Source organism: Struthio camelus, chromosome 3 (genome assembly GCF_040807025.1).
Source record: "Struthio camelus isolate bStrCam1 chromosome 3, bStrCam1.hap1, whole genome shotgun sequence".
In the NCBI taxonomy this organism is placed as follows: domain Eukaryota; kingdom Metazoa; phylum Chordata; class Aves; order Struthioniformes; family Struthionidae; genus Struthio; species Struthio camelus.
The window spans coordinates 51884870-52173227 of record NC_090944.1 but is presented as its reverse complement, the minus strand read 5'-3'; the positions used below and the strand labels follow the sequence as shown (position 1 = coordinate 52173227).

The 288358-nt window shown below is 36.8% G+C and overlaps 1 protein-coding gene across 6 annotated transcripts; it reads left to right on the top strand.

The window, feature by feature from the left end:
• Window positions 1-111234: 111234 nt before the first annotated feature.
• On the top strand, window positions 111235-274445 carry EPHA7 (EPH receptor A7). Of its 6 annotated transcripts, none has more exons than XM_068937817.1 (17): window positions 111235-111589; window positions 115960-116024; window positions 120670-121339; window positions 166695-166850; window positions 167730-168065; window positions 231478-231602; window positions 234984-235152; window positions 241281-241389; window positions 242061-242116; window positions 246077-246190; window positions 250451-250636; window positions 251203-251264; window positions 252244-252453; window positions 253504-253653; window positions 258362-258555; window positions 259657-259812; window positions 274158-274445. In XM_068937817.1, exons 1-17 carry the CDS (start codon window positions 111493-111495, stop codon window positions 274351-274353), a joined length of 3051 nt encoding a protein of 1016 aa, XP_068793918.1. In that variant the 5' UTR covers window positions 111235-111492; the 3' UTR covers window positions 274354-274445. The 6 variants fall into 6 exon arrangements, with proteins under 6 accessions (XP_068793918.1, XP_068793917.1, XP_068793920.1 ...); XM_068937816.1 differs by having other exon boundaries at window positions 246065-246190; XM_068937819.1 differs by lacking the exon at window positions 274158-274445 and adding an exon at window positions 260975-263075.
• Window positions 274446-288358: the final 13913 nt, after the last annotated feature.

Here is a 288358-nt window from a genome sequence, read left to right as displayed (position 1 = left end):
AGTTTGGCATTTGGAGCTATGATGCCATTCTTTTATCTTACAGCAAAAAAATATTATTAAAAAAGCCTCTTAGTTCTCTGAAAAGTTGCAAGGAAAAAGAAAAGAAACTTAAAAAAAACAAAGCAGAAGAAACTCTTGAAATTGAAAATATTAGAAAATTTTCTTATTATTTTTTGGCCTTGTTTCCTTTTCATTTCTAAGGATGTTTCTGTTAACAGCTTTTATATGGTATTTAACATTGTGGATTTAACTGTTGTTTTGGGAGAAGGAAACTGAGATGGACTATTGTTGATGTTGCAGTTATTAATTAAGCCTGATAAAACCATACAAATAAAAGAGCAGTAATGTTAGAAAATGAAGCTTCTGTTGCTTAAGTTGATTGGAGCTGTAATCTTATTGCCAGAGAAAAGTAGGTCCAAGTAATGGCCTAATTAGCTTTCCAAAACCTGGCCTTGGCCTGTTAAAGACATTGCTTTTTGTTCCTTCTTTGTGGCTAAAATAACAGCAAAACATGTGACTTCATCTACTAAGGTAAATTCTTTTGAAGGAAAGGTGGAAAGAAGACAGACAAGACAAAGATATCATTGCTTTTTGTTTGTTTGCTTGTTTAAGCTAAACAAAGCGTGTCTTTCTGCACGCAACTTTATAGCAGAATTTGTCAGCATCCTTTTACTTCAGACAAACGAATACATGGATTTGTGAAAACTTTTATACAGCAGTGCTTGCAAGTAGCAAAATTATATGCTTTTGTTTTTTTAACTAGCCTGCCTGTCTCTAGTCACAGTTTAGGATGGATACCTAGTGAACATATCATAAAAAATCTCTGGGTAGCCACTAGCAATGACTAGGATGCAAAACAGTCATCTTTTGACAGTTGAGATTATTAACTGTACAATATTTCTTATTTTCCTACAGCATCATGAATCATCTCTGGTTATGACTACATAGCTCCCCACAGAGCTGTGTGAAAAACTGTACATGCAAGACAATAACAGCTAAATTTACTTCAGTGCTGGTGCCACAAAAAATGAGAAATATGTATTTTTGCACAGTGCCGTGTCAGGACTCAGCTGAGCAAAACTCACAGATTAGTGCATGATAGTTAGGAGGAGGAGGAGAGCTGTCACTTTCAAATTTAGTTTCTGTGTGCTGAATCAGTCTTCAGTCTTTTGTCCCCTTCAATTTTTCTGATTGTCTTTTGTTACTGTTTATTGATATTGATGCAGAAGTATGTCCCATCTTTTAGAGCTGATAGTCTGATAAACAGAACTGATGGTAACACCAAGATGAACTAATAATGTTTAACTCACTGAAATAAAGAGTTAAAGAAATGTAAGATTGGAAGGGACCTGAAGAAGTCATGTAGTGCTCTCCCTGCATGGAAGCAGTATCAAATGTCTTCAGCACATCCTTAACAGATGTTCCTTTACCTCAGCAAAAAATCTCCAGTGACGAATGCTCCATAATTTCCATAACCTGTATGCCAACATAAGTGCTGAGATTTTAAGAGGAAAATCTATCAACAAATACCCTATAAACTTCAAACAAGATCTCTGGAAAACACCTCTATGCTTTTAAATGTTGCATGGACCCATTTGTTTTAAGTATACACCTAAACAACCTGAGAAGTTATTATGCAATAAGGCATCTCATTTTACTTGAAAAATCTGATCCCTCTGCATTGCCAGAGAACTTTCAGGTGTTAGAAATTAAAGTTGACTCTCACTTTCCTTACACATAAGTTGTCAGTGTGTTTCAATATGCAAAAATTCTACTGTCTGTTGTGCTTTTTCTGAAGACAAAGCGATTAAAGAAGTACACAAGTCAATTAACATATAATATTTATTCCTGATGACTGCCAAGAAGGTTAGCATGAACAAAATTTTATCTGCCAATCAAGAAGTACCTAAAACAGTAAACATTGTGACATTTTGATTAAAATTCCGCTACTAACCAACTCCTTCTCCCGTCCCTGATTTAACAGCTGTTACAGGAAAGATAATTTCTATTATGCTTTCTGTACAGGGGGAAGGTGTACACTAACTCATTTTTTTATTTCACCTGGTAGATTAGCTACTAAATCTCACTCTTTAAAATTACGAAATTTTGCTCTTATTCTCTTAGTAAAATTAATCCTTTTAAGGAACCATTTAATCATATACTTGCAGGCACTTGAGATGAAGTACTTGACTAACTTAGGAATGATTTCTTCGACCTATCGTGCTTATGTAAGTAAACATTCAATAATCTTGTTTCTGAATCTTGTTTTTAGGAAACATTCAAAATGTGCATTTCATTTTAAAGCAAAATAAAACATATAAAATAGTTGGGTTTATTAGGAAAGAAAAAGGGAAGACAAACTCATTATCCGTTATCTCACCATTTGAAATTACTTGAAACCAAAAAAAAGAAGAAAATTGAAAAGTATTTCCCTCCTCAAAACTGTATGAGTCATCTTCCTATCATGAGTAAAGTGATACCATAGGTAGATATCCTAAATCCTGAGATGTCCTCACTGATGGAAAAAATTTTCTGTCTAGAAGGAAGGAACCTCCAAAGTGTAAGTGGTATGTATATTTTGGATCTTAATTTTGTATTTAGGCATTTAGACATTTAAACATTTAAACATTTAAAATGTGGCTATGAATATTACTAAGCTCTTTGGCTAACTAGGGCAGTGTGGTGTAAGTCAAGTCGGTACCTTCCCCAGACCTCCAAAACTGGAAGGCTGCTTGCAAACTGCCCAATACGAACAGTCACTAGAGTATTTTACCTCCCCAACTGTGCCTGGGAATTGTCTGGGAGAATGTTAACTGGCATGTGCAAGGGATTAGTAACAGTTTATTAAAACAGGCAATCTTGTCCTGGTGCCTGGGAAAATTCCTGGGCACTATTTGATTTATTAGCATAGATGTGGGCTTTAATTTCACCTAAGTCCAACATTACATGCCAAAGTGTTATCACAGTATTCTGGAAGCAGAAGCAGCATAAATCACTCCAGTTTTTGGTCATCAGCATATGCTGATAAATGTGTCGGTTTACAAGTGCATTCAAAACTATATTTTATGTATGTTCAACTCACACAGACTTTAGACCCTTAGAGTGTGGGACCTTTTGAAAAAAAATTGTGAGCAGGGATTTATGAGCACATGTTTGGATCTGAGATTTTGAATTTTTACTGTGCACTGAACTGTTGTGTGATCTTGTATTAGTATCTCTGCCAATATTTTTGCATACAATAAAAGGGAATAATAATGCTCATTTGCCCACCTGCCAAAGATATTGTGAAAATTAATTATTTAATTTCTATTCTGCATTTCCAGCTGAAACCACACTCCTTTTTGATGCCAATATACAAGTCTGATTTCCTTTTAATAAGAAAAGATAAATATAAAAACTAAGTGAATGAACACTTCAGCAATAACCATGATAATTGGAGAGTCAGGCCCTGTTATATTCAGCTCCACTGAAGTCAATTGAATTATATCAAAGCTGAAATTTAGTACATTGTATTTAACAATCAATGAAGACTCTTCCTATTAAAAGGCTTCCCTGTTGCTTGTTCCTCGGGGCTATCTTTCAGGCTGTTTTTTTTTTTATACATATTCAAACAAAGATCAATAACTTCTGAAAGTTGAAACAAAGATTTTTATCTCCTATTGAAGGGAAAAGGAACTTCTTTGTCTATTAAATTGATAATTTGTGGCAGGCAGAGACATCTCTGATGTTAACCAGACTGCCTTTCACAGATCCTCTCTGCTTAGCCAAAAGTGTCTTGCTCCACAAAAAAATATTAGAGAAGATTCTATGTAATCTAGGTGATACTATAGTCACACCGGTTATTGATTCCTGCATTTTTGGTCAATATCACTAGAGAAAGTTTAATTTTATTTTTTTTTATTTTATTATTATTATTTTATTACAATGTTAAGACAATGGAATATAGTACACAGTTTGAAGATTTCATTTCTTAATACAATTTTGGGTTGTTTGTTCTGAGCAGATGAGCAGCCTAAGACATGACAAGTAAGAACAAACAACAACCAGAATAGAAATGCTTTCACAATTTTGAAGAAAAAAACAAGAAATCAAGAGGTTTTCCTATACACACTGTGAAATTATATGTTTCAAATATCTTACAAAATCTTGAAAATTTTTGCCTTTTATGTTAAAAAAGAGTCAAGCAATTTACTACCTAAAAAGGCCAGATCCAAAATCTGATACAAGTAACTCCATGTCAGATGCCAGAGCTCTTGAACCACTAGGAGCCTGAAGCCAGATTTAGAAAGGAATTGGGACCTTTTCAATCAAGTAACTGATCCTCTAGGCTACAGATTCAGGCTTCTTCCTGCTCCGTTTTTGCTCTGCGTATTTTGTATGTTATGTGTATAAGGTCTGTGGGACATTTTTGTTAGGAGGTCCAATTCATACCTTGGCAGGTAAGACCTTCTGGACGCATTATAATATATAGAATATATAGAATATATAGAATATATAGAATATACAGAACATATGTTTGAATATCTTCTGGCTAAGAAAGGACACTACATTAGTTAAGCTGAGGCTTTCCTAAGTGTGCCCAGAATGCCCACGAGCAAATGTTCCTAAGTACCTAGAGAACTTTCAGATAGACACCTACCCTGTTCTCCCAACCTTTGAGCAAAGATGAGCTCCATTTTGGGATTTAGGTACCTATAGCCTGCTTCACAATAGGCTTCAAAAGCACTCTTATTTACATTAGCATTAAACATTAGTATTTATATTACTTTGGTGAACGGCAGTTTAAATGAAGTTTATCATTTCCTATTTAGAGTTTTGGCATAGTTTCAGATTATTCCACCTGGGCCATTCCTTTGCTATTTTATTTATTGCTTCACCCATTTCCCTCCCTCCCACCCAGTTGTTCTGTTTTACCCAAAACTTCTACATTAATCAATGCATCATGTAACTCCAGCAGGCACCAGGAGGAGACAGGTTAAAACGGCAGGAAGCCATTCACGTTCTTCAAGAGGAATTAAGAATTAATGTGTGATTGAATGATAACTATGCCAATATAGCAGTGTAAAGGTATCATGCTGTCCCAACACATTGCTCGACCAATCAAATATGTAAATGAAAAGTGTAGGAATGTAACATACATTTGGATTACGAAATTTAAACTATTTGGAACTAAGCCATAACTTACTGTTTTGCATGAGTTCACTATTAAAGCATCATTACATCATCACACAAAGCTGTCCAGCACAAGTCAAACAAGGTCACATAATGCCAAAGAGTTGCTCTTTCTAACTGTTGTGTTATGTACACTGCATTGTGTACTACATACAGGTTAGAATGAATTCCACCTCAGGAAGGCTGGGGGTGTGAGCTGCCCATCCGGTCCAGGAATCTAAGCAGAGAAACCAGTCCCCACATGCTTGGGGTGAGAGCTCTTCTAGCTTCCTAAGAGGTACTAGAGAGAGCTAGGAACCAGATGGAGGGGTGCCAAACGTCCCTCATGGCTTCCCAGTCCTGAGTTGCTCTGTAATCCTGTTACTGTTTAGAAGACTGTGGTGTTCAGTGTAGAACAAAGCAGCCTTCTGTGGGTTTTTGCACTGCCTTGGACTTCTTGCGCAGCATGCAGGACATACTCAAGTCTCCCTGTGTATGCAAACACATGATTTGTTTTGCAAGAAATGTCCAAGCAGCTTTTCTGCAGAAGCCTCTGCCATACATGTATCTGAAGGGGCACAGCACTGTAGGACTCCACTTCCTTTTACCTAGACAAAATTTCTAAGGGATTTCACTTCTAGCTTCCATTCCTAATTACCACTAACTAGCAAAATGATCATTTTAAGCAATTTCTATCAAACCTGAGTTTGCTTCATGTTACTCCTGTCTGAGAAAGTCAATAGGAAGGTTAAAAACTGCAGCCCTGCATCAAGCAGTACAAAGCTGAAATTTGCACTTAAAATTTAAGTTTAGTCTCCAGCACATGTAGTTTTAATACTGCTTTGTATGTTACTTAATCATGGAAGGAAGGAAAATATTGTGTGACTAATATGAAAGAAAGAATGCAATGTTTATCTTGCCTTGGATTTTATATTAAAAAAAAACCAATTTAATCTTGTGTGGCCATTGTTAATCCCAATGTTAATCTTTTGCCCTTAATTTTATAGAAAATGTGGTTCTAAAGTTACAAATGGGGAAAATGTCAGAACTGTCTACAAAATGAAATAGTACTAGCAGTTTTATGTACACTATATCAATATACTCTACAATCCCTTTCATTTCCTTGAAGTTCTTCCAACCAACACCAAAGAGCCCCAACAGCAAAACAGATCTTTTGCTTATGAAAATTGACATGATTACAGCCCATGGCAGTTCAGCAGTTTTTTTGTTGTTGCATTCATTGAAGCCTCCAGAATTGAAATACGAGGAGCAAGAATGAAATGCATGTCTCGTGTATAATTTGTACACTTTGACCACTGAAGCACACAAAACCTTATCAACACCTGTTTACCTGCTAACATGCAGGCAAATATTCATCGCCTACATCTCCTAACACACATGCGTATGCATACATACACGTATTGTGTACAGTATTGTTCAAACAAATACTCTAGCAATTGAACAGGCTTTAAAATCTACTGAGTTTACCTTAAAAATTATTAAGATTTTTGTCTTCTTTTTTCTTTTAAATTTTTTTTGGCAGAAGTTCTTTCTAATTTCACACTGCACAAACTTTGTCATCGTGCAAGAGAGAAAGGAATTCATTTTTATTTCATATTTTATTTTCAAATCTGGTCAGAGAAAGAGGGGACAGTGGCAGCATTTTTCTTCTATACACTGCCTAATAGATTAATTTTTCACACAGGAATGTAGGGGACCGTGTCTCTTTTGTCCAGGGTGCTTCAAACACATATATTCCTGATTTCTTTATCTACTAATCTTGGAAAAGTAAAGGAGGCGAGAATGTCCTGCAGAAATATCCCGGCGGTACAGGACACCACCTAAACACCATGGAGCCAGGAAGAGCTCATCTCTATTATTTCTCCCCTGTAGCCTATGATTGGGGAGCCTAGGTGGTGGGGGAAGGGGTAGAGTGGGTGAAGGAGATTACTAGGGTCTGCTCCAGATGGCAAGTTTTGTGTTTAACATCATTGAACTGCATTCCTAAATGGATTTCAGAAAGCATTCTGGAACCTGGGGCTCATTGCCTGTCACCGAGGGCAGCTGGCATGACATTGCTTTGCCCCAGGTCTACATCTCTGCCCCTTCTATGCAGACAGCAGAGGGGTCTTTAAAGTGAAAAAAATAAAAATAAAAAAGAAGGGAACACTTATGAAATAAGAAGCACACTTGCTATTAGTGTTTAGATTTCGTTTAAGTTGCCTGCATTTGTTTGCTTTTCCTTTTTTTCCCCATTTATCCTTTCTTTCTCTCACAATCTGTTTTCCTCCATGTTTAGTCTATCACAATATCTTATTTGCTTTTGGATTGGCCTGTCAATTTACTTTGCTCATTTTAGGTGTTCCACAACGATATTCATGAAGCCAATTTCAACAATTCATAAGCCATTTCCTATCTTATACCTTGTCCTAAGCACTCATTAGTGCCTGTGTGCTAGCTTTCAGCATTTGTGGGTTGATACTGTGAACCAGACTAGGCCACTGATGCAGTTAAAAAGGTACCCGGCAAAAGAAATACAATCTTTTTCCAGTAGGATCGGTTCATCATCCTAGTTCATAGCATACCCACACCCGTGCCCAAGGCATGGACAATAGGCCAGGGGCAGAGAAGTGGCTTTTGAATACTGCTTAACCTTGCACTGGTGAACAAAAATATGCATATCGAATGGTGTCCTTTATATAGAAGGGCCATTGTGAAGTTAAGTTAGCTGATACTTGAAAGAGTATATGGATAGCATAGAAATATAATATCCCAGACCCTTAAGTGCAAGATATTGTGACATTTACTGCTATATTTGTTAACACTTTGTGTCAAATTCCCAGCAGAATTTCCTAATAACTCCCTCAGGTCTAACACTGCAATTTTAACCTTTTCCTATCCAAAAATGGCATGAAAGACAGGCATTTTTGTGTATGTTAAAGGATATATTCTCAATTATACAAGCCATACTGAACATAATAGCTTGACTAAAACTGTCAATATTCAATAAGGTAATAATACTATATTATAAATTATATAATTTCATAAGTATGTATAATTAAATAATCTAGTACTAAATACTAAAGTGTGATACTAAACATATCATTTCTTATGAGAACATGGTGTTCTAACTGTAGAAACATATCCATACTCCATGCTAAAAATGAAAATTGCAGAGATAGACAGTTAAGAATGTAATTTCTAGAGGGCATGTCTTTCAACTGTAAACTTAACTTTTAACTTAGTCTTCAAAAAGTTCTTAAGCAGGTTGAAATAGCATAATTCCATGGTTTTCTGTATTCTTTCCTCTACCTGAATTAGAATTGTATTTGCAACATACAACTTAAGCAAGTACATGTTCTAAGAATAATAGAAGTACTTCATCATAACTGTTGCTTTATTATTAACCATATTGGCTATTTTAGAATGACATTAATAAAAATGGTAAAGCTCAGATCATCAAATTCTTCTGATCAATTAAAATTAAGGAAACTGAATCAGTCTACTGGGCTTTTATTTCTGTTTCAATCAAACAAAAATAATCCTTGAAAATACAAACTGAAAACGGTTAGAAGTTAAAGATCCAAATCCTGACCTGTGAAGCCCAGAAGTTCATAGCTTTTGATACCTTAGCTAGAATAAAGGAGCAAAGTTGATTTTCAAGGGTAAGATTCAAGGCATCTAAATTTAACCACTTAGAAGCAAGTTATCTAGTTTAAGCTTCTTAGCTTGCAATATCTTGGCAAGCAGAAAGATGGTTTATTCAAAAAGTCCAAAAGGTCCTGGACATCACATTTAGGACAGATGAATCACACTCTAAAGGGCCTGTCTGTTCTTTCACTATAGTGTGTTAATGCAGGGAAGTTGAAGATTTTGGTTTTGTGGAAAATTGGGCTACTTTCCAGGACAGGAGGACATCACACAAAAGATGTGTCAATCTGAGTTACAATCAGTCTGAGTTACAACTCAATCTGAGTTACAAGGACTAATATTCTTAGTTGGAGGTTAGCTGCAATAATCAAAGAGACAGAAATAGAGAGGGGGTTACAAAATTAAACCCAACTGGAATTTGCATCGTGCTTAAAGAGAAAGATGTAAGCAATAGAAATCCTAATTAATGAGAAGAAAATTGCTGTAACTGGCATTACTGAAAATTGGTGGAACATTTCTTATGGCTAGAACATTGAAATAATTGTCCATGACATTATTAAGAAAGATAGAATGGTAAAATTTGGAAAAGGACCACAAAACTCAGGAGAAACATTGGTCAAAGGTTGTTGCAAGTAGAGTACCAAACCAGAGAATAGGAAGGGTTGTATCTGGAATAGCAGTCTAGGATATGCGCAATAAAATGGGGTGTCATGGGTAATTATTATTTAACAGACATTCTGAAAGTCTGACACAGTTAGTAATATATCATTAGAGTAGCTAAAAATTATAAATGATGATTTTCTGAAATGAAAAGGTATTGTATACTTTGTACTCAATATGTAGCAAGTGTAATTTGGATTTCATTATGACTGATAAAGTTAAATTAAATCATTGTATTAGAAATGAGTATTTTGTTAAAAGATCATACCATATGCATGCAAACAGATGAAAGAATATACGTGATGCTTCTGATAGAATAATTTCCCTGTGCTGAAAAAAGTTATTGGACAGACATTGTTACAGATAGAAAAACAAACACATAAATGTGTTGAAAAGCTTGACTAAAAAGGACATTCTTACAAAAGTCTAGCTAGAAAGTTAAAAGTCTGCAGTTCCGTAATTAATGGCTCTTCGGAACAAGCTTCTTTAAATTCAGTGCAGCAGAGTTGATATCCAAGAGTCTTAAAGAAACAAGTTATTGAGATGAATGACAAATAACATTTTAATAATGTTTGTATATTAGAGAAATCAAGGCCAATATTATACAAAATAAGCAAAATGACCCAGGATAAAATGCCTTTCTGGAAGGCACATTATAACTTAAAACCACAAGTTATATCATAGTCAGAGTGAACTTACAGAATTTAATTCATTTGCATCAGGACGAACTTTGGCGACCTGAGACATATAAATTAGAAAATTTAGTGATCCATTTTTGAGTTAATCTCTATTTATCTGTAGGTGTTTTTTCTCACTTACTGCAAAAAGAATTTTACAAAAGACTTTAGGGAACTACTGGCAACGGAAGAATGGTCTGATGTGTAGTAGAACTGAATGTTGCCTGCGAGAAGTTGATTCTGTCCCTGATTTTGCCACAGTGACCCATTTCCATGTAAGTCACTTAAATGATATTTTTAACTGTTGCTTATTGATGCTGTTTTCCTCATTTTCTAGATGACCTGTTTAATATTGTGAGATCTAATTTTCAGAACTGCTAAATGCTAGTAATTCATAAGCCATTTGAAGTTTTTTTGAATACATACATTTTGCATAAAGCTAAATGCTTTAAAAAACTGAGTCTGAATTGTCTCTATTTTTCAAACTTAGCATATTCTTTTTACAAAGTCTTCTTAATTCCCTAATCTTCCTAATCTCCTAAAGCATCCTTTAATCTTTAAAATAGGGTAAATATCTTTAAAGTGACAATGCTAGGTAAAATGTTTTTTATTGTTTATAATAGATTCAAGTACTTATGATGAATGGCATAGAAAAGGCCAATGTATATGTTAGTAACATATGCAATGTATATGTTAGTAACATGTTTCCACAGCAGTCTTTGAATAATTTGCAGGAAGTAAACACTAGGCACTGAAAAGAAAACAGAACTTTGAGAAGCTTCTCAATAAGTAACTGTTGTCCATTCTGCCCACTGAATCAAAAGGGGTCACTGGAAAGAATGTTTTGTAATGAAATCATTCAAGACAGTGTCATTGTAAGTATGCACCAAGAGTATGGACTTACTTTTGTCCAGCAAACACTTATTAATGTTTCCCAAGTGTAATATCTGATATGTAAGGTGTGACCAGAGAGCTCTGGAAAGCAAGAGAGAACTGAGGAAGGAGCATAGGTGTTGAACAGTTCTCAGTTTAAACAGAGTTGTCAAAGGAGATCAAGAATTTGACTGCAAGGTACCTCTGTCTTCTGGGGTATTGTTCAGAAAAAGAGCTCAGCTCCCGTTCCTACTTAGCAATGAGGGCAGTTCATGATGCATCTGAGTATCAGTTCTTTTATTGTTAGCCCCTAGTTCTCCTAGTCACACTGAAGCAGTGACACTGGTATTATAGAAGCCCTAAAACCATGAGGACTCCTCTAATGTCACAGAATATTGGAATATGCAGAAAGCCCATCAGGATGAAAGCTGGAGTCAGCTGGAGGCATGTAGCTGTCGGTGGCCATGAATGGAACAACTGTGGAACACCTCTATTCCCCCATTCTAGGCCATTACTCATGATTATTAGCCCTTCAAGCTGTCACAGATCCTCACATTAGACTTTGTTATTCCTTTTTTATGAAGTCTAGGCTTTAAAATCTCCCTTTCCCGGGTGGAAAAAAAAGTATATTTGGGACGATTCTTAGTAGCAATCTGCTGTCTTCAAGCAGAAGTTGAGAATAATGAAAGATGCACTACCATAGAATTCTTCACATGGTCAGTGATCCAAGAAATGCCAATGATTTTCTGTTGCTTTGACATGTAGCAAATTATCCCTTCATGAATTCCTTGTGAACTTACATTGAAACATTTTTTGTAAAAAACAAGCCTCTCTAAATCATTTGCAGATCTGTACTTTCCTCCCTTGATAAACAATAAGAAACCTTTATATACTGGACTAGAGTCTTAAGGATACACTTTACTACATACTTGGGCAAACTTCTGCCCCAAATATGAGTCATGCTTTTCAGGTCTTGCTGATTGCAACAGTAGCATGAAATAAGACCTTTTGAGAAGTGTATGTATGATTTATTCGTTGCTTCATCATCACACTAAGAAAAACTAAAAATGTATCTTCTAGGCCAGCCATAGTTTCTGTCATTCATATTTTTTCAGTATAATTCAGTTTGGCTTAAATTCTAAACAAGAAATCTAACTATCGCAAGATATTCTGGAAACAATTTATTTTTGTATATATCACTCACTTGAAAATTTCCTGAAAACCTCCTTATCAAATTGATGAAAAATATTTTCATTAAGACAATCATTCCAACTTTCCCTTCCATTAGAATTTAAAGAACATCTTAATCCCTGTTTATCTCCCAGAATCTTCATTTTATTTGATTTGAGCAACTCTCTGTATGAAGAAAGCAATCTTATTTGGAGATCCCTACTGTGTACCCTGAATTGTGTGTGCCATTACAGAACGACAGAATTACAGAATGGTTGAGGTTGGAATGGACCGCTGGAGATGATTGCCTAGTACAAACTGCTACTCAAAGCAAAGTCAACTGGAGCAAGTGGTCCAAGACTGTGTCCACTTGGGCTTTGCATATCTCCAAGGATGGGGACTCCACAGCCTCCATAGGCAACCTGATCCAGTGTCTGACCACCCTCACAGGAAAAAGCTTTTTCTTTTTTTCAGGTGGAACTTCCTGTGTTTCAACTTGCGTCCGTTGCCTCTTGTCCTGTCACTGGGCACCACTGAGAAGAGTCTGGCTTCATCTTATTCATTTCCCCGCATCAGCTACTTATACATATTGATCAGAACCCCCAGAGCCTTCTTTTCTCTAGGCTAAACAACCCCTCTCTCTCAGTATCTCACATATTAGATGCTTCTTATACTGCAGAGCCCAGAACCGGACACCGCACTCTAGATATCTAGTCTCATCCGTGCTGAGAGGAAATCTACTGGCAACAATCTTCATAATGGAGCCCAGGAAGTTCTTGATCATCTTTACCAATAAGGGTGTCTATACTGATGCGTGGTGTTATCCCTCCCCAGGGGCAGTACTTTGCACTTTCTTTCATTGAACTTCATGAGGTTCCTCTCTGCTCCTTTCTCCAGTATGTCAGGTTCCCTCTGAATGGCAACATACCCATCTGGTCTATCAATCAATCCTCCCAGTTTTGTATCACCTGCAAACTTCCTGAAGGTTCCCGGTGTCCCATAATCCAAGTCATTAATGTGAATGGACTCCAGCTGGATTTAGTGCTGTCCATTGCAACCCTCTGAGCCCAGCAGTGCAGCCATTTTTCAATCTGCCTCACTGTCCATTTGTATACCCTGTATTTCATCAGTTTGTCTATGAGCTTGTTATGAGAGCCAATGTAAAAAGTCCTAGTTGAAAGTCAAGATAAACAACTTCCATTACTCTCCTTTCATCTGCCAAGCTAGTTATCTCATCATAGAAGACTCTGGTCAAGCAGGATTTCCCCTTCATAAATACATGCTCACTACTCCTAATATCCTTCTTCTCCAATATTTAAAAATGGATTCCAGGATTTGTGGCTCCATCAGCTTCCCAGGAATCAAAGTGAACCTAACCAGCCTGTAATTCCACAGACTGTTCTTTTTGATCTTCTTGAAAATAGGGATGACATCATTGACTTTCTTCCAGCCCTCAGGCACCTCTCCCAGTCATCATAACTTTTCAAAGATGATTGAGAACGGCCTTGCAAGGATATCAGCCAGTTCCCTCTGCACTAATAGGTGCCTCTCATCAGAGCCCATGGACTTATATATGTCCAATTTGTTTAAGTGTTCCCTAACCTGATCCTCCTACACCAAAGATAAGTATTCATTACTCCAGACTGTTCCACAGGTCTCAGGAGTCTGAGATTCCTGAAGGCAAGTCTTATCAGTAAAGAAGGAGGCAAAGACAGCACTGAGTACTTTGGCTTTTTATGTATTCTTTGTCACCAGGTTCTCTTCTTCATTCAGTGGTGGGCCCGCATTTTCCGTATCTTTTCTTTGGCATATATATGCGTAGAAGACTTTCTTGTTGCCCTTCATGTCCCTCACCAGATTCAACTCTATACAGACTTTGGCTTTCCTAGCCCCATCCCTCCGTGCTCAGCCACTGTCTCTATATTACTTCTGGGTCACCTGCCTCTTCTCCACTTCTTTTTTTTTTGCTTCATTTCTATGTTTGAATCTTCTCAGGAACTTCTTGTTCATTTGTGCAGGCTTTTTGCCACCTTTGCTGTGTTGCCCTTCTAGTAGATACTGGGGTGGTTAAAGTTCCCCATGAAGCCTGTGAGCGTTCATTGTCAACAGTCCATTGTACAATATATAAGTGTAAATAAGCAACAGCCTGCATTAATTCAGAAACATCTATGAATATTACAGGAAAGGTAAAATAATATTAGGCTGGATAGTTCAGTGCTACAGACTACTTGCTGATTGCAGGCTATTCCCAATAGACAATGTAAAAAAATCTGAAGATATGGTTGAAAGAATAAAAAACAAACAAACAAACAAACAAACAACTTCCAGATATATAGTCTTAAAACTCTATATCCCAGCAGTCTAAGCCAAGGAGAGAACACACCATTCAACCTCTTGCAAGCTTTGAAATTTCCCTGATCTTTTTTATTTATATATTTATTTTTAGATATAATATTTCATGAGGTAGCTTTTATTTTATCTTGCTGAAACAGTTTTAAATGTTAGGAACATCAAGTAGTTTTTCTATGCCTGTTTTTCAAATGTAGTATCTGACAAAAGCAAAAGGCAAAGCTTTGTTCAAGTCTTTCTTACAGTGCAGTCTTTCCAAGACTCATGCATATGATCAACTTTACTCATTAAATATTCCCATTGGCTTCAGTATGGCTACATTCACAAGGATGCACCCATACTTAGTAAGGATTGCACAGTGTGTATATCTGAAATCATGAATTCTTTAAGGAGATCAAATTCTGAAGAAAAAAATAAATAAAACAAGCCTTCTAAAGGATGTCTCAAAAAAGTGACATCTACATTTGCACACCCTTATGCTTGCTCAGCTTAGGGGTGGTATCTTGATGTGTAATCTATATAGACGTGTAAAGGGCCGAAAAAAGCCTACCTGGATGGCTACCTGTGCCATTAAGCAGAGCAATCTCTTTTGATTTTCACATATGCTGAGGTCAGTATATCTATACTGCACAAGGGGCAAAAAGTTTCAATGATTTTTAACCTCTGGTCTTGTTACAGAAGAGTTGAGAACAATGCAACACAATTTTTGTTGTCATATAAACTTATGCTCATCAGGCATCTTAGAATGATGTTGCTTTAGACAAGCAGGGATATAGTGCAGGTTGCACCATTTTGAATATTTGGCTCTGAGTTTTTACTTCATGACATCTACAGGAACATAACTGAAAATAAACAGATGGTGTTGCTGTAGGATCTCCAGCACCTTTACTAACTACTGAAAAATAGGGCATAATTAAAATACAACAAAATAAATATATCTTTATAAGCAGATAATTAAACGTAACTATAGGAACCACTATTTACAGAGAAGAGATAAATGAAGAACATAATTCTCATTTGATGTCATTGAGTTTGAAAATATTTTTTTCCAGATGCTTTGAAACAGAGTTTTATTGCTTAACATTGCACAGTCTTAGATAAGCTGTTGTAAAAACTGTCACAAATTCATTTTTTTGCTAAAACTCAGTGGATAGAAAGAAATTAACTAGAAATGCTTCCAACCTTAAATAGCTTCCCATAGAAGAGCTACAAACAATCACAAACTTACATGGCTTATATTATATCAAGGATCACTGAAACATGTGAATGAATACAGAGAACATGATATGGAAAGTTTTAGGAAAAATAAGCTCTGAAAAACTGAAAAACTAAGCAGAACTGAAGTCCACTTGCCTTGGCAAGCTGCTGACAATTGAGAGCATTTGACTACACACGTTTGCAAAGATTCTAGGTGAAAAAAAATTTCCAGAATAATATATTTCACTATAAAATATTTAACGGAATTATATAGAGTAAAACTGGTCAGAAAATCAGCTGCTTCCTCTGACCTACAAAAAAAAAGGTTTTACAATTTTTGAAAAACAATTGAAATCAGAAGAGCTGAAAGTACAAAGTAATTTTTGGAATAATTTATATGTTATGATCTGTCTTCAATACAATTACTTTGAGGTAATTTCGATAAGTATGATCTGAGGCTTAAACATGAGATATGTTAACAAAAGAAGAAAGATATGAAGAGAGAAAACTGAGCTTTACAAAAACACTTTAAAGTATATTTCTTCTCCATACAAGAATTATATTCGATGTTTATAACCATGTCCATGCAATACTAGGAAAAAAAAAAAGGGAGTAAAAGAAGTAAAAAACAACCCACTTTCTTTAATAATTCTCTTATATATTCCTTAAAAAAAAGCATGCAATAATCTTCCCTTTTTTGAAGAAAAGGGTGGGAAAGAGAGTGAAAAAAATAAAGAATTGAAATTAAATATGAAACTTTTTTTTAAAATGATATCTTTCCAAGCATTCGCATATGGACAAAGTAAAAAAGAACAAACACACACAGACACACAGACATACACACACACACACACACACACATATGCTTTCACCAAAAACACTTTTAGGAGTATCAGTTGACATATCTCTTATACTAATCTACTCTGTCACAGATGTGTGTGTGTGTGTGTGTGTGTGTGTGTGTGTGTGTGTGTATGTGTGTGTATACAGATATATACATATATGCACACATACATATATATATATATTGGTATTCTCACATAAACACATATAACTGAGAGGCTAAATATGTTCATATATGTATTAGGCATATACACTGCATTTATACTAACAGTCATTCTATATTTTTAGCAATTGCATTAAAATGCAAGAACACAGTATAAAACTGTGAGTTTTCCACAGAAAAGGTGTAAAAGGGGTGATATATCATGTGTGACATTCTGAAAAATGTCCACATACAAGACAAATGTATTTTCTGTCTGTATAATTAAGCCACTATGCGTATTTGTAAGCTTATATGCATATATTGCATATATTAATGTGTATATTTATGTTATAGATGAATATATGCATGCTTCTGTACTACAATAAATATCATCAAATATAAGTATAAACATGACTTACATATACGTTTTCTATGATAAATATATAATCTATTTGTCTGTAAATATATGTTTATTCAGAGCCACTAGATCCATAGGTGTGCCTTTTCTGATTTGTCAAAAAAAGAGAGAAGGAGGAAAGAAGGGAGGGAGGGAGAAGGAAATTATTACTATTAGCAAGAAAATTACTACCCAAAAGCGAAAAGATATTATTCTCTCCATTGTTGAGATCAAAAGTTCTGAAAGAGTATATACCTCTCCTTGGAAAACAGTTGAGGGAAGCATTTTGATACCTTTATTTTCCAGAATGCTTCAGAGTTCGAGATACCTGCAGTTTAGTCACCTGAGAAAGCCTGGCTCGTTTAGATTTACAACCATCCTTACTTCTTCTATCTAGTTTTTTTTTTTTTTTAGTAGGTTCTTTTCACCCTCTTCACCAGAAGGGTCCATTGAATGTAGCCCTAAAGTGATCCCCACCATGCTTTCATTAGAACAATTCTCCCTCACCCAGACAATAGGCTCTTAGGCAGTGCTGGTCCATTTATATAGAAAAAAGTGACCAGGGAAGCAGCAAACATTTCATATCCTGTACTTTGTAGCAGAGAATTCCAATTTCAGTAACTGGTAACAACTCATAATGGTAAATTATTTTATCTATAGTACGCACATATACACACACAATATACAGCCAGATGTTGTAACAGTATTATCTGATAGCACTTTCCAGTTTGACACAAATGAAGCTTATTTTATGGTTTAGATCACACAGTCTCATTCTACAAAGGGTTGCTTTGGAATTATGTTTACTAATTTTATTAATTATGTCCCAAACCAGGCAGAGATGAAAAAAAGAACTTGATGAGACTAATAATATTTTTTTTCAATGTAGAAAAAAAGTTCAATTTTTCTATTCTCTGAAACATCATTTTTTCTTTATTTAATCAACAGAATTGGTTTCAAATTGCCAAAGCCATCTTTTTCAATTTTTTTTTTTACTTATTACTCATTTTCCTGCCCTAATTTTCCTTTCTTTCAAATGTAATGTTCTATCCAATTAAGCTATCTTTAGGCATAAAAGCTTAGCAAATTATATTTGTCAGGTGGGTTCTCCCAAGCTTTCAACGCTCTACTTCCAGTAAATGAGTGCAAATAACAAACACATTGACAGAAACAAAGAATTATCAGAATCAATAGAGGCTTGACTGGCAGGAATTAGACATAAGAATGCAAATGTCTGGCTTGGAAAATAATCATTAGTGATCTGTAACAAAATAAGAGCTACAGCTATGACTATGGGGAAGGGAGATAAGTACGTGAGAGAAAATTCCCTTCATCCCATACCCAAATCACTTAGGCAATCTAAAGCATTGCCATTTCTAACCTCTCCTTGAAATTATATTGAGGGTGTCCAGCATCTACAATGAGTGTGCTCAGCATCTCATAAGATCAGACACTATACTTCAGTCTGTTTGACGGAAGATATATCCAGTGACCAAAATATTTCCATTTCTCCCTGCCTTACTTGTGGTCCCGTCAAGGTGGTCCCTTGATGCCAACAGGACTGTGTCTTTGTGAGAACAAGTCTTTGACAGCAATACTGGATTGAAATTTCTGCCTCCTCCCATCTTTTCCATGCTTTATACTTCTTTTTGCCGCAGCATGCCATCACCTTCATTTGTGCCAGCATAACTGTTTGTGTAGTGATATTATGAACTGGATCAGGGCATCGTTCTGGTTTTAAAAAATGCTATAAAAAAATGAATACATTGTTTAACCTGGATTCTTTCCCTAATCCATTTCCCAGCACAGATGAACAAATGATGATGGTATCATAACACAGGAGCTGGAGCAGTCTGTGGGGAATGAGAACACCTTTGGGCTGCCAAAGCCTCCATCTCATGAAACCAGAGCTTCAGGTAGCAATGTTTGCGAGGACTGGTAAATGATTTGCATCAGCTGAAACAAGAAATGATATTGTATGTCTGGAACACCCTAATATTTTCTACCTAGAAATGTTGGAAATTATGTGTATGTTTGTCCAGTATTTAAAGGTGTTCCAAACCCCCCATTTGCTTGTTTTGCATGTACTTCTGCAGTTCACACACAAGAAATCCAATATGTATAGGAAATCCCTGAAGAGGCTGCTAAGGATAGATAATCTGAAGCACTGCGATGTGAAGATCACACTATCCCTCTCAGCTGCTGTGTGAATGCCATAAGAAAGCCTGCTTCTCCCAGTATGCCAGTCCATCGCTAGCACAATGTCTCGCCAACATCCAGAAGAAGGTCCAGCAGCAAAGCAAGTGGAAAACTTCAGTTATTGGTTCTAAGCAGTGAAAACACTCTCTGTGGCAGTGTCCTCCTTTGCCCTGGTCTTTACTGCCCCATACTGTGCATATAAAATATTTTGGTCACTGCTTACAGTCTGAGGTGAGGTACATCATTAAAGGAATAAAATGGTCCTCCTGCAAGGAGCTGTGCAGGCATATCTGAATATTAGAAGGTAGATATATAACTAGTTGTATAGCAGTGTTACAAGGCTTAGAGAAATGCTAAGTTCAGCCTTTATGTTATCCTCTCGAGCTGTAGTTATGAGTGAAACAGACTGCTAGTTACTATGCTTGAAAACAGCTGTGAATAATGAAAATGACATGTGAAAATTAAGAAGGATGAAAAAAAGAAATTTGACCATTCAAATGTCAATTTCTATTTTATGTAATATCCTTAATGAGATAATTGAGACATATATCAATATAATACATACGATACTGCATATGCTGACAAGAAATAGCATACTTCACACTATGAAGATTTGTAATATGGAAGATGTGCACTGTATATCTGGCATTTGTGTGTTTTTTCAGTGCTGCTTTATAGAGTGTAGTCAAAAACATTCTGGTTCACTTAACCTTGAAACAATAGGTAGAAAATGCACTTTTGAGAATAAACAGGAATGTTTATCTAGGTACCTTCAGCTAACTGAATGCTATTAATAAGTTCTTTACGTTCAGGTTTCTTCTCTGAAACCCTGATTACACAAAGAACTTAATAAATTTCATAACTAGTCTAAGGAGTTTTCCAGCTACGTTCTCACCTGCAAGGTGCTTGCACATCCTTTCCATTTGCACTCACCACTGCTATGTTTACTCCTGGCATTTGTGACATTTTGCTTTTTTTCAGTCCCCCTGAGAGATTCTATTTAATACACTGAAAGCATCGTGGCTACCTTGAGTTTGTCTTGCTAACTAGGGCACTGCATATTTCTTACTCATTTCCTCATATCTCTGTAGGCTCAAGGCTTACAGCAATGTCTATGGGCCTTTGTTCACAGCAGAGCCCCAATCACAGAGAATTCACAGAGGACTGACTGACACTCTGCAATTTATGCTTTCTTCAGGCATCCCCTCTTATTGCATTTGCAGGACCAACACATATTGACGCTTTATCATCCCCCACTTACATTATTTGTAGACCAGAACATATCTTTTCTTAAGGACTAGGGGGCACTTTATCTCCAGCCCCCCGGAACGAGATACTGGTATTTTTTCATTCTAAATATACCTTACCTGTAAAACGAAAGGCAATTAAGACATAGCTGATGAACATTAATACATACTTTGATTTAATCTTAGCAGATATCTTATAATCACTGCTTTTAAGAGGTGATTCTTAGTACTGCTGTTACACTTTTAAACTAATAGTAGGGATGGTAGTGTGGATGCTGCAGGTTTCTTTCCTGACATTATCCATATTCATGTATAAGTCTTACCTTCTCTTGCAGTTAATCAGGAGGAGTACTATTGCTGCGTATATGTACTGCATATGCCTGCATTTGGCCAGTGCTCAGATCTGAGGGGAAGATATCAGTATGCTAGCAATATCCCCCCCCTTTTTTTCCCTAAAGGTGGGAAAAATCCATATATCCACTTGGGTACAGTGTGTGTGTGGAGGCAGGGTAACAACACTTCAGTTAGAACGCTTACTAGCGGTCAGTCAAAGAGGCACCTCAGCACATGGAAAGGCAGGCAATCCTGTCTTACTGCTTCCACTGAGCTTTGAAATCAGTCAGTGCTGCCAGAAGTTGCTGTTGAGGGAAGAAATTGTTTTCCTCCCTGAGAAATTCAGTGGAGCAGCTTCCCCTCTCTACCCCCCACACCTCCCACACCCCCAACCTCAGGGTTAGCAGAACCTGGCAGCAACTGCTTCTTGCAATAAAGGATATTTCACCAAATCTAGAACTCAGCAAGACTTGTTAGCCTCCACCCCTCACCAAGGCTGGAGATCTGCTGAGCGGAAGCCACAGCTCCATGCCAGGCATATGTGGGGTATGGAACCGAGGGAAAGAGTGAGCACAGCTGGGAGCAGCTTGAAGTTCTTCCTCAGTAGCAAAACCTGAGCACAGAACGCATGACCACAGGCACCACCAAAATCAGGAATCACGTGAAGGGGAGAGTAAGTTGCTCCTCAAGGCAAAGGAGAATGTTCCTAAGAATCGCTGTGATAGAGAGTAAAGGCCAATTCAGAAAAGAGAGAGAATGACTATCTGGACCACATTAGCTTCTGCCCTTCTGTCTCAGTTTTCCTTTAAAAGAAGCAAAGTTCATTGATACGGTAAAGGAAAATCAAGAGGGAAATATAAATAAACAAACAAACAAACATATATATATATATATGTATATATATATATGTATATATATATATATATATAAAGCAAAGTAGATTAAATAAAATTATACTGATTTAGCATGTCATTATGGAACATGCTGTTAAGTAGCCCCCAAAGCATTACTAGTCTCTGAGGTTTTATTTTCTCTCTGTCTGGTTTTAAAAGATTTAATGATCCCAGAACAACATTTTTTTTTAAATGATCTTTCTCTCCCAGCTAAACATCTTCTAGAAAATATGTTAGCAAGGCAAAATTTTGTGAGCTCTTTTCCCTAAAATTCAGTAGTACAAGCTGAAATACATAATATAATAATTGCTTAAAGGATTACAACCCCTAGAATAGCTACAAAATTACTTAGAAGAGATTACTAATTACCGTGTAATACTTATTTATTTTACTATTACCTTGTAATCCTTGTACCCCCAATGAACACAGCTGTCCCACTCTTCAGGCACTTGTCTCTTGTCACAAATCTAGAACAATCCCCCTCCCCAGAACCTACCACAATAGGCTTTTGTCCTTACTTTGGATCCTTAAACATCATTGCAATACTGCAAGAAACTTGTCTATGACTCCTTGGCCTACGTAATTTCAAATGGCTTCCATCTAAAACATAAGACATATCTGGAATTATTTAGATGCCAATATGTCTGGACTGGCCAGGGAATATTCTGTAATGATAACTTTATTTAAATGAATTGCTCTTGTAAATACAGTTCGAGGTTTATGAGTGGCTGTGATTAGCTATATACTTAAGTGTCTCTCCAAGAAAGCTACCTGGTCCTTTTTCTTTCTTTCTCTCTCTAAATATCTGCAAGATAATCATGAAGCTTAATGGGTGCCATGATCTCAGCAAGTACCTATGAGAAACCTATTTGGAATGAGAAACATTTCCCTGCTGTCCTCGTATACATGAGGTCTGCACAGGCTAGTCTATCTTCTGTAGCTGACGGAAGGAACCGCTTCATCCAGTTGTTTGCTCTCATAAGTCAAATGAAATGTTCATCTTCACTCTCACCATGTTAGTCCTTCTCCCCTTCCCCATTCCAAAGCCTACTCTGCTTTCCCTAGAGCTGTCAAGTGTCCCTTCTCTTTGTTCTTTCCCCTTAACCTGAAAACTCCAAGCAAGCAACAACAGCAAATGCAAAAACCTGAAGCACACTTCAAGGAATAGGAGCAGCATTTGAACTATTGCTAACCCTTTATTCTTGAGTTTGCCAGATAAATCCTTATGGCTCTGGAGGAAATCAGAAAAAAAAAGTTTTCTGTGTTGCCAGATAGTTAGCTGTCGAGTTATAGCACAAGGATCACACTATCCTGTCTCAACCAACTGAAAGAGACTCAACAAATTTCATCTGCAAGTGTACATTATGCCTGTTCCATGCAGGCATGTGCTTACCGCGTATTTAAACACGAATAACTCACCGCACTTTGAAGAACACAAAAGGCACATTGAAAGAAAATCGAGGGAGAAAAATCAGTGTTATAAAAAAGCTGTAATGGTATTAGAGAGGATAAGATTATTGGAGTTACACTGAGATAGCTGCCAGTAGGCAGAAGAGACATGGGACAACCATAAAATACCTTGTATGAAAGAATGAACACAAAAAGGGGCAAGGTGAGGTGAGCAGTTCTGAATTTAGAAGTTCTTCTGATCCCGGATCTGTGTGTAGGTGTGTCTGACTCCATCCTCTTTCTCCACAGGGTTCATTTCATATGCATTGATTCCTCTTCTCCGTATATACATTGGGTCTGATCCAAAATTGAAAGAAACAAAACTAAGTGTTGTATTTAATGCTATAGAATAAAACTGATTTTGATATGAATAGGATAGGAAAATGTGTGTGTAACAGAGCTGACTTAGCTTCCACAAAGAGATCTAACAAGGTAAAACCTGAGAATGCAATAGGCATGAACAAGCCCTCTGCAACCTCCAGTACCACACTGGAACCAGTACCACCTATACAGAGGTATAGGTTGTGACAGAGAGCTATTTCTTCCTTTTACTGTTTTAGGTGCTTTATGCTCTCTGTTCTTCTCCTGCTTCTTCAGCCTAACACCCTCACTCATTTCTTTTATTAGAAATTTGAAAGCAGTGCTCATAAACATGTCTATTATTTGAGTAATAAACCTAATAATAAATATGAGTGGCTGAACAGATTATTTTTTAGTTATGCTGGTGACTTTTTGACTTTTCTCAGAGAAAAAGAAGACAGCTGATATCTTTAATGTTCTATTTTAATTCCACACTTCTAAGGGCATTTATATATATCTTAAGAGCCAATAAATTGCTCTTACAACAGAACTATCTTACAAAGAGAAAGAATTAAGATGCATTGAAGAAGATATATTTATACTTAGCGAAACAAGTAACATCATCAATGTTTTACGAATAGCTTTCAAAATATTAAGATGGTATATTTAGAGAATTTACATGTACCAACTTCTTTACACAAAAGTTCTTTAAATATACTTTCTTCATTATACTTTCTTAAATGCACTTCTTACTTCTCGGACTGAACTAAGACAGAAAATAGAAATAATGAGAAGATGTTCATATGCACATAAGAAATCTAGACTAGAAGGATAAAAATGCTATCATGGCGTAGGAGTCAAACATATTTTGGTGTGCTAGGTTTCATTAGATAGTATATAATGACTGGTGCCTCTAAGAAAGTTTTCATCGTTTAGTGAATAATTGTAAATACCTTTTACAAGATAGTTGACTTAGCTCTAAATAGCATTCCTATTGGAAAAAAAATTCTGTATATAAAATCAATAAAATGATTGAGGACTGTAAAATTGTCTACTGTGAGAAACTCAAAGATTCCAATCTCTTTTTCCCACAAATAAATAAATAAATGAAATGATGAGATAGTCTGATCAAAATGAATAAGTAGCTGAGATAGATCAAATCTAGATACTTTAATGAAAAAAATCTTTATAAAAACTTATATTATTGAACTCATGATAGAATATTAGATAACTAGATGAAATTACATGTAGAAAGTCAAGGAAGAGGTTAATCTAAGTGATCTAACACACTACAAAATTATAACTATTCAAGTTCATTTTCACATCATCTCAAAGGTTGTAAATAAAACTTCCATTTCTGGGGTTTAAGAACGTAGTTGATCTTCACTCATGGAATTCCAAGCAGAAATCAGTTAAGACACTATATCAGTTCTATTTACTTTTTGCAGAAGTGTTTTAAAATTAAGGGAAATTATGCTTTTTCTCTTTAATATTTTTCCATGGTGTAAAACTACCCCAGAATTTGATTAAGACTGTGAGCATTTGTTTGTCCATCTATTTCAAAAGTGCCTCTTCATAGAATAATTAACTTACCAATTAAAAATAAAACAAAACAATGAGCAAATCAGGTGATACATTAAGTCATTACTGGCTAGTTAAAAATAACAAAATCTGTTTATTGCATATCATGTAACCAATAAGAAGACCAGAAACTCTTACATAATAACGAGGAAAAATATTTTTAAAAAAAGCTCTCAAGTGAGAATTAAGTTATTACAAATCATAAAATGGTCACATGGGAAATCAGCTTATAATACTCTCTGAAATAGTATATGTGTCTTCATTTTACATTGCCATATCCAGACATTTCAGAACTTTAGGCATTTCACCTAAAATTGGAACTAAAACAAACACCAAGATAGGCTAAATGTTGGAACTGAGGTGTTAAATGGTCATGTTGGCTCAGCCTTTAGAAGGTAATTCTGAACCTCTTGATGTATACCTATTGTGAAGTAGTTTTGCTTGACAGTGATAGCAGTGGGTGCTGTACACTGTCCTTTAGAGAGGAGTGCTCCTATACTCTCACCCATGGGCAGCAAGTAGTAGAAGCGGTGAGTCAACGTCACTGAGTGTACAAATGGCATAAGAGAAAATACGCTGTATACTACTTTAGACCTTAACCAGTAAAACAGCCTCTTCTTCTCAATAGTCTTAAAGTTTTGTGGTTGCCTTTCTTTTAGGCTTTTCTTTTATGGCTAGCTGAGCCCCTCAAAATTCCTTTAAAATATGACTCATGTGAGTAATGGAAAAGTAACAAGACTTTAAGTATTTGAATTTAATGAAGATAGATTTAGCACTAAGTGTTACTTTGATATTAGTAATTTTTCAAACTAAAACATTTCTCATTCCTGTACTATCTGTATAATCATATTTGACTGGAAAATGAGGGGGAGAACAAAACAAAAAAAGAATCTCCTCTCTGAGAAGACTATTGGGACCTTTTCGAAACGGAAGAATAGACTAAAAAGAGGCCCTATTGTCCACTCAGTTGATAAATTAAGACAAGATAGGTTTCTCAGTAAACACATAGTTTCAAATTGAAAACCAAATTTCAAAAGATGGACATATCATCTCTCCATTCTGTCTCAAACCTTATTCCTGAGAGTAAGTCCACTTGAGTCCTAAAAGAGCATTTGCATCTGGAGACTAAATTGGGAAAATGAGACATCCTTGCTACAAAAGCGATATCCTCTGCCTAGTGTATCCATAGCCTGCAACAGCAAGAGAATGGTAGAGCAGCTGGAGTCACTTACGCTTACTGCTCCTTGAACTAGAAAATGCTCACAATCTCTTGCTGCCATAAACTTTTAGAAGTCTGCATGTTAATTATGGCAAGAAAGAAAAAGAGAGAGAGGGATTTTTATATATATATATATATATATATATAAAAGATAGAGTGACAAAAAGTAATAAAACCCAATGAATTTTTTTTAATTCCTGGCACAGAAGCTTGGTGTTAAAAGGAATAGCCAAGACCAGTACATAACAGGCCCTCACAAAGTTTTCTGGCAGATGGTATAAAATGAGTTGCACATCTTTTCATTACTATGCAGAATCCCAGCTCCATTTGCAGTGGCTTCGCTCCAGGGAGTGTAGAAACTTGCTTCTCTTTGCACTGCTATTCTCTCATTGTAGCAGCCCTTGGATGGAGCAGGGCAGGCAGCAACCCCTGCAGTTCTTCCCCGCATAATCCCCTCGTGACTTCTCCACAGAGTAGTGCAGCTTTGCTAAGGTATAATTTGGCCTTGGGGTAGATAAAACTGAAAAATTCTGTAGTTAGGTTTCAACTCAGATATGGATATTAAAGTCTATCCAGACTCCTGTAATATCCAGATCTTCTGCATCTACATTTCTGAAAAGAAAATGCCCCGAGAACAAACTATATCCGATTTCCAGTGTTTTGGAGGGACGTTAGTCACAAATAATTGATGAATTGGGAGAGGAGTGGTCCAGTCCCTGCATCTAGCATCAGAAGAAAAAATCATTGCTTCTGGGAGTGCAAAAGCTAGGATAGTAAACATTCTGCACACCACTTAAAAAAAAGGGGGGTGGGGGAGGTGGGAGGGGGCGTATTTCCTTACTTAGTAGGAAATTGCTTCTTTCCACTACCCAAAGGCAGTGGCTGACTGTCAGGAGTGTTACTCACTCTTTCTGTGTTTTATCCCTAGAAAACTCAGCTTTTGTTACTGCCAACGTAGAGTCAGCACCACTTGGGGAATGGGAGGATTCCCCTTTTGAGAAGGGGCAGCTGGATCTCCATCACTTCCAGCCTCTAGGAAGTAGAATGAAAGTAAATCTTGTTCTCCCTACCTTCCCTAGGTGGGAAGTCCTTCCCCCTAGGACTCCTTTCCAGCTCCCATCCGTACTCTTCAGTTCCCCAACCGTGAACGGGCTCTGAGCAGGCCCCTTTCTCCGCACCCCTCCCTCCCTAGCTTTGGAAAATTCTGTTTTGTCTATATTTGCTGAGAAACTTCAGCCAGGCCTTGTTTTATTCCAAATTCAATTGAAGGAAATTTTTCCATGGACATCATAAATTTAAATGGCCTTTCATTCAAATTCTATGTTTTCAATTCTGATAATAGTTTCTGTCAGACTGTCCATGGTATAGATTCACAGAAAGTGTTCTCATTCAGTTTGAACTAGTTCCATCTAGTAAAAGAAGTGCTACACAGTGCAACTGTAAAACTAAGCTGCACTCCTCAGTCAATAACAACAATAACAACAACCACAACCACAACAACAACAACAATAGTAATAATAAAGTAGAAAAACAGTCTGCATTGGAATCACACCGGCTCTTAGTGCAAACTTTGGACGTAGCACCATTATTGCTAAAAATAATACTGTTTTGTTTTATGTTGCTTTTATGCTTGAGTTCTGACCTTGACATTAAAGGTAACTTGTTGGGATTCTGAGGAAGTTTTTCTTTTTAATAAACCAGCGACATTGAAGTTTTCAAGTTATAACTTCTACGACTAGCTTTTATTTTTTACAAAGGTTATTTTTATGTAGCAAATGCTATTATTTCATGTGATTGGTTTTGGGGTTTTAGAATGTTTTAAACTGTAGTTCTCTGGAACTTTACTCACTGATGGAAAACTAGTACAAAATGCCACAGTCTTTAACAACACTCTTTCATTCAGGTCTCCATCTCTGTCAACATTAAAATATTTAGCAAATTCTGCATGCTTCCTGCAGCTTGAGGAAAATTCAGCGGTTTGAATGTGGAAGTTAAAATTTGGTGAGAGAGGGGGAGAATAGTTTAGCAAAATGTAGCATGAATAACATGCAACAAGTAACAGCGATAAATTACATGCAACATTAGAAATTAGAACAATTTTGTAACATCAATGGCCGTGTTATCAGTAAATTGCTCCTTTGTGGATTTATGTACTGACCAGGAAAAAGATATGACAAAAATGATCTTTTTATGTCCCTTTAAAATGATAAAAATAAGATAATCTCCAGGTGATCTTTTTTTCATAAATCACTTTTAAGCTTAGTGGCTATCCAGTGTTGTGTTCTAATATTTGACAATAAAGAAGTGCTTATAATGCTCCTATGGGGTTTGTTCTAAAGTCTTTTCCTACTGTTAAGCAGTAAATCAGTGACTGACAGGATTCCTAGCCTGCCACCTCCTACCAGGGTGACATTAAATTTACACCATATACTGTAATCTCCTTCCAGCTACCCCAATAAGGACAAGAGAAAAGTCACTTTTAGCTATCCCCACTCCAGAGTCCTGGATCTTCACAAAACTATACCAGAGCAGCGTTAGAAGGCACCTCGTCTCAAACTGCTTTGACAGTCTATTAAAACTGCGGTGCTTTAATGAGTGGGAAAAGAGTTTAAAGTTATAAGTATATAAATTACTGACAGTATAATCTTCATTTCTGTAAGTATGCAGAGGAATAGATCTGTGTACCTATACCTGTGACTGAAGAAGTCTACAGACATATAGATCTATTCATCTTTCAAGATACACAGACATGAGTGGTATATTGTCTCAAGGCTGACATGGCTCACAGCACCTGCCTGGAGGGAGGATCATGCCCAGTGGGGCTGACTGTACTCTGAGCATGGCTCTCTTCCGCCTTCAGCCCAGCTGGCCTCTGATGCTACTGAGGCATAAATAAAAGGTTAAGGTATGGACCCTCTTCCTATGCTGCTGTGCTTTTAATCAGCCTCTGGAAACCATTGCTAGCCATACTGCTCTCTGCAGTGTCTTGTCCACGGCTGGGAGGGGAAGGGAGCAAGAGAAAGCTTCAGCATCTACGGTAATGTCCCTGTCATGCTGTGGGAGGAGGGCAGGAGGACACACCAGCAGGTCTTCCCAGGTTCTATGCAAGATCTATTGCATAGAATCACAGAATCACTGAGGTGGGAAGGGACCCCGGAGATCCTCTAGTCTCAGATGTCAGACGCTCTAGACCCTTCATCATCTTTGTGGTCCTTTGCTGGACTCACTCCAGTATGTTCCTGTCTCTCTTGTGTTGCAGAGCCCAGACCTGGACCCAGCACTCCAGGTGTGGTCTCACCAGTGCTGCGTGAACGGGAAGGATGGCCTCCCCAGTGCTGAGTGAAGGGGAAGGATCGCCCCCCTTGACCAGTTGGCAATGCCTTTCCTAACAGAGCCCAGGAGGTTCCTGGCTCTCTTTGCCATGAGGGTACACTCCTGGCTAACGCTCATCTTGCTGTCTATCAGGACCCCAGCAATTTTTCTGCAAAGCTGCTCTCCAGCCAGTCACCCCTCCCAGCCTGTACTGGTACGTGCGGTAATTCCTCCCCAGGGGCAGGACTTTGAGCTTCCCTTTGTTGAACTTCGTGAGGATCTTGCTGGAAGTTATTTTATGGGTCTGGGGAAAGCTACGGGTCTGGGCTAAATACCCCTCACAATTTTTGTAGAAAAGCAGGAAGAACACTGTGAAGAGGGAAGCAGTCTCTCTTCCATGCCTTTCTGTGTTATGTTGCAGAACCTTGAATTAATGAGACTAGAGCAATGAGAGCAGCTCTACCAATTATTAGTTTTTGTCAGTCCAGAGCAAACAATTCTTTAACTTATTTTAAGAGCAGAGTTATAGACAGCAGTACTTTTTACTACCCTTTACTAATATAGATTTTTACACCCAGGTAGGCTTCCACTGACTTACTAAAACCTCACTCTGATAAATGTATTGTCTGCCAAAGATCAAAGTTCAAAAGTCTAGATGCTAATTAATAAACCATATAATAATTTTACCGTCTTATAAAAAAGAAGAGAAGAAAAATGGGGGAATATCTACTGTTTTAGCAGCTATGCAAATCCAGAAGCAAAGTTAGGAAGATACATGACTTCAGTCACACAACTAAATGCTATAAGAAAGAAAATTTTTTCTCTATTAGCTGTACCCAGTTTATAGTCAGCTTTTCCAAATGCCAGCCAACATAGACATAAAGGTTTGGCCTTAAATCTGATCATCTTAATTCATTTCAACAGAATCCAACAGCAGTAAAGTTAAAGCGAAAACTGGGCTTTGACTCCTGTCTTTCCGTGCCATGCTCTGCTGATTAATTTACTAGGACTATTTTATAAGCAGGAAGAGCCTCGCACTTCTCAGTCCTGTCCAGGCTAGAGATTTCCTGGGATGAAGATGAAAGAACTTCATATCTGTGGTGTTTTCAAGCAATTCTGTCCAAAGCCTGTCTAATCCTTTTATTTGCCACCAGAAAAAGAAAAGGGGAAAAAATGATTCCACATCCAAACCGGTTTAAAAAATGATGCTGAATAGCTATACTGTTTAGTTACACTGGGTATAAATCCAACTTGAATTCTAAACTTTTCCAGGTCATTAGATTTATTTTTTTCTTCTGGAAATATTACCAATTCTGATATACCTTCAATTAATTTTAACTTTTAATCTATAATTTTATACTTGAACATTAAAACTGTGAATTTGCAATGTGTACATGTAGGCACACATGCGTGAAGTTATTGCATGCAAGCTCCCTTTGTACTTCAGCCAGCTTCTAAACAAGATTTTTTCTTGACGTCAGTCAAGCTGGATAGAGACCTTAACCCGACTGCATACATGATATATAAAGTGCTTGTATATTTGTTATATATAATTATACATATTTTATATATTTATACATATGAAGAGAGAGAGAAAAAGAGAGGAAAAAAGGAGAGAAGCAGAGAAATGGGTGAACAAGAGTATGGAGAAAAAGTCTTCATTGGTCCTGTTTCCCAACTTTCTAAGCCTTTACAGAGTAACTTTGGTATAGATGAGCAATTTGTTGAACTATTTATTTTCTCACCAGGAAGCAGTGGGGTTCTGGTGGATTTTTAAATTCTATTCTTCTTCAGCAGCAGTAGCATCCGTGACACAAAATCTCTGGAGAAATTGCCTTTTGGAATTCTCTCCTTATACTTCTGTCTCCCTGTTTTTGAGATCTGATACTATACTGCTTTTTATCTTCAGCTACAGTTCCCTCATGATTTTCTTCCATTTTTCCTTTATCTACCAGCTTTCCTTCCTCCTTTGTCCTTCCGCAGTCTCCTTTCCCCCATAAGCGTAGAAACCACTTTTTTTTCACTAGGTGTTATACTCAAGAGCTTCAAAGGGAGCTAAGCACAGCTATCAATTATGCTCATTTGCCCATTTGAAAACAGAGGGCAGAGTCAAAACACGAGCAGAGATCTCTCTGGAGATGGAACTGTGAACCTGGATCATGAGACTAATGAGAATGTATGAATGTGGCCACGAATAAAAAGTCATATCAGTGAGGAAAAAAACAGGGTTTTACAAGTTTAGAAAGTAGAACACAGCGTAATCTCACTAGCATTTCGGGTGATTCTCTGCTCTTTCTTCTTGCTAAAATGAAAAATAAATGTGTACTTGTTTTTTTTTTTTTTTTTTCTATAAAAGTGCAATAAGATCAAACCAAGACAAAATGTTTCCTGACTTTTTTTTCCATGTAACTTTATTATTTGTTGAGTTTGGAAATTTTTGGGAGATGTATCCTTTTTCCTATTGTCTCAAAGAATGAAAACTCGCGGGGGTCATAACCTTAAATATATATTTTTTTCTCTTGTGGAGAGACCACCACAATCCTAATAGTCATTTAACATATTTTAAAGAAATTCTAGAGGGGATTTTCCTCCAGAGTTCAAATCTTAGGCAACAGCTTGCTGTGATTCTTATGAAAATCTGTATCTGTCACTCTGCAAAAACTGCCAAAAATAGCACTTCAAAAACTTAACCTCTGAGAAAATATACAAATAGAGATCCTGAATGTAATATGTCATAATTTTTAATGAAACAAGTTTCTAAGCACTTACATTTATGGAAATAAATACATTTTCAAAAAGTGCAGTGGCTCTCTAGGCTAATGTGTGACATTCTTTCTGCTGCAATCACTGCAAATTCGTGTTTCCACCACAGAAGGTGGATCTGAATTTAATGAAATAAAGTAACAGCTTTATGCATCCTAAGTTACATAAACCTGACAGGAAAGTTTATTTGTTTATGTATATGTCTCCAGATTATATAAATAAATAAAATACTGGGTTATATAAAAGTAAAAACTGGGTTAAGATAAATATCTTTCTAACTACTGACGATAAAGGTAATCACATAACATATTTTTTTTATTCAATAGTATCTAGATAGAATGGAATTTTTCATGATACAGCTTAAAGAACAAAATAGATTAGATCCTTTAAGATATCAAGTGCTCCAGAAATATCAACAACTTTTATATTTTCCTTAGTTAATCTGATATTATATGTCAGTATCAATATACCTATTGTTTTTTTAAATTCAGCTTTAACTTTACTTAATTAACTCAATACACAGCCTATGTAAATATGAAATAAACCCTAAGAAATATTGCTGTCTATCTTTATAAAAATTAAAAGAACACATAAAGAAAGCAAATATATGAGAGTCAAAGTATACCAAGTGGGAACAATAGAGCTGAGTGGGGAAAACAATTCTTTTTCTTGGGTCCTTTTGTCTCCTTGTGACCTAAAATATGACACATAATCCAGTCTTGTCACTCCTGAGTTATCTTGCAGGAATGCTCCTGAATTACTGTAAAAAGCTTCCCATTCCCAGTAGAGGCAGGTGCAAAATTTGGTCTAAAACACAGGCTTGTCCTTCTTAACCTGCAAGAATCGAATAGCATTCAAGGCTATAAGCATCATATAAATTATATTCTTCGTTTATTTTCAAAATACCAAAGAAAGGGTAGATTTTGCTCATTTGAGGTTAAGACATCATTAAAACATAAAGTGCTTTATTTATAAAAATTTCTGAAATCCTTAGCATTATTTAGAAAACCTGGTCATAGTCTAAGATTTCTTTGTGCTAAGTGCTGTGCAAATACAGATTGAAAGCAGTTATTGATAAGTATTAATTTTTATGACAGAGGGAGATAAACTGAGGAATAAAAGGAAACAGAGAATTATGGCTGAACATACAGACCAGGGATCTCAGAGTACCAGAAGCCTAGTGCTTGACACTTCTTCTAAACAACACAGGAAAAAAGGTATTCGATGAAGTTTTATTGAAAGGTAATTTCAACAGCACTGCAGATTTTTATGGGAATATTCCCTTAAATATGCAGGGTAGCCTGGGAGAAAATATAAATATGCTTGTTCAAAAATATCCTAAGTGGACAATATGGGCTTGCAGTGATTGGTAACTGTATGTGGGTGTCAGTGCCTGAACAGCAAATTAGAGAGGAGCGGCTGTACACAAGATAAGTAGCATACATTCGATTTCAGAGGAAAGCTATAGCTCGCGAAGGGATGTATGAATATGAATGACATATAGTCAAAGTTACAGCCTGGGAAATTGACCCTGTACCAGTATTTCAAAGTGGACTACGAGTGAAGAGAGCTTGTCTTTGGTAGGAAAGAAATTACAGTGCTAAAGAGGGAAGGGGAAAAGAAGACAGTACTGATTTCAAATAATTTTAGATATCCGCAGCATAAATACCTATTCATGAGCTAGTCACCCAAAGTACCCTTTGTAGTCATTCAAGAGATATAGGAACTTCTAAGAAAGATTTGTTTGAGTGATTTGCATGTCTATTTTAGAATGCCACTCTGCGAGTAACTATTTTTCTACATTGACTAAGATGGAAATCCATACGACTAACACAGATGGACAAGTCTATATTGTATACAGGTACTTGAAATCAGACAAATAACACCCAAGAGAACTATGTTATGGGTAACAGGGATGAAATGGAAGAGCTATATCTTAAAGCTATTGTACAAAAGGAAGATACAATATTTAAATGTAATCTATATCTTAGGACCTAGCTTGGTGGTCTGAGTCAAGGTTACTGAAAGACAAGCATAGGTGTTTTCCTCATGCAGGGAGGGTTAGGAAGCAAGAACATAAGCTCTTTTCTTAAAGAATTAGTTTAGCTGTGTTGTGCTTGATGGGGTGACTAGATAGTCACGAGGAAATATCGGAGAAACAGTTCAAAAATTCAATTTGAACAGAAAGAGATTGTTCATAGTGAAGCGGTAGATCTGTGAATTGTAGGTAAACTAGTATGGATAAGATTGCTTATGATTAGAAGAGGAAGAAAAAAGAACTGAGGGCAGAGACGTACGAACTTCCATAGCAAGCTAAAGAGGGATAAAGAGGAGTCAGTATAGGAATGGGCAACAGACACTTGGAAGAGGACAGATTCGCTGTAATAAAAGAGGATATTGTTTCAAAAAAAAATGGATGACCATTTTGAAGATGGATGACTGCCAACAATGGGCAAAGCAGAGAGTGCGAAAATCAGAACATTGGTTCTGATATTTGCCCTCAGAACTGGCAAAGGTAATAGGGCTTTTATGCAGTGTGGTGCACAGTGACTATTTCTGAAAAAGTTTTGATAGTACTAGGGAATTAAATTTACTTTGCACTAAAAAGAACAAGGGTAATGGAAAAGAAGATGGTAAAGCGAGTGCAAAGGTGTGTTTGGACATTTTCGTTTCTGTTTTGTTTTCTAAGATTGGAAAAAACTAAAGCATATTTGTAATGTGAGAAAAAGCCAGAGGTCAAAGAGGTCATGAGTGTTTCGATATAAGATAAGGAGATGGGATGAGATTTTGTAGAACAAGTTGTTGTGGAGCTAGAGAAGAACTGAAATGAAAAGATTCCTTATCCTTAACATGAGAGAAGCTTAAAAGAAAAGGAAGGAAAAAAAGAGAAGGAAAAAAAATCAAATCAAAGGAGAATAGATACATATTTTGTCTCTTTTCTCTAAAAAAAAAAAATTGGCAAGGTCTTTCGAGAAAATAAAAATGGGGGCAGAAGGAGGTGGTGAGAAGTGAGTCAAAGAAGATAAAAGATATGTTTTTAGATATAGAAATCAATTAATTTGGAGAACTAGATTTATTTTAGCAAAAAAAAAAAAAAGTTAGCACTGACTGAGGAGTGAAGCAAATTTTTTTAAAAAGTGAGACTCATCCAAGAATTTCATCCAGCAACTTTCCTTCTCAGCATATCAGTGGAGGAAGTGAATGCTAACAATTTTGCAGGGTCAAGAGTTTAGTAAGACGTTTCGGCAGAACCCTGGGTCATCCAAAACTTTGAGGTTCATCTGTCTGCATACTTGCCACAAGTGAGTATACCTCAAAAGGACTTTGAGCATCCAAAGGAAGGTTTTACTAGAATATAAACTAAAACAGATCACTTCTTAAAATGAAAAGTCTTCCTCTTTGCTCAGCCTTCATAGGGCTTGTTTTTGGTCCTCCCAGCAGTTTCCAGAATTACAAAACCTCTGTATTGTATGCTCTGGATTACTAGAAAAACTGTTTCAACCATTTCTGAGCTTTGGTTGTAATTTTTTTTTTTGATCACCTTAGAAGTTAGCCAATCCTATCTCTCATGCTTTCTTTTCTATTTGCTAACTTTTTCATCCTCTTCTTTGTTTCACTTACACTATAGAACCCCCCCTACCTGAGCGCAGGCCTATTCTCAGGGTGGGAAAAACTACCTTTCCTACTTGTTTGAGAATTTCACCTGACCTAAAATTTAGCAGCTAGGATAAGAAAAATTTTAGCCCTTCTTTTGTGCCCAGTCACAAGCTTTTAGTAAAAAATAACATATATATACTGCGAGTAAACAAATGAAACAGTTATTCCAGTGAAGAGTGGGAAGAATGGCAAAGAGCTGGTAGGGAAGAAAGTGATAAACGGAATAACTCTGCCAAGAGAAGAGAGCTTAGATCTGTGAACTGGGGGTGAACTAGCATGAATAAGGTTATCTGTGTTTAGAAGAGAAAGAAAAAGGACTGAGGATAGAGAGATATGATAAAAAAGGAGAATAATTCATCAGCATTCAGAGCAAACAAAATAAATTACTCCTGCTCAACAGAAAGTCACTAAAAAGTGCCGTTACAGAGCACAGGAGTGACGAATCCTGGCAGTGAATGCTAGCTGATGGTCATACGTGAGGATATCTGAAGAGGAGAGATTACAGAAGAACACCATGGTGATAGCTTTTTCTGCATATAAGTATGAAAAGAGATCTGCAAGCAGAGTAGAGGTGAGAGAGAAGAAGCTTAAAATTAAAAATATCACCAAGAAAACTGAATTCACTGAGGACAATTGTTATTATTAATGAGGACAGTGAAGGAAAGAAGTTAGGAATTGTGTGGAAAGGAAAGGAGAAGTGAGAAAATCTGATGAGTTCAGCTGTAAAGATAAGTAACAAAGAGATGGCAAGAAGAGAGGCTGGCAGGGTTCAAAGCATCAGGAGAGTGTCTAGTTTGGGGGTTTCTAGTCCATAAGGGATGTTGAGGTCTAGCTGATTGGCCCAAGATGATCACATATGGCCTACGAGGATATGCTGAGGTAGCTATGCTTCATTAGTCTGATGAAGAGGAAGCATGGGACAATCTAAAGGCAGTTACAAAGATAACAGAGCCAAACCCTTCTCAGTAACGGAAGAAGATTATAACAAGGCCATCAAATGTGGCTAGGGATATTCGGAATGGACAGGAAGAAAACTTCACCAGAAAGGTAGTGGTGCAGCACTGCTATATGTTACCCAGTGCATGGAGGATTTTCCACCTTGGAAGTTTTCAGGACTCGGCAAAATAAAGCCGCCACTGACCTGGCCTAGTGTTGGCTTAGTCTCTCTTCAAGTGGGAGGTCTGGGCTGGGTAACCTCCAGAGGTTCCTTCCAGCCAAGATTTCTATCATTCGATGTTTCTATGAATAGAAGAAATGAAGTTTGTATACTCTATATGCTGGGCAAGGAATGTAAGAGGCAGATGACAGAGGTATTATCAGGAGTCCGTGGGAGCTAGTTGTAGAAAATGAAATATGAAGATGATTGCAATCTTTCTTAGAAGGATTATTCAAGACATAACATAAGAAAGGAGAGTGAAAAGGAGAAAGATGTGAAATATGCCATACTGGCATGTAAGGTGCAAAGGTGGTGGGGCACATGGAAAGTGTGGAATGCATGCAGAGTTGTGCATGCAGAGATCTCATCGGGTATAGGTAGCATAAGAAAGAGAACAGAATTGATTTTATTACTTGGTTCCTTGCTTCTTAAACTTTCTTAAGCTTTGCCCATTGTTGTTTCTTTCCAAACTGAGATTCAGGGTCTATCTTTAGCCTTATATTTGTGTAGCTCCAATAACATGGAGAACCTGATCCTCCATTTCCTCACTGGAGCTTCCAGGCTTTAACATAATAACAATAATTAGACTTTAGCATAATAACAATAGACAGCAATTTCCTTTTCTAAATCATTAATTTCACTTTGTTTCTTAGCTTTCAATATTTAAAACAAGTGCAGGGAGTACACAACGTTAGATTTAGAAAGTCATGGAGAGGGAAAAACAAAACAGTACAAGAAAGTCACTGAGAATGAAAAGAAGAGATCATATAGGTCATATAATTACTACCAAGCATTGAGGAATAATGCACTTATTCTTACAAAGTCAGTAATTTTAGGAAACTGGCTTTTCAACATCAACTTCTATAAGGGGATGAGAATAAAGTGAAGTCCATGTGACTACTGATTTTGGCAAAGGCCACAGCATCAACTGATGCACTGAAAAGAAATCTGAGATAGTGTGCTTTGGTGTTTAGGATTTTAAGTGTGATGCACCACTGCACACGAATCAGATTCTGAGTTTCTATTTTGCACTTGTCCCACCATGTGCTGACTCTGCAAAGCATCACTCACAAATATTTATCCTCTCTTCATAGGCAGCCTGTTATCATCAGTGAAACTGTTTTAGTTGTAGTTTACATGAATAAGAGTTTGCAAAATCACGTCCAAACCAAGCCTCCCAAAAACACTTCCACTTTCTCTGCAAAATACAGTAAGATTTAGGTTATGTTAAAACCAATAGGACTACACCTACATCAGCAAACTAAACAGAGCCTGGGGCATTCTTTGACACTGAAGCCAACTGGCACATCCTTACTATTAAGCTCTCTTGCCATCAAAAACAGGCTAGCAACATTCAAACTGCCTACTGGGAATAGTCCCTGCTCTCTGCTAATTTCCAAAGCATGTCTGAGAATTACTCTGCAGCACGCTAGTTGGAACAGGCCAAGATTGTGCCGGAGTGTGTACTAGCAATTTAACAATATAGGCGATCATTTTTTCAGTGTCTTTGCCAGTGCTCTGACATCATTTAATGCACTAGCATAAATTAAAGGCTTATAGGCACTTAATACACCTGGAATTTAGATTATCTAACTTCAGACTCAGACCGCAAATGTTTTCCTTTTTTCCTCACTTTCTAAACACCCCTTTAACTCTGGTAGCATCTAAACTTGTCATATCTCCCATGTCCTTAGTGTTTGCCATTAAAGTTGCGAAGTAAGTATCTAAAATTCCACACTGTAGGCACGTAAAGTGCTGCCCCTCTCTTTGGTCTCCATCCCACTGGAATCCAGAAATGAGGGTTTTCTCTGTGAAAGTCACCTTTATGGATGCTATTAGTAAGTCAGAGCTTTCTAATAAGGTCCATTCTTTTAGAAGATAGCCAGAGGAGGTGGTTGTGCTGCTGACATTATACTTTAAGGACTTGGAGAATCATCTGAATTAAGTTCTTGCTTTAGCTGGAGGCAATTCAAGTCTACAGCTTCCACCTCCCAAAAGCTTTCCCTGGCTGTTGGGATACAACATTCTGGAAGGGAAAGGCACTTTCCGTGCTTCCCACTGAATTTATTCCACTTTGTAACAAGAAAAGGAAGATTAATAGCCCAGAGTCATACCACAAGAGGAAACCCACAGGTTAATTCGTATTGGAAGTGCTGAGATCCCTCCAGTAATTGTTTAGATGGTGTATCCAATGCAAAATGCATTTCATTACAGGGCTCAGGTACCCTAAATCTTGTAAAAAGGAAATGACTGAGGTGCTCATTTTTAAAATAAGCATCACTGCAGTTACATCACGAAAGAAACCGGAAGGCCTGGTTTGATCAGCTCTGTTCTGATCATCGCTCCTTACAGAATAGCAATTTCACAAGTGTGGCAAAGGCCAGTCTTATTTTCTTTCTCCCTCAGGAGAGCTGTGAAAAGACAGCTGAAGCAAAAGTTGCTAGACAATGCTAATTTGAAAAATCATGCAACAATCAATCAGGCTTTGTTCTGCTGGTTGTTGATGTTTTGTTGAGGGCTTTTACTATTTAAAATATGAGAATTTTGAGTGGGTTTGTAACAGGGTAGACACTATACAAATGTTGCTCTGGCAGAGACCATAGTATTTCTAATCTTCTGTGATAATTACAAGGTGTGAGAACTACATCAAACTCAGATTTTAAAATGAAATAGGGTAATGCTTTTATCCATTTCTAATTATCAATGGGATAAATTCTGCTCTTGGTTACACTGCTATCAAACCTAGAAATATATTCTAGCTGCAGATTCTGTTCATAAATAATTTAAATTCTTTTATATATGCACACTGTTCACATAATTAATACCTATGAAATATTCCTACAGAATTGAAAAAGGATCGCAAAACTTTCTTCACAGTAGCTGTTTAATACAATTCCATACCGAAGTTATATTTTCTATTAAATTCTAAAGAGAGAAATATGTATAGTCAATGTGTACATGCATATATATAGTATGAAAATTCTATGCACTATGTTAAAATAATCCAAATAAATGACTTAATTCACAATAATTCTATATAATTTTCAGAGTAATGTCACTAGAATGCCAGTACATTGATCTCTAGCACTTTTTAAACACCATTTAGATGGAAAAAAAAAGTTGTAGAGCTAGGCTTTTTCAGAGTTTATCAGTGAGCTAGGAGAGTGAATTCCTTTATTTATTTATTTTCATAGAGGCAGAGCTATTGCCTATGCACTATTTCTTTTTCTCTGAAATATATAAATAAAATGGGCACTGATAATAATGTTGAGGGAGCTTTATGCTCCTATGGATTGCACACAGCAGATGGATATCAATAATGAACTCTGAGAAGTTTTAAAAAAATACAAAATCAGGATTCTACTTGAAAAAAACACATACACAAGCATGGAGTAGGAATATGAGGAACATTAATTCTGTAAGAGAACAGGTAAGTTTACTTTTCCAAACTATTCAAATATATATTTTTTCTATATCATACAGTAATGGCAGTTACAGAGGGCTGGATTTCACAGGGAGGGTATTATTGCTGCCCACACACATGCCAGGTGTGTAAGGAGACAAAGTCAATGGAAGGAAAAGAACCAATTACCTGGAAGATAATTTTGGGGCAGGGGGAAGCTATAAAATAACCAATAACACAAAATAGGCTGGAAGTGAGAGAAAAGTTCAGTTTACTGGAAATCAGTTGGAAATCCTAGAACACTCTTTTAAGAAGTAGAAGAGTAAAACAACCAGTTGATTTTTAAGATGGAGGAACTTTATAGAAGTTCATTTATAGAAGAAATTATCTGACATGTGATCTTTTTATAACAGAGAAAGCACTTGGTTGTCGGTTTTATGCACGTAAGTAAGTTAAACATGGGCACTGATGTTAGCTGGCACGAAATGCCCTGTGTCCATACTGTGAGAGTCTCCTGCCCTCTGAAATAAGGTAGCTGCTACCATACTGCCCATCGGGAATAGTCAGTGGCCAGTCCTAACGCCCACACTATGCCCAGCGGTTGCATGGAAGAGTGACCCCTGACATGAGCCAAAAGTGTGCTGAAGGCCGGCGGAGTTATTTAGCACTGTAGGCAATACAAGTGCAGTTGTGAGGAATGCTCCCTTGTGCTAATAAATGGCTGCTTCAGTGACAAGAGACAGGTATAGCCAATGATTCAAGCAGTCCCCTCCATTCTTTTTTTCCCTGGAAAATCTGACCCCGCTTTGTTGGAGAACTGGGTCTGACCCTGCAGTGGGTTTTGAAAGAGTGGAAACCCACTCCCACAGATAGCTGAATAGTAGCTGTCTGTGGGAGGTCTCTGAGAAGAGAATCCCACAAGGTTGCAAAGATCTCCCCAAGAGGTCTCCCTCATTCAGAAATGGAGGCTATCGTTTTCAGTTATATAGAAGGCACTATGAGATATTATTTCTTAAATAATAACCTTAGCAAGTCCTTTGGCCCTGAAGCAATTTATGGAGTTCTAACTGATGAAGATGGGAAGACGGAATATAAAATTTATGCCTGATACCATTCCTTTGAGTCCATTATGCTGAATCCAGAGGAGAGCACCAAAAAAAAAAAAAAAAGCCCCCAGTAGACATTTTGTGAGATAAAAAGGGAATTTTTATAAAACCTTCAGACCTCTGAAATATATGTCTGACACCATATCTTGTCATACCAGCCTACTCAAGTGCCACCAAAATCTTTCTTTGTCTATTACTCCCAGTCCTACCTCTATGTATTTTTGGTTTTGTTTTGTTTTTCTGGAGAGCTAGTAGTAAATACATTCTGCCACACATAGTCCAGGCAAAATCTGTTCACCAGGTTGCATGGATAGCTCCCACTTTACTGCATCTCATCTGCTCTTATATTTCTCTTGGTCTTTGTAGAGGACAGTACTCAATCTTCTCCTATCCTCCTTGATATTCTCGCTTTGAATAGCTTGTCTATGGGTCCTGTGTAGAAATGGAGCTGTGAATTTACTGCCAAAGACACTGCTACCAACTATGGCTAATTCTGTCCCCCAAATGAATTAAAAACGCCTTTCCTAAGATTCCACTTCTGTGAGTATTCCATTTGAATACCCACGGGAATATGACAGTTGAAATTCCTAAGCCACACGTATCATAAGAGTGTCTAAAGCAATGTATTTTTACTTAACACAAAAAATAATGCAAATGCAAAATACTAAATTTCATTAAAAAGTGTATCACAGTACTGACAGTTACAGCAGTGATGATTTTGTAATACAAATTGTTCCCTCACAAGAATTTATGAACTTTATGTAGATAGATTCTCCAAATTGTCATATACAGATGTCTCTTATTCCAAGTCCTTACTGATTCTATTATATATTTCTTCATTTAGATAAATCCCTTCCCTGAAGACTATAAAAGGTGAATGAGAACATTTAAACAAAAAAAGTCACAAGAATTCCTTTTGTAGGTAATTCTTGCTCAGTTTCTGTTCTAAGGCTCTTCTCTTTGTTTTTGCAGATTAAAATACATGGCTGACAATGAAACAATTTAACTGGAAAATAAATGTAATATAAGAAAAAATTCAGCTTTTAAAAATAGTAAATCGAATGTTGTATCAAGTGAGTTTTGTCCAATGATTTCAATATGAGTAAATTATTCTGCAGTTCCACAAATATGGTGATGTGCTAGCAGCAAGCCACAAAAGTATCCCAGAATCCGCTATTCCATTTCCCATAAATTCTTCGAAGGAAGGATCCAGGGAACTGATAAAATCATGAAAAGCATACATTTAGAACCAAGAAGTGGCCTGGATACAACTGACTGTATGCTCCATTATCAATATCTTCAGGAACATAGGGAGAAAGCTGAGGATATTCAGCCCTGACCCCAGTAGCTACCAGTATTTTCATATGGTGTTATAAAGCCTGAGACACAGCTGGATAACAACTATCTCAACTTTTCTTTACATTCCTTGTAAGCTTTTCACACTGAACTGACCAAAATGAATAGGGTTTGCTGAGTGACAGATTAATTGGGTATCAAACGAACAATCTGAACAGTTGCTTGTATCTAAAAGGATGGCTTTTGCCTCTTCTAGTAGTCCAAAATAAAGAAGAAAAGACACCTCAAACTCAGCAAACTCTAAAGCAATTCTTAATCAGACAGGTTGGTTAAGAATGGCAGCATATCAATCATTTTATTCCCCTATACCATTACTTTGCCTAAGCATTTTCCTCTGCCTTCACTGCGGATCAAATTTGGAAGGTTTTGGGGGAAAACCCACCGAAAAAGCACAAAAAAGAAGCTTATCAAGGCTTCCAAATAGGCACTTCCCTGTTACGTATGTGTGAGTGTGCATGTGTGCGTGAGTGTGTGTGTGCATGAGAAAAAGAGAAGTCTAAAAGAGTCAGTGAGAGGCGCTCGTGGCTGATGGGCAGATAGGAAAGCAAGAGGACACGCTCTCATCAGAGTCCAGTGGCCCAGAGGAAAGAGAGCTCCTCTGCCAACACTTGACTTGGTGTGTGGTTAGACACAGTGCAATGATCACAGAACTGGGTGCAGTCAGCATTTAATACCCTGCAGCTGTGGAAACAGTAAAACGATCCTTTCAGCTCTTGTGGGCTTGAGTAACGTAACTGTTGCACCTCTAGTCATCAGTGGAGGCTCAGAAATAACAAGGGCAAGGGCAGTTTAAGGGAATTTCCTGTCATCCACCAGAAGATGTTCTTTCTACCTTTCTTTTTCTTTGCCTTTCTTTCTTTTTTTCTTCTGTTCTTCCTCTCTTTCTTTCTTTCTTTCTCTTTCTTTCCTTTTCTTTCTTTCCTTTTTCTTCTCCTTTCTTCTTTCCTTCCTTTCTTCCATTCTTCCTTCTTCAAAGGTTAACCAGCACAGCACTGTCTCTCTCCACTTATCATTATCAGTATAAACCTGTCGAGTGACTGAACACTAACTAGCCATGCACCATATACAGTGCTGATCAACTTAAAAAAAAGGGTCTCATAAATAGAACTTTCAGCTGCGTGTACATGTATGTGTATGTGTGTGCATGTATGTGTGTGTGCATGTGTGTCTTTGTGCACATGCAAAGTATCTGATGGGGCCATATTTTATAGCGTAAAATACAGCAATATGTAAATTGCTGTATTTTGTCGTGTTTATAAATCTGCATTACCAGTCATTTAACATTATTCTATATTATCATCTGAATTACTTTCATATCCATTACCGATTTCATTCCTTAGTTTCAATGTTTAAATCTTGTATTATATAAGCTTAAAAGTTTTTCTCCAAATAAAGACCAAAAAAGTTCTGCTCCAGAAATATTAAATAGTATGTTATCTTTGTTGAAATGCTTCCCGGTTACTGAATTCCTTTTCTAAAGCACTTAACTCTTTAGAATTTTTTCCCAACAATTAAAAAACTGTCAAAAAATATATGACCCACTTGTGTTATTAATGTGCTTTTAGAATAACTGATTCATCACTTTACTTCTTTAGCTTTATGCTGGCACATTTCTTGTGAAATTAGAAAAAGTACAAGTAGTCAACTAAGGCAAATGTTAAACAAATAGAATTAAGACATAGTGAACCAAGTCCAACCAATTTTCAGGACTAGTTCTTATTTTCCATTTGGTTATATAATATAAGACCAACTCACTGTTGTCATGTACTAAATCAGTTATTTGCACCAGTGCAAAGAACCTGTAAAGTGGCTGTATAATGCTGACATTTTCATGTGATAGGCTCTTATGTCCACTTTGCATTGTCTTCATGTAAGTCCAAGACCCTCGGCATTCCGCCACTTCCCAGCTTTCTGCTTTCTGTTACTTATTACCTGGCCTTTTCACCCAAACTGTCATTACAGAAAACCTAATCTCCATTTCAAAGACTTCATGAGCACATTTCAGTCAGCAGAGAGATTTTTGTTCAATTTAAGGCAATTGATGCAAGGTTTTGAGATACAGGATACAGAGAGAAGGAAAACATTGCCATATTTTAAAAAAATTCTATTGCTTTTATTTCAACATATTTGCTCTGGAACAGATTGTCCAAGAAGCTTTGAAGGAGCTTTATCCAAACTATCTGAAGTAGGCCTAATGCAAAGGACAAGACATGAAATACTTTTGTGATGCTGTTCATTAATGAATTTGCAACAGTCAGATGCTCTGCAGGGATCCAACAGATTTTTTCAGATATTTTAACAAGTTTAAACATTCACGATACATAACTATTATACTTGTAAGGATGTTTGTTAAGTTGATTTTTAGATAAATATTTCAGATGAATTTTCTGGGGTAGGATCTTATAAATAGACATTGATTCCTTGCCTACTGACCACCACCAAATAAATATCTCAAATCATTCAGGCCTTTTTTTCCCCCTTTTTTTACTGTTTCATCAGGTCCACCTCTATTTGAGTGAGGAGTCAATCTTTTCCTTGAACCAAATTGTCTTCTTGCCCTTGCTTTTTGAATGTATGCTCAATTTACATGGACTTTGAGTACAGGCTATCCTTTAGCGCAGGCCTGAGCTTATTATTGCTTGTAGTACAGATGGGACTATTATCTACATTAAAAATCTCATTTCCCTCTGGCAATGTTATATGACCAAAGTTAAGCAAAGAAAGTCAGTCACAGAATCATGTTACAAGATCTCCAACCTCACATGGACTGATGCAGCACATAAACCCCACAATTTAAGTTGCTCACAGACTGAACAAGGTCTTACCACTATGAGCTAAGTGTCTTACAGTGTAGGCAAAGCAAGGAAGGAAAAGGATGTTTATCATTCATATTAAGTTTCCAGGAACCGGTGTGCTTGTAAAAGGTGTAGACATAGATTTCATCCTCAATACTTGTTTCTGTAATGCCTAATCTAACTTCACTGCAGAGACAAAAATAAAATAGATCAAAAATAATTTGAAAAAATAACTTTTCCAAGTTGTTTTTCTTGGAGTCAAAACAGATCTTTTCTTTATTTCCTTTTTTTTTTGTCCAAAGTTACTGCAAAAGTTATCTCAAACCTGTTATCTAATAAACACACCAGTAAAGCAATTTGAAGTGTGTGTACGCATGTGTGTGAGTGTGTGTGTGTTCAAAACAGCATTTTACAAAATAGCATTACACATTTTGATTTGGGAAGGGAATTTAGCAGAATAGTTGACACTTACTGAATTTTTGGTATGTTTTTAATATATACTATGTCTATCATATGCTCCTAATATGTGTATTATAGAATGATTTTATACTCTTTGACATAATAGGCAGTCAAATCCAGGTTCTAAGCCTAATAAACACTTCTGCCCTTCCTCCATTCAAACGTCAGCCTTCTTTTCTAATTCTATTTTCAGTTTGGTGGCTGAAAATAATGATTGATGGGTTACCTCAGTGACTGGAAAACGCAGTGGTATTAGAAGTGGATATTTATTCGTTTCAGGTTCTATATAAATAATTCTCCAAATTAATCAATAAAAGGTCTTAAAAATATGCAAATTTTTTTCATACTGCAAACAAACTTAATTATTTTTGTTGCTAATATTACTGTTAGGAAAACAAAATGCTCTTATATCTACAAGTTTGAGTTCTAGGGTGAAATGTGAGCCTCACTGAATTTGGTGGGATTTTAACCACTGGAACCGGTGCTTTCCCCTCACCTCACCCCCACCTTCTTCGAATCCATTTTTTCAGGAACCTGCACAGGCAAATCAAATGCTTAGTTTGGATTTTCAGAATTATCATGCAATTAAATTATTATAGATTACTGCCACTTTTTTATGAATGTTATATGTGATCCCACTAATGGGATCGTATTTGTATGGGTACATTGCCTTAAGCATTGGGAGAGTTAGTGAAGGAAACTTAGGAACATACTACATTGAATTTGAAGAATTTATTTAAAATTGTGACATATACCTGGGCTGCACTTCTTAGGCTAATCCTTGGATTATTCATTGCAGTTCTTGTTCCTTACTCTTAAATTAAGATTTCTTTCAAAAAGCTGTAGAGTACCTGTTTAGTGACTTTACAGATTTGTAGTATAAGACAGAAGTCAGGTGCGTTTTAACAGTGCCTATGTTGTACTAACAGAATAGACTAACAAGGGAAATGACAACTTCTCCATCCTCTGATGTCTTTGAATTAAAATTGGATGTCTTTTGATAGCCAAGCATAAGCTACTGGATTCAATTGGAGCAGATAGATAATATTAATGGCCTTTTAATACACAGGTGAATAGAAGGTGATTGATCTGTGTGCCCTGAGGAACAATAAATACATCCAAGCAGTCCATAAAAAAGTAGCTAAAAGAAATAATTTCATTGCCAAACAGCTTAAATTTGTTATGCAAAAAATAAGTCTGGAAACTAAGGAAGAAAGCTATGGATACTTTTCAAATCATATCAGCAAAGAAAACAGAGATGGAGTTATACATTGAAAGTGGTGTATGTTCAGGGACAGTGTATTTTAGTGCTCCTTCAAATCAACAGAAAGAATAATACTGAAAGTAATGGGCTTTTCATTGGACCCACAATGAGTATATATAATAAGGATAGAGAGAGATCTAAAAATAGAACAAAATTTATATTTCCCTTTGACTAGAACTTTTTGTTCCAGAGGAAGTGACTGTGACCTGTGTAGCTTTTATAAAAGACTTTTAAAGTCCCTTAAGTGATGAGTGTTTTGTTTAATTATACTTTACTTAAATAATAATTTTCTAACTTTTCACAGTATATCCAAAACTGATCTGCTGTGACTTGAAATAGTACTTTGGAATGTGTTACTCTCTGACTTATTGCCAATTTTCAATGCCTATAAAAATGGAAGTGCTTGAAAGAGTTGTAAATTAAACCATTGCATATATCATAAGTTGTATCATTGCCTGAATTTATAAGTGAGTACTTTCTGGGTATTACAGTCTGTCAATATTTTAAAAGACTGAAATCCTTGAACCAGGTCACAGTGTGTCTGATACTGTGATAGTCTTCTAAATATACTTTGTACGCAACTTTTAGACTTGTTCACCTCTATTTAATTGAAAGAAGTGAGCTTGAAGCCTTGCCATTCAACCCTTGAAAATGGTCAGCTATATTTGATAACTAAAACACTGCCTATTAAACTATAATGAACTGGCAGCCAGGTAGGAAAAGATCTGAGATACATTCACAAGACTTTTTGTCTTTTAAATGCATCCAAGATAGAATTTTGAAAATTCTCTCAACTTAAGTATTAAATATTTTAATGAGATTCCAACATCCAAACTAAGAGGGACATATCCAGAATATACTGCATTGCTATCACTGCTAGAGAATGAGCTAATTCTGCAAGTACAGATCGCTCGCTTTTCCAGCTCTCCGCAGAAGTCAGAGAATCTGCATACAGAATGTAGGAGCGGTGCCCTATACATTTACTGTATTTTCTGAAAGCTCCCAATTTGCATTTCGGAGTCTGCGGAGCAATTTCTAAACTCCTAATATCAAATGCTTTGCATTCTACTGACTTTAGTGACTTGGCCTAACAGATATATGCATTAATATACAGTATTGCTTAGTGTTTATTTGGGTGATATGTTGGGAAACAAATTTGTTCTTTCATAAGAAAAACTCGAAATAAAAAAATTACTATTTTCTTCATAGAGTATTCATATCTGTGTAGATCTTTTGTATTAGGGAAAAATAATTATGATGTGAGATAATGTGTTCATCCTAACAATCTAATGAAGTCTTGTTACTTTGAAAACTATGGGACAATCTATCCCCTAAGGTAGTGAGTTAGGAACTAAGAAAGTTTTGGTGTTGGCACAGTTGATTCACTATCTTTTCCTGAATCCTGTGTTCCTAATCAGCATTTTATCCAAAAAAACCCCTCTTACTGGCTTTCATCAAGGGCTTCTTAATTATAAGTGTATCTTTGCTCTTTTCTGTCTTCAAGCTCTTTTCCATTTTCCTTCACGTTTAATGCATATGTGCACATAAACGCAAATACACCTGCAAGCTAAATTTTAGGTCAAATGTACTTAAAATTGTGTTTGAGCTTAAATATATTTGTTTTCAAGAAAAGTTAAAGCTATATTTAGTTCTTATTGTGCTTTTTATTAGAAAAAATAATAATTACTAGAGACAGTTCTTGGTGAAAGGAAAGAGTTAGAGCTGCGCTCTGATCAGATCAAATTCTGTTTCCACTTGACCTAAAGTATCAAATTTATTTTAGAGAGAGAAATTGTTTTAACATTTCAGTGCAAAAAAGATGATTTTACTGTGATTGTGCCTGCTAAAGCTCCCCCTTCTGGAGTCACGCATGTGCACATGCGAGAATTTCAGTGTTAGCCAAAAACCACTCTAGTCCTCATGGCTGCAGAGAACAGCCCAAGAACATGACCCAAGTTAACCCCACAGGCTCCAAAAGCAGTAAGTAAAAAGAAAGACCATTTCCATTTTTTTTTTAAATATCTTAATTTAAAAGTCTTTTTCATATGTTCAGCTACCGACCTGACTCGTAATTTTTACATATTTATTAGGTTTGGGCAATATTAAAATGTAATTATCTGTAGCAGGATGTATAAATTCAGGCTATACACTCTGCAACGCAGGGACCGCAATCCCAACAGATACCAGCAAAAAGCTGGCATAGAAATCACAGACATTTATTTAATTGTCCGAATGTTTTTATTTTGTTTTTACATTTGTTAGCAATAAAGCAAAATCTACCCCCTAACCACTAATCTTTCTGTTCTTTGTTTCTCTTTTTTCTCTACTCTTCTTTTGTCATTTTCTCTGCTCTTTTCTATACCTCAAATTCTGCACAATTCTTAGTTTCCAAGCCAAAATATTTAAAGCCTATCTTTTGCCCTCACTGTACGATCTGCAAATAAATAGTTAATATCAACAGCAGTATGCCTTTGCTGAGTTTTAAAGCTGATATTCCAATCAGCCAGTCAGAAACAGGAGAGTTCACTTCTCTGATTAATTGTTTTGGGATGTATGCACACTCAGGCAAATATTACTGCACCCATTGCTATTTATCACTGTAGTTATAGAACATACGTCTAGCTTTTGCTTTTACATGAAACCTCACGTCGTACAGATTTTGCTTAAGCCATTCAGGCCACTTAAACATGTTAGTTATCTAGTTTGTGAAACACACCTTTTGCTACACTGGTTCCTTCAGTCCTTCCTTGAGGTAGAGAAGGAAGGGTTAAGCATCTTCAAGCTTTGCCACATATGATTCATTACTGTCCCACAACCATTGACAGGAGATTCCTCCTCCTGGCCCCTCCCTCATGTACTGGCAGTGGTCAACAGGCAACACTCAAAAGGCTAAGGTGCCTTAGGAGAAAAAAAAAATCGGCTGTGAGCTTGGATAGTTCATAGCCTGCAGCTATGAGGTAGGCTGATGTCCTTGGTCAGAGGAAGGAGAGGTTAGAGACTGCTGAGACAAGCGAGATGCCTGCAAGTATGTTGGGACCATTATCGTCACAGGGGATTGGAAAAAACTGAAGAGCCATCAGGACTTCTTCAAGGAGCGGTAGGGTCAGGTGAGCTGCTAAAAGGCTGAGAAAAAAACGTATCCTTAAAAATGAGGTAGTTGAAGTTTCTTAGCACTATTATTACTTAAACACCATGTGTTGTGATTAAATTTACAAATTGTAAGCATTTATCCTACCACTGAGGATGGTAACATAAAAGGTAGACAATATGGGTGTGTTAAAAGCAAAAAATTGTCAAAGCAGCCTGCTTTTCCTCCATGACAGAAGAAGCATATATTCTGATTTTACACTCTCCATGATATGTTCTCATTAGCAAACTAGAGGCACATGTGCTGTATGAAACTAAATTGAGTACCAAATCTTGTGGTTTACCATACGCAAAGAACAGTTAGCATTTCACTTTCAAATGGAAGAATATATTGAGGGAGGTTGTGCAAAGCTTTGTCCTGGGCCAAATCCTGATCAATAATTTCCTTAATAATTGGATAATTATTTTATACTTTCATGTGACATAAACCTGAGAGTACTTCAGAGGGCAAGATTAGAATTGAAAATGTTCCTAACAAACTGAGAAACAATCAGGAGGAGCAATTAGCATGGAACTGTGGGGACATATGCAATAGAGAGCCAATAAAGTAGCAGTAATCAGCTGGCCAAATCCAGGAGAAAAGAGGGAAAAAAAAAAAAGGAGGGAAAAGAAAAGAAAAGAAAAGAAAAGTAGGAGGTAACTACTACTGTTAACTTGGGTAACAGTCAATCAGAAAAAATCTAGAGGTTATGGAGGATCATAGCCTGAATATGTGCCAAGAATACCAGGCTGCTGGGGAAAAAAAAGTAGATATCATATGTGAATATGATGTGAAAATAAAAGTATTAAACAGCCCTTCCTTCCTTCCTATTCAGTACTGGAAAGACTCCAACTGGAATGCTTAGTGCGGTATCGGGTGTTCTTTTTAAACAAAATGTGGGCCAGAGAAGACCAACAAAACCAATCATAAAAAATCATGACTTAGAAAAGATATTTTGAATGAGTTGGCCTACTTTAAGCCAAGAGGAAAGCTTGGGAAGTGGAGGAAGAGGGGAGGAGGGAAGCGTATATGTGTGCATTTATAGTAATACACATTTATGTATAAGCATATATGTGTATGCCTATGTGTACCCATAGGCTACTATGAGAGAGAACAGGAATAATCAGTTTTATGCTTCCAGAAAGGATAGTCAAAAGATAAACCAAAAGGATTAAAAGTAATGCAGCAGGACAAATTCAAGTTATAGATGAGGAAAAATAATTTAATATCATTAATAATAAAATATTTAGAATAGAGTGTGTGGTTAGATTATGGAATCTCTATTAGTAACCATCTTTAAAAACAGGAAGGAGTAACTTCAGTTAGAATTAACAAGAGCTTTATCATTTAAGGCTTAAAGAAGGAAATAAAATAGAGGCTCTTGAGGCTTCCATTCAAATCTATTTTGTAAAACAAACAAAAAAAATTGCTTAGGACTGGAGATAGAGGTCTACTCTATTTTTCTATAGCTGCCATATGTATGTTTTTTTCTAGCAAACTTTTGTATTTAGCAATCCTAATGGCTTATTCTTAGGATTAAACATTTGTAGGGATCAAAACTGAGCAGTTAGCTATTTACTTAGAGTAGAAAAATTAACAAAGTGCAGAAAAAACTGAAGAATTTTGGGGGAAGGAAAAAAAGGAAATTTATACAATGCAAAAGTAATGAATTGCTACGCTTTGACACAGAAAATATTTACCCATACAAACAATTATTTTTAGTAAATTAACAATTTATTAATAAATTTTGTGCACTGCATAAGAGGGAGTGAAAGCAAACTAGGAGGATATTATAATTCTGCAACTATGATTATGTAGGTTTAAAAATAAGATATCAAAAGTTACAAAGTTGCATAATTCAATGCAATTCAATGTCAGTCTGCTGTTCCAGTATTCCAAATAAAATTGCTGTGACTTTTTTTTCCTCAAAAACCTGAATTCTTCCCCTACTTATTCCATGGTCCACCTGAATAACTTCTCTATTAACTTTCACTCATCTGTTCCTTTTGAGTTTGAAAATATAGCTCTTCTCCATTTTTTTTCTACCTTTGATTGCAGACTTAACATTTTTGAGATCTCTGCTCCTCTCTCAAATTCATTGATGTTACAATTGATATAGAATAGTCAATTGACAGTTAGACTTTTCATAAAAAGTTGCTGTAGAGAGACACAAATGGAAACACAGCTGAGCATGTTCCCAAAGCTTCCTTTCATTGGGAAAGCTGGTTAAAAAACATACCTTAATTCTCAAACTTTCAGTTTAAAGTAGTTCTTGTGTCCCACCTACGTTATTCTGGTGACATAAATACTTAGTAAGAAATCCAGTCAGTCATAAGATTAGAGTGTAATTACTTATATTTATTTAAAGGGTGGATATAGAATACATCAGCTCTTGTGTATATTAAATTTAGTGAACCTTTTCAGGAAAGGGTGTTTGTACATACCTCATTGTTTTTCATGCAGTTCTTTGCACTGATTAGGAAGATATTAGACTTCTCTCTGTAGTCTGGTATCTTGGTCATTTGATGAGGCTTAGCATGGGTTTGCATTTTTTTCCATGGATGGATTCACATGAGTTAGTAGAAGTTAGGCATTTTTTTTCGTATATGTTCTCCAAAAAGCAGTAAAGGGAAGGCTGCTATATGCATGCATCTAACTTTGTTTCTCCATTTGGGGAAATTTTACCTCACCTAAATGCTATATCTGTGACTCCTTTGAATTCTCAGTAGCTGAACAGGTCCTAAGGAGATGATTTCACTCCAAAAGCAGAGTGTTTTGCCATTTATTTGTGAGAGGTTCTTCTTACAAATACCACTAGCAGATGAAGTGATAAAATTGTTAACATGTAAATCACAGTGGAAGCATTTTTACATATCTCTTCATAATTACAAAATGTTTCACTTGTTTTTCTTTAGTCATGGAAATACTCAAATAAAATCTCCAAAAGTATAGGATCCTCCAAAAGTAGGATAAGGGAAATCAGAAGATGATCTCCTCCTTCACTGTTATTTATCAAATATACCTCTTTTCCATTTCAAACCAAAACCTACAGTTGTCATCTCTCTCCCATTAAAATAAATATAAATTAGGGAGGAATCCCTGTAACACAATTTTAAGGTTAAAGTAAGTAGGGAATAGAAATTTTCCTTTGGTGCTATGAAGTTAAAATTTTCCTAATCCATTAAGTTTTGAGTTAAAATGAATCCTACCTCTCCTGTGATTAAAATCAGCAGTTCTCAATGTGTGACAGTACTACTGACCAATCTTAGGGAGCCGCTTTGATACCATTTGTCCCTGTTTTACATGCAAGGAAATAGAGACTAAGATAAGTGAATTTCTTTGTGCAAAGTCACCTGAGAGGCTAAACTGGAATATCAAAATCAGAACTTTTAGTTATGACTATATTAGTTAATAAAATGTCCAAGGTTCATAATCAAAGAGCAAGCGGCATGAAACAGAGCACATCTTTATATCTAAGCTGTCCTATCAGCTAGTTTATACAGCCTCTTGGGAAAGATCCAGGGACCATGCTATTCCCCAGGCAGTGCTCAAGCACTGCCAGGAGAGCTTGTTGGCTCATAAAGGAAACTAAGCCAGGAATCATGGCGTGCTATTAAACAGAGTGGATGATCACAGGAGAGCACTAAAGTCTGTGCCTGGGTTTGTTAATTTATTAGTATGGTCATAGCCCTTGAGTCCCAGTGCAAGACTTTATGTATTGGGTTACCTTACCTCAAAAGTAATCCTATAAAGTACTATAAATACACAGTTCAGAGTAGAGTTCTTGAAGCACAGCCCCTTTAACCTCTGGTCTGTACCTAGAATTTGCAGGTATAAAAAGTATTATCTGGAGTTAGATGTTTCCCCAGCTTTAGAGAGATTGTCTGAACCTGGCTTTTGTATTGGAAATGCATTACGTAGTAGGTGGAAATTGTATTTTCACTGTAAGTTTTTTCATTGAAAATTTCTTATGTGACACACATTCTGCTCTCACAAATAAAAAAAAGTAACATTTTTTTTTTTTCTTTAGAGGGAATCTGTTGCTGATATTGCTCCTGGTAAAAGAAACTAACAGATAAAAATACAACTCAGAGCACATGTCTGTAAGTTTGTCTCTGAATATGTAGTAGATCTGGTGCACACTAATAGCTATCAAGCCTAATTTTTATTTCAGTTTAGTGTTAGTTCAAATGCAGAAGAAAATGTACATAAAAGAAACCTCAAAGATCAAATAGTGAAGCATATCTTCTAGTATCTCTTCCAGCTCTTCAACTATTTCCAAATAAATAAATGAGTAGCTTTCTCATTGAAAGAAGAATGTGATACTTACTGAACAGAGTGACTATTTTTCCTTAGACTGCCCACCAATATTTATGTAATGCTGATCTTCTTCTTCTTGTTTTCTTTGATGAACCCAGTCCGCATGGTCACAGGGGCATTGCCCTTTAATCTTGAGTTTGGTTGATGAACTTGTAAAGCCAGTGTGATCCTCTCCACAGTGTTTGTCCTGTTAATCTTCTATTTGTGATTTTTCTATGTTTTCAGTTTCAAATGTCTTAGTTTGATGCTGAGTTTGTATTTTATCTCAGATACATTTTTTGCATGGCATTTGGCAAATCTAACAAAACTTGAGAGATGCAGAGAATGCACAAAGCATGGGAGGGGATGGAAGGGCAGAAATGTTGAGCTGAGTTAGCAGCTGGAGGTAAAATGAGTGTGCTATCAATCACAGCTCTCGGTGACACAGGACCACAAAAGAAATACTTTCTTTGACAGTATAGAATTTTGTTCAGCAGAAGCAGAATTCAATAAAAAAAGTTGGAGGGAGAAGAAACACCATTGAAAATTATGATTTTGCAGGGGCCAATAAGAGAGAGCTACATGAGAGATGATAGCCTGAATAAGAATTTTTTGTCTGTATTACATATAGCATAAAGCTAAATTTAGAAATTCACTTCCTGAATAAAATATATTACGTTGGCAAAATGACATTTTGTTAGTATATTTATATTTTTACGTAGGCTGAGATCTTACATTTCTCGTAGGTGTGCAATTTTTTTCCACATTTTTCAGGTAAGGTAGCTTAGCTTGCAAAACTTATGATTATGGCACATGACTAAGAGAGAGGAGTTCAAATGGTCCTTTGGTTGTAGGTGACTTCAGAGTGATAGTGTTGGGGTTAATAAGGAAAAGAAACTGCCTAAGCAGAAGAATACATGTATAGAGTTAAAATCAAATCCATGGAATTAAATCCATTCAGCCTTGAACTACCGATGAGAGATAAGAAGACTGTAGTTCAGATATCTGAACTACATATTATTATGAAAACAAGAGGTCTTTTCTCAATAGCATAACTACCGGAGATCACCCCCTCTCCAAAAGAGGAGATAAGGAACTAAGACGGCAATAGGTGGCATGCTTGTAGAACGTAGTGCAAAAGAAGAAAGAAATCCACAGAAACAATTAATAAATGTTCAGAGACAGTGAACAGCCAAAAGCCAAATGAGTCAAAATATCAAAAAGAATCCGATTTAAGGAAAGACAGAGCAAGAATGTTGAAAACCGGCACTGAGGAAGAGGACAAAGAAGAAGGACCACGAGTTGAAAGGCAGTGTTAGAGGCATTTGAGGCAACAGTTTCAGTCTGTAAATAAGACTGGAGATAGTCTGGAAGCAGTCTAGATCAACTTGGTTAAAAGAAATTTGAGACAACCGTTATACTCAATATGCTAAGAGAACTTAGAACTGAAAGGCAGGGCATTCCTAAGGTGCAGGAATAAGTCTACAAGTAGAAAGCTTAGGGAAAAAATATTTTAATTTTAAAGGCCAAGAAATGGTAAAAAGGTCCAAATGATCAGGAAGTGCTGGAGGTAGACTGAACTCAGCAAGAATAGAACTGAAGAGGTCTCAGGAAAAATCAAATATATTTTTTTGCATTGCTGTTAATGTGGAAGATTGTGAATTGACTTACATAAATTATTACTCTGTAATGTGAATGATTCATGAAGTTAAAAAAAAAATCCGTATTTAGTATATACGGAGAAAACAAGATCTGGCATAATATAATATAGTATCCATGATGGGTACCGTACTGTTTTCAGGGCAACTCAGACACAGTAATATGCCTGTCATGTGACTGTATGAGGACCTCCTCTGAGACCAGACTGAGTAGCTAATATAGTAAGCACCTATTGGGTGCTTATTATTAAATGTAATTTTTTTTTCCTGTATACATAGGTAAAATTATTTCTAATTGATTGTTTTTTTTTTCTGGAAACAGTATGGTAATTCTACTGAAAAAAAAAAAAAGCACACTGTGTTTAAGGGAAAGAAAACCCTTTTACTGTGAATTGGTCTACATTTATTTGCATTTCTGTATGTTATTTCAATAGCTTTAATGGAATTAGTCAAAAGCTCTTTCTGCTGCATTGCTTGGAGGAAAATGTAGGAACACAGAGAGAAGCACTGAGACCCTGAGAACAGTAGGAGTAAGAACAGAGCTTACATAGCAGGTTACAAGGCCCCAAGAGTGTCTTCTCATGAACACAGCATGGCTGATATTAAGCAAGTTAAGAGATTGTCAGCTTGAAGGACTGAGCCTGGGGACAATCACTTAAGTGAAAAGCCAGAGAAGCCATTAGCAAAAAAGCTCTTGAGTTTGTGCTGCCAGGGGTAAAGGAAGGATGGGAACTAATCCTTGCACAGACACCCTATGATCAGAACTTCATTTCCCATGTATCTATTGTGCTGTGCAGGCACTGCTGCAAAGCTCCATTTTTTCCTGCTCAACTCTATTCTTCTCTTGACCTCCACCCCGCTACAAAATGCTTCCTTCAAAACAGTTAAAAATCACACTACCTGAGGAGTATTTAGAGGAGAAAAAATATATTTGTTAGAATATTTTTTTTTTCCTGCAGAAGACTAAAATGTGTGCTATTTTGTGCTCCACAAATGTTCTTGTGAAAGACGTTAAGTGAGAATCTAAAGCAAGAAGGGGTTAATAGGTCTACCTAGCTGAGATCATTATTCAGAAATACATCTTGTATTCATTTAACAAGTGTAAATAGGTAAAACTCTGTTCATCTGCATGCACCATTACAGGAGGAGGAAAAAAATTTACTGTTCTATGCAGTGCTACGGGTCAGCTTCCAACTTCAAACATACACCTCCACATTTCTTGAAAATTTCCAACACAATGACAAAGCCATATGTTTAAAAATTCACAGAATTACTCAACTGGAATTAGAATATGATAGTTATTACCTCAAGTACATCAAACAAACTATGCTCATTGGGGCTAAATGCCATATGAAAATAAATCTGAACTATAAGACTATATGAGAAGATTATTTCCATATATTTGATTGAGGTGGATTGCATATGACAAAACTCACACTGAAGATATGCTTATATCATAAATTTACCCTGTATCCCTATCCTCTGATTACAAAATACATATTTTTCACAAGCGATTCCTAGATGAAGCAAGAGTGAAAACTCAGTATGATCATTCATGTGAGTAATGGCTCACTTATATAAGGATGAAGTTTGCAAGTTGGCTTCTCTTCTCTCTATTAATTTTTGGGCTACTAGCAAGAGCTATATGTGCAAAGCATCACCAGTTTCAAATACACTTAACATCAGCTTAAAATGCTTTTGCAATTAGTATAATTTCCTTCGACAAGTAGTCTGAAGGCTGTATTATATTCCGAGTATGTGCAAAGTGGGATATTCTCAGGATAAAATGAATAGGAAGGTAAGAATTGCTAAGGTCAGAATCAAGGAGCGTATGACTCAAAAACCTGTCTCGAGTAATGCAAGTAATCGAGGTTCTAGGACAGAGTATAAGAATTAGCCAGGTTAAGTGGCCTTTTTCTGGTGTACCATTTTAGCTTTCATCTAGCCCAAATTCTCATCTTTTTTATTTGCTTGTTTGATTACAAAACTAGATATCTTTTAAAAAAAAAATTGTAATGGTGCATGTTTTCTGTACACAGAATTAACAAACTAGAGCAGTTCTACTCTTCCTCCCACAATAAAGGTGGAAATATTGGTCTTTGCTTGTGCTTGTTTTGAAATTCTGTTATATTTTCAAGTCATTTTAACACAAATGTACAAACCAACAATGAAATGAAAGTGTTTGCTTGTTATTCACTGTGCTCTGCTTCCTGTCATTAACAAGGAAAATGAATGCAGCCCAGCTAGGGCTATCAACTTAGAGAAAATCTCAAATTGGGATAGATCAGGGAAATAGGAAGAAATGCTATTTATGACATAATTAAAAAGCTTTAGCAAGCAAATTAAAAAATTAGATGATTTCCAATAATTTGTAACTGTTTCTGGTTATTGAAATATTCTAACTACTGTAGTACCGTATGAGAATGAACAGAAGAGTATTTATCTCAAATGTCTGGAAACATTATTGGGACTATTATATAAAAGATATCAATTATTTCCATTAAAAAAAATTATTAGTCCGGAGAGCCTGGTCTCTTCAGATACGCTCTGACAGGACATCTTCACCAACCTTTATAGCCTCTGAATTCAAGTGAGGCATAGTCAGTGATAAGTACACATCTGCTGTGTCCATGGAGGAAGCACCCAGTCTGTTCAAAGAAACAGGTGCCTTAGAAATTTCGGATCAAACAGGGAGGCACCATGACTTCAAGCAGCTAATTGAGTGGGTTGGACAAAAAATCCTTTTGCTCCAGAAAAGGAGGAAGAGACTGTGGATCACTATTTTGGAATTTAATTTTTAGCAACTTAAGCTGTATTCAATTTGCCCAATAACATGTAAAAACAAATTCTATTTCGGACATCTGGTTACATCTCCTTTTTTTTTTCCACCCTAGTTTAGTTTTCTGTGTTCTGCCACATTCTTGGACATGCCATGCTGTTAAAAAAGAGAAATAGATCTACCAACTAATACAGACATTTTAAAGCTGAGTGTAAAAGCACCAGAGTGTTTAGATTATAACAGCATTTCATTTGAACTCCAACACTCAGGTGTCGTACCAGAAGATAAGGACAGGTCTACTGGGTCAGGAAAAAGGTTATATAGTTCAGTATTAGAAACAGGAGATGCTGAACCATCCTTTTCTTGTATTAAGCTGCCATGTTGCAAGGCACACTAATTGATTTTTCACAAGAAAAAGGTAAATTCTGATGGGCAAGGGTTACTGAAAAACTACCACAGTGCTCAGAAAATGTTCTTGATTATAATAAGTTTATTAGGGGTCTTATGCACATTTCACAATTGGCATGTATCAGGGAAAGAATTGTCAAGTTTAAATGTAGAGCTACATCAATATTTTCATCACTTACTAATCGATCTTTATTCAATTATAGCTCATGTCTTAGTGAAGTCACTGGCAAACTTCTTAATTATTTCATGTTCTGGCATTCTTACAAGCAGAAGATCCTTATTCCAAGAAAACTGTACTATTTCTTTCAGTAGTCAATATTTTCAGAAGGTTGAGATATTGCACCAATTTCTAGTCAACTGTTAGTCATCACAGTACGGTAAAGGACAACAAACACTACTTAAATTTAATTAATTTAATTTTTGAAACATCATCCAAACAAAACCTAGTCTTGATTTCCTCTACTGTAGATTTCACTTTTGTACCCCATTACATTTGAGACTGACAAATGAGCTAGCAGAAAACAAGTACTTTGAGTGAGAGGCTAATTTACTAAAAGCAAAAAGACACAGTATTTACACTGTCATTATTGCAGAAATAATGGTCATAATGAATATTTATAATGCATTTTTTGAGAAACATAAAAATAAATGCTAAGTACAGAGAATCAGCTTTTATATAACTTCAAACTGACATTATAGAAATGGATACAAAATTATTAATTAAATAACAGGATATATTTGGAAAGTAAGCAATATCATATATGCAAGGTAAAGGTAAGGCATATGAATAGGATAGTATGGAGAAAATCCACTTAATTCAAATAAGTAATTAAGGCTACATAAGGCAGATGCTAAGCTGAAGTAAATCTACCTTAAACCAAGAAACTTTACCTCATTCCCAGTCCAAGGGTATTTAATCCTGAGGCAAGGTAATCTCTTCCTAGAACAGCTCTTTATTTGCACACTGCTGCCCTGAGGCACTTATCTCAAGACTTTTGTCTTGAGATTCCCTATTTTGGGATACTTCACTGGTGAGTGCCTATTGCCAGAGTCAATTTACAGAAATAACAACATAAGAAATATTAACTAAAGCAAGAGACAGGACTGCAGTCAATAGAGTGCAAAACTGGATGCCAACAAGCCATAAGGTGTAATCTCAGTTCTCCCATGGATATGACCTTTTGAAAGTCTTAGAAGTTCAGTGCTTAAATTCCTTTGTTACATGGAGCTAACGCTTCAAATAATTTCACGAAGAATAATTGATGTATTTGGTGGTAGCTATCTGCAAGATTCCTAGTTTCTTCACTTTATTATTCCATATTTCAGTATAACATTACCATCCTGATCATTCCAAAGGCTTGAAGGAGAGGACAGGAAACGCACCAAGCTCTTCATGATTTTTAATACTGAAGCACCTTATTTTCACATTTTGTCGCAGTGTACCAAGTAGCTTGAAGGCTGACTGAGCCCTAGTTTTATGCTACTACGCACACAACTGAAAGCCATTTTTGAATTGTGGAATGGAGTGATGAAGGACAATTAAATCACTGTTTTTTATGGTACCGCACTGATCACCTCACAACATGATAGTTGGCTGTAGAAATGTACATTGTGTGCTCTGTCGGTGTAGAAAAACATATTGTTTTCAGTCAGATAGCCTTCTATGTGAAGGTTATTATTTTTCAGTGGCAGTGAATGATGTGCTAGTGCCCGAAATTATAAAGCAATTTTTATATTTTCAATTACATATCATTTGACAATTAACAATTTGTTAATCATCTAGTTTCCAGTTTTATGTGACTTCTAAGGCAAATAAGTTACCCTTTACCTATGTAAAACGACTTATTATCAGCTGAATGACTAGGGAGTCAGTTGCCACATTTTATATAAGGCTTACCAGCATTGATTTCTGGCAGTTAATTCATTCACCTCAGCTAAATTGAGTGACTTCTTTCGCTACATAGCTTGGCTTATTTGCAGACAAGGTCCCAAAGTTGTTCAGATTTCAAGCATACCTCTAATATAGTTCATTTTCTTGTTGTTTTTTTCTCTGCTTCAGAATTTTGTTTTAAACTCTCTCACTTCATTTGGATAGTTATATTCACACTATCTTCTTTGAATTATTTTTCTACTGTTACCTGTTCATGTCTATTTAAAAAAAAAAAATCATATCCTAGTGTATCAAAGCTCTGAAAAATCATCCATTGAGTCAACTCTCAAAATAGCAGGCAACAGTAGCAGAATTTTAGAGACAACTGCACTGCAGGCAAGCTCCCATCTCTCATTTGACTTTCACATCTTTGGCAAAAGTTTCATGCGCTTCAAGCTAGATGTAGGTATCATTTTTTCCTAGCCATATGGCCACTGTGATACCTTGTCCACATTTTCTGTTCCCTACCCAACAGCTCTTGCCTCTCAAAAAGCCTAGAGATTAAATTAACAATAGCACAATCAGAAGACCTCCGTGCTGGCAATATCTAAAAGCAAGATAGTTTAAAGCCCCTTATGGAGAGTCTTCATCTTCCAGTGCAGCAGACCACCTCACGCAGCCATTCTTTAGACTAATGAGCATTACACACACACCTCCCCAACAGCCATCTCTCCTAGCCACTGCTGACTGACTACCTTGTACTTACTCCTGATCTAGAACAAGATGAACGTATGCGTAGGTGGGGAAACTGGTGACTCTTACCTCTAAGAATGATTCATATAGGAGCTAGCTTTATAGCCTAGACCTTATGATCCTGTATTACAACCAGAAGACTAATCTGCAAATTTTCACCTTCACAAAAGTGTTTATGCATTTCATAGCCGCCTATGTGACAGATGCTGCAATTTCCCTGCTTCCATCTGTTTCAACTGTGTACGCAACAGTGCTTAGATTGACGCCTACTAGTGCTAAAAGGTGTCAGGTTTCTCATCAGAGTCTTCCTTACCACAGTGGTATGCAAAAGTCAAATGGGATGAAGTCATCTGAAAACTTTTTATTCTGATTCACAGAGCAATTATTCCAGACATGTAACCACCTTTCCTGAAGGCAAACTTCAAAATTCATTCCATTCCTGCAGAACTGGCGGGTGGGTGGTTCTGTACTTTTTTTTCTCTTTAGTCCTACTATAGCAACAGGAACTGCAGGCAATACTATGTCATGTCAAAACAGTTGAGTTATTCATCGCAGATTAGATTATCTGATGAGTTTGACCATTTTTTACAAAATAAATTATTCAAAAATGAGTTAGATCAACAGACCCAATTTCAGGTACAAGTATTCTATAAATTTTATTCTTTTCCTTTTTCTAAGAAATTCAGTCTAATGTTGCTGCTATAGTCTCTAATGACTCCATACTTGAAATATAAGAGTAAATCCATGACTAACACATCAAACATCACAATTTAAAGTACATGGGTATTTACCCAAGTGAGGCAAAGGACTCGTAAACACTTTAAAATGTGCCTAAATCTTTGACTGTATAAGTGTTAGGGAGGCCTTTTGCATGCAAGACAAATATTTCTTTATTAATCATTAGTATCAACATAGGACTAGAACCAGCAAACAGCTGAGGCAACAAATGCCAATTGTCCCCTCTTCATCAACTGAAGTAAACTAACTCCAAATAGTCAGGATACTGAATGCAGTTGTGACCAAGAGATAAGCCATAATTCAGTCTAATTATTATAAAAGGAAGATAAACATATCAAAAAAAAAAAGAAGTTTTTCCAAAGGAGGAAGAGGTATGAAGCAAGGAAAATGAGTCTGGAAATGGGAGTAATTTGCATTCTGAATTATCAACCCAGGTTAAAATTATGTTATATAGTTTGTTCAAGGAGTCAGTCAAGGACACTAGTAATCAAACAAGGAATTTACTGCTGTACTCGCCCTAAGAATCAAATGCTTGTGTTTATGACACAATCTGTTTAAAGAGAAAAGAGAAAATCTAGATCTTAGTTGAAAAGAAGTCATCTTAAATGTTGCGTGTTGAGGAAGAGCTAATAAAAAGGGACGTAAAAAGGATCTTTGAATTGTTTTCAATATACAATGAAGATAAGAAATCAAGTAGTTTTGGCCTAACATTTTAGCTACATTAATTTGTCTCAGTTAACTTGGAAACATCTTATGAATTCAAATATTTAATACTTCTATTTTAGTTTGGTTCAGATCAGATGCTCTGTGGCAATGGAAACATATAAATGGAATATTTTTTACACTACTTCCCTCTACAGAAAACAAACATTTTGGTATTTAAAAATGCTAAGGTCTAAAAAAAAGTCTAAATAGTCTAAACTGTACTTCTTAGTTCTAAAAAAAGATTAGTTCATTGCAAATAATTCCTATATTCTGTGGTTTTTGTCAGATAAAAATATTGTGCATTTTCATTTTTACAGTTTTTAAGTTTTACTTCATTTTTACTGAAGAAGAATAATGTAAATAAGAATAATAAACTTCAATTGGTCATTTGCTGACATTTTATTTCAGTTTAAAAAGCATTTTTTTTCTTATTGGACTTCTTGATTGAACATTGTTTTAAAAAAGAAAATAAGGTCTTTATTATCGGGGAGAAATAATGCACATTTCATATGTGTGATAGTTTCATATCTTGCATGACAATATGATAAAGGTTATTTCATCATGTACAAAAGAATATTCTCCTTTATTAAACTTTAAGTTTGAGTATTATGAAGTTTTCACACTCACAAATCAAAGGAACATTAAAGTTTAAATTTGCCAGTCCCTGAAAATTGTATTAAGTATTGGGTTCTCACTGACTTTAAATGGAAAGATGGGACTGAAATATCACATAATATTTTTTTACTTTATTTAATGGCATTTCTGATAGATATTATATCACTAATATCAAGTTATAAAATCCTATCTGTCTTGTCTTTGGCTGCTTTCTTGGGATATTGCAGAGGTAAGAGATTTTGCATTTCCTCCAAACAAGTTATAATTTATGGAGTAAAATAAAGACTTAAAGATCTGGTGAAAAGACAAGAGGCAACGGGCACAAATAGAAATACAGGAAATTCCATCTGAACATAGGAAAATCCTTTTTTACTGTGATACACTCCAGCTCTCCTAGATACTCTATTTCAGAAAGTAGCTGCCCTTACAGATTAACAGATTTCGGTCAGCTATAACCTAAGTCCTCTTGCTGCTATCCAAGTCAATTCATCCACTTGTAATCCCTGTGGACACAGAGAACAGGCTATTGTTTCCCTAATCAGAGCAACTTAATTACATATTTGTCTGCTGTCTTTTCTCGTCTTGTATCAAGACTTAATGATTCACTCCTTTCAGTCTTACTTCCTATGTCTTTTTTTTTTTCCCCTAAACATCTGATCATTCTTGCTACTGTTCTCTGGATTCTTCCCAACTGAGCCCATCTGTGGGCAATGGAAGGATTGTTTTATTTCTTGCATATAACTCCTATTTATATGTTACAGAAAAATGTGAATTTTTCACAGCCGTGTGACATTGTTGACTGAAAACCAATTTTAGAACTAAAATAACCCCTAGGTGACATTCTGCAGAACTATCTAGACAATGATTCCACATCTTGTAGATTATTCTTAGTAACTGTAGCACTTTGCCCTTATCCTCACTAAACTGTTTTCTAATTTTCAAGCATTTCTCCACCTTGTTATGATCATTTTGAGTTCTATTCCTTCCCTCCAAAGCACTTGTACCTTTTCCAGCTTATTATCATGAAATAAATGTAATCTCAATTACTGTTAAAAAAGAAATACTATCAAACCGAAAATAGACATCTGCACAACTCAGCTTTATAATGTCCTTGACAGTGGATAATATGTAACTTTTTTTTTTCCTGATGCTCTGTCTATCCACTTTACAATAGTTCTGTCAATACTGTGTTTACCTACTTTGATTATGATGTCAACTGAAACAGTATTAAAAGTCTTAGTACAACCAAGAAAAACAACATATTCTACTTCTCTCTTCCACAAGGAATAGTTAGAAATTGTATTGATTTAACATGATTGTTCTTAACAAATCTATTTTGGCTGTTACTTACAGACTTATTATCTTTTAAATGCTTACAAATAGATTTTATTTTTTTTTATTCCAAGACCTGAAGTCCAGTACATACATTCCATCTTACTACCTGAAGCTAGGCACCACATCCTTTTCCAACGCTTTGATGTTTAAGTTGCCCTTCTTCATTTCCCAAAGAGGACTACTAACTCATATAAGATTATTTCAACCAATTCCCTAAAAGTAAAATTGATCTGAATGCTTCAGCTTACCTAGGAAGTCTTTGACCTATATATTTTTCTATTATAACCTGAATTTCTACCATTATATAATTGATGCCAATTGTGTTAATCATATGCTATAGTTAAACTCTGTAAAAGAGAGAAAAAGTACCAAGGACAATAGAACTTTTGTGTTCTCAAAGGTCTTTTCTTATTAGCTTTGCCATTGGCTGAATAATTGATCAATTTTTTCTTAGTCTTCCCCTTACTGCTAATGACTCAAAGCTTTTTTGTCTTCTTTAACACTCTTGCAAGTCATAACTTGCAATTTCCAGACACATTTCCATTTTTCATTTGAGTACTTCCTCCTTCTAGATCAAAACTTCATATTTCACAGTTCTGCATTGAAATAAATGAAGGCATGCATATTTACATCAGAACATGGGATTCATCTCATCTAATGTTAGCTAGTAAGAAAGTAAAGCTACTCTATGATAGATCCATATGTTTTTCCTACAATCAATAATGGCAAATAGACTGATATAAGGAGATAATCTTATGACTCATCGCATCCTAAATTTGACATCTGAGATAGGGAGGATAAATTGTCCTTTGGAGATGCTCATCTTTGTTACTGGTCAAAATCTGGGCTAATCACACCCAAAATATGGTTCTAAACTTCAGCAACTGTGAGGGATCCAGCTAGATCCAGTGTTTTAGTTCTGTGCTAGCCGTGTAACTTTCATGGAATTATCTTGAACTGCCTTACACTTACTAGATAACTTAGTTAGCAATATCTATGTGAGACAACGAAATAAAGACTGAAGAGCCCATCTGTTCTTTACCACAAAACAGTGTTACTCAGCCCTTTAGGACAAGAAGTATTTTGTACATAACTCAAAACTTAGGTAGAATATGCAAATATGAGAGATGATCAGAAAATGGCCTGAAATAAAATGGGGAAGGCCGGAAATAGAATGTGATTAAGATTCAAACCTTAGCTACCTTATTCTGAAAAATATAACTTGTAATTTCTAATGCAAAACTACTTCTGGGATTTTGTTTTTCTGTTACTTCTTCAGTTAGACAGCTTTAGCACTTTACAGCACTTACTGTCTTTTTCAAAAGGCATTTCTGTTCTAATGCCTGTATTTTCATAGTTATTCATTCCATGTCACTAACAAAGTAGTCAGCAGACAACTATTTTGGTCGAGATGGCTTTTAGGTTCATGCTAATATAGGAAGATGTACATACTGCTCCATCAATATAAATTTTTGCCATACCTGGACCACCTCTATGGAAACCTCACACTTCAGACACTATATTTTGCTTTTCAGAAACAGAAGAAACAGACAAGCAAAATATTATATGTTTGTTCACCCTGATTCTGAATGTTCATCAGTAATGCTCCACTTGCCACACAATTCCCTAAACAGGTAAACTAGGAAGCAGTACACACTTCAGACTCTGTGCTGCCCAACAGTAGGAAAGCATATTTGCTGCTGGTAATTATCATGAGACTCCTGATATGAGGGCCTAATTGTTGTTCTTGTATCTTATTTAAGCTAAGTTTTTATTAAAATATGCTGATTTTATCTGTTCTACTGATTAATGATGTTTTTGAAGGGTTCATGTTTGGGAATTGGGTTTTTACAATATAAATACTTTTATGTCATATATATTCTATAACCAATAAGAGAACACATTTAAAATGTTTCACAGAAGAGGCCTCTGGATATTCTATTCAAGATACACTCAAATTCCTTCTTCCCTGATGACCTGAGTCCCAGGACACATGAAGGAAAGTTAGGGTAAGCATCTGATATTGTTGAGAGCACAGTACTGGCTGAGGATGTCTTAACAAAAAAAAAAAAGAGAGAGAGAGAGAGAGAGAGAGAGAGAGAGAAAGGCTTGAGACATTGTGAATGGAGACTCAGTTCAGTCCAAATCCAGAGCAAATTCACTGAAATTGGTATTATCTTCAAGAAGATGCTGACACTAAGGAAAAAGAAAATTGTCTTGAATGCAATCACATGGACTCGCTCGCTCCTCAGTTAGAACAGAGGAGTGACTTTATGCTGTCACTCTTGGGCACTGTTTTGTGGGGTGGGTGTCTTCCATGGTGTACAGCCCTGACCTTTCCATTATCTGTATAAGGGGGACTTCTTGAAGCTTACTATAGCTTCCCCCTTGCCCATGTACCATTTTTGCCATATCACCCAGGCAGGTGGCACATGCCACCCAGACACATGCAACTGCCACTGGAATTCGCTGTGTATATTCATTGCTGTATAAATACAAACCATTGGTGAATACCCTGAGCTACTGCAGCTAAATACACTAGATTTAATGAGTCAAAACTTTCCATTTCCACCTCTATAAAATGAGCTGATAAAATTTTTATATTTCTGATATATTCTTTGAGGCTCAGTTGGTGTTTTCAAAGTGCTTTGAGATACTAAGATTTAAACAAAGATTCACAGATATTATGCTAAAGCATTATTATCTCATTGAATTTTATTGAATGTTATGTATACTAATATTGTCTTACAGTTCATGTACAAAATATAAAAAATAAATCAAATAAACTTTTAAATATATAAACTGTAGTGGGAGTTCAGAACGTCAGATGATGGCAGAATTTAGACCGTGCAGCCTGAAGCTGAGGAACATATGTACAGATTTTTAGAAGGAGGCTTTATATTTCAGAAAAATTACTTAGATATCAAACCCAAACAAATGGAAAATGCAGTTAACTAATCTACATGCTGCAATGGTGGATCTTAAATGGTATGTGTCTGTCCACCCACTATTGCGCAGGCACTCAAGATACTAGTCAAGAAACTATTTTTGCCAGCATGAGCTTGGTCTTCTAGCCACCCACATTTGTCTTTAGCTTCTCACCTGTCAGCAATGTAATTCACACCTTTGCTTATGCCCCTGACCTGAAGCCAAGAATAATATGAAACTAACAACTTTTTTTTTTTTTATTTCATTATTTCTCCTTAAGATTTATTGTCCAATTTTTTCAGGAATGTTTACATGAAATTATTTCTGCAGTAGTAATCTTAAGAAAACCAAGATTACTGAGAAAAAGAAAGAGAGATTATCTTTAAAGTATTCCTTAGGAAGTAAACTGCCAAAAGTATTTTCTTTGGCATTATAGACTGCAGGAAAGCCAATAATTTTTATACATAATTTTTTGGCAAGTTACCTACTTTTGTACTGATTCTGCTCAGGGACCCCTCAAGAATAGAAGTAGCTGCTCCACCCTAAAGAGTGGTCCATTCACTCTTTATTGCACAGTTAACTATTAGGAGTCTTTGGTCTCTTGTCCAAATTTATTTGCTGATCCATTTTCCAAGTCTCTAGAAAAGCCTGTATGTTCTGCCATCCTTCTGCTGCCTGTTCATCTATCTTTCAAGTGGATTGAATCCATTAGCACAGAGGTAGGAAATTTTCTTAACATTTACATAGAAGGATCATTGTTTAGGACAGTTTTTTAGAAAGAATGCCATTTGACTACTGCCTCCTAATTACTCTCTTGAAGTTTATCCTGACCTTCCTCTCTCTGACACTGGCATTCACAGACTGTAATATCTTAAAGAACCCTTGTGATTATCCAGTCTAGTCAGGGGTCTTCCATGAATCAATTAATTTTTGGACTAGGACAGCAGCTCGTAACTGCAGTTTGAGAACCAGTAGTGGTCAACAAGGCAAAATTAGGCTGTTTAAAGATGATTCTCAGGCCATATATAGTGTTATCAATTAAATAAATGTATATATAATAAGAACATACTGTGACAGGACAATAAATCTGGAAACCTGACACTTGGTCAGAAAAGCTCAGTAACTTCTGAACTGCGGTTTAAAAGAAGCCTTGAATCACTCTGCGCACTTACAGAGTGATGCAGAATCCACCACAAAACTGAAAATTTTACTCTACTTGTTAGGTATCGGTTAGTTACTCCATTGGTCCCTCCATCTCCATTAAGAATGTTTTGTCTTGTTTCTAGTGTAAATGCATGTAGTTTAAACTTCCAGCCACAGGCAAAAAGCCCTTGGCCCATAATTTTCTAATTATGTTAAATGTAGCAACCAGCTATGAGAACGTTCCTAGATCTCAAAGGAGTTAATTCAGGTGTATATTGCATCTTCATTTTTGCTGAGTACATGGGTACTTTGTGTAGAACTCTTAAATTTATTTTATTCATTTCTCTTACTCTTTCTCTTATAAAGCATTTTAGCAGACTCTATGTTCTTTCCAGTTCCATAAACATACAGAGTTGTGACTGCTGCAAGCTGCTATGGAAAGGCCTGTTACAGGAGAGGTTACTGTCTGGGTTCATAGCCCGCACTGTTCACAGTGGGTTGGAGGCTCTATTGCTCAGTTAAATGCATCCACAGAGAGCATTACATACCTTTGTTCTTCTATCCAGCGTGTGCTAAGCCTAAAGTGAATTCAAGGCACGATGACCACTTTTCACATTGTACAAGATGTCCCGTTACCACTCCTAGCCTCGGCTTGAGTGACTTTTATGAGAAACAACTCTTAACTGCATTACTTATGGAGGAAACAACTCAGTTGCTATCCTGCAATTGACAAACACATCATAGCTTTACGAGTGGACAGCAATGTGTCATAACATTAATGTATTTTTGATAATACCTGTGCAGTCATTGAGAAGCTACATTTATTCATAGCAGCACAAGCACTTTGTCAATCATTGCACACAGTCATCCACAAATCTTGATGGTTCCATGTCAACAATGCTCATTCAGAAAGGACACCTAAAGATTTGCTGTCACCACAAAAACACTTTTGCATGAATTACAAGCTGTATGCTTACTTACCAGTCATTCACTGTTGTCAGGTGTTTTGAGAAGTCTGTCCTTAAGTTTGACACGTGAAACATGAATACAGAAGGGAATAACCCTAGAGAGAGTGTACAAATAACGCGAACGTCACATTCCCTATTTACTAGGGTTCATGATGTGGATCCATGCATGATTATGATCAAGATGATGTAGTACAGGTGAAACGTAATGTGTCAGAATCAGCACCTCTGAAGTCTCATATTTTGGGCTTTTAAAGGTAAGAAACTAGTTCAAGATCTCACTAGAAAGATGAGAATTTTTGCCTTTTACAGCCATTCAGCAATCCACTTCTGGCACTGCAAAATGAAAAGGGACTGAAGTGACATGTTACATTTTACATTTTCAAAAACCATACCTCACCCAGCACATAATCTCATTTATGTCTAAGGATAGCACAAGCAAGTTTCAGTTAAAACCACATCCAAATATGCCCAAATAGTATTTTAAATAGGCTCCCATTTATACTGTAAGTGAGCATATTTAGTTGCTCATTTTGCTTCCCTCCAAGCCCATTAATTATCTCTCAGCTTTCAAATCCATCAGCTTCCCTCACAGCTTCCCACAACACCTTGCAGTCCCTCTATAGTGAATTTCAGCATGAATGCCTCCTCTGGATTTTCCTCACCTTTAGTCTGCAGCTCCCAGCCTGCCTCACTCAGCCTAGGATTTAGTTCACTGAATTTTGACTAAAGTAAGCATCTACACTAACTTGGTCAACAAGGCTCCTTATAAGGTCAATGGATGATGTAATCTTTCTAATTAAGATAGTGATATTAATGTCAGTTTGAATCACTTACTGGCAATGTCTGTCCCGCTGTGTTGACATGAGAGAGAGAGATTGGATGAGGAGGTTAAAGTTACATGTATATCAGTAAAAAAAAAAAAGGACACAGACTGTTTTCTGAACTGAGTCCAAATGGTATGGCACAGTCTGAGTCCTCCATTCCATTACAATCCATCTCTTGTTTGCCAAAACAGGGTTGTTGCACCTAAACTGCTATTGGAATGGTATCTCGCTTGAGATGTGCCCCAAACAGTGCTTGGATATTGCCTGGGAAAGCAATAGCTGGCCTGAGGCAAAACTGGCAGGAAGTGCACTGACAACTTAATAGTATGATTGCACGCCAGCAGTAAGGCCCACAGTCTGGTTATCTTTAATTTACCCATATATATGTAACCTAAGTACATGTAAATAGCTCACTTTCAGAGAGCTAAAAGTGGATTGAATGAACACCCCTTTTAGTGTTTTCTGTATTCTATCTTGGTTGTCTTAGTGTAGTAAACAAGTGAGTTATAGTAAAGGAAATGGTTTTGTATGTTAAAAAAAGAATACTAGGAAAATCACTAAATAACACTTTTACTGTGCTAAAGACTTTTTTTACACAGCATTTAGCCAAAAGCTAAATCCAGGTTTTGTCTATACCAGGAGAGCTACTGTAATCATGCCAGATGCCAAGATTGGCACTGGAGATTAAGTATGTGCAGACAGGTCATATTTTCTGTGGCCTACCTCTGCTTGCTTCCCAAATGACATAAAGCAAACAAAATCTCTATTCTGTAGATACGGTTACATCAGAGATGTGGAGTTTACCAGCACACCCATCTTTTAACTTTTAATACTTTTTTATCCTTCGTCAAGACAGAAAACCTGTGCCAGAATCTCTCTGACCTGGTTTTAGTGACTGGCCAGAAGTAAAATTAAGTTCTATATCCAGCAGAAAATTAAAGAAATTCCTCTTATAGATTATAAAACAAAAGTAGGCTATTTGTACTGTATAGGGCCTCGGAGAGTAAAATCGAATTCTAAGATAGATTTGTATGTGAAGGGTAATTGAGGTACACCAAAGTTTATCATTATTTACATGTTACAACAAAATAAATATTTTTATTATATAATTTTAATTTATCTCATATAAAGCTACTGTGTGAATCTTTTTTCTTTCCTCTTGACACAGTTATAGATCCCTTTTCTGAATAACTATTATGAAAATAATATTGTCTGATTAACAGCTGTGTAGCTTCCCAATAAACTAAGAGCTCATTCTGTAATCACAGAAATAGTCTTACTGAGTGCAGTGGGGCTATTTGCATGAATAAAGACTTGCAGGCTCAGTCCTTAAATTTGTATTCATAATATCTTAAAGTATAATAAAATTAAATTACAAATGAGTCACTGATTAAGTATCCTTTCAAGTGCTATAAAATTTTGCACAGAGCTAGAGCTCCCTACTGTTGCTGAGATAAATAAGTGCTCAGAAAGATAACCCTGGAGGGTTGCACACATTTGGTGGGAATGTAGATTTTAGGATCTAATTTATCTCAGTTTTTGATGGAAAATGGCTTTTCAGGTTTATATATCATCAAAAAAAGGTGTCCGAGGCTCTGAATCTCATGCTGGCTCCTGCTCAAACACTGCAAAGACAGCTTTGGAAATGGGTCTGAAGGATTTAAGGGCATGAATTCTCCACTAGAGCAAAGTGAGGGACGCTTGGTTGAGCTACTGCTGACATAGAAACAAGAGGCTCTTGTCAGCACACCTTAGTTGCAATTAGTTACAAAGAAATCTAGCAAGGCTGGAAAACTCCAAGGAAATTTGGATGCTGATGTGAAAATGTCCTGACAGACAAACACAAGATAGGCAGGCAAAGGTGTTCTTCATTTCTTCTTTCTGTCATACCAGCCTTCTCCATTCTTAGAAATCCCCTCAAATATATATTTATTGCTTATAAAATTGTCCGCCATCCTTTCCCTATGTGAGATGCTGGGTATCTCTAATTTTTTTGTCCCACTCCAAAATAACTTTCTTTCCCTTCTTCCATGTTGGAAGGTGTGGAGAGATGGTTTCCCCATCAAGCCCTCACAGCTTACCACCCAGCTTTTCTCCCTGGTCCACAGCTGAAGCAAGCTTTGGGGAGGAAGCGTGCTTGAAGATTACAAGGAATGAAATGTATTTCATTCATCCTACACTCTGCCTTCTCCTGCTGGCTGAGCATCTGTACTACATCTCTTAGAGAGTTCTCAGCTGACAAAACAGAGGTCAGTTGTTGAAGCGGTGTTTTTTTCCATTTTTAGCCAAAGCTAGTGGAGTTCTGCTTTTTGTAACCTTAAACTGTGGATCTGATTGGATGCTGCATTCAAAATATATCATGTCGCACATAAGCAAATAGAAAAATGACAGTTGTATAGAGTCAGAAGGTAAGAAGGTAAAAAGACTATCTAATAAAATGACTTTTTTTAGTGAATTATTAAAAAAAATTTAAACAGTTAAGTAGTCCTACACTGATGTTTCTCATATTAGTTGGAAAAAATACTATTTTAAAGGCCTAATGATGACAAAAATATCTGCACAATACAGAAAGCATACCCAATCTATGCAGAGTAAATATGCATAAATCTTTTCTTCTCATTCTATTTAGAATATTACGGCTTGAAAAATATAACTAAAACTAACCTGACATCTATAGTTGAGATTTCTGATCTGGGAGGAAGAGAACTAGGTACACCAAGACTTATGAAGCTCTTTAGTAAGAATCTGATCCAAGGCCAGTCGTAGTCATTTCAGGGCCCATCAGCAATTCGTGTGGTATTTAGATCAGGCTACAATAGCAGAAATTTTGCTTCGTCCATTTCAGGATGTTGTAGGAAAGCATTCCTTGGATAGTAGTAATGCTGGTAGTCAAAAAAAAAAAAGAAATATAAATGTCATATCTGTCACAGTCAAAAAGGACTGTGCAAATGAGTAATCACTACTTGCCTGAGAAGTCTCACTGCCTTCAAAAATGACTTCCATAATTGTTGAGCCCTGAGGTGTGAAGGTGCTGATCCCTTAGGCTAGTTAGTGCCTTGTTGATTTTTAACCAGAAAAGGTAGACGGGGAAGATTCAGAAATCTCTGAATTTCTCTGACTGATGAGTGCTTTGCATGCCAAAATTCAAGCAAGGTTAAAGTTAGAGTCAGGGCTGCTCAACAGCTCACCTTAAATTTTATCTTTTATCTCACCTCATTCCCTCTTGGGAGTTGACATATGAGCATAAATAGATTAAACTTGACTGGCTGAAGCAGTTATTTCCTCCTATTGTTCACCTTGCCTCTCGCAGAGGTGGGTACAGCTGGGAAGTCTGGATCAGCTCTAACACTTTCGCTTGACCAGAGCAGTTTACCGGTAACATGGTAAGCCAAACAGTTGGCTGTAAAAGGATGCCATTCAGGAGCAACTTCATGTGGAGCCACTGGTCCTAGGTGGAGGACGACAAGCGCAGCGGAAAGGGTAAGGCAAACTACTTCAAGCCATTTCAGCCACCTAAGTTTAATTGTCCTATATTCATAAGTCAAAAACCCCCTATCACTCTGAATATCCTTTCGACTCATTGCTCTAATTATTTAGTTTATACACTGGATCACTTGCTATGTCCTGCTCTGAAACCCCTTCCACATGGAAATTTTCTGGTGTTTCCTCTTTCAAGCTTAGCAGAGACCGCAAAATTTACTCTATGTTATTTAGCACCTCAAGCTAGACAGCAACTTGGCTGTAGAAAGAAATAGTCAATGTTTTACTCACCATTAAACACAGGCACCTCTTAAACTGTTCACAGGGCATTTTTATTAAACAAAAGGTATATTATTGGCATAGAGCCATTTTATACAAATATTTCTCAGTCAAGATCTAATAATGTAAAACATCCTGAATAACATTACAAGAATTGTGTAACAAGATTTTTATGTCAAATTACATAAGACTGAGAAATTTAAGGTTGATTAGTTGGAAATTATTTTACTGTATGAAGTGAATTTGTTTAAGTCTATAAAAAATATATAAGCAGAAGCAGAAGCAGAAGTTTCAGTGTCTATTCCAGATATATCATTTCAGTCTGGTTTATTGGAATAGTAAGGCTTATGCTACCATGCTGTCTTTCCTCCTAATAACTTTTGAAGTTACTCACCAATTCCAACCACCTTTTATAAATAATTTAAATTTTCGTAGTTCATATGATAATTGGATAGAGGGAAGAGCCCCAAATTATTGTTTCTCCTGAGGAGAAAGCATGTATGATATCCCTTGACCTCCTCTGAGAGGAATCAGACATCTGCCATTCAGCATCTGTATACTGGCCATTACCAAAATGAAACACAAAGAACATATAGGAATACACAGAAAAAAATTCTCAGGAATGAAGGCTTCACTTCACTGTCTATTGAACAACTTATTCTTTCAAAGCTTAGATTTTTCTTTAGTCTCCCATCAGCATCTCTTGCATTTTTGGTAAAGAGAAGGAGTATGTATTTACCCTTGTAAAGAACAACCGTCAAAGAAGTTGTACAACCTTAGGTAATCTGGGTTGTTTTTTTTTTTGTTTTCACACCTTACTAGGAGTTCTGAGAAGATCTTAATATATGAAATAGTGCATGAAATAGTACTAAAGATGCAAACCAAAATGAGGTTCAGGATGTAATTCATGAATACATCCAAAAAAGATTTTAAGTTGGTTGAATTTATCATGATTTGTTCAATCAAAATGCCAATATGGAATATTTTTCTCAAAGAGACTGAGAATGGACCAGCCTTTTTACTGTTTTGAGGCATATCTAATTTGGGAATACTCCCATGAATCACTCTTTGGAGTGATAATAGCAATCTCCTCCTCTTTAATGGCACAGATACCTAATTGCTTTCTAGATTCACCAGAAAATATTGGATATTTATTGGGTTTTATGTACTTCCAGCAGCGGCTGATGTCCTCCAGCTCTAGTCCTAGTAAAAGGCCTCAACAGAAATGGCAGTGAAACTGGCTGAAAAGTAGGAAGTGAATTATGGTCCACCAACTGACTTAATTTTCTTCAGGACTATACTCTAAGGTATAAGGAAACTGCGGTGGAGAATGGAACTAAGACCGTACCTACACGTAGACAGTTAGAGAAGTTAAAAGAAATAATTAACAGCATAGTGAGATATGAGCTAGTCACACAGACCTTCAGTGCAGACCTTTAAACTACTTCTACAGTATTAAATTCAGTTATGCCTGCGAGTGTTTCCAGATGCTGAAACACAATTGTCTATAGGAGTAAACTGTTAAATGTTCTTTGGCACAATTTTGGCTCATACCAACCAGCACAGCCTCAAACCATTCCAAAGACAGTTCATGAGCTTGTACAGGCTAGCTTATTTCCAATAAACAGTTTATGTGCAACCACCCTGTTTTGGAGCTAGGAGAGTTTACTAGCATAGATGTGGGCAGCGTTGTGCCAGCTGGCCTCAGCACCCAAGAATGTTCTCATGCACATATAATTTACTAGAGACACAGCACTGGTGTGCGCTAAGAATAACGCTATGTGTAGTAGCTACACCATCTCGAGTAGTAAATAGTCTGTTCCAGACAGAGAAATCATTGTGCATGTCCATATTGGGAATTAATGTAGAGTAGATATTATTCCCATACTTGTTTTTTGTTCTGTGACTTTTCTGCGTATGTAGGTCCTAAAAGTGTGTTATCAGCGTACACAACTTAAAGTATATTAAACTTCCATGCAGTTTCTCTTATTTCAAGAGAAAAGTGGTAATCAAGAATTTCTCACAGCAGCTTTTTAAAGAAAACGTGAATATTTCATTTAAAAAGATCTCCTCACTGGCAGTCAGTAAACATGAAAAAATAAGGCTCATCCAGTAAATTAGTCAGTACAAATTATTCTTCTGCTCTGCTTATTAATGACTCAGCATCAACTTGGCAGAAGATATTAATCTGGGTCTCTCAGGGATCTATTCTAGCTTTGATATCATTCAATATTTTCATTAATGACTTGGAGGCTAAAATTGGGAATATTTATTTGTAGATAAATACCGTGCTGAAAGTAGTCAAAATATCTTGGTGGTACAAGGAAAATGTAAATGGCAGAGTCTTTTTCTACCTCATCTGTATAGAGCATGGCAGAAGGGTGATAGCCATGACCAGGAACTCTTGGTTTGACTGTCTTACCAATAATAAAAAATATCCATAATGATTATAAATAGGATTTAATACCAGAAAAAGCATATAGACTCCAGTAAGATTATATAAGTTTTTCTAATAAGAAGAAACAACCAGATGCACACATATAAAATATAACAATCAGTAACTTCATAGTTAGAGGGAAGGATCTAGGCATTTTACCAGATGATGAATTAAATGAGTCAACAACATGACATATTTCAAATACCGTAAATGCTATCTGGGTTGTATTATTAGGAGTGTCATGTTAAACAAGCTAGGCAATTATGCTGCATTGCTTAGCAGTACATCAGTGTAGTTTGGAGTACTATATTCAGTTCCAGTTGCTCCTCAAAAAAGTGCAGGAAAAAAAGGAGAAAGATTGGAGCAGTTTTACTGAGCAACAATTTAATCAAATTTGGAAGAAAGTCTCAAGTGGATGAGTTTGGAAAACATTAACAAATGGAGGTTTAATAAATGTTAAGTTACATAAATTGATTCTGTAAATAGTACATGGCTCAGGTATCTTTATATATTAACCAGAACTAAACATAATACTATAGGATTAAATTAAAGGATTAAGATAGAAATTTGAGCCTGTTTTGTAACAAGCTGGCAGTGAAAACAATTTACAGTTGGCAATGAAAACAACTGCCAATGGAGTCAATGAAAACACCAATCAGTGTGAGAAAATAGGCACATTACATGGGGTTAATGGGGAAAAAAAAGCAAAAACAAACAAACAAAAAGCTTTATTATAGGGTTTTAGAATCCTGGGACAAAGAGCCAGATATGAGCCTTTGGGGAAGAAGCCACAGCTATTCCCAGTAGAAGGACTAGAAACAATATTACCTATGAATATCATCGATATTGGAAGTATCCCTGGATGAAGTACATTAACTGGAATTGGGGAAGATATTTGAAGCCAAAACCTACAGAGAAAAGCTCTGCAGCACCAGCCAGTAAGGTGCTCAATGGTAGAGGCAGGGTAGTCTATAGGACTGAAAGTTAAAAAAAAAAAGCGTTTTAGAAAATTTAATCTAGAGGGAAAGAAGCAGACAAGTGCTTCACGCAGGATCAGAAGAAAGGGCAGATGACACACAATGATAAGAGGCAGTCAGAGAGAAGTGACTAAGTACAGAAAGTCATGGGAGAAGTCAAAAGGAGGTGAGCTTAGTGAGCCTAGGCTGTGAGGAAGGAGACAGTGTCATGGTGCATGAGGGGAGAAGTGCCTATATGAAGGAAAAAGAGATTTATGCATAAGGAAGATGAGAATAATGTTATTTGGCAAAGGTACTTCAGGTCATGATACAGGGAAGGATTCAATTAATATATCTATATATTATCTTTCTATACAACTGTGTGACGTATCGCAATTAAAATTCTTCTTCTTAGCTTGCTTTACAGAACAAAGAGCTCCAAAACAAATGACTATGGGGTCTGCAGCAATGCAAAGTAACAGATGTAAGCTCATTTCTGTATTGCATCTATTTTGAACATTGTTACACTAAGGTTGAGATTTATCTCGTAACTCTTTAGTCATCTACCAATTAGCTGTCTATTTTAAGTCAGTCATTTGGATTCCTCTCTAGACAGCAAAGAAAAAAAAAACACCCTCATAGGACCTTTTCTTTCTTTCCTCCTTTTTGCCCTTTCTTCTTGCCTTTGTCTCTCTTATCCTTCCTTCTTTCCTTTCACATTTTCATATTTGGGTTAATTTTCTGCTACCTTTGTGAGTTGAATGGGCTCCAGAGGGATCTGATGAACACCATAGCTGGTGCAGTTGCTGAGTGAGAGAGGAAGAAAAACGGATGTGTGTGAGCCTTTCTCCTGTCAGTGGTGCTGAATTGTCAAGGGTCCATTGTTAGCTATCCAATAGAAACTGATGATACCATTATCTTAAGAAATCATAGACATATGTATAAGCTACTTATTTTTTTCTTTAAATATTTATTGGATACTTCTGAAGAATACCCATATCCCACCATGCTCTCTCCTTATTAAACAGAAGAGCTCACTCTATCCTTTTTCTAATATCATGATTTTAGTTCAGTTCAGTTCAGTTCAGTTCAGTTTTGTTTTGTTTTGTTTTGTTTTGTTTTGTTTCCCATGCTGTCCTCTGCATATAACATTCTCCCTAGAATGGAAACTTGCTATCATAGACAGTTCACTAGGTGGCACATGGGAAAGTCCTGCACATATAATTATATGTTTTAATTAGTACTAAAGGGAATTACATGTATAAATACCACATACTTTTGGAACACTATTTAATGCAAATCTAGAAGGTTGCTAAACTTCTCCTCTATTACAAATATTTCAAGGACAAAAGGAAGGGATGTTTTCCTTTAATGTTAACTATTTTTACCTCCCAGCTATAGTCCCTAATCCAATAAACTATAATAAAGCAATGATTCTATGAGGGAGTAGGGGACTAAGGTTCACTCAAGAACAAGCTATATCTTTGCATTTCTTTCAAATATTTAATGATTTCTTTATATCTATTATAAAATTAATTGAAAAGTCTGATTTATTAAGTGAGTAAACGTTTACTAGAAAAATCCTTATGCCTCCCATAATTTTATGCTTGAGTCTCGTTTATTGAAATTAGAAACATAATATACTGCTTATGCCATTTAGAGGCCATAATATGGGAGAAGGATGCAAAAGCAAGTTGACAGAAACATTGATGTATTCAGAGTGTAATGGGAATCTTCTGTACCATAGACTGAAAGAATGAGTTGATCAGCTATACAATATCGTTTGATAACTGGTTTGCTCTATACAGAAAAGCAAAATAATAATATAAAGAAATATACAATTCTAAGGACCATAATAGATGAGTGATAGGAATTTATTTAGTTTGTTAATGTTATACGATCATTTCTTTGTAAGAAAATGTTAAAATTCTTAAAGGGCCAAAAAAAATTAAAAAATAAAAAACAAAGTCAGGTCTTCAATGGAAATTGAAAGAAAAGGTAGAAATTGAAGATTAATCAAAAATACAGCTAAGCCTAATGACTAGTATATTCAGATGTTTAATGGAAATTTCAATTTGAATAAGGGAAAAATACTTATATGATTTAAGAATAAAACTTATGGACTTCCTTTTACAAGCTTCTGTTAGAAAAAAGTTCTTTCATGACTGATTGTACCTTGAAATCTCTTAACTAGCAGCTACTGAAAGCATTTGACTTTATAAAGGAACCTTTTATATGTATCAAATAAACTACAAAAGGAAATGCGTGAGTATATCACAGAGAGATCCAATCTACAAAGCTGTAGATGCATTGTTAACTTTAATCACAGTACTCACACACATAAATGTTTGCAAGATCAACACTCAATTAAATATTTAAAACTACAAGGACTGAAGCCATATGATTTTCAAACACTAATTACTTTTCCATTTACAACTGTGGAGCCCACATGCAATATTTTCTCAATTAATATGGATAGCTCATTACACTGGGATAAAAAAGAAATTTATTTGAAAATAACTTTCTCTCTCTAAAAGAAATATGAAGGAATTCAGCCTCGGAATTTCACTGAGCTTAACAGCTAAGTGACATGGTTAAATTACACCTGTCATTTTACAGATGAAAAGATTTACCAGAATGTGAACTGCAACTATAAATTCTCTCTATATGAATAGGATAGAAGGCATTCTTAGGTTCAGTTTTCTAACCCATGGTTTGTTGACAGTAATGGCCCTGATAATTAGCAGCAAGTTTTTATAATATTCACGCTGCAAGCTGTAAGGGTCACTGCTTCTAAATCAAAACTCAGGGTTATTGGCTTATTTGTGTTGTGAAATCAGAAGGCTGGCACCTCATAAATCCTCTTGTATTCTTAACCGGTATTGACAGGGCTCCATTGCAGCATTACATGACTTCTGATTTGTTTTGTATGGTAAATGTAGAACCCACTGCAGAAGTATTGCAATAGTGGAAATTCTCAGAAGGTGGCTTTATTGCACTAATAGAGCAATACAAATAGAGTTTAAATTGTCTGTTGTTCCATAAACTGCAAAGGAGGAGTCTGAAAGGATACTAAGTGTTTTTTCATACTAAAACTGGAAGAAAGCTTATTTTTATGACTACAGTCTGACAACTAGATCCTCCATTATGAAAACCACCCTTACAGCAGATTAGAACCAAGTCAGGCAGTAAGAACTTAATTTCTTTAATGTTTCTTTCTGGAGCATAAAGTTCTATATGCAGAGAATTGATTCCTCCTATACAGTCTTCTCAAAGGGGCCTAGATTCATCCACCTTAGAGAGAAAGAAAGCATCTCCAGAGAGCAATTTACCCTGACTCCATTAAATGCATTTTTCTCAATGAAACAGATTACTCCATGAAGGTGTCTATCTCCATCATGGCTATAGAGGGAGCCTAGATTTATTTTTGAAAGTAAAGGGTGAGAGGACTTGGAGCAAAAATGTAAGGCTACTAGGCTTAGACCAATGCTTAATCTAAGTGAGACTATTGCTTTCAACAGCATATACTAAAAGGACATAGAAGCTCTTTGGAGTACCTAGATTCCCTATGGCCATCGAAAAGGGCAGTCTTGCTGAACTTCTGCTACAAGCAAATATGGCAGATGCTCTCTTGGCACATGGAAGAATGGTGTCAGAAAGACGAGAAATCTCCTGGACTACAGTGAGCAGGTTTGTGTGGGCCCATGCTGCCTGTTCTCTGACCCACAACATTCCCCATCCTTTGCCCTAGAAGGTCACCTCACCTCAAATTTCTCAATCCCCTCCTAGCTCACGCAAGCCTTGCAGGAAGGTGTCCCTTTTCTGCATGGGGCTTCTTATTGTTTTTGTTTTGCTCTTCTAAGCCTTTTCATTCAGCTTGGGAACATCATACACCATTGAATAGGCTTTGTAATATCTAGCTGTTTTGTCTCCAAACTGCATTATGAAAACACCTCCTCACACACATACTTCTTTCACTTTATTTCCTGACTTTTGTGTCCCATCTAGACACTAAATCATGAGATTTCTAACCATTAGGAAACGGCAAAGTACCCTTGTGGGCCAGCCAACTCCACAGTTCACTGTGAACATCAACTGGAAAAATATCCACACCTGCACATGCTCATGGAGCAGTCCCTGGTGTCCCCTGCTTTTCCTGTAGCAAGAGGTAAATATACAGCTAGTGCAAATATACACCACACACATCAGCTACCTTCAGCCTTCAAAAGACCCATTTATTGATGTTACAGCTTCACTTTTCTCCTTATCCTTTTATTTACACCTGTGAGGCTATGGGGGCCTACCACAACTGGAACCTCCTCATCAACTTCCTGCTAGCTCTGGCCAGTCATAGCACCAGGAAAAGGAAGCTGAATGGATGGGGAGGTTGGCTGATACCCATCAACTCCTTGGGTACCTTCCAGGAGTGATGAGTGCTCTTAGAGGGACTCAGTATCTCCTGCTATTTCCCTGACCTAATTCATGCTAAGGGAAGACTGACCATAAGAATAATGTACATACAATCTTTCCTCTATTTTTTCCCATTTTCCTCTCTTCCTCCTAAATTGCCTTCTACCTGCTGCCTAGATTCTGGCAGTCATCAATTTGAGGATTTTCAGAGCCAGATCTTACGTATAGGCTAACAGGTTTAAAACTATTCATCAATGCCTTCTCCATTCATTTCTCTTAACCCCATTCTAGACTTTCAGCTCTGCAATTACATATAGCAAAAAGTAATGCAATGTAACAATATGTTGTGTGAAAAATAGTGTTACGTTTCTTTGTTTTGTACTTGCTACCTGTTAATTTCACTGGACTCTCCCTCATCGCTGCATTGTGAGAACTAATTCCCTATTTACTTTTCTTATACTGTCTATGATTTTATAGACTTCTTCTTCCACAAATGTGTAATTAAAATGTATTTACTTTATTGAATATGGGAGTGATATCTCAGATTATTCTTGCTTTCCTTTCCTGCACCTTTTTTTTTTGTTTCTCCTCAAAAGGGATAGATCTAGAAAAGAATGTGACATTCATTTTCAGGTCTCATCATTTGTTTTTTACAGTACATCATTCTTCCTGCTTTATTTTCTTCTTCTTTCTGAAAAATGATTCCCTTTTCATTCTTTCTAAAGCCTTTTCCCGAATTGTCTTAATCACTGGTAACTCCTTGATTAATATGAAGAGAGAGGGCCTTTGTATATAATCACAGTCCTATTGCTAGTGGCGGGCTAACTCTTCTATTTAAATATGGTAATAGGAAACATTATAAACAGGATAATTCTGTGCCTATGACTTATTCAAAATTGCTTTTCAAAGCATTCTTATCAAAAATCCTTTCTTCTTTCTTGTTCGAATTTTCTCTTCTTGCATGTCCTTCTTCTTTCACATCTTATCTTATTTGCTTCAATTTGCTTGTGGGCATATTTTGCCACATTTGCTCATGTTGAATGAACATGAATTCTCATGTTGAGCAGAATGTTGTTTCTCAGTCCTATTAATTGACTTCATCAGAGCACATGTGTCACCATTCACATGGTGATATGATTTGGTCCTTGCATTTTAAGTTCTTGGACTCAAAGAAAATATCTTACTCTGTTTTTGTTAAGTATTTAAGTAAGCTTTCAGCACTGCAAGAAATAATAATTAGTACTTTTTTAAAAATACATCAAATAATTATTTACATAGAAATAAAGATCAAGAGGGTCATTAATCCTTATCCTGATAGTGTAAATAGAACAACTTAAAACCGTGACTTCTTTCTCTCTCACACCAAAAAATCATGAAGCAATATACTGCATCTCCTGAAAGAGTTTAAGAATGGCTGCCTTCCTCTGGGGTGTTGATACTTCATACCACTTTCTTCCTCTGAGCTGTGCCTAAGTGGAATAATTGAACCCATAATTTGCAGTTACACTAGTGGGAATACAATTATAGAGATTCTCACTCCTAAAACATGTCTTTTTTTCATTTGATTTAGGCACTTAGGATTTTAATTCCTATTGACTTTCAAATGTGATTTAGCCTCTTGTGCCAGATTTGTAAAGGTATTTAGGTTCCTAATTCCTGTAATCAATGGAAGATAGTAGCCTTTAAAAATCCGACCCTGAGGTGCATAGTTTCTGTTGACTTTCCTAAGAGTCTAAGCCACTTTCAAACTTCTGAGTCATGCGGGTGTTTTTGAAAAGTCACTAAATAGTGTCTATCAGAACACCCCCTACAGTCACAGGGTTAGTAGTAACTGTAGTGACAGCTGGAATACTTTTAGCCTTTTATGGAGGGATCTGGCACTGCCTGCAATCGGAGAGATGTCACAGAAATAAGTGATTCATTGATTGGATGCAATTACTGTATAAGGCATGATTCCCGAGCTTATCTTGCTTGCATACAGCTTATCTTGCTTGCATACAGCTTGCATACAGCTGGGCCTGTTCAGCCTGGAGAAGAGAAGACTGAGAGGGGATCTCATCAACGTGTACAAGTATCTGAAGGGGACGTGTCAAGAGGATGAGGCCAGCCTCTTCTCCGTGGTGCCCAGCAACAGGACAAGAGGCAATGGGCACAAACTGAACCACAGGAAGTTCCATCTGAACCTGAGGAAAAACTTCTTCACTGTGAGGGTGACAGAGCATTGGAACAGGTTGCCCAGAGAGGTAGTGGAGTCTCCTTTGCTGGAGATATTCAAAACCCGTCTGGATGTGATCCTGGGCAATATGCTCTAGAGGACCCTGGTTGAGCAGGGAGTTTGGACTAGATGATCTCCAGAGGTCCCTTCCAACCTAAATGATTCTGTGTGATACCATGACCACCATTATTACCATTGCAGCTAGTGGCATTCATGTAAGCAACAGCTTTTACCTGTGTCTACACAGGAAATGGAATTTGGCTTTTAAGGCACTAGTCATATGGCCCTTTGCTCTGGTAAATTTAGTTGTCAGTAGTTTATTCTATGTTAGTTATTAATCTTCTCTCTGAATGTTTAGTAAAAGCATAAGTCTTTCTGGAGCATGGTAGAGATTCAGTTTAAAATAAAGAAATATAAATAAAGACATTTGTGAATTAAATTTATTACATTTTGCAGCTAGGGGAAGCACAAAGCATAGGCCCAGTGTGTGTGTCTCTTATGAGAAAAGTAGGAGCAGAACACTTGTTTTCCACAAACTGTGAACCATATATTAGTTTCAGTGCATGTACCTTTACTGATGTCAAATGGATTTTCTGATTCATATCTGAAGAAGTCTGTGATACTTTATATGCAAATAAGAACAGGCAGTGTCCGTTTTTTTTTGTATAAATTATGCCCTAATTGAGTGTGTATGCTTTGAAGCCATGTGTGTCTTCAGGTCCTGATACATAGGCACATATTCCATAATGGTATGATGGGAAGGGTCTATACAGAAACATGGTGTAGAAGGTCTTAGCTTAATAGGCCTAAACTGATTCTATGTTAAACATTTCATAACAAATGTGTCTCTGAAAACTGAATCAAGGGGAAAAATAAGCTGATTTTTTTTTTTGTTTCAGACACATTTCTCCTTTCTCGAACACAGAACAAACAAACAAACAACAAAATCATTTGCACACATGCAGTGGAAAACAGCTGTGATTTTTATAATGAAATTTTGCAGGCAATTAGCCTGTAATGTAGAATAATCAGTTTAAGTGATTTAAATTGGGCAAGATGTTGTGACTTTAAAACAGCTACTGCGCATTCTCAGAAACTACTTTCCATTGGGGTGTTTACTATGCATTGAATATTGTAGGTTCATAATATGCAATCTGTACTGTTATAACAACACAGCATGTCCATGTTCAAAGGGGTCATTACCCTAATGCTGCAAAGTAACAAAAGTAGTGATTGCTTTCCATATATATAAAACATAAAACGTGGAAGAGTGTTTACTGAGCTTGCTCAGGAACTGCAGTAGGAGCTGCAGATCCCCTATAGCTATTTTAAATTATTGTGCATATGCGTCCGTACTACGTGTGATAATGACTCTTGGGAACAGCACAAAAAGTATAGCTCAGTATTATACAAGATGTTGAAATTGAAGAAGCCTGAAACCCAATATATTTTAAGAGAATTTCCTTATGGCTGTTTTGATACTCCATGATAAGCAGATGAAATAATAAAGAATCATGTTAACAGATATGCTGGATTTCCAACACATGACACGGAATACAAAATACACAATTTATTTTAATGGGCTGCTTTCATAGTTAACTATTCTGATTGTAATGGGCTGCCATATCCAGGTTTTACCTGACATGTCCTCTTTTTTTCTTCCTGGAAATGATGTCCAGGTGGAGTCAGTATTTTGGACAGGCACTGAGAATTCCAGATGCATGGCAGCTCAGTTGGAGGAGTAGCACAGACACGTTGGCTACACGTGGGCAGGTCAATGTATCTGATTTACTGTGCACATGTAGACCATCTGTATAGCTCAGGTGCAGCAAGCTCAACGCTTTCTGGAAGCACATAGATGTAGGTCTTCTGGGAAATCTTGCAGAGAAAGAAGGTAAGCCTATAAATTACCCAGGCTGAGAGCATATCTCCATTTATATTAAGTTAAAGAACTTCAGAATGAGAGACTCATTCCCAAGCGTTCCTCTGAACTATTGCTATACTATGGAGTTCCTATCTGAATAAAGTTAAAATTGTCATCTCTTGCAGTATAACTTCTGTGGTTTCATCAAGATGCCTATGAAACGATGCGGAGTGCAGTGCAGGGAAGAAAAATGACCTGTGCAAAGCAATGCATGGCATATAAAGCCAATATATCACAAGGGCACAGCTTGGATAGCAGTGTATATCAGACACAGCTAAGGGCAGGCCCTTAAATGATAATTCACTCTTGAGCTGCTCCACTGTACTAAGGCATTATGGCAAATATTACATACAATATACTACTATTCAAGACCACTTCCACACTTAGTCACAACAATGTGAGGCAATTATTTATAGAATATAGCATCCTTCATCCTAGAGAAATCTAAGACATGTTATATAAGGTTAGGAACCGCTTTATTCACCACTGACTTTCTGTCCTAAATTTAGTCTGAACTTCTAACATTCCTGCCTTTAGTGTTAAGTTAACACCAGCTTAACACAACTTTTTTAACTTAGTGATTTAATAATGCATGGCGTCTTCAGTTCCAAAATTAGTAACAGATGGTGAGGTGGGATTCATCACCAGTCCTAGGGAGCACTTTACTACACTTTCTTTACTCCAAAAGGGAACAAGAACGCAGCCCAAAAATATAGGTGTTCACATTGCTTCTTATGGGGAAAGTCTGGTTTGTGCAGGATTCCCTAGACCATTCCTGTTCTTCAGTGCTTCCTAATATGTAAATCTAAGTATCATAGAGTTATGGATGAAAATTAAAGTGATGATTTCAGGAAATGTTATTCATTCCAATATTTCTAGCTACTTCTGTGCCAACAGCATACATTCTGAGTACATTCAGAGCACCCTGAGAAATGTTTTAGCATAATTGCCATGAATAAAAATATTTTATAATTAACTGGCTATGTGTTATATATAAATTAGAGGGTAATACAGGTTAGTATGTTTACTTATTTTCTTCTTTTTGTACAGCTTCTTCAAAATACCTCATGGTATCATACAAGGAAATTGTTACAGCCCAAGAGAATAAAGTAATTTTAAAGTAATTTGTGGTTGAAGAAAAAAAATATATATATATGTAATTTTGAGCCAGTACCCATGTATAATACAATTAATTTCTTCTGAGAAAAATCGGATAAAATTCAATGTGACTTTCTACCTCTCCTAGGTTCACTTTCACTTCTGTCCACTACCCTGTCTCAGAGGTAGCACCTTTCTTCTGTTCATCTTTTGAATCATAGATACTGTGTAATCCCTTAAACCTATCATTCATTCTTGTTCCTTCCTTTTATCAACGGCTTCTGAATTTTGTTTTGTTTTTCTCCTAATGACACAAACATGATTTAATCTCTTTCCTCTGTGGGGTGAGGGCTGGGATGGGGAAAATCAATCAATCTCACTTTCTACTCCTTGTGAGTTAATTGATTCTCTGTTTGTAAAATTTCTCTTAAGTTCTTCTGTAACCCAAACTTTCCATTATCCAGCTTTTCCTCTTTTATATATTGAAACAGTTCCTACTAAAGTTTCTAAATACTCTTTCTTGCCTGAGATCTATCTTCATCTGTCAGCTATGTTTGACATTTTTGAATTTTTCTTAAATCTTACCTCACTTGGCTCCTGTGAGCCTTTCCTGGATCCTCTCCTGCTTCTAACTGCACTTTTGGTGCATCCTTTAAAGGAGTAACTTCGTCCTTCTGCCAGCTTACGGTGGTGGATCTATGTTCTAGGCTGCCCTCTTTTTCTCCTTCATCCTCTTTCTATAAGTAATTTCATCTCCAAATGCAAACCGATTTTATTATATGTCTGCTATGACAACTCACAGTTCCACTTTGCCCAGACGTGCATTCTCCTGCACAAATCAAAATACTGTTTTGTCTCTTTGACACCTTCCTGAAAATACCTAGTGATCAGCTCAGACTCTATGTGTCTAAAGTAGAATCTTGTCCCCTTAGAGACTTTCTCCATTATTTCCTTTCTGCTGATAAAAGCAACAGAAATCCTATCTGTTAATTAAAGCTATCACCTAGCCATTATATTAACTGGTATCAACAACTGAAGATGAGCAATTATTTTGACTTCCTTAATAGTTGATGAAGATAAATAGATGCTTCTAAGGCAATTTAGACTTTTTATTAAATCCTTGTGTCCAGACTGAATCCAAATATTTTGAAACTTCTCTAGATCTTTTCTATCCATTTCCATATGTATTACTTTCAGCCTACTTTCTGCCATTTGGCATTTCAGTTACTGTAATGTCCTTCTGCAAGCTACTGCAAGGCCCAAAATAAGTAAACTTTTTCTTTCAATACATTCAAAATGGTTCTGTAAAGTTCATTTTGATAGCTTGGCACTTTGACCATCTCAGCCGCTCCCTTTGAATTTTTCTCTTGGCTTTCCCTTCCTTCTTGTACTGAACTCTTGACTACCTGCTTTCACATTCAAGGGCAGGCCTTCATGGCTTGTCCTAGCCATTTGCATTCGGCAAAGTCCAGTTGCTTATATTTCAGTTATTCTTCTTGTTTTCCCCCTTTTTTGACTTATACTCAGAAGGGTCTCCTTGTGAAACCTGTAAAACTAATTCACTATCTTCATTTTACTCTTTCCCTAAAACTCCCCTTTTCCATGATACCTTCAAAATACTTCCCAACTGTCTAGCTGCTAGTGCTGAGCCAACTGCCTGTAAAGCTCATGAATATGTCTTACTGTTTCCTTATTTTTCTACTGTAAAAATTTGAGCCTAAACATTTTCCTAATGGTGAGTTCAGTTGTTCAAAGTGGTTAAAAGTTCATAAAATGGTATACTGGTTTGATGGCAGCACTATGAAAGCAGATAGAGAACAAAAAAGATTTTCTCCAATTAACAAGGAATGTTAATGAAGTTTAGCACCTATGTGAAAATTATGCTTATTAAGCACAAAACTGTGAGGCCAAAAAATCAATGAGCCCAAACTAACTTGGCAAAAATAAGGCTCAACTATTGAATAAAACAATATGAGATATAGCATATTCCATCTATAACACCAGTCTTCATAGCTTTGAAAAAAGAGAAGCTCTTCCTATTGAATAGATTCAGTCCTGGGAATAAATAAATAAATAAATATATTAAATACTACTACTATTATTGTTATTGTCATCATCATCAAGACTCTTCCGTTAAGAACCGATGCTAACTAGGATGTCCACACTAAGGACGCCTGACCAACGAGCCACACAGCAACAAAGATTACGCATGACAAAATTCAAATGTTCTTCCTCTTTCATTCTTTCAGCAAAATTTTGTGTTTCCCCTCATTTTCTTCCTATTGTCCTTCTTCCTTTTCTCATCCTCTTCCTTTCTGCATTTCAATTCTGAGAGCAATCATAACTTCAACAGAAGTGAAATGGCAAGGATAACGATCAGTCATACAACATCACAGAGTAGTTAAAAAAAGTCCAGAGCAAAAGCTGTAATGCTAGAACTGCCTGTCCATAGCTGACTGACCCTATTGACATGTTGTGAAGACCATTTAGAGATCTATTATACCCACCTTTTACTGTCCCATCTCTACTCTCATTTGTGCCATTTTAAAACAGGAAAATAGGAATTATTACACTGATGATTAACCCAAAATTCAACAGCAGATATAACAATATGTTTTTCCATTGTGAGAGAATGAGGCTACATCTAACTTGCTAAATGTATTCACCCCAGGGAGCAATTCATGGTCTCTAGGCCAAGTAATGCAGAATGGCTCACATCCACACAGCTCAGAGACAGCTTCCTCTAGAGCAGACTAGTCTTGTTCGCATAGCATAACACTTAGCCTGAATTTCCTGTGGGTCCTATTTGGCCTACCTTAGAATGAACAGAGAAAAAAGACGTTATATACATTTTTGATGTTTTTCTTCTCTTTCTTTTCTGTTCAAAGAGCTTTAAATAATGTAAAGACCTTATAACGCTGGCGATTTTTATAGCATAAAGCCAACAGTACGTTAAGCCTGTCTTAAACATTAAGTGCTTGTTAGTGATTGGATTATGTTAACACGCTTGACTATCTGAGCCTATTCATCCCTTTAAAATAAAACCAATAACTTCAATGAGTACTATTTGTTCTTCCTCGGTTCTAGACTACAAGGTTTTTGAGACAGACTTTCACTTCTGATTATGCAATGCCTAGCCATGGAGGTCCTTCTCCACAATTATAACTGTAAAAAAAAAGCAGTTAATGCTAGTATTTGGACTTGTTTATTCTGCTACAGGATTCAGGAATAACTTCCAATTAGAATCAGAGACTGTGTGTTTTTTAATTAACAAACAGCCACAAACCTCACCACACAGAGCGCAGTGCCTTCCTCCCTGACAGAAAGGTCCCTCCATCTCTCCCCAACAGACATAGATACACACACAAAGATAAAACTACAAAGGAAAGAGCTGAAATAACTCTCTTGAGCTAAGCAGCCTCAGGTTAGGGAACAGGTGTTTCCAAAAATTAGGAATTTGGGAATGGAGGAAGAGGTGAGCTCATTTCCATGAGGAGAATTTGCCCCCAGGCAGCCTCGTAACTCACTATCGAAGGCTTTCTCTGGGACTAGCCATCTGTCTAAGGGTGACCTATACACTGAATAAGTTAGTCTGCCACAGAACCCGTGCCTGTAGCCTTTGAGGGCTTATATGACCCAAAATATTTTGCTGCATCTGACTCATCATTACCCTTTTTCCATAGGAAAAGTTAAACTTTAGTTTCCAGATCAATTTTGAGGCCCAATAATAGAAAAGATCATCTTTGCTTTATACATTGCCAAAGGTGAATAAATCTTTTAAGCATCTCTTGAAAAAGTGATTATGTTACTATGTTTATAATATAATCCTATATTATAGTGTTGAGGATATTGGTGGTAAGTTTGCATAATTAATTCCATAATACTGCAATCAAATTTCAGAGACAAATTAACAATTAATTTGTTCTAGAAGCAGAATTAATTCCTTTAGGGTATTTGGTAGTCTTTTCATCTTACTTTCTTCATTGTCCTAGAAGAGTATAAGTTTCCCAGTCACTCAGAGCTGTGCTTTTCTACATTTCTTTTGGAATAGTTCTATATTGTATAAATAATTAGCTATTTACTGGGCCAGGGATGGAAGATGCAAATAAGTCTAGGACCTTCCAGAAGAGGAGACACCCTAGCTGGGATTAATTTCATCATCTAACTTTGGTCCGCTTGCATAAAGACTAGATAATCGTCCAGAGATAATGATAGAAACTTCCTTTATCATCAGCAGAGAGAGATTTACTGCTCAGATTCATCCTTAGACAGGTCTTTAGCCATTCACATATAGTCAATGTTTTGCCATTGACTATAGAAAGATCACAGAGGTTGGTTTAAACAAAATACCTATTGTTTAGGTGCCTAAAAATAAATTACATAAATCTCTCTCTTAAATTCCAGTTTGTTCCTTGATAATCATTTCAGTATCATACACAAGACAGAAAAACTATAACATGGGAGGCTGGAAAAAGAGTAATGGATAGTCAATTCACACCGAGTTTATGTATACGCTCCAAATCAGAGAAAGAATACATCAAAACCTTGGCCTCGTGGGTCCCAGAGAGTGCTTCAGCAGTAGGATTATGAGAAATAAATATCACTACGTCTTCCATAGGGGAACTTTCTTGGTTTTCTGAATGGTGCTCACCTCACACCAAAACATTTTTGTTTCAAAAATGGTGATACGGACTATTTCAGTATCTCCTTTTTTGCTCCTTTTTTGCTTCAGCAAAATCTATTTGCGAAACTTAATCCAAGTTCAAATGCTTTTGAATGCCCTAGGCTTTTACTTTTTCGTTAGAAAAATGATCCACTAAAATACTTTCACCTAGCTCTGAAAATGTGTGCCAAATATAGCTGAAAAATGACTGGAAATATGTTCTCTCTTGGAGACATTCTACTCTCCAAGAGAAAATTTGGAGATAATATCTAAGACTGTATCCTTTCTCCCTTCCCCTCAGCAAAAATGATTTCCCCTTACTCCTACGCAAACTGATGGCATTTAGGTTTCTTGTATTCTTTCCTACCATTTGAACCATAGGATCTTTTAAAATATCTTGATTCCCTTGTTTCTTATTTATGAAAGAGATTGAATTCCCTACGGCTTCTTCCTAGGGCGAAAGACATCCTGGTGGTATCTCTAACAGATGGACTCAAATGTTGGACAGTGCCGATAGAAAGCACAATCTGAACGCTAGCGAGTTTAACCAGCCTCTGGAGACACAGGTCGTGATCTGAACCCTGCTCATTGACCATTGGCTCAGCAATCCCAGTTTTGGGCTACCTTCTAAACTGCAGGTCTCAGTCCTAATGTTCTCATAATCCTTCCATAATCCATCACAGCTAATTATATTAACTTTCTCAATTTCATGCCATATGCTTCACTATTTCTGTAAGGGAAGTCAAGATTTCCAAAGGAGAGGTTCTTATTGAAAGGTGAATGTACTCAATCTTTTTTTTTATTTTATCATTGTATCCCACTTAGCCTAGCTATTTAATGATACAGTCACATTACCATCAGCAGTTAATAAGAAAACTGTATTTGCCTCTGGCTTTTTTTCTTCCGCTTTTGTAAAACTCAGGTAAAGTGTATTTTCCCTTTTTCATAGCTCAGAACTCTGCCCAATGACACAGCTGAAGTTAAAACTAGTTGAAAGGGAGTGTGAGCTTTTGTTGGGATCTGGCCGGAGATCATTGCTTAGTGGAAGGCAAAAGTGTTCCTACTTTTTCCACAAACACTTTACAAGGCGAGGAACTTTAAAGAGGAATGACAGCAAAAACTATTGGAAGATTAATGAGGATCCCTGCAGCCTGGTCTTTTATGGATCACCAGCTTTTCTTTCATCAGCGGTATTTACTCAGCAAGTAAATCTACTGCTAAAAAATATAAAAGCTCTTCCACAAGCCTTCCTAAAGGTAAGAGACCCTAAACAAAAGAGTTAACAGCATTCTACCAACAAAGAAAGCCCTGGGGGCGGGCGAGGGGGGAAATCTTAGGAAAACCTTCATTTTTCCTGTAAATTAGTCATTTTGCTATTCACTGTCATGCAGCTCCTGAACTATCTTCTCACAAACGGAAAGAAAGCAACACAGGGTGGTTAATCATATTACTGCATCGATCTTTTATTAAGCAATATGCTGAACTTCTTGGATTGTTATTAAAATTAAAATCCATTTATGGCATACAGAGTTTAAATCTAGCCTTTTGGATCAAAGTGTCTCCTGGCACTGTCACATACTAATGAGGGGAGTCAAGCCTAGCAAACTTTACATTTGTCATGGAAGAAAAAGCTGTGTATGTTATACATTTTTAATGATTTGTCTCACATCTGACGTTAACTCATAAAAGATTACATTTGTAACTTATTATAACAAATACAATTTGTAATGATACAAAATAGTCCATGGAAATAGAATTCTATTGACAGAATTTTCTCATACGTTTTTGCTATAGTCTTGATGACATGGTGGTGGTTCACACTGTTAAAAATGATCATTCAAAACAGACCACTCCCTTTTCAAGCCAAAAGCTCTCTCCTGTACTCTGTTCATCAACAGTGAGGCTCCCCAGCACAAGAACAAGCTCTCCAGTCACTGAGGATAAAGATCAGCAGGTAAATTAAGTATATACCAATTAAACATATACCAAGCACCCCCTCTGAGATGGTGCTGCCCTGCACCAACAAGCTTTATCCCGGGCTATGCTTGGCCTAGGTGATAAAACAGCCAGGATCATTTCTAGCAGGCAGTATGGCCACCTGCTTTAGGAGGGAGGAGAGTTCAGCCATGGAAACACAAACCATGCTGTGCCACTTATTTTCAAAAGCAAAGCATATTTCATGGCCCATTTTATTTATGAGTATAGATGTAGCTGCAGGTTGTTTTCTGTGGAACCTAAAAGTTTACCATATACTTCATGATCTTGCCTCACTTTTTAAGTCAGCTTTAGACCTACTTACCCATTTTTTTGTAGTATTTTCCCCATAATAATGCTTAATATATTATTTGAGTTGACTAATTTTTTTTTAAACAAAACTTCCTTATAACAATTAGTAAATAAGTAGCTAACCAGATTTTATCTAAGATTCTTTCCAGACAAAATGTCTGGAAGACATTTTCCAGACAAGAAGATAAAATCCCACCATCATAAAAACACTCAGAATATCAAAATATAGTCTTTTTTCTTTTGAATTTTCCTTAAAAAAATTATTGAAAAAAATAGAAAAATGAAACTTTATTTGAAATGTTTCTCGAAAATAAAATTAATTTGCTGACCAGCCCAAACTAAATCTCACTTTACATGCACTACCATCAGCCAGGTACCCTGGGAGAGAGAATGTCCTGCAGATTACCAGATTTCCTACAAATATACTACCAGAAGATATAAAATCTGTGTCTATGTTCACATCCTATGGTCTGTTACAGAGGACAGGCTATGATAATAGTAGAAAATCACAATCACAGAATCTTTTGTATTTTCTTCAGAGGCATATCAGAGCTTCTCTCTCTCTCTCTCGTTCTCTCTCTCTCTCTCTCTCTCTCTCTCCTTTTATTTAATGTACTCAGCCTGCATCATGCAGCACTGTATCCACAGATACATACAAGTGTGCACACAGGAGAGGAGTGATAAATCAAGAACAGCCTGCTAGTTATGCATCAAAACTAGATGAAATCAGACATCCTCACAATTTGCTATCATACTCTTATCATCCAAAGCTATTCTACAGTGCTATTTTCATTCCACTTATGCTCCTAACTTGAATCCTTGCAGGAAATCCTTTAACACATATTCATTGATGCTTTTAGGTTGAAGTAGAAAGCCTGAAAATTGATACAGGCTAAGATTCAAATGAACATAACTCATGAGCTACTTATACAGCCAGGCTAGGGACAGCACAATCCAAAATGGTAAAATGCTTCTAAATCTCCAGTGCCTTCTTCTAATTTTCTCTGTATTTCCAGAAAAGAGTGACAAGTTATTCACAAATACTTTGAGTATATTTCCATCCTCAAAGATCCCAGTGCTACCCAGAATTGGGCCAACCCTAGCAACTCATACACTACTATGTAATGTAAAGCTTCAGTCAAGTTAGGCTAATCAAAAAGAGTAATTCAAATGCAGCATATGCAGTGAAAACAAGAACTAAATGACCCTTTTGATAATCTTTGCAGGTGAGTCATTAAGCGGCTGTAATACTTAGTTGGAATATTGTTCAGTAATTCCTCTTTATTTCCACTGATTGAGCTACTGGTTAACAATACTCCACAGTAACATAGATATATTTTCACTAATGAATCACTGAGTGTTTTTGTTAAAGTTTGGATGAATCAACAATTTTCAGGTTAGAATTTATGTGTGTGAGCTTCACCCAGCTTATGAAGTTACTTCCATTAGTTAATATTTCTGCTAATTGATTGGTCACCAAAGTCCCACAGTATTGATTCTACTCCATGACAGAAATATTTGAAACAGCAGAATAAGGTGAAATAATCCTCTTCTAAGGAATATTTGTGTGTGTTAAAATGTATAGAACCTTTAAAAACAGTAAGGATCTCCACAAATAGCCTTTGCTTTGTGAACTTTTTCACATAACATATCTTCCAATCTCATAAATCATGAGCATTCATGTTTGAAGACATTTACCAGTAAATATTTATGAAACAATGAACATTTACTATTTGATCACTCTGCTTCTGGTTACCCTCCGAAATATAGAATGAATCCACTGGATACTGCAGTCAAGCCTGAATTCCAACTTTAACTTTTTCAAACAGTCCGTTTTTCCAGTGAGTTTATTTCCTTATTGAAATATCACTGTTGAAATGTCTTGTGGAGAGGAGGATATTTGTTAGAGAAAATTGTGCTAAGTATTTATTGCTCTGTTCACTGGACTCACTTCTCCTCATTCCATTTACATTTGCTTTCATCCCCTTTTCATTTTAGCTTTTGTATTTTCTATTGATAATATCATATTTTAGATATGTTTCTACTGTCGTCATCATAGCCTATGTTGTATAAAGACAATTTAAATAGCTAATAAGAAAAAAAAGCATAATTACTCTTCAGCCTTAGAGAAACTAAAAAAAAAAATTAAATAACTAAGTCTGAACAAAATAGAAAGTTTTAATTTCTTTTTCTTTATAATACCTTAAACATCCATTGTTCAAATGAATTAAGTTATTTGCCTATGAAGTTATTAGTTATTTGTGAGAGGTTATCCCTCTCATAGATATTAAGTTTCCAAAGTAATGAGAGTAGGAACTTGAGATCGTACATTTTGCCATTCCCTTCTTCTATCTTATACAAAAACAATAAAAAGTTTGTAACTTTCAGTACAGTAACAATAATGTCATCAATAATAATGTCACTGAAAGCATCTCATCTTAAATTTTTAAAATGCAGAAGTTGTTCACCACAAAAGTTGTTTCTTTAGAAGGCACATTAATACTCCTTCCAATAAGCTGTCAAGTTTCTAAGCAATTAGAAAATGGACTTTATTTTAGGTATTTCAGAGTTTGGAGCTGAATCTCTATTTTATCTTCTTGTTTATGTTTTTTTCTCTCTCTTTTAGCAAATTACATTTTTAATATCCTCCTTCTACAACCAGTCTTTTCTTCTTTCTGCCTGTTTAAATCTATTTTCTTGGTAATCCAGGTTGAGTTTTAGGATCATATTTAGCAGCAAGCTTGCCAAAAAACAGGAAGCAAAGGTATATGTAGTGGAAGCATATGCCTTGTTTCTGTACACATAAATCAAATTGGGAAGATAAAAAGGTCAGTCTCCCATTCAGTCACTGAAAGGACTATCTGGTTCAGCTGCAATATTTGGTTGGTTAATTTGCAGGTTTATTTGATTTACTAGGTGGTAAACAGTGATCTTTAGCATATCTCTATTGTAAGCGTACTATGAGAAGAATGCTATTTTTTTTAGCAACAATGACTGAAAGGGCAACTTCTGTGATCTTTCTTCTCCTATGATAGTATACCCAGGAGAGCAGGGGAATACTGAAGCTCTTCTAAAACAGTGTCTTTGCTTGCAAAAAAAAAGCAAGAATTTGTTAGAGCAGATTTATAAAGTGCAGTTATCATCATATGTCTATTCACTGTTTGTTCAACGCTATCAGCTCTCCAAGTGACAAGATCTTTATCAGCTTGAAGGTCTGGCCCCCTAATACTGGATTCCCCCATTCAATACCGGCACACTTCACCTCAATTGCACAATTCAGTTCAGTCCAAACAAACCCATGGTCATCTTGTCAGTTTGTATGGCCTCAAAGTCTATGTCTGTATTAGTAAATAAAACACTTTTGAGAAATGTTCTGAAACACAATTTTTTTCTACTGTTAAATCATTAAAATAGAATCTGGCCAGGACCAGGTAGGACTTTCACAAGCAAATCCTATGCACGGAGTTTGCATGAGCAGGTACGATTCCCCAGAGGGAATCTGGATGTGGCTGCCTGTTTTGGTGGTGAAGTAAGCAGAACAGTGAGATACAGACTCTTCTGTACCAGATGACCAGTGCCAGAGCACAGTTACAGACACAGTTTACCAAGACAGACTTGGCTAAGTAAAGGTGGGTAAGAAAACTGTGGTAGAACTGGAATCTCCTTAAGTTGTTCTCCATAAGTTATAGGAATGTCTTTTGTCTCACAGTTAGTGAACTTCTTGTTTCAACTCAGTGGCAAAGAGCTATGGGACTATCTCTAACATCCCTGGGTAATGAGTATCTACTTACGAGCCTCAAAACATGGTTCCGATGCTCCTAAAAACTTATTTAGGAACTTCTCACCACCTCTGACAGAGTCTTCAAAAGCCTAGCAGGACATTTACCTTATTATAATACTGAAGAATCACAGCACTTGTGAGCTTTATGCTTGTTGGGCATTCTAGCGATACTTTTGCACCATATATAATAGCTTCAATTTTCAAAAGGGACAGTAGCCACAGATGAGAAAGTTTAATCAAATCACCAAGAATTGCTGACTTTGGTTCAGACCATCAATTCTGTAGAAATAGTAAAGACTCTACCTCAGTCCTGTGTGATCCCAGCTGCAGGGCATGTTCTAAACTAGCATAAATTTGGATGAGCTGGAAAACATCTGTCAAATCCCTGATCAGTAATGAAACTGGAAGAAATAACCCATAGGGATTGGAAGGCTGAATTTCAGTAGACCCCGTACAAACTGAAATTACACTAAAGTGTGTGATCCTTCAGGGACAGATGAAAAAAGGAGAATGTGAGTTAGATTCCTCATTATGTGAATGTCTTCTGACCAGCTCAAGTCTAACGCCCAGCTGCACATGTCCTGGAATCATAGTTCTCCTAATCTCTTAAATTATGTGATTTCTTAAAGTTATGCAAACAAAAAAGTCATCCTAAACGTCTCATTTTTGGTCCCTTTGCAGCCTTCCAGCTCAAAAAGGCAAAATGGATTTTCTTAAAGTTTTGTGAGGAAGAAATGATCGCAGACTGAACAGTGTGAATGCAAAATTTCAGCCTAGACTTAATTTTTATAGCCCATTTATAAATCTTTGAAATATAGACTTGTAATGGAAATACTGACATACCCTTAGCAATGGTGCTACTATAATAAGAAGATATATGTCACGTATGATTAATTGAGGACAGTCTTAAAACATCTTTTCTAAAAGCATCTTCTTTCCATCTGCTTTATTTCTCGTAGTGTTACACCAAAAAAAAAGCTCCTCAGTTTTGTCAAGTGTCAGAGGCATTCTGCTTATTTACCCTTAATGATAATACAAGCTTCTGACAAGTAATAATTTTCTGTCTTTCACTTCAATCAAGCTGATTTTACTGAAACCCATAAAAGCAGGGTATAGAAATGCAGTGTTTTTAATAATGTGTTTCCAATTGCTATATTGTTTTTAAATCAGTAAAATACAACTAGACTTAAAATAGATGCATGCCTTATTACTTCACTGAAACAGGATACAAAACAAAAAAAGATTGGTTAGCTGTAGACTATTTAAAAAAAATTGTTTCATTCTAAATGTTACACTTAGTACATTAATACCACTTTGTGAGTGCAGTTAGTTTACTCTAGTGTAATTGAATTTGCTTGTTAATCTGTTTCCAAAAGGTGTTTAGAGATACAGCTGTACAAGCAAATGGGATCTTACAAAAATGAATATTGATGAAGATCTAGATTTCCTTATTCCCGAAGGAACACTGAAATTTTACACTAAATCTTTCAAAAGAATTTGTATCTTGCTTGTTGCGTATATTAGTGATGTGGGCTGCTTATTAATCAATGTTTAACAATGTAATTACAGCTGGTTTTAGTCTTACCAGATAACACAGATTAATAAATGACCTGCAACTAGTCAAGTGTGTAGAAAGGGTAATGAATTCCTTCCATTAGCACATTAATTTATTAGCAATAAACAAAGAGTATGATGAATTAGAAGAATTTGTAGAGTTTCTGAATATTGCAACAAAATTTCCAGATGAAAGCATTTAATCATTCAGTTTTCATTCATTTATTTCACTTCATCTGTTATACTGTGCTGGGATTTGCCTTTCTGAGCTGCATTAAGCAGTCCATTGAAAGCTAAGTTTCCAGAGTCTATATTGGTTCACATTGATTCATCTCATATGCCTACATACCAGTTTTACCTAACAGTGAAGGTGATGTAACTTTGATGTGAACTAATTAGATTCTTTCCATGGATCAGAATAGCTTAATGTGCCAGAGCAAAGCACTTCCAAATTAGTCCTATCTCTAAACTGGTCATAACTGCATGGAATTCTGCTTGGAAACAAAATGTGGTTGCTGGTAGAAAGAAGCAGTTATAGTGGTAGCCTGATTAATGTGACCTAGCTGTCAGTTAAGTGGGGTTATCAAGCAGATCTGCATGCGAGAGAGACATAACAGTTAAAACCATAAGCAAATGTCATTTTTAAATATACTTGTTATTTTAGCCTCCTTATGAACTCCTCTGGCTTTCCATCATTTGGATGCAGACAGATACCTTTTGAAATCAAAGTTACATGTGAAAAGTAATGTCGAAAAACATTTCTAAGAGTTATCGAGGACACGGGATAATTCTCTATGAATAGCAAAATCGAACGTGGGACACAATACCCAAAGCCACCCGTATAAATTATATCAAACAGTTCCAGAACTGTTAGATGACTATTACAGCATCCACAATGATAACTTTGTACAATTCTCTGCACAGTCTGCTCTAGCACAGCTCAGCACTGCAGTGCGCCCCTTTTGTGGCTTTACCTCTAACACTCCCCTTCCTTGATCTGGCCCCTTCCTGCCTTGCTTGGGCTCCTTACTTCAGCAGGGAGGAGAGGCAGTCGTAGGGTCAAGCCATACTCTTCCTCTTCTCTCACTTCTCTCATTTCTCCAGCACAGTGTTGCAACAGAGCCAGGAGGGTGTGAGTGTGTGGAGTCATGCAGATCTGCACATCTTTAGGGTGAAAGGGAGCTAGATGGGCACAGGAGGTGCCATATCTCAGTGAGCCTGGGCAGAAGAAGGCAGTTCTAACATCTGCAGTCCCACTCCAGGTAACTGTCTCAACTGCATGGCAGACATCCTTCAGAAAAAATTGCCTCCTAGCAAATTCAGATTGGCTGGAAAGTGGGAAAATAATCAGAAAAGAAGGGGAGAGAGAGAGATCTCCGTTGCCACAAAATTCTGCTGAATTCTTGTTCCGAAAAATCAAATATTACCTAGATACTTGATGTTACAGCATTGTGTCTTATAATGGCAATTTGTAAGATTTAAATAGTGTAACTCATCATTAGGTAGAAATCTTAAGAGGTGCATAAAGACATCTTAACTGCAGAGGTCCACGTCAGATAAGGGTTTGGCCTACAGTGCTGAGTCATCGTAAGCATCTGAAGAGGAATATTAGCACAGCTCAGAATCTACCAACAAAGCACTACCAAAGTGCTTTGACCAACATCCAGACCTATTGCATATATGCATCTAAATCTCCTACTGGCTTCTGTGAGAATTTTGTACAAAGAAGAATTGCAAGAGTGACTCTCAATGTGACACGGTGACGGAAGCGTATCCAGGGGGAATCTGAGGGCATATCTAAAGGGGATTTGCAAGCAAAAAATCACTGGGACTGCATAAGCTATGGCCAAAAATATGCATAGCTTTCAGTAGGTTAGAATACACTGAAATCAATTATGTAACTGCCATGAATTCTTGCCAAAAAGCCCAAACTAGCATAATGTTATTGCAATTATGTCAACTCACAGGAGATAAAGGAACTGGCCCTCTGTACCTGGTACTGTGTGCATGAAACTAAATTATCTCTACATTCCATTTTTCTAAGACTATGGAATTTCTGGGGAAATTATATATGTAGAAATATACATATGCATATTTTACACATAAATATACTGAAAAATATGTCTGAACAGATACAGTGCAGTACTTGTTTTGAAAGAAAAGGATCTTAAATCAATCTGCTAGTGAATCTGAATTCAGATGAAACTCTTGCCAGCTGACAGCAGTTACACACAGGTACAGTAGAGGCAGTGCAGACTTAAAGCTATGTACTGATTTCAGCTGGAAAGAATGTGACAAACTTATTTTGCTGAGCCTGATTAAGCACCTAAAATCTAGCTTAATTATACTACAGCTGGTTGTATGAAAGACACATTATATGGCGGGATAAAGGCACTGAAACGGCATGAAAGCCCTAAAATCGCTGTTTCTGTCGGAGAAAGGAAATCCTTTGCATAGGCATGCTACAAAACAACCTTCAAAGCACACTCCTGTAAATCTTAGCAAGGGGCAAAGCTAGGGGCAAGGCTGGGGGAAGGAAGAGTGAGCTAGGACAGGACTGCAGAAGGCAGAGATTGAAAGTGGTGCTGCAGCCCACCGGGCAGCCTTGGGAGCATGCTGTAATTTATCCAGGCTCCCAGAGCACTTTCAAATACACTAAGGACATTTTCAGCTCTCAAACTCAGAAGGATACAAAGGTGACTTAATGCTATCTTTGCCTCCCATGCCCCTTGACTGTAAATTATAAGAAGCTCACTACTGCTTTTTTGTGTAGCAGCATTCATTGAGAACTCTGTGCCCATTTGGGGAAAAACGAACTCCCACTGTCTGTATGGGATGATCAGGAAGATATACGTCAACGCTGAAAAAGGGAAAATGTAGTGTAAGAGTTTTTCTCCTAGAATCTGGGAAGCTGATTTCTGCTGAAATGTACTTGGCAGATGTGCTGATCTGTGGAACTACTTTGTTCTCTTTTTTTTTTTCTTTCTTTTTCTTTCTTTTTTCTTTAATATTGGAAGTTCAATTAGGAAAGTTAATGTCTTACTGTGGGACTTATTATTGTAACATACTCATTTGAGAAATTTGCCTGGTAATTTGCCTGCTAATAAAATATATGAAGAAATGACGAAGCCAGATTACCTCATGGACAGAATAAATCTGATTTTTTTTTTTTAAGATTTCAGTCTGCCAGTTATATTAATTCATTAGCTTTCATTTAGTGTTATTTGAATATTTGATTATATTTTAAAATGGGATAAAGAACAAAATTAAAAAGCAAACAGAATTAAGAAATGCTGTTAATTCATTTATTACAGTTGCTTTTTATTTTAATGCTTTGGATCATACTATTAAAGAAGGCAAAAATAGAATGATACAGAATAATTTGTTGAGCCTTCCCAAAGATGACTGTTAAGACCTAAATAATTACAGAGTATGAGATAGACATCTGCCAAGACTTATAGTCTGACTATGAGATGGAAAACAAAGTGCATTAACATTTGTCGAAAATCAGTTGATTTAATCAAAAAAGCAAGCAAATTGTAGGATGCTACAAGACATGTACTGTGAGTAAGGTAGATATTTATTACCTATTGTAGAATTGGTAGACAGTGAGGTAGCAAAAGATTATTCAGGTTAGTCAAGATTAGGAATGAGGTTGTGCAGTAGATCAGAAGCCCTACCTCTAAGCGGTTGGGCAACACAGACAGATGAATTACTGTAGACAGCTGCCATGTTATTCACTAGAAAGAAGAAGAAGAAGAAGAAAAAGAACTATTCAGTTAGATTGATGGGCTTTAAATTTATTGCAACCACTTAAGAGAAAGATCTAGACATCTCTAGAAACTCTACAGCTCAGTGACGACTGCTGATTGTGCCATCATTGTGGGGGGGAAAAAAGAAAGAAAAAAATCGAAATGATCAGTTTGAAAAAATCTGATGTACAAAAAATCCAGCCCCATCGTTTAACATTGCTTATTGCTTAAGATTGAAATCACCTCCTCAGAAAAAGATATATTAAAGGACAAATTTAATTTAGTGATTTAGATTTAAAATTAATGAAATGGAATTATTTTCATCTGAAGGGGCTTTAAAGATATGTCATGTTTACCTAAGAGTGTCACTCTTATGGGGGTTGGGTAGCACCTAATTCTCACCTAGATCAATGGAGCCACTTACAAGAAGAAAGTATTACCTGAATGGGGGTTGTAGATGGGAGACAGGTAAGAGGCAACTTGGGGAGTGTATGTGAAATAATAAAATGAATATTCAGTGGTGACTATTTGGGGGTGAAATTATTCTTTTGGCAATATACATTTTCATGGGGACAGAGATATCTACTCTGGTTGTCTGAGGGACAGGAATGGTCCAGAGGCAGTGTTGCAATATTTATGGTTACTTTTCAGTCTGTGTTTACTGATTCAGGCAGGTGTTGGCTTACCCTTTACTGTCGAATATAGCAAAAACTTTTTTATTTATTACACAGTCATATAGCTTAATTTTACAGAAGATTTGCATCATCCCTGCATTTGCATTATAAGATTATTACTCTAGATAAAACAGAATTGACTGTATAAAGGAAGTTTGTTAGGTACTTCTATTAATCTTCATCCCACTACAGTAAATACTAAAAAAAAAAAAAAATCCCATCTGAAAACTGCAGTCGGCAAATTCAAGTCAAAAGTAAATGTGTTTTGAATAAAGCATTACTTACCTGTGAAACTCACTATCACAGGAACTTCCATATTTGCAGGAGATAAAGTAGGTAAGGTGTACAGAAAGGTCTTGTCATTGAACACATCTGCTAAACTTCGACTATCTTAGGCTAAGACAAGCTACCACAAATCAGCCTGTGTATTAATTGTCAGTGATCTGATTTATCTACAGAAAAGGACAGAACTGGCAGCATATGTGAATGGAAACTCAACAGAGTATGCGAATGTGTGAAAGATGGCAAAGAGGAGATGTGCAGAGGGTTGTGTTCCTGAGGGATGCAGTTCTTATATTCTTAAATTATGCTGCTGTAAGGAACAACTTCTGCCACGCACATTAGCAGTTTTCCTGTCGCTGGTTTCCTTCACATCCCAACACTTCCCAGATTTGGAGATGAAAGCACTGGAACTCCTGCCACTGAAACCTGTAGTTTATCTTGTAGAACTAAATAAGGGTTATTACATTTATTACATTTGTTCTTTTACCCTCCCCCCTCCTATCTCCCTACCTCCCAACATGGAAAGGAGATTGAGAGCTTTTTTTTTTCCTTCCATCCACATTCTTTTGCAGATGCATTAGGAGATTGAGACTGACTGTAACAGGAGGCAATATCTGGAAACAAGAAATCTACTAGGTCTGATTTTTCACCTCAGCTTGGTTGAAAGAAGTAAGAACCTAGGAGCATCATAGATGGAAGTGATTAGATGTCACTTGTAGTGAGGAAGAACAGGAAGATGTTGGCCTCTCTGGAGCACACTGCTAGATTTTATCTACTACTTACTACTAATTAACTAAAATATGAATTAGCTATTCTTATGATCAGGCTCTTCTGTATGCAATTTTTAATATGACAGACATTCTAGAAACTTGAAACTTCAAATCTTATAAAGTATTGAAGTCAATAACATGCTTATGTGCATGGGTAGTTCTTGTAGCATCTGGGCGCAAAGACATTCCTTTAATTCATGGACAAGTGGTGGAAATTGTCTCCTTTCAGAATATCTTCAGCTGCTGTCCTGGGATGATGGCATCCCTGCTAGGGCTTCCTAGCACACTGAGGTATAGTAACAGACATTGAAGAGTGATCTGTTACACAGGGACAGTATATGCTCTAAAACCTCTTGTTCCTCAGTAAAATGGTTTTCAAATTCAAATTTATCATGGAAAACCATCTTGCAGGACCCAGATGTTAGGAAATTTTTTGGACCCTGTACAACTCTTTGCTGCTGTTTCTCAGGAAGAGTAGAATGCATGTCATGTTCATACCTGTATTCAACATGAATATAATTTGTATGGTACTGCAGAATGCATTTCATTTCCATTAAATGGCAAAATGATACAGCTTCTTACTCGTGCTTCTGGACAGCTTGGACAGTGTATTGAAAAATCATAGATTAAAAAAAAAACACACGCACACACACAAAAATGCAACACTGCCTCCCACCTTGAATCTAAATGAATATGTAGTGCATTGTATAATTTTAAACTCACCAAGCGAAAATTTGATGGTGACAAAGATTTGACTATTACTACTATTCTGATGTGTGTGAAGACTTTAAAATGTGAAGCTTTATAGCACATTTTTTGATTTGTGCTAAAATAGTTAAAAATAAATTTACACAAATTTCAGCTAAAGAAAGGATTTTTTTATGTGAGCATGCTTTTCAAGCCACCTATTCCCAATTCACTACAATTTCTTTCTGAAGTAGTAATATTTACAGAATGCATTTTCTTCTTTATTATAATAACGCTATTTTGACTTGCAAATCTGAGAAAAGGTCTGAAATTGACACACTAAGGAAAATTTACCTCTGGACTAGATTTGGTATGTAAATGCCAAATCTGGAACATGAAATTTAAAATTCATAAAATGATTGTATTATACATTTTACTTAAATGTTGAGTATCATGAACACTTTGTATTTTTGAATAAAAATTCTACCAATGTATACATGCATTATACATAGAAAATCTTCTGCATAGAGAAAGGATTGCTTGAATTAAGATCACAATTAACCGAAATTAGGGTTTTAAAAATCTTTTTCTATTACTTGAGCATAATTTCTACTTTCATCATTGTAAAACACAGTTCAGATAAGTTTTCACTCAAAACTGGTTTTAAAGGTCATTCCTGTGTGGACAGGCACAAGATTCAATATTATTTTCACAAACTGTGTCTGAGGCTAACCTTCAACACCTATGTGAAGCTATTCTAAATTTGCTTTAGCCCTGTACACAATAGTTAAGAAAGCATGTTCAAATCCTGCAAAAAGGGAGCTCTGTGAAAAAAGAATTTTAAAATACTTTCAAATCACGCCCAAATCCTTATGTACGCTTGTGCTACCTTAGAATTTGCCCCATACTTCTTGCAAATTCAGATTGAATTATGTGGAGAAGATAGAGGTAGCAAATTTTAAGAAGGAAATTCCTTGAATAGTTATCTAAAGACTACCTAGACTGTTGCCACTTAGTATAGGGGAACTAGTCCCTATCAAGAAAGTCTTTCTAAATATACACTAATGTATATACAGACTGAATCTGGCCTACAGATTTTCAGCAAGTAAAAATGATTATCTTCAAAAACAAAACAAAATAGGACAAAGCAAAAAAGCAACATTAGTATCTTTGATTTCATTGTTCCAGTTAATCGTTTAATTTGATGGTGTAACATGAATTGTAACACACTGAGCTGAATGAAGTTTCCAGTCACCTTTTTTTTTCTCCCCTCAGAGATTTTGATGCCAAAATGGGTGGTTATAGTCCATTTACTTTGAGTATTTCAGTTTAGTTGTAATATTTTCTCTTTTCTGTTTTTCTTCACAGAAGATAAATAGCAACACTCAGCAGGACGAGGTGCAATACAAGCTGTATCATCCTACAAAATACAATAAAGTATTAGAAAACATTACAAAGAAGTCTAGGAAAAGGAAAAATCAAATTTGCTAAAAAGGATTTCAATTTCTGAGTCTATTTCATAAAGATTTCATGTTTGGAAGAAAAAAAAAAACCTGTAATATGTCCTCATAATCTGTCTACAATGTTTTAGTGTAGCTGTGATATTGCAAAACTATCATTTTTAGCTCAATTTACAATTATCAGGAAGACAGGACATTTAAAATGAGTTCATGAGGAAGAGAAAATTGCATTTTTTTGGAAGTCTGCTCTTATTTAATTTCCATATTCACATAGCCATTTATACATATATTCTTTTTATGGTTAATATATTTTTGTAATTTTAATATCCTTATATAAATATCCTTACAAAAATATACATACACAAACTAGATTGTACAATAGGGTATTCTTTTCGTGTAAATGCAAGTGACAATGAAAATACATGGTTTCTTTAACACTGTTTTCAGGGCATTGATACATCTCATTACTACTTATGCCCTTTCTCCTATCATTTTGTTCATTTAAGTAAGTTTTTGTGTTTTTATGGACATAGTCATTCCAGATCTCCGTTACTCAATCCCTTTTAAAAGCTGCTGATTAAAAATCGTCTTTGTGGCTTAGTGGTGTTTGTATTAAAATGTTACCACTTTGTGCTAGGAAATTGTAAAGGACTGACTAGGTAAGGTCTTTCTACATCTGCCTAAATCACTGTTACAACTTATGCCACAGAGAAACTAGCTTTACCCATGAAAACTTGCAAGAAAGTTACACAATACCTGTATGTAAGTATTTAAAACAAAATAGCTTTTTAAAAACAAGACAAGTAAACTGACTGTTCTGTGCAGTTTCCCTTTCTGAGTATATATGTGTTAGCGAGAGAATGAGAGACAAGAGAGGACTGGAGAATCAAGAGGGAATGCTTTGCCTGCAATCATTATGGTACCCAGAGTACCTAAAGAATATTCTGAATTTAATGGAAAAAGCATCATACTCTAACTAGTGAATACTGGTTATTTAGCAAGTGGTACAAACACAGCAAACTTTTTAATGTTACCTCTATGCCATTCTCAGAAGTAATGATCAGACCACAGGGAAGTGCTGAAAGCCCAGAATAAAGCGGTCGCTTATCAATGCTGAGTACTTTATATCTTAAAAAATCTAATTTTGCTTTATGTACCTAATTATCAGATACAACCCTCCTAATTTAAACTTCCATTTATGACATATCATTTTCCGTATCTGTTTCTCCATCTATATAAGGATCGTTTCAGATTCTCACATAGTCTTGCCACTGAATCGCAGTTACATCCCATGTGTTTCTCCATCTCTGTCTGCTTCCCAGAGGCAAGCAGTTACTCAGTTTACACCGCACTTCGATCCTGCAAAGGGACCCAGCGATGTACTTTCAACAGAGCTACACAAAATGCATTTTCTGCAGCCCGGCCTCAAATCTGGGGAACACGCGCGCTCTTTGAGTTAAAAATAATGGCGAGGCACGAGTTTCTGAGGAGAGGGGAGTCTGGGAGGCTCGTCCGCGTCCCCCGGCCTCCCGCGGCGCGGAGGGGAGCGGAGGCTCCGCGCTCGCCGAGGACGCAGCTCTCCCCGCCGGCAGCGGCCGCGGCCGCGCCGCGCCCGCCGGGGACAACGCGCCCGTCGCCGCCGCCAGCCGCCCTCCTCCCTTCCCCAGCTTCATTTGGGGAACAGTAAGTTTTTGTGTCGCTTTGTTGTTTCACTCGTTAAAGCAGCAATTTTTTTTTTTTTTTTTAAGGGAAAACGGAGGGGTGGGGGCGAGGCCGGGGGCACAATGAGTCCTCGGGAAAAGCGCTCTCCCGGTCCGCAGGGGTGAGCGCTGACAAAGACATTTGGCAAGTTTCTCTCTCCCTCGCTTCTTTCTTAATTGTCTCATTGTTAGCGGATTACCCTCGGTTCAGGTTACACCCGGCGGGGTAAAAAGCAATGCTCTTCCTCTCCTCCTCCCTCCCCCCCCCCCCAAAAAAAAAAACCTCCCGGTGACAAGATTTTTATTGTCATTAAGCAGTCGGCATTTGAGGAAAATTAAAAAAAAAAAACAACCAAGAAAGAGGAAGGAAACCCCCGTGATGTCAATCTCGAAGAATTGGCTTTTTGGCAGAGAGCTGTCCCAGGAGCCGAGCACGCCGCTCCCAGCGAAGCGCCCGTTTCTCTACGGCCCGAGGGTGCGCACTGTGCCGCGGGCACCGGCCCGGGGCAGCGGCGGGGCCCGCGCCGCACTCGGGCTCAGGCTCGGCACCGACGAGCACCGACCCGGTCCGGGGCAGCGGCGGGAGCACCGCCGCCGGGTGCTCCCGCCGCTTCCAGCCGCCCGCGGGCGGCGGCGACGGCCCGGGGCCAGCGCACGGAGCCCGGGGCCAGACGGGGCGGCTCCTCCCGGGCGTGGGCGGCGGCGCGGCCCCCCTCGTGGGGGGGGTGCACAGACCCGTCCAGGACGAGGCGCCGTGCTGTGCAGTACCCCCGGCCTGGCCCGGCCCCAGCGCCCCGCTACCGGCCCGGCTCGACGGCCGCCGCCCCTCGCACAGCCTCGGGGCTCCCCGTCCCGGCGGCAATCCGACACCGGCGCCCGCTCATTGGCCGGCCCCGCCAGCCCCGCCCCCGAAGCCGCGGCCACTCAGGCGCCGGCTCAGCCCGCCGGGCGCTGAGAACCGCTGCTGTTTGGCTGACGGCGGCTGTCGATCATCTTGAGGGACGGGCCGCCCTGCCGGCTGGGGTCCCGCCCCTTTCCCCTAATTGATATTATCGGAGCGCGGCGCGGGCGGCCGGGCTGTAGTTGGGGCTCGCAGGCGGCCGGCCGGGTGCGAGAGCCGGGCAGCGGCGAGGAGGAGGAGACGGAGGAGGAGGAGAAGAAGGAGGAGGAGGAGGAGGAGGAGGAGAAAAAAGGCAGCCAGGAGGGAGGGATCGCCGAGCCGGAGCCTAGCAGAGCAAATTCTCCACCGTCCTCTAGCACCCACCAAGCGGCGGCAGCGGCAGTGTCTAGAAACACATAGCTAGAAATATAAAATAACCCCGTTCCTGCACCATGGTTTTTCAAAGTAGGCTCCCTTCTTGGATTATTTTGTGCTCCGTCTGGCTGTTCCGCTTTGCACACACGGGGGAGGCACAGGCTGCAAAAGAAGGTAAGGTGATGCGGAAAACAAAAGTTTGGGCTTATTTATTGCTTTTCGCACAAACAATCTGTGCGGCGGTTTAGCGGAGAACCTGCGTGCGATTGCAAGCGGCTTGCCAGCCGCCCCCCCACCCCCCAAAAAACCACATTTTTTTCTTTCTTTCTTTTTTTTTTTTTTAAGCTGAGGAGGGAGGGCGGAAAGAGCAAGGCATTCGCCGGGGGTGTGCGTGCGGGTGTGTGAGGGACCGGGACAACTGCCTTTCCTCTGAGGAATGAGGTTTGCCAGGCGTTTGCACGTGATGTAAAGGCATGGGCTTGGGGGAGAGGGAGCCCCCCGGGTCGCAGATGGGTGCAGCGGCTCCTCCCTCGCCTGGGGCAGCGCTAGCCGCCGCCAAGAGGTGCGGGCGAGGCGGGTTTCCCTTCTCCCCGGGGGGCCGGGGACGCGCCCCGGGGCCGCGGCGGAGCTTCGGCGCTGTCGGGGCTGGGGCGGCCGCGCAAGGCTCCGCGGGCCTGCAGCGCTCCGGCCGGCCCGCTGCTGCCCAAGCCCTGGCGGGGGACGCGGGGGTGCAGCTGAGGACCCTCGGGGCGCGCAGGCTGCGCAGGCGTTAGCGGCGTCGTGTGTCCGCACCGTGTGCGCTGCCCATCCGTCGGCCTCTCCGGAGAGAGGGACGGAGGTTTTGCACCATCTGCGTATCGCGACTGTGCTGCCCAAACCCCATCAGTCCCACACCGGTGTCTCCGCAAGGCGAGCGCCGAACATTTGTTTCCCCTGTGAGCAGGGAGGGAGCGGGTAGTTTTCTATCAGAGACTGATGTGACTGGGGAAAAAGAAAAAAAAAAAACCAAAGTCCATTCAGGAATCTCTTTTCTCATGCTGAGAAAATCCGAAATGATTTAAAGGAGCGCCCTGCTTGCGTTTGACAGCCAAAGGCTAAGGTCCGTCTCCATCTTCTGTGGTGGAGGCGGGAAGAGGGGAGAAGGGGGCATTTTCGGAGCTTCCGCATATATTTATGTGTGGGGTTCCCCCCCCACTCCCAGCCAGATACGTCCATATTTTTCATCAAAGCATTGACATACAGTAAAAACACCACTTCGAGCCTGCAGCTGGAGCTTAAAAAAATCCTTCAATTAAAATGTCCTCTGCCCTTAAGAGAAGAAGGCAATGGTGCGGGTAGAGAGAGACAGAGGAGAGAGCCTTTCCTCAGCAACGTTTCGAAAGTTTATTTAAAGGGACTGGAAAACACGCAGACACGCACACGGGCAGTACTAACGCGTGAGAGCGTGAGTGGGCCCGGGCGGGCAGGCGGGGACGAGGAGCAGAGTACAGCCGGGGAGGGAAGGAGGGAGGAAAGGGTGCAGCCTCCTGCCCCGCTCTGCCCTGCGCAGAGCCCCGGGACACTGGGCTGCGCTCGGCGGCGCGTCGCCGCGGCTCCCGGCGGTAGCTTGCCCTGCATACACCGGGGTGTGGGTGTGTACCTATACAGTGTGCGTGCGTTTGTGTGCGTGCGTTTGTGTATGTGCGTTTACATACATATATGTAAACATATATATATAGTATATATGGATATGTATTAAATATGTATCAATAATATGCCTGCATGTGCGTACGTATCGTTTGGGAAACCAACCCAGCAAAGGGAGGGTCAGGAGGGGGCGAGCGGCAGGCAGTGCTTGATAGCGGCTACCTGCTGCAAGCTCGGAAAACTCCTGCGGGAGAAGGGCGGGGGGGGGGGAGTAACTTTGACCGCTTCGCCCCCAGCCTCCGGCATCTGCGAAGTGGCGGCCGCGGCCAGCGGCCCCGCGCAGTTTCCCCCCGGGGTACGGAAGAGAGACGGGGCGGGGGGGAGGGAGGGCGAAAAAAAAGTTTTCCGAGTTTCTTTGCATGGCTATATAAAAGGCCCGGTGGGGATGCTGAGGAGGACAAGGGGCAGGTTAGCTCGCCTTGCCGAGCGTGGAGGTGGCCGTGCTCTCCTCGGGCTCTGCCAGGCTCCCGGCCGCCACTTTTGGGGGGCGAGGGCAGAAGCGGGGCCCTGCGGACCGCTTTGCACCGGCGGAGGGAGCTACGAGCCGCGGGCTCTGATTACGAGCCCCCTTTCCCTCCCCAAAACTGAGCCCCGCGGAAAGGGATCGGCCTGGCCCAAGAGCAGCGCTGCGCGGAGGCGCAGGGCGGCGGCTGGGCTCCGCTGAAGCCGACTGGGGCGCGCAGTGCCCGCGGGTGCGGGACGGGGGGGGGGCGGAGGCGAGAGGCCGCTGCTCTCCGCCTGCGCGGGGCCTCGCGGAGCCCCAACCCCGCACGTCCCGCGGCCGCTTTTCGGCCGCCGTTTTTACGCGTCCTTTCTGCTCTCGCTTCCTGCCGCGCCGCGGGGAGGGGGCCCGAGCGGCATCTCCTCTCCGCGAGGAGCGCAGCGCGCTGCGCCCCCGCGGAGGGACGGCGTCAGCGGGGTTTTACCCCTCGGGGCGGGGGGGGGGGGCTCGCTCTTCTCTCGCTTCTCAGCGGTAAAACGGCGCTGCCAAATCCGCACTGCCACAACGTTTTCCCCCAGGGAAGCGCTGTGCCGGCTGCCCAAATGGGAAGCTGCTCCCTAACTTTTTCCCCGTGAGCAGGAAACGCACCGTTTTGGCTTGCAAGGGGTCCTGGCAGAGCAGTGGGCTTTGTGTTTGTTTTTCTTCCTTTCTGGGGTGTGTGCCCGCCCGTTGCTATGTGATGGAGAACTGCTGCCAAATAAAAGCAATAATGGATTGCAGGCGTGGAATAGTGTGCTGGTACTGACACGGTTAAATTTGTGCGGTACCCTTTTTCCAGGATCATGTAGAAATGTTCTTGTTTAACAAACCATGTACCCCAGCTGCTTCGCTGTAGAAAGTATTACGAAGTAAAGCCTCTTGCATCCAAGGTTAATGAAATAAGCAGATAATCTTTTTTTAAAGAGAGACTATCAAACTTCCTTAATGACTAGCCCCACTTCATTCCTGAAATATAGGCCTGGAAGCTACTGGGTTGTGTTCAACCACTAGTTTAGCTATTACTGCATGAACTTTTAATTATATTTTTTTAAGTCATGTGGCATTTCTAGTAGTTCATGGAAATTCTGTGTTCAATCCCACTGGGACAAAGAGCCTAAACTAGACCTATAACCATTTCAAATGACCTGATAAAGTTGCTGCGAGTTGAAGCATTAAAATCCATGTTGAAATATCTATAATTAAATGCTGTGTATAAAGTTATATATAGTTTTATATATAAAATATATTGAATATGTTTAAATCTGAAATGTGCCTTTTTATTTAACCAAAAAAGAAGTATGAAGTTAAATATGTGAGAAGGTATCTTCCAAGTGTACCAAACTCAGTTATATGGCTTATCACTGCCCAGCTTTGGCTATTTGAAAGAAGATATTAAAACAAGTTATTTCACATAATTTTTGAAATTCACAGGCTTAATAATGTATGTACCATTTGAAAGTCTTACAAAGTCTTATAGTAACATACTAAGAAAGAAGGTTATAACTATAATCAAAATATAAAACATTTGTAAAAATATGTTTTCCATAATATTTCTTTCCATATGTAATATAACAATATTTAATGGTTTGTTAGGCTATGATTAGCCACTTTTTCTGAAGAGGAGTTACCTTTTGCTGCAAACAACTTCACTTTTACTAGAACTGGTGACTCTGTAGAAGTCTTACTGAGGTATATTGACATGAATATTTTAGTAAGACATTGCTATATAGTGAATTACTCTGATTTTGTATATGTTGTACTTTGAGTATGCAGTGTGAGCTAACTGTAGAGTCTCTTATCTTCTGGAATCCTGTTTGTCATACGTTTATGGAACTACTGGTTTAACACCTAAAGTACTTTTTTTTTCCCACTTTCTCGCTCAAAAAAACCATTGCTTTCATAGTGGAATGTCAGGTAAGATGTGGGACTAATCCTGTCCAAATCAGCTTGGATAAGTGATTGTTTTTATTTATTTATTTATTTTAATAGCTCTTTATAATAACCAGCACATCAGGAATGTCCTTTGTAGGACAAAGGAGACGAAGGGTTCATGCATCTTAGTGACTCAATCTTAAAACTTTAGGATCCTGAGATAAACACTGAGACATAAGCAATGAAATTGTTAAGATTAAAGTGTGTCTGGATGTATGTGGATGATACGTAATCATTTAATAATCTATTTTCCAGGAAATTAATAGTTATGATTACAGATAATATTTTTTGAGTAATTAATATGAACAAAAATGACAAAAATTCTATCCTATTTCATAAGCAAGAGGGTTTTTTTCTAAGTCAGACTGTTTAATTTGATTTTTGTATCCCCACTTATTATATTTAACAAATAGAGGAAATTTTTTTTTCTTTTTTTCTTTTTTAGTAATATTGCTGGACTCTAAAGCACAACAGACAGAGCTGGAATGGATTTCCTCTCCTGCCAATGGGGTAAGTACTCTGCAAAAATTAAGTTCATAAAGATGGCTAGGTATTTCACGAAAGTAATTGAAACATTTTCTTTAAACTAGTTCTTCCTCATATTTTTCTCAGTAATCGTAGCAAGTGCTTATGACTCTTTCTTTTCTAGAATGAAAAGAAGTGTACCTCAGGTTACAGTGTACAAATGGGAGCTAATTAAAAGGACGAATCTCTTTAGAAATTCATCTAAACGTTCTCAGTAGCGTTCTCTTTTGTAGTGTACCAGAAAGCTCTCTGTATTTATGACGTAGTATTTTAAATCACTTTTTCCTTCTTCCTTTAGAAACAACAGATTTACTTCTGTATGGAAACTTCCTAAAAATATGTTTTTCATTTTCTGTATAATGAGCGATCATAAATTTGTTTATGTTTTCTTTGTAATTGAATAGCACAGATTGAAGTGCTCTAAAATATAAACATTTATGTGGCAGATGTATTTGAAATGACGTTTCAGACTTGAAACATCCCCACGTTTTGAGGAGCTTGATATCTGGAACTAGGATCCAATTATGTGGTTCAGGCCACCTCCAGATTACTTACAAATTAAATGCGTGGTACTCCATGAAATGTACCATTGTGAAGTATAGCACTATTAAAAAGTGGAAAGTTTAGAAAAATCTGTATTTTTGTCTTCTTTATGCACTCAAAGCTGAGAAATGCTGCTTTCATCCCAAATTAAAAATGACAGAAAAACACATCTTCCTCAGCTCTTGAGGAAGAACATTTTCAGAGAAATACAGTGCGTGTATTGTCATACCTTAGCTCAGTCTGAAAAATCATAAATTATATGAATAGCTCTTATTCATGGAAACAGTCTTGCAGAATCCATTGCAGCTCCCTGCATGAACAAGGACTTGGGGGATCAGGCCCTTAATCTTCGGCGTATTAAGAAATCAGGAGCCAGAGGAGTGTGAAGTGTGAGTGGGGATATAAGAGTGTAACAAATCCTTTAAATAAGAAGAATGAAAATCTGAAAGTGTCTTTCTTTAAAAGCAAGATCATAAAATCAATACAAGCATAAATTGGAAACAAATCTGAAGATTTCAGAAAAAATGTAATGTGAGCTCAACGCTTATGATGGCTAATAACTTTGGCATTAGCGTTTTGCATTGATTGAAGCCTTTACTAGAGGTATTTGAAAGATTAACTTGGTGTCAATTGTATTAGGCTAACCTGTTGATAATGAAGGACACGTTAATGCGTGTTACACATTTCAACATACTTAGAGACGAAAGTAGAGTCAAATTCAACAAACAGTAAAAGCTGACTTTCAAAGGTAGGAGCCAATTTCAAACAGAAATTAAAAGTGAATTAAAACTAATGACTGGATTCCTATATGTGAGGATGTTCAGAAGTAGTTGTCCATAAGATAACCAAAAAATACCATTTTAATAATGTGATTTTGAAAAAAATCCACTTTTTTTCTTATCTTAATTATTAAATTTTCCTGCTATACAGTAGAGATTTCATGAGAAGAAACATAGAAAATATTATTGAGAGAAACTATTGCATCATCACAATATGGAATATATCAGGCGGGTTGTTAAATGTCTCACTCTACTGCCAATATTACATCTAACACTGATATCAAACATTGTTAAAGTAACTGAAAAGTTAACATAACACCTATTACAAACCAATAGAATGAGATATATTAAAAGTGAATTGCACATCTATCATATATAACAGCAGGATAAAGAAAAGTTGAATTTTCTTACTGTAAATCTCTCATTAAATTAGTCATTCTAAAAAGACTTAATGAGATGTGACCTCAGATAGAGTAGGCAAATACATATCTTGAAATGCTAATAAGCTTTTTTTTTTTTAATGTAAAGAAGCAGATATATGTTCAATGGGGTCCTTGGAGTAATAGCTTTGTGATTACTTAATTAGCTCTAAGTCATAATTCCGTAATTTTTTAGGAAAACCACCTTTGATGTCTTTAGGAAAATATGGAAGCTAGACTTCAGGGGTTAGGACTTGGAATAAGATAAAGTAGGGCTTCTTTTCATTTACTTGCATTATCTCAGTTTAACATTTTGTGTCATCCTTGACTGAAGCATCAGAATTTCTCTAATACAAATTAGCCTCATATAGCAGGCTCTTGACTCCATGAAAGCTCACTTGTTTTGTATTAAGAGAAATGGTTTCGTTTTGTTAAATATATCTTGCTTTTTGTTTTTTTTTTTTTTTGGGGGGGGGGAAGGGGGGTTAGTGTAAGTTTGGATGGGGAGAATGCAGTTCAATCCACATCAAAGCTCTAGGAGACAGATTTTGTCAAGCGGTGTGTTAATGTGCTTTAACTTCAATGGTACCAGGCTTCCTCTAACTGAAGTATCTCCTTGAAGAATCTGGCTTGGTATTATAGGGGAAGATTGCTTAGACAAGATGAAAATATCCTTCCCAATATGAAACTGAGATGTAAAAATTAGTAACATTTTACATTTTGTGCCTTTTTTATCTTTTTTTTTTCTCTCCCCTCTCGACTGTGGCAGTGCCAAAAGCCTTAGTCCAGGACCCTCTTTTTCCTTCCCTTATTAATGCTAGTTCTTATGTGGAAGGAAACTCTTGCTCATTTAGATCTAATAAAGGTATTTTGAAGACAGATTTTTTTCCCCTGCTTTGAGATGAATACAGTTCCATATATAATAAGTCCAGTTAACTTCACGAGCACTTCACCATATATTTCAACAATTGAATACCATATGTATATATAATACGAAATATACCATGTGTATATTAACTGTAGGTCTTTAAAATGCACTTTGATATTTACAGCTTCTGTGCATTTCAGCATTTGCAGCCATGATATATTTTGTGGTGATAACTTCCAGCATCAGTTTATGCACATCTGCTTTTTCTTGGAGCAGTAGACTAACATTAAAATGATCTCATTTGCTGTCAAATAGGCTTGCAACGTACCGTACACGGCACGGCTCATGATCTGGGAAACCAACGCCTTCTGCATTGGGTTACCAGCCTAGGGAATGTCTGTGGGTGCTCAATCCTGCAGCGGTGCTGAGTTTGCTAGTCCCCCAGAACACTTAAGCTCATGCTTAAGATCAATGGTAGTACTTATGAGCTTAATAGTAAGCATGTGCTTAAGTGCATTATTGACTCAGGGCCAGAGAGCTAAGTGCCATACGGAGAAGCCACGGTTGCCTATATCATCGGGTAAGGATAGCTCCAAAAGATCCCTAATTTATTACAGCTGAAGTTTCTGCTGTGGATTAAATGTTACAAGAAATAAGAAAAAAGATGAGACAGATACTGTTTTAGTTACACCTGCACACATTTGCCCAGTTGATTTCAGTGGAAGGTTTGCCGTTGCCTGAGGTACAAATTTGTGTCACCAAATTATGTTTAAAAACTGCAGGACTGTTACACACCAGCTTTATACAGTTGTTTTCCTAAGGGAGAAACAACAACAGAAAAACAGGCTTTAAACTAGTAAACTTTCAATCATGTGGGTTGTTCGTAATTAACTGTGTAACTTCGTAGTTTTCATTTGAACTCCTGACTAAATGAGGTTTGATCCTCTTAACGTGGGTGCAGCCACTGAACAAAATGTGAGGTAAGGAGCCTCCAGTTAAGTTCTTTGGTTGTAAGTAGAGCAGAATATTACGCAGAGTAAGCAAGGAGGAGACCATCAAAATATTTTCTCATCTTTAGGTTTTTAATTCTGTCCTCTCTCTCTTCTTCTCTCTCAATTTCACTTTCATCATTCAGGGTAAAAATCATGATTCGTACTTTTTAAGATCTGATCTCTCCTCCTCTCTCCTTCTCCTCTCTCCTTCTCCTCTCTCCTTCTCCTCTCTCCTTCTCCTCTCTCCTTCTCCTCTCTCCTTCTCCTCTCTCCTTCTCCTCTCTCCTTCTCCTCTCTCCTTCTCCTCTCTCCTTCTCCTCTCTCCTTCTCCTCTCTCCTTCTCCTCTCTCCTTCTCCTCTCTCCTTCTCCTCTCTCCTTCTCCTCTCTCCTTCTCCTCTCTCCTTCTCCTCTCTCCTTCTCCTCTCTCCTTCTCCTCTCTCCTTCTCCTCTCTCCTTCTCCTCTCTCCTTCTCCTCTCTCCTTCTCCTCTCTTTTTCTCTCTTTTTCTCTCTTTTTCTCTCTTTTCTCTTTCTTTTTTCTTTTTTTTTCTCTCTCTCTCCCTCAGAACTAAAGTTCCCTGGGATGTTTCATGTACACAGACTCTCAAGCTAGACAGTTTCAATTTCTAAGACTTCACTGATGTGAGATTTCTCTGGAAACAAAGTTGCCCTCCTTTTAATCTTTGCTTACCCACGACCTTAATGAAACGTGGGAAAGCCCAGTTTATAACCAGAACTTGATATTTTTAACAGCTTTTTCTGAAACTTCTGCTGTAGAATTGTGCACATGACATGCAAATGGTTTTTAAAGGTTATATATATGTGGAAAAGATATGGAGGGAGAGAGATCTTGCAGCTGCATTAAAATGTATTTTCTTCATTTAGGTGCATAAGAATATTTTAGTCATAGTTACTTTTTGTAAAGCCTTACTGTTTAAAAAGGAGTTGTATGGAGTCTTTTTAAATATGCAATAGTTACATTTCACGGCATACTCGTTTTGTATTACTAATTCTTTTGTTATTGTTTTAGTGGGAAGAAATTAGCGGACTGGATGAAAACTACACTCCTATACGAACATACCAGGTATGCCAGGTCATGGAACCTAACCAAAACAACTGGCTTCGGACTAACTGGATTGCAAAAAGCAATGCACAAAGGATTTTTGTAGAACTGAAATTCACTCTGAGGGATTGTAACAGTCTTCCTGGAGTTCTGGGGACTTGTAAAGAAACTTTTAACTTGTATTATTATGAAACAGACTACGACACTGGCAGGAATATCCGAGAAAACCAATATGTAAAAATAGACACTATTGCAGCAGATGAAAGTTTTACCCAGGGTGATCTTGGGGAAAGAAAAATGAAACTTAATACAGAGGTGAGAGAAATTGGACCTTTGTCCAAAAAAGGATTCTATCTTGCATTTCAGGATGTAGGGGCCTGCATTGCTTTGGTCTCTGTCAAAGTCTACTACAAGAAGTGCTGGTCCATCATTGAGAACTTAGCTATTTTTCCTGATACAGTGACTGGCTCAGAGTTTTCCTCTTTAGTTGAAGTACGAGGAACTTGCGTCAGCAGTGCAGAGGAGGAGGCTGAGAACTCTCCGAAGATGCACTGCAGTGCCGAGGGAGAATGGTTAGTGCCTATTGGAAAGTGTATCTGCAAGGCAGGATACCAGCAGAAAGGAGACACATGTGAACGTAAGTAAGCACGCATCTTGTTGTAGCATCCACAATATAGCTTATATTGTGGATGTCCTCCTCCCCTTCCCTCCACCAGCCATATATACCATCAGTCTGCTTTTAGACCCTCAAGTCTGTAAACTTCACACTGGCTAATCTAAAGCGGTCAGCTTTTCTGGACATAGAAATCAGCAGTTGCTTACTGCATATTTGAATTTAAAGAAGAAAAAATAGAGCAAAGGTTGTATGAAGTATAAACAGATTCAGGACTAACATTGTAAACAAATTAAGGTGATGTTCTTCATACTTCTTGGGATAATGCTGAGTAAATAATACCTGTCATGGAACATAGTACTAATATTCTCTGATATGAGTATTTAAACAATTTGTTCTTTCGTATGGCCTGTGATAGAATTATAAGGAAACTAAAACTGAGGAGATAAACTTAGAATGAGGGGTGATTTCTTTCTAGTGGTGAGAGTATACATACAGTAAAAACTGAGTTAGAATTTTGTCATAAGTATATACGGATTCAGACCCAAGAACTTCATTTTCGATCTTTCAGACAGACTGTCAAGTTACCAAAGCAAGGTATGTTTTTCTTTCTACAGTATCTTTCTATATAAAATTAACACTAAACTTTTGGCTTGCCAGGGGATTGCAGTGCTTCGTTTTAAATACGAGCAAACTAGAGACTATTGAGCTGTACTTTTGAATTCAGACTGATTCACTTACCCATAGTCTTAGAATAATACTTACCCTTAGCACTACTGTCACTAGGGCTGTGTGTGTAAGAATGTATTGCTTAGCATGAGAAAGGATATTACGGTACAGACTTTGCTTATGGTAAAATCAAGAGAATAGGCGGTTTGCTCAGAATTATAATAATTTAATATAAACTATATCTCATCATATTTTTAGCATAAGACAGAGACATTTATTTTTGATAAGAAATGTTGTGTGAAAGTCAGAAAACTTGGAAAAAAGCCCCACAAATTTGTGAAGAGGAGAAACCTACAGAATCTCAAAACCGAATCTGACAGCAGTCACTGAGTTTGAGATGGCCGTGCGAGGACTTCAGAATCTGTACAGGATTGGGGTCACTCTAAAAGGAAGAAAACAATTGTGTCCCGTTATGAATAATATGTCCTTAGGGGGAAAAATAAAACAAAATAAAAATCCCTGAATGTATTCCTGATGGGTTTGTACTAGGAAATTTGGTATAAGGTGAAGTGAGTGGAGGTGATGTGAGCACTTTGCAGCCTTGCACAAATCTTTCATTGTCGTGTTGGGAAGAGATGAAGGCTTATACACTGTGGAAGGTGATCTCATTAGAAATAATCCTAATGCAAAAAACCGCCAGCACGAAGCAGTTCAGTAGACTGTATTAAGGCTCTGTTAAAAATATTAAGGTTTGTATCCCCACTGAAGGCTGTTTTGACATTTTCAACTGTTTTCTTGAGTAGTTGACTTTTTTTTTCCTTTTCTTAGTTAACTTGCTCTGGATTACAAAGCTAGACATGATTTATATAATTGTAACACTAATTTTATTTGACTTTCAATAGAAGAGAGAAAGTCTCCGAAAAGAAAGCTGTGTACTTTGGAATGTGTTGCGGGACAGAAGGTGGGTGGTGAGGGTGGGGTGGAACAGAAGAAATTGGTGTTTCAGAACTGGAATTCAAGTAAATTGTTTATTAAACAGGCTTCTTAATTTCTAACCACACTGATGTTGACAAAAGAATTAAATGATAACTTGTACTTGAGTATAGCAGTGTGTTCATTTGCAAGAACACTTCCCATTTTTGGCTTTCTTCCAAAGCAATCGCTAAGCAAATACGCTATTCTGGAAACAGTCCAGAGGATCATTTATGGTATTTTTCCTCTTTTCTTTCAGTGATCGTGTTAAGAGTTTGAAAACAAACTCTGGCCCCATAGTGAGGCAAGTTAATGTACTTAAGAGAGAAAAGGTGGGAGGCTGCCACTCACTGTGTACATGCTGTTAGCAGCTTGGACCCAGAGTGGGCTGGGTGACTCGGTGGCTCACAATAGTAATTGCGGTCTGTGATACTTGTTAGCCTTGTCTGCACTTGGGGATGTTATTAAGTATGATCAACTATGTAGTAACCGATAATACAGCTGGCACACTGATACAGCGTCTGTTTTTTGTGACAGATACTGAGAGAAACTTATCTGAACATTGACACTAATGCAACTGGCTATCTGTTACTGTCAAGCTGTGTAACAGATCAAGCAGAAGCAAGCTGGTATGTGCTTCCTTAACCCAGAGCTTTTATAGCCCTGTTGAAGGGCTCTCTTCTGCAAATACTTTGTACCTGGCATGCTGTGTGACTTCTTTGGGTCTACTTGTGGTAGAAAGCATTGTGATCTGTCAGGACAGGCAAAAGTCTGTGATTCCTCTCTCACACTTGCTAAAGCTCAGCTGAATCAACTTAACACAATAGGAAAGTCTTTTAAAGATTCAGCATAATAACTTATCTGGCTGCGTTGTAGCAAAGGTAGGAGACCAAGTAGATGGTCACATTGTAATTCAAAATAGCTTTTCAACCTGTAACACAGTGGGGATTTTCATTTGTATTAAGCTAGCTTGATTGGCTTACTGTGAGTGAAGAATGTGTTCCTTTTGCATACAACTTCTCTCCTGTATGTGAAATTTATCAAGTTCAGATACTAAAACAATTGAATTTTGATTTATACACAATTCCATACTGGATGTGTTGCTAGAAGATATTTTTAATCATATGAATATAAGTAATTGGTAATGCCAGGGGAAGGTAAGGAAGAAAACAATAATGAATGGGGAAACAGATAATTCGGAAACTGAGCTTTCCAGTGTTCCTTCTTCAATGCTGATCTTTCAGGTTGATTTTTTTCTTCCCCCAAAATGTCCACTGATTACTTCTCGCTATAGTTGTGCCAAGAAATATGTCTCACTCCAGTGATCTACTATGATAACGCACACATAAACAGTAGCACCTAAATCCAAAGAGTCCACAGTCTTAATTTAAGGCAATATTTTACAGCTGAGTGAAAGAAGCGTGAGAAAACTAGTCTGAACTTTGTCTTACTGTTCTTATTCTGCTGCTTATGTGCCAGGACATTGTTTTCTCTGTATTGGTCATATGTCTGGCAGTGTGTGGTGCACAAAAACAGGCTTGGCTCAGGAATGCAGGTTTTATATTTTAAAGGATAGTTCTGAAAGGTACATAGCAAATATTCAGCCCTCCCAACACCAGATACTGCGTATGTTCCTTAAAAACAAAACCAAAACAGCTCTCCCCTACTTTCCACCAAAAAAAAACCCTAAAACCAAAAATTTGCTTACTAACTGTAGTGAACTCTTGATGGCCTCCTAACTTAGAAGACTTTTCATAGTGGAATCTGGTCGATACTTTGCCTATATAAGAATGATATTGAGATCAGTGTTTGGGATTTGAAGGAGAAAATGATTCTCTGAGAACTTGCAGTGTAAAGTATTTTCCATCTGTTTCATGTTAGTTGGGAGTGGAAAGGGAGAGAACTGTACTCAATCCGAGCAGTAGAGTGATATTTCAGAAGGTAGGAAGCCTCCTTCTGTATGACTGAGCTGAGAAATTACATAGATGATTTGGCACTAAGTCCAAAAAATTCAGAATTCTAGGGAAAGCCAAATGGGTACATTTTACTGTTAAATGTTTTATGATACCATATGCATTAGCAGTTGTTTTATTGCCTCCCAAAATGGGTAGGGGATTATAGCTATTTGTACGTTGTGTCTTGGTGAGGTAGAAAGGGAGCTACAGGCTTTTCTTTCCAAACTTTTTCATGTGCTATATGCTGTGCCAGACTGCAAGCTGCATCTGTTCCTGCTCTTTTTTTTTTGGGGGGGTGGGTGGAGGAGGAGGAAGTTTTGTCTCTTGACTTGCTGAAATATTACTTCACAGCAGATTCAGAAACAGGAACTGCATTATATCTACCACAAGTTATTAGTAGAAGGCAATGAATTGAGAAGGAAATGCGAGTAAGTTCCTAACAATTTCTTTTAAAAAAATGTTACTGTGCTTCTAAAAAGCTCAGCTTGCATGAATTGTGAATTGGTATAGAGCCTGATCCAGGTAATGTGTCCCAAAAGCTGTAGGTGACTTGCAGCTTGAGTAACCTGTGTTGACACTCTTGCTCTTTCAATCTGAAAATATTCTGCTCTATGGAGAAGGGGCAAAATGGAAGAAAACTTCCTCAACAGCATTTCTATAATTAAGACTCTAAACGGCTTTCTTTTTTGAAGAAAAGTTCCCTCTCTCACATTTGCCTCTTACACTACTCCTGGGAGGAGAATGTAATTATTCTCAGCAAAGTGACCCAGAGCAGAGGAAAGGGATATTCCTGACAGTTTTGTCATTTTCTCTGAAGCCAGTGGAAGTTCAACATGAGAGCATTCCTTTATTTTTCCCCTAAGCTATTAAGTAATTTTTCTGTCCCTTTCTAAACAAATGGCAATATAATCTGGTTCCAGATCCAGCTGCAGATGAAGTATTGAATTGAAAAATCACAACGTAAGTATCTTTGCAAAGGGTCCCAGCAGGATTCAGAAAAATATACCAGATAATTATTAGGTGAAAGACCTTCCAGTGAGAGGGTGAAGAGTGCTGAAGGTGTTCGTGCTACGAAATGCAGAGCTTTGATCTCCTGCCATCCTTTCCTGGGAAAGGAATTAGTTTCCATGAGTCTTATTGCTTGAGGATGCTATTTATTGAATTGATGTAAGTCTGTTCTGGTGCTTACTTCCAGTCCCTTTGTAGTTGCTATAAAGTTAAGTGCCTTGGCTTTCTTTCACCCTGAAATCTTCTAGCTGTTTTCTGGTCAGGGTACTATGGTAGAAAGATTTTTTTTTTTTCTTGATCTTTCTTTCAGAACAATCTAGTGTCTGTAAAGAGGATGATTTTCACAAATCTGGGTCAATTAGGTTTCTTAGACCTACTTTGCTCAAGTCCTTTAGCCTTTTGGATGTGGCAGTTAGGTCTTCTACCCTTCTTTGCGCTATATCTACCGCTAAATACATGCTCTTTAAAGAGTGGTCTCCAAGTAAGTTAGACAAAACGGTCTGCATTCTCTCAGTGTGACGTGAAGGTATGTGAGATGTTAGATGATGTTGAGTTGAAGTAATGAAGAACCACTTTGGAGGCTGTCAAAACCGGGTATTTTTCACTCATAGTGCTGATCAGAGGATCCCTAAATTGAATTAACTGCAGAGCCACTGACTGGTTTTATTTCCAATGAACTAGTTTTTTACTCCAGAAGAGTTGGCCGATGGGAAGCAGCACATGCAGATGGGCCATCAGGAGCCTGGATCCTAGAAGCTGAGTTGTTAGATAATGTAGATGCACACAGAACTTTTTCCTTCTGCATCCTTCTTTCGCCTTCTCTGTTCCACTTTCCAGATTCTGCTGTCTCCAGGAGTTAATTCTATTTGTGCCTCTTGTTAGAGCTTTGAGTTTTGCTGAGTATGAGTTTCTTAAACTGTTTGTTGCCGCCCCGCAGTAAATTTCTAAAATAAATAAACAGCAATGAAATCAACCAGAATCTTAATAATTCCTCCCTTAGTTACAGCGGAAGCACTAAAGCTGTCTTTTTTTACAGATCTGGGATGCCACTGCTGAATTAGCTATGGTTGCTCAACAGCTGGGTTGTTAACTCCTCAGCCATAAAGTCTAGATTTTCTATTTGTTTTAAATGAGCTTTAGTTTGTATTTAGAACCAGAATCTCTTACTATCACGTCTGTCACCTAAAACAATGCCTCTAGCTTTTGGAGCACACTTTTATACCTGGAAATCTTTTCTGAAAGGTGCAACAGGGATGTAATGTTTTTGTTACTGTATTCCAAATATAAATGATTTTCTTAGATGCAAAAGCAACTAGCTTGCTTGGAAAGTCCCTCTTTTTGTTCAGGGTTTCTGTTAATTTCTGAGAATTAAGCCATTAAAAAGTAAGTTAAATATTCTTTCATTTCTGGGTCTAAATGACACATGTAATCCTTGTTAGGGGAATCTCAAGTGTACATGCCTTCAGTTAAATATGAGTGTTAATTTTTTAACCAAAAAAGAGCAAGGTTCTTGGAGTGAAAAAAGGAGACTAAGCAGGATCCAGAAAAGGTGAAGCAAAGATCTTTTAAAAAAAGAACTGATTAGAGAAAAGTGGGAGCATATAAACAAATATTTCACTAATCTGCTTTATGTATCAGAATGATGTCTTTTATGTGGATGGTAAAATGCTATCAAAGTTACTCAAGCAAATTATTTGTGCAGTTCAAAGTAGAAATTGTTCCCTGAGAACAAAGAGCCTTAAGCAAAAGAGAAGTGGAGGTTCTTATCGGAAAAGTGGGACAAACGTAGAGAAATACATATTTGCTACTGAAGTTGACAGAAAAGAAAATTATGTGAGCAAAATATTTGCTTCATCACATTAGCTTTTGAATGTTATTGGACCCCGAACTTCCTCTGCTCTCATGAAAATGCTTGTTTTTCCTACTGTATCAGTTTATTCATATTAAACAGTGCTAGAGTTTTAAGAATGTCAGTCTCTTCTTACTTGGGAAACTGTTGAGGTTGTATTTTCTTTTCTCTTTATGTGGGTTTTCAGCTAGTAACATGCTTATTACCACTTAAACTACAATGTAAAAAAAAATTGTTACTTCCTGACTTCTCTGCACTAAATCTCCGCATTTTCTCTGTACTATACAAGCTCTGTCTGAAATACTAATTTAGTTATTTAAAAACAATAAGTTGTACACAGCTTTTGATAAACATTTTTAAAATTGAAAACAGGTAAAACATTTTTGAAATTATATCTGCGAAAGATAAAATTAAACATTTTAAGTAGACTTAATTACGGAGTTTTCTGAATTGCACATACTGGTTTACCTTTTTGTTATATTCTTCTAGAGATACTGCAACCACAACTTTTCTAATAAAAACTTAAGACTGGAACTGAGTTAAACATAAAACAATTTGCAATGGGTTTCCTTAAAAGAAAAGGGAGGGATTATTAAAAGCCAAACATGATTTACGTGACAGCAAAAAATATGTAAATGTTTTCTACTCTAAGCTTTTGCAGAATGTTGTGGTATCAAGCAGTAAAAAAAGATCTGGTTTATTCTTTAATCCAGTATTCCCTGTCTTTAATTTCATGAAAACTAACCTCTGTTTACAAGATATTGAAATATCCATTTTCTTCTGTAACTTTGTGTGACTGAGAAAATGGCAGCAATAGCAAATATGTTCGAGACATTTATATGAACTGTCTGGTCCCTGCTTAGAAGCTTTTATTCCTTCACACTTTGTATCCTTTCATTTGCTGGTATCTGTCACCAAGAGTTCTTTTGTCGTTAATACTAATGAAAAATGTATGTCACTCTTGTGTGTGAAAGTGAATAGTATTCCAGTTTGTAGTTCAGAGCACAGTGTTTCTGTGGGAAATTATCTTTTAAATTTACATACATTTTAGGTAATTTGGCTTAATTTTAACCTAATTTATGATTATAATTGAGAGTAACAAAGACAAACAAGTAAAAGCTTGTTGGAGATAAGAACTGGGCTCAGTTAATATACTTCCTAAAGTCCTGAACCTGTCAATTCATGCACCTGCACAGCTTTATTTAACTGTGTGGCACTGCTGCCTGTTCTAAGGAAGTAGTTGCTCATGTCGGTAAGAAGCATTTATTTTATAAATCTGAAGTAAATTGATACTTTAACTTAATTTTTATGATTTATATTAGTTTCGTGTGACTCTTTAGCACAATACAGCTCTCTTGCAATAACAATATCAAGAATTTTTCTAATTAAAGTCTAATTAGCTGTAATTATTAGTATTTTCTGACACCTGACGTTCGTCAATCCCACGCATTTGAGGTAAAGACAGTACTCGATTAAGAAAGTAATGATTGCTATTATTTTATGATGTATTAATATCCATAAAAGTAGAATACAGCAGAGGTTGTTTCCTGCTGTAATTGTGAAATAATCACTGGGTTGCTGTCTGGCAACTGGTCTTGAACAAAAATATTTCTAATAGTGTGTCTTACTGTAAACATGGTGTAGCAAGCGTACCCCTAAAATAGGCCTCCTCCTTTTCAGAAAACAAGTTTATGACTATTTTAAGTAAGTAATGCCTAACACGGAAACTATCTGTAGGACTGTAGTCTGAGACTTCATCCCTAGGACTGAATACTGCCTGATACTTCAGTGAGAGTAACGTTGTGGGTTAATATTTTCCTAGTGAGGATAGTGATGAAATTTTAAGTAACTGTAAGCATATGTATAAACCTAAAGCTTTTAAGCTGGTGAGACATGTATTTAAATGCATTTTTGATTGCATGTGCTTTTCTGACTTGTAGGTGTCGCGTTACTATGAGTGCACACAGGGAATCGAATATATACAAAGCTCAATTCCACCGATGGTGCTTGAGATAAACAATCTCTAGCATAATTAATGGCTATAATATGTTATACAGGAATGTGAACTATTTCCTAGTCTAGATGTCTGGTGCTGATTTTCCTATAATTTGGAACACACAGGCCTATGGTGGCCCTTGAAAGTGATACTCCAATATCTTCTCATGGCAGGTGGCTAGTATGTTGTCATGTCGTATGCAGATGATCAACTGCATGTCCCCTTCACCTTACTCAATACATCCTGCAGATACGCTCCTTCATTAAGTGTATTTTTCTGAAAGGGCCATGTGTATATTCTCCTTCTAGCCTTATGACCTAAGCACATATGCATGTTTCTTTGTAGAGTAAGTGGTCTAACTCCCTGTGTAGGGAATTCTGCCAACCTGTCCCTTTCCTACCCACTTCTTTTGAACCATCAAGGAAAAACTCATTTTCTGGAGGCTTGATTAATGACCTGATCCACTTCATCTGAAAAATTGGTATTGCTTGTTGCTTGCAACCCTCCAAACACCTTTATTTCTCAGCTTATTAGCCAGTCTCCATTTGTGAGTAGCAAACATAGTATTATTTGAACTCCCTGAATGTACCATCTTTTTCTACACAGAAATATTGTTTGGGTAGAGCTTGGGAACAAATTATGCATCACCACATAGCTGTCTGTGGTACCTACTGAATCAATCCATCTGTGTCTGCAGAGGGACAAGGTTTATGCGGATAATCTCCTTAAATCCCAAATTTAAAATCTCAGAGCCCTTGCTTTGCTACCATGAATGTGCTTGGAGAATGTTGGCAACTGAGTTTCTACAAGTCAAGTTGGTTGTATTCCTAAAAGTGTGGCAGTTTATGTACTGAACAGCTCAGCCCTGTTGGTGCTTGAGTAGGTTATATATTCAAAAACTAGACGCTCTCCAGCTTGTCTGTGGAAAATGGCTTAAGCGGGCTACTTGTGGCTGTGATCACTGGTCATATTTACATGATTGCATTTAGTTCAATTTTTTTTCAAACTGAAGTTGATTATTTTTCTTTCTTAAGAGAATTTGAACTTGAATTTTTTGCTTTCAAAAAGGGCAGGCATACTAACCACCAGAGAGGCAGTGTTAGAAGGCATTAGCAACCCCTGCTGAAACTATTATTCTTTCTGCAAGAAAACTAAATACTATTATCTAGAATACAGCAGTGAGCTTGATGCATAGTGTAGTGCTTAGCACCATTCGTGTGGAAACATGGGTTCCAGGCTCTTCATTTATGAACTTTATTATATCCTTTTTGGAGGTGGATGGCACAACTGGAGAAAACACTCTACTGGTGGTTCATGCACTTATAAAGGTGGTCATATACCTCACAGCAAATGCATCCATATCAATTTTTCTTTTTGTATCAGGCCATATAGTTTAGTTTTAGGTCTCAAAATAAGAAACAATAGAATAGTAAGAAATGATCTAAAAAAAATCTGTTTTATGCAGTCCTTTCATCTTTAGGGTATGTATGTGTATGTGTTCATATGTATATTTTAAATTGTTGACTAGATATAATTTTAGAATGTGACTAGAATTCCATTGAAGGCAGGGTATTCTTATTTGATTTTTTTTTTTTTTTCTTTCCATGTATGTGCATGTATATATTGGATCAAGCCCATGATACAGTCTCTTAGCTGAAATCAAATGTTTGACCTTGGGTATTTGATCTCTCAAGTTTCAAAATGTCAATATATTTTTTTTCTTAATCAATTTATTTGTACAATAAATAAATTAGATAACTTGCCATTTTCATTTTTGTGTAACTATACTGGTTGAAAATTTTTGATCTGTACCACTACCTCTTCAGTAAACATTAATACTGATTATTTTCTTTCTTGAATATATTCTAATTGTAGCATTAAATAGCGTGCTTATTCTGCAAGAATAATAAGTTTATTCAGACAAATGGAAAACTTTAAAAGTGTCAGCAATTTTATTGACGCTAGCTAGAAGAAGAAATACAGAAAGACATCTACCCTCCCCCCAATATCTAAGGTAAATGGACATTGTTCTAACTGTTAGCAAATCCCAAGGCTGAACGTTGTCACCTGATTATCTCGCCTATGGAATTCTTCACCAGATTTAATCTCCAGCCTGCTGCTGGGAAGTGTGAAAGTATCATGTGCTTAAAATCATAAGCAGAGTTGCAAATCATGTCCTATAGTGCTCAGTTATGAGTAGAATATTCCATCTGTGATCTGTAACTGTTTTTCTGTTCTGTTCACTTTTGCTTACTAGTTGCCTATCACTTAAATTTCTGATTAAAAGGTGCAATTCTTTGGCTTTGTAAAGTATATGCTTCAGTTTGTCAATTGAAATAAATCTCTATTTGGCTTACTATTAAAAAGGTCTTGTCAGTGGAATTGCTAGTGAATAATGAGCCAAAATGAGGGAGAGAAATAATGTCTTTTTAAGACACCTTTCCCCCCCCCCCCCCCCGGATGAGTATGACGGAGGAGGAGACAATGACATACCTACTTCTAATCTTTATCTTAAAGATTTTGTGTCATATGTAGAGCTACATAGTGATTGTATTATGTATTATGCTTGTAAAAATTGCGTATTCAAGAATATGAGGTTCAAAATTGCATGACACAAGCAGAGACAAGCACTTCTTAGAAAATAAAACACATGATGATGATTCCAATGATGTGAATTCTTTTAAGTGGAGAATTTTTTTTTTCTTTTTGTTAATGTGAGGAGTAAATGAAAATATGATTGTACTTCCCACAGAACAAACCCCATATTTTGAATTCCACCCTTTAAAGAGATTTTATGTGTTTAAATGATGACAAGGGTATTCATTAACATTCAGAAGATAACTGCCTGTCACATGCTAGTCAAAGTGGAGTTGTGGAGAGTGATGACACTGATTGATGGACATGTTTTGAGACCATGCACAAACAGGCTACTCGGGTCATCTGAGCGCATAACAACACTGTAGATGAGCTCTACATGCTCAAAAATATCCTCCACTTCAGCTGTCCTTCCTTCCATGTATCCTAGATTCACTTAATGTGTAAGGTAAATCTTAGTTTTATAACCTTATTGTCAGCAATTAAGAAAAGTGTCTGGTTTGTTTTGGTTAATATGGGCAGTATGTATTCGTGCTCCTTCTAGCTGTGAATGGCTGATGTGCTTAGTTGTTCAGTTGAAATGATGTTTCCTTTTCTCATGTTGCTTTAAAATGTGCTCTATATACTTACCTAATGTGTATACACTTAATGCAACTTTTCCTTTAGCTTATATAATATTGAAATGCAGAGATAGAGAGACAGCTTTCTGTCTTGCAAATAATTCAGAAATGAGTTTTAGATATCTCTAGTCATACAAGTTGTCTCAGTTTGCCTCAGTCAGTAATGTATTTATCTTCAGAGAAATGACGATCCAGCCTGTAGCATCCTTCCCAGCAGGCGGGGCGTCCCCCCGTCTATGCAGTGCAGGGAAGGGAAAAGACAGTGAAATACCAGTTCCTGTCCTGAAACTGAGTGCACGAACCAAAGTGGTGCTAATGAGGAGACTGTGCAGCCATCGCCTTCACGTTCTCTTCCTAGCTCTGACATGTTTTTTGGTAAGGGGCATTTTGTGTTGCTGCCTCAAGACCAGTTTCTTAGGATTCCAGTTCTTCCTTCATGATCCTTCTTTTCGGGAAGGATAGAATATGCCCTTTTCGTGTCACATACAAATTACACATGCCCTATGCCCTGGGAGGAAGGTGGCTCAGCTCTTCTTTCTTATAGTGGGCACGTGCTCTTACACGAGTGGTAGTAATTAGCTAATGAAGCCTGCTGACATGGTGTAAAGTCATGCATCCCTTACAGAGGGATGATACTTTTCTGTATAGCTGGAGAGCCTGGCCCCCTTCAGCATAAGATGTGCTCACAAACAATTATTTCTCATTATACTTCTTAATTTTAGCATAGGTATGTACACATGCAAAATAATATCATGACCACAGCTATCACTGGAAATCGAAAATCATTTAATTCACACCTCCATACTACCTCATGGCAGAAAGGTAGTTTTGGTGGCTGATACTTCCAGTCACTTTGCAGAGTGGACTACCAGCTTGGATTACATATTTCCCATTTTTGTCACTTCCCCCTGATTTGGCATTTCTACATGAAAATATATGTAAATATATGCAAACTTGTAAGCAACAAAGCATATAAAATTGATAAAGCTGATAAAATATAGGCAGATGATTTTTAGCATGCAAATATATTTAAGAGGATTGTATATCAATATTCATTACAGAACCCATTGTGCTGTTAAAAATACACTTACAAGTATATCCTGATTGACTTAGATTTGTTAACTGAAGTCAAAGCATTATTCATAAAGGTAATGGGAAAGAGGAATATCCTTGGATCTGAGCCCTTTTCCCATGATTATCATTGGGAGAAAAAAACTAACCAACCAAAAAGAAAACCCCTCCTGTACTGTATTGTGTTACACCGCTCTGCAGGTTAACAAATGGAGCGGTCTTGTCCTCTCTAAAATCCCCATAGCTATCGGGAGATGCTGGAGTTCCACCCAGTTTGGGTGGAGGTGCTGTACTGCAGGGGCTCCCTTGCTAATCTCAGTCCCTGACAGCGGTTTCTGAAGCGTATTGGGGAAATCTGGGGAAAACGGTCATAATTTTACATTTACCTGGCAGTTCTCTCCCTCCCTGTTCCTTCCAAGTGCATAAAACTGCAGTTTCTTAAAGCTTTCTTCGGGGCTGATAAGACCTGCTGAAGAGGCTCCCTACTTTTGTCCAGTGGAAAAGGGGACTGCAAACATTTTTGTTGCAAAACTGTTTATTTTCCCATGGGTAAAATCTTGCTTGCTTTATTCATAAAAATAATAATAATTCGTCCCTTGGGACAACTTGTACAAGTTAAAAAAAAAACCCAGGAACTGGCCCTGTATCGTAACCATCTGTTATTAACACAAAGAGCAAGGGCCCAGTCTTGCAGCCCTTATTAAAAGTGGTCCCTTTAAAAGCAGTTACTACAAATAAGAGATCTTTTCCCCCTCACTTCTGTGGCAATATTCCCTATCAATAGTTAAAAAAAAAAAGGGCTGAGCGGAGAGAGAGAGAAAAGAAAAACATCCTCATGAGTCTTGTACAATCGCAGTCACATTATTTTTACGTTGTGCTATGCTTTATGCAATAAACAGCTCATTTCAAGAAATATATCTATTGCAGTATTTTCAAAAATCATTTCAGCTACCTTCACACATACTTTTTCATAGTAGATCTTTTGATTTTATGACTGAATGGTGATTGGGTTTTCTTTTCTACTGCTTTTATGACTGAGGTAAACATCCGTTTTGATCACAGGTAGTTTGAAAATGGTTCTTTTTTCCTCTCCCCGCAGTAGAGAATATTTTCCTTTTTACGCACACATGCACACATGCATGCAAAACAAAATAATGACCACAGCTATCACTGGAAAATGAAAATCATTTAATTCATACTTCCATACTACCTCATAACAGAAAAGTAGTTTTGGTGGCTGCTACTGCCAGTCATGTGTAGACTGGACTACCAGCTTAGATTACATTTTTCCCATTTTTTCACTTCCCCCTGATTTGGCATTTCTACACCAAAATATTGTTGGGAGGATTATTTCTCAATATTCATTGCAGAACCCATTCTGCTGTTAAAAATCAATTTCGGTGCCCCTTACCCATTTTTCTTTTTTTATCAGCTTTATGAACTTTTATATGCTTTGTTGTTTACATATTATCTTTAGCTCTAGAGCTGTGCCAGTCCCTAGTAGACCACATGAGGCATGGGTATTAATAAGAGTGTTTAATCCGTGCTCCTTTGCTTCTGGCTATGAATGTGTGTTGGGCATAGCAAGAGTTGTTATAATTCTGTTGATTGCACCCCAGCGGGAGAACAGTCCTCTGGCTGGCTATACTGCCTTTAAGGGTGTCTTTGCACAATCATTCTGGCACAGAGTGCGTGTAATGCAGTCCAGAATCTGGGAAAATATATAAATTATGATGGCAGGCTGAGTGTTTCCATGGTGTATGCAGAAAGACAGGAATTGCTATATTGGATCAAACAAGTGGCTCGTCAAATCTATTGCTCTTTTGCCAGTAATGGTCAGCAGCAGATGTTTTAAAAATAAAAGGGCATGAAAACTCCAGTTTTTGTTCAACTCCAAAACATTCTACACAGCTCTGTACTATTATTCTGTATCCTTTTTTTTCTAGTAATTTTGTCATTCAAATGTTAAAAGATCTCTGATTCTTTTCATCCTATCATCCTGATACTCTCATCCTATTAAGCGCATAATGTATTTTTGTGATTTCTATGAAGTTTGTGTCCTCGAATTTAAATATGCTAGAGATTGGACAAACTTTCACTTTATTTACAATTAAAATCTTAGTATTCATAAAATGACTGCTTTGAACTTGACGGAAAATCCTCCTGAGGATCTGACATGGAAGTATACACAGTAGAAACACTAAACTAATTTATATGTGTTTAGCGATTTTTTTTTTTCATGAAAAACCTAATGCATGTAATTTGTGAACTATGCCTGGGACAAATACCCTGGGATTTGACTACAGTAACATTACAGCAACTTCTCTTTCTGCATTTATAAGCACTTTGAGGAATTAAAGGGTTAAACCCTCCAGGCAAAACAGCATATCACTTTCCTTAAAATGCCATTGGGAAACTGAGATAAATGGTGAAGCATTTTCTGTGTTGACATGATGTTCGCCTGTCCGATTGCATCCTTCCCAACAGACAGCAGAGAAGCAATTACAAAAAAAGACATCTGTGCCAAGGCTTGGCTAGCCAGGGAGGGCAAGCTCTTGTGTTTCAGAGGTATAGAATCCAATCGATGAAAATGTCTGGACCTGTTAGCACCAATAAAGCTGAAGGCCACTGGGAAGCTCAGAGAGGGTCTTTTGTTGCGGAGATAGAAAAGAGGCCAAAACTGTGACACTTAGGGAGGAATAGGGTCAGCAAGTATCATCATCCATCTTCCTCAATGGCAGCTTTCTGTCAGTTTTTAACCCTGCTCAGCAGAGGAGCTAAACCTCTATTGTTGGCACCAGCCAATTCCCAGCCAAGTGTAAATGAAGTTAATATTCACTGACCTTATGCATAGCCAATGAAGGCCCTTGATGTCATCTTGGAAATAATGTTATCTGACACTTCAAAAAGCAGATGTTGGCAGGTTGTTTGTGGTTTTTTGCTGAGCCAGGACGCAAAAACGCATTGTTTAGCCACCTCACATTTAAACTGATTTCCATAATAACCACAAATAGGCCTCTTTGACCTTAAATTGACATAGTTATGGTTTTAGTTTGCATATCATTATACACAGCTCACAAAGCCTGACTAACCTGCACTAAATGATCTGGGAGAAGTAGCTCAGTTCACTTGCATAAGAAATATATGGGTCAATGAGCAAATTTTATTTATGCCTATAAAACAGAGAGTAATTAAAATACTTTAAATAGTTCAAAAGCATGTATATTTTTAGAACACAATGAAGACTAGCATTGTTTTACAGCATATCTTCGTGAAAGAAAAATCTATTACATATAAAAATTCTCATTTTCATGGGTATGGTTTTTATTTTGAAAGGCCTATTGTAAACAATGGTTAAGGTTGTCTTTTGTCTCCAATAGTATTTTGTCAGGGTCAAACATTATTGTTCTAATATTGGATTGATTACAGAAAGTTAAACTGATTCCATAGATTCTATTTTGCCAAAAGTTTATCTAAAACAGAAGTGTACTGATGATAACTGCTTATTTAGGTTGTGCTTTTCATCCAAATGGATTCCCAAACCTTTCACAGACTTTTACAAGCAGAATGCATCTGCACTCCCCTTGTGTAAAAACCAGTGTCAAACATATTTTGCAGCTCGAGTGTGACACAGTATGGCTCTTTTTACGGTACAGTGATGTTTCTCAGCAGCCAGTGGTTCTCTTTGTACTACACCACATGGAAGATGAAAAGTAGCTTGGTTGTTTTCTTGTAAATTAGCTATAATTCTGTCTCAAGTGTGCTTACCTTAAGAGAGATGGGCATAATGGCTTGTGGTAGTAAAGTACAGATGCAGGGTGAGTAGTTATTATTAATCAAATTTGTTGCTAGATACAGCTGGAAAACATTGCACAGGCACATTTTTCCCACTGTGAACAGAAAGCAGCAAAAGATAACAGAAATCTCTGTATTATGCCACAGTGTGGGTTTTAAAAATTAATTTGAACAGTGATTATAGTATAGTTAGTGCATTTCAAGTAGTAATCCATACCTGTCCTTTTGGAGAAGAACTCAAAGTGCCCTTTGTGTGTGTGTGTCTGTATGTGTCAAAGAATGCATTAATGGTTGAACTACAAATGCCTGATCACCGGTGTTGCTTGGGAGGCAATTATCTGACAGGCTGGCAAAGATGAGAAATACCAGAGCAGATCTGCATTTAATTGAAATCACTCAGATCTGATCTTAAGATAAACAGTCTTAGAATTTTTGGAAACTATTTTATTGATTGTGTTCTCCCCATCAGTTGTGTTTATTTGTACCTGTTAAAGATGTGAACATGTTTCCTGTAGTAACAGATTTACTTAGACAGCAGCTCATCAGCTAGAGATTTCTCTTTATGCTTTTTTGCTTGATATTAACTCACATCAGATGGGGTTTGAAAAGAGAATGAAATTCACCACGTTTCTGGATCAAATTTTAAGAAATCAGTGATTAATTTTGTTTGAAGTACAGGCCTGTATTTTATTAACTTCTGGTTATTTGCATGCTGTCCAGGACATATGAAAGCTCAGTCATGTAGCTCAGATGATTAAAAGGCTACTTTATTTTGTGAACCAGCTGTAATGGGGTGTCTGATAGGACCAATTTGTCCAGATAGATTAACTCAGATGTTTTTTCACAAATCCTATAGTCAGTCAATTCTACAATCATTCTGAAATTACCTGAAGTTGTACAAAAATTTCTGAAATATAACCAGTCACTGCAGAGTGAAGAAAGACCAATGAGCCAGAGAGCACTGAAAGCAAAGGAGCACTCTGTTGGGCTTTGAACAAGTCCTAAAACTGCTAAGCAAGCATATTAGCATGTTTAAGGCTTTACAAAGACCCATTTCTTCTGTAAATAATAGTGGGTAATAATGAGATTCTGGATCACATTTTGATTTTACTACACTGCTGTAAATCCATTGATTTCTAGCTTAATTTTGATAACCTACCCCTTTGTCAGGCTTTATTCTCTGAAAAGGTTAGAATGTGAAAAAAAAAAAAAAAACAAAGCGATCCATTTCTACCATCTCCTTCAATAGAAATGGATACTGAAGTACAGAAGTTTACTTCATATTTCTGGGACAAGACTGTTTGTGAAAGGGAAATTTGCCTCTGTGAATTAAACCATGAGCAGATTGATTCATTTCATCCTGTCAGTATTGAATATTGCTTCTTCTGTTTTAGTTGAAAGTTTGCAAAATGCTAGCTTTCCATGGGCACTCAGCTGAAGAAGTGATCCAAAAATAATGTAAATTGAAAGTGTTTGGTTTAATGTACTTTCTTGTTTGTGGTTTTTTTTTTTTCCTTAAAAAAGAAAAAAAGAAAGAAAGAAAGGAAAAAAAAAGCAGATTCTTTGTACTAAATGTCAGTGGAAGATTCATTAGGCCAATAGTGACATAGCTAGCTGTGAACCGTGGGTGTGTGGGGAGATGGCTGGTTTTGTCTTTGTTGTTGTCAGAAGGAAGGAATCAGCCCGGCAGTATCAACAGCTGGTTTGCTGGTGACATTGTCACTGTGTCCAGCTGCTCTCATAGAGGAAACCTGGCAAGGACTGGGAATCCGATGGTGGTTGTTTTTTTTTTTTTATAGCTAGGTCGATTTTACTCCTGATTAATCTAATTTGTAAGGGATGAAGACTTCAGTAGCAGATTTTGGCCACTTCTGTTGTTTAGAATAATAGATAATTTTCACCTCTGGACTCTGGGCCTCTGCAGAAATAGTCTGTATGGATTGGAGTTCATTCTGTATTGCATTGTCAGCATAGCTGTGATTTTCTTTGACAGTTACATCAGTGGGGGAGAGAAGAATGGAATTAGGTATGAAAAATTGCTTTGTTCTCTGGAGTTTCCAGAAAAGATTTTTGAAGCTGTACTGTGAAATCTTTAGCACATCTGTAGATGATTTATACTAATAAAGAATAACCAGAGAAATTGTTTTTGAAAAAATAATATTGGCGGGAAAAAGCACAAGCAATCAATTGAATGAAGAGAAACTATTTAATACTGAGTCATCTTCCTTAATCAGTAGAAAAAGTGGATTATATGACTAATAAAGAATTACCTCAAAGAAAACAGTTAAACTATGTATTGTTTTGCTGGCCAGATTGGAATACTGTAAATAACCTACCAGTAATGAAGTATGTGATTTTACAACAAATAAAATTTGCCATGTGGGGAAAAAGTCTCAGTTAAATGTACCACTTTACTCTCTTGGATACTCATGAGGCTCTCCATGTGGGTTCTTTCTTTGTTTTTTTAAGTTGATCATATCATTTACCACACAAAGCCTTGCACTGCTTAAAGCACCTGCTCTCAACCTGAAGCCTGGGGATATACCCCTGAAGAGAGAAGAGGGTATGTTGATGAGAATGTACCATGGATAGACAGAGAGATTCTGCCTACAGGTAATATTTTAGGCAGGGACTGAGCTCGGGGATGGAGGTGGGGAGCATGTCTCTCTTGTCTCTCCCTTCCCCTGCTGCTTCCTCTCTTCACTCCTTGTGGCTCCCTGGCTTCCTTCCCTGGTTACCAGATTTAGGTCTTCTCCATCCTTCTGCTGATGGGGCCTGAGGTGGGCCCAGAGCACCAGCAGCTGCTTATGGAGTATGGGGAACGCCTTGGTGAACATCAGTTTGGAAACAGCAAGTTATAAGTGTTTGCCTTTTGTTTTCTGGCATAAAATTCTACCTTGCTGTGGCAATAATCGATGTTTCAACATTACAGATTTTTAGTGGATATGTGTACAGATGAATACAAGTGTAAAGCAAGAGTTTTCATTACCGCAGTAGACATATCGTTAGCCAATGTGTCTCCCAGTGTTTAGTGCGTGTCAGGGAGCTGCTGCCATCACTAGTGACATAAGATCATGCAGGTATCTGGTATGGACAAATTCTTTGCAGAGGGATTTGCCTTTGTTTCACCTGGTAAATAACGCGAATGCGTAGAAACAAAAGGCCTGACCTTTTCCCCTTGAAGTGACTGTGAGGTTTTCTTTATCTTTCATAATAGCTAAAGTCTACTTCCTGTTTTTATTTTTATTTTTTCATAACAATTTTTGAAGTAGCATTCACATATAGATTTAATCATTCTCATTTTTAATTTGTTAAATTAGTTTTAATGGTAAATGTTGTGCAAATACATTTCATTATTAAAAAAAAAGGCTCATTTGTAAGTGTGGCCATATGCTTATTTAGCGAAGAAGAGAATAATGCAATTCCTTGTTGCATAAGAAGACAGGCTTTGCTAAGGGATATCAGAGTAGAAGACAACCATCAGATCTGTGCTTCTTCTCTTTCCTCTTGAATGGCAGAGTGTGAAGAAGGTTAGGTCTTGTATGACCCATACAAAAGGCTTAGCTGTCTTTTTCTCCATGCAGCTAGAGAAGCAGAAACTCTATGATATCAGTTAAAAAAAAAAAAAAGATACAATTTAAATTTATGATCTGGACTTAATTTGTGATTGAGCTCTATACTTCCCATTAAGAAGGTTGGAATGTCTCTTTTTTTTCCTCTCTCTACCCCTAAGTACCTGCAAAACTGGAAATTAAAAGATTAGTTTAGTATAAGAGATGTTCCAAATCTGGAAATTTGCATTTATGTTTTTAACTTCTTAACATTTAGACAGGTTTGCAAAGCAGTGACAAGATTGTTTACCAAGTTCTAATACTAATTCTAGTAATAATTGCTTCCAGTAACTTATAGCTGCATAAAAAAAAGGCAGATGTGCCACAAAGTATCGGTGAAGGTGGCCTTGGTAAGGATGCTGCATAGGTTTAATGTGGGACATGACTTCAGAATCGTTTAGGTTGGAAGGGACCTCTGGAGATCATCTAGTCCAATCTCCGTTACTGGCGACTTAAACTGCAGAAATGTTATTATGACTGATGAGGGATGAGAAGAAAAGAAGCCAGGCTGGCTTTGAAAGTCCAGAAGTGCAGACTGACTTTGTGTGACTGATGATTAGCAAAGATATCTCTTTTCTTGCAAACTGAGAGTATTTGCTGCAGAAATCACCAAGGAGACAATAAGCATGCATTGCTGTTTCTCTCCTGCACAACCATTTGTAGAGGCCCTTTTGGAATGAAATCCTGCTACAGCCTGTATGTGTAAAATACCCTCAACGGCCAGGCAAAAGAGGACATTCAGCGCATGAGCTCTGGCTCTTTTACAGCTCCTTGTGCAGAGCACATCAGGGAGCACGAGACTCGCATTCCAGAGCCTGTGTAATTGGAGTCTCCCCATGGACAACATTTAGGTTAAGAGCAAGGAAATATCCTTCTACACTAAGCAGCAGAAGGTTTCTAGTCAGGGCACACCTGTTCCTTCATGCTCAAGAGTGCAAGATAAAACAGGAATTGTTGGTGAAGAACAAGCATGTCAAGGGGAATCTAGGTTTAAAAGTGATTGAAACTAAACAGGAACAAGTCTTATTCTGTTTTCGTGGATTTAATCAGGAACAACTGCATGTGGAGACCGCAGTGATCCTCAGCTTGCAAATCAGGTGTTTAGCTATGAGTTGCCGTGTCTGGTCTCTTTACTGCTGCTAAATGGGAATAAATTGTTGGATATGCAATAGCAATCTCATTATTTCGGAACTGCGTTCCACTGCATTTTCTACCTTGTATGCCATTTTTCACTTCCACTTACATAACACACTGTGCTCTGAGTATACAGCCCTACAAGTTTACAACCTTGCTGATGCTGCCACTGTTTTATGTTATGACATCTAACCTTCTTGGAATTATCAACTCATGCTCTGTTGTATTAACAGAAATGCTCTATGCTGGCAATTTTCCATCATTCACTAAATTCCTATGCGACACTGGGGAGAAATAGGGAGGATCTGCTGGGTAACTTTTAATTCTATGCTAAAAATGAAGTGTAGAACTTCTTCAGTAAAGTTATGCTGGATAATAAAATAAGTCTGAATTTAGCTCATTCTGCAAATTATCCCTTCTCAACTCTTTTAGTCTTATCACAGACTTTATGTCTATTTGCTCCTGTACAACACCAGCTCCTGCAGAAATATATTTCAGTTTTCTTTTCTTATTTTTTTTTTCTTTTGGTAAGCTATGAAACTCTTCTGATGTTTAGCAAATGCTATGTCGTTAAGGGCACTAGAAGAAGGTAGTAGGTGGTAAGAGGCAATCAAAAAAGGAAAGGGGAAGTGGTCATATTTTAAGATCCCCAGTGCCAGTAAGAAGAGTATGACTTCTGTTTTTGTTTGACCATTAGGCAGAGAATTTAAAATTTTTTGTTGGGATGTGTTTTTCAGATGTGGGCTATTTGTCTAGGGCTGTGTGAGTATCCAAATAATATGCCTGCTCTGGTGGAAGACAGTAAGGTGTTCTAGATAGTATTGTTTAAGACAGAGAGAGTCTTTATATTTTAGTCACAATGTTATCACCTATAGCACACTTCAGACCTGAAGGGGATCATTTGGATGGAGGAAAAACATTGTGTTTTATTAATAAAAGAACAAATATTATTATGTTTGTGCCTGTCACTGCTGCTGCACAGAAGCATCCCTTTTAAAGTCATTAAAAACCCATTGATATATTTATTCTCACCACAATGCACTAATAGCATTCAAAGCCATCAGTATCTGGCTATTGTGCATTTGCAATAGGTTGCAGTGCTAAGTCAGCACACATGCTACTGTTCTGTGATAAGTGAGCAATATTAACATATCAGGGCAGAAACAGATTAAACATTTATAGTGTCGACTTTCTTACATTTCAGCTCCTTTTTTTGCCCTAGTGCTAAAGTTCTGAGGTAGGTACTAATTAGTGTATCATATGGGTATAGTGCTTTTACATTATTATTTTCAATATGAAATAATGATTAACTATGGTTTGACAATTTTACAAAATGAAGCGATACACTAAAAGATAGTCCTCTAACATTATCAAAAGTCTCATGTTGCTGCTTGCTGCTTCAGTAAGCACATAGAGTCAGTATAATCTCCTAGCATGTTGCCAGAAGTTCAGAACAAAACAAAATTATCTGTAATTTGGTGAACAAGCAGATGATTTTCTGCCCACGTGTAGAATGACCCCACTTAATTTGGCTATTGAGACAAGTAGTAACTTCCTAAAATCATAAACTTTGTGTACGAAACCTCACTTTTTACAAAATAGTCCAACTGCCTCCCCAGTTTATTTCCATGGAATAGGTTCATCCATATTTCCGTGAAAACTAGTGCCAAGCCTCCTGCTGAATTTATTTATCAATCGTTGCATAAAAGCTGGATGTCATGTTCTGTTCAGCTATTCCTGCTGTTTTTTTGCTGGCTGAAGTTAAAAGGTGAAATTTTAGCCTTGCTGAAGTGAATGGTATGAATCTTAGTTAGCTTAATTGGACTAGGAGTTGACCCAAACTATTCTGCTTATTATCTCATGTTCATTTCCTTGACAACTAATTGTGATGTCACAAAGCACAATTATTTCAGGTAAGACATCAAAGGGAAATGAATTTCTAAGCAGCAGAGATGATTTATTTTAAATATGCCTTGTAATACAGGAAAATAAAGAGTGAAAAATCAGTGATGGTTAACGGATAGGTTTTCCTCAACTTGCTATAAAACAGAGACCATTCTTTTATTGGATAGCAGCCAAACTAAAATTAATCTTATCGGTTTTGATTGCTTGATTTTTAGCATAGTTATACTGAATCTCTACATAGGCCTCTTTGCTATACTAAATTTTGATATAAGCAACGTACAAGACACTGACCAAAATAGAGTTAAAGTTTCTTTTTCTTTTTTCCTTCCAAAAGTGTTGTCTACTGTCACAGGAGAAGTGAACTTAATCAGACGTGACTTGACTTCACATCTGTGCAGGAGGTTATCTCTTGTTAAGGGCGGATTTGTGAATGAAACCTTTGTCTTCGGCTTCCTTGTAATCCTGCAGTACAGTTGAGCCTGTTAGTCAGTTGGAATAATGTGCTGATTTTCTAAAGATGAAAAAGAATTTAAACCCCTTTCCTCTTTTTACGTCCTCAATATTGCGCTTCCTTAAATTTCACAGTACCTCTCTGGTTTTAGCAGCTCTAATTTCAGTCTATCACCTTCCATGGCTAAATGTAAAAAATGATATGCTCTTGTCCTTGAAGGAGAATATTCAAGAAATGCAACCCCAGTGAGAGTGCTGTTTTGTAACAGCAGGGATTCTTTTTTCCTGTCATTTTCTTAATTCGGTCTCTGTTTTAAATCTTTATCAGCACCTGTCCTTTTAAGGAAACAGATTAAAATGTCTGAGAGTAAAAGGAGGATTGATTTGGTGTGAACATATAGCTTCTGTGCTTTTACAATACAGTTGTGCAGTTATGAACACGGATACCACATGCTTTAATGTTCTTACCGACTCTAAGATCAAACTGCTTCGCTCGCCTGCTTTTGCCCATGCCGATTTTAGTTCTCTTTCCACCATACTGGGAATAAATTAAACATATATTTGAAAAAAAATTATACTATTTTTAAAAAAGAGAGAATGTGAGGCAGCTGTATGAAATGCTGAAGCATTCAGTCTATGCTGGCGGGGTTTGTTTGTTAGGAAACTATTGATGTTTACAAAGAGTAAATACTAAAGTACTTGATTTAATAATATGATAATGATATTCTGAAATGTTACAGAATATATGGCTATAGCTAAACTATATTGGTGATTGTCTGACTAGGTTAGAGATAAAAGCAGTAGACATGCATTTTTTCTGTTTGCTCTCATTTAATTTCATCATAGTGAGTCACATAGGCATCAAGATTTATATGCGTCTGATAAGTAGTTGGGATAGAGAGTGCTAATGACAGTTGTACTGTTTTCTAGAATTCTATTTCTTCTGACTTTGGTTGACATTGTGACTCTAAATACTGCAGACTCTGTAAATTAGAAAGTGCAAGAAAGAGGAGGGGAGAACCTGCCTCAGCATTCAGATCGTATTCATCAATATTTAGTCGTAGGCTGATTTTTTTTTCTGTGTGGCTGGACAGGCAGAGTACATGGTGCTTCTCAGGGAAAATTTCTCAGATAGGAGTATGCATTTTCCAGGAGAGATTAAGGGAAAGTAAGACATAAAACTTTTTTTTTTGGTAGATAGAAGGAACCTCTAGCATGTACCCATCAATTCAAAGAAAATCCTTTTCGTCAGTGATCACTGCAGAATAGATAGAATTGGCTGAGTCTTACTGATTCACATGGGACAACTCTCTCTAGCACAATCTGTTTATGCTGATGGCCCTAACACTGACACGACCGATGCTGGGAAAGCTGCTCTCTCTACTGACACTTTTGTTGACACCACTGCAAATTCTTAAAGGAAAGTTGCAACGAGTCTTACTTGTGTTGGAAGAAAAAAAACCCAAGAAAACAAAGCAGTCTTTTACTGCTATGGGGTGTTTCTTGCCATCATGTGGTTTTGGAAAGTCTTGCTTGTCTGTATTGTAGGTTGAGTTTTCAGCTCTGTAAATGACTGTAGTGTTAATTAGTAGAAATAAGGTAAATTCAGGTATTGCAAAATGTTTACACATCTATTGCTGTCTTAATTTACGTGACTTGGGCGCCTGCTGCTATTGTAATAGTGGTTCTAGGAGGAACTACTTCTCTAAGACATGAATAAAGGAAGGAGCGGAAGTGTTGCAGCCAGAAACAGGAGAAATACCTAGAAACAGAAGACTATGGAGAATTTCCACAGCTCTTAATAAACGTACAAGAACAAGTACACTAAGTATAGTACAATAAACCAAAAAAATCCCCTTGTCTTTCTACTCTCTTACCCTCCCTTTCCTGAAATCCGCTGAAGAAAGATGCAGGAATAAAGTGTTTATCTTTAATGTTCCTGTCTGTTGCATATACACCATGGTCGACAGCAAGGCTCTTTTCTACTTTATCATTTCATGTTTGTTTTGGTGGAGCTGTAGAGAAGAGAGTCAGCTCTTTCATTCTTTCAGCTGATTAGAAAGTAGTCTCTATCCTAGTGATATTTTCCTTTGAACAGTAGAAATTCTTCTAAAGCTGCACATTTTTTACTGGAGGCTTGCTGTTTATTGCATTAAGGCCTACAGAATTCAACCAGATTCAAGGAGAGGGGTCAGCTGCTTCGGAGGTGTTATTGTCTGTACACCGAATAGGAATGTATCTCTATTTGCTCCTATTGTTCATTATTTAAACAGAAAAGATTGAGAAAACAATAAAAATGAAGTCAGTTGACTGTGGCCACAAAGTTGTTAAGCACTCATGCAGGGAATGGATTCCGAATATAAATTTTAACCCAGAACCCTAGCTAGTGAGCAATGGTACTTCTAATAATTTTCTTCTATAAGCAAACCAGTCTTCCCTTTTTAGATACTTGTCAGGATATACATATGACCTAAGGGCATTGTACATGTACTGATGGTTACTCATGCACTTCAGAGTGAGGGCCTATGGTGAAGACAGACTCAGTGAAGAAATATGCTACCTTCCCTAATGAAAGAATAGTCATTTAAAATTGTCAGGTGAATCAGTGCCAGGAAGTCAATGTGCAGAAGACAAGTCAATAAGATGCTGGAAAACTTGTAGGATCCTACCTCTCAGTTATGTGAAGAACAGTATACAAATTCTCTGATATAAAAATGAGAAACTAGGATGAATTATCATGATGATAATCAGTTATTGTGGTCATCTTCTTTCAAGAAATAGGTACTTCAGTGCAGATCCTACCCAGGTTGTAGTTCTTTGAAAATGTCAAACAATTTTCTCTAGACAACTGGGGGGTAAAGAAAATCACTGCAGGTTTAACCTGTTTTTGATATAAAGAGAAAGTTAATGAGATAATGCAGATGCATGAGCTGCCTGAATGTAGGTAATGATGTGATGATGCCTTTTATGTAGAAAATATGTTTTTTCTTGTCCCATTGAAGTAGTTGAGCATGGGTACATCCTTAAAAAGTAAATCTAAAAAAACCATAGAGTAACAGAGTTACAGTAACTGGCTGGAAATTACTAGAACTAGAAGCGATGGAAGCGATGGAAGTTTGTATGGCCTATTTGACCTTCATGAGAACAGCGGTGCAATCAATCTTCTAAGTTTAATAGAACTGATATAAAACTTGAGCAGGAGACATAAATTTTTCTGCATATGCAAGGAGCTGCATGCAGATGGACTATATACCTGTCGAATCCTTAGCTGAACAGTATAGATTGAAATAATACCAAAAGTTAATCCCTTCCTCAAGTTTTGTGTTATTGGATTTGATTTACCAGAAAAAAACACATAAACCTTACCTAATCTTCTTCCATTCTGAGTCTAAGATTTTTCTTTGTCCCCTATTCTCTCCTCTTTTCATATCCTCATCTGAACATGATGCATCATGTTTTTATGTTGGTGGGAGCTACCCATCTACCAGCATGACTCAGAATTCGTTGCTCCGTTCTTAGGTTTTTTTGTGTGTGTTTGTTTTAAGTGGGGCAAAACACAAGAGCTTTATATTTCTTTGCAAAACCTTTAGGTCTGCCAACCTGTTGAGTAGTATTACAAAGAGAAAAGGAATAGTTTATTTTCATATGTCAGCCGGCATAAATAAAAATGCTATGAGCCTAAGTGCTGTCAGAAACAATTTATATTAAGTTTTAGACAATTACTATAAGATCAATTAGACTGTGGGCTTTGCTGCCAAAATATGTTGTAGAAACATCATCATGGGAAAGGTCAAGAAACTGCATTTCTAAATTGTACTGCAGTAGTTCTTAATTCTGTAAACTAGCTATGGCTGATGGAAAATTTTACCACAGCTTCCTTACAAGTAAAAAGCAGAGGCTGTAAGTGAATTCAGTATTAAAAAACCAAACAAACAAAAAAACGCAACAACAATCAGTACAACAGCCCCAGCATTACCTATTTTTACATTAAATTCCGTTTCTTTTTCCTCTTGCTCCCATTTTCAGACTTTGATGAAGCAGGGTTTTTTTGATTACTAGTTCACAGTACGTGTTATATTCAAGACTGAAGGTAGGACAGGTGGAAATCTAGCACTAAGTAAGAGCTATTGGGGACCTCACGCACTAGTGGGAAACTGCATCTGCAGAAGAAAGAGGGGTAATATCGGTTTGACTGCAACCAGAGTTCCTTACTGGAAGCCTTAGTGGTTGAAAAACAGTATGAAAAACAGTGATGATACATATTCCAAGCCTTGGACTCAGGCTTGCAAATGGGTACGATGAAGTCAGGCTGTGTGACACTGATGTCAGCTGTGTAGGTATGTGTAGTCAAGTTGTCCCTCTGTGTTTCAGGAAGATTCCAGTAAGTTCTGCATTCCTTGTGCCCCTTCCTTAAGCCATCTTGTTCTGCCCAGTGTTTTGTTTTGTTTTCTCAAAGTTATCAGTGGTTATCAAATATATTAAAAGCTGCAGGTCAAATGTAGAGTTTAGGCCACTTATGGGCCTTGCAGGGCAAGGACAACAAAAGGGCGTGAAGAGGCACATAAGTGCCTTATGAGTTCAACAGGAGAACTAAAGGCTGGAAAAGGGGTTAGCACCCTTTTCAATGAAGAAGGTGGGATGCTTATTAAGGATTCCCATATCCCAAAGAAGTATTCATAGTTAATGCTTATTGTAGCTTCCTAAGTATGGTAGCAAAGAGCCCAATACATGGCTGCTGCATCTGCTGTTTCAGCAGTGTCATATGTTAGTTTCTTCCAAAGTTCAAAGAAAGATGACATATGGAAAGGCAAATTGAAGTTTTTTTTTTTCATTCTTTTAAAATCATCTGTACTTGATAAAGTCTTTAGTAACTGAACTTTCTGGGGTCACTTACAACAAAGAATGTTTACTTGTTCTTGGCTTCACCCAATTTATTTGCTATTCCTACCATTCACTTTTGGACACATAAAAGGCCAGTAGAGAATGTTATATCATAAAATTAAAATATTTCTATGAGACATGTGCATGTGTACACACTCACATTTTTCTCTAGAATTAAGATTCTTCAAAAGTCTGTCCTATCTATACTACTGCTTTAATGTAGTACAGTAAATTGCCAGCTAACATTTGCATACTAAATTAATTTTCATCGTCTTCCACATAAATGTCGTAATAACCTAACACAGCCATAACCAGCTTAACTTCACTACTATTTCACTTTGAATTTAGATAACCAGTTACAGTACACCAATTCTTCTCTCTTAGGCTCAAATGTACCAACCCCAACTTGGCATCTCATTCCCTGTAGGCATACATACATACATACATTACATGCATACATTACATCCCCCCTCTACTCAGCCCTGCTGAGGCCTCACCTGGAGTACTGGCTCCAGTTGTGGGCTCCCCAGTACAAGAGAGACATGGCACTACTGGAGAGAGTCCAGCGGAGGGCTACGAAGATGATGAGGGGACTGGAGCATCTCTCCTATGAGGAAAGTCTGAGGGAGCTGGGCCTATTCAGCCTGGAGAAGAGAAGATTGAGAGGGGATCTGATCGATGTGTACAAGTATCTGAAGGGAAGGTGTCGAGAGGATGGGGCCAGATTCTTCTCTGTGGTGCCCAGCGACAAGACAAGAAGCAACGGGCACAAACTGAAGCACAAGGCAGTTCCATCTGAACCTGAGGAAAAACTTCTTTGCTGTGAGGGTGACAGAGCGCTGGAACAGGTTGCCCAGAGAGGTGGTGGAGTCTCCTTCGCTGGAGATATTCAAAACTCGCCTGGACGCGATCCTGTGCAATGTGCTCTAGGTGACCCTGGTTGAGCAGGGGGGCTGGACTAGATGATCTCCAGAGGTCCCTTCCAACCTCAACCATTCTGTGTGATTCTGTGATTCTGTGATGTCGGTTCAGTTACTGAGGCTTTGTGTTATATAAGGGTGTGTATGCATCTTCTTTGTACTCGACAGAGGCAGATCTGGTATAGCATAGAGCTGTAAATAATCTACTGTTCCCATTTTTCATCACTACCTATATATTACAATTTGCTAGATAAACTGCTTGCGTATGAAAACATGAGCTATTTCATGAGGTTCTGCATTTGGGTCCCATTTAAGGATTACTGGTGATTCTTAAGACTGATTGCTTTACGTGTTGGCACATGTTTATATGCTAGGACAAGGAACTGAGAGCCAGATTTTGAAGCTTTTGCCTGGAGAGCCATTCCATTGACCATCTGCAAGGGGTTGGGGTTAGTTTCCGAAACATGGTTGTTTGTTGCTGTTTGAGGTGGCATATAATGTACAAGACATCTATATGGGGCTGGCAGAGGTAACACAGGAGTTATATGGTCTTTGGACCATTAGCTGGGAACCCATCAAGATTTTCTTTCTCAGATTGGACTAGACAGCTCAGAATTGACCCCTGAGTTTCCACAGACTCCAATGAGAACTTAGGCACTTGTTACACCTGTAGGCACTCACATATAGACACCAAAATTTGGGTGTTGTAACCTTGGAAGAAATCCCATGCTGAATACTTAATCTGTGGCTGATACTCAGCTAGGCTGTGTAGATCAAGGGATTAATTTGGATTTCCTGTGCTCTAAAAACAGTTGTACTCTGTATCACATTGGTGCAGTTCCGGTTGGAGTTCCCCACCCAGCAGCCCTTCTTTCTTTCTAACCTTTTCCTTTATGTAGCTTTCCTGTCACTGTCTGAGAGGAGACCCCTCTGAGATCAGTAGGTCTGTTGGATTAGTGTGCTAACTGCTGCACTGGTGAAAAGGAGCTGGGTTGTGAAGTGGAAAGTGATAGTGAGTAATAGAAATTCACGTAATTACAAGAATCAGAAAAGTTGGGAAAAGTGAGGCAGGAACTGAGCCCCAAGTCAGAATTGCATGTCTATTTTGTTTCCCATTGCTCAGCTCCATTCCTTAACTCCTAGTGGATCTCACTCTACTCCGTGAATTTTGTTCCATCTTTATTTTTCTTATAAAATTAACTTTGGCCAAAGTTTAATTATATTAATGTTTTTATCATTCAAAAAACCATTAATATTTAACCAAGAAAATTACAAGAATGGAGGAGAAAGACCGTGGTGCTAGAGGACCATCTGCTTTTGGGTAGTGTAGCAAAACTGAAGAGAGAAATGTATTAGAGCCCAGGGAGAGATGAGGGAATGCTTTCTATGAGTGGCTACACCTCCTGTCCCTTGGGCCTTCACCATGACTTTCACGCTTTCTTAAGATATGTTTTATTTCTTCCTTGGCAGTCCATTCATTTGAGAATGAATGAATGAGTGGTTTTTGAATAGAGCTGCATAATTGAAAGCCTCAAATTCCATTCTAAGTGGAAAACTGATTTCTGCCATGGGCTGTGAGGGTACTTCCCTAATGTAAAAGTGTTTCTTCGGGGGGATATGCACATGTTACATAAGGACAAACTGAGCCCCTGCTACTGAACTTAGTTAACATATACTTTTTCTCCAGTCCCCTTTTCCCCCTTTCTGTGAACCAGCTTTTCCTCTTTTCTTTTCTTTTCTTTTCTTTTCTTTTCTTTTCTTTTCTTTTCTTTTCTTTTCTTTTCGGTTTTTCTTTTTTTCTTTTCTTTTCTTTATCTGTTTGTGACTAGAATAGCCTGTTTCTATCACTATTTCTCTCTCATTATTTTACTCTTTTTCAAAGAACTGTGCAAACTCTGCCATACCAGGAAACCAACATCGATGAATTCTTCTCTCTAACAAGTTACGCAGAGCTGTTTGAAGAATTTCGTGTACAGTAAAAATTCATATGAGCTGCAAATTGTTCACAGTTAGGACCCTGAGCCAGGTCTATGTGCTTTTTTAGATAATGTATGCACTGACTTGTCAATCAAAATCGACAATTAATGCTTCTCCAAATTAAGAATTCAGATTTTTCCTTCATTATGATATCATTAGCAAGGTACATGGCACAATAGGAAAGAATCTGTAGAGCAGGACAGTTAGTGCTGAGGACTTGATGTCCCCACTAAATGGATTTTTGGGAGTTTTGGCTGAGGTAGCTCTCTAGTCTCGTCCAATGTAGCTGGAGTGCCTTAGGTCCTCTCTTGGAGCACATCTTGTTAATTTCCTCCAAAAGGAATCCAGTTTGTGTGCTCTGAAATTACTCTATAACATGAGCCACAGGGTGATAGGTGGGGATGACCAGGAAATCACTTCAAAAATGCACTTCAGATCCAAACAAAAGTGCTACTGTGGAAGCACCCATGTTATATTAACATTCTTCCTATTCCTGTTCAGTTTTTAAAAGTTGAAATCCCAAAATTAGAGATGTACAAAAAAACCAAACACAAATAAGAATTGTAAGTTTCCGAACGCATGTAAGATTTGTATATGCCTTGCATTATCAGTATTCTTGAAAATATACCTAACAGCTTGCCAGATGCAACAGAGATTGTGTAGGTGTCTGTATTGCAGTCTCTGCTGTGACATACCTGATCTGGCTATGTAGTCAGTGATACCAGTGCATAGAGTAAAGATGGGTTTTTGAAACTCAGTATTTACTCAGCCTCTCAGGCTTTTGAAAACCATGCTGAGCTCTTTACACGGTAATATTACTGTCAGCAATACCCAATTCAGTATTGACATAGCTATGTCTACACAAGCAAAGGAACTGAGCAAAAATATGTGCTATGTGTGCTTTCTTACAACATGTAAAACATGCCTATCACCTGGATCAACTCTAGTAGTTTGGGAAAGTACTTGGACAAATTTATGAAAGAAAAATTTATCAAGGGGCGTTAAGCAAAGAAGCAGAAATGATTGATCACTCAGGATTGTTAGTTGCTGGTTTTTGGATGCTGGTCTCCCTGCCTTTACATTGTTCTTCAATTCCTTTTTGTAAGCATCTGACATTGGTCATGGTCAAAGCACGATGCTGATATAGTTGAACCTTTGATCTTACTCATTAGCTTTGTCTTTATTTCATGATTCAGATCATCCACTGTCCTAGACATCAATTTCTTCAGTGCAGGATTTAAATCAAGCTCTTGGAGCTAAATTTACTCTGATGAGTAATGCAACTAAGTTCTGGAAACATGCAGAGAACTATGACTGTAGATAGTTCCAGTTCAACTGGGCTTTGTATGTGTACAGAGCTGTTCTCTTAGGGGGGTTAAAGGATTAAATGTAGTAGTACTGTGCACTGAAATAGAAAGTGTGATAATCTTAGTTAAAGATCTTGATTATTGCTGCAAAAGCAGCATAGAAGTTCCAAGCATTTGCAGTGAAAAAAAATAAATCTTTTGTGCGGTTAGATGAATATCCTCTTGTTTTCTATAACAAAAAGAAAGTTCATGGTTTCAGATTATGCCATGCTGGCTCTGCAAAGCTTCTTCAGGTATCTAGCGCCTTTGTTTTGCAGAGGTGTTTAATCACTTGCAGAAAATGCTTGTTGTATCACACACTCTTCAACCATGCACATTATCCCTTAATTATGTAGGACTAAGGCCCTCTTGACTATAAGACACGTTGTTTGTTCAGACGCACTTACAAATCCATTTTCTTATCAGTTCTGTGCTGAACATTTACACAACGGGGTACTGTTTAATATGAAAATAAACCTTTTTTTAAAAAAAAATGTTTGACCCACCCACCTGGCCTCCATCTGTGATTGTTCTGTCTCCACAAGCTGTTGTCTGCTTTTCCTCAGCATGTTCTTTATCTTTTTGGATGGCTGCTATCTTTGAGCTGCTTTATTGCCCATCCCTATTTTCTCTGTGTTTAGTAGAAAGTGACATTTCCAAATCATAAGGATCAGCCAAGCAGATTTGATACACTCTCTGCATTAAGATACAGTTCTGCGCAGGGTATGCAATTAGTAAAGACAACTTCATTTCACAGCATCACAACTCATGCTATATTATTTGGAATTAAAGTATTGTGAAAACCTGAGAAGGTTTCTCATAAAAACTTGTAACAGATAAATCTGTCAGAGTTAAAAATGTTTTTCATACCACAGACTTACCAAATCAAACAAAGAAAAGGTTTCTTCACATTTTATTCCAATTCAGTTTCATATCAGTGAATTACCATAGTAATGCTTTTCCTTTTTTATTTTCATTCTTCATTAAAGGGAAGGTCTGTATTTGTAATCTCTTAATAAACTGATACTATAATCTTTAGAGGTTAAATCTATTTTTATTTTGTAAGATTATAGTTAAAACTTATAGAGAGTTTAAATTTCCAGTCTATATGCACTGATGAAGGTTTTGTTGGTTTCAGTGAAACTGGAAAAGAATTCCTCCATAAAGGAATTAAAAATACTTTTATTTCTCTTTCTGAAGTATTATTTCTATTTCTCCCCACTCCAAATATAACTATGGAGAACAGTTCATTTTTTGCATAAGTATTCCTCCATAGGCACAATAGCAGACTGATAGGTGTGAGCAATTTTTTCTCTGTAAGTACGATAATCAACATTAAATGTAGGAAAATCTGACGCTAGGATCCTCGCCTAAAGTTACTTTTCGATTCTATAGCACAGCTGTGCAGAAGGGGAGCTTTTTGCTCTTTTGGGTTCTTAGAAGTTGGTCCTTTGTTTGGATGGATTGGCTTGCTGCATAATGACGGCCCTGAGGAATGTGTTAAAGAAGCCTGTGAAAAGTTGCTGCTGGATTGAGGCCTAGAATGGTAATGGTAGGTCACTATCCAAAGGAAACAAAAATGTGTTATTAAGTTATTTTAATTTCATTTCAATTGGAAAGCTTACAGGGATGTCTGCTTCTTTATGAATAAGCCCTCCGGATTTTGTTTCTTGCCAGCCAATCATTAAGCACCATTACAGTTAAATGAAATTACACACCTACATCAAGTGAATTATGTCAAAGTTTCAGAAAATACACAGCAAGAGATCTGCTTGCACACTTCCTTTACAGAGAACTTTATCTGTGAACCATATGCTCTAAGACTCCCCCAAAAGAGTAGTTTAGACTGTGACAGAAAGATTTCAGATTATTCTGAGGCCTTTGTAGGAAACTCTCCCATTATATTTGCTGCTGAACAATTGTAGGACAGGATTTTGGGCCATCCAGCAGGAGTCATCTATGTGAAGAGAGAGTCCATAGCCTAAAGATAGCATGAGCAAGCCTAGTACTGTTTTCTCCACAGTAATATAAGAAGCTATTCAGTTTATATTTTTACTATATTTATATTTTACTAACATATCTATTAAGCATTGCTTCTGAAAGAAATGGTTCCACCATTTCTCAGCCTCCTGCTCCTGTGCTGTGTCTTCACAAACATTTTAGTAGCTGTAGAGTGAACTAAACTGAGAAACTGGTAAAACTAACAGCAAGTAAGAGCAAAAAGTTGGTTTTACAGTAGTAAGTCTGAAGATTTTGTAAATAAGGCTGTACTGTCACATGAATGAATATATCTGTGTAATAAACTATTTTTAATGTCCTGCAGAAGTCAATTCCTACTAGGGAATCCCTGCATCAGCATAGGAATGTAGTACATTGTATTTTGGACATCATAAGTTTTGAGCCTTTGCGCAAATCCAAACTTTGTTATCATCCACATTTTTAGTGACAAATGTTAGGTGAACTCCCTGGCATCCTAGGAAGGCCCAGTATCCTTCAACGATGGTGTACCTACTTTCGCTACGCCTGGCCCAAGTCTGCCCCTATCCCACCTATGCTTGCCACATGGCTGGGATCAGGCAGATCGGTTAGCATACAGTCTTTTCTAGAGAGTCCCAAAAGTGGCAAGTTCAATCTGTGGGCAGCCTGAGATGTACTTAATTACTTAGTTATCTCTGAGGGCAGTAGCAGCTCCCTTTCTCCCCCAGGCCACGGTCAATGGCAGCTGGAGGATGATTTGGAAAGAGGATCTCTGCATGCCTAGATCGGTTTGGCTAGCAGGCCTTGCTGACCTGTCTTCATGGTGGACCCGAACTTACCCATATTTCAACTCTCTTTTTGAAAATAATTTAGAAGAAACTCTACCCCCAAAAAAAAGATATCACAAATCTTCCCTTTGTAAGTTCCTGTTTCCTTCCCTAGAAGTTTCTGAGTTTTGCTTCCAGGAAAGGAGAAAGGGGCAACCAGGGAGGCAAAGGGTCTTTGTGAATATTTGGAAGGCAATCTTCTCTGGGTGCAAACAGGTGCGATGAAACACATTGAGAATTCCTGGTCAGAAGACTCTGACAGCCAAACCAGCAAGGCTATTACCATTCATTTACTAAGGGAGATGAGAGCCTCTGGGCGCTTAATGCTTGTGTTAGACTGTAATGTCAGGGGACAAGTCCACTCCTTAGAAAAGGTCATAGGCTCAGAGCTTTACCACTCTGTGTGCTCTGTAGTGATCTTGCTATTTAAACTGGGATGGTCTTTTATATTGTTTGAACTGAGATGATGAGGTTAAAAATTTCTGAAACAACAGGTTATTTAAAAAAAAAAAGAGGGAAAAATAGCATATTCTACCTAGTAACCAGCACTTTCAGATTCCGCTGTGCATTTCTACCTTTAATATTTTAAATACTTTTTTTTAATGAAAAACAAACACTTTTTGTACATCGTAAGTGCAGACAGGATGACCATGAGAATCCCTTTGAATGTCTGTGCATTCAGAGACATTTTTATGAATTATTTTTAGTATTTCCAAATGAATTTATTAATGATCAGATTTTACTGTATTTTGTTTAAAAAAAAAAAAAGCACAAAACCAAACCAAAACTCAATAATTGTACTATTTTCATTACTGCTTAGAGCCTTGGTAATGTGTTTTGTTCGCTACAGAAAACAGCATAGAACATTCCCCACAGACTTTTGCAATCAAAAAGCCTGAATGTGCATTAAATACCTCAAAGGGTTTGTCTGTGTATTCACAGACAGGGTATGGCTGTACAGAGCCTGTCTGATTTGCAAAGAGTTGGGAGCTAACATTGTATGTAGCACAAGGAAAGAACACTGTATAATGCAAGCTGGCTTATAGGTTACAAGGAATTTTTTGGTGCTTTATTGTTTGAGCTACACCCAGAGGATAGAGAGGCAAAAAAAGTTAAAGCAAAGAAAAAGCTAATGAAAGCAATCTCTGATATTGATTTCCTCACCAGTATTTTTTCTCCTTTCTTATTGCTGTTAGAGCTGAATTTTTGCAAAATTCAAGTTCAAAAAAGAGAAAAAAATTGAGACAGGTATGTGATATTTTTAGCATAAACATTTCATGTATCTATTTAGAGAAAAAAAGCAGCATCGATAGTAAAGTTTGTGTAGCCAATTTCTTTTGTAGTAGCAATATCTGTTGTCTGGTGATACATGCAAGTGATGTGTCATTCCCCTAAGTAACATAAATTTATACTTTTATTATTAAAACATAATAACTTCCATTACATAAGTTCCAATGATAGCTGATGGCCTTAGATTTGATGAATTCTTAATTATCGTGATTTGGATCCTAATATTTTTATAAAACCAAAATAAAAAAGTTAAATGGCAGTCAAAGTGAAAAAAAAAACAAGAAAAGCATGCAGAAGTTATGAGTAAATAAAGTGTATTTTTCCACATTCATATTTACCATTAATTCTCCAAGTGTTTGTAGAACTTTCTGAGCAAGGCAGATTAAGTTTTTACTGCTGACAGAATTTCAGGCATGAATACATTTTGTGATGGGAAGAACCTACACCAAGTCCTGCAAAGTATTTCCATTGTAGTTAATCAGTTGGGCAGTCACTTAAATTTGGGCAGAAGAGTAATGCTTCTCTAGCACCTCGCACATTTGGAGTGAAGGGACAGCAGAAGAGACAGAGAGAGAAAAAAAGAATGAATGGGAAAGCCAAAATTTCTTTTCTCCTTTTGTTTCTCTAACCCACCTTTCATTTTTGCGTTCTGCATTTAGTAAGATAATTCCAGTCTGTCTGCATTTTTGAGTGTTTATGTATCTGACAAGTTAATTTTCCAGAATTTCCGGAGTTTAGATGTGTGGTTCCCAGGAAGCTGTGTTCCTCATGTGTCCCATGAGAGGAACATGTCGAAATCTTTACAAAATCTGAATATGTAGAGAAACATTACATCATAGCCTTAATGCACAACCTTAATTTATCCAGTTATTTAATTCTGCTCAAGACTGCACCAGAGCATCTTTAATTCCCATTTAAATGTAGTTTTTTATCTTCTTATTCATAATCTTTAAGTTATAAGTAATTTTGCTGTTACAGTGTAAGTGAAACTGGGTATTCTTTGATTTGTGGGCTGTGTGCTTCAGCCTCATTACTTTGTCCTTGTGTATAAATTAGCCAGCAAAACACTGCAGAGTATTGCTTTGTGCCTATGAAATTTCTTTGCAACCAGCTAAGCTAAATAGTCAAGCATCTTGACAGACTCAGTAATTTTTTTTTTTTTTAAAGTAGAACTGTAGAATGTTAAAGGTTTCATTTCATTCAGTGGAAAAAAAATGAGTAAGATACTATTGCTTAACAAACGTTCTATTTTTGGATACTTATTTGTGTGGACAGCAGTATGTGAACATCTCTCAAAAGGCGTAAGCAAGACTTTGGAAAATGAGGGCATATTAGGCTTAGGAAGTGAATATGAGGTATGAAACTCCTGATGGGCAACAGCAAACATTCATTCAGATGATGGTATGCAGCCATGGGACAGCCTTATTTAGATATGTCATTCACACTATAGCCGAGGCACCATTAAGAGGCTTGAGTTTACTCTGGCTAAACCATACAACATAATTCCTTGGTTGAAACATGAATAATCTTTAGAAGCTGTTGCAGTTTAAAAATCAGGGTAAAATAAACATCTTTTTCAGCTAGACATTTATCATTGCATGGTAGTTAGACAAATAAAATACTACAGTCTGAGATCCTTATAAAACAATATCTATTAGGTGCCAGAGAAGGCATAACAGATGCCATTTCTCACTATAAAAGTAATTTACAGTTTCAAACATAGTCATGACATAGACATACGCAAATCATTGGAAAAGGGGATCGTAGGTTATAAAGTCTCCTTTTGTTACTGGATATCTTATGTCTACTCTTTCACTCTGAAATTCACATTTGGGAATTATTGTATAATGGCCTGCTTTCAGTTTACCTAAACTTTTTAGATCTGTTGGCTAAAATGTGCCAGTGGATAAAGTTGTGATCTAAAATAGCCAAGTGTGTCATAAGAGAACGACACCCCCAAACTTTTTTCAAAATTTTATTTTGATACCATGTAAGATTAAACATTAATATTTCTGGTGTCTCCCATGCCAAATTGTCATATGTTTGTAGCAGGTTAATACAGAAGGGGGTTGACAAATCTTCCTATAATCTCTACCCCATGTTGTTTTCATCCTTCTTGTCTGCTGCTCATTTTCGTTGTGAAAAACCCTAATATATCAATGACAGGAGGTCTGGATTTGTGGCTGACTGTTATAATTACTCCCACTGAGGCACTGTCAATAGGATTAAAATAAAGATTCTGGACCTGTCCATCGTAGATGAGGTCAGCAACACTAGCAGTGGGAGTACTGTTTCTGCAAGCTGTGCTTTCAGTCCTGAATTATGGAACCATAGACATTAATATGATGCAAATATTTGAAAGCTCCAGTGGAGAAAACCAGCCTTTTTCTGCATTAGCTAAAATATCCATCTGTAATAAATAATCTAACAGCATCCATCTATGTCCTTAGTATACATGCATGTATGTTAATTTTCAAATGTATCAAAGCCCCGGAGAGTTTCAATTACAGAACAATGCATTTTGCATTTTATAATTAATAAAGTCTTTGCAGCTGCATAACTTCATACAGGAAACATCTGCACAAACTCCTGGTGTATACATAATTTCTATGAAAAGGAGGTTAGCTGAATTGTCCTTAATGTTCAAGGCTTGGGAAGAGTAGAAAGATGGGGAGTTGATTAGGATAATGCAAAACAAATCACAAGGATGGAGGTTTATGTCCAGATAAATATAAAACAAATTCTAGCCACTGGCTATAGGAAAAATACAATGTATAGAATCTCTTTAACATATAGGCAACTTGATTCAAATGTACCAGAAGCAGGAATGTAGTGGAAAACCTGAACTGTAGCACGGTGGGCAGTCAGTCTGCCACAGCCCTCGGTGGGACCAGGGTGTTACCCTAAGGTCTGAAGTGATACGTTGCTGTTGAAACTCTGAGATTACTTCTTTGCCATCCTTTGATGCTGACCTTAAAAAAGTATCATTTTTTTAAACTTTAGTTTCATCTGCAGTGTGCATAAAATTGCGACATGTATGGCACTAAAATTTACACTTGATAGCAGTGGTGAACAATTCATAATGAAGAGACAAGCTCTCTTATTCATGTAAGACAGTATGTCATCTTTATTTTCTTCCCCTTCTATCAATGTAATTCTTATAATGGTATCATACAGTAATTAGTGCAGTTACCTCACGTTTCACTATTTTCGTATGAACGGAAAAATTATAATCAAAAGCTGTGTTCAATCTAGTGTCTGTCAAGTGTCAAACATGCTGAAACAATTGCAGGCCCTTTGCGTCTCAAGCTGATATGCTACCTGGAAGCCTTGCACTTCTGTTATATAGTCTAATTTTTTCTCTATTTTTTTCATGTTACTGTGGTGAAAAATAGTTTTCATGATTAACATCTTACTACCCTACAATGATTTGCCTTTTCTCCTTTGGTTGTAGTAACATCAGTTGTTACACGTCACTCAATGTCCTTACCATATTCCTATCCTCCCTCCCAATTTAAGAAGTCTCTTAGCTCTGGTAGAAGCACAATGAATCTCCACAGTGTTTATGTTGAGAAGCTATATAAAAAAGAGCAGTACTTAACACTTTCCTTTTTTCCTTTTTCCTGTCCCAAAAGTGGGACTGCAGAACACTATTTTCTTCTCTCGACATCTGCCTTCATTCTGTCTTCCAGAGTTTCTTCAAAAACTCTTGTTTATAAATAAGAAAAGAAAAATATATGTGATTTGATCTCTGCCAGGCCGTGAAGGCATTTGCTGAGCTCACCACAGAGAAACTATTTTTCTACATAAGAAAGATATAGTCGGCACCTCTAGTGGCAATGGCTTAATGCCTTGTTGTGGCACAGATGCAGCAGCAGACTTCTTAGTACCATGTGTTAACTTCTTGGTATCTAGTGGTGCTTTTACAATATTGCTATGTCAATTATTTACAGTATTTGCATGTCCCTTTAAACGATACCAAACACGTCGTCTCAAAATGTTTGTGATTGAACTGACTTTACCAGCATATGTTAAATGTGTATTTGAACGGGTCTCATGCACTGACAATGTAAGTCTATCCCGCCATGTACCAGATCCTCCTGTCACGATGCATCATTGTTAAGGCTGAGTTCAATGGCCTGTAGAAGAAGAAAGCAACTTAGTCCAAGCCGAGAAAGATTGCTAGTGTCATCTTTGCAGGGTCTTTCATTAAATACAGACAGAACAGCAGAGCCGTATACCTCTTTATTTAAGGATTTCAGAAAAGGAAGTTTAAATATAAAGTGGCAATACCCTGTTCAACTTCAGACTTCAGCAACGTGAGTCTGTCTCACCCGAGGGCTATTCATGCCACTGTGTTGCTCGATGGAAAGTTGAGTGCTTCTGAGCAACACGAGTCTCTCTAATTTAGAGAGGTGGTGGAAAGGTTTGCTCCTAGAAACAGCCGTGGCTATCACAGACAAGTAAACAAATCCAAGGTGCCTGATAGTCCTGGGAGGTCACTGGTGGCCAGTCCCTTAGAGCAGTGAGGCTAAGATATTAAGCAAAGAATTGTGATTTGGCTCTGCTATAACTTTTTTTATATTTATGGTTGATTTTGTAGTATGTGGGGGGAAGGATGAGCAACTAATTTATGCATTATTTCTAGGCTGCTTTAGGTTAGGCCAGTAGGTTTTCTTCTACCTCTTTATGCTATCAGTCAAGTGTGACTGCAGGGTTTAAAACCTCTTTGTAAAATATATAAGATAGTCCAAAATTTGGAGTAGCTGTATGAACAAAAGAGGTTTCATCTGGGAAGAGCTGTTCTATTAAATCAGCAGCTGTGAATGACACATTAAACTGGATGGAAGTAAATTTATTTTGTACTGGCTTTCTTTCCCTCCCCTCACCTTTTCCCCAGAAGCCATTTAGTAACAAGACTATTCCTGGATCTTAACTTGCTTAAGTAAGATCAAATAGGCTCACAATTCATTCAGATCAGCAATAGTGAGGATTATGGCAACAACATCAGAGTGCTGCCTCTTCAGTTATACCATACTGCTGCTCTCCCGTCACTGCCTGAGTTCTGTAACTTGATGTACAATACAGGCTTTCTGTATGGGGAAAAAGTGCCGCTGCTGAGTGCTCTCCTGCACTAGTGAATTGCAGTATTAAAATGGATGTGATCAAATGCAATTTGAGTTACCTCAGATTTTACCGTGGAATACTTTTTCAAAGCAGTACTTGTATTTATCACCTTTAGATTTGCATGCAGAGACCTCCAAGTAATGTTTGGCTACTGTTTTTTTACAGTTAGCGTTTTTTTTTTTTTTTCATGTTGCTCACAGAGCTAATGGGGATGAGGATTTTATACTACCTGTCCCTGTGATCTTAAAAATATTATATAAAAAATGACATTAGATCAAAATATGAGAATTTCAAATAGAATAGAACAAAATAATAAGTTCTAGTTACTTATAATTTCAAAAAATTAACCACAACAATTTGATGAAATAGAATAAAAGTAAAATAGAGTGTCAAAAAGTATTTTGGAAAAATTCTTTCCATCCTGCAGTCTGTAGTAGTTTGCTGACAAGTCATTACACCTTGATATGTGGCCCATGCAACACAGTCTTGATAGAGTTTTCAGCTAACAAGGCTAATGATAAATTTTGAAAATTGGTCCCCAATTTTTAAACAATAGAAATATTCTATTTCTATTTCTAGGCTGAAAAAGACCAAATTTTTTGTGCTAAATTTAAATTTATGAAAAAGCGGGTAACCGGTTAGTTATGTTCCTTGAATGAGTACTTTTAATTAGGATGTATACCCCTGCTGTTTCTTTCCTAAAGACCTATAAAGTTGTTTAAGTCCTTTTTAAAAGCACCTTTTATATCATTGCTGTAATAATCTTGCCCCTTATATTTATGGGGTGTGTAAGTTGAAGGGATAGCTATTAAATGTCATCATATAAGCCTCTTATGGGAAAAAAAAAGATAATGGAATTGTAGCATGGTACAATGAGTGCCTGAACCTGCTGCCTCTGGTATGCTGTGCGGCAGAATAAATGGCTTTCAGTCATGTAAACTAGCAGCAGACATTCAGATCCTTTGAACTCTAATAAGAAATGCACATTTACTTTAAATAATAAGTGACTGGGCATATAAATGTCTTGATTAAGTCGTCAGAAAAAAAAAGAAAAAAAAGAAAAGGGATTTTCTGTTTACGTTTTGTTATTTCTGTCTGAAATCTCTATTTTACTCTCTGCTGCTTTGCTTTGTAGTGTTCCCTGCTGAGAGGGACAGACTGGAAACACAGTAGGGATCTTTGCCTTTTAAGTTGCTCTTTGCTTTGCAGAGGGCTACATGTTGGAAGATCCAGTGTGTTTGTCCAGTGTTTTGCTCAGCATGAGGGGAAGATGACTATTTAAAAAAAGGCAGGAAACTATTATTTGATAATTTTAGCTCCATTTCAATTGGAAGTACTGAAAGAGAAGACAGAAGTTTAAATATATGTCTTAAGATATATGCATGCAAATCAGATCAGCTTTTGTGCTTTTTGTTGTTGATTAGGAAATTCTGAAATGATTTTGAATGTAGGTGCAAAAAGGCTAATTCTGAGTTAAATTTGCCGCAACTGTGAATTCAATGGGTCACGTTTATCCAAAGTGCTTTTCTAAAATTCTTTCTATCTTTCTTTCTTAATAGCATGTATAACAACTACTGTGATCGAATCAAACTATAGCATGTTTTACAAGCAGAGCTAGATTTTCTCCTAATGCAAACTCGTGCCCCTTTGTCAAAGTCGAGGGATACATGTTTTGCATGCTAATTGTCTCTGCCAGACAATTTAGCTTCCATCCACTACTTTTTTTTCGGTGTGACAACCTCTAAATGTTATAGTGATTTCTGTCCTTTGGGAATATTTTTCTTATAAAACTAATATACAGATATAGAGTTATACAGGGCCAGAATCTCCTATCATATAGTGGTATGATCCAGTATTGATTTACCTAGTTCAACATATTTTATTATCTGAAGTATTGCCACTTATTCTTTGTCTCAGCTGCATAAAATTGGTCAGATTAACAAGAGTCGTGTAGCTATAGCTATGCCATGGGTCCAGTTCAAAGGCTATTAAAGTCAAAGGCATGCTCTTCATTGACTTCAATGAGATTTGGATAAAACTCATTGTTTTCATGCTCTTTCCATCACAGTAGTACCAGACAACTGAAATAACTATTCTAAATATCAATGTCTTTGGATACTTTGCACTTCTGCTCTGAGAAAACATCCAAGCAAATATGAGTATAACCGATGCAAATCCTCTCTCTCTGAATTCAGAATGACTGTTTAACTGTCTTTAATATTTTGATACCCAATATTAAATTTCACCCACAGTCCCTCTTCTGTACATATACACGCTGGTTTAAGAAGGTTAAATTGTCTGTGATGGTTGGAAAAAAGAACTTGAAAAGTAGTGCCAATGCAAAAAAATCTCTACTTTATATTAGATGTTTCTGGAGGACTTCTGTGTTGTTCTGTTTTTGATATTGACAGTGTTTCTAATTTTTCCTATAACCTCAATGCTGAAATGCAGTCTTAATCTTTTTACAGCTTTAGTGTTGTGTGATCCCCACTTCCTTCTTCCCCATCCCCTAAAGCTCTCACAGTTCAGCCATTCTTAAGCTACCTTTCTAATTTGCAGTCCTCTGCTTGTAAGTATTATTATAAATGTGTTTTTGGGTCTTTCTGCTTTGGGAACTGTGACAGTAGCTGTTAAAAGTGCTTCTAAACATTTTGGAACAGAACATTATTTTTGCTTTCATGTGTGCACAGCACAAAATATACAAATGAAATTATCCTATATGCTTGTTTCATATTATCTATCTTTTAATTTTTTCTTTGAAAGTTTTATTAAAATCATTTCAGCCCAGTTGTCCAGCTTTGTGAGACTGGAGAAACCAATTATGCAGCTTATGCTGTCTGCCCTTTGCCTCTTCCTGCCTTTTCCTAGCAGCATCTTCTGTCCGACAGTTGTTAATACATTCATTGGTAGATTACATCATCTTTGATTCCTCAGATCTGGGAAGTGTAACCAGCCTATGCACCATTGATGCCAAATTAGCTAGTATGGATACTAGAAGCACCTCAGTGGTCTTAGAGCAGAGCTTCTCCAGCCTATTTTCCCCTTGTTTAGAGCTACTGGAGGTATATAGCAGTTGCACACCATCACATTGCACTCTTCCTTGGTGAAAAAAACAGATGCCTGTTATGTTTCTGTAGCCTTCCATGTTAAAATATTCTACTGCCAGCTGCCGAGAAACTTGTATGCTTGCATTTGTAAAAATGTCACAAAATCATTAGTAGCACCAGCTGAAGAAAAAGAAATTGTGAGCATACTGTGATCATAATAGCTTGCTTTTGCCAACATAATAGAATAGGCAGTTTAGATGTTCACAGGAATGTATACTTCATGTGACAGAGATGGAAGAAAAAGCAGAATAGTGGTCCATGCAGATCAAAACCTTAATTTGTTTTGTTCTCCCTTAGCTTGTGGTCGTGGGTTCTACAAATCATCTTCACAAGATCTGCAGTGCTCCCGCTGCCCTACTCACAGCTTTTCTGACAAGGAAGGATCTTCAAGATGCGACTGTGAAGATAGCTATTATAGAGCACCTTCTGATCCACCATATGTTGCATGCACAAGTGAGTCCGTCATGAATTTAATAATAAAGGACTTTACTTAGCCAACCAGGTGCAGCCATTTGTAGTCAGTTCTCACTAGTAGTTTCTATTGGCCTTTCATGTAGTTGAAAAGTATATTCACATCAGTAAATAAAATTGAAAGACAGTGGGAGAAAAGTTGTCACTGAATATAGAATCCACGTAAATATAATTTTCACGTTTGTTTGATATAACCTCAGGAAACATTATACGTTGGGTATATGTGTGACTAGTTGTAACAGATAGAATACAGGCATAACTTTCCCATGGCTTTAAAATTTTCATAGACAAAGTGCTTGATGCAATAAAGTATGAAAATGGGTAATATAAAAAATGAAAAGTAACCAGTGAGGATATGAGCTTTGATTGAACTGTAATTGGATCTGGTTTAACATTCCAACTGCAGATAGACTAACCTACACAGATTGGTGGTTTAAGTAATGGAAGTCTCCAAAATCCAAAGCCATACCAAATACTTCTGTAAATCATATTAGAGCTGATAAAGATGGACTAGGTGCATTTGGTGCAATATATTTAAAACAAATTCAATATTAGGAAAATTATAAAAGGGTACCTTTAAGGTACATTAACTGATCCTTTTAATTGCACAGAAGCGAAACGACTGAAGTCAGTTGCACTAAATATACAGCCAATTGTTATCCTGATGCCTTAATGGAAAATAAATAAAGCTCTTGCCAAGTGAGTTCAAGGAGGCTTTTATGTAGCTTGTAGTAAAAATAATGAAATGTTTATGTGAAGAAAAATGCTTCAGCTATTTTCTATCTCAGTAATTAAAATGCTAGCTAAATGTCCCACACTGATTCTGTGTATTTACACTGAGCTTTTCTGTGTCTTACAAAGGACCTCCATCTGCACCACAGAACCTCATTTTCAATATCAACCAGACCACCGTGAGTTTGGAGTGGAGTCCTCCTGCTGACAACGGGGGAAGAAATGATGTGACCTACCGCATCCTGTGCAAGAGGTGCAGCTGGGAGCAGGGTGAATGTGTTCCCTGTGGGAGTAACATTGGATATATGCCCCAGCAAACTGGATTAGTCGATAATTATGTCACAGTCATGGACCTGCTGGCTCATGCTAACTACACATTTGAAGTTGAAGCTGTAAATGGGGTTTCTGACTTGAGTCGTTCTCAGAGGCTCTTTGCAGCTGTCAGTATTACCACGGGGCAAGCAGGTAAGTTTTCATCACTTATGATGAAAGTTTTCATCACAATAACCGTGAGACTGAAAGAAATTGGGAACATGCAAACTACAGATGCAGTAAAGCAGGAGCATGTTTGGTGTGTCTAGCTCATTAATCTTTTCACCTTGCCAACTAGCTAATTTGAATTTATATTATCATTTATATTTTTATTGTTCATAATATTTATAATATTATTATAAATAATATTATATATATTATGTATGCAATTATAATGATATTTATAATCTTATTATTTACATTATTTATGTTATTATTTATATTATATATTATTTATATTATTATCATGTTATTTCATGATGACCTGTCCTATTTCTTGGCCTCAGGACTACTTTCAGAAAACATTCATGAAAGATTCATAGTTTTATTATTAAGTAGATTTTCTTGAGTCTCTACAACAATTCTTTTTCTTACATCGTTGTAGGGTCATTCACTAGTAGTTGAAGAAAAATACATGCTGTGACAATCTTGTGCAAGTGCTCCCCTTCTTGATTTTTTAAACTTCCGTGAGAGTTGTAGGTCACTGGAAGATGATATGGCTATCTGACTCTTTTCACTGTTCATGTCTCCCCTCAGGATTATGTTTCTAATTTATTGTATGTTTTCAGGTATTTGATTATGAGATTCAGTGAGAAAGTGACAATTATTCTTTGTTTCTTATACTTATCATAATCTGACAGGTGAAATGTCAGGGAAAATAAAATCAGCACAGCATATCACCTCAGGGGGAAAAGGGGCTTTAGTTATTTGTATACTGCATGAATTCTGTAATCTGAGATTCTGAAATGATAGGGGGCTTGCTGATAAAAATCATATGTCTCTGAATCTACAGTAGTTCACTTTGGACTGTTAGCTTAAGAGAGGATAGTAAAAAATAACCTTTTATAGGTTGAATAAAAAGTCTTAATTCATATATTAATTACAAGATCTCATTTCTGAAGAAATGTCTTAAGAGAAAAATGTGAAGTGAATGTCTGATGCTTGGTGTAAGAACAGTTAAACAATGTTTTAAAGGATACCTTTACTTACATCTGGGATAACATACTTACATCTGGGATAACATTTTATTGATTGCGATCAAGCTGTTCTTTTTTGATACAGATATAATTTTATGTGGAAATCCTGTACATTAATGTTCTGAACTGAGATCAGAATCACTGTAGAGAGGCAATGAACAAGTAGGGAAAACTAGCTATTTTGTACTGCCATCTCAAAAAGAAAAGGAAAATAATTTTACTTAAAAAAAAAGGCTCATATAGTTGTTGAAGTTAGGCTGTGGCAGGGTTATTTAGCTTCCCCATAATGCTTTCCTGGATACCAAATACACGTTTCCTATTATTTTAGAACCATCCTCATGACTGAAAGGATTGTTTGATATCCATTCTTGTTCTGTTCTTGGCATTTCTGCTGAGATTATGAGCATAGAATGAGCATAGTACCTTGAAACTATTTTTGCTCCATAGATTGTACCGTTTTGGCATCTTACTTTTTCATCTTTAAAATACTTCTCTTTTAACTCTATAGATGTCCACAGGTGGACAGTGTTTTGCTCTCTATAGATGTCTTTACAGAAGTACCACATGGAGAAGAGGATTTGGGCTTTTTCTTTTTGCTAAATGAGTAGGCTTTACTTTATGTACTTTAACAGTTTAGTGGCCCACCGGGTAAATGAAGAACAAGTTTAATTGAGTAGCTAGTATCACATCTACATTTGGTACGTTAACTCCAAGATAATTCTTTATAGTTAATTATCGTATTTTCATAGTCATAGATGTATAGGGTTTCTTTCAGGCCAGATGACATAATATGGTTATCCTATGTTACCTTCTAAATAACATGCCCATAAATGGTTTTATGAAATAATTCTTGCATCAAGCCCAGAGATGTTAGTGGAGCTATAAGTTCCATACATATTAGAAAAGACAGCTTGACTCAACTTAATGTTTTCAAGTGATGGAAAAACCTTCACCTGCCCAGATATGTTTTATACATGCAGCTGGGAAGGGGGACACCTGACTCCATTCCTCCATGCTCTCCACAGTTTGCTGTCATATTATGCCCAGGAAAATGTTTCCCAGTGCCAGCAGAGTGTAAACATGGTCACCTTTGAAAGAAACACTCTTTGAGACTTTGCCTGCTTAGCGCTTCTGAGTATCAGGACTTAAATGTTTCAGCTGGGCATCTAAAACAGATAAACATAGGAAACAGGTTTTGAAAAATTTGACTCTCTTTGTTGCCGTCTTCTCTATCTGTAAAATGGAAGTAACTATTTCCTTTCATTACTGAACACTTCAAGATTTTCTGATTAAAAGTGCTATATACATGCAGCATTTTTTCACTTGAATTACAAATACATGTTAAAGAAACTACAGTGTTTCAGAACAAATGCATTCACAGAAAGGAAAGACCTCTTTTACATTATTTTAAAACAGCAGGTTTTAGATCCTAATACTGATTTCTTTGGTTTCTCAAGGAGGAAAATATTTTAGGTGAAACAGATTGATGACTACAATTGAGCAGAAAGAGGCTGGTTGCTCAAAGGAGACTGTTATGCTTCTGTGCTCCTATTTTATTTTACCATGAAGAGAAGGAAAATGTTGAATTTATTTATAGCCAAGTAAACTAGGATTCATGCAGCTCCCATTTGTTACTATGTGACTGTTCTATACTTTTGGCAAAAATGGCTTTTTCTATGCCCATATTGCTTTTTATGTGTGTAAATGTGTCTAACTAAGCCTTCTTCACATGTTATTATGCTAGCACAATAGGTGACTATATATAATTACTAGGTTCAACGGTTGTACAGAAACTTGCAGTGAGAATTTCCCTTTATAGTTTTTGCTTAATTGAATTTATCCTTTGTGGTCGTATTCACAAAATTCAAATCATTATGTAATGATAACAGGAAATTATTAATAGAAGAATGGGGGTTTGGAACATACTCAATGTTTCTTCACCCATGTATAACAACCTTCTGATGTGACAAAGAGAGCATGTCACGGAAAGGAAACACGTGGTTGACATAAAGCTATTTATATTTGTAAAAATCACCCAAAGAAATGACTTTAAGTAGGTAGGCAGCATTTCACATTGCTCACATGTATACATATGACACACCGCTATTCATTCCTTGTGTTCACAAGTCTTTGTGACTAGCCTATCAATTATTATAGGACGTATTTGTATGCTGCATCTCAGAACTATGATTTTTTATGTTTTGCTTGGTTTTGTTTTTTGACAAAAACATGAAAAGACTGAGGAATCAGAATCAGAGGTAAAAGATTAAGATTCTGTGTTTCTGTGAAGGGCAATAAGTCCTCAAAGGAATAGACCATTTTGTTTCATATCTTGCCTATCCAGCATCACATAAAATGTACAGGATGACACCCCAGTGTTGCAAGTTGATCTGTGTGAACCTCTGTGTCCTTACGGAATTTAGATTTAAATCTTTGTCAGTCCTAGTTGCAATAGGTGAATATACTGAAGAGATGCAGCTGGCAAACAGCTGACAAACAACCTTTGCAAGTTTATTGAATGGTTGTTTACTGAAGATAAAATTCATGACTTCTCTAATAGGATATTCACCTTCAGGCAATACTGGAAATTCTTTTGGATCTATCATATTCCTTTCCACATTTTCCATTTTTTCCTTACAAAACTCAAAATGCTAATGGAATCGATTATGTGTGAATATTGGCTATATGTGAATATTCATCAGATTTTGGCATTTGTGCTCCTTCAAAAATATGTATATTTAATAGTAATTTTATAATTTTCTCTTGATACTTTGTAAAGATCTGTTATTGATAGTGCAATATTGCACATTTTTAAAATCTTTCTACCTCCTTTCCTCTGCAGATATTTCCTATGATAAAGGGCAATTTTCATCCAACCTAACTTAACTTTGGGAAAACTTAAGATACGCTGGATGACTCCCACCCTTTATCAGCATTTGAGAAAACTTTAGTGTCTGTCCTGAGTCAGTTTATTATCTGTATAGTCATCAAAGAAGAAAAAGGCATACCCGAGGGGACATGACATTCATCACATTGTAGTAACCAAACCAAAAATGACAAACAAAAACAAAAATATAATGCTAATGCCTGCTTCTCTGTTCTTATGCAGGGAGCACTTCCTAATACTTTCCTCTTCACGGCAAAGGAAAGGCTCTCTACAACACAATTAGCTCATTACTGCCCATTCAGATCCACTCAATGCTGACAACTTGAAGTGGTTAAAAACCCTGATTCAGTACCAAAATCAAGATTCACTGTCATATGTTTACTTGGTTTCCCTTTTTTGACCTCTTGGAGTTCCTATTTTTCAGACTTTTTCCTGCAGAAACCAGACCTTGACACTCACATATTAAAAAAAAAAAAAAGAGTGGAAGGGGAGGCAAGAACCTGAATCTTACAAAGTTCCATAATGCCAGCGACTTGAAGAGAAGGCATCACATACCATGAAATCATCACTATTAGCAGCATTACCACTGGTTTACGTAGCAAGAAAAAATTTATAAATGCATAAAGGAAACACAGCCGTCTCTCTGTTAAGCTGGTTCTGGTTCTGCTTCTCTTAGGCACTTCTGAAGTCTTTCTGAAGTGGGAAGATGCTTTTCATTCTCCCCTACTCTACATTCTCCTTTACTTGTTGCTGTTGATTGTTTCGCTCTCTGTTGCTTCCATTCACAACTTCCTCTGCTCTCAATTATCTCCACTCAGTTTTGAAAATCTCTTCTTTCATAGTCTCTGGCTATTGACCATCTATTTGCTCCCTTTTCCCTGTCAGTCTCACTTGAAGCTGACTCTCCTTTAGCCACGAGCTGTCCCGCAGCAAAGCAGCAATTGAGAGGATGTGCAAGCCTTGCTTTCCCAGGTGCTTCGACCAGCCCTTCACAGGTCTAGATCCAATCTTACTTCTCTCCTTTCCTCAGACTATTTTGATATCTTCCCATTTTGCCTTCAGATTGTTTTCATCTACCTTCTTCTACTCATTCCATCCAGTGTTCACTTCTGGTGATACTTAATGGCATATTGCAAATAGCTTCAGTATTCAGCTCTTTATGCTCATATGTTTTCCCATTTCACATTGACTTCCTTTGTGGCTTCAAGTTTCATTTGATTTCCTGCTAGTGCTTTTTGAGCTATGCTTCACCTTCTAACCTTCAATTATAGATCAGCTTTCCTACAATGAAATGGTTACACCAACTGTATATATATTTCAAAATGATGTTTTGTTTGAAAAGAATTCCAATCACAAAAATCATCATTTTCTTTTATTTTTGACCAAACATGTTCCACCTATTGAGCTGGTAGAATTGTTTTATATAAAAGCCACCTTTCAAAACCAATATTCCTGAACTATTTGCATTAAGCTGTGGCTCTCAGAAATGTATATGTTATGATGATTGCACTTTGGGTTACAATTTTGCTTGGCTTATTTAATAACAGCTACAAAGATGTTACTGCTAGTGCTTACTATTAATAATCTTTGAGATATATTCTAATTTAATTTTAATTTTTTTCTAGACCAATAGAGAGACAGCATAGTTCTTTTGTAAATATTCTGCACTCCATGGCCACCAACTGAAAAAGGATAAAACTAGAGTAAAAATGAATTACACGTGGTAGTTATTATTCCTCTACTTTTTTATATGTCTTTTCAGTACATTTAAAAAAATGGATTGGGTTATTTCTGTGGAACTAAGACTGTCTATTGATCTTGAGACACATTACCCCAGACTAATGTTACAGATATTTTGACAGGAGCTGGTAACTGCATTTATGCCTGAATTAAGCTGATGGATAAAAACTTGAGAATAATTCCTTTCTCTGTATAGCAAATACCATCTGATTTGGGAAAGCAGTTTGTTCATTCACTGATTGTATCAGGTCATATTTTAATGTAGTAAAATGCACAAGGTTATAGAGATATTATAGAATTGCTGGGTAGGGCATCATTATAAGATTAGTGCTAAATGTTATAAATTTGGGGGGCTTTCACAGCAAAGGAATCAACTCTACAGGATAAAATGTGATATGGCATATGATATTTAGACATTTCTGATAATGCTGTATATTTTCATACATTGTATACGTGTCTGCATATATAGACACATACATATATGTATGTATAAATTTGAAATGACAAAATGGCTTTGAGAACTCACCACAGGATATCCCATTGATGGTAATGAGTTTGTTCTAATATCTAGGTAGATATTTTCTCTAAAAGATGGGAGAAAAATCAGGAAAGCAGAAGTTAGCTGTGTTGCTTAGGGTCTGATCCTGCACCACTGAAGTCAATGGAAGTTTTGTCATTGACTTCAATAGGAGCAGGATTTGAACCTTATGCCCTGTCAGAACACGCAGGAACCAAAGCAATAGGCACTTTGTCACATCCTGAAGGGAAACTTTAACTTCAGACCACATTTTGATAGTGACTGTAACAGGACTGTAACAGAGTTTTTTTGTATAACAGTTCCTGACTACATATCTTTGTTTGTTTGTTTGTTTTAAAAATATACTAGAAGTGTAATTTATTTTGTTTTTTTCCAAGTGGATTTCAAAACTCTTCCCTGTCCAGCTTTACCATAGCAGTTTTTTTAGAAACAGGGATCTTTTTTTGTTATCAAGAAACAAAGTAAGCTTTTTTGGTAGGTCCTATGTGAATTTTACAATATTTAAATATAAAAATAATGGGAAACTACATTAAAGCCTCCAGCTACAAAGACAGCATCATGCTTCACCTTAACACAACCAAAGCTCTGAATTAGAAACAGACAGATCAAAATGCTATGTTTGTTAAATGTTTAGTAATAACCTAATGGGAGTGGCAGTCCACTCGTAGGGCTGGTACTTTCCCATGCACCGAGCTATTGAAACGGCAAGTTATGTCATCACAAGCAAATGTGCTCTACTAAATCAGACTTTCAGCAGTTACATGACCGATAGCTAAGTACAGGAGGAAGAAACTGAATGATGTAAAGTACAATCTATCCAAAAAAAGGAGAGATTGTTTTGCCCGTGTGGCAGAGGGGACTTGGAAATACTTTTAGTTTTAATGTTAGAAATAGAGGGAAGATATCTCCTTAGATGTTCATGACTTACACAAATTGTTTCATTAAAAGTGATCATGCAGAATTAATCCTGATCCTGAAAAGAAAAAAAAAGTGAATGATAACATCACATTTTCTATGCCCAATTCTAGAAAGGATTGTAAAATAAAAGGGCTCTACTTGTGACTCCTGCTGGGTGGATTATTTTAGCCCCTCATAAATATTCTGGGCTATTTCTTTCACTTTATCCATAGTTGGATTATTTCTCATACCTGTAAGCCCTTTGAACTGAGTAGAAACTAAATACTACTCTTTGAGCTTTATTATACTCCTTGGGGATAATCTTATATTTAGTTCTGTGAAGAGCTGCTCTGCCTCAAAGACTTTAAAGATACCTGCACTTGATGCATTTATACTCACTGATACACATTTTAGTGTAGCTAATTACCTCATGTGCGAAGAAAGAATAGTTCTGTAGACTTTTGATTTTGGCAGCAGAACTGTGACTCCACCTTCCTTTTTGGCTTCCCTCAAGCTGTAATACGGTGTCTCGGCACAGGATCCAAATAAGTGCCGAACATCATCAGCAGGATTTCGTGAAATCAATGTATTGATTGTATTTGGTATGTTGACCAAATGTATAGTGTTCTGACCAAAAAGATTGTACATTGAAATGCAAATAAATACTTTTCTGAAACTTTAAAATTTCCATAGGAAATTGTATTATACTATGATGGCTATATTTAGTTCTAAGAGCAAAGAAGTACAATGGCAAAAACCTGGCAAAAAAAGAAGGGTCTGTTCTGGTTCTGTCATAGATTTGCTTGAAGATTTCTTTTGTTTGTTTATTTGTTTGTTTAAGCTTGATAATAACAACATTTAGCTTACCTCTTAAAAGAATGGTGAGGATTTATTTTTCAGTTTTTGCAAAATAGATTTGAATTCCTTCAACGAACAAAACTGTGAAATATTCATATCAGTATGACAGAATAACATATACTTTATCAAATTAATCTAACCAAAAAATGCTGCTCTTGAGTTATGAGATCTTACTTCAGTACAGTGTAGTTTATTAAGGTGTTTAATTTGCTTGTGTGTGTGTATTTGCCATGTGTGTTTATTGCCTAGAAAGAATAAATTCAGATAAAAAGAGTAGGATCATATTCATAGCCAAATAAGACATTATAAGTTTTGGCCTTGAACTTCCTAATATTTGATGGTTCATTTCACACGTTAGAAGAATGTGTCCCATTGTTACTTGAAAAGAAAGAAAGAAAGAAAGAAAAAGAAACAGAACCCTCTGCATGCACAGTTTCTTTTAGATGAGAAATGAACATTACTACCGAAAGATACTATTGCAAATGCATAAATACTCTCATATCTGAAATTCTAATTGAGCTTGTATGTAGTAAATTAAAAAATTCTTTAAGTGTAACGCTTCTACAGGGTGAAGCATTTGATGATAGCATGGCACAGAGCCAGCCCACTGTAATGACTCCGGTGGAAATCTTTAAAAGAGAAAAGATTGCTCATACAGGGAGAGCTAAACAAGTTTCCCGTTAATGATAGAAGAGCTAAATCTACAACATCTAGATGGGAGAGATTGCTCACACTAGTGCCTATTTAATAGCTGGAAGAGCTCTGCAGTGAATCTCACAGCTAGTGTAGTTTGTATGCCAAAAAGGCGCTACAAGAAGAGACAAAGAATGCCTTGAATCAAGGGCTTTCTTAAAATGAGGTCCAGTCTACCACTTGGTTTTGAGGTTCAGTCTCATAATTAATTGTCTAGAAGGAGGCGCCGAGTAGATTTGTGCAGCATTTTAAAGCAATGCAATTCCAGTCTGCTTTATTCCTGTTAGAAATGGAGTCAGAGATTCTGGTATTGCTTTTTAGAGACAGATCATTTTTTATTCTTTTGTTTATTTTTTATTTGTTGGATGTGCCAGCAATGATACTTTTTGTTAGGAAGAGTAGAGTTTTGGCTAAAAAGTATGAATCTTTCCCTCTGACCTATGGTCTTCTGGCAATTTAAGAAGTATTAATGGCCCAGGAATGAATGATTCACTTCCACCTGGCAATGGTGGGAGAGATAGCTGAGGTGGGTTGGAAAAGCAGGGTAAAACAAATTTCCATGAAGAACTGGGCTTTATCCTTCTAACGCTACTGGGATTATAAGAAGGGGAGACATTTCCCTAATAGCAATAACCATTGCCACCTTATCCTCTATGACACCTCCATGGGTGGCAGCTGATTTTTCAGGGTCTGGAATAGTCCAGGAAATTCATAAGTTTGTATTGTTGGGCAGATTTTGCCATCTCTGAGAGTTTGCTGCTTTATGCAGTGTCTGCTCTGCTTGTGATAGAAACAGCCCTGGCTGCATAGAATACATTCCTAGTTTAACAGTGATATGTACTAGTGTTTAGTATATGAACTATTTTGTGTAGTTTGACATTTCTGTATTCTTTCCCTGATAAAGGCAAAATATGTCATTGGATCTATTTCCAGGGGAAATCTCAGGGCAATTTACTGAGGAAGCCATGGTTGAAGGCTGCGAATTGACAACAATATCCTGAGTTCAATAGTTAATGTTAAGATAGTAGAGGCTGATTATCTTTTTCTTTGCTTTGTTAGTGATGAATGGAAGCAAATTTGATGCAGACAGCAATCTAGTGAAACGATGCAGAGCTATCTATGAAAACATCTGTACTAATCCACCAACGCAGTAAATTATAGCTACAAGCAAAAGACATTGATCCAAGAGGATCATTAGCAGCTTTAACCAACTGATCCAAGTAATAGGGTAAATGAGAGAACATTATGAAGATCTGATTTTTACAGCTGCCAACTGCAGTTTCTAAAACATAGTTACTGCTTTCTTTCAATTTCAGCCATTTTATGACTTAAGTTTAGTGTATCTATGGTGGGCAGCCAACAAGGATCAATTAAGTGGTAAAATACACAGCAAAAAATTATCCAGCCATCATGCACTCCATTTACCAGGAGGTCAGTCACAAAGGGAGAGATAATTGCTGCAAGCCAGTGAAATTAATCGGGGATGAGCCAGAAAGGATGATGTATGTTCTGTGACAAAGTACGTGACAGAGATGTACGCATAAACCTGTAGCTGCTTGCCTGGTTGAGGACACAAGGACAAGAGAAGGAGACCTGTGAAAAACAATTAGCGTGGCTTCAGAGTGAGCAATTCTTAATTATCCATAACGTGTCGACATCAGATAATTAGTGTCCCAATTTTTAACAATATTTGGTCATTAACTACAGAAGAATAGAAGAAGAAGATCAAGAACAGGGCCATTTGTCTGAGCTAAATGTTACATAACTGTGTCTGCGTGTAAACATAAGTCAACTAAATCATGCTCATAATAATGACACAGAAATCTTCTTATTTGTATGACCAATACAAATGTCCTAAATTCTAGCTTATAAACTGCATTTTATGTTTCTCTAAGACAGTTTGTTAAGATTGTGATTGCAACCCACAAAATGAAGTATGCTTTAATAGCTGTAGTTTAAACTCCCTAGGTTGCTGATTTTCATATATTCACTTTAATTTTCAAGATAATACACACATATGACTCAGATGCACATTAAGAAAGCGTTATTTTTTGGTTTGATTTTCTAAAGATACAACATTATGTGAGTGTGCTATCTGCCTATCTCTTTGGACAATTTTCTTTCAACTCTTTTGTCCTCTGTCAACACTTTTTGACCAATTTTAGCTAGGTTTGACAGAACGGTGGAAGTCTTAGGCTTCTATGTGAAGTCAGCAGTGCAATGAGGACCTGTACCTCACTGAATGAGCTAAATCATGTATTAGGCATTAGAGAAATTCCACATGAGAGGACACACAGAAAACCAAAAAAATATTCACAGAATTTCTGGTATTTTTCTACTGTAAATGAAAGAAATCTTAGCAGTGCAGTGTGAGATTTTTCTTTTCTTTGTTCCATCTTTTTTCTGCACACACAGAGAGAAAAAAAAGATGGAGGGATGCACACACAAGTACATACATGTAGTTTAATCTGTTTTATCTCACTTTTTTCTAGGCTTTTAGTACATATTTCAGAATTTTAAAGCTAGATATCACCTCTGAAATGAACCGTAAGACTTTAGCAATCAGGTGCTGTCGTTATAATTCTTAACTTTTCTTTTTGAGGATGATTCTCCCGAACTTCTACCTATATGTCAACATCTTGTTGAACACAATTGTCCATCGAACCCAGGCTTACTATTCACAGGTATGCATTTACAGAAGCAGAACCTTCAGTTTCTATATCTTCTCTCATATCTGCTGATGAGTGTATCTACCATCTCTCCTTTTGACCTTTTGTGGATCTGTCTAAGTATTTCTCTTTTTTTAGTAGCCCATTTCCTGACACATCATGGATTGCTCATTTTTCTCTGTAGTATCCAAGCTCTTTCCAGATAGCAGCAACTGAGTCGGCAGGCCGGATTCAGAGCTAGTAAACCCCGGTGTTTATGGAGAAAGGCCGTTTACTTCACTAAAGAGGCTATTTAAGTTCATAGAGCCTCTAATCATGCTTGCGAAATGAGGAATTGGATGTTAATATTTCAGAGCCAATACTCTAATGATCTGTCTCTATGGACCTCCTGTGGAATTATTCTAGATATTCCCCTGTGTAGCTGAGATCAAAATTTCACCCCGAGTTCTAATTTTTTCTGGTTGTAGCTTAACTAGTAAGGAAGAGGGAGAAGTGTCATTACTCTTCTTGTTGTATAAAGTTAATTACATGAAGCATGTTAGGGCTAAATATTCTGCTCGGTGATGTTGGCATTAAACTTTAGCATTTAAATCTTTAGTGGATATTTACATTGTTGTAGTCAGTGGAGATTGATAGGTTTCTTTAGGGAGTGATTCAGAACAGGAGCCAAACTTAGGAATTATGCATTGACTCGTCCTTAATTATAGAGGAAGTTTTAGATTACCCTCCCTATTTAAACACCTAAATTAATATCTAAAAGCTAAATGGCATGAAAGCCGCCTTCCCCACACACACATATGCACATGTTGGTTTCTGCCACAATGATAATATTAAATATTTAGAAGCTTCTTTTTGTTTTCAACAAAATCCTAAATAAGTAATCAAATTTAGAAATAATGATTTCTTGTTCCTAGTACTTTGAAACCCCTTAAAACATAGTTTCCTGTTAGTAGTTCCTGTTACTAAGGCTGTAAAGCCTTTTATTATTGACCACGTTAACTGAGATATTTAGTGACTATATGCATATATAGGTGTGCTTTAAAATAAGGATATTTCACTTGATTACAGTCTATAGCACTATAATGATTAATGTTAAAATATCTTACAAACATAAAATATTTGTTCCAAACTTTCTTTTTATTTTAATACCAGTTAAAAGCTCCCATTAGGATGGCTGGAGGTGCCTTACAGTTTATACCTTACCTACAATAAAGCAGCAGCGACCAACCATCAGTGTTACATACTTTTGTATAAGTAATAAATTAACTCAGCCTTCCAGTGGCACAGGATAATTACAAACAGATAACCTTCCATCAGTGATAAATTAGCGTAAGCGCACTCTCTCACTGTCCTCCAAGGAGCAGTTTCTCCACCTTTGCCCTAGCAGGTACCCCAAGCTCCCAGGATATTGTTATATTCATGATACCTTGGAGAGTAATTTCTAGATGCCAAAGAGAAAACTACTTTCACACCTCTGCTGTCTGCTGCAGTGGTATGGGGATGGAGGTGATCTTTCATGCAGACAAGTCTCATCCCATTTAGCAATTTATAGATCAAAAAAAACAGAACCAGAAGTTCTACTTGGATACTAGCAGAAAAGGCAGTGAGACCGTGAAGAAACTGATGTTCTGTTCCTAGTTTACAAAAGCTGCATGAAAGGGACCAGGGCCCACTCTCTGTACCTGGCACAGCACAGCTCACCCTCACAAAGTTAAACTCGTTTATGTGGCAAAACACTGTGGCCACACAGCGAGGTTGCCTACGGGGAACATGTCTTGGCCCATTCTAACCTGGAAGAGCATTAGCTGGGCCAGAGCTGTGCCCAGCTAGCTAACCAGGCTAATGAATTAACAACGTGTTTAGTTTACTAGAATATATACATAGCTGAAGAGGCCTATAAAATCTGACTTCTGGAAATCATTGTAATAGGCTAATCTCAAAGTGAAAAACTATGTACAAAATCAGAAGAACTCCTTTCCTGGGGAAAATTCCACAGTTGTCAACTATGGTCCAGATAGTAAACAGCTAGCCAGCCTCTCTGTGTGACATGATCATATAAACTTCTGTGGAGAGAGAATATTTTCCCAAACTGGGAACAGTAATGGCCAGTGTTAGAAATTCTGTTTTGAAATGGGGTTATCCTTTCCATCCATTGCTTGCGTCTTGAGACACCATCTTGCCTAGTTGAATTCATTCTTTTGTCTATAATCCACCATCAGCTAGGAAATGGTTGAAAACCTGGATTACCTTTCTAGAATTTTGCAAGATGTGTCATCAGCATGTTGAAAACACCACTGCCTCAGTGATTCTTAGTGGTCCCATATGAGCTGTGAGCATGAGAGAGAAAACAGGGAGACAGAGGAAGGAACTCTTCAGCACTCCAGCACTGACAGATCTTTAGAAATAGGAACAAGCGCGCATGACTACTAACTGATAACGTCTTTTTAAGAGGAAAAACTGAACTCACTTAAATGACATCTTCATCCATTTCCAGAGTTTTGCAAATGGGTGAGCAACACCTCCTGCAAAGCAATATTGAAACTAACTGATTCTGTTAATAATATATGTACATGAACAAAAGTACAGACCTATAGACATAAGTGTTTTAGATTTGCAGTGTAAACATCAAAAAGAGAAAAGGAACATTGTCATACAACTCTTACAAATATGAATCTGAATATTTATTCTGGAAAAAATCTGTTTTAACTGAGAGATTCTCTCTAGTCATATCTCTGAAAGTGATTAAGCCTCCTAAAAAACCAATGTGAGAATGTGAGAACTTAGTTCTGCAGCTCTGTCCTTGTGTAAAGCAGAATAATCCTCAATGAAGTTGATTAAAATTGTTATGCATATGAAACTTTCTGTGCTTAAGCCTACTCATCAAAAATCTGCATGGAGGCAGTGGCAAGAGCTGTGTATAAAGCAATAGAGTACAATTCACTTTTCTAATTTACAGTGAAATAAAATTCTAAGAATGCAATGGGCTCATCTTAGACCATATTTCTTAATATGCAAAAATACTGATAAAAATTATATATTTGCTATATAGTTACAAATAATCAAACTTAATGTAATTTTTTTTCAAATAATTTAAGTGAAGTTCAAAATCCAGTATATTTTAAAGTCTCTTTTTTTTAATTAGTTATTAATGTTTCTTAAGTCTGTAATTTTATTTTTAGAATAGTTTTGTTTTCATATTAAAGTTTCAACCTATGTCTGTTTCTGCTGAGTTGTCCAGAGGTAATTTACATATTTTCCAAGTGATGAGTACATCAAGTGTAATTAATAAAACTTACGAATAAATCGGGAGAAAACAAAACAACAGATTTTCCTATACAGTGAAATCAGTTATTTTCTCCCTACTAATGATCTGCATCAGAAGAGATTCTCTAGAATGTCAAAGGACTTGTATGAATTTGCACATGAAAAGGACTTTATTTTGGAATTCATATTTTTGAACATCAGTTTTCAGTGCTCATTCAAACTTTCATTTCCACTAACCAGTCTGAAGTGTAGGGAAGGGAGACACATTCAGAGGGCTCAGAAAATAGTTTAGGATGTGTTTATTTATGAAACATGTAGAGAAAAAAAAAACTATTGTTCAAAATATGGGAAAACTTTAAATATGTTTTTGGAAGAAAAAATTAAACAGATCACTTCAAAACTTTTGCCATCTTGCCTGTTTATGCTCTGATTCAAAGTCAGTGGTAACTTTTTCTCTAACCCCACTGGATTTCTAAGCCCTTGAAAATGATTCTGTCATGGCTGTTATTGTCACTAAAGATGAAAAGGATGGTCCAAAAATTCTTTCTCTTTAACCTCTATGGAAAAGCCAGAACTATCTTAATATCAAGACCTAGACTGTAAAGACCTCCCAAAAAAACTATTGAGAGAAAAAGATAATTATTCAATTATCCATTTCACACTCTTTTAATAATCAGATATTAAATCCAAAATAGAGGTTTTTTTGAAATTTTCTATAAAAATCTGGAAGCTGGGAAATCTTTACACATTTAAATAGCTTTTTTTTTTTCAAGAATGGGATAAATACTTAGGCATTTGCACAAGCTACCTATAAAATATGACTTGATCCTGCATTCTTCTGTGTTCAGAGATGCATTTAGTTGAATATTGCAAACTTCTTCAGTAATAGCTCAGGGGAAGCTTTGGTGTAGGAGGAGTGCAATCTGACCCCAGTAGTTGTAGAAAGTAAGTCAGTCATCTTCGTTAGAGCGTACATCCCACTGGGTAATATCAGTTGCCCTTTTGTTATTTTAAGTTGTTTCTCTTACTTTTACTGTTCAGGTAAATATATTGAAGCTAAAGAGTTAACGACAAAGTCAGGAAGTCTTGACTTAACAGTGATGAAGTGAGACGCATTTTGTGCCACTCAATGTACACAATTTATAACCCCGTTTGATTACCCCAGCATGTCCTCTCTCTGTAAGGATTGCACCCGGGAGACTAGTCAACTTATTAATTCATCATTTGCTGCCTTTTATAGCTGTGATACCCCTTTACGGCACAAAAGCCGAGCGATATACTAATCTGAAAGCTGCCAGCCAACTGGTTCCACTCTAGCTGCCCTTTTGTCTGCAGGCACAATACTGATAATTTTTCTGCTGGTTCCTCTTTCTCAGAGGTTGCATTACAGTCCCTCCTTTTGTTTCATGATGGGAACAGCCCCGTGGAACCGCAGTCAGGAGCCGCCGTTATGCTGACTTCCAGGGAGGAAGGGCCTTCCACAAGTTAACCTGTAGCTTTTGAAAGTGCCTTTTGATTTATCTGTCACCTGATCCATCAGCAATGAATAATTTTCATGGAAGGTGCACTTTAATTACCTTCCCATTTGACTAGCATTATCATGCCCTATCTAGGTAATTAATCTCACAAAGTATCCAATTTCAGTCTTTATTGCTGGCAGGCAGGCCTTCTGAATTATATGTGCTTGAATGGGCATTGGGTCTGTTGTTAAACCAAATAGGCCATGAAACAAATTTTGGGTCCCTCAGGTTCTCTCTCTCTCTCTTTTTCTTTCTTTCTTTCTTTTTTTTTCAGTGTATCTGTAAGTATGTAGAGTGTTGTGGTCTGATTGCCTTGGTTGACATTATTGAGGCTTGTACAATATAAAGCAGAAAAGGGCATTGATAGCAAATGGTGACTGATACAAAAATAATTACAATAGCATGGATCACAAAAGTCCATCAGTATTTGAAGAAATAGTTTTGAGGTTGCGCAACTTGGTACAGAAAAGAAAATAATAATTTTTAGCCCTTGAATAACGTATAGCTTTTGTAGTATAAGCTCTGTATGCCAAACTTTGTAGAGCTGATGCATTAAAGAGGGCAAATTAGAATTCCTCCTCCCAATCTGAGATTAGGGATTTGCAATTGTATTCAGGTCTGTTTCCTTCCTCTATGGGTGAAAAATAGACCTTTAAAAATGTGCTGTTGAACCAGCAGACTAACTAACATGTAATACATTTGTAGGAGAGGTTATTCTTTTTCCTCATTCCTATCTTGCTAAAAATGATGGAAAGTTAAACTATTTGAAAAGCTGAACAAAAAATACCATCTTAACGCATAAAAGTAAATAATAGCCTATTTCATTTAGTTATTTACACCTTAGACATATTATGTCTATTTTGGAAATTTCTTTTGTAATTTTTGAAAGTGTTTTTCCTTTCTAATTCCTCTCAATTCCGTTCTCCCCATCCCCCTCAAAAGAAGAAAATTATCAAATCTTAAAATTACAGGATTTTTCTTGTCATCATTTTATGTTAGCTGAAGCAGGCTGTTTGATACCTTTAACATCAAGCCCTTAAAATAAGGAGGCAGTCTTACAAAGGTACAAGTGAACTTGCAACACTGCTTTTTCTTTACTGTTTGCAAGACTTCTTTTATTTAAATATATATATAAAGATTATCTGCCAAAATATTCTTTTCCTATTTAATAGAAGTACATAAGTTCTCTATGTGTTAGAAATTCTGGTATAGTTGTGGCCTATGCCTAGAAATGGTTTAAGAGAAAAAAATCTTGAAAAAGTAGAGCTAACTGTGTTTAACAATATAACTCTCACTTCTACCACCTTGAAGTTCAGAAAATGGAAAGAATGAAGAGTATGAGGATTGATATTGGGAACGCAAAATCTTTTACCTTTTGGTCAGCAATTCAAATTCAGTCACCCCAAGCAGCGACCAAACACTGGTACCATATGAAAGTTGTTTGTGAACTGTGTGGAGTTTAAATGGTGATCTCAGTTCATTTTCCTTTTCATAAATATCATCATAAGCACTGCTTTTGGCAGTCACCCAAAAGAGAAGGTGAGAATAACGGAGCCTGACCTGGTACACTTTTCTCTTCTGGTTATGATCCTTTCAAGTGAAGATAGTGTCTGGAAAGTTTTAAGTTCTTGATGTGTGTTGTACGTATTCTCTGGATAGAGAAAGAACTTCAGTAATTCTACAGTGCAGTCACCTTCATCAGATTATTCTTTAAATATAATATTTTAATTAATTTAAATCTTTAGAGATACATACTGGCCCAGTGTGCTAGAACAATGACTGTCAGTCCCATGGATGCTCCTGCAGCATGAATTACATGGCTGGAAAAAAAGCATCGAAATGTGCTAATGTCCAGCAAGTTAAAATAAAAACATATTTAATATACATTTTAATTAATTCCTAGTGATCTATTCAAACTAAACCCATTCATTGAATGTAACAAGGAAAAGTCCCCCAAGGGTAGCTTTTTTTCTTTCTTTCTTTCTTTCTTTTTTTTTTTAGCAGCTTTACCAAATGTTAATGTGATCTCTTCAATTTTACCTGCAGTCTGCCAGGAAGCAACATATTTTTTGGTATTTACAGAATGGCTCCTGCCATACAGTTAGATTTCTATACTGCTAGTATGGTAACTCTTTTCTGTCACAGTAATATTAAAAAAAAAAAAAACTTGAAAAAAAAACCCTAGAAACGACTTTACTAGAGTATAGTCATTTGCAGAACGTAAAGGCGCTCTGCCAGCTGTCAAGCTGCTAAGCTTTAGCTTTACTACTAACTTTGAAGAGAAAGACGGTCTGAAAATTATTTCTGTTCCCAAGTTTCATGGTTTATGCTGAGACAACATACAAAGCGCTTAACGGAAGCCTTCTCATAGTCCGTTGCTTTAACAACTCTTTTAGAATGATGATAAAGCAAAAAGCATGTAAAAAATAGCCATTTTGAAAGGGCATTTAAGGTACTGTACTGCAGCTCTGTCTGTTGAGAAGACAAGAATGGTCTACTGGTTAAGGCATCGGACTGGGACTCAGGAGATCCATGATAAATTACACAGTTAGTCCCATAGGCATCTTGTGTTACCTTGGATAAATGACTTAATCTCTCTGTGCTGCTGTTCTTCATGTGAAGAATGAGGATAATAGGACTTCCTTGCATCAAAGGAGCATTGTGAAGAAAAATCCATTAGTGGCTGTAAGGTGTTCAAATACTATTTTGCTAGTGGCTACAAAAGTACTAAAATAGGTTAAAATTATCAATCTTCCTACATTTTTTTCTTCTATTACTAATTTTAACAAGAAAAGAGTTAAGCACTTGTTTTTATATTAATCCACAGCTGTTGATCTTCCCTGTTCAATAGTGGTCAATTCTCCTTGCTGGTATTCCTGTAAACACCCCTTGACAGACTTTTTTTGTCCTTTTATGTTTTCCCTGGGACCTGTAATGCAAGAGAGGTTATAAACAGGACTATCCAGCATACCACCAGCTATCTAAGGAAGCTTGGGTCTCCAGCAGTTCTGCTGGAAGATGCACCAAGTAGCTGCTAGTTGCTACCGGTCACACATGTGGAAGAGAATAAATCTCATCGGGAATCTCCATATACTCAAACAATGTGCAGGTGGCTGGATTAGCCCTTTAGAACTTTTAATAATGTATTTGCTTACTAAAAAAATCCTGAGATTGCGACCTTTCTGAAATGCTGCTGGAACTTTGCTTTTGATCACCAATCACTGCGACTTTTTTTTGGCAACCTAACCCTTGTGAATCTTTCTGCACTGTTCTAGGTAAGTTTCCCATGGGGCAAAAGCAGGTCTTTAATACAGCAGTTTTTAAATCATAGCAATGATGCATTCCTACATTCCCTAATTGCACCTGGGAAGATCTGTTTCTTATTGCAGTTAATAAGCTGTTCACCCAGTACTCTAAAATAACAAGACTGGTCACATTAAAGTGCTCTGTCATGGCTCATGTTTTTTCTCACCCCACTACTCCAAATGAGAGGAATAATTTTATGGAGACCAGCACCATTACTCTTTATCCTTTGTGTGGAAAGATCTTAGGGTTGTTTTATATTGTAAGTGTTCTAAAACTTAGGTGTCACCTTTCTGCCACATTACAACAATCATTAAAGCTCAAGACATATGAGCATAAGTTTTTTAGCTTCTGTTGTAGTGGTCCAAGGACAGGCACTTTTATATCTGATGGTCTTATAAGATCAGAACAGTAAGCATAAAGAACAATAGAAGATACTAAACTTTTGAGACCAATTTTGTTATTTTTATTTTGATTTGGAATGCAGTTAAAAAGCAATTTGTAATCCAGAAATAAAACCACAGACCTGCAGCAAATTCAAACCAAAATAAAGAGGTAACCACAGAGTAGTTCGAGGGACGAACACTAAGGACAGTTTCCCACAGCTGCAAATTGTATTGAGCAAAGACTGCGCTATCAAGCCTTACTAATCTGTTTCCTGTTCCACCTTCTCTCATAGCCAGCATCCTACCTCAGACATTTCCAGTGTGATGCGGTGGTCTCTTTTCCACCCTGTTGCCCCATGTTATTGGTACTTTTTGTTGATATGACCATAGGGGAAGAGAGAAGCTCAAATGCTGAGCTGAAGCTTGCAGCGTGCGACCTGTCTGGGTCCTGTGCTAAAGGGACTCCCAATGCATGTCCCTCTGTTCTGCTGGACACTGTCATTTTGCTTTTCTTCTCTGTTGTGCAATTTGAATGCATCTTACTGGGGAAATGGGGAGCTTGAGAGGGCTCTTTTCTTTATTCTTCCTGGTTTTGAGAAATTTGAGGGCAAGATTAAAGGGAAAGTAAAATATGTACTCCTGAGGAAAAAAAGTCAAGTATTTAAGAAACATCCCTTGGCTTCCTGTTGAGGGGAAAGACATTTCAGGGATTTGGACAGTGTGCTAACAAGAAGTACGATGTAGCTGGGTTTGTACTGGAACGATCCAAAATATTTATTAAAAATAGATAAAAACTCTTAAATGAATATCTCTTCCACATTTCAGTGGCTTTTGTCAAACTTTGTGCTATCCTGTCACCATGGGAGTAAGGAGCATTTGCAAATGTATGTCCTAACATGAAGCTTTACTCATATATTTCTATTTCTCTTTGTTTTCCCTTCTCAAGCCCTTCTCCTCCCCTCTTCTGTCCCCCTCCTTCCTCATCTCACTGATGATGTTCTGTAAAACATTTCTAAGTACTTAACTTTACTGTTACCTTTCAGAAGTTGACACATCACAGTCCAATTATAGGTAAAATTCCAAAGCTTTTCAAAATTACTCTTATTCTGCTTGTAAATAAGAGTTTTAACCTATACCTCTACCAATTAAAGTTCATGTACTTGTAAAGCAGTTAGGAGTTATAGTTGAAATAAAGAGTTACTTCTGCCATGCTTTTTTTGAAACAGAATGAATGAAACTTATCAGTCTGGTAAATACCACATTTTCTAAAATTTTTGCCACCTTAGTGAGAAAATAGAGCAAAACCATTATTTTAAAAAGAAGACAGAAATTGTGGCCTCTTTATCTTTTCCAGTGCAGCACAAAAATGTACTCAGTTTAATGTAATGCCATAATACACTCCTAAACTGTCAGATTTATAAATATGAGCTGTGCATCATGGCAGCGCAGAGCAATGTATTTTGTATCAAAGCAGTTCTATTAGTGAAGGTAAAAATATGTTAATCCTACCTCAGTCATCAGGGACTCATATGAATACATTACTCTTTTAACCTTGAAGTGCGTAGGTAATACCTTTTTTGAATTTAAAAAAAAAAACTATTGAACTGCAAACAATATTATTTTCTGTTTAGCAATATTGTTAATGACTTCCTAGACATCAGTAATTATTATTTGCACATATGCAAAGTACTAAAAATCCTAGAGAATGTTTTTCCTCACCTTTTTAAATTTTTTTCAAGGAAATTCTCTGAGGATTTTCATTTTTGTGCTTGTAATTTTTCACATATCTGTTTCCAGTTAGAATACTAATTGTTTTCTTGTACTCTAGAAACTGCAGACATAAAACTGCTAACAGTTGCTGCTTCCCACTTACTGCACTGAAGTACAGGCTTTGTGGGAAAATCTGGCCACAAGTATTTTATACAGATTTATGGATTATTGAGGTGAATCGTCACAAATGTAATTTCAGAATAAAAACACCTAAAATTACCATTTTAAAATGTATTTTAACCTCTCACTAAATTATCATGTTAGGTGACCATAGACACTAACTTTTTAAGTAAGACATATCTTAGAGTTTCACCAAATGATATGCTTGTAGAAAATCACAGTTTATCATTTTGGAAAACTAAACAAAACAAAACAAAAGCATCTCACAATCTTCAGTTTAGATACGGCATGGAAGCTACCAACAAAGACAAACTTCATTGTAGTGCTTGGGCACCGTGATCCCGGGAGAGCTTGGAGAAACCCTAAACAGGGAGCTTAGCTGTTTAACTGTAAGGAAGTGCTAATTAGCTCCATTATACAGGTGAAAAAGAGGAGATACAAAGTGCCTGAAAGGGTTTAAATGGTGGGTCCCTCATTCGTTCCTAACCCAGGCTTCAATGTTAAGTAGGTAAAAGAGCAGTTTCCTGTTAAGCTTAATTGTGGTTCCGCAGTTCCTAGATCTAAGGTAAAGGATATCATGGGGAAATGTGGTTAGGAGTGTGTGAGAGAACAGGACTGTTTCATCAGCAGCCCATAATTAGAAGGAATCAAGAATAATTTAAAATTTCACCTCAGCTCCCTGTGGATGTGGTGGATAGAAAGTCAGGTGCTGCAGAAGGATTCACAAGCAACACGCTGAAAGAAAAGCTGTGGGAGCTAGTTAGCCAAAAACATAGCTCTTTTCCTTCAGCCTTTACTTAGGTGCTGGAGTGTATGTGGGACTGAGAGCCTGAAATCCTGTCCAGAGACAACAGTGGTTGAGAACAGAGAAGTTTAGTAATGATATGTGAACTGGAGATGATGAAATAGCTGCATGTAGGGAGAGAAACAAGTAGGACACTGTTCCCATTGAAACTGCTGGAAAGGATGTATAAACAATTATGGCAGTTTATATAGCTGTTTTAATATTGATGTCAAGACTGATACAGCATAGAGTATGCGTTGTTTTATTGCATAGCGTAAATTTAGGAGAGCAAAGACTTATCACCCGTTTGTTTATTTTTAAATGAAGGTTACAGTTGTTAACCTTTTAGTATCTGTAAATTCTGCATCACTGATACTAAAAATATATTTGACTGTATTCTGATTTTGGTATTTTTCATCAAAATACCTTTTTTTTATAGTATGTGGGAGGACATTTCATTTGATTATGTTTTCATAACTAGCAGTACTCCAAAATAAAACTTTACATCTGTACTACAGTTAGATAGCTTCAAATATGAAAAAAAAACCAGTTATACCTCCTAGAAAAGAAAATTTAAGAATCTTAATGGTAACTTAATCTTACGATGTATTTTAAACAAATTTTGCCTTATTCACCATGCACTGTGCAGGACCTAGGTGATATTGGAGTTTTCTACTAAGATACTAACAATAGTATAATCTTATGTAGTGTCTGAGTTTAAGGGCCTTTTTGGAAGATTGTATTTATCCTAGCTCTGTTAATGTTACATGTCTAATGCCTGAAAAGCTTCTGCTTTCATATGTTGTGCTGCTAATTACTCAACACCTTGCTGGCAATGAAACAAGAAGCCTATCATTCATAATCAAGGTGCTGAAATGAAGTTTTGAATCCCATTATAGGGAGGTATTTTGCAACAGGTCATTAACTTGCTCTGTGGCATGGAACCCCTGGAGGAGGGTCTGTAAAGTTACAGTGATTATTAATTAAGTCATGACATAATTGCTAAATGATGTAGACATATGACCACAGTTTTAAAATGTGGTTTCTCTGAATGCTTCAAATGCTGGATGCCCACTAGCTAATACCCATGACCTAATTTTCAGCAATGATTACTGTGGGGAACTGTTCTTTTCAAAGGCTGTGGCAAGAAGCTGTGGCTATGGCACAAGTTCCCCTTGCACTGAGGTGATCAGGCAGGTCTCAGGCACAGAACAAAGCAGATACCTGCCAGGCTCCTTGGGTCTGAGTGCGTAATTTAAGTGCCACTGGACTTGTAGGCCATTAGCAAATCTGAAAATCAGGTTTTTAGGTACAAAAAACAAGGAATTGAATGGTATAAGCTACTTCTCAAAATTTAGGCATTAATATGAATTGCTTGTGTATGAGTATATCTTTATTTTTATTCTATATCATTTTTGAAGCTTAATTAGAAAAGAAAATGGATTTCTCTGTTGCTGATCATAGTTAATTTTTCAAAATGTAGAGCTCTGAAAGGAAGTGCTGTTTAAAACATTGCAGTTTTTTTAACCTTTTTTCCCTCTTTAACAGATTGATCTGTCATAGTAGAAAGATCAGTAAAATCCCTCAAAGGCATATTAGTTTTTAGACAGCTTTTGAATACTGTAAAATTGATTCTTTTATATGTGTGTTCTTTTATATTTATATTGGTTTCAATAACCTGCATTCTTCTACTTATTACCCTTATTTAAGCTTACAGTAACAATCTAGAACTTTTCCCGTATAAATTCTCTAGTGATTAGTTCACCATGTGTTGTTATTTAGGTAGTTGGTTAGTTGGCAAGGCTGAGTCTTTTCTGATTAAATTATGCAAATGTTTGACTCATGCTTAGTCTGTAGCTATACCATTTTAATCTGTTATCTCTTCACATCTCCAACTGAGGAGGGTTATGTTGGGTGACTACTTGAATGGAGTACTTGCAGTGAGAAGTTGAAAGAAATGGTAAGGAGGATTCAGAAGATATTTCTCTCTCATCATTTCATGTTGAGCCCCTCGTTCTTTGTGGCAAAAAAGAATGTTGCCATTGAATTTGTTGCTTTTCAAATGAGATATAAAACTGAAGTCCTCTCAGCTGTAGCCTTGGCACAATTTGCAAGAGGAGAGGTGTTAACCTCAGAGTCCCAAACAAATTGCAATTTGAGTAATTATGTCTCTCATCCCTGTCATTCCCCCCTGTAGCTTCAGCTGGATAAGCTATTCATTTCCTGTCCCAAACCTTTGTGTAACATTTCCATGTGCTCTATAACAGTTTCCACATTTCACCCTAGAGCTCACTGTAATCGTCTTTCTTTGTCCCCACATACAGACACACAATAATTGTGAAACTCTTTGCAGCTCATAGAGAAGCTAGCCAAAGGCCAGCTGCATTAACTAAATTAAGACAAAATTCTGGATTCAGGACAATCTGAATTTAAACCAGGGCATGAAATGGCTTTAGTGGCATGTATAATAGGTAATCTACTGCTGTCAGTGGAGTGAGGACACGCATCTATTCTCATCCCTTTGGACACATCTGAGTCATTTAACACTGTCGATCATGAGGTAGTGCTTCCCTGCTTTAGAGAGGTAGCAGGGCCCAAAGTCATACGCTGAAATGGCTGGCATTCTTCCCAGACAAACACATCTAACAAGTAGTTAGGGCAGACTGCCTTTCTGTTCTCCATTCTAATGTCCTTCAAGAATCAGTTTCATTGCTAGTCCTCTTTCGCATCTATATCCACCTATTGTGTAAATGGGTCAGATGGTATGTTTGAGAAATATGCAGATCACATACATTTCCATTTATACTTCATGACGTGTAACCATTCCGGATTCACTGTGATGGCAAGTTATTGCAAGAACACAGCTCAGAAATGAAGAATAGTTGGTTGAAACTAAACCCAAATAAGACAGAGATGGTACTGGTAAGAAGAAAAAGACATGTCAGTGAGTTTCCAGGCCCAGTATGGTAGCTTAGAGTTAAAGATATTACAGCCTCTTTTGGTCTCTGCAGTCCATGATTCAGGAGCAGTTTTGTATTCTGTGTTGACACTAAAGCTCCCACATAGCAACTTCTGTAAATAAAGCTGTCCATCTTTCCTGTTTGAATAAGAAACTCTGTCTCATCCTGATGGATGTTGAACTGGCTGCAGTTATTTGTGCATTTATTGCCTCTCCCTCGCATCACCGCAACACGGTATACCTGAGCATAGAGCCCTCACTGGTTAGGGAACCTTAACTAGTACAAAAGGCTGCAGCAGCTCAGACAGCCACGAGCACATCAAACTGCCTTATGTTGCCTTTTCAGAGAATTAGGCTTAACTTCAGTCCCCATCGGTATCTTCAAGACTCACTGGCCAGGGCCCAGATATCTCAAAGGCTATCTCAAGCCCCTGCGTGTGATAGCTTCACTGCTGGAAGTCCTCCAGTAGATTTCTTCACAGAAAATATAAGGCTTATCTGTAGGAGAGAACAGCAGTACAGGTTGCACCAAAGCCTCTGAAATTAATTCCCAAAGGATCTGACAGCTTTCAAAATATTGCCATATTTCCCTGTGTGATAAAGATTTCTTGGACTTGCTTCTATCTTTATACAGTTACACAGAAACATACAAGTTAAAACAAAAAGATGCTTTCTAGCTTAGATGCTGTGTTACTGTTTCCTCAACTCCTTGAGAAAGGATGAGAAAACTGTAACTGATGGTATAATAATGTTGTTTTTTGTACTAGTGGTAGGAATGCATGCTACTGTGCGATTTGGCATTCATACCTCAATAGAACAGTCTAGATTACGGACCTTTTTGAAAGAAAAAGTATGTAAGCTTTTAATATTTGTATCTGTACGTTTTATGTCTTTGTAAAGATCCTCAGCTTTATAAACAAGTATAGCTCGGAGGACTCCCGTGAAAGTATGTCAAATCATAGCAAGTGAAAATAGAGATTGGAAATCATTATTACAAAAACTTGTTGGATTATATGTCTCGTAAGCTTTTCCTCTGAAGAAGCTGCTATACTACTTTTTGTTTTGTCATAAATCGCAGACACAGACAACAATGCAATATATACACTGAAGCTAAATACCAAAATAATAAAATAAAAGTTATGACCTGACTATTTTTTCTTAATATTATTCATCACTGTGACAGAGATGCTGGCTACTGAACAATAGAAAACACAATCTATTTATCTACAATTCTGGATATTGATCTTACTTATATTCTTCATAACTGGAGAGGGGGAAGCGTTTTGTTTTGTTTTTGTAAAATATAGTTTCATATTCCACTGTTCAGTTTTCTCTGACTGATGCTAATAATACTTCTCTTGGAGAATCTCAAAATGCAGAAGATGGTGAAGTGGGTTGTATATGCGTTGTGCCTCTGCACGCAACTGCATAACGTTTAGCTTATTTCCGGGGCTTTGGTCTCTCACAAATTATTGAGATTCTTTGTAATTGTTTCTTGAAACAAAAACTTGCAGGGAAAGAAAAATAGATATTTATTTTTCAGACTTTAATTGTATTAACCAATGGGAACTGTTAGATGATAAAATTATTCGATATAATAAAATTTTCTTTTTCTATTGATATATTTGTTTTAGTGCAGACTGGTAAGGTAGTGTTGAGTGAAACAGAAGCCATAAAATGCATGAACCTAAATCATTATCAAGAATTTGGATCCCTTTCTCATGACTGGTTTTATTTGTGTTATTTAATTTCAGCATTTAGAAAAGCTTTCTGGATTTCCCATCTACTACAGCTTTGTAGTAAGAGTAAATTCAGAAGGAAATCCAATATCATGAGAATGCTGTTATCAAGAAAGTTCAGAAGTCTCTTAACTGAGAATCTAAATGGCTTGCCGCTTCTACTTATAGCATATTTCTGGACGATTTTTTTTTCTTTAATTAGAGGAAATTATTAGATATAGAAATATTTTTTTTACATTCATTTTTGAAAGAAATATATTTGCTAGAACAGAAAATGGTATAATATCCGAAATACAATTTAACTTTTTTAAACAGAAATTTATTCAGTTATCAAGGAATGTTTTGTATCAAAATGGGTCTGATTTCTCTTTACTATGATCATTTTATCATAACTCTTTTGACTTCAGTAAAATTATTCCTAGTTTTCATTTACTTAAGTTACAAAAGCATCCGACCCTTTCATCGCTCTTAAGTTTTTGTTAGGATGTCTTTGAATTTTAACCCAAAACACACTCTGTTCACCCATTGTCTTGCTGTTCTCCTACTTCTTATATTTTTCCAAGTGTTTGAAATTCCCACCTGGGGATGGGGAGTGGTTCTGTTTTTCCTTTTAGATGGCACTGTACAAAACAAATGCCAGGCTGAATCATCTGGTCTTTCAAGTCAGATAGATTTTGTAACCATTATTTTCAATCTATTGTCCATGAAGGTGTGCAATTATCTCAGAATTCTGGCATGTGCATTCAAGGATTCTCAGAAGGAGCAGTGTACAGGCAGTGGCAGGTATAGCAGGAGAAAAAAAAAAATCAAATTTCTTGTGGCTGGGATTAGTTTTTTCCTTCTGCTTAGCCGCTGTGCTAGCTTTGTTTCACAGTAGCTGCTCAAGGTCTCACCTTGATAGCATTTGGCCTACTCCATACCTCCTGCTGGTTTACCAGCAAGGGAGTAGAAAGCAAAATGCCCTGGCTTAGTACAATTTAAAACTTGGTCCTTGCTCAGAATTGCTATATTAAGATTATTGCCTTAATACAATGGAAGGTACTGTTCCTAATGGCCCCATGTTCCTGCACTGGACTTTGTTATGTGATTTTAGCATCTCAGACTAGACCCAAGTTGATGGTGTTGCCTCACCTTTTCTACAAAACTTGTGCTTCTTTGCTTAAGAAAATCTGAATATTCAAATACAAAAAGAAGATATCAACAGTAGTGAGTCTGATCTCTGTGCTGTGCAAAGATATGCACATAGCTATTGGTTCAGAGTATGTTGTAAATTTGGAAGTCAATTCAGATTGTTCATATTAGTAAAGGACTCGGGCTTCTGGTACTAAAATTAGGCTTTACAACTTCTGCAGGTATCCCTGCTCCCACGAGAGGGGCATCTTTTGCTTCCCTAAAAGTCTCTAAACCACTGCAGCTGTCATACCAGTTTACTAAAGTACCAGTTTCAACTTCGGGTTGAAAACCGTAGCGCTTTGGGAACAGCCTGACAAAGACATCAGCCTTACCTGCCTCAGGGGTAATACCGTGAACGTAAGGGTGGGACCGAGGGCAAGGGAGTTATTTATATCTGCCACTGAGAATCTGTTGGGTCTCACAGTCACGTAGGCATTGGCAAGGGCTTTAGAACAGAGCAGGCTGAAGTTTCATCAGCTCTGGATTTCTATTTCATTTATCTGTTTTGGGGGTTTTTTTCTTCATCAAATTCTTTCCTTTAGATTTCGTGAGTTTGAGGTAAATTATAAATAGTTGGGTTTGTTTTCATCTAAATATATTCATCAGAGGAATAGAAAAGTGAAGGGCCACCTGGAGTTAAGATTTTAATATTTCAGTTGTTGCAAACCAGCTCCAAAAACAATATATTTTTTCCCCGGCAGATTTGGTGTGAAAATGTTTAGTTGAGCAGATGGAGCCACAGCTGGTAGTGTACATGTTTATCGGGATAGTTGGCATTTAGTTGCATCCAAAACTGATGTCAGGCTCAAAGTGCTAAAAAGCAGCAATGACTAGAAGCTGAGATGATATTTCATTTAAACAGTAAGGAGCAAATTTCTTTTATTTTCCGTACTTCGGTCTCATAGGAATCATTTTAATCCAGAGGGAAGTTAAACATTAAAAACTAAAATTAAAAAATATGTCAAAATAGGTAAACGTTTACTATCACTATGTTTTAATAAATAGCCCGAGGAGTGCAGAGCATAACCCAGGATATATTGATGTTTAAGGCCTAGTTAGCAAATATTGTGCATCTGGTAATGTTTAATTACCATGTATGCTTTGCTGGCAGATTTCAGAATCTACATAGTTCATATTTACCAAAGTAGTCTCTTGTTTCATGGAGAATGTTCAACTCGAAGTTTCACAGAGGAGAGGATGCAAGAATGGTGAGGAACCAAAGAAAGAGAACATTTATGTGTAGACTATAATGATTTTACAGTTGTGTCTAATGCACACAATGTGGCTTGATGTCCCATTGTGCTGGGCTAGTGTACAAACAGTAGGGGAGAGTCCCTGTGCCAAGAAGTCTAAAGGAAGAGAACAGACTCACAGACTGAAAACTTCATTTCAAACACGGATTTCAACTTAAATCTCCTTAGAACAGCCTTAATATATGCAAGTGACAGAAGATTACTATTTCTGTGCCCCAGGCCATACAATAGTCTTGTACAAATGTTGGATATGAGTCTATTTAGCTTAAGAATATTTCACTCATCTATATCAGGTCTGAATTTAGATCCCTGATTTCAACAGTGTTGCTGGAATTACATTTTTAAAAGGATGAATGGTTTAGTAATGAATGTTTTCTTCCCAGTACAATTGCTCTTCCTAAGCAACTTGTTCCCAGATATCATAGATGCATCTTGGACTCTGAAAAAAATTGAGTATTTCTCTCATCTCTGCAATATACGGTATTCCACAATGCTGATACAGCCGAGATCTGCTCCAGTACAGATGGCGTAATGTACGGGAAGTGAGATTTATTCACTTATATTTCTATGCTGTAGACAGCAAAGTAGTTTTGCCTCATTTTTGGTATATGATTTTCCAAAGTAGACTCCTTCCTTTGCTGTCAACGCAAAAGTAGCAGAGAAAAGTATTTCTCTGGGCATAAGAAATGGCTGCATTATAAATGACAATCTGAGGGGAATCAAACTACTTTACGAGATGACCAGTGATTCCTGTCACCTCTGTGCCAGTGGGTCAGGAATGCACAGTGTACTAAAATGTGATGATTCCTTCAATAACAAAATAACAGCACATAGCGCTGTGCAAACTCTAAGCAATTCCTTTTACCTTAGGGCATCCTTGGAGCCTGCTATAATACAGAAAGAGCCCTTCAGCTGTCATCTCCTGGGGCTATTTCCAATTTCAGTCATAGTCCTGCCTGGGAAAAATGAAAATGTGCCAGAACGGCATCCTAAGCCTACATTTCATGGTACTGTGCTTCTTAAAAAACTAAGCAGTTCTGTGTTTCTATTTTGCTGAAAATTAAGTAGTAGCATTTAAAGACGTTTCAAATGTAGACAATACTGGAAAAACATTAGTCAGACATTCAGACTGGTGATGTCCCGTTTAAAGTGCATACACTCAATACACTCATCCAGCTACAGGATGAGAGCATAAAATGAAATTATAATCATGCAAATTTAATGCTAGTGAGATAATAATACTTTATGAGATAAACAGCCATCAAGTTTTATAAGGCAATGGGTTTGTTACACGTATTTGACTCTTGCTAATCCCACAGAATTGGAAATAGTTTCTTGTCTGTAGAAACATGTGGAACCCTTTAGAAATAGGAACATGTCTTAGCTGAAATCCAGATTCTTTTGGGGACATATAATTCAGGAAGATTTTTCTTATCTTGCCTTTTAGCTTTTTAATGCTATCTCAGGGCTTTACTAATTGCGTTGGACCATATTGGCTGCAGAGTACCGAGTATTGCCACAAGTATGGAAGCCTTGGTCAAAAAATATTTTTAGACTAGCATTTATGCAGTTTAGTATGATAAGATAAATCTGATAACTGGAAAGAATATCTCATTTTTTTATTTTTCAGCTTGGCCTTTATGTTGATTTTAAATATACATATATATTCATCATAGCACTGAATTACAAAAATTATATTCTGTGACATATAAATATAATGAGAATTTAAGGAATGTGTTCTTGCCTTGTGTAATGAACTTTTACTAAAATATTCTGTGTACTAACAGCAGAACTCCTTTAAAATAAGCTAATATAATTTGTCTTCATCCCCAGGGCGTAGTATAGAAATATAAAGCTCATCTTTTGGAACTCTGTTTTCAAGGGGGGACATGATAACATATCTTTGCAATAAAATCAATATACACTTTCACCAAAACTTTACCCTATTAAAAACACACTTGCTCCTCCTTTCTAATGAGATTCAGAATTTAATAAACCAGTATTTGCTAAGGGCAGGTGTGAGGAAAAAAAGGAATTTTCCAGTTTCAGCTGCATCTCTATAGTTTATTTTCATGATGGATCATGGCATACATCAAACTGAAATTTAGCAGAAGGACTTTGAGCTAAATCCAGATGCAATTTTCACTAACAATTGGTGGTGGTGGTGAATATTAAAGTCTGAATATATAAGGAAATGTGTATCTGAGATTTAGGACCGTATCTTTCTTAATGTGAGTTTCTGCGTGCCAGCAGGATTGAGCCTTTTCAGAAAGATATCAAAATCATAAGTGTAGTCCAAATTAGTGCACGACACAGGCAATAAGAATTATCCAAAATAGGAAAATGGTCATATTTCACTTGGCTTCTATAAATAGATGGAAATGTATGACAGCTAGTGAGAAAAATGGACTAGAGTGTTGGAAGGTTTAGCTGTTATAAAGAGAGAAACAATAAAAGCCCTTGCATAATCTGTTTGTTATGATTAGAAGCTGAAGATTAAAATTTAATATAGCAATGCATAAAGAAATGAATATGAATGTGTTCTGAGGAAGAAAGTGCTTTGCATAAAAATATTATTTCAGGGGATGCTGTGGATCTAGTGAAATCAGGACAATTTATTTTATTTTTACAAATATATACTGATATACTTGACTTACCATTGCTATGGAGACATTAATGATACAACAGTGGGCAATTAAGTATACCTGGAATAAAACAATGAAAGCAAGTGATAAGATAAACCAATCTGCTAATTAAAAATCCTCATGAATATCTCAGTTTGTTGCCAATAAAACAAAACCTGCACATTTTTATCCGGTTGCTTATACCTTGATACGCTGCTGTCTTCATATCCGCTACTTTTTTCAAAGCTACCAGAGTTTGAGTGTACTTCTCTTAAATGCCGAAGATATAGACAAGTGCAGATTCAAATTAATGTGTACTGCTGTCTTCATATGTTCACTGGCTTATAAAGGCAAACCAGTGTCTGGTTTGCAGTGTGCTTGCTTGTGTTTTGGGAAGCCAAATAGATAGATAACCTCAGCAAATTTGATCTTTTATGTGGCCATTTTGTTTCTTTATTGTAGGCTTTGTTCATTCTTTGTAACTTCTCTCCATTTGCCAGGTTGTTGCCAGGTTGAAGTAACTTGCTTATCTCTATTTATACATTGTGAAGAAGAAAAGAAATATACATTGATAAGCCTAAAAATAGAAAATATTTGTTGTGTGTGTATTTTGTTGTACAAAAAAAATAAGTTGTTTTAAAGATATTTTATACTGGTGTTCCTGCATCTAGTTTCTTCATTCCTGGTCATTCACTTCGGGCTAGTGAATAGTGATTTTTTCCACAGGAGTTTTATTGGACTGAATTTCAAATATAGTATCTGTTGTTGTTGCTGTAATGTTAGCACACAGGGTATAATGAAAAGTATATTTGACATAAAATGAAAGGTTAATAGTTGTTTGAGTAAGTTAGGACAGAACTGAAGGAAGCCACTTCTGCAACCTGGTTAGCATAGTTTGTTTTGCTTCAACAAACAAAGAGTTTTGGAACTGTCAACAGCCTTTTCACGACCTACCAATCATGGCATGACGGATTCATTCATTTGCAGGTCTGGAACCAGCTGCTGCTATCTGTTCCTGTTGCTGCAATTAGAACATCAGTCTATTGAAATATAATGAATTTAACAAATCTGATGTTTTCAGAGTTATGGATTTATTTCTAACTAGTTGTGATAGAACATACAGTCTGCTAATATAGTTTTTGCAAAAGCTAAATAATAATAGTAAATAAATCATAAGGCTGTCTTGTATTACAAAGCAAATCTTTTTCGTGGTTGTCATCTTGGAGAGAAGAAAAATGGCTGGTAGGGGTAGAGATGCAAGGATAGTCTCACAGCCTAGCACACTGATGATAAATACAAAATGCAGTAATAGTCTTATCTTTTCCAAAAAAAGTTCTTATTAAATAGACAGATTTGGGTCAGTTAATGACCTTTTTGTTTAATGCAGTAATTACATCATGTTTTCCCAGAGGTGTGCCTTGTAGGGTTCATGTGCTAAGTATAGGAAAATCACTGGGAAAAATATAGTGTAGAAATTATTATCTAATCTTCATATAAATCATACACAAAGGTAAGAATTACTTTCCTGTGTTGCAGGAAATGTTTGTGATGAAGAGGTGTCAGGTGTTACCCAAAGTCTTAAAGGAAAACTTTGGAATAGTGTAGGCTAGAATCCAACCATCTCAATTGTAAGTTTTGTTCCTTAGTTGATGGATTGTACTGCTTATTTAATGGGATCTTTGTGGCTAATTTATAATGTAATTACTCCTTCTTGTGAGATTGTCTATTTAATGTATATACACACACATTGCAATCCTCTAAACTGTTAGAAGAGGAGAGACTATCTGGCTGATATATGGTTCGTATTTTGAGTAGGCATCTGGAAATACCATGTTTTTTTCCCCCCTAGCAAAAAAAACCACTTCCTCTCTATTCCTACGTTCCTGTGTTAATTTTATTCTGTCTTTTATCTCACCTGTTCTTCATTCTCCATCTATTTTATCCTCCAAGTAGTAAATCAAGAGCCACCTGGCAGCCAAGACCAGGACAAGATGAGGAAGGAAAAAAGTTGTATACACAGCCAAAGCAGCATTATCCCCTCTGTCACTGCACTGATGTCAGCAGATGTTTGTTCTGCTCACAGGGCAGCTTCTCCAAGGGAAGCTCTCAGAACTTGAACAGACTTCAGGAGCATCCTGGCCCCTTCAGCTCTGCATCTGGTGTGCTGTGCAGAAAAAGGGAACTGTAATTTGCCTGGATATATTCCACCTCTCTGCACCACTGGAAAAACCTGTATTGCAATAACCCAACATAGTAATGAGGGAAAATGAGTGACGCTATATTCACTTCTTTAGGACATGCTGTTTCAAACCTGCCTACAGCAGAAATCTGTCTATCAGTGGTCCAGAAAGCTTTTGTTTCAGAAAGCAACTTTATAAAAGTACCTTTTTTGGGTTATATCTCCTATCACAGCCATCTGAGGCTGGCAAAGAAAATAGGGTTCAGATCTCTCATTATACTGCTTTTTTCACTTCCTTTCCCTCCCATTGTCACTTCTGCCTCCGAACCCTTTGCTACGGCAATTTTAATGTCAGGCTTCCTAGGAAACAGTAATCTTGCACTCAGATTTTTCTCCTGTCTAAAAGATAGTTTAGTGACTCCTTCCTGAACATTTTAGGAATGTTGGATATATCTACTGTACTTTACCTAAGCAAGGAGAAATGAAGAAGCTTGTTTAGCAAGAGATAGGCAGATTCCTATCGTCCTTGGTCATAAAATGATGTACACATTTATTTCTAGAACAATTTTCCATTTTAAAAAAAGGGGCAAACACCCTGATTTCTGCATCTTCGTATGCTATCCACATAATGTTAACTGTGACGTGATTAGCAGAGCATTAAACTTAAAGAGGTATAAGAGATCTCTTTCCAGTCATAAAACTGATGATGATTTGTTGGGTAAAATTTATTTACTGACTCCTAGAAATTCCAAAAATTGAGTAAAATGTCACCAAACATACAAAGTACAGAAAAAATAGGAAGTAAAGGAGACATATCGACAGATTATCTTTGCATGTTCCATTAAAGATGGAGAACTTTCCAAATCAGAATTTCTTAAAACGTGTATAAATTGTGAACAGAAAAGTCAATATTGCCAGGATTTTAAAAGGCATAAAAAAGAAAGTAGGGTAAAATGAGTCTATTTTTAGTTCAGATGTTCAAAATATGATCTAAAGGGACTGGGGGAGCATTTCAAATGAAATAGTTTGTGATGAAGAAGTTCTTCATCACAACCCAAGACTGATAAGCAAGTTGTTGGTCAGGCTATGTGAACAAGATAGCAAGAAAGGCTACTTCATTCCATCAGTCAAAAAGAACATGAAATCTTCAATCCATAGAAAATATATGGCTGCGGTAAAAGCTTTTGAAGCTTCTTTTTGAACAAGTCCTGATCTAAAGGAGGGTTTCTAAAGAAATAAAAGAGATAGCGGAGAGGCTCAGAATCCTGGAGTGTTAGTCTTGTATCAGCACCAGGTAAGAGAGTGTAGTTGTGGCTCTCCTGAAGCAATAAGTAGCTGGTTCAACATCTTTGTGAGCAGGACTTTTTAGCTTCTCAGAGTTCCAGCCTCTATAAGACATTCAAGTTGGCTGTCTAGCTTTCCATTTGTTTTTTTGATGCACTGTTTTGGCCCTTATACATCCTTTTTTTTCCCCTGAGTCACCCCAATTGCAGCTGTCAGCCTTTGTCCTTGCTAGTATTCAACTGAGTCTATGGTCCTGAGTGTTGCCACTGTTTTCAGACTCCATAATATGGTCTCAGCTGCTCCTCAGTGTTAGCTGTCTAGCTAAAATGGTCTCTCCTTCAAAAGTGGCAGACAATTTTCATTTTGTGATAATGAATAATAGAAAATTTAAATGTAAGGAGTACCTCTGTTAAAAAAATTCCATTTTCTCGATAGCAAATTAAAATAAACTAAATTATCAATATTCTTAAAAAGAAGAATTTTTTTTCTTCTCAGTCTCAGATGTATTTACAGGATTGGGGGCTGATTGTTGTGGTGGTGGTGATTATTGTTGTTTGTGTGCTTTTTGCTTCTTTTCTTCATTTAAAGTCAATTTACTCCATAAGTATTTTTATTGGACATCACAGCAAAATAATTTTATTTCCAACAGTATCCTGCCACATTATTCTCAAATATCAGAGGGCTGCAGTCATAATAAGGAAGTTTATTTTGATATGCAATTGCCTATTCTTCTTATGCAAATATAGCAATTTATGGGATAAAGCAACATGATTACTTCTTCAAATTTTTGCATTATATAAAGCTTTTTGAACTAATAATGCAGGAATCTTAAACAATTTTGGTTTTGCTATAGTATCCAAACCTATGTTAAGAGCTAGGAGGCTGATTGGCCTTCATCTGCGGAACAGTGTTTTGGAAGAAGGCAAGGAGTATGCACTTGGTCTTACATGGGAAAACCTATGTGCTGCAAAGGATTTATGCATTTCATGGGCTGACCACAGAGAGAAGAGAGATGACTGTGACTTTTTCACTTCAACAATCTGAATTGTGGCTCTTAAATATCTCCATGACCTTGCCTCATTCCCATTACGTGTAATAGAGAAACCTTGTTGCAGCTATGACCAATCCTCTTCCTGAGATTTAGAAAGTATTCCTCAATAAAGAGAGTACTTCTTTCTCCTCTCCTCTCCTCTTACCTCTCCTCCTGGGGCCACTTAAGAGGAGGAACTAAGAGCTATTCGTTAGAAGCAGATAATCAGATCTGTATAAATGTTTAGTTATTTTAGCTCGTGACTCATGTTTGCTTTGTTTACTGAAGGCTCATCTTGCAGGAGACTTGGTATTTCAGTAGCTGAGCTTTTTTTTCCTTGTAAGAGAAGCATAGACTAAAGGATTTTGACAACTGAATTCCTTCCTGAATACCTTCTGTTCCCCCCAAGTAAAAGAGTGAGACAATTTAGAAATCTGAATCTTTAGGACAGACACAGTCAAGGAGTTCTCAGGGGTTAGATGATGGGAGCCCTGTTATCTCTGTCCTAGGCCTTCTTACATATCCTGCGCACTGAATGAATAAAGCTATAGCCTGCAACTTTAGGAATGTTCCTGTATCTGTCCTTATTCCTCCCTAAGTCTGAATGTTAGGTTTGACTTTTGGGTTCTTCAGGTTACTCAAGGTAAAAACCTGTAAGACCACACCTGTTGAAGTGTAGCTTCACATTATAAAAACATTTTGATGTTGATTTACTTAAGAACCATGAGCCAGGTACAATATTTTAACTACTGAAATAAAGTAGAAACTTTACTGAGGGTAGCAATCATGGGCCCTTATTATGATATCAGGACTTTGTTGCATATCTTTCCAGGGACGCAGCATGTTATACTGCCAGAATCAATTGGCTATACCATGATATAGAGGTCAGCCTCTGTGGATTCGATTAGAACTGGGACCAGAACTTGAAAAAGCATTTTATAAAAAATTTGTATTTAGTTCTTTTCAGTGTGTGGCAGTTAAAAGACAAACCAATGTACACAAAAACTATTTCTGAATATGGTATTCAGGATAGCAGAATCTGAATTATGCTCTAAAATCCAACAAAAAGACTTCATAGTAGATAATTATGTCTCTAAAATAAAAAATGCAGAAACTGATCTTTTTTTCCCCGCTCTCAGTGAAGGAAAAATATTTGTAAAGCTAACCTCCCAAAAATTATCAATCAAATCCTCTAGGAGTTCATCATGAGAACTTAGACAATACATTCCACATATTATTAAAGCATATTTTCAAACTACATTTAAATTATTGTATTTAATGCCATTTCACTTCTTAAAAAAATTTGCATAGGAAAGGGAATGGAGAGAGTTAACCTGATCACACATTTGTAGAGTGTAAGCCCAGGAATCCCACAGGTATTCTTATGATACAGCACTAACCTGTACAATTTTTACAGCAAGGATTTTATATAGTATGTATTAGCTATGTTTATACAGCTAATACTCATGTTTATGACCATTTATATTTCTATATATATCCCTTTGTTGTCACTGTTACTATTGTAAAAGAAACTTTCTTAGCGTAACTTTAACTGAACTGAGTCAAGATAGGTCTGATTTAAACCAAGACAACTCTCTAAACCTAAGTGGTTTAAGAACAGCTTAAGGTTTTTATTTTTGTTTGTTTGTTTGTTTGTTTGTCTGCTGTTCTTTTTAATATATATAAAGTCACCTTGAGAGCACAGATAAATACCCAAGTGAAGTTTTCAAAATCAGTCCAAATTCTGACTGTGAGAGCAAGAACAGTCCACGAATTAGATATATCTAACTTGAAGCTTTTAGGACTTCATACGCACAAATATTAAGAGCTTGTATGAATAGATATATGTACATATGTTATGGATTAATGATAGTATATAAGAGTCCTTCAGGACTGGCTGTCTACAAACTGCATCTTGCCAAAACAGGAGTACTGTGCCCACGTTGTACAAGAAATTCTTATTACTTAGATGGGATTCATAAGTATGAAACTATGTGATGAAAGGTTAATAATCAGCTTCATAGGATTCTTCATGAATTCCTTCCCAAGGATTTGTATGTAGAGGTGCCTCCGAGACTCCATTCTTCTGTCTTCCAAGTCTGGAGTCTTGAAAGAGAAAAGTAAGGAAGGACCAAGCTCACAAAAATTCACCTTGAAGTTAATGCGGCAACAGGCGTATTCATTTCTAGGTGGCTTCCCTCTCTCCTGTTCCTTTGCAGCATGTATAAGGCTGATTAGACTTGGTGCAAAATACAAGAAAAGGGGCCGCTCAGTGAGAGTCTGACTCCAAGTAACCAAAAGGAGGAGTGCAGCAGAGCCCTAGAGCAACGCTGAGGACAGTATTTCCAAATACTTTGTGATCCACGGATAAACTCGGACTAACTTCGCTGAGAATTTTCCTGAGCACAGTTTGCCTAATATCTATTGCACATAGTTAAAATAAAGGTAGGGAAATTCCATACCTATAATCTGAATTCACACCTTGTAAGCGTTCCAGTTTTTAAGCCTTTGTCTGCAAGATGTGTTTTGTGTTTGTTCTTTTTAAATACATTGAGAGCATGGGATGGTAGTGGAATAGATGAAAAGTAGGCAGTTGGCCATGGGTGGATTATTTATTTTGGACTTGATCCTACAAAATACCCTATTTAACAAACTAGGTAAGCACAAGTCAGCCTATTCTTAAATCTCATTGACTTTAATTGGCTGTATGTTTGAAGTAAAGCACGGCTTTCAGAATTTACAGAGTTGGGGCTTGTCAAACTATTCACGGACAGATGGGCTGATTAAAAGTATGTTTACCTATCCTATCTGTTTCTAGCATCAGATTCAACTACTTCAGAATTACAAAATGTAACTATTTATTTAGAATAGGATAACTGCTAAATATGATTTATTTTCTACCAGTGTTATTCTTTAGAAAGAAAATGGCAACAACAACAAAAAACTCCAAAAAACGAAAGCAGAAAACCCTTTCTCTGGCTTTGTGACTCATTTCAGGTAAATGATTGATTCACAGTGGTCCAAAATCAAATCTAGCATAAACCAGAGTTGTATCAGGATGAATTTAGCTGTAAAGTACCGTTCCTGGAAACGTCAGGAGCAAAGCTCTGATTTAACAAACAATCTCTATGATGTTTTTTATTAGAATTAGCATTTCAGCAAAGTAACAAGACAATGTTTATGTATAAAATGGGTGGTTCAGGATTTATTTATTTTTCTTTTGCCCATAATAATCTAGAGAGATAGTGAGTGTAAATCTTCATTCTCTTTGTGTATTTACTCTCACTTCCTTTGTTGAAATATAGAGCTAAAGCTGCTTTTCGAAGTAGCCCATATTTTAGCATGTTGAAGACTCAGAAATTAAAGCTTTTCAAAATGTAATGTCTTCCAGGAGGAGGGGAGGGAAAGAATCTTACCAGACATTCATCTTGTTAAAGAATGACTGAATGATTTATAAAGTAAAATTCAAACTGATTTCATTGATGAGGCTGTAGCATATCATATCCTGAATTTATTGCAGATTAGATTACATTAATCGTAGGGCAGCATTCCTCCAGCTTCGAATTTTGCTCATCACTCTCCCCACCCTTTCTCCTTCTTCCTTCCTCCTTCCCCTTTACTTTTCCTTTAAAAAAAAAAAAAGGTGGATTAGTTTTAATTTGTTTTTTGGAAAGGGAATGAAAGTCACCTTTTTCTTTCTAAAGCTTGCTGCTAATAGAGGGCGGTGCTTGGACAGGCCTTTCTTCGGGTTTAGTGAAACCTCTTGTACTTGCCAGAGCAAGTGATGAACAGTGCATTTGAGCTCAGTTCAGTGAGCCATTGAGAAACAGGTTGTAGTTTTCAGGAGCAATAAAGGTTTTGTGTGGGTAGATCCTGAGATGGAGCTTTGTGTTATCATATGGCACATCACTCATTAGCGATTAAGCCTCAAAGGCTTCCAAAGAGTGACCGTTTCATGAAAGATAAAGAGTATATTGTATAATTCCACCCCTTCAACTTTCTTTGTGCCTCCAATCCTGTTTACTTGTCTCTCTTTTAAAACAATACCATTAGAAAGCTTCTCTCTCACTTTATTCTTTTATGCTGTCTCATATGAGTTCCTAAACAAAAGAAGAAGAATCCTTGTCCATATTCATAGGAAAACATTGAAATTTAAGAACTATTGAAAGGATTTCAATGTTTTTACATGAATACAAAGAGTCTTCATCCTCTTTTAAAAATGTATTCTCCTTCACATCTCTCAAAATGCATAAACCTGCTTTCCAGAAAGCATGATACCACCGACTGTAGACACCAGAAGGCTCGTAAGAAATGGTGTGTATCTTTTTATAGCGGTAATTGTACTCTATTTTCTTAAATTGACTAGCATGTAATTTCATTTGCAGTGTTAACCTGGAAGTTGAGACACGCCATGAAGAACTTAATAAAATTTACACATTTAATGTCACTGCAGATATTTTAATTGTGATATCTTAACACATACAGATTTTCTTTCCTTAGAGCCTTGCTTGTAATATTGGAAGCTCAGAGAAATCATGAACATTTATTGTAGCTGAAGCGTCTAAATAAAGTGAGCACACAATAATGCATTTGTATTTGCATTTGTATTGTAAGAAACTCTTTTTTTTAGTTTTCTCAAAGTCATGTTGTAACCTAGATATCATCCTGAGATAAAGAAAAGGAGCGATAATTTAATCCTCTCTAAGTTCCAATGAAAACTACGGCATTCTGGTCTAGCAGCATACCTTCAGTAAGTGTATCACCAGAGGAAGGCAGGAAACAGGATCAGGAGGGCTATGACGATTAGTTCGAAATAGGGGCTGCAGGGTCAAGCCTAAAAATAATTCCTTACCTAAGTTTACTGTAAACTCCCAAATGAAATAGCTTTTATAAGGCCAGACATACTAAAAGGTATTATAGCATAACTGAAGCACTAATGGAGTATGATGGATGAGGACCCAAACCCAAGGACTGCAAAGGAGACCTGCACCCAGCTGAGCAGTTGGGCTGCCCCTGCCTTCCCACGCTTTGCAGCCCCGGGATCAGGGCTCCTGCTCTGGGCCCTCTCTTTGCACATGCAGGCAACCAAATCCCTCAGATGCCGCAGGCTCAAAAGCCTGATGAGGCAACTCCATTCCTCTGTGCGATTCTCTTTCCCCCATTGTCTGTGCTACTGAGTCAAAACAAAGTAGTTGCAGAGAAACTGCAGCCAAGCAGTTGCAGTCAAAACAGAGTAGTTGCAGTTTTTACCTGTTAGCATAGGTAATAGGTAAATAGCTGCAGTTTTTACCTATTAGCATAGGTAAAAATCCAAATTTTTCACCCCAGCCTCAAAGCTTGGTAGGAAGGAGAGAGAAATGTTGACCCACAGGGAGGTGTCTGAGATGTAACGCTCCTCAGGGTTACTTCCAGGGCATTTCCAGATTTCTCTTTGATTAGAAACTACACAAGTATTTGAAATCTAGCTAATGTTTAGAGAATTCATAAATTGACAGCAAGTAGTGATTCCCTTGTTAAGGGTTACTTATATTGTGTCTTTCCTTGCACCATATGGTAGACTTTTGTTTGCTGTAAAATACCTTTCCTTTCAGCAGCCCTGTAGGATTAGCAAGTAAAGCTCATTAGCTAACAAATGCCATCTTTATTACTTTTGATTTACATCATTTTATTTCATTTTACAATTGACTCATTGTGAGGCATAACTAAACCTAGTTTTTAAAACTTGTTTTTTTTGTTTTATTTTGGCTTTTTTTTTTTTAGTTCATGGCAGGTTTGTTCTTTCTGTACTTTCTGTATTAAGAAGAAAGGTTTTATTACTATATTAAATTGCTGGATTTGTTGTTAAGAAGTATGACCATGGAGATATTTACTCCTCAAATGACAAAAGCTTGAATCACTTATTGCCATAGGATCGAAGCCAAGAATCTTCAAGTAAAACTGGTTTTATAAAGTTGAAACTATCTATCTTAAACATATTTAGTTTCATGATAATCCTAGACTGGATGAAGGTACAGATAGAAGCAATATAAAGCAAGGTCAACAGTTGTACTTAAAGTTGCTTAAACATTTCTATTGCAGCTCTTAAATTTCTGGGAAATCTTTTTCAGATTGTTGGGATTTCTATTTTTTTGCTTTCTAGTTTGTAAAAGAAGAAAAATGGACACTTGAAGTAAAATATTAATCATGTATTATGCAAAAAATGAAAGGGTAAAATGCATTTTTATGACTTACTTAAATAAGTGTATTTATTTGAACCGCACTAGCAACACAACGACCAGGAAGAGGGAGCTGATATTTTGGCAAGGAAATAGTGGTTTTTTCTTCTTGTAGTTGTTTATTTGTTTGTTTGCTTTTCTGTTTGTTTTTTAGTATTCTGAAGAAATTTATTTTTGGTCTGGAAGTCTTTGAGCTCTCCTCATCACACACATGCGCCCTTTACGGAGGTGTGCCTTATTCAGTGTTGTGTAGATATTCATGAACTCTGTTTTATTGCACATATGTCACCATGCCCTTCATATAATATGTGGGAGTTTGTAGGAGCTACTGGAAACAATCATTATTGTAATATTAAAGTATTTATTCCACTGATATTGGCATTACCATATATTACTAGTAATATCGCTGTCTGGATATACCACTGACATTATTAATTATTAATGGTAGAATAAGAAAGAGAATTCTGCTATTCCATTAAAAATATTCAGAGAAATGAAATGCACATTCTAGTACATGCAAGCAATGGTGTACTTGTGGTACACGTTTTAGGAAAATATGCTTTTATGGGAGTCAAAATGATTTATCCTCTTTATCCCATTTCCTGTTCCCTTTACATATTTTTGCAGATATTTTCATAGTTTTTCTGCTTGTGATCCATCTGTTCCTTGCTTATTGTGCAAGGAATCTTTAATCTAAAATTTGTGATAAGACCTGTTACACTGAAAAGTATTTGTGATGTCACAAATCAGCTTTATAACTTTTCTGCAGGCTTGAGCCCTGCTAACCAAGATGAAAATAGAGGTAGCTGGTTCTGTTTCACACAACTATTTCTGATAAAGGAAGTGAACAGCAAAAAGTGATATGTAAAGCAAGGGAAAGTAGATATAACTCTATTATTTTTCTGCTATGAAGGTACTTTATTAAATCCATGGAATCATATTATACAAAGAGAATTTTTCACCTTACTATTGGAAGTATACTTAAAATTGTCTTTCATCTGCAGGACCGTATGAGACTTTGCTGCCAAACTAGCTGAAAGACAGTGTTATTATTAATTTTTTTTAAATACTTTTTTTTTTCTTTAGAATAGTGTTGAAAGGCTTCCATCAGGCTTCAATCTGACTATATTACCCTTTGGATACACGTATAAAATGATGTTGTCTAACCTAAAAGCTTTTACTCTAAGTAACAATGGCATGCCTTGCCAAGGACAAGGTGAAATGCTAATGCCCTGTTTACTGCTCATTCCAAAGTATTGCACGGTAAAGGGGATGAATGTCCTTAGTCTGAAGGACAGCTTTATGATTATAATTTCTAGAGCTTCCTGAGTAATTAGGACATGCTCATTTCTTACAGCAATTTACAATTACTCTGTCTGGGAAACAATACAGATTCTTCAGATTTCTTTCCACCACTGTAGATGGAAATCTTCATCCATGGGTTCAACACGCATTTCCCATGTCTTCTTTTCTAAGTTTCTGCCAGAGACTTTGTTTCCTTAGGCATGGCAGAGAAGGCGTTAAACAAAGCCTGAACTTCAGATTAGGAAAAGCAGTCAAAAGCTGTTTGGGTATGGACAGGTTTGTCTGAGGTGCAATTGATGTATATGTTATGTGAAATTTTGGGGACTTGGAAAAGTTTAATCCAGCATATTTTAGGGAACTACAGTAACTAAAATATCATTTATCTGGAGGACTGATGATGTACACATTTCACCCCAGCTTTAGGTTAAAACTTGTAAGCAAACAAAAATAATACACACACACACATATATATATATATATGTATGAAATATTATATTGTGTGTGTGTGTGTGTGTATTTGTGTTATTGATGTTAAGTTTGGCATTTTTGATTACCATTTTTTAAAAGAAGAAAAATTTATACTGTAATTAATAGAAATAATTGCCAGGGAAATAGTCCTATAATGATAACAACTTTGCTGCAAACAAATGTACTGCAAAGAATTAAATGGTATTCTTGCTTTTGCCTTTTCAGAGGCTAAAATCAAAACATTTAGCAAATAAATGGTTATTAGAGATGTTTATCAATGCATTCATATCTTGATTTATTCCTATATTTACAGGTATATTATGTACTACATATTATATAATATATATTAGAATATATATTAGTTGCTATATGATGATCTTGTAAAGTCCTAATTTTTTAATCTTAGTATTATGAGACATTGGGCTTTTATTTGTACAGAATTTTCTTTTCAAAAAATATGCTAATGTTTCAAAGTATACATATGTAACAGATATGTGCCTTGTTAAGCAATGATATTGATTTACTTCTAACGAGGCTGAAGTTATGTTAATGTGTTTTTTTTTATTTTTAGTTCATATTTTGATGAAGAAAGTGTATCTTAAGTGTAACATCAGAGCATTGTGAATCAAAATTCTGGTCTTAATTAGTCATTCAGGGGAGTTGTATAACGGTGGACCTAATTTGATTCACTGTACAGAAAAGTGCAACAATTTGCATATGTTATACATAAATAGAAATTAAATTACATTTTCCCTCACCCTCTGCTGATTTGTACTAGCTGAAACACTGAGCTTACATCCCCATGGCAGAGGTATATATTAAGAAAAGAGAAGAGAAAGGTCCGCTTTATACAGCAGCCTTAAAATAAAATGATGGTAGCCACTTTTCTTCTGCCTTACAAAGTCCTTCCTTGTATAAAAGGGGGCAGGATCTCAAGACAGAGATTCGTTTTTGATGAATAAAGAGAATTGTAATGATCATACTTAACAGAAGGTGTTTCATACACCGCAGTGATCAGAGGTATCAGAGCATCTCACTGGCACGCTTACTGATCGCCTGAGTTACTCAGTGTGGCACATCCGCTCGTCCTTTGCGTTATGGAGTGAGTATTCCTCACAGACAGTACCAGTAATTGCTAAAACATGTCGCATGTTTTCTCCCCAGTGGCAGAACTTGTAGTGATTTTACTATAAATTGGCCTTAACCGTTAACTGGAAATACCAAGAAAAAATGTGCGCAATTAAAAAGTAAAAACTAAGCTAGTATTCAGCATTTAAAAGCTAAACGCATATAAGCACTAATTGTTAGAATGGCAGAGAAGAGACAGTTTCCTTTGAACGGCAGGATCATTTTCTCCTTGAGCTGTAGCTCAAGGAGAAACCCTAGATGGACAGACTAGGAACCTATTTGGAAGAGATATACAGTCTTGTTTTCTCTGCATTTCTTCAGTATATATCACTAGACCGATATATCTACTTAAACAGATCCAGCTTTTAGCAGGAACAGTACTGTGAGTTGAGTGTCCTGAATTCTCCTCTCTCCTCATTTCAAAAAGGGGCTCCCACTATTTCCAGAACAAGGTATGGAGGAGTAAGGAAATAAAAATCTGAACAAGTAAATACTGTTAATTCTAATCTGAATAATCTTTTCTGTTAGGCTGTCATTCACGGTTTTGTTTTGCTTTGTTTTATCACATACACTAAGAAGTTTGCTGGCCTTTGTGACAAGGTTTGTCCCACCTCTGTACAACCAAATTGGGAGCTGCATAGTAAATTATACATCAGTCAAAACACTGCGTTTTCCTGAACTCCCTCAGGACAATGTATCTGTGCAAGTTCAGTCATGTACACTTTCTAGATAAGGACTCAGGCCAATTTTTAATGCCTCTCAGTGTTTCACTTAGTGCCTAATACTACACGGTGATGAGCCCAAGTGTTTTGGTCAGGAATCAGCTTTGGAGAATGAGGCACACGGACACCTTCCAGTCACCAGTACAGATGCTGTTACAAAAAGTGCTTTAGTTGCTCAGCTTTAATTCTAGGGATAAAACACAAAATAAAACTAGGAGCTTTTGTAAACATGGTTTCTCAACGGAATTCTTTAACTTCTGAGTCTGTATTTCTGTTACTACTGAAATTTATTGTTTTCTGAACTTTTTTTTAAGTAACACACTTCAAAAGTAGCATTTCATAGAACATATATATTTTAAGTGGAATTTTTATCAAAAAATTTAAACCACAGAAGGAGAGACTCAGTTTATAGTACTCTATGGTAAAGCTTGGTTATTGTAAAAGCTGTGTTGTAAAGCTTAGGCTTCCCTTCACATGGGGATATTACCATTTTCTTTGTCGGGCAAACATAACATAGTCATATATTTTAGTACTACCTCGATGGATGTTTTTGTTTGTTTGTTTCAAGCTTTTTATTTTGTTGATGGTTTGCGGAATAATAATTATACCAGGAGGTTTAGTTCAATATTGTTCACAAATGATAATACATTGAAATGAAAAATTACAGTATTTTCCCAAGAACATCTATGCTTTGTAATCGGAGATCTATATCGTTCTAGTTCAGGGAAGAGTAGCGTTGTCTCAGGATACAAGAGTCCGTTAATTGCCAAAATTCAATGTCCTGGCAATTCAAAAGTCCAATAGCATTTATAAATATGGTGCCATTGCCTCAATAAAGATGAGATAATTAGAGGGTGATCAGTTTAACACTTTTTTGTTCTTTAACAACATTAACACACAAGTCATTTGCACTATTGATTATTTGCACTGGTGAGCAGTTTAAAACAAAACAGGTGTATTAGCCTCTATTCATGACTGATGTTCCAGTAAATCAGACCAGAAGACTAATAAGCCAACCAAACAGAGAAGGGTCAGGCCATATGTCTTGAATGAAATCCTATCCGCACTGTTTTCATTGTGCAAGGAGTTTGAGTTAAAAAGCCACAACCTGATACATAGGTGAAGCCGTTGTTTACCTCAGGACTATGAAAGAATGCAAATAGTAAAATAAACTTAGAAGGGAAAAGAAAGTTGGAAACACCAAATTATTAAATTAAAAAAGTATATGTCTAAGAAATAAATAATTTTACAGAATGCATTAAATAAACCATTGTTAACACTGGCAATTTCAAAAGAACTAATTTGAAAAATGACTCTTTTGAGACTTAAGAAAAAAAGGATAAAAAGAAGACATAGGCATTATTTGGAACAAAACTGTATTTGAATACTGTGACAAAAAGAGTTAGGAGAAAAAAAGAATGAGGACAAAAATGCATTTCATTAAGATCACTGTTTATTCTAGTTGTGTAATTTTGCTTTTTTGATCTGTAATTTAATGCTAGGCTGAATGATTCCAGTGGTTAAAATATATAATTTGATTTTTTAGCCGTTAGCAGACATCTTGCTCTCAGAGCCTTTCTCTTTTGAGCCGGAGTGGCACATACCACCTCCTTTCCCATCCCTTTAGGGGCACCGGCAAGTACTCTAGATCCTTTCTACTGGCTAGACTTAGGTCATTGGGCAGAGACTGAGAGGGATTGTGAGTGGTACAGTGTTTTATTTATTATTTTAAAGTAAAAAAAAAAATTAAAAGAGTGAAAAATAATGATAGCCTGTCTACAAGAGCCAAATTTAGACAAACCCTTTTCAAAGACTCCTCTCTGATGAACCAGTTAACACCAGAACATCCCTGTTTTACTGGCATTGCTTTTCATACTCTACTTCAACTTCTTAAGGCATAGATCAAGGAGAAAAGTCTTTTTCTCTGCAGTAAGATTAGAAGAAACCTAGAAGTATAATTTCCTGAGGTTGCTCTAAACTGTGTGTAACATATGGTCACCTTTCGTACCCATCCTTCAAGGGGTGCAATATAAGAAAAAGACCTGTAACCTCTAGTTTTGCTTTATTTAAGAGGTTTATCTTTTCCTGTCTTTTTTTGTTCTTCTGCAGTAGAGATTCTTTCTATGGAATTTAGGTTTCATTAAGTTCTATCTCTGTTATTGAAATTCCATAACCTTATTTTAAATTTCAGAGCATAATATATGTTTACATACATGAAACATAACATAAATGGTAGTTGAGTCAAAGCCATGTTTTACTTTTCAGTCAAGGTAAAATGACAGAAGGTGGCATGAAGACAAGAGCTCTGCACAGAGGAAAGTAATTCAAGTCAATCTTATGAAGTGTTCATAGGAAAGGAGATAATAGGATGATAGATATATAAGAGGAAGGCTGACTTTTCTTCCCATTTTGTGTGTTTTATTTTGAAGAGAGAAACAGAAGACTGTCCCTATCTAATTTCCTTTCAGAAAAGGCTATGACTGTCCAGGAAAAGCTGGTGCAAGCCAGCGGACATTTCTGAGCCTCAAACTGAAGAATTTAGTTCTCATGGGAAATGATTCTCTTCCAAAGTCAAGATTCCTGGCAAAGAGACTTTGCTGTGGAGAGGAAGAATGAAAAAAGGGAGAATGACTATCTGGGCTGGAATGAATAGACCAAAGGGTGCTGATTAAGCAAAAACAGCATTCCTGCAGATCTGCCGTTATCTGGATAACCAGTGACAATTTAGCAATCTGTATTTGGAGCAAATGGAAGCACTGTTGATCCACCTTTCACTCTGATGAATAGCCTAATTAAGAGGATAGGGCGTTCCATTTGTTATAACCTGAGTGTTGCAGTGCCATGTCTTAAAGAACCAATGATTAGATTATTCTTCCTTTCAATTTAAAAAATAATATTATTGGATTTAAAGAAAAAGCAAGTGCCTCTCACCTGGTTCATTTTTATTTATATTGTGTCCCTTTGGACTTTATTCTCTTAGGGCTTGCCATTAAAGATTAGTTACTTGTTAACGTGTTAAATGCTTTAGGTATCTAGACGGTTTGTTGAAAAGAACTGAAGAACACCTGCAATGTCTTAAGGTAATAACCGTCAAACTGTCATAAGCAAAAGTAGCAAGCAAAATATTTGCAACAAAAGAAAAGAGAAGGCAGCTGTTGGAAAAGGAAGCAAAATATATTTATAAAGCAGGTTGTAAAAGTGGTTGACGCTAAACATGTGATGTTTATGCCAATAGAATGAGTCAGATATGCTTCAAGTGAAATATTGTATTTTTAAGCTGCCTAATGTCACCAGCGCCTGCAGGGACAGTTTGCTAACTCTCCATGAGCACATACAGCCAAATCTTCAAAGTAATTTCCATTATGCAGCAGTGCAGCTTTAAAGACACCCTCCCTTATTGATCTTGTTTGTGCATGACTCAACTTGTTAAGAACAAGATAAAGTTCCTCTGATAAACATTGATATTCTATAGGTAAGGGGAATTTCTTTAGTCTAACTTATTTTTATTGTCGTTGGTTGTGGCTATGCAGACAGCTTAACTTGCTCAGAGACTCTGGTAAGTCGTTAAAATGGCTTGTTTCCACCAGTTAAGCTCCCTAGCTCACTTTAAACTCCAGCCAATTGCTCGAATTCCCAACCTGCTGGAAGTACTGAGCCAGTACGCAAGAGCAGTCGTGGCACTTCACGTGCTGTTATTCAGTCAGGACTGAGGGGAAGATTTTCTAAATTGTGCTTTCTTCATGTTACAGTCACTGAGGCAAATGCAGGCATCTGATTTCTCAGGAGCACTGCTTGCAAAAAAACCACACATTTTCTCCCTCCCTACGCATTTCTTTTACCTTCTTGCACTGTATTCCCTGAGCTATGAACCAGTATGAAAACTAAGCTAAAGGAGCAAATAGGACAATTTCACACTAATTGAATCCATGTTCTGCAAAAAAATGTTGCAGATGTGGATTTTTTCTTTTTTTTTTTGAGAATCAGCTTGTTATTTAAAGAAAGCAAAACAAAACTTCTAAGTACTTTAAAATACTATACTGATGATCTATTTTATTTTTGAACATTCTTTAGGATGATTTGCCAGCAACTTACCACAGAGTTAAGAAGAGGACGACAAGTACATACTTAGCACTAGAATATTGTAGGTCAGCTGAACAGACTGGCTGTACAATAAAATGTAAGGTTTAAACACAATTTTGGGTTACCCTGTATGTTCAGTTCAAGTAAAAGAACAGTTAAAACACAGCCACAGAGTCATGGCCATTGTGCTGTAAAAGCAAGCCAGCTGTTTGCACATTGCACCTCACAGGATCGATCATGTATATGTATGGATCTTATAGGGTGGTGTGTTTCACAGAATGCAGTCTTGTGGAAATTATTGGAAGAAAATCTAAGGTTTGTTTGCACCTAGAGAATGAGACTGCTTTCTAAGGATCCTGGAGAAAAGTTTACAATTGTAGCAGAAAGGTAGGTAGGAAGTAGAGTCTCCCTGTCTAATTTCACTGTGTATCATGTATGATCGCAAGTTTTAAGCTTGTCCAAACCGGTGCTCTTAAAGGCATGCCTCGTTTACCTCTTGAAGAGTGGCAGATGCTTTTGGAGTCCCTCCGAGGGAGTCCTGTCTTCTTAGTTAGGTGCTTGAACTGTACCAGATAGGATGTCTCTTTGGAGGCCCATAAAGGCAGTGCCTTTCACTGATTAGATGTGGAACTTGGGAGCGTTTTCCATTAGGCACCTACTGTGTAGGCACAAAGGCCTAAATTAGGGAAGATAGTTTCTAGCTTTGACATATTGACACAAATACTGGAAATGAAAATGTGGGTATTTCTACCACGGGCAACAAATTTCTAGATTAAACACTTAGAACTGAATTTTAAAAAAGCGAAAAACCTAGAAGATCTAAACCACCAGAAAGATCTCTTTCTCCTCTTATTGATTAAAAGAAATTTAAGGAATCTCAGCTTCTAATGTAAATACCCCAGGTGCAAAAATCAGATGGGATCAGTCCAGGTAGGTATTGCACACTCAGAGAACAAGGGACTTTTTTTTTTTTTTTTGCCTTTTTTATTATGTCTGAGATTGTGTGCAGTACAGCTTAGATTAGTTAAATAACCTTTCCACTATTCCACCTTTTTCAGTGGGACTCTAGCTCTTACTAGAAAACCTTGTATGATGGGCTAATGAGTGGAATAAGCATTTTTGTCTTTGAATAACCAAGATTTTCTAAGTGTTTTAGCATAGCTACTTTCTAAAGCAGGCTTTTTTACACACTTATGGGAAAATAATGCACATTCATTATGTTTGTTATCATATAAAGTTCTTGTACTTATGCATATAAATTTCATTTCATACAGTAAACAGTATTGTGACCATTTGCATAAAGAAAAAAAGCTATAGAAGCCCCTGATCCTGAAGCATATTCATTTTAATACAGGCATTATAATACACTTAGTATAAATAATTGCACTGGAGCATGTCCATATGAATAAGGCAATGGACTGATATTCAGAGGATATAGTCCTATTTCTGATTCTGTCTACATACTGTATAACCTTGAGATCCTCTCTTGCACTTCTGGAGTTTCATACTTTCTTGGTCTAAATTGTTGCATATTATTTGGCTAATCTAAATATGAATCATATTGTAAACTATGCTCAGTAATATAAAATGTGCTGCTCTGCTGGTGATGTGCCTTAGAATCACGAAATTTTACTTGTTTGATGTCAGTTGTGAATACAACTTTTGTGCTATAGTTACATATATGTAGCAATAATTCCCACTGTCGACATAGAGGCTCTTTCATAGAAAAACAGTAAGTGAAAAATGGTCTGCGCAGTCTGTGTAGGAAAATGGTAATTTTCTTTAAAACACAGTATAGTGTGGTTATGACTTATGTTTCATTTCTCTTCTGACATTCTAGTTTTACTTTCTTTTTTCTATATCTTTAACAGCCTGGGAAAACTCATAAGATGTGTAAACACTATTTTTCTGTATTTTATTTGACAGGATGGCACATGATGTGTGCAGTCTGAGAGACCAACCCCACAGTCTCCTAATACATTTTGAAATCTCAGCATGAGTGAGGGAATGAAGAATTGGATCTAAAGCTTATTATTTGAGATAAATAGATCCGCAATAAGCTGTTCAAGCTTAGTATTAAGCTGTTATATTATTAAGCTATTAATTATGCAGTTTTGCTTATTTTACCAATATATTGAGTAATTCTGCAGTAAAACACAACTAACTTTTTCTCTTTTTTAAGTTTAATCTTTCGTTTAAAAGTAAGTGTGGATCTCTTTTACTGCTAAGATCCTCATTTTCATTTCCTTCATCCTGAATTTCTTAGTGAGTTCCGGGGACTCAGTGCAGTCACTGTTTATTTACACCACTGAAAATTAAAAGGGAATCATCTCCAGAGGGTTTTTTTAGTCTTCTTATAAATATATTGGTTCACATTTCAAGTCTACTTAAGAATATTTTCATCATTAAATTGATTCCCTACAATTATGAAGTTGCAATTATGTAAGTAGTTACAGCTTTTAGCTAGCAGCTTGCTAAAGTACCTTTAAGCTCATTAAGAACTAGACTATTGTACCTAGAAACCTGAATCCAACTAGGTTTGCATGAGAGGTAAGTACGAGCAGAGTCGGGACTAATGGCCTTTAGATGCTAAAAAGTGGCTGTAAAACGCAGAGCTAGTCAAATTTGTGCGTCTCAGTTTAAACAGGCAGGATCTCCTTCTTAGATCCCTCAAATGTACTTACCTCTCCGTTACAGGGAGCAAAGCTATTCAGGCAACTTAAGCACGTAAAATTAGCAGAGCTGTCGTCATTTAAAGGGTAGGTGCACCAAGGTGCATAACTTAGATTGCCTGGATCCCATCCAGAATTATTTATGAAATTAAAAAAGTGAAAACCTTTCTTAGCATAATAGGAAAAGCAATTTTAGTCTTTCTGTTAAAAAAACAAATGTAATCCATTAACAATGTAGCTATGTTGCATGATCAGTTATGGTAAATACATTTTTAATTACTTTACCCTTATGACCTGATTCTGAACTTATTTCCTTTGATATAAAGCAAGGATAACTTAGCTAAAATCACTGTAGCTAAACTAAAATATAATTGATGAGAGGTCAGAATCAAACCCTAAATGCTATGCTAAAAGTGGAACTAATCGGAAAGCTAAATGGATTTATAATTTGTACAATTGACATTTTCATAATCTAACTCACTAAGAAGTTAACCTTCAGATATAGGACCTGGGTTCCCCATAGACCCTCGTAACATTCAGGGAAGTGAAGCCACTAAAAAGTCCATAAAAAGATGATGATTCTGTGCAGCTTTTAAAGCCATATGGTAATTCTTTTTTTTTTTCATTACATGATTGATGTCTTTCCAGTCTGATATGCTTTTTGCACAACACAAGTCTCTGTGCAAGGCTTTCCTGTGTGGAGAGGCTGGAGACGTATTGAATGAAAGCATATATCCAAATAACAACGATAAATATGAATAAATAAAATATTTTCTAAAGAAAGTAAATTTAGGGTGTATTGTCTGCAATGTATGGTAGAGATTATTTTTGTTTAAGAAACATGTTAATTTATCCTTCTAATATTGTTGCATAGGTCCTGGTAATGTGTTATTCCTGTGACTTTTTTATTTTTATTTGTTGCAAAAAAGAGAAACTCTAAAAAAAGTTTAAGATATTTTCATGCAAGTTTTGTGCATGTTATTATTACATAAATCTGTGTATTTTTTCTAAAATAATTAACATTTTAATAGGCAGCTGTTAATTTATGCTGTATATTCAAATCAATCAACTATCTTCACTTTGCAAAATATATTTCCCTAAAGTAATGTTTTTTGCTGCTGCAATCACATGATGCTATTTTTTGTGCAGCTCACACATGTTCCCAAAATGATTTATTTTATTATTAACGGTAGCTCAGACCGGCATTATATCAAATGGTTTTCTGTTATTTGTCAGAATTTATGTGATTTTTTTTTTATATATTTCAAGGGAAATTTTGAATATTCTACTTATATCAGCAGCAGTTATCCACCAGAGTGACCTCACTGCGATCAGTGAAACTGCTTCAGTAAGCCTTGAGCGAGGGAGACCTAAGCTGACTGTTGTGCCTGAGCTGCCTCTTGTGGACGTGAGTTCCACTCCTGTGTATATAAATATTCACTGATTTCAGGCTAGTTACTCCCGATATTTATCGCTGTAACAGAGATTCTGTGACAGATATTTATCCATTTCCTTAAGTAATGGAGATTTATCACTCGGGGAAAAGAAGTACAGGCTCATAACATGAAAAGCTGCGAGCCCTTTTTGCAAAGCATTCTTGCTGCGTTTTCTGGGAATACCACCCATGCTGCTTTCAGAAATCTGCTTGGCCTTTGCGGTGCCGTTATAATGTGTTTCACATGAATTTGGAAGGCCGAAACATAAGCTGTACACATTTTAGGAATGTTAGCAAAGTAATATTTTTTCCCCATTGAACGTTTACGTGTTTGAAAGTGGCAGTTTGATCAAACCTCTGGCACAGTGATAATTATTGTTTTCTGCTGACGTCTTTATAGAATATTTATATGTTTTTCTGTTAATATTTGATTAAGTGTTTTTAGTTTTTGGCATGACACTTTCTTTTCAGATTTTTGTTGGCTGTGTCTGAAACAAAACACTTTGTTATTACGAAGCTGGAATTTATTCAACTGTCTCTTGGACATCCTAGACTAATAAACATAATCATAGTAGCCTGTAGGCCTCCAAAGCCACAATTCTAATCACCTGGTATCATGTTTTATTGCAGAAAATACAGTTCTAACTTTTAGACAAGTTAAACTGGGATAGCAGTATTAACCAGACAGTAGCAATGAGAATGCGTTAAGGTTTTTTTTCCGTGAGTAACATCCTTGAAGCTGACAACTTTTTGGAACTGAATAGATGACAGCATGAAATTCAATTACAGCAAACAGTCTCAGTCATTACACCTGTCTACTTCCACAGGAAAGTATTTGTAAATTCTGCTTTATCCTTCAATTCCCTTAAAACTTCAGTCTGTAATTGACAGTTGTCAGAGGAGATGAACAGAGACAGGAAGAGAACATGAAGTATTCGAGTAGCTCACCAGAGAAAAGAGCACCTTGGGGAGTTTTGTGGGGTTTTGTTTTCCTTAATGAAGAGTAATAGTTGTGTGCCAAGGATTTAGGGCAACGCTGGTGGCAGATGTTTCAGTAAAAAAAAAAAAAAAAAAAAAAAAAAAAAAGATTATGAAAGCTGAATCACAAAAAAGGCAGGACAAAAGAAAAATCTAATTAACACAGAAATATTTATTCTCCGAAAGAAAACAAATGCTACGTGAGAACAAAAGCCCCTCTCTGTTATTTGTAAGGCTAGTTTGTTGCTCTAACACATTTGTAAGAATCAGGTTTGTGCCTGACATGTCAAAACTTATTCACAAAGCGAGAGTTGTGGATACCTTGGGAGTCGATGTTGTCGCTTGTTACGCAACTCCGCATCCGTTCAGCACTGATTGATGCCCAAGTTGCCAGTTTTGGAAGAAATGGGATACAGACATGACAATAATATTCGTACCAAATGTCAGGCAAGAGAAACAGGGGAGTTCGTAGGATTGGTCTAGGCGTAGACTCTGACCAGAAAAAAACCATGACCGAGAAACTGTCAGCCCTGATATTTCTAAACTGTTTTATTTGTTTTGGGTACGTCCTTTTTCTTTCTTATTTTTGCTTTCCCTCCCCAAAACTTTACCATAGTAGGCAGCGTAGAAAGCTGGCACAGTTAGTGAGTACAAGCTTAATAAAGGAATTACCAAACTGTTAACTGCTTTAAATGCATCAGAAATATAAAAGATACAGAAAATTAGTAAATTACTACACATTTGATAAGAATGTTGTTTAAATGTAAGCTTTTTTAGAACTTCCTAATAATTTTAGGGGAGATCAGAATGTATTGATTTTTTCTCACCATTTTTTGACTTCTTGTATTTCTTAATTGATTTGCAGTTGTATTCAGATAACTTCTGTTTCTATTACTCTCCATAGATCAGCAGGTAATTTAAGAGTTTCTCAACCACAAAAGCAAGGGCAAAAAAGTGTAATGGAGTAATGCAGTCAAGTATTACCTGACTACATTGCCTGTTGCCTTCTATTCCTCACATCCCCAAGTGGCCCGAGAGCTGTGTGTGCCTCTGCTCACGGCTTGCAGAGCATTGTAAGTACTCTGTGTTATATTTATGAGCCGGAAAGTAAAGTGTGTCAGAGAGGAAGTTAAAATCGCTTCTCAGTAGGATATTATTCGTGTAAAATATCTGATTTATTTGGGTCACCTTTTGAATGCTGCAACTTGTAAACACAGTGGGGAATCTGTCTGTCATTGATCCGAAGCAATGGGTACTAATGGCATAATACAGTGGTACTCAATAACCTTTTATCATGAGCTGCTTTGTCATGTGGAGACTTAACTGAGGGCAGAGAAATACATTTTCACCAAAAAGGAAGCGCTGTAAATTTCCATCTGTCCATTTTAAAAAGTGCAGTTTAAGAGCTGTCATAGTCTTTCCCAATATTTTTTGCATGGATTATCATACAAAATAGTATGAAAGTTACCTTGCATAGTAGCGCAAACATAATAATAAATGTAGGCAAATTTTCCCGAGTGCTCTAAGGACAAGCTAAAGCGTAACTCTGGCCTGACTCGAGTAGCTCTGTCATATTATGATACTCTGAAATGTATTATTTCTCCTTTCATAAAAACACTTTGTGTATTTATGGAAAACCAAGTAAACAAATAAGGGAAACATCTACACTGTAAAGTTTTAAAATTTATGCAGTACCTGCACTTGTCAAGGTTTTATTTCAAGTAACGTCCATGTACATCAGATAAGTCCTTATAAGTCAGCATGGGCAAAGATCCTGAGGTGTATTGCTTCAAACCAGCATAAAAAACAGCGTGGTGCCACATCCTGACCCCAGGCTCCTCCTTGCTGTGGCTGCAGTTCTTCAAGGGGTGTAACGGGTTTGCCTGCCGCTCTAATCTAGCAAGGCAATCCCCGTGCCTAAGTTTCCTTTAAAAACTAACCAGTGTGGTGGAAAAACAGGTTATGACCTCATTTATACTTTTTCTCCCGGGAGCAAATTAGTAAGAAAGCCAGTGCTGAAGGGTACCATTTGGGTAATCTTGATGCAGGATTGGTAGCAGAGTATAGGGAGTTTTGTATTCTCTTCCTGAACAACCACTTAGGAGCTATCAACAGTATAATCCTCTGCTACTCTTTTCATATATACGCATGGGTTCATTTTGTGTTGGTTGTCTGTAAGAAGCCAGATTCCATTCTCAGTTAAAGAAGATGTGCAGTCAAACTCCATTGTCTAAAAATTCCTACCCAAAAAGAAGACAGCTAAACATTTTAAATAGAAATAATAGAGTATGGTGTAGCTGTTGGGACACTGATATCTCCGTTTTTTCCGTTATTTGCATTTGCTAGCAATATCCCTTTTAGCGCTGAGTGCTGACAGCACCTCCCAACTGCTGCGGAGTGCTGTTGTAGAAAAAATGTTGCTAATACTTCATGTAACTTAAAGCTTACATTGGGCTCTGAGATAGAGTTTTACAGGGGCATAAAAATTGATCTCTCACTGCTTTATGACAAAACAATGTTTCTGAGTAATTGCTGCATATCCAGGCGATATGGAAAGGAAAGAGGCCAAAAGCCAAGTGTTTTTATCCTTCAGGAAGTGCTGTAAGAGTCCCGAGATATGAAAGTAAGTGGAAGTATTACTGTTTATTTCAGCAAGTACAAGACAAAGCTCAAATTGTCCTAAGTATATTATTGCTATTATAAAATAAAGGAATATAAAAGTAGTTAAGGAAGGCTGTCAGCCCATTCATTCTTTAGTCTTTCTATAACAAATCATGAAACTGGAGACGCAAACAGACTTGGTAACATTTATTAAGATAGGATTTGGTCATGCACTAGAAGAATTTACTCGCCGTAGTTTGGAATACTTTTTACACAAGCCAGGACAGTAGGATTGAATCTCTTATTCTTTAGATATGTTACCAGTTTTGTACATGTAAATGATTTAATGCCTGGAAATGCTATTTCTAAAGAGAGTTTTAAAAAATGTATCAGATGAGAAGTCTCTATAACTGATGTTGCTAGATGGAATTGAGGCATTTTCATGATGCAGGAAATGGCTGAGTAGGTTTCTTTTAATAAGTACTTTTTTTAAAAAACGGTGTTACAGTTGATTTTATGCTAGAACTGGTGCATAATACCTAGTTCCTTACTGTGGATGTCCAGCTTCTCCTGTTTTGATTTTTTAGTTTGTTTGTTTGTTTGTTTTTTAGATTAATACAAAGTGGGAAAGGACGTCATTTTACATCAGTCTTTGTATTTTGGAAAATATACTCTGGATCAAGGGAAATGCTGGTCATGAGCACCATGGAATAGCTAAGGACAGGGATAAAAGGCATGGACAGTATTGCGTAATAACATTTTCACAGAACTTTGAACTAAAAGCAATGCCTTCCAAAACAATCACTGCAATTTTCTGTATATAAATATTTGTACATATTAATAGTATACCGTATTGTTGGCTTAGCATTATGGATGTAACACATCAGCCTAACAGATGCAATATTCTCTATGGAGCAGAATATTTCCTTGGAATATCCTGCTCTTTTTGACACTTCAGTTTTAACTTTTTCTATAACTTGATCTGAAAATGATGACCACTTTGAAATCTATATAACTTGAAGGCTTTATCAGTAAAGCCCAGCAGAGTTATATTTCTCTGTGCCTATGATGTTGAAACCTAGTGAAAAATCAATTTTTCCTTTTGCTGAATGGTATATTTGAAGCATTTAAAAAAGGTGAATGACTGTGCTGAGGGCCTGTCATTCTCGAAGTACTTTCTTATGCAGCATGTGTAGGTACATCTGCCAGTTAGCCCTGAGAGGCTGCGTGTGTTTGATGCATTGAATGTTGTGTCAGCAGAAAGGAGAAAAAGAAGAGATGAGGTATATCAGAAAGTTAGTTGATAGCAATGATGTTTTGAACAGCTCGTATCCCCCAGTGTAATATATTATGGAAATAATGATTCTGACAAGTGATGCTTCTTCGTAACCCGAAGTGATACAGTAGGGATTATACATGCTCAAATCGTTCAGGACTGGGTACTTAGTTGTCTAGAAATGCTGTAAGAAGTGTCTTCATTGAAAACATCTTTGTTATGGATCCTGTGGTAAGCACCAGGTTACTGAAGGGAAAAAAAGCTTTTATTTATTATTATGATTGTTTTATCTAGCAGTGGGACAAGAAGTAGTATTTTTTGTTTGAATCTACTTTTACCAATGTATCTTTTATTCTGATTTAGTACCATATTTTAACTTGTATTTAGGGATGGATTGTATACTCATTTTCAAGCTCACTCAAACATAGCTGTTACAGAAACATAAATAGGCTGTTAATTAACTAACATGGGAAGGCAATGAGAAGTGGGCTATAGTTTTAAAAAGAGGAGTCCAAAAGCCAAAGCACAAATAAACACATGAATACAAAACAGGCTGTAAAAAAGATGCAGAGAGTGTATGGAGGAAATGATTGTACTAGAGTAAAGAACAAAATGTGCCTGACATGTACACTTTCCCTAAGCACAGATCAAGAAATATAAGCAGAGGCAGAATAAAGATAGTTTTTATATTTAGCCTCTAACATCGGTATACTTGCTCTCCTTTATGATGATTTCTTTACAGTAACAATAGGGTGATATACCTTGACAGAGGAGGACACACTGGCCTCAGCCCACTTGATGATTCTCTTCTTCCCTGATGTATGTCAAGGCTCAAAGTGCGAGACAAAATAGGGTTAAGTAACTCCCTGCATTTTAGAAATATCATCCAGTATGGGGATTACATGCAACATCATTCTCTTCAGAGCCTTAAAGGAAGATGCAGACAGAATTATCAATATATACAGTCTGCATGGTTGGGATCCCTTCTGCCTCATGTGAGTTCTTTTACCACTGAAATATAGCACAGCCTTTTTAACTAGGGGGAAAACAAACAAACAAACAAAAACAAAAAGACCTTTATTCTTTTAATTTGATCATTCTTGAAAGCAAACAAGAATATTAACTAACAGGAAATATAAATCAGTTATCCAGTACAGCTTTGCACACTACCTTTCAATGTTGATAGATCACTGAGATTTTCTTTTCTTTGAATTTCCTGGAGAAATGGAATTTGCCTTTTTGTGGTATACTTAGTACAGATGTTCACTGGGACTCTCGTATGGTGTATTTCAGTTCCCCTGCTAACATCTTCCCCCTTCTCTGTTCCTCTTTCCCTGCATTCCTGTTCCTTCCCCACGTAAGCAAAGTTAACTAATTCCAAAGGAAGTGAGTTCATTTCACTTCACTGCTTAAAAGAAAAATAAATGTTATGGCCAACGGAATAAAAAAATGTAGTATGCTAAAACAAAAGGCGGTGAATGTTGAGAACGATTTCCAGTGACCTAAGTAATATAAAACTGTTTCAACAAGTATAGACATTAACAATTTTAGACATAAAAAAATCTAAAATTAACGGTTTGAAAACATTTATCTGGATGATATAGAACACAATGCATGAAACATAATGACCTCACTGTAATTCAGCCAGGATGGTGTGCTACTCATTTAGACAAAGACAACTAGTTAATCGTAGCAAAGAACATTAGACAGAGTAAATTGGTTTGCTGCATTCCAGACTCTTAGCTACAAAAAAAGCATATATACTACTAATTGAAGAGTGGAAATATTCAAAGTTTTTAGAAAAAGAGTGCAAGAGAAAAAGAGAGAGATGCTGGATTTGGGATACTTTATCCACCCATGTTGTTTACATGATAGAGTTTTATGATTTTATCGGTTAGGCAGCCTACATTAAGGGGTCTTCAACTTGATCATATTGAATATATGACATAATAATGCGTAATGAAAATTATCATACATGGTTTCTATTCTTAATTTCCCTGGACTCTTGGAGCTTCTAAGAAAATGTAAATAAATTCAGCTTTAAAAACTACACAAATATGCAGCTAACAAAAAAAAGTCCAAGAAAGGAACTTCACAATTAAAATAAATTAACAATTAGATTTTAAATTTCCTTGAGGATTATTGTCCTGGTTGTGCTGTACAGATTTTTACTTTTTCTTTTTATTTGTATCCTTAATTCTATATAATGTGCACTCTAGATATTTTATTTACTTATTCTTTAAATTAAATAGAGAAAAATGGGTGTGCGTGAGAATATTAGAATGGGAATTACTCTAATTAGACCTTGACGTGAATAGTAAAATAGAAAGTTGATTTCACATGCTTATTTCAGCAAAGTATCCTTGTTCTACAAAGGAATCTGTATTGGTACACCTGTAATTCTAACGAAATCAATGGGATAAAAATCCTTACATAGTGAAAGCTGTATATATAGTTCTGAAATAAGGCTATTCTTTTTATTGCTAGAGAGAGATTTACATTTTTCAGAGTGTTTGTTCAAGGTTATGGCTTCTGTACTGGAAAGAGATATAAGTAAATTTATATCTAATTTTTTTTTCCTTTCTTGTCTGTGGATCTATGTGGTTCATATCTCTAAACCTGATCTCTGCATATGATCAAGTTTCTAAATAGATAAATATGCATTTTCCTTTAACTGCAGGGGGATGAGGATCAGATCTCTTTGTATCTTTTTCATGAGCACTCTTGAAACTAACTGAATTATTTCCACTGAATTGAAGGGGAATAAGACTAAGTCTTGCTTGGTTCCAATAGTCATGGTTGTGTTTTACATAGCTAAAGTTTTACAGAACTTCTGTACTGTGTGTATATGTGTAGTATATATGTTTGAAGAAACATGTGTTATTGGGACTCTTTTGGAAGAACATGTCAGTGGAAAATCTGCCGTCTTTCCTTTTCATTAACTGTAAGATAACTTGATCAAGAAAGCTACTTTCTCAATCACTCACATTTTATTACATTATTTATTAATCTTATTTAAATGAGAATCAGTGGTTCTATAATGTGTGTACATTTTTTTTTTAATTTCAGAAAGCACCTGTTTGTGGGTGACATACACTAGGAAACAGTATATGTCTGCATGTATGCTTATACGTGTGTCTCTGTAGACTGAGTGGAGTAGGACAGAGACAGTCACCCTTTTATTTCATAAGAACTGCTTAGATTTTCTCAGACTTTCAAAACATAACAAGACTGAATATGGAAATTTCAGCTCTAAAGAAGGAATGTCCTAGAAAGGTTTGAATGAATGAAAAAGAAGGTTTTCAGTCTCTAACAATGTTGTTTTCACTACCAAGTCATGCCATAATAAAATAACGCAATAGATTATTTTCAAACAGAATTGCAAGCAACTATATGAGATCAACCTAAAATGTGATTTTGTTTCCTACAGGTTATTTATTTTTATAACCATTTCTGAAATGTGTGCAATAAATACTTAGATTTGTAATTTAACATAAATTAATCTAAAAATCTACCTTCCTAGCTTAATTAGAATTCATTTGCTTAATTGCCATTCCTATCCCATAAATCCTGGTTTTGCACTAACTTGAACAATGCCACTTTTTGCCATTTGCACTGTAATTTGATTTCTATTATAGTTTATGAGCAGTAATAGGGTCCTACTTGAATATTCATTAGCTGTTGAATTGCGAGCTGTGAAAAGGTGCTTTCTTTTACCTTAATAAAAGTGGCTCAGCATGGGGTGGATCAGTAACGACATTTGATTTTAGGGATCCAACAAATTTACTTATTATTTATTGGCATATCTTGTCCAAACAGCTCCCTCGCAAGTTAGTGGAGTAATGAAAGAGAGAGTGCTTCAGAGGAGTGTGGAGCTTTCCTGGCAGGAACCAGAACACCCCAATGGAGTCATTACTGAGTATGAAATCAAGTATTATGAGAAAGTAAGTGCTAAGATTATCTGTAATGTACAACAATGTGGTATTTGCTTCGTACCAGCTCACTAAATTGTGGGACAATATTACAGCCAAAACAGTCGCGTCTGCTGTGATCTCTTCCAGGCCACAGTGATTTTGGTCATTTGTGATAATCATCTATTAACTATTCCTTGCAATTATTATTGTTGTCATATGCCCTGTATATTATATTTTGGTATCCAAAAAAGTGAAATATCCTCTTGAAATCACCCCTTTTTTTCCTCTCTTGATTTTTCTATTGTTAAATTAGACAGTGGAAATTTTAACATGAGACATCCTTTTTCTTTCTCTTCTAAATTGTTTTTAAAGCTTTTTTCATTTCCTTCTGTGTCGATATAACTCCAATCTGGAGATAAGACGTCAAATACAACTCTTGACTACCTTTGGTATTTCCTTATGAGTCGGGCAGCTTAGACTTTTGTCTGAAAACTTCCAAAACACTTCCTACTGTTTCAGCTGATAAATATTCCTTGTTTGCCCTCTCAAAAACTCCTAGCAATGTGAGATTTATTTTTCACTTGTTCTCTCAGCACAATAATGCATTGAGAGCTGCTTCTCAATAGTAGATGAAGTGATGTCTATTTTTGGTAGAAGGGCTTCGTTGTTGATAACTTTGAAATATTGCAGAATTAAAAAAAAAAATCTGGCAGGCATATAAGTAAGGCCACATGCCACTGTAAGCTGGATGAAAGTGAGGGCCTGGAGTCTTGAATCTTGGGGCCTGGAGTAAGTGTTGCTCATCCAGATTCCCTGAAAATTTTACTGCAGCATGTAAAGTATTTCTAATTGTTGTGAAACAGTCTGAGAGAAGAAGAAGAAGAAAAAAGAATAACTAAAATATAAAGAAATGCACATAGGCACTCCTTTGTGATCTCTTGTGAAGACATTTTATCTCTGAAAACAAGGTAATAATATCTCTGTATCACAAAATAGTTAAAAAAAAGAGTATGTCATCCTACCAGGTAATATACAATTAGGTAAATTCAGATCGGATTGGAACTATTATCAAGTGTCACATCTAATTTTCAGTGCTGAATTACAAAAATATATTTATCAAAAGATCTTTAAACAAGTTGGGAAGGGAATGGAATGTTTATTTGTTGATGCTAAATCCCAGTTTTAATTTACTCCGTTTAATGACTCCTATAATAAAACTTGCTAGATATGTAGAGATAATTACAAATCTTTTTAAAGGAATTATTCTATTTTTGGCAGGTAATTTATCTCTTTTGAGTGTGTGCACATGCACACACACAACTGAAGTCCAAACATGAAAAGAAAGTTTACATAGTTACCAAAGGCAAAACTGTTCTCTGGGTAACATAATATCAGCTTTTTCATTTCTATATGCATAATACTTTCTTCTCTGTTAAAATAAAATAAACCATTTCAATAGCTGATGGAAAATAACATAAAAATGACAAAAACACTTTTCATATATGCTAACTTTTAGAATGTAGATTTTATTACTTTTGTCTATATATTTGTGTTACTTTAAATAAACAGCAGAATTTCATTGCCAGTTTCTTGTATTTGCAAAGCACAAGAACTGGTATTAGTCTTCTTCTGTAAGGGAAGTAAATCTACCAGTATTATACTTACTACAATCGAATTATTAAAAGAGGATAAGGTCCTCACCCTACAAACAATCACAGATAAACTGAACTTTATACCTTTAATTCAATGAAACATTTTTTACACAAATACTTACATGTTTTTCTTCCTTCCAAAATAATGCAGTTTAGCTTGAAAAGTACTTCTTAAGCTTTTTGCTCAGGATGAGAGAAGCAATTCACATTTTGTTTCATTAGTTCAAAAAAAAAAAAAAAAAAAGAAAGACCAGAACTCTCAGCTCCTTTTAGAGCCAAAATCAAATCAAACATTTTTGTGGTTCCAAAATATCCTGATAAGTGTTTCTTTGCCTCTCTGTTCTGGCTAGGGCTGGAAATGAAACTGCCAAATATCTCGAAAGTAAGCCTATCTTATGAGATTTCTAGCTGAGGTTATTTTTCTTTCTTTGTTTTTTATTTATTTTGAATTGAAGAATTGTTGGCAGTTCGGACAAGTCTCATTTATGCATCAAAACCCAAACTCTGAAATTCCACTGTGGCTTGCAGTCCTGAACCTATACCACTATTTACTATTTGCTTGCACTTGTTTCACATCTCAAACATTCCTGTTCTTTCCCACATTCCAACATACGCTCCACCATGGTCTTCACTTACACATGATTTAAATCTTCTTAGAGAAGATACGAAAAAAGTATTGCTACCCAGGCTGACAGGCTTGCTCCAATGACAGAATGGGCAAGGCTCAGGAGAGGCCATTACTGCATCTTAGAAAAGAAATTTGATATGTTGTGTGGAGCACTGTGTTTCAGCAAAAGGCTTCGCTGCTACACTGAATGCAAAGGGGAAGGATTTCCATCATTTTAAGCTGGCAAAGTGCTTTTGAAATCAGTTATAGATTTATTTCTTCCCTCTCTATCTGTCTCATAGCAGTGCCTTGTACAGCTCATGCTTGCATTGCGATCATGTGATGCATTCAGATGGTTGGTTAATTCATCTCTTCTGCCCTTCAAATCAGGGTTGCATCTGCCACTGAAAATCAACAGGGCTGCACATATCTAGACTGAAGGATAATTTGGACCAGTAAATGTGATGAATAAGTAGAGCTGAATACCGTAATGGTCTGTGATACAGCTTTTGTAACATTTGAAAGTGAGTTATTATCCATAGGATTTGTAATCATACAGCTTCAAAATTTGAGGGGTTACATACTCAGCTTCTTTCCCTGGATTTTACTTGATGCCAGAGTCAGAACTTGAGAAAAAACTGGGAGCCAGAGAAAAAACTAACTGTTTTCACTAGGTTAAAAGCTTCAGAATTCAGGTAATATACAGTCAGTTTTATGCTGGCACCATAATAACTTCTGAAAGATGTTGGAAGGCAACAAGGGAAAGTATTCTGACCATGACAGAATAGATTTTCCTGTTGCTGAACTGTTTAGACCCTGCAGTTCTCCCAGGAAAGCTGTGGTCAGGCTATTTTTTCATCAAAATTTGACAAAATGTAGTCAGATCACAAAAACCAATTGTTTTATGCCTGAATGTTTTATGACTGACAACATGAGCATCCTATTTAAATTTTATGTTGCTTTAAGGGCTTCTCATTGCAGTAAGAGCGTTTTGTAATACTCCTCAGAGCGTGCTATACTTTTTATGTTGGGGAAAAAAAACATTCAGTAAATTGAAGTAAACTACCCAGACCAGTTGTCTTTTGTTAATGTGCAATCATGATAAAATCTGACCTGTAAGTGTTATTTAATCTTTTGCCTTATTTTTTTCAGGATCAAAGAGAGAGGACCTATTCAACGGTGAAAACCAAGTCCACTTCAGCTTCTATTAATAACCTAAAACCAGGAACAGTGTATGTTTTCCAGATTCGTGCTTTTACTGCTGCTGGTTATGGAAATTATAGTCCCAGATTGGATGTTGCCACACTAGAAGAAGCCACAGGTAAACATTTTGATTTATAGGCAATCAACATTTTCAGTAAGTGGTAAGTAAAACAAAAAAGGAGGAGTCATAAGAAATATTATTGAAATCAGAAAGAATATCAATATGCTAATTAAGTGTTGTTGATTTGGTTGTACTGTCCAGCTAAATTCTATGTGAAAATGAGTTTTTGTCATTGTATTTTGAAGGATGTGCTTCAGTTAGTTGTTTTACCATCGAACTAGTACTCTTATAATTAGACAGAAATGATATGTGACACGTCAGGTTCTTCCTCTCTAATGTCCTCCTAACACAAAGCAAATGATTTTTTCACTTGAATACACACCTCTTCCTCCCCATCTGAGAAGGGAGTAATGGTGAGATGAGCGACTCTACAAGATTCTTCAATAGCTGGGGAGATTTCAGCCCACAAAAGCTTCTTCAGGTCAATTTTTTTTCCTGTTTGATTTCCAAAAAAAACTCATCATGAAGTTTTGTCTATGGTGTGTGTCTTATCTGTGCATCCATCCTTAGTTTCTTTCAAGCTCATTGGCCAGTTTCATCTCAATTTGATAAAGAAATAGAGGTCCTAAAGATAATAAGTTTCTTTAAGGCTCATGTTGCAAGCCATGTCCAGAAAAGCACCCTGTTCAAACCCTCATAATGGAAAATCTGATGTATAAATTTGATCAGTATGATGCATTAAAGAAAGCTGCGTGGCTGTGACATTGTTATCTCAGTAATGGGATAACAGTTTGTGAGAGCTTGTTCTTCCTTTGTTGCTAAAACATGTCTTTATTTGTCTAAAAATCATTCTGGTACCTTTTTTCCTGTTGACCATGCAGTTACATGCTTACATAGTAGTAGAAAAATTTTCACATTTTGGGTCTTAAGAAACTCCTGGGTCACTGAGACCTGACAGCTGTGAGCTCACTCATCTGAACTGTCTGTGGCCTGGGCAGCTTCACGGCTCTGTCACAGACCAAAAATTTGGTTATGCTGTTTTGGGTCATTTGCTTCAAGTTGACCTTTCTGACAGCAGGTCAGCCAGTTTGAAGCTGGGAGTATGTAGTCTACAGGTTCAAAGGCCATAGACTATCAAGTCGGGTCTCGGTGCTTTATGCGGAATATCTAAGGCACAGGTATATGCTATAATGTCTTATTAATTACAGTCAGCTGTTTCATGAACAATTGGTAGGAATTCTTAAGACACAGCAGTTAGGTCTTAACCTTGCTTCCACATAGAATATAAAAAACTATTAATAAGGAATAATAACATACCAAATAGTGATAATTGAAATAGTAATTATGATAATAGCAGTAATAAAATATTAATGATAATATTATTCACTCTGTGTCTGATAGTATGCTTTTCATCCGTAGAATTCTACTTCACAAAGGAAGTCAGTAGCAGTATCTCCATTTTACAAGATGGGAAACTGAGATGCAGACTGAAGTAATTTCTTATTTTGAGTAGATTTTCTGGCAAATAAATGAAAAGTCTGTCATAATCTGTCGTATGGTTCCGGTAATTAGCTAATATATTGTCCATAGTGACTTACCAAAATGTTTCCCAGATATTTCCTTAATTACCAGAGTATTTTTTTATATATGGAATATAAGCGTACCAGTAGCCATTAGCATTAGCAAATATCATTTCTGGAGTAAACAGTTTCAACTGGAGTTTGGTCAGTATATAGAAGATTAGGAAAACTAGAATAAATGTATCACTGGCCACGTTTATGTACCCCTTCTGTGACTCAGGTAATGAACAACTACATATAAAATAGGGATATACTGGGCTGGTATGAACAGTATGAACAGTATAATTTTTCTCTTATCATGGGCTAGCTTTGTGTTTTGACATGCCCTGTAAGATGTTCTCTGCTTTGATGAAAGAAAATTAAAAAGTGGCATTTTCCATTTTCTTGTGAGAGCACTATAGCACATAATTCTCATAAAGGCTAAGCAAATTCTGTTTTCCATATATGATTTTCAGAAACAATTATAATCTTGGCAAAAAAATAGTAAATTCTATTGAATTATTTTAGAATTGTTTATTTTGTGCAAATAAGTATATTTTATTTGTTGTTTTATTAGATCTTGCAAGCTCATCAAATTAGGCTTTTGTTAACAGTTTAAAGAAAGAGCTTTAGTGCATCATTTTTAGGCAATATCCCTCATGTGAAGTACTGTAGAGCTGAGCAGTAAACCAGTGTTATTACAGTAGTGAAGAGGCATTGGCTCCTCATTATTCCGGTGATTTCTGACCATAGCTTTTAAAGATTTCAGAGTATTTTGAAAGTACATAGTGAGAGTGCTCAACCACACAGTCAGGTAGACATGTTGCCTACCTGAACTTCTCCAAAAACTTTTTCTATTTAGTGTCTTTGGTTAGTAGTGTTGAATAAATAGAGTTTTGTATTATGCTCAAGCTTCTGTATTGTGACTGAAACTGTATGTACACTTTCCAGTGTTGGGAGAGCTGCATCCATTATATTAATATTATATTATATGTGAAATATACATATTAAATACATGTATACACACATAGGAATTGTTGGACATCGCATATGTAGTTACGTAAATATTTTGAAATTATTATAGTAAAAATTATTAATTATTGCAAGATATTTATACTCTATATTGTATTTTTTACTGATCAAAGTACATGAATCATTGTAATTTACTTGTTGGTTAGTAGAGACAGAAGTCCCTCAGGGAGAACATATAAATCTAAGGAATATCACTTAAGTGGCCATTTCTCTTTTGATTCACCAAATTATTTCAAAAATACTTTAAATCAGTTGTAGCCAGTGGATCTAGAAACTCTCTGTGCTTTTTATGTTTCAGAAAATTGTGGGGGGAAATATACTGTGTTTTATATATTAGACAAAGTAAGCATCAAGAATGATTGAATGCATCCAATTTAAAATGCTGATGACTTCTTTTAATCAGAATTTAAATGGAAAAACAATTGTGAAATTGCTTGTGAAAATTTGTTGATTTTCAGCCAAGATTAGATGTACACAAAGCATAGAGCTAAAACCTTTCCATGACAAACTCTCTTGGGACGCCCAGATTTCAGGGGGTGCTCTCAGCAATTTTGCTGAATGACAGAAAGCCCTCCTGGATGTTTTCAGTCATGGCAAGACATGCGGTACCTGATCTCAGAATAGTGTACCATATCATTACTTTGGAACAATCAAAACAATTTGATGAGGAGTTAAGCACTTCTTAAATGCTTCACTATTAAATTAAAAAGATTCAGCACAATCTAGAGTGACAAAGATTTTGATTTTAGTCAAGCGCCTTGAATCACTTTAAATAAACAAAGCTAAAGTAATATGCAAATTCAAAATGTATTTCTGATGTCTGAAGTAAACAACACTACTACAAATTTTTATAGAAGACAAAGAATAAAAGACAATAATGTTTAGTTTACCTAAATCTATATTTTTGTTGAAGTTTCATGGTGCACTTTGTTAAGAATTCTTCTCTGCAAATCATACATTTTAGATTGCTTACAGGAAAGAATGTTTCTGGAGGATCAGCACAGCTTTTATAGCTAATCTTTTTTGAATCCTCTAGATGTGTTTGGACATACATTCCCCATCCCTCCAACCATGTGCATAAAAGGTAGTCTTGAGTCCTCTAAGTAAAGCATTGCTTCTTTATTTGGATATACAGATAACACTGCGTCAGATGGGGTGTCAACTGTAGTTGACTGCCTAAGCAGCAATTCCCTGTCTCTTACCTTCTGAGTTATAGTGCAGCATAAGCCAACGTAAAGGTAAGCTTCCCCATTCTGCTGCTGGTCCCCTACCACCACCGTTGTATCAACACCAGTGACTGGTAACTATGCCATGGATCCACTGAAAAATCTTTCTGAAAGATCTGAAAATCTTTACAGTAAGGCTACTCTAGTATCTGTATTGCTGCCAAACCGCAGTGATCTTATCAAAAGTTGGCTTCTGAATCCCACTTAACCAACTACCAGCCTGAGTTCGTCCCATAGAAGGGAGAAGCAGCACAAAGCTAGTACATGAACTAAAGCAGATATCTTAGACTGCTGTCACTGAATTCTTGTAGGTTCTATCAAACCAGACCCACAGTTAGGCCTTTCCCTTGCAAAAATGTAAAAATACCTAACACATCATATCACACCTATCTTACCAGTTGGCTGGTGTACCACGCCCCCAGCATTTTCCAAAGCCCAAATGACATCCTCGGCTTGCTTCCAGAATGCGCCAGTATCCAAAATCTATGAGGCAACTATGCAGAGCAACCCACTCACATATGTCAACCTCTACGAGCTCAGCTTGGCTGCTAGATAAGGTGACAATCTCGGGTGGCTATTATTCCAGACTGTTAGGTTAATGCATCTTCACATGCTTACCATTGTGATAGGATGTTGCCTCTTCTTGACTTCCAAATGAGATTTGCACTGAAGTTCAAAGAAGGAATGGAATAATTTTAGGAAATGCTGTATTGTGTGTAAATCTGATATTCCCATATTTGAGAGTCTCTATTTTGATAGACTAAGAATGATACAGGAACTGAGTGGTATCATTCATGCCCCTGCACTCTTACCCAATACACTGACCACTGACTTCCTATAAGTTCCACAAACAGGATATATGCAGGCCTGTAGTAGGATCCAGGTGACCTAAGTATCTCAAAAATTTATGGATACTCAAAGGTAAGCATTTTTCTTTTCCATGTACTCAGGATTAAAGACAGGTATGAGTAATGATATCCTCCTCAGCTGCATTAGGTAGAATATAGAAAAACTATTAAGTTTCCTTAGGAAATAAAATTTTAGGGAGGTTAAGAGGAAATTTCCCCGCAGGACAGATTGTTCTGTGTTTTTGTACCATATCAAGAGGTTTGTTATATTTTTCAGGGAACCAGCTGGTACAGGTCAGTGTCAGTGACAAAATAAATCATGTTGATTGGCTCGCTTCTCCCCAGACAGGGCAAGGAAAATACTGTTTTGTTAGTTTCTATGGGAACCTATGAAATCTGCAACAGGAACCTGATTCTGTGGAATTCATAAAATCCTTGTGTAGACATTCCTGGTTAGTTAACATTACCAGGAATTAACTGTATTAGCATACCATCTAAAATTTAGTTAATCAACTATTTTTTTTTTGCTTTGCTTTGCTTTGCTTTGCTTTGTTTTTATCTCTCTGCTGCTTCCGAATGACTCACTTCCACAATCCCTTTTTCAGCATCACTGCCTGATGTCTCCTCCTTGATTCTTCATCTCTAGGGCCAAATCCTCACTGTGATAGATCAGTATAGCTCCACAGAGTTCAACAGAGCTGTGCTCATTTAAAGCAACTGCGTATATGGCTGCCCACATTAGATGATACTCAAACAACATGTTTAACAAACTTTGAAGTTTCTCAGGCTAAGTATTTACATACTCAGTTTATATTAATCATCTGACATGCATACATTTTCATATGTTAATAGCATTGACATAATAGAATAAGATGGGGAATAATATGTGGATTGTTAGAGTGTAAATTCCCTGACACATGGAAAATTTCTTGTATATATGGAAGCACCTTTTTATTGCTAATGGAAACAAATGATAAGTAATAACAGGAATTTACAATAATTAAAAGCAAGAGATAGAAATATGTTAATTATGAAGTCTATGCACATAGAGATCCTCTACTATGCTAAAAGTAGTTAATGTTTCATCTTAAACTTCTTCTTATGGTTGATACTGTTTTATAGGGGTACAATCAAAGTCATATCAACCAGTTTTAGGGATGAGGTCCTTGTGGAGCTCTTCAGGGTTTATTCTGCTGCTGTTCCCTTTATAGGGCTATATTGGTGCAACAGTAGAAAGGAACAGAATTTACTGGTGCAGGCTTTCAGCAGCTGGCTCTGCTGCCTTGACCAAGTTAATTCCAGCATAGCTCCTTTTTATTCCCTGTAAATGATCTTTAACTCATCCAGCATTTGGGTGACATATATGTCTTTCTTTAATTTCATCAACGTCTGTTTAATAGTTTCAGGCAACTGAAAAGGTAAACCAACAATCTGCAATTCATGAAGGTTAATTTACCTTTGGCAGTTCCTTTATACAGAATAATTTTGAGCTAATCTCTGTTCTTTGCTCTTTTTTGTAGCCACAGCTGTTTCCAGTGAACAGAATCCTGTTATTATCATAGCTGTGGTGGCTGTGGCAGGAACCATCATTCTGGTCTTCATGGTCTTTGGATTCATCATTGGGAGAAGGTATTGCACCTCATGTAGGCATAAGCATATCTGACCCCATTGCTTTGAACTGTTCAGATGTAGCCTAGTCTGAGATGGTAATTTGAAAACTGAAATGGAAGATTTAAATCTCATTATGAAACATTCAGTTAGTCCACCTACTGTAGCAAGGCACACTTAAATCGAGATGTTCTTTTTATCCTATGTAAATGTACAGCAGAAAGAACCCTTCGAAGGTTTTCTACCTGGGCTCCTCAAAGCTTCTGCTTCTGTTCAGTTTTTCTTACATGGAGAAGACTGACACTTTATCTGATCAGCCTTTAAATGACATTGCATTCACAAAAAAGAGGCACAGCAGTAAGATTAAGAATACTCTAATGTAAAATAGCATTGCAGTTTCAAGTTCATTAATCATCTATTTTATCCATAGAAGCTTTTCACAAGAAATAGAGTTTTCTGCTCAGGACCTATCCCAGTTGGTATTTGATACAGAAGTCTTTTGATTATGACTGTTCATGATTTATTTAATACTCTGCTGTTGAGAGAATTATAGCTCAAACTCTTAAAGGGCCTATGGAAGTTAGGTGCTCAGTTGCCTGAAAATCCCAGCCTGCAAAACTGATGTTGGCAGAACTTTAGATGTGAGGAAGTAAATCATTATTTACCAGTAAAACTGGCCTCTTTCTTTTCAGGCACTGTGGCTACAGCAAAGCTGATCAAGAAGGGGATGAAGAACTTTACTTTCATTGTAAGTGTTTTGCTGTCTTCCCCCCCCCCCCCCCCTTTCAGGAATTCCCAACTCAATTATAAGAGATCGGTTTTGGCAGCAACATAGACAGCAACATAAAACAACATTCCATGAAAGAAAAAGCCATAAGAAATTCAAAACACTATGTCAATAGAAAGTGAGAAATTTAAAATCATAAAAATGTGACCTACACAAAAAGAATGTAGATTAAACTCAACATTGCTCACACTGGAGGTTTATTTCTATACATCTGTATGACAGGCTGTTATTCTCATTCTACATTTTTTTTCTTTGTTTGCTTTTGAGTACATGCGTCACACCATCCTAACGATCCCTCTGAGATACAGTAATTGTGAGGTCCTTGGCTAAATGAATATATAACCTTTACCTCAGATAAACTTTGGATTAAGAAAGGTGAGGGTTGGTGTCACCCCCAGTAATGAACCTCTTCTACTCAAAAGTTGTTTTCTGCAACTGTGAATACTGTAGCTTTGGTAGTTACAGAATGTACTATTCTTAAAAAATAGAATACTTAATATGAAAAGAAAGCTCAGCTATTTGATTACTATTCTCAGTTCTGGAATCAGCTGCCTAGTAGTGAGGAATAGCACCCATAGCCTCTCTTTTTTAAATCATAGCTACAATCTGAGCTTATACCAGAACCCTGGGAGAATTCAATAAAATAGATCTGTGTTGGTCAATCACAATTGAAAGCTTAAAGGAAGAGAAGGGCTTTTGCACTAAAGAACAAATAGTTTGAGGTTTACAGAAAAATTTTGTTTCAGAAGCTTTCTTTTTTTAACCCTTCCTCATTTCAGTTACAGTATCATTTGGAGATGGAAAATTAACAATATTCCAAATTGTTTCAGAATCAGTGATCTACTCAGGAAATATGGTAGAACTTGTTGCAAAAAGATTTTGAACTTTGAAAACTGCAAATCAGATGATAGAATTAAGTTGAATGTGAGCTCTGATAAAAAACAATGCACGGATTTCCAGTATTTTCCCATGCCTGAAAACTCTAATATCAGTAGAAGTTGCTATTTAGTCATCCTATGCTGTTTGCAGCCTTTGTCTACCAATAATTGCAGCTGTAGTTTAAATCCATCACAAACTTTAAGGAAAGTAATATGGTTTATCTTATTTTACATTTGTTAAAATCAGAAGCTATTGTCAGGATGTAGCATCACATAGAGAATGAAGAAGCCACTAAACACAAACTTTTAGCATCTTCTCAATGCACAACTCTAAACTAGTAACTGTAGCCAAAGCTTCAGTTAAAATCAGATCAAGTTTTCTGTTTCACCTTTCTGCCCTGGAAAAACTAGTTCAGCCTAAATTTGTTCATGCTCCCTGGGTTTGGGTGTGTTGCTAGTTAAATCATTTCTTTTAAATGCAGAGAGTATTAAACTAAGTAGTGACATCATTACAGCTTTAGTCAATCAATCTATAAGCCACATAAGAAAGGTGGAAAATAATAATGGGATAAGAATTATTTATCATGTACTTTGCAGTGCAGCCGATTTTAAAGAATTCATCAAAAATCTGATGTTACTTAAATGTTAGTATTCTGGGAGCGATGGATTTGAAATGTGCCTCTCATAGATGCATTATGAGCTTTTCAAATCTTCAGAAGAGCTATTGTTTTCACTTTTTAAATCCCCATTTTGTCCTTGAAGGAAAACATCAACCATATATTCTTGTATTGGAGTATATAAACAAAAGGAATACACTCACTGGGTAATTCTTTTCCCTGTTCATTATCTGTGGACATTTTTGCTTCAGTGAAAGCATAAATGTGTTAATCTGAAAGCTACTACTTAATGTTTAGTAGTTGATCCAGAAATGCTGAGTCTTTATAAGTGTTTATTTCTCCTATTTTACTTTCTTTCAAGGAGTCTGGTTATGCAGAAAATCAATCAGAACAGTTAATACACATATCCTTTTTAAAACCATGGCACCAAATACCACTTTTTGCCAAAAAAAAATCACTTTTTGCCAAGTAATTTTTTCATCATCTGTTGATTGAAAGCTAAGTATTTCATCTTAATTGATAACCATACACAGAATGAGATGAAATATGATGCTATGGTCACCAGCTTGGTGACAGTGCTGTGGACACCGATTTGGTGTCCTTTTGCAGCAATAACATTAAGACAATTTTCCTATGTGCTGAGACACCAGACTGGATTTTCACAAAAACTTACAGGTAACCGTTTAATGAGGTTTTAAAGCACTGAATTTAATAGAATATCAAATCTTTTATTTCAATCCCCCTCAATTCTCCATGGCCCCAAGAGCTACATTTAAAGATATAAACACAACGGAGGAGTTTAGTCAAGCAGTTCCAATTTACATTTTGTTTCCTCCTACCATTCTCTTCTAACAATGTCTTAAAATCCATGCCAGCACTATTTCATGTTGGTATGCCAAGATAGCTTTGGCCTGTCAAAATGTTTTATGACAGCTTGAATAAAGAACCATCAGAGGCCCGTTTGAGATTCACAAGGTTACCTCCAACCCAGGGCCCTTATCACAAACACAAGAGGATGGCTCATTCACTGTTTCCCTGCCTGAAAGCACTGTAATAGGAGGCTTTCTTCTCTTTTTCTCTGTTTTTTTTTTGATTTAAATAAATAAACATGTATCATTTTAAATATTTGAAGCATTATCAGTGCAAGTGGGAGAACATATATGTGAATGCATAATACAACAGACAATAACATTTGGACAAAATGTTGAATAATTTTTGTCGATGTAAATTCATTTGATTCCTCAAACAATTTATCTAACTTTTTTCTTCTTACAATGTTTTTTTGTTAGTAATACCATCTGAAAAATAAATATATGATTTTTAAGCCATTTTTCAATATATTTGCAAATTTAAAATATTTTATGTTCAATAGATTACAAAGCAACCATAAATTATTTATATTTTGTATTGACTTGATCCAATTCTTTTATTTTAGTACATTAATTAGCATAGGAACATTCTTGCTTTTTTTCATATTGAGATTTAGTTCACTGATATAGTTAAAACCTAGGCCTGTAATGCCTATAAGCCAAATTTATTTCATAAAAATTGCTTGGTTTTAATAGATTTTTAGGATCACTCTACTTTCACCTGGAGTTCTGAATAAGAAGGTAAATAATTTTGTTGAATCGGCAGCAAACTAAGGAGAAAACTATGTGCTGGTCGGAGGTCTATGCTGCTGCCTCAGTTACACCAAGCATTATATGGGAAAAAGAGAGAGAGCAAAAGTCAAGATTCTGTGTATTATTCACTTAGGTGCTTGAGAAAGAGAATAATTGTCCCATAAAGTCCATTCTCCCTTCCTATGCTTTTACTAATTGACTACAAGAGTCTCTCCTGTTCGTATTCTAGTATAAGAGACATACCTAGGAACATAAGGGCTATGAATATTTAGCTTGGCTGTTGCTGCAGTCTTTAATAATATTGCATTCAGCAGTTTAAGCAAAATGAAATAGGTGGAGGAGCTCTTCAAGTCCCTCTCAGAGACAAGGATAATGTAAAGAAATGCTCTTTACTCAGGCAGGGAAAAGAGGATAAGCTGTTCCTGCACAGGAGAGAAAGTTGCACCTCCTCTACTGCTCTTAGAGCCCCCCTGCCTCCGGCTTTGTTTTTGCTCTCACTCAACCATTGCATTTGATTCATCAAACACTCTTTAATATTTATTACATTTTTCACTTCAAGGTGGATATGCAGATGCAGATGCAGCCATGTTTAGAGGTGGGATTGTGTATTTGTGTGGGCATACTTGCAGAGGATGCCTAAAACTGAGGTTGTCTCTGAAAGCTGTTGTGATTCGGGCAGTGTGAAAGCGGGTTCACTCTTCCAGGGAGCACTCTGCATAATGAAATTCCTGGGCTGACTGCACAATAAGTGCCTTTGCTTCATCACAGTCATGCTTTCTTACATCATTACAGTTAAATTTCCAGGCACCAAAACCTACATTGACCCTGAAACCTACGAGGACCCAAATAGAGCTGTCCATCAATTCGCCAAGGAGCTAGATGCCTCTTGTATTAAAATTGAGCGTGTGATTGGTGCAGGTAAGGCTGCTGTGGCTTCCTTATTCATCTGTTCCATTTAGCCAGGATCGAAACTCATACATCATAATGACAGGCAAATAATTATACCTCAAGTATAGAAGAACTTTTTGCATTTACCAGAGCGGTTAAGAGCAATGAAGCTGCGCTCGCTTCTAAAATGTAAAAAGCAAACAGACAAACAGAAAAACAAACAAATGAAGAGGCTTACTTGGCACTGAAAGCTTGAGAGTTTCTAATTCTGTATCTGCTTTTAAAAATATAAAACAGCTTTTTTTTTTTGAAAAGTAGTTGGCTTTTTTGGAAAAGCCCTTATTTTCTGTCAGAGTAAAGGGGTTAGATGTCAGTGCACACTCTGCTCACTTTCCGTTTTTAAGATGATTTCTTGACCTCTGAATTTTTGCTCATGTGAGTAAGGAAAACTGGCTGCAGTACAAAATCTTATATAGAGACTTAGAATATCTTGTTTCTGTATAACAAAATCTTCCCTAAGGCTGTTTTTTTTTTTGTTCCACTATTTTTCTTTTTGATATTTTATGAATACAAAAGTTATTGTTTTACTTCTCATGACTGATTGTAATTGCACCAGCATTACATTGCTTTTCTTCCTCTTGAACTGTCTACCACCTACTTAAGCCACAGTGTTCACGCTCTAAAAAGGCAGTTTCATTTGTTTGCATTAATAAGATACGTGACATTTTTATTGCACTACTCGATGTAGTGAAATTAAGTTTCTATGGGTAAGAAAAATATCAAATTCTTTGGATTCCTGGAGGAAAAGTTCTTTTGCTTTCCTGTTGTTTTATAAAAGTCTTAGTAGAATGCTTTTAAAATCACCCTGCAGTTTGCCATACACTGTAAATTACATACTGCGGTATTATTTAAAAAGAGAAGGAATATCTCTAAAATTCTGTAGTTTAAACTGTAAAAAAGTCTTTACATCTAGAATTCACAATGCATCTTTAAAGTAACCTCAATCGTGTTGAGTCATGTCTTAATCGAGGAGCAGAACTGTTGAAATTAACATAGTTTAAGTATATTACTACTTGAGATGAGTAAGGGTGTAAGAATTCAGCTCTTTATAACTAGTCGTGTTTGTGATGCTAAGATGGCAACACCTCTTCTAATAAATACAAAGGGTACAAAAATTAAATTTCAGATTATCATAGGAAAATTATTGAACTTTGTCTTTGCTTTGAGTTGAAAAACTATCAGCACAGCAACAGTTTGGAGCACAAAGATATATTCAGTTGGACTTTGCTTATGCATTAAGCAAAATGCTGAAAACGCTCCAGTTGTAAAGAGGATACAGCTTAAGATGTACAACTATTCTCTCCGTTATGACAGAATAAATCCAGAATATTAATTCTGTTGACTGCAGCTGAATTTATTCTGGATTTTTCAGTATAAAAGTAGCAGAAAAGTAAAATGTGTCGACAGACGTTCTGAAGTTAGCTAGCAATACATCACTACTATGGTGAAAGCATACTGTGTATAAGGTTTAGCTATGGCTTTAACCTGTTATTGTAGATAGCAAAGAATAGTGAAATGAAAGGTAGTCCAGGTACAACAGAATGTCAAAGACTTGAAGAAGCAGCTGAACCACATACATTGAAGAAGAATATAGAATTTTTACTAGTGACAGCACCAGAAAAAACACTTAGCAGAGCCTCAATATGCCTCAACAATGCTGGCCATATCAGCTTTTGAGTAGTGCTATGTCTCTCTCAGATGAGCAGGGTGCAAGTATGCTTGTGCTCAATTTGCATGATGGATATGTGCTTTCCTTGCCAACATTTTTATTGCCATCCTACTAATGCCACCTGTCAGATGCAGAATGTGGTGTCCACTGTGTGGAGCCCTTGTTCACACCACAGACCCTTGGTTTTTTCTCTTCCTTGTTGACATGCTGAGCTAGTGGCTCTATGGATGTGCAGTGCTCCTGCTCTTGTCATATTTTCTGTATCCTCTTTGGGCATCATTTCAGTTAAATATATCATTTTTTTGTTGAGAATAAAAGACATATTCTATAGCTCACTGGCTAGCATCCTGGCCTAAAATGTGTAACATACACATTCAGGTTTCTGGTTTGCCTGAGTGTGGTCTGCTTTTGGAAATAAATCAAAATCAAACTGTAGAGAGCTGGAAAGGAGTTAAGCCTTAGTGTCTTCCATGCCAAGAACCCTAATTACCTGGCTGTGAAGTATCATACTCACACATACACGCATGCACATACTCACATCTTGTTTTCACTGTGGAATAAAAACAATTTTGGAAGTTTTGCAAAAGACAATTGTTATCCTTTAGTCAGTTCTGGTGGCTAGGTGCTGTGAGTGGTGAATTCATTAATAGCTGTCTATACTGCTAATGAAGTGCGGGAAGGAGGTTAAGCTACCAAGCTATTATCTTGTGCACCGCAGACTAACTCCACAGAAAGGCATAAGCAGTCCAGCAGCTAATTGTTATGTATGTCCCTGTCTTGTGCAATTCATATCCACCAGTTAGGTGATCAGAGCATATCTCCAGTGTCTAAGGGTAATGCAGCCTAATGCCACCCCTGTGCAGACAGGAACAATTTCCTCTGTGCAGCTGGTTAGTTCAGGTACAACACTGTGTTAGCAGCGGTATATGGAGGTGGTTGGAGCTGATTTTTACTCAGCTAGCTTAAAATGAGGAAGAGGAATTTGGTTGTGTATGCACTCATCTCCTGTGAGATTCATAAAACCTACCAGGCTGAGTGAGCATTTGCCCAAACAGGTCAGTATGAAATATTAAAATCTGGCCAAAATTCTACCCCTGAAAGTTATTTAATTCTTTGTTCTGGAAGGAAGTATGATCTAAGATGTGAAGGGCAGGCAATGCCTTCTTCCATCTCTGAGCTCTGCTGTTACTGTGTAACAGTAAAGCAGTAGTCTTGGAAGGGTGACGGTGTCTTAAACAAAATTTCTCAGAACTCATCCGTTAGGACACTTTATGGCCAGCTAGATTCTCTTTCCAGTGCGTATTTTCACTTAAGTCCTGATGCCACCTGGTTTCTCAGGACCTCAGTCTATATCCCAAGGGGATTCTCTAATCAAATACTCTATGTCAGTCTTTCCTAACTGGATCATTTTTTTCAGCACTCATCCTAAAACAAGTCCTGGATCTAGGTGTGTCTGCATACTTGTGTATACTCAGTTAGCTTAGTGTTATGGCACTCTACAAGTATGCAGGAGATAGATAATTTTTCAGACTCCCACTTGATTTGATTTGGAGGAGATGTGACCTTATATTTTCTGTACTTCAGATGATTTTGCCAAGTACCAGACTATTAAATATTCTGTGGTGAGTCTTTCTCTTTTTGAAGATATAGTCTCCTTTTATTAGTGTAAAATACACTAGTACCTCATTCTCCTGTATATCCCAAGAGATTTTTCTTCCTGGCTACAGAATAGGGGTCTCTCTTTCTCTCATCTGGCAATACTGTGGGGCAAGGGACAATCCTTAATTTTTTTCTTTTACCATCTGAACTCAGTAATGGTAAGATATAACCAATCAGTTTCACATCTCATATTCTTCCGTGCTCTTTACTTACCATTGTTGAGGTTTCTTTGGTATTCTTGCTGTCTATGTGGCCACTTTTCTTCACATGCTTTTCCAACTTCCAATTGTCCATTAACTTAGAAGCCTTTGACAAAACTTCAGCATTTGCTTGTATTTGTTTAATTTAACAAAATTATTATAAGTCACACCTTTCATTTTATAATCTGCAAAACAAATTATCCTGCTTGAAGGTAGTAATGTAGTGCTTCATTTAACATCATCACAGTGTTAAATTAAAAGAAGCTTTAGAAGAGGTGCCTTTCGCAAGAAAAAAAATGAAAACATGGAGCTAAAGCTAGCAAGGAAACCATGTAGAACAGAATAACATTTTCACTTAGAAATAGTATTAGTTTTTCTGTAATACTACTTCCTTATGAAAGCCACTTCATTTTTATTTTCTACTTTTGAAAAAATATATAACGAATAACTAGCAAATCTTTTACAAAGATTCAAATAATAGTCCTGTAGATTGGTTTAACTTGAAGTCTTTACTCCATAAGGTACACAGTCAACAGTTCTCTTAAAGCAGGTGTCTGTCTTTGTGTTCTTAAGTAATCTATTTTAAATACAAATATTCATCTGTTAAATTTAAACATATACATAGGTGGCTGGTTGATCAAGACCTGAAAGGGCAGTGATATTACAGTCAGAGTAATTCAGTGTTGTTCTACCTCTTTCTAGGAGAGTTTGGTGAAGTGTGCAGTGGACGTTTAAAGCTTCCCGGCAAGAGAGATGTTGCAGTAGCCATAAAAACTCTGAAAGTTGGCTACACTGAAAAGCAAAGGAGAGATTTCCTGTGTGAAGCAAGCATCATGGGACAGTTTGACCACCCCAATGTTGTTCACTTAGAAGGGGTTGTTACCAGAGGTAAGCAGTGGCTTGATCCGTCAGTCAAATAATAACCTAATGGCAGAAATTACTTTAGCTTATCCATGGACAAGAATTCAAATTATAAACAGGCTGCACACTCTTAATGGATTTTCTCCTGATGCGTAACTAACTAAAACAATACTTACTTTATGCTACAACCTGAGGAAAAATTTAAGATGCATGCATGATTAAAAGATGAAGTACTTTTTGAAATATATTATTTTTTCTAGTTTCATTTATCCTCAAAAACCATGCAGGGAGATAAGATTTCTTGTGTCCTTTCATATTATCTGAAGTGTCATTATTCCAGAGTCCTGTTCACACAGCAAGAGTCACGAGAACACACTGACATTTTGATTCGTATGGTTTAATTTTCTGAATCATGACCGTGTTCCATGAAGACATTTAAGAACTTATTAGAGCTCAGTAAAGGTGCTGGAGGCTTCAGAAATGCTTGTGTCTCAATGATTCAACCCTTGAAAGGAATAACATATGTTTTATCAAAAAAGGCACTCCTTTTATGTTATAGTTTCTCAAACAAAATATGCCTTCTTTTCTTTTAGGGAAACCAGTCATGATTGTAATAGAATACATGGAGAATGGGGCCCTAGATGCATTTCTCAGGGTGAGTACCAAAATGAATATATATATAAACATATTTTTAAAAGTGATTTTATATATATAATATATATATAAAAAACTTAAAATTTGTTTATATATATATATATATTTGTGCATGTATATACACCCACACACACACATGCTATTAACTTAATGTAATAAAAGTGCTTTCCAGGCTGAGATGGGACTTGACAAATACTAGCAAATCTCTAAATTATTTCAGCAAAATTGGATCAGAAATCATAAGACTTGACAACGTCACACTAAAACATTCTAGGAATTTAAGTGATTTAATGTGGTATAGAAATGGTGGGTTTTGACTATTGATACCTGAGACCTTACTTTCTGCCTTTTTAGAGTAGTAGGTTTTTTTTTTCCCTCCAGCATGGTGGAAATCACCACCCAAGAATCCCCAAATGATTTTTCAGAGAAAAAACGAGTGTTATAGAGAAGAACAGAGAAAAAAATAAATACAAATTCCCAACAACTTAGCATTTATTGAGTTCATGTTCTGAACTGCCCAGCAATCTCCTTACGATGTGTGCAAGAAAAATATAAAATGACTTATAAAGCCGGCATAGAGAGCAGAAAGATTATATTTGATAAAGCCCAGATATGAATAAAATTACCACTAGTTAGGATTCAAAAAGGAGATAGTCCTCATTTTCTAAACACATATGATTATTTTAAGAGATGAAGAGTGGTACATATGCATACTCTCTTGGAAAAGGACTTGCCTTAAGTTAACCAAAATTATATAGTGGTTAGCAAGTTCTCTTCCGGTACATAAGCTGTTGATACATTTCTTAACTGGATGCACTGTTTTATGTCTGAAACAAATAAAACTGTGTTTGAAGTGAGTTTCATTGCCCCAGGATGAATTGCCACATAGGTAGTAAGTAACTAGAAGGCCAAAGTTGTGAAAATATTTTTTCTCTTCTCAGCTATACTAATAAAAATTGCTTCTCCTTTCTTCTCTTCAGAAACATGATGGGCAATTTACAGTCATTCAGCTGGTGGGAATGTTGAGAGGAATTGCTGCTGGAATGAGATATTTGGCCGATATGGGATACGTACACAGGGATCTTGCAGCACGCAATATTCTTGTCAATAGCAACCTTGTTTGTAAAGTGTCAGACTTTGGCCTTTCCAGAGTTATAGAGGATGATCCAGAGGCTGTCTACACTACTACCGTAAGAGGAATTGATATTTTAGAATGGTTTTGAGATGTCACTGTTAAGAAGAAGCATATCTTCTGGAAAACACAGATAAAAGAAATACATTAATTGCTTGAGAAATGCTCACCAGCTAAAAGGAAAAGAGTCTCTGCAGAAATCTGGCTCAATATACAGTTTAATATTTTTGTAAGAGTATAAATTTTTATTCAGTAAAATTCTAAAACGTTTACACAACATCTTCATTACTCCTTTCTTTGTGATCTTCTATTGGAACGAATATGGAATTCTTACCCATAAAAATGTTAATTGTCTCACCTAATAGGAGTCAATTAAAATATTTGTAGGGTATTACTATTTTTCAAACTAGATTTTATCTCACGCAAAAGTTGACTAGCTGGAGGCTAGGCTGTGACAAAGCTCAACTGCTGTATTTTCCCTTGATTTGGGTGGGACCCTTTTCTACAATAACCATTCATTGGGCACACTATGCTCTCTATTCTTTTGTTGAGCCAGCTCTGCTTTCCCACCCTTGGGGCCCTGTTGTACCTATTTACTCATGCTGGGGGAGGGAGGGGCCCTGGAACCTGTCCCGACAGGCACAGGGATCCTGGAAACTGCGCCGGCGTTCACGGCTGTCACTCCTGCCAGCGGGCTTTAAGTGGGGTCCTAGTTTTAAGATGTCAAAGTAAGATTACGCAGGAGTTGTATGATGACTCAGTGGTATTTGTATGCAGAAGATGAGATTCTCCTCACCTAATTTCAGCCAGGCAATAGTCAAGTGTCTACTCTAAATTAGACGTCTAAGTAATCCTCGAAATCTATGGAGAGAGAAGCATTTCCAGAGAAGAATACATTCAACTTATCTCAGATAGGTGTCTAAGTTTCTACAGTCCAAGTGTTTAAGGGTCAAAACATCATTAGAATCCTTCGAAATTCTACAGTCAGTCAACTGTAGTAAATGATACAAATGCTGGTTTTGATGTCTGTGGAAATAAATACGAATATACTCTAAGGGAAATTGCACGGAAATTTTGTGGGAAAAAATAATACTTTTTTTTTTAACAGGGTGGAAAAATTCCGGTGAGATGGACAGCTCCAGAAGCCATCCAGTATCGCAAATTTACATCCGCCAGCGATGTATGGAGTTATGGAATAGTTATGTGGGAAGTAATGTCTTATGGGGAACGGCCTTACTGGGACATGTCAAATCAAGATGTAGGTTATACTTTGTCTGTTTGTATATTAAAAAAAAAAAAAACTCAAAACTACATATCTCTAAATATATATACTTCTATTTCACTGTTCTTGGAAAAATATTTTTTTAAGAATAAGATTTATCAAAATAATGCATGTTTCTCACAAAGTGAAAAATTATAGAGATTTTACTTTTCACCTAAATCTCTAAATCATTCTTCTGCCATGTGGATATTGCAGGTTTCTGTGATGAGTACAAAGTAAAACTGGATCTTCAAAATTAGTAATATATGGTCTTTAATTTATTATACTTAGGCATACAAGGAATAAAATTTTTCCAATAAAAAATTAATTTTGAAGTTCCTGACCTCAGAGCAATGATTAATCAGTTAAAAAATATTGCTAAAAGTCTGAGTGGCAGTTAATGACCTACTCTGGCATTTTCAAGTTAATTATGCTGATTTAACAATATTCTTGTTTGCATAAAATATGACCTAGAGCAACAGGTCATCAGTAATAGAACAGGTGGATGTTAATCTTGATTTCTAACAAGAGTATCTATTAATGTAGAATGTGTACAGGAAAAAGCTATGCAGGTGAGAGAGATGTCAGAAAGATTCTCATATAAACTTCCTCAGGTCGAGGGCTTGAGGGTTTTTTTTTTTATTTTTTTGATTGAATGATCGACATCAAAGTTAAAAAAAAAAAAAGATAAAAGTGTAAATGATGAGTCAGTTTGGCACAGTGCAAAGTTGTTAATATTTGACAGGTCTCAGTGTCAAAGATTTCATGGACTGTCAAAATATGGGCAAACAAGTCCTTGGGGCAGGCAAAAAAGAAATATTTACATTCCCTAGACACCCAGTAGAGTTTCATTTCTTTTGACACCTTCCTTCTGTACTAGATTCAAACATAAAAGAAGTCTGACAGGAATATAAGAGGCATCAAAGACAAACCTTACCTATCTTTCAAGGAACAATAAGAAAAAACTTTTAATTGGGGGGGAAATTCCAATATCTTCATGATTCTGATTAGATTTTGAAAAGCGTTTCCCCTCTATTGAAAAAGCAAGTTAAGCACCTGAATTAACCTTTTTTCATAAAATAACTAATTGCAACTTCTTGCTGTTTCAATCTATTTTTAGATTTTTTCACATTATAATCTTAAATATTGCATGGATGAAAGGCTTATCAGTTGCTTGCTAAAATAATTTCAATTTTTTTATGCTGTGATATGCAAGTGTATCTTGAAATATACCTTCTAAAACATACACATGTCCTGAAAACAATCCCATAGACAAATACATTAGGCAAAAATTTACAATCAGCTTCTGATTAGTTATTTATTCTCCTCTGCAATGATCAATGGGAGTAATTAACTGAAAGCAAAAATGCTAAATGTATCTCTTCTAATTTTGCATACACATTGAGGTATTTTATATACCTTAAGTTCATCATTTTGCTAAATGTGGATGTGGGTATAGTCATGGGCTAGATCAGGTCTTCTAAAAAATCTCTCCCTCTCTCTCTCCCTCTCTCTCTCCCTCTCTCTCTCCCTCTCTCTCTCCCTCTCTCTCTCCCTCTCTCTCTCCCTCTCTCTCTCCCTCTCTCTCTCCCTCTCTCTCTCCCTCTCTCTCTCTCTCTGTTTGCATCTTAGCATAGCATGTCTTTAATCCCTCGCCTTTTCCTGTGCGTTGCTGTTTTAGATAGATAAAGGATACAAAATTACATTGCACCACAGTCATCTCTCTTTAAGCAAAAGTCCTCCTTTTAGCAGATGCATGGGTTGGGGCAAAAGAGCACTCATCCTGCAAGCTCTCCCACAGTGGTAGGCTGAAATAAAACCCCCCTAACTTCTCTGAGCATCTAGTTGCTTAGTCCTTGCTCATAACAGGACCATTCAAACTGCTGCACTTAACCCTATTGCTCTTTTAAAGTTATTATATTTGCTGATTCGAGCTCTCATTTGATTACTGATCCTAGTGCTGAGGTGGATTAGTTTTCAGACAAGGGTAAGAGCTTAAGCTTATATAGTTTTTCTTTGCTGGACTCCTAGATTTATTTACATTATTATTAATTATTATTATTACATGGCCAGAAGCAATGTGATACAGCAAAAAAAAACATTACAAGGCCCACTTACCCTTTTTTCGTTACTACCTTTTCTTTGTTGAAAACCAGCAGTGAGCAGACCTGGCTGTCTTCTAACCCTCTTTACATCCTCAGATAGCTTAATTATGGGAGAAGCATACATGACTCTCAAGTAAATAGTGTTTCTTTTTTCTCTTTTGTAGCAAAAATAGAATTTGAAAAACAAAAGTTGTGGCATATATAAATAATATAAATCAATTCCATTAGTAAGAACCCCAGCTATGTTCCATTTGTAGCTCTGTTTATTAAAAATATTTCCATGCATGCCTCCGAAAAAAAATTTCATGCATTATCTCTGAACATGGAATTTTTAACTTTTATCCTCTTTCTTAGCATAGTAGACACTGGTAGTATCCTTCAAATTGCCTGAGTTTTGCAGAAACTTAAAAAAAAAAAAAAGAAAGAAACTTTACTTATTAATGTTTAGTATTTTTTCCCCCAGTGTTTCGGGTATTGCCAGCCTTTTGCTCTGTAGCTAATTCCTTTTATATTTCCCAATTTCATCCTTCATAATTATTTTACTTAGAATATACATCACAACTGATTCTGTAGTATCCCCACAGCCCTTAAAAATAATATCCTTATTACCTTAATTTCCACCTTTCTCTCCAGAGAAAGTTTCTCTCCAGAACATAGAGAACACAGAAAAGTCCTGCTCGTGATCCTCTCACTTCTGTTTTCACTGTCTCTTACAGTCTTGGATATAGTCTGGTCTAGATGGTTTGTCAGTTGTCAGTCCCTTGAATAATTTGGTAATATGTTGCTGTTGGTGATATCTGAAACACTTTTTCATTCTTCTTTGGTTGTCTTTGGGATACTGACCTGTTAAACTGCTTCATTTGTTATGGGTCATATGTAGTATGCTATGACACATTTAATACTGTCCTTTTTTAGATGAACTTCCATCAGAAATTCCTGGATCTATTTTGCAAAGCACATCAATTTTTCTACACACATTGTAGCATATTTTTCACTTTTAGTCCACTGCTACTTTTAAATGTGAATTTTTTTCCTCTTAATACTACTCTAAAATACCTTACATTTTACTTTTAATGTTTTCTTTCATGCATAGTATTCTTCTTTCAAATTCCTGGAATATTCCATCTCTCCTGTAGCTACCATGTCTCCTTACTCCATCTGACAGACAGCTTTGCTGTCTCTAGAAGATCACCACACTCATTCTTCAAGGTGTTGATATTACTGCAGGAATTTAGTATTTCTCCATCATTTTTTGTGTTATAGGAAAGTACTGTAATTCTAAATGTGCAGATGGAAAACTGAGGCCCAGAGAGATGAGGCAACTTTCTAAGGTCAGACCAATATTCTGTGACACAAATCTGAAATGTGTCCTGCCACTGGGCTATGCTTCCTCTTTTCATAAAACTTTGTTTCTGCAGAAGGTTTTGATACAATCATGGATTTCAGCTAGTTTTTTGAAGATCATTTTGTATTCTTTGCAGTTCTCTTTACTTTGCAGTCCACTGCTTTTGCACTTTTGTCACACAACCCATGGGATATTTTATATCTGAAGTTATTATTTTCACCAAACCCTGGATATTCATCAACTTTATTTATAATACCAGATATATTTCCTAGGACTAAGCCTAGAACAGCTTCTGATCTAGCTTTCTGTACAAAACCAAGAGAGAAAATAGTCCTACACACTTTCAGGAGCAAGCACCCTTCCTTAGCAATTCTAATACTGTTATGTCAGTCAATGTCAGTGTACTTGAAATCCCTCATGAACAGTGTTTTAGCCCTTTTTCACAAGCTTTTCTTATCTGCATTGGTTCATAATGTGCTTTCTTGTCCTGCCCTCAAGGTTTACAGCCGTTTCCTGTGATTTTACATTAGCCATTTCTATTTTTCTTTTAAATACAAATGGATATGGCTAAGGAAGTCCATCAGTGAGTGTAATTCTTGACTCAGACATTTATGCTCTCCTTTGATCGTATCATCAGCCGGCAGCATCTCTTATTAAATCTAACCTTCTGTTTAGATGATATATTAAAATACAAATCAGCCAGGCCTTCCTCAGTCACGTGACAAGTTTTTACTATGTTATTGCTAAGGTAACATGGCTAGACATAGAGTACAACTTTTTTTCCTAACAGTTTCTATCTGCTGAACATTTTTCTGCAATCTTTTTATAATATCTTGAGACTTTTTGGATTTTATGTAGGCAAGCACAGATCCCTATCCATTTACAAATCAGTGGCTTCTACCACACACTCTCTCATAAAAGCCTTGGGGCGAGTAATAACGCTTTTTGAAATAACTCCATTTATCAATCTATCTGTTACACCCTTGGTGAATTTAATTGTTGCTCCCTGATGTTCATTTGGCTAGGTAATATAGCTATGTTATGCACCTACAGCACAATACTCTTAATAAGCCCAAAGATAAAATCAGGGGTGCTATTTGAAAACATGAAGGCTAGTGTCAAAACAACAGACTCATATTTTTGCAAAACTTTGATGGCAAATTCTAGTGAATTGCCTTTCTTGAACTGCTTAGCAATATACATTCCTTAAATATTGCTCCCTTGATGAAAAATGACTAATTATGTTGGCTACTAGGTTATAAAAGCCATTGAAGAAGGCTATCGTTTGCCAGCACCCATGGATTGCCCAGCAGGACTACACCAGCTGATGCTAGATTGTTGGCAGAAGGAACGTGGTGAAAGGCCAAAGTTTGAGCAGATAGTTGGTATTCTGGACAAAATGATTAGGAACCCAAACAGCTTGAAAACCCCACTGGGAACCTGTAGCAGGTAAGAAAAGCTTTAGTGAGTGTTTATATGATGGTGAGCGTGGCTTGGTTCTGGATGTTTTGGTTGGTTGCTGATTCCAGTTCACACTTTTCCATGTGTCTCTCAGTTCTGCCTTTTATTCACTGTTCTTCCCTCATTCGCCCTGTCTTTGTATCATGCTGAACAAAACCAAAAAGGACTTTATTAAAAATAACCAAAATAAAGGAAGTAAATGTCACAGAACTAGCACACTTCTTGGTAAACCACTGCCTGCTTATCACTCTGTACTCTCACCAGCAGTCTTTGTTTTGCTTCTTAAAATTGTAGAGGCTTTAGGGCATGGATCACCATCTATTTCAGTTTTGTATGAGGCATTCCTTGCCCTAGGAGCTGCTGCAGTAGAAAGAATAGTTAATGATACTCATGCCTGGCCAATGTACTTTAACATTGCTACACTGTAAACTCTAGATTTTTACATTTAGTATCCCGACTTTAATTTCTTCCGGTGATTGCATCTCGTTGTATTTCATGGTGTAGCGTTTAATGGCTTCTTCATATAATTTAGGTAAATTATTTAATCATGGTAATTTTTTGATCCACTAGCTAGATCACTGCACTAGGGAATCAAGTGGCCTGTGTTCTGCTCCCAGTTCTGCTCCTGACTAATTCACTATGTGACCTTGAGCAACTTACTTTGTGTCTCTGCTCTTTCCTTGTCATTGTTTTGTCTAATCCAGTTGAATAATGGAAATAGCTGCAATTATATTTTCTAAAATGCTTAAAAGAATAGTATCTTTATTGTATTCAACAACTTTAGTTGCAGCTGGTGTCATGATAGGTAATAAGATTGATTTTCTGTTGGTAACGATAGTCTAGTAGGCTGATATCGCTCACTGTGACCTTTCATCTTTTCAATGAGTAAGCTTAGGAAATACATATTGTGAGCTACATAATAGTCAGAGCTATTCACAGAATAAATTAAACTGTGTATAAAGGCCTATTACTTTCTCCTCCTGAAGTATTTTAATACCCCAAACTTATTTGACTCTGACCTTGCTAAATACTCCCTGATGTTTGTACTCTCTTTGGAAACAACTTACTTTCCTTTTTCCTTCTCCATAGACCAATTAGCCCTCTTCTGGACCAGAACACTCCCGATTTTACCACTTTCTGCTCCGTAGGCGAATGGTTACAAGCTATTAAGATGGAAAGATATAAGGATAATTTCACAGCAGCAGGCTACAACTCTCTTGAATCAGTTGCCAGGATGACTATTGAGTAAGTTAGTACTGGGCATGTTTAACTTGCATATAGGCAACTTCTAGATAAAAAAATACACAATGTTCAACTCCAAAACATTACCCTGAGTACAAGGTTGGTACTTAGGGTTAAAACAGCTGGTTTAGCAACTGGCAATATTGTTTATATTAGAGCATCCCATAAAAGGGCAAATATTCTGCCACCTGTGTGTGGTGTTACTTTTTCCCTGCTTTTGGTCAGCTGAAGTGATACCAAGGGGCTAGAATTTGAGGGAGAATGTGGCCCATTTAAAAGTATATACGTACAGGAAAATAACTACTTTGCCTGCATTGCCTAGTTGATGCTTTTTCTAGACATGTACTTGGAAGATGTGGAATTTTCTTCTGGTTGGTTGGGGGCTATGTCATGCAAGAAATGACTTCACCTCAGGATAAAAGTCTGCAGAGGAAATACAATTTTCTGAAAGCAAGCATGTCCTGTAGTGGTACTGCCATCTTAAACGAGTCTTCTTGGCACTGTGGAAACAAAGTTCTTATCCTGGTAGTGGCCAAACACTGGTAATTCCTCCTTCAGAGCAGTGCTTTTCTAAACAAATCTGAAACAATGCGTATCCCACTCTTATCCGCGTGTTATCACTGGGGGTCTCTGACTATAGCTGGGGAGCCATCACTGTACCCCACAACTTCTAGTAGGTCAGTAGCACTAGTAGCAGTGGAATTGAGACAGCTGGCCCTCTTTCAGTTGCATGACGGGCATGGGTCAATATGCAAAAAGTTTCTCCAGACATTTATTTAGGAAGCAGACTATGATCCCCAAAATCTTATATTTATACATAACTTTATCCTGAAAGCCTCCCAAGTATTTTGCAAGAGAGGTTTCTCTTTCTTTGGGTATCCTTGAAAACTAAGGTAAAAAATTATCGTAGTGCAAAACATACTGGCCTCATCCTCAAATGTGGAGATGCGTGCAGTGTAATTACGTGGCACATGCCTTGTATTTACATTCCTCACTGAGAAGTTCAACAGGGCTTATATGAACTTCACAGTGCTGAGATGAGGTTCTGGTATCAATGTTAGAAATCTGTAGCCCAGACCACTATGTAGCTTTAAGTCACAGTTGAATACCATACAAAAGCAATCTAAGTTGAAAAATTAACAATGTACGCATTTATCTTCCCCAGGGATGTGATGAGTTTAGGGATCACGTTGGTTGGTCATCAAAAGAAAATCATGAGCAGCATTCAGACTATGAGAGCACAAATGCTACATTTACACGGCACTGGCATCCAAGTGTGATAGACATTTCTCCCTTATGAGGGAGGTGACAGACTGAGAGAACAGCACTGGCCTTCAGTATATATGAAGTGCTGCTAGAAGACACTTGATTTCCTGGGTCCTTCCTGCAGTGAATAGAAGAGCTACAAGAAGCACCTACAGACTTGAACTCCTAAGTGCCACCAGAATTTATGAAAAGGGAATTAGGATCCACCAGTGGTGGCAAGGAAAACAGCAGTGACAATAAACAAAGTACTACCTGAATAAACATACAAACACCTTGAGCTCTCTAACCTCCTTTTTATCTAATAGACTTTTTAAATGTACATAAAAATTTAAAAAAGAATATATTTGTCAGATAAAATCATGATATTATTGTTGAATTCAACAAAATATTTTCCTTAAATCTGTGATTTCTGAACCTTTTTTTAATCATTTGTGTTTATTCTTCATAAAGACTTTCTTTTAGTATGATGTTTATATCTTTGGACCTTTTTAGTGCTAATTCTATGACACATTACTACACTGGGTACCTCTGAAGGATTATTTGAGTTCCTAGAAATTTAAAAAGCATGACCAAGCAGTGTATATCTGTCGGAACATTGGTATCCTTTTGTGCCATTTTCTTTTGTTAAAACAGTATCGTACTGACATGGCTAGCTAATTGGCAGGGAGTTAGGAAAATGCAAGTTGCCAAGAGCTCTGATATTTTATAAAGAATTTTTTAAGGTTACACATATACTATCTTTTAAAAGAAAATAAAAGACAAAAAAAATAAAAAAAGGAAAAGCAATAATGACCCCTAAGTAGTTCTAGGCACTTTTAGCAAATTGTTTGCAAGATGATTTTAATGGACTAGAGTTAAAGTGAGATATATTCTAAGACATAGACCTACAACTGCACACCTGCTGAGGCACTGCATTGAATGGACAGGTGATTGTAGAAGTGTCTCAGAATATGGGTGCAGTTCTCCAGTGTTACCGAACCATTTAATCTGAGCACATCACATTGTTTTCAATACTCTACATTAAACAAATCTGAGAGAAATAGCTGGCTTATATTTTATATGAGTGTAAGTTGAATGCAGTCCAGCTGTGAGACTAAGGATGTAGATTTTATACTAGAACTGTAGAGCATGAGGCAAGGGGCAGTTCAAAATTTTCATGTTTTTTACTAGCTTTTGCTGCTCTGAACAAACACGCGTGTGCATGCTCACACAGACAAACACACACACAGTCATCAGGAACATAGACACAAGCGTGCTCAAAGAAGGACCTTTTTACACCATTTTTATTTATATATGTGTTTTGTTTAACTAAAATATTTAATTACCATAAGCAATAACAAAGTGTGTCTTTACAAATATTGCGGGAATGTATATGAACCAGAGAGAAATGCTTTAAAAAATTCTGAAAATTATGAACTACCCCAGCAATGGAATGCTGTACTTCCAAAGAGAATTGGGCTGCTTCTATTGATTTTGATAGAGAAAGATCCCAGGGATCAGTCATAAATTGGTCTTGTTTGATAATGTGGGCATCCACACAAAAAAAACAAAAATGAAAGAAAACCCTGTAAATGTTCCTTTGTAAAACTTGTAAATTTTATTTATACTGTCTTGTTTTGTACACACATTTACGTATAGTGAGCTCTGAATACATTGAAAATGCACTATATTTTTCTATTTTAATTGCAGAGCGTCACAAACAAACATGTATATTCAGTGCTACATAATGTGTTTTCCCACATTTAGGACCAAAGATAGTTATCAAAAACTTAAAGGCATCATTTTTCCCTTTATTTTTTCTTCCCTTTCTAGATTATTGTACAGTGTTATATTTGACATTTTATTTATTTGTTTCATTAGAAAAATCAGTTTGGTTATACTAATTTTTGTCCCCCTGCCTTTGTTCAAGAACATCTGTAAAAAGCTTTTAATCAGCATAATCCCGTTACATAGACACTTCCATTTGTAATCTTTGTAATAGACTGTAAATATATTTTTGGAACTATAATGCAATGTGCATAAGGGTTATTTTTCAGTGTCCATATATGATTGTTTATACAATTCACAGCACTTTACAGTCATGCTGAGAAGCCTAATTTATTGCCTGGATTTGGGCAGAGTAAGAGAAAAGGTGAATATTCTTATTTCATATTAGATTGTCATTCCGTAGAAATAGAGTTATTTTCATGTATGCAGCTCAAGATGATTTTTTTAACTATTAAAATTAATTTTCTAAAAATGTTGTAGAAGCAAAATGCAGAGTGCACTGCATGCCCAATTTTGAAATTAGTGCACACAAGCACTCAGCCAAGGCACTCTGAAAGTAGCCATTGGACCACCATTAACTAATGAGCATCTGTTTTGTTTTGTAACATACGCTAAGTGCCTCGCTACTGGGGTCACCATGACTGGCATCTGCACAAGATGCTTCTCAGTTTTGCTGCTTCTTTAGGTACCTAACTATGAATTTAGGCGTCTAACTTCAGATACCTACTTTCTTACAAATCTTGGCTATTGTTTCTAAGGGCTTGGTGATTAAAGGTGCGATGCAGCAATGCTGGTATTGCTGAGAACCCACAAACCCTAAATACATGGGGCCATGCTTCACCTTTAGGATTATTCAATATTCTGAAGCACAGAGGCCTCAAAGCGTATGTGATGTCTTATCTTTAGGCTCGCATACGTACAAGTGAGGGCCCTAATGGTATTTCTTCCTTATTTTTCTTTATTTGATTTAAGCCATCTTCTTTGAATAGTAAATATATTTTGTCATTCATATATATACCTTGACTGCCTTAATAGTGACAGATTTGTACGCAATTGAAAGTGGTAGAGTAGACCAGGAAAGCACAATCAATATCAATGTTCCTGTCATAGCTATCTGTTCAGAACATTACTGCAATTTAGAGCACCTGCATGTAAAAGGATTTGTAATTGGTGGAGCAGCAACATATTGATGTTGGTTGCAGTTCCCCAAGATCCAGGGAAAGGTAGACAAGCGTAAGGAAAATAAGAACTCCAGAGAAAGTTGGTGTTCATGGCAGGAGCTGAAAGAAAAGTGGAGATGGAGGGAGAACCATATGCTGACTGGTGAAACAAGCAAGTGGGCTCAGTTCTGACTCAACTCTGTTGAGCTTGAGAACTGTGCAGAATTTCAGGCTATGAATGAGATTGATCTTTCTTGAGTTTATCCATCTGCAAGCATGTAAAAGAGAGATGTCTAAGACAAGCAGGATGAAATCGCCCTCTGGGAATGCTTATCTCCATTGCCTGCAGAGGGATCCTGGATGATTAGCTTAAATTAGGCACCTAATGTTTAAATAGCTAAAGTTAGGTGAGATCATTAGTACCCCGTATGTCCATGGCTGCTACAGAGTTTCCCCCTCAAGCTAAGTATCATAGAAAGGCAGCTCTTCCACTGCTAGTATATCCCAGAGTGTATTAGAACTGGGCTTTATCACAGAGAGGTTTCTTTTTTTTCTTCAGAGATTTATAACAGATCATCTAAATGCTCTTTGTATATGGGTATTAATTCATGATAAATTTTGTGGTTGTTCTGAGGAAGACCTGCCTAGTAAAGTACAGTTATTTAATATTTTAAGTAATCTGAAATATTTGTTGACATACTGCTTCAATCCAGAAGTTATGTGGTCAGATATGATAGTTGCTGTTTGCAAAAGCATATTTATCTAAAGCCTTGTCATGTGAAAATCTCCAGGAGGCAAAGATGCTTAAATGTATCTAAAATTGAATGTTGCCCTTAATTTCTCCATTACTGAGCTCTATCTGTGTTATGCTCCATTTAAAAATGAGGATTTGATATTTGTTTAGAGTCATCTAGCATCCACTGAGAGAATTTGAAAAGACTTTTAAAATTAAATTTACTTTTCTCCACTAATAGTAATATACGGTAAATAATTTCCACTGTTTTGAATGTTACAAGAACTATTGCTTTAATGTGGGGGATCAAGGGGTTTGTTTTTTGTTTTGTTGTTGGTATTTTTTTTTACGCTTATTGGTTAGTAGTGGAAATAAAAAAAAATAATATTTCATCCTTACCTTTCTAAATAATTCATATATAGTAACTTTGAGAATGATTTAAATTCTGCAACTTTCAGTTACTAACTGAAATAAGGTGATTTTGTCACTCCAGCCGTGATTGTAAGTGATGCAGAGACACATTGCCACGATGGCAGGTTTAGCCGGCATTCTTTTACCAAGTAATTGAATGAGGCAGTCCACTGTCTGCATGTGAGGACTGAAGGCCAACTGAGCGACAAAAGGGTCATTTCACCTTTTAAAAATATATTGACACTTTACAGCTAGTGCTTTCTTCCTTAAAACCTGGTATGCAGTTAGAAACTGATATACTCTTGACTTGTTCAGTACTTTTTTCTTTGATTTTGAACAAATGTCATTCGGGGTGCTATGGAAGAGAACAGAACAGTTCCCAGACAGAATGCCAAGCCCAGTTTAAGAAATGGACAATATAAATTCTTGCCTAACAGTAATTCTGGAAGCAGGTAGTGCAGGGATATTCAGGCAGTTGAAGCTATAGTTTGCTGAAGAACTAGTGTAACAGGATTTATGTGTGTTTAGGATCTGTTAGGACCATACTTTTAAGGAAGCAGCTGATATGTAGAAAAGGGAGAATTCATTTCCCCACTTACTTGGAGTGCACTTGCAGATAAATGATAGCTTTTGGAGTCAAAAGACTACTCAAACAGCTTATCTTCAAACTAATTTCTAGTAAAACAGAAATTCTGGGCAGCAGACAATATTTTCTCTTCTCTTCCCTTAAGAATTGTCAAACCTAGCCAACAATTACTTTTTTAAAAGGATCTTTATTATTTTTATAGTGCAGCCTTCCATTTACTTAGAAATAGGCAATTCTGTAATTATATTTCCTGCGAAAGCAATGGTTTGAGGACAGAGGTTGGAGGTATAAAAGGTTTTGGAAAAAAAAAAACAAAAACAAAAATAAAGGAAGAAAAACTCAAGCCAACAAATGAGCTGTGAAACCTAAAGATTAGGTTCACCTTTTTAGTAATACATTCCATATAGTGCTTTGAAAAATGTATGCTTACTGAAACATATAACATAACAGATTAAACCATAGGCATAAAATCTGCAATATTCTTACAACTGAGTAGGGGCAGAATGCAAGCTAAATTTGCTGGGAGGTTCCCCCTCTGTCCTGTCTGGATTTGGTTTTGCAAGATTTTTAAATTAGGATAATAAACACTTACATTTAGTGAAAAGCCTGTTGGGACAGGCTAAGGGACAAACTAGTGAGTCTGTAATACCCATGAAACTGTGAGTGAACTCTTAGGATGGATAAAGATCATGCAGTTTGAAAGTGAAAAGAATCATCTGGAGTTTGTATGCTGTAGAGACTTTGTAGATTATACGCAGTGAGACTGTGAAAGGCTGAACACTGAAAAGGAAAACCATACACTCACTTTTGCACCTGATGAAAAGTCATAAAATGACAGGGATTGGAAAGAGAGGGATGTGAAGATGTCTAGAATGTGCAAGTCTAAGTTGTAGGGTTCCACAAGGCGTTCCAAAAGCTGGCAGTGAAGTTAAGGAACATCAATATTTTTTAAGTAAAAAGATATTGTTAATAAAATATACCTAATAATCGAATGTAGAGTGGTTTCAGTACTCTGATTTTTCCTCAGGCCAGATTGGAATTTGTCAAAGAGACTAAATTGAGACAGATGGGAAAGCAACTGGTAATTCACAGCTCGTTCAAGTGGACTTGAAAGAGATATGAAAGGAAAATTTTACATTAAAAGCCGGAAAATAAAGCATGAACTATGATGGTATTTAGTCTCAGAGGGTTCTAGAATAGTTTTCTTTAAATGATACCAGATTATAGCTCTGATACTATACATGCTGGGTGAAATTATTGTCTAATTAGAATGACCAAGAAAGAGCCACAAGTCAAAAAATAGTTGATAGACTGTGAAAAAGATGAGATACAACCATAAGAAACTCATGTAGCCAGCCAAACGAATCTTGGACAAAACAAGACATAATTCCTAGTGCCAGAAGAGCTAAATCAGGAACAGAAAATCTGTTCATCTGTCGGCCAAAGCTTCTGTATTTAATTGAACCAAATAACCAAGTGTGGAACAGTGTTGCTAATAATAATTAATGCTAATAATGAAAAACTACAACTTGGAGTTCACCTAATTAATCATAATATGATTAACACTGGAAAACACAAGTAATGGTTAATACATAGTTATACGCAAAGACCACTATATGCCAGTGATGTTAAGAGTTCCAGAACTCTGAGCTGTTTCCGGTCAGTTAGCTATAAACCGGAGAAAGTATAGTCCCAAGTGCATAACTAAAGCCTTCCTCTTTTCTGCTAAAAAAAGAGGAAGGAATGAAAAGTTTACTCAAGCTCAATAGAATTTTTTCTAGTTTTTTCCTTAGAATTACCGTAAAATACATGTTTATCTCATACATTAAGAAACTAACTTCCTCTCCGAGAGATGCAGTCTCACAGAGAGGGCAAATCAAGAGATGATTGTAGTCAAAGGGTGTTTATCCTTTTGCTTTACTAAGGCATCAACATTTTGCTTGAAAGAGGCCAAACTGAGGAAGAAATGAAGGAAGGTAGATACATTGATTCTTCACGTTTCATGTCTGTAGAGATGTTACTTAGGCAACTTCTTGACTATTATTCAATCTATTTTACTATGCCAGCTTTCACTGGCTTACTGAAGGGCTACATGTCCATCCTTAAGATACCTTCTGGAAAATATGCTTCAATTTCCTCTCCTCAGGGACCAATCAGTCTATGCTAAGAATGCAAGAGGATTTTGCAAATAAGAAAGTGCAGCAATCTTAGATTAGTTCTCTCCAGGGTGTTCTTTTAAGTCAGAATTGTAGATTAAATGTGTTCTCCCATCAAGGTTGCACATAATAAACTGCATGAGAAATGTGATTTACTTGGAATGATCTTGGCAAAAATCATTCAGCTACCTCTTGAAGGCCACCCAGAAATTACAATCTTTAAATGGTGGTTAGGGTTTTGTCCAGAAGGTGAAAGAGATGGGTTTATCATTTTCATCATCCTTGGAGGTTTGTGTTTACAGCTTTCATGCCCCCACAAAATACTCTGACTACCAAACTATTGTGAATTCTGTGTAGAAGTTATCCTCAGAAACTCTCATTGAAAATAGACCATGAATGCAAAATGCATGAGTCCATAAAATAAAGAAATGAGAAATTAATTCTGTAGCAAATTAGACCAAGACTTCTCCACATTTATGCATTTTTTTCTTGGTGGTGGTAGTAGTGGTGTTTCCATGTGGGGGTGAGTGAAAGACTAAGATGGGATCCAGAAGATGGAAGAGGAGAGTGAGATTGGATAGGATGAGTAGTCTCTGGATGGGAAAGAAAAGACTGAGAAGAGAGAGGACCTAAGAGAGCAGCAGTTGGCTTTGGGCAATCTTTGTATCTCTCCTTTTCAGGACATTTGAGGTGCAGGACCCTCACCTTCAGCCCGCTTTATCTCAGATCTCACAAATCTTTCTAGCTCTTTTATTCAACTAGCTCCTTAAGTCCTCCCTTACATTGCACCACACAAAATATAACAGCTGTCCTCTTCCCTAGTAGCCAATGTTTGCACTCCCATGGGCTGCTGGAAAGGAAGCAAAGGCCGGGTTCAAATCCAGATCACATGCCTACAGGACAAAATTGTGCCAGCCTGATGAGGATTCTCTTTTAGTATTGCTGGTCTTCAGTACAATGAACAAGTGCTGCTTGGATTGCTCCTGTAGAGAGAAAGGCTGCACCTTACTAAAAAATTTCCTTTCATACTCAAACTAATCCACTCCCGAGAGGAGAGGAGAGGAGAGGAGAGGAGAGGAGAGGAGAGGAGAGGAGAGGAGAGGAGAGGAGAGGAGAGGAGAGGAGAGGAGAGGAGAGGAGAGGAGAGGAGAGGAGAGGAGAGGAGAGGAGAGGAGAGGAGAGGAGAGGAGAGGAGAGGAGAGGAGAGGAGAGGAGAGGAGAGGAGAGGAGAGGAGAGGAGAGGAGAGGAGAGGAGAGGAGAGGAGAGGAGAGGAGAGGAGAGGAGAGGAGAGGAGAGGAGAGGAGAGGAGAGGAGAGGAGAGGAGAGGAGAGGAGAGGAGAGGAGAGGAGAGGAGAGGAGAGGAGAGGAGAGGAGAGGAGAGGAGAGGAGAGGAGAGGAGAGGAGAGGAGAGGAGAGGAGAGGAGAGGAGAGGAGAGGAGAGGAGAGGAGAGGAGAGGAGAGGAGAGGAGAGGAGAGGAGAGGAGAGGAGAGGAGAGGAGAGGAGAGGAGAGGAGAGGAGAGGAGAGGAGAGGAGAGGAGAGGAGAGGAGAGGAGAGGAGAGGAGAGGAGAGGAGAGGAGAGGAGAGGAGAGGAGAGGAGAGGAGAGGAGAGGAGAGGAGAGGAGAGGAGAGGAGAGGAGAGGAGAGGAGAGGAGAGGAGAGGAGAGGAGAGGAGAGGAGAGGAGAGGAGAGGAGAGGAGAGGAGAGGAGAGGAGAGGAGAGGAGAGGAGAGGAGAGGAGAGGAGAGGAGAGGAGAGGAGAGGAGAGGAGAGGAGAGGAGAGGAGAGGAGAGGAGAGGAGAGGAGAGGAGAGGAGAGGAGAGGAGAGGAGAGGAGAGGAGAGGAGAGGAGAGGAGAGGAGAGGAGAGGAGAGGAGAGGAGAGGAGAGGAGAGGAGAGGAGAGGAGAGGAGAGGAGAGGAGAGGAGAGGAGAGGAGAGGAGAGGAGAGGAGAGGAGAGGAGAGGAGAGGAGAGGAGAGGAGAGGAGAGGAGAGGAGAGGAGAGGAGAGGAGAGGAGAGAAACTGACCAGCAGCACTGATAATACTGGAGTATGTTTAAAATAATAACCACAGCTACTCACAGGCAGAAAAATCTAAGTGTGGTAGAAGCTGAAAGACATAAAGCAAAACACTTGGTGATGGGGCTTTTCCAAGGCGGGAGAGGAAAGAGTTATGTTCTATGATTTTATATTCTGTATATTGAATAGGTAAAAGTCTTTTCTCATTCTTTTATATTATTATGAACCTATGGCTTACAGATTTTATGAGGTGAATATAGCTGGATTAATGGAAAACATAGGGAAACTAATGCTGAATTATTTGCTGAAAGAGAAAAAAAAACACTTCAGTTTATACTAAAATTACATTTTAGCTTGAAAATATTCCCTAGAAATACTGCCAGCTTTCAGTATAGGGAAGTATCTTAATAATTATGCAAAAAGTAGTAAAAAACCTTTATAAAGTAAATCTTCAAAGTAGTTAATATCATTTTATACTTGTATTTTGAAATAGGATTGTGTAAAGCTGAATTTATATTCTTTTATTTTTTAATCAGATGTCAAGTTATTTAAATTAAAAATCCTAAAAGAGAGGGTATTATGTCTTATACCCCTTTTACAAGTAGCTGCAAGATATTTAAGGTTGAATTTCCAGATCTAAATTCACAATGCTTCTCTTTAGATAACAGAAAAACAGATACCACATTTCTTAGCATACAGTTATGCATTAGCATGTCTGTCCTTGAGCCGTCTCAGCATATTATTCCTAAACAAAATGTTATATTTGGTAGCGCCCAGACTCTAAGTTCTATTGTGCTGTTTCTGCTGTTTTCATATTCAAGGCCTTTTGGTGATGGAAGTCCTTTCTAAAGAATTTAGTTAAGGTCGGTGAGCACTAGGGAGCAGGTGAATATTGTGTAAAAGAGCAGAAGCCATTTCCAGAAACTAAGCAGATATCTCACAGGGGTGATGTCTAGCTCTTACTGAACTCCCTCTTTCCTCACCTAGTGTAAATGCCAGAACAAAATATCAGAAAGTCTGGCTCCTTTCATACTTACTGACAGCTGAATCATGACTACACACAGTTCGAGATATGCAGCTGACATAAATGCAACACCTATCCCCCATCCTTTTGCCTGCAAGTACTGCTTCCAGGAAGGCTCACATTAATTTTTGTGATTGATGAATAACTTACTCCTTTTCTGGGGATACAGATGGAAAATTGACACATTTCTTGGGAGAGGAAGGTGTGGTGAGAGTAAGACTGACCCTTCGATTCTGGGCTATGGGAAAGTGGTATAAGAAGGCCAATGTGCCACTTTTAAGCTCTATGTGGGAAAGGGACAGACTTTGCTGTTATGCGCATGTTACCAAACCTTCTGAGCAGAAGCCGCTGCCTGGGGAAGGTTGATTAGGCTGGGCACTATGCCCCCATGGGATTTTATGTTCAGAAACTCCCTCCTGCACTCTACATCAGTATGGTCCTTTCCCTTCCTAAAACATCATTTCTTTGCCAGAAATTGTCTCTTCTGACTCTGAAATTGATATTCAAGTAAAATGGAGTATGTCCATGGAAGAGGTTGAGTGTCCTGCCACATCCTAGAAGAGCAGATATTTTGGTCTTCAGGAACCTCACCAAGTTTGGGCTTCCTGTATCATTTTGTAGTTGCTGAACTATTAGATAAAATATATATGATCTCTTTGACCTTTTCTTATGTGTGTTTCCTGTTGAAAGGATGGATTTAGGCACCTACCTTCAGAGAAGGTTTGAGATTGTGAATCCCTGAAAACATTTCCCTAAGGATACATCCGTATTTTTGCTGGGATGCAAGATAGCTTACCCAGGACCCTATGCTTCCTAATTCTGTTGAGTACTCGTTCTCCTTGAGTTTCCTTTCTGTGGAAGTTAGGGTGTGGGTGGTAACTTGTATGTGTGCTGCTTTTGCCCAGATATGGCCTACAGATAAAGCTTTGGCATGCAATCAGAGTCTGGATAAGTGAGTACTAAATCCAGACATAGAGCTGCCATAACCAAGAACTGAAGAACTATACTCACCTTAGAACTGCTTGTCAACCACTGTCCCTGACTGGCCTTCACTTTCCAGAGTCTCTGGTTTAGCTTTCTAACTCTTCCAAGAAAGATAGGGTACCAAATTCAGGACTGTGAAAGACATTGGAGAGCAAAGCAGCTAGAAATGAAGCATTAGGACTGTGAATATAGCTAGGTCATGCAGATGTAAGGAGATTATCAAATTGTTTTATCATATGTCACTCAGAGATTCCAATATTCCAACTGTTGATGTTTCATACTTGTTAGCTTGCACCTGGTCTCTGCTCTGGAGAAACCAGTCTTCGGCAATAAGAACCAGGTGCAGCCTATATTGGAGCCATGCCAGCACCCACCATATACACATGCTATCTTATGAATGTCTCTTGATCTGTAGACCTTCATCCTGGTGCTGATGAAAAAGTCAGTATAGGCATAACCAATATAAATGTGATCTGAGGTTTTAAATGCCTTTGTGAGTATGTATGTATCTAATTGCTATTTCTGACTATCATTTGCCTTTACTTTGGAGTAAATTCACATGTCAATCATTTTTACTATTTCAAAGACTTACTTGCCTTCAAAATAGTAAAAAAAAAGACTCAACCATGAAAGTTAAAATATATCTTCCTTTTGGAAAGGATTTCTTCTCGGAGTTCTTTTAGCTACATTCTTTTCTCATGCATTCTTTGCATTACTAGGGTTTCAAAGGGCAGGTGCAAAAAAAAAAAAAGAATAGAAGTGAGATTTAGCTTAGTTAATACCTTCTCCTCATGTAGAATTAGTCCATGAGATACTACATAGAGACAGAAAAAAACATTCTGTCCCTTCATCAGATTGCTTGCTCTAGCTGTTTTTGCTCAGACATTATGGCTATTAATATTGTCAGATCCTCTTTTTGGCTTATCATGAAACATCTGCTCCCATTTTGTCCAGTTTGGTGATGGGGTATGGCATGTTATAATGTATTAATAATGCTCTTCTCTTGAATGAGAATTTTCCCTTTGATTCACATTGTTAAGTAATCTAACCTGTGTATCAGAATGACAGCTTGAGCTTTGGAATCAAATGTGTGGCAGGGGAACATTCCTTTGCTCGTTTATTTTTCCTTAGTATTAGTGTTACATTGGCCTGTCTCAAAGTCTGTAATAAATTGCTTTTCTCTCAGGAATTTTCACATAATTTAGTTAAGCAATTGCTAACCATATGTATAATATTTTTTATTAAATTCTGGCCTAAATCCATTAATCCTAACGCTATATTTTTTTAGATCTTTTGTATGGCTAGCTTGTCACTAAATGTACAAAATCCACCTCTCCTCTCCTCTCCTCTCCTCTCCTCTCCTCTCCTCTCCTCTCCTCTCCTCTCCTCTCCTCTCCCCTCCCCTCCCCTCCCCTCTCCTCTCCTCTCCTCTCCCCTCCCCTCCCCTCCCCTCCCCTCCCCTCCCCTCCCCTGCCCTGCCCTGCCCTGCCCTTGCCTTGCCTTGCCTTGCCTTGCCTTGCCTTGCCTTGCCTTGCCTTGCCTTGCCTTGCCTTGCCTTTTCCTTTTTTCTTCTTTCTTTCTTCTTTCTTCTTTCTTCCTTCTTTCTTCTTTCTTCTTTTCAGCTTTTGATTTTTTGGCAACATAAGTAATATAAACATAGTCTTGCGGTGCCTAATATCATGTAGTGACTGAGAAAAGTCAGTTTAACTTTTTTATAAGATTCTTCAGCTATACTGAGAGCTTCTGATAATATCAGTTAGGCTACAGGAGATTCTACCTTATTAGTTACTCTAAGGAATCTAACTACAATATGTGTGTTTTTTCTAGTTAGGTAGATTTTAAATTGAACTAACACACCCATTCCACCATTTTCCACTTCTGTCTTTTAAGGAGTTATCTACATCTTCTCCCAGTCCTTAATTTAATATCCAAACACCCATCTGAAAAACTGCTACACCTCATTCATTTATTTCCTTTATTTCAAATATTGAAATTGTCAAGTATAACCCTGTGGTTCATTAAGATCCAGTGTGAAATACAAGTACATTTCCTTCATGTTAGAGATGTTTGCTTGGGGATCTTTGGTTTTATTGATGTTTACCTAGTGAGTCAATAAGAATTTTTGTCAAGTAGTGGTGTATACATGGCAATGACAATGATAGTGTAATTTTCCTCTATTACTTCCTGATATCAGCATTCTGCTGCACTGCCAATTTCATATCTGTTGTTATTATTTGTTTGACAGAACCAAAAACAAGCCAAGTGCTTTGCAAAAAAGAGAACAAGAAAAATCCCTTTCCAGAAGAGATGGCAGCCTGAATAGAAATGACATAATGGCAGGAGACAAAGGAAGCAGAAAGGGGAAGCAGAACAAGAGTTATAACCATAAGATCATGAGATTGGTTTGGAGGCACAGTGACCGCTATGAGGCATTTTTTTAAAGCACATAAGAACTGTAGTTGTGATTAGAGAATGGAAATGTAGAAAAGAAGCATGGAAAGGAATGGAGAAGAAGGGAGGAACAGACTGGCAACAGGAGGAAGAGTAAACACAGGTGTATGGGAGAGGCCAGAACATACAGCTGACAAACTGAGGACTATGACTAATGCCAAGAGTGAAAGATCACATCGGAAAAGCAAGATGATTTCAAGAGGCTGGTAAAGCAGGACATGGCAATGCTGCTAGGGAGAGAAGAACCAGCAAAGCTGCCCTGGAAGCCTGCCCTGGAAGCTCCTCACTCTAACCTAACCCTGCTTCCCCATCTTCTTTCTAGCTCCCCTCTTAACAGAAAATATGTATATAGAAGAGCAAAGGAGAAGGAGAAGCAGCTAAATCAATCATTTCAAAAAGGCCTGCTGGGGGAAAAGTTTAAGCTGAGATAATAAGCTCCTACTGTTGTTGCTAGTGGTAGCAAGTGGGTAGAGAGCATCATGCTAACCGTTCTCATGCAGACAAATCAACAGGAGTCTTTGCCACTACTTACAAATAGGCCTTGCTGAGAAATAGAATTTTAATACTTCCAATAATTCAGGACATTTTAAGATTTGCTTTCATTCTCAATCAGAATGAAGCAGAAATCATTGACAGTGAAATGGAAACATGGAAGCAAAATATTGGGGTGGTTTCTTTTAAAGTTGAAAATAATCGTTTCTGTATTGCAAAAGAAGATAAGGGCTTTTTTGATCATTGAAAAAATATATTTTATAAATTTCCATAAAAATTATGAAATTTGGAATTGTTTTAATTGTACTGAACTGACATTTTTCTAGAAAACAGTATTTTTTCTAGAAGAAAACTGGAAAATTGGATTTTTTTCACTAGAAAACTGACATTTTCAGACTGTCAGATATTCTAAATTATCTTGAATTCTAAGGTAAGAATTCTTCAGCAGTAGGAAAGCTACAAAGTGACCAGTCTCATTTCTTCCTCACTTCCTTCTCCTCTGCTTCTGTGCCCAGACATCTCTACTGATTAGGCTGCAAAGACCAAAAACTAGTTTCAATGTCTCCCTGAGAAAAGGCATATTGCCAACTTCTTTAAGAATTATTAACTAGGTATGCTTACAGGAAGCCACTTTTTTGCCACAGACTATGTGTCCATTTAAATCCTCATCACAGCTCTTCCATTTTGCCTGGAAAAATTTATCAGAAAGCATTCTGAAAATCCTCAGATCTTTCTGTTTTCAGCAAAACTTTTTAGACATAATTATGGTGTGGAAGGTATATTGGTATGATAGTTGAGAGTCTACCTCTAGTGACAGAGTATTTTATTGCTTTGGCATATATAGATACTTTATGTTTGATACTTCTGACTGCAGAGCGTTGATGCTTAGGGAGCTATAGGTATTGACTGGTTCTATTTTTTCTTATAAGTTCTAGAGGGCAGCACTAGATAAATTGTTCTTCTCTATCAGTATAACACAGATTTGCATGAATCATTCATCCTGAACATACATCAGAGCGATATCAAGTTGGTTGTTGTGACACCTTATGAATATGATGCTCATTTTTAGACTCTTCTAGAAGCAGAATGATTTAAGCTTTGTCTAGTGGAGACCAGGGCCTCATTTAAGACTGTCTTGGTGAATCTGGATAGGATTCAAATAATTCATCTAGGTGAGGAGAATAAAATTGAAAGTCATAGCTGAAACAGTGCCAGTAATGCTTAACTGTTTGGGCTTGTCTGTCACCGAATATTTTGATAAATGGTGGCTTATTAGATTCTTAGATAGCAAAAGCTGCCAAATACACTTTTTATTGTCTGCAGTTTGAACTTAGCTTAAGCTAGTTAAATTCCTGTCACCTCAGGATACTATTTTAGCAATGAGGTCTGCAGGACCTACTCTTTCAATGTAGAGATTTCCGCTACTGTAGAAAGTGCCAGGTAGGTAGAGAGTTAACACAATGCCCAGTTCTTGGAGGCCCAGTGCTCAAAGGATCAGGGCCGCTTCAATAATTTCTCTACATTGTTACTGAAGTGAATGAGGGTATTAGAGTTAAACCATACAGTCATTGGGTCAGTTTACAAATTTACCCTACTTAGATTCTTACATTTAATTTAAGTCCAAAGGTCCATGTATCATTAAAAAAAAAGAAAAAAATGAAGAGCTATGTCATAGTGTTTCCCCATCATATGGAATTTTCTATATATCATTTTTACATATTTCACAGGACCCCAATAATGATTGGTTGCATACACCTTGTTGCAATAATAGACTCAACATAAAGCAATATCAAAACATAGCTATAATTTCTATGTATTATATTTAGCCAAACTTCTATTACGTTCAGTAGGCCAGGGATTTTGCTTAAATTTTCTCTCTGCTTCTGGTGTGATAGCAGATATGGAAAATGTGTGCACCTGTTGGCATTAAGAGAGGATACCACTGTGTGGCATCTTTTCTTCTTCTGCTAACCCAAAAGCTGAGCATTTCAATTGGGAAAGGTGTCAGAATCGCTGAAAACTGTGGTTTGACCTACCGTCTGAGTTTGGACAGTGAATTGGAAGCATGATTTAGTCAGACATTTAATACCAGCAACCTCATTAGTGACATAGCGTTACTGGAAAAAGATTGAAAAAAGAGTAACAGAAAATAACCTGAAAGTAAAGGAGAGCATGTTTAGTTTGCTTTTTTTTTTTTTTTTCCACCTTGCCTATACTTTTATAGCCTGTCCTTGCTTACTTTTGGCTATCAGCTTTTCAAGGATGATGCTTGGTTGTGTGTAAAGTAAGAACAGCTGTGCTGACTCAAACCAAAAGTCCACCTACCCAGTGTACCTGGTAGGTGTCCTGGCCTCGTAGAGGTATTGCCCTGTTGAGTAACAACAGGTCTGATTAGAGCGTCCTGTCCCCTACTGATTAGGGACAACTTCAGCTGTTCACTCCCAGATACTGTCAGGGCCCTATATCCCATATGTACAGTTGAAGTGCTTCCTAAATCAAGGGGTACACTATGTTCAATAGTCTGAAGTTGTCCTAGACCCTGTGAATTAACTTTCTCCTTCTGTCTTTCTTTCTTTCTCTGTCTTGCCTTTCTATTTGCTGAAATGGAATGACCAGGGTTGCATGAATTATTCAACATAAGAGTGTATGATGTATTTATACAGTGATATAGCGATACAGTGTATTTATACAGTGATATTATATATATATATATATATGTTTTCTATTTTTGTTTACAATTTCTTTCTTAATCATCCAGATATCCTATCTGACATTTTTACTTGATGCTGAGTGCTTGACTTGATGTTTGCAAAGAGCCGTCTAAAATTAATTCCAGATTTCTTTCTTCTCAAGCAATATTTAATTCGAAGCCCCTGCCTGCATATATGTAGTTAGGCTTATATCCTCCCTTGTGCATTTCTTTGTGCTTGTCAAATTTCATCACTGCTTTATTACCAATGGCATTCAAAATTGTGAAATCATTTTGCATTTCTTCACAGTTAGCTTCTGATTTAACTTTTTAGAATCATTTTGTATCAACTTTTCTCATCTGACAGTTCTTAGCTGTCGTATTTACCTTTACTATTAATAAAATTACTTTTGTTTAAATCCCTTGTTTTAATTCATGCCTCAGAATCCAGGAAGTATTGCACATCCTTCAGTGCCCAATTAGTATAACTCACTTTTCCAGTTTTCAGGATGGGGGAGGGAAGCCTTCAAGCTAGTTTTATTTATGTTTTATTAACTGGAACCCTTAAAAGTAGAATTTAGACCTTCTCATTGCGTATCAGTTCTCATAGGCTGATAATACAACCCTCAGAGTGAAAAATTGCCAAGGGCTAGATTCAGAAAGTGCATTTAGGAATAGCCTGTAGACCCTTAGATGTCCTAACTCCTCGTAGAGGCCATAATCCCAGATTAGGCACCTCTCTGTACATCGGAAGAGGACAGCTAGGTGTTTAACAATGACGTCCACTAATGCTGAGATACTGAACCGGAAACAGCCTAAGCGAGCTAGAGAAATAGCCAGATAGGGAAAATAAAAGAGGTGAATGGTGTAGTGATATAGGTGTATTTCTTGACACAACCTTACTCATGCGACTGTAGAGTGTTGTGAGGTGAGATTCGCCACCTCTCCCATGCTAGATGTGCCTCTTGCATATTGAGCTATTCCTTGCAGTGAACTCTAGAGTCTAAGGTGTGTGTTCAAACTGCTATGCTGAGATGTCAATCCCCTTCTCTCTAGTCCAGGAAATACTGAACTTCCAGGAATAGCAGACAGCTGAGCAGACTTTGATGAAGAGCACTGTCAGTGTGAGCACTCAAAACTGTATTTAACTGCCTATTTCCATTGCAGGTCTAAGCTGGGGACTTTCTTAAAATACCAGTGAAGGTAGTGAGAACAGTTTGAACCCTAGCTTTGCAAATCTATTAAACTTGCTTGTGTAAAATGGAATCACTTCTGTTTAGCCCATGTCTTAACTTCACTGAAACGCCATCATAGTAAATTTCCAAAACCAGTTCTCTGAATACCCAAGGATTATGCCAGGACCCATGCTATTGTACGTGAATACTGACAGTATGTAATTCTAGACAGGTAAGTAGACCCTGTGAGTTCTTAGTATTCATAACACGTCAGAAATCTTACACAGTGGGGGAAATAACTGGATAATGATTGACATTTATAGTTTCCCAAGCTGAGCTGCATCTTGGATATTTGAGAGGAAGAATGAAGAGCTTGTTTATTTTATTTATTTGTTTTTAGAAGCCTCTTCATTTGCCTATGTTAAACAAATATAGAAACATATATTTTTGTAGCTACAAAAATAATTATTTCAAAAGTTATAGCTACTCAATTGGCCAATGACAAAAGAGAGCTAGCTGTTAGAGGAGATTTTGGATATTGCTAGAGAAAGCTTTATGAATTTCTATCATCTGTTTCATTACAGTGTAGATGCATGTAAACCTTCCTCTGTATAAATCAGTAGAACTTTGGGAACTAATAAGCCAAAAATTAAGAGAGTCCACAGACCAGCCAATCATTAAATTGCCATACACCACGTTAGAAATGACTAAACTGAATGATCTGCTAAGTACCTATATTGTGTGTGGGCTAGTTCCTACTTTCATAATGAATTCCTTACCTTCTCAATCTATCAGACATGTATGTTGGCCCAAACTCTCCTCTGCTTCAGCATTTTCTTTTCTTTGTATAGTTGATGTTAACATTAGTGGGTTCTGCTTTTCTAATATGGCGGATATTAATTGAGTGAAAAAGGCAGGCAGCCATAAAATAAAAGAGAGTGAACAGAAATCTGGGGTTAAAGGGAAATTCATAATAAATCTCAGGTCAGTCAGCCTTTCCTGGTATGTATTAGGCAGGTATAGCCATTATTACATACAATGCCAAAAAGGCCAAGAAAGTGGATTTTTATGCACCAACACCAAGTAACAGTAAGTCTATGTCTAGGAAATCTAATATACCAAAACCAAGGGGTCATGACTCAGTGACATAAAGGAGAGACTTAGTAGAAAAGGTACTGTTTTAAACCTAGTCAGACTCTCCAAAGCAATAACTTAAAGTTAACATATTTTTTGCCAGTTCTGGTATTGTGATGGCACCACTGTTTTGGGAATGCTTACTGCTTGCTCACAAGCCAAATTACCAGCTGTTTCTAGTTTTTTTTTCTTGGTATGCAGTGTCAAGGACTTGATGTCCACACTCTTTTTCAATACAGTCTCTAACCCTTCTTTTACCTTCACATGGACTTGTTCTTGCATCTCTTCATTGCTTCGTGGTCTCAGGTTTTATTTAAAATTTTGTATCTTTTTAGTTGCAATTTGGGTGTAAATTATACTTGCATTACTGAAAGATAGACACAGTTAAATTTTGTGTTCTAATCCAAACCTCCAGAATTTAGGAAGCGAGGAATGATGGATTCTTTAAAAAAAAAGAAAGAAAGAAAAAAAAGATTTTCTCTGGTTCTTTAGAGACAAAACTTTTACAGTAATGTACCTTTGCAGCAAGCTTTCCAGAATTTTAGGCACTCAACTTAAAACACTTCACAAGAATCTGACTTTTTTAAAGTATTGATTTCTAAAGCTCTAAAATGCAGGAATTCTCAGTTTATCACAAACAGAGGATATATAGAAAAGAAATATTTAGAATAAGACTGTGAGTTTTCTTTGTTTTTTTAATGTACATTCAACTGCTTTCTTTCTTATAAATGCATACATACATATGCTTGTGATATAACTCTCCACCTTGCGTAGAAAAGCACTTTAACATTACAAATAAACTTTCAACCAGTGGGCAAATATTTTTATCAGAGCTGGAGTATTAGGGAAAATAAATTGGGATGATCAGTTTGGAGGCATGTTTTCTAGTGAATGCTAAGAGCCGGTTACATGATTCGTTAAATCTGAGTTGTGTAAAACTTTAAAAGAAGATGCACTATTGTCAAACATAGGTAATACTAATTAGAATGAAAATATTTCAAACCGTGTTGTGATCTACTATTGAAATAACTATTCCTAGAAGAATAAGATTATTTCAAAATTATATCCCAGCAACTGGAGCCAGCAAACATTTATTTAGAAAATTTAGAGTCTGCAATTTTCTTACTATAAAATTTTGATACTGTCAAGAATTTGCCAAGCAATCTGTAAAAATATATCAAGTACATTTTTTTCTGAAATCTTCATGCTACATTGTTTTCTAACATCTGTCAGAAACTTACAATTTAAGCATAAGGTACAGAAACAGTAGGCAAGGCTTATAGCAAAAGATAAGAGTGGATTATTGTAGATTATACGAAGTTAAGTCTACTGCTAGTATAGCATATTAACATCATCTCTCTCCACAAAATAAAAATGTAGGAATTGTCATACTAATCCATTCAATATAATATTCTCTCCGTATACTGCTCAATAACTGTACATCCATTTAAATGATTGAACTGAAAAAAGAAAATTAAGAACTGAGATACTCATGACATCTTATCCTAATTATCACCAAAGCAGTGCATAAGTCTTTCTCTAGATCTGGATAAATCCACCTATTTTGTTGGAGAAAAGTAAAAAGCTGTTGCTAAAAGTTTAGCAGAAATTTTATCCACATACACATAATGCATACAGGCATTCATGTGCACATGCGCCCACAGGCCAGTGAAAACATCTTATGTTTGTTTCTCTATCCAGTAACTGGAGAAATTTTCAGAACTAAACAACTTTTTTAGCAAATTTTGCCTTTATGTCAGAACTGAAAGTACACAGAAACCTTGGTGTGGATAAAGATGTAATTTCTCAAATCCAACAAAAAGGAGCATGCAGACGTGTAACCTGCATTCTTACTTGACTGTTTCTGTGTCCATCTTTGCTTTCATTTTTAGAATAGCTTTATTATGAACACACACACACACACACACACACACACGTCTCCCCACTTTTGGAGAAGACTAACAGACTCACTGCCTAACTGCATTTCCCCAAGAGACACAGAAATTTCAGAAGACTTGAGGCAAACACTGAAAACTATATATTAATATGCACTTCAATGTAATGAAATAGTCACTTCGTCGCCCTTGAAAATAGGGGGCACTACATTCCCCACTGTCTCCCCTTTAGGTAGCTTTCATATGCATTTTTATACTGGCATATTGCCAAAGGGAAAAAACAGTGTGGAAGTTCTGAACTCACATTTTTCTTTTTTATCATGATTGTCAATGGGAACGGATTCAGGAAGGAGACTGTAACCAGGATTAAAAATATCTGATGCTATTAGGGGACATCAAATGTAATGAAATCTCAAGGTCAACTTAACTTCTTACATCTCCTTATCTCTCTGACACATAGTACTGTATCTCAATAGCTGCCACCAACAGCTACCATCAGACCTCTTGGCTAATTAGTAATCAGTCATGTCACTTAGTGTGATCTCATCCAGTCTGACTGTTGAACCTGAGTATGATAATAAAAAAGGAAATAGAAAATTGGAAATAGAGACTGTGTTTAGTCTACCTATTTTCAGCAACATTACATGCAAGCAATTCTAGTTTTCACTATATTACACTAATAGGCTTGTGTGGGTTTGAAGACTTTGGAAGTTATTCATCTCGGAGTACTTTGTAGGACTAAGAAATAAAATATTCAGCTACCAGCTAAATAGTCCCAACCAATTCTGAAAGATAAGATTTCATAGCAGTTCAACAGCTCTAGGACAGGAGAAGAGCTTCGTTAATAAAATTCCAGAACCTACATCCTTTCTCAACTGCATTTCAGCGTAGAAAATATCCACCATAGTTGAATCAAACCACAGAGCACTTATTTCATTGCTGGGGCCTGCTCCAGCAAAGCATGTAAATGCACCTATAGTATAAGAACAAGAATATCTTACCAAATTTAGTATGATCATGCACATGATCACAACTATACAGAAATGTAGATGCTTTTCTGGATTGGGGTCTAAGGCATGAGACATTTGAATTCAGTCTTTCATGGTATTAAAAATATTTACAAATATTTTTTAAGAGATGACAAACGTAAAAATTACTCTCTGGCCTTTTGACTGCTAGACTCAGGATAGCTTCAGATGTGAAAATCCTGCACATTAAATGACCATTTTATTCCAAAACTAAGCAGTTGTCTGAAATGGCAATCGCACAGTGCTAATCTCTGCTACCAATAAACAAAATAAATCATGGCAGAAAACTTGTTTATGTATGTGCAGTATTCTCCAGAGGATTAGCATTTCAAGGGATCAGATTTCCTAAAACTCCTCTTTCCTGATAGCAGCCTCCACTGCGAGGTGACACACCAATAGGCATAAATTATCTAGAGCTGCAGATAAGCAGAGGCCATTTGGGGGTTCTGAGTGCAATATAAATAGATGCAAAACAGTAGGGGAACTGGCGCTCATCACAAAACCTCAAAAGGATTAGCAGTTCAAGCTCTGATTTCCTTGCAGTTGTTAGCTGTGATTTATCATCAGACAGTGACTGAGAGTCTGTCTTATCTGTGATAATTTAATGGCTTAATGGCAGTCCCTTTATCTGGGGGTCATAATTAAGCTTGTTTGATCAGGTTCCTAACAAGCAACTCGCCTGTATTTTTAGCTATGCCTATTTTCCTCTGGGCGTAGGAGCATTTCTGCTAATTAGTATTAACAATATTATTGTTAACAATTACTGGTAATGATAACAATCTTGTATAAGCTTAGTATTTATCTGGAGGAAAAATGCAAGGTGAAAAAAGATGCAACACTTCGAATTTAAATATATTTACAGAAAATTTTAAGCTGCAGTGTCTCAGCAGCTCTTTGGCATGTCAGGTTCAAATCTAACTCAAATGCAAAACTGAAGATGTGTAAAACCAGTGTTCAATAGAATCGCTTTCCCTAGTACAAATTTAATACCAATTTGAAAGTAAAGATGACAGCTATTTTACAGTGCATCTACTGTCCCTCTCTATCATCCTCCTAATGAGCTGTTTCTTCCACTGTCATGAAAATTTTCTTAACAAGAGGTGAACTTTAAGACCTTATTATGGCTGTTTAAGAACAGAGGCATCATCAAAATGATTCTAGGGACAGTTTTTCTGTTGACATCACTAAAAATATAAGCAAGTCATATTTGTTAAAATGTTTGAATACTAGAAATTTGAAAGGAAATAATTTTTAAATCAAATGTTGCTGATATTTTTGAATACAGCACAGTGAGGAAGAAAAGCAACAACTAGATGAAAGGTGATTTTTTTTTTTTTTAAGGCAAACTAAGTAAAAAAGAAAACAAGTTCAAGTTTACCATGTTACTTTCTGAATGGTTCATGTCATTTTCTTAACATTGAAATATCTAGAAGGCCACAGGGAGAAGTGCATAGGTTAATTATGAGATTTGGAGAAATAGAATAACAGTCCGTAGAAATTCACTTGAAAAACTTTATAGTAGTAGACATATTCAGTCATAGTGGAAATGCATATAATATGAGTGTATATATGCATATGTATGCAAGTATATGCATGTGCATCTATATGTAGGTGTATATATTATATATTTTATGTCTAAGTATGCTTTTTCTCATGTGCATAACTATGCAATCACAGATTAATTGGAATTTGTGTTTAGAATTTGCCTTACTTCTCTTTTGATAAGAAAAAATAGTGGGACAGAGAATCTATGTGTCTAGTCTACGTTAATCATCTAGGCACTATAATTGATGCAGAAAGACAGGGTTTATTAGAGGGTAATTCATTCCACTTAGTTGCCTATTTTAGTACAATATGCATGCATTTCACCCAATCCCAGGTGATGTCGCTAAGCTTTTGGGTGAATGAAGGTTGGTGAGATGAATTCCACCCACACGAATGAAAGAAACACATAAATTCCAGAACCAGCAATACTTTCTTGTGAAGAAGGTTACATTCCTGCTTTTTACTATTGGAACGGTCGTCACAAAAGAAATATCCAAACATATATTTCCTGGCTCCTGTACAATAAGACTCACCTGGGATAGCTGAAACTTTTACCAAACTTTTGTTCTGGATATTATCAAACATCCTACTGTAATGACTAGATGATTAGATAGTCAAAGAAACCTACGGGCAGGAGTAAGAAAATAATAATAAAAAAACCCTGTTCTTTCTCCTACCCTAGTAAAGTGGTATTGCTGGATTTGGCTGGATTCTGCAGGTGGGTCAGAAATGACTTGGGTTCAGCTGCTTGTGTCAGGCGAGTGGGAATTTGACAGTGAGTTTGCTAGCCAGCCAAGAGTACAGCAGAGGACTTTGCTGGAAGTATTACAGAGGGCAGCATGAAATGAGCTTTGTTCCAGACAAAGGCCTTGATCCAGGTTCGGATGAAATCAATGGAAATCATTTTATTGACTTTAGTGGGATCGAGGTCAAGATGTCAGCTGTACACCAGCAGCAGCTAGCAGTTGCCTGGGAAGATGAGATTTTGCTGAGATACGAAACAGGCAAAATGTGTGAAAGATTGAAATGACAAGGTGCAAGGGAGCTCATAATACAGCATAGTGACATCTCTTCCCGATATCTCTGGTTAAGGCTGTTGGCATTTGGGTGCTGAGCTGATGCTAGGAGGCCTCAATGAGATAACCCTGCACAATCACCAAGACGTCTGCTTTACGCATCTAGCTTCTCAGATAACTTTCCAAAACTAACAAGACGGAAACATTTTTTGATGAATACTATTTTCACTGTTGTCAGTGTGTGACAAGTTTAGTTTATTTTTTTCCACCGCTAGAACAAATTGTTAAGGATACATAAAATAGGAATCTTTGCCCAGCTCACAGCGAGAACAGAGACAGCATCGTGCAGTCACCACTGTGCTATGCTGTTAGCTGTTCACCAACTAGTGCCAGATAAAATATAGCCAAACAAATCACCAGAAACAAAAACATCATAAAGCTTGTGAAATGCTGTTCTGCTTTTGTTTTGAGTTCACCAAAGGTTTCACTGGGGTTTGCTATTGTCAGTATAGAAAACAATAAATATCTAAAATAAATCGCATTGTTTTAGTTTTGTTCTTTGCTTGCAGAATGAATACTCTTTCTAAAAAGAAATCATAGCTATTACAGAACAACTGCTCAATTATCTGAAAACTGAAATAAGTCATCAGTTGAAATAATGCAGTCTATTGGTCTCTATCTCTGGCTTCATGGTCAGAACTACCACTAGGTTAAACTTGCCATTTTGATTTTGTGTAGTTTTGCATGAAAAATGTCATTATTTTGTAAAATTCTAAGTTCCATTGTTCTTGTTATATTTGTAGTTTCAATAACATGATTTTATTAATTATATATGTGTATATATAAGTATAAATGTATTTATACACACACTTACACATAGATGTGGATATATAAAACCATAAATTCCCACATGTTCTTTAAGGTGCAAGCAATTTTCAGGGACCTATTTTCACCCAGAAACAGGCATGTTATTACTGGAAAACAATCTCAAATGTGATTTGAATACTTCCATCACAACTATAGTTTTATTCCCACTAACATGTAAAAGTTGCTTTCACCAGTGTGGATCTAATTATGAATCTGTAGCAAACAATTTACTGTATATTTAAGCCTTTCTAAAATTTTATTTCTTTATGAAAATTTTGCATAATATAGTCTTCCTATTCAAACTCTTCAATTCTGTTTTCAGCTCTGCCACTGATTTACTATTTTATTACAGAGAATCCCTTTAATCTTGCTGAATTTCAGTCTATTCATCTGAGGTAGATGAGGAGACGACTGTGACTTAATTAATGTTTATAAAGTACTTTGAGACTTGTGATGAAAAGTAAGACAGAAGTGCTAAATATTTTTGAAGGTATACTCTTTTTCTTTGATCCAATTTTTGCCCAAAATCTGTATGTTATTGTTAAATTTAGGATTATCTGATCAACTGATATTCTTTTCACAATTAAAATTGTGCAATATGTTACAGTGATGTATTTTCTTCTCAAATTGCCATTTTCGCAAAAATGTAGAATATTGTGGGCATGCAATAATTCTTAAAAATTGAATATTTTTCATGAAATATTTCCTGCGATTTCATGATGGTTTTACCAAATTCCTAAACTTGCAGTTCACTGTACATTGGTAGACTATTTTACACATATGGAATCTCACTGGTATATGGCTCAAAAAGTTCAGCAAAGAAATCTTCACTGAAAATTCCTGTGTGGAGTAGGCAATGTAATAAGAATGAATCTGATGTTAATATAAAACAGCATTATGATCTGTATAGATATGAACACACATGTATATGTATACTTTAAACACTTTTTTTTCTTTAAAGAATAACAGTCACATTGCAGTGTTCAAATGTGTTTACTTCTACTTATTAAGAAATATTCAATGTCACAAGCAATTTGGAAGTGAATTAAAAATACAGTTTCAGAGTTTTCTTTGGATTTGGTGGCCTCCAGTAAAGCAGGGTAGATAGTAACATATTTGCACTTTCGATATTCCCATTCCAGAGGGCAGATAGTGAGTCTATTCTGGATCTATTCTATCTTCTAGAATATGCTTTCTCCCACCATGACCCAGTTGCATTGTTGCAAGATACTGCATGCATTGGTGCTGAGGACCGATATCTAACACTGGAATTGAAGAATGGCCATTCTAAGGCAGATCAAACTGATTCTCTCACTCCTAAAAATGGTTCATGTTCCTTGGTGAAAAAATATATATAGTCATCTTCTGTCACATCAGACCCAAATTCCTTACAAGGGGAACCACATTTGCTCATTTTATGGCCACAGGTTTTTCTTAGATTTAAAGCAATAACTTGTTATTAAGGGACACCACAGAAAAGATAATATCACCCGCAACCGTTTTTGTTTGTTTGTTTGGTTGGTTGGTTGGTTGGTTGGTTGGTTGTTTTTTACAATGCATATTGTGCTGGTAGGCGAAGTAATATCTATCTCAGGGGAGAGGGAGATGACAGGTTGGAGAGGATTATTAATTACTTGTTACTATTTATGGCCTTTCTGTTTAAATGAGCAGGAATATGAGATTGGGGTGTGAAATCAAACTCATGTCTCCCACACAGCTGTGCAGAGCAGTATCACTGGAAATACATAATTTAGAGAGCTTCTAACTTCAAGCTCTTGCATGTCATTTTAAATGGCTCATTTGACAAAATGATGCAGGGGCACGAATGGAAACATTAACTCCTCCCAGATGAGAATCAGGAAGAGAGACTGCTTCTCTTTTCAGAAAGGCATGCAGGGACACTGTTCTGGAAAGCTAAAGCAGGAGAGCACAAGTTATAACTGTTAAATAAAAAAATTAGGTACAGTCTTGGTAGGTGGCAGCTACTTCACATAGCACCTAAGCCCGCGTTGACCTTTAAGTTCCTGAGGAGGCTAGCCAAGCTCAGGTAGTTACCCACATGCTTACAAATCCGAACCTAACATTGGCGAAGAGAATCTCTCTGTATGATTTCTGTGACAAGTAAAACATTTTTCATGTCTTCACCACTGCAAT

Coding starts and splice junctions, on each gene's coding strand:
- EPHA7 (XM_068937816.1), top strand. CDS start 111,493: ATGGTTTTTCAAAGTAGGCTCCCTTCTTGGATTATTTTGTGCTCCGTC. Junction 111,590..115,959: donor GGCACAGGCTGCAAAAGAAG/GTAAGGTGATGC, acceptor TTTCTTTTTTAG/TAATATTGCTGGACTCTAAA. Junction 116,025..120,669: donor TTTCCTCTCCTGCCAATGGG/GTAAGTACTCTG, acceptor TTATTGTTTTAG/TGGGAAGAAATTAGCGGACT.